This window comes from Brachypodium distachyon, chromosome 2 (assembly GCF_000005505.3).
Source record: "Brachypodium distachyon strain Bd21 chromosome 2, Brachypodium_distachyon_v3.0, whole genome shotgun sequence".
Lineage (NCBI taxonomy): Eukaryota > Viridiplantae > Streptophyta > Magnoliopsida > Poales > Poaceae > Brachypodium > Brachypodium distachyon.
Genome location: NC_016132.3, coordinates 38732674 through 38984913, shown reverse-complemented (window position 1 = coordinate 38984913; position 252240 = coordinate 38732674). Strand labels below are relative to the sequence as shown.

Sequence of the window (252240 nt, the reverse complement as noted above, 5' to 3'; positions counted from 1 at the left end):
TCTGAACTTACCAGGGCAAGATGTGGTGATTGGGTGTGACCGGTTGGCCAAACAGAGTCCTTTTGGAGTTGACTTTAAGAAGAATGAACTGCATATTACTGAACATGGTATTACTCCCATGATTTTTCCTACCCTGTCTTCACAGCCAGTGGTCAAGGAAATTCAGTCAGAGGAGATGGCCAAATTATTAACCAAATCTGCTTCGGGCTAACTGAATTCACTTCAGTTAACTTCCCCTGTCCCATCTACAATCCAACCAGACATAGCAATTTTGTTGGACCAATTTCCAACTGTTTTTGCTGAACCTAAAGGGCTCCCTCCCCATAGAGCAATTGACCATACAATTCCTTTGAAACCAGATTCAACACCACCCCACATCAGACCTTATAGGGTCCCTCATAAGCGGAAGGATGAGATGGAGACTCAAATCCAACAACTGTTGATTAACAACACCATACGTCCTAGTCAGAGCCCATATGCCTCACCTGTCATTTTGGTCAAGAAAAAGGATAATAGTTGGAGATTATGTGTGGACTACCGCAAGCTCAATGCACAAACAGTTAAGAACAAGTTTCAATTCCTGTTATAGAGGATCTCTTGGATGAGCTTCATGATGCCAAAGTTTTCTCCAAACTGGACCTTAGATCTGGGTACCACCAGATCCGAATGGTTGCTGCTGACATCCCTAAAACTGCATTCAGAACATATTTTGGACATTACGAGTACATGGTTATGCCATTTGGGTTGTCCAATGCACCTGGCACATTTCAAGCACTGATGAACTTCATTTTTTATCCTTATTTGAGGAAATTTATTTTAGTGTTCTTTGACGACATTTTGGTTTATAGCCCTAACATGGACACACACCTTCAACACCTACATTTGGTGCTGAAATTGTTGCAGGACAACCACCTGTCAGCTAAGCTCAGTAAATGTGTATTTGCAGTACCACAAGTTGAATACCTGGCCATATCATTTCAGGACAGGGGGTATCTACTGATCCAGCCAAAATCAGTGCCATATCTGATTGGAAAACTCCCACTTTAGTTACACAACTAAGAAGTTTTTTGGGCTTGGCTTGTTATTACAGGCGCTTCATTAAACACTATGGCATTAATTGCAGACCACTACATGATTTACGGAAGAAAGGATCTTTTTCTTAGACTGCCACTCAGGATGAAGCTTTCAAAACATTGAAGCATGCCCTAATTACAGCTCCAGTCCTTGCCTTGCCCAATTTTTCTGAACCTTTCATCTTAGGGACAGATGCTTCAGGCAAAGGCATTGGTGCAGTTATGATGCAGCAAGGAAAGGGCTTTAGCATATTACAGCAGTGCTTTATGCCCAAGGAATGCAGCTATGTCTACCTATGAAAAAGAAGCACTAGCAATTATTGAAGCACTCAAATGTTGGAGGCACTATTTTCTGGGCAATTCTCTGATCATTAGAACAGACCAACAAAGCCTGAAGTTTATTACATAGCAAAGAGTGGTTGAAGGCATACAACATGAACTCATGCTTAAACTACTGGAATCTAATTTTCAGGTGGAATACAAAAGAGGTAAAGAGAACAGGGTAGCTGATGAATTGTCTAGAAAATTTTGTGAATTATTGGCCATTTCTCAAGTACAACCAAAGAATCATTGATATCACAAAGAGTTACCACCAGGATTCAGCTTGCAAGAAACGATTGGAACAGTACACTGTCTCTCCACCTGACCAACAGTCTCATTATACTTTTCATTCTGGCATTCTGCGATACAAGGGAAGAATCTTGGTTGGCAATTCTTCTGGCCTCAGAGAGCAACTTTTCTCTGCCTTACATTCATCAGCAATTGGTGGGCACTCTGGAATGAGAGCTACTTACCATAGACTGAAGAAGCTATTCTATTGGACAGGTATGAAATTGGATGTTAACAAGTGGACAGCTTCTTGTCCTGTCTGTCAAAGATCCAAACATGAGCAATGTCACTATCCTGGACTCTTGGACCCATTGCCAATTCTTGACATGGCTTGGACACATATCTCCATGGACTTCATAGAGGGCTTGCCTAAATCCAATGGTAAAGAGGCAATACTTGTAGTGGTGGACCGTCTCACCAAATATGCACATTTCATACCTTTAGCTCATCCATACACACTATCCAGTCAGTGGCTCAAGCTTTCATTGATAACATCATCAAATTACATGGTGTTCCTATTGCTATAGTATCTGATTGAGATAGAATCTTCACTAGTAATATGTGGAAAGACATTTTCAAAGCAATGAAAGTTGAACTGATATAGTTCTGCATATCACCCTCAATCAGATGGTCAAACTGAGCGAGTGAACCAATGCTTAGAAAATTATCTCCGGTGTAAGACTTTTCATGAACCCAAAAAGTGGACTTCTTGGCTGTCTCTAGCTGAGTTTTGGTACAACACTGCATTCCATACTTCTCTGCAGATATCACCATTTCAAGACCTTTATGGTTTTCCCCCTCCTCAAATCAGTGAACTAGCTATTCCTGGCCTTGCGGATCTTGATGCACAACAGTTCTTGGAAGCTAAACAGGCCATGCTGCGACAGCTGAAACTGAACCTGTCTCAGGCTCAAGCTCGAATGAAAAAGTATGGTGATATGAACAGAACTGAGCGCACCTTTCAAACTGGGGACATGGTTTATCTGAAAATGGAACCATATCGTTTGGCAGTGTTTGGTTTTCGTGGTCCTCTCAAACTCCACAGCAAGTATTATGGTCCTTTTCGCATCTTGAACACAGTGGGCAATATGTCTTACAAGTTGTTGCTGCCTGATGGAGTTAAAATACACCCTGTTTTTCATGTGAGCCAGCTCAAGAAGGATCTTGGTTTGAAAGTGGTGCCCAATCCTGATCTTCCTCTCACCAATGCTGATGGAACTTTAAAGACTGAACCTGCTTTGGTACTCCATGTTAGGCAGATCCCTCGTAACAATGTCGCTGTGGTGCAATGGCTGGTGCAATGGGAGAATCTATCACCTGAAGAGGCCACTTGGGAAGATGCAGACTTCCTCAAGGAAGTGTTCCCGGCGTTCTTTCGAGCTACTGTGGAACGCTGGGCTCAAGCTCCTTGAGGACAAGGAGTTTCTCTTGAAGGGGGCAATGTCATATCCCTGCATCTATCTGAAGAACTAACACCTGCGGAGGCTACTGTCGAGTATTCAGTTATCGTGTGGGGGCAAGTTATCTTGTGGAGAGCCGTGTAAGTTTTTATCGCATTATTCTCTGAAGTCATTGAAACAAATATACAATATATTCTATATAGAAAAGAGCTACGATCTAGGGTTCGTCCTGAGAGGCGGATCTCGCTCAAATTCGTGTGCTATTGTTTCTGATTCCTGTGTTATAACTGTACTGGGTTCTGACAGTCTAGCAGTTCAAGCGGCGGCACCTCCACCTGCCCGCCGTCCCCCGCCTCAGCAGAGACGGATCCACGAGAAATCTCCCCAGGCGCGTGGATGGGCAGACCTGCAGCGGCTTGCGACGTCTGGCGCGGGCGCGGACGAGCGGACCGGCGGCGACGCCACCCCCGTCCGGTCCAACCTCGACGGCCGTCTCCACGCTGCCGTCACCGCGTCTCTCCCCAGAAGCGTTGTTGATTTCTCCGGCGGTGGCGAGAAGTGGTGGATGGGTCCAAGCTTGACCCCTCCGCCCTCGCCGCGTCGCTCTCGCTCTCTCTCTCCTGACCGGTCCAACAGCCCCGGTGGACGCGGGTCATGCAGCACCATCGCTATCGCGGCGAGAAAGAGAGAGTGAGAGGCGGGAGGGGGTTGGGGCCTTGGGGGTGATGCGTGGGAGGTGTGGTCGCCGCCGGCTCGTCCAAATAATGGAGGTTCTTGTAGGACCGGGGTCAGCTTTCTCGAAGGATTAAATGGTCGAAAAAATCGGATGGAAATTCAGAAAAGCGGTAGAGGAGTCCGGGACACTGTGGAGGCTGGACATATTCTACACCACTTTTGCCTATATTCTATACCAATATTTTATATTAAACTAGCAGGTGTGTCCGCGCGTTGTTACGGGTCAACAAAATCACAAATTATTTATTTTTATTTTCTGTGTAGGCAACTCATGGCGCCGTCGAGGTCGGCATGCGGGTTTGGTGACGTCGGTTGTAAAACGGAGTACGAGAAATCGTGAAAAAAATTGGAGGAAAAGAAAATAACGGGCAGTGCCATATTGGTTGTAATTTTAACAAAGTTAACCTACGACGGCGACCGTACCATCACCACCAACTCCAATTTAATATATCACGAACTATTTTTTTCTGTGTAGGCAACTCATGGCGTCGTCGAGGTCGGCATGCGGGTGTGGTGGCGTCGGTTGTAAGACGGAGTACGAGAAATCGTGAAAAAAAGTGGAGGAAAAAAAAATACCGGGTAGTGACATATTGATTGTAATTTTAACGAAATTAACCTACGGCGACGACCGCGACCGTACCATCACCACCAACTCCAATTTAATAGGTTGGTGGTGATGGTAAGGTCGCGGCGGTACGTCAGTTCACCGAAATTACGAATCTGCCACCGATGTCCCCACGTGTCTTTTAATCCTGGCTCCTGCAGTCCTCAAGCACAGAAAAAACACGTACCGCCCAAAAAAAAACCAACAGAGCACTCCTTGCTCATCCTCCTCTCCTACGAATCTCGCCCCCACCCCCTACCCGATCCGGATCTCGCCCACGCCCGCCGCCGCTCTTGTCGCCTCCACCAGCTCGTGCGTGTCGGCGGCATCCGTGTGCGGAAGGCGGCTGCGGACCTGCGGCTCCGTCGCACGCTCCGACCGCCGCCTCCACCGGCTCGTGTGCGCCGGTGGCTCCCCGCGGGACTTGGACGGCGATGCGATGAGCCTGAGGCCGGGATGGCAGTGGCCTTGCGCAAGGCAGCAGAGACCGCGTCGGCGCGAGCCATCGGTGGCCCTCCGTACGGGCTGTGGCATGTGGCGATCAGTGACCGGACGTGATGTGTGGGCGGCGCACAGGCATACCTGGCGGCAAGTGGGAGCAGACGGCGCGCGGGAATGGACGGACGGCGGGAATCTACAAGCGGGTGGCCGTGCATGGCGGCGTGATGTTTGGTGGCGGGATGAATTTGAACGGGAAGAGGAGGAGTTTGCACTCAGGGTGGATGGAAAGGATAGTCAGGAGGAAAGCGAGAAATTGGAGAAGAGATTTGAGAAATAATATACGGAGTAGGAGTAATAGGAGAACAGGGCAAGAAGAAATATATAAATAAGACATCTGGAAAAAAAGAAAGAGACCAGAGTATACCCCACGAAAATAAACATATCATAAACAAATCAACGTTTAATTTGACGTTTTGATACAATTTTCCGTTGTTCCGTAGCAATACACAGGTTCTTTTGCTAGTAATAAGAAAAAACAGGAGTATTAGTCAGCAATTTAGAGTACCAAAGTGATTTGCAATTTGCAGCATATAAAGCCCAATTTAAAATCCAAATAAAGAAAACTACAAAGAAACCTTAAATATAAAAACAACTTAAGTCTGTAAGTTCCCCTACGGAGAAGGGGCACCTAAAATCTTGATTCATTTGAAGGAGCTCGAGCTTCGGGTCCACAAGCCTACACGTTTTCACTTGAACAGATGAGTGACTTTGAGGAAAGAAAATGGTATTGATCTCCAACACTGCACTTCACAAACAACAGTTTGCAAAAAATGTGTCATTCAGACATCATGTCCCATGCATTAGAGCTCGAGTAAATTACAGAAAACCACCAGATTAGCGGTTAGAGTTTCACATAGGTATGAGTTTTCGTTTTAGTTGAAAAAAACACCGGATTAGCGTAACCTCTCGCTCAGCTAGCGTCTAAGCTAACCTGATAAATATATGCAAATAACCTGATAAATATGCACAAATAATCCAGTGAGTAGATACAAGTAACCTGATAAACCACGAGATTTGGTACTTTTTATTAGTCGTGGTATGTAGGCTTAGATAACCCGGTAAATATGCACAAATAATCTGACAAATAGATGCCAATAACCTGGTAACCATGAGACATGTATTTTTACGGTCGTAGTAAGAAGGTGTAGATAACCTGGTAAATACACACAAATAATTTAGTAATGAGAAATAAATAACCTGGTAACCACAAGAGTTTTAGGCTTTTATATGTCTTAGTATGTAAACGCAAATATGTCAACCTCATACTACGTAGGACAAAAGCGTGCCAGCTATGATAGCACCACCATTTGTGTTACAGACGTCGAACGGAGACCTTTGCGATTGTTGTTGTATACAGATCTGACCCAGTGGTTTGACGTAGAAGAACACCAACATAGTTGATTCTCTGAAGCCACGCTCTATAACTCAAATTTGTGCTCTTTTATTTAGTGGGGTGCTAAACTAATTTCAACATCCCACGGATACATGAGTCCCATTAATTTTTCATTTCCTTTCTTCTCCTCTGTATCCCTGCCGCGCTGTCTTTCTACTACTCCCCCCATACCGATGTCTCTCTTCGAATCCAATCACCGAGGACCGCCTGGTAAGCATGCACAGTTAGCCTGGTAGATATGAGTGGTTAACCTGATAAGCATGCCTCATTTTTTTAGGACAAACACACAACTTTATTAACTTGCTAAAACATGATTACAATCAGTCCTAGGACTGTGAGAGAAAACTGGAGCTACATACACCCACTCAGAAGACTCACCACTTAAGGCAGCAAACCTAACACACTCATGAGCCGCACAAGTAAGCATCCCTAGTTAACATGATAAATAGGCATGGGCAGCTTGGTAATTAGAAACAGTTAACATGATAAATAGGCTCGGTTTAACCTGTAAATAGACACGGTTAATCTGGTAAATAGCCATGCTTAACCTGGTAAGCAGGTTTAATTAACCTATAATTAGGCACATGTAACCTGGTTAACAAACTTAATTAACTTGGTAATTAGACATATTTAACTGATAAGGAGCAAAGTTGACCTGACATAGTGCTTACAGGCGCCTTAATGACGTATGTGTGCGTTTCACTTTAGGCTAAACAGGTACCACGGGTACAACTTTCCTCAATAAGATAAAGAAAAAATTAAAGGCCAAAGACCAAAGCACTAACGTGCTGCACGGGCAAGCCACTAGTTTATTTTTCCATAAAAACCACCGAGAACAGCGTCTTTTTTTTTTTTATAAACGCCACTGAGAACAGCTAGCTTTTTTTTTTTTTAGCGAACTGGGAACAGCTAGCTATGCTGGTGTTGCTGGGCGTGTGGGCCTGTACCGCACGGGAGGGCAGTGTGGAGCTGCTGGGCCAAGCGTGCTGCACCGCGTAGACGAGGCCGGCTGGGCCATGCTGAAGGCTCGTCACAGGCAGGTGAGGGAGTTGGTGTTGTTGGGCCAACGTGCTGCTGGGCCGCGTGACGGGGGCAGGGCGCCGTACGGTAAGATCGGTGGGCACGTCCGCTGAGTAGTTCACTCCATATTTCTATTTTCCTTTCATCAAGATGCACGGGCGTTGCACGGCAACGCGTGCCTTCATGTTCCAGTAAAAGAAACCCACCGCCGAGAGCGTCCAAGGCCAGCGCGTGCACCTCTCCGTCCAGACGGTGCAGAGCCGTCCGGGTCGGTGACGGAGAACATCTTCAGTTCAGCGCAGGGCCTGACGAAGGCGTTCAAGGAGAAGAAATGATGATGCCGGCGGACGCAATCGAGCAAAAGTTAGACGAGGCACGCGGCAGCGCCGACGACGGCGGCAGGAAGGGAAACTTTGTCCGAAATTTTCGGTTGTTCTGCTCTTGATCTTTTGCTTTCCTTGTGAATTGTGATCCGAAATTTTTGGGCCAAAGCGTAATGCTCTTTCCCCTTAGATCCTGTATACAGCTCTGCAATTTGGTGTTGTACGTACAGAGGATGCAGAGAGTATATGTACATAATTTTTTATACAGTGAACAGATCCTATCCTTAAAATCAAGGTTCTAATTATTATTTTGTTGAAAAGTTTACAAGGTTGGAGATGAAATTAGTAAGATATTTAAGGTATGTATGCAAAAACCCAAGGACTGTAGGATGCAAAAGTCAGAAAACAAAAGATGAAAAAAAAAACACAGACAATATGCAGTGCACATAATTTGTGGACGCACTCATAAAAAAACCTCTCAGATGGGCATCTAGCAATTGGACAATTAAACAATGCCGATCAGGCGCCTTCGCAACCTTCAGTGAGGCTAGATGGCGAGGCAGCGGGTAGCCGTCGTCGGCGCAGCCGAGTGTCAGACCTGGTACTCTGAGGATCAAGTGTCATATTCTTCGGTTGCCGGAAGGCTAAGACGACTCCACGTCAACGGCTGGGATTCGTTCAGACAATTACAGGTTAACTGTTGCTTTCTTTTACTCTCTCCATTTCATAATTTTTGTCAAAATATTACATGTATCTAGACGTTTTTTACAATAAATACATCTATTTTTAGGCAAATTTGAGACAAGAATTATAGACCGGAGGTAGTATTGTTTATTATACTCAAGCTTGTCTGTCTTTATTATTGTCTCCCGTCGTAATTAAGAAAGAGGTTGGGCTACTGCCGTGCAAGACCAATCAATATTCTATTTAGTACATTCATTGTTTGCATGCATTAATCTCACGTGTGCAATATAACCCGAGTGAATCATAAGCTGCATGCATGTACGTATCACTGCCCTGGTGAAACGTCCGCGCGCGGGGGCTGTGTGTTATGCCAGTCCTAGCTAAGATGTTTGGTTTTACAAAATGAGAGCAAGTAGCAATTCTTTAGCAAAGGATTTCTCGATCCACACTCTTCCATTTTAATTGATATATATATATATATATATATATATATATATTTATATATTTAAAGGAGCGATGTTGGCAATCAAATCTTGGTGACAAATCACAACCAATTTTTTTGGCTTGGCTGGTATTGGCTTCCGACCAAAAACATCCATTCTTGGCCTCGATCCGGCATGGCCTGATCACACAAACAACAGCTAGCAGTCCCCTTGGGGCGAGCTGATCGATCTGGGTCTGGATATTGTGAAGGAAGAAACAGACCCTCCCTTTGGACATCATTTCCACTTTTTCCCTCGGTCGGTCGTCGTCTTCATACCCACACCCAAAACCCTGTCAAACCTCCTCCACCTCCGAATTCACCCCCCGCAATCCCACATCCAAACCCTAGCAGGCTAGCACCTCCATCGACAAGGGCAGAGGACCCGGTAGGGCAAGGTAGGGCAGCTGCCCTACCTTGATTTTTGCCTCAATTACGAATTGGGGAAGATTAAGGACATGCAACGGGAAGCTAAAGGGCGAGATCTGTTCGTGGGGTGATGGGAGGAGAAACGGTCGGGAACGAGAGAATTGAAGGGGAGATTGATACCTGCGGTGGAGGCGCTCGCACGAGGAGGAAGATGAGCGGCGGAGCGAGGGGGCTGGGGCGCTCGGCAGCGGGATTGGGAGGGAGGGGGTGGCGGTGCTCGCTTGAGGAGGAAGACGAGCGATGGGGTTGGGCCGTCGGGGCAGCGAGATGTGGCAGGGGAGGGAGCAAATAAAACGAAAAGGAAAAATTATACTTCCTCCGTCCTACAAAAGGATCTTACAGATTTATCTAAATTTAGTTTGTATTTATACACTAAATAGTGACTAGATACATTCAAATTTTGACAAATCTTAGACATTCTTTTCAGGACGGAGGGAGTACCCTGTTTTCCACGACGTGAAACCCTAGCCGCCAAAGAAAAAATATCATGTTTCCGTCTTCGTCGGTTCCTCTTGCCTCCAATAGCCTACTGGCGACCAGGAGGTGAGGGAAACCACGGATCAACATTTGACATTATTTTAGTACCTTCTTTATAAAGTTTTTGTGTTCCTTGGCAGTGGTGGCCTGACGGTGGAGGCGACGACGCTTGGATTAATGGTCTCCCGGCTCCATCCTGTTCTAGTGTGGCTATCATTGTCTACTCCATGGAGTTTGTGGATCTCACGGCTCGTAAATTCGTGATTTTGATCATCTTCCTCATCGGTTCGGCTATGATTCAATGGTTCGACAACCTGTCTTGCGATGGGTGTGTTCCCTGCCACCACGCGTTCAACGATTTTAAGTTCTCACCCGCTGTGGTGGGCGGCTCATCCGGCTCAGTAAAACCTACAAATTTAGTGCAGCTTATGCAGATTTGGTCTTCTACTTTTCGTCACGAGAGATTTGGAGTAATATCAAGATGCATTGGCGCGGCTAGAGAACTTGGGTTCAAAAAAAAATTATGTAACTTTTGGTTTATCCGAAATCTTTGATGTCATCTTAATTTTTCGATCAGTAGTATTTTGTTCGTTGGATAAATAAAACCAGATCGTTGTTCTAAAAAAACAAAAGCAAAGGAAAGAAAAAGTGAGAGATAAATGAGCGAAGAGCTCCCACCCTAGGCCTAACTGAAAAATAAGTACTTTAATAATTTATGTGATGTAAAAAATTTGTGGCTAGTTGATACATTCTGACCGAAAATGTATGGTTCTGTTGGCAAATTAACAAAAACAGTGAGCTAGTGAGATGGGCCCCAAAAACCGTGGTTTCTTGAAATTTACTCTGTTCATTATGCCTAATATCTATGGGTGTGTCCATATCTCAGACGTCTGATTTTTTAAGTAAAAGATTTAATTCTTGGTCAATACTATCACAGCCACTCATTTTTATTTCGTAGCGAATCTTAAAGCACAATTTAGATTCAATGGCTGAACAAACAACTTATCACTAACTAAAAATCTTGCGACTTAGGTATAGCAAACCCAAATATCTATTTTGTTAAGTATGTACGTATGTAGATGTTTCTAGAAAACAAAATATAACTATATATTTACTCTTGTAAAGACCTAACTTGATAATTCACTTCCATGTCTATTATCCTTACTTTAAATTGGATTATTAGAAAAATACATAGCATTAAGATTATTACACATTTGACCGTTTATCCTTGTATATGATGCGACATTGTTTTTTACATGAAATCTATTAAAATATTGACTGCTAAAAACAAAACGTTATAAGCATTATTAAAAAAATATAAATCAAACACATTAAAGTACAGTTTGCAATTATAAAATATAAATATTAAATGTTATATGTATGTTATACGAATCGCCCTACCTAAATATTCTTTCGTCCTTCGCACATGCCTGTCGATCTCCTTCTCCACCTTCCCCCGCCTTCCCCTTCCCTACCGCACTGGGACTATCGTCTTCCTTCTCTCCATCTCGCGCCCTACCCGCATTGGGACCTCCTGGTAGATCAGGATTCTGCTGCGAAAGGAGGTTTCACGTAAGCATGAAGCCACCTTCTCCGGCCTTCCCTTTTCCTACCGCACTGGGACTATCTTCTTACTTCTTTCCATCTCGCGCCCTACCCGCATTGTTAGATCAGGATTCTGCTGCGAGAGGAGGTTTCACGTAAGCATGAAGCATGAAAAGTATGAAACGTGGGAGTGGATCGACGTCAAGCCTGGAACGAGGCATTGGGAGAATAACTCGGTGAGATTTCTTTCGGCTCTTGATCTTGCAGCTTATCTTTCATGACGATATGTATATCATAAACTTGTCACGATGTCTATTTTCAATAAACTTGTCTGGATGTCTATTTTCTATCGATGTGGCCAATTCGGGCAACAAGGGGATTCTCCGCCCTTTAGAGTAGAGAAAGACAACTTTCATGGTCCACAGATTTGCTAACGTAGATAAACGACATTGATATGCAGTTATTTTGTTCCTAGAAGTACTTATGGCTGATACTCGGCTCGACACAAACGAAATCTATTGTGCCGGTTTTAATGAAATCCAAACATTGTTGTATTGATATTTTATCCTAGCTCTTGATCAAGCATAGATACATCCATGTTTAGGTACATTTGAGTCACTTAATATGGGATGAAGGTAGTATAATATGACATTGAGAAATTATATTTCACAAACAAACTGAGCATCTGTGAAAAGTATTATGGAACGGAGATAGATCCATCCATCTTGCCGAATTGAGACTCAACTGGAAGCATTGACAAGTGTTTTCCAGAGGAAAGGCAAAATAACAAGTATAGTAAGCATACAAAACTCCACAAGTTCCAGCTCAATGCAGTAAAACGGTGAAATTCACAAGTCAATTTAAAGGGTGGATCTTGTACCTAGAACTGTCAACTCTTCATTCTGATCAAATGCTCCTAACTTTGAGATATTCAAATGCTCCAGTAACTTTAAGATATTCTTGTACATAAAACAACATGCATTCTTTTAGTTTCATGGGCACTACACCGTCAAATCAAACTACCTGTACAAAGACCAACATTCTCCAGATCCTTGCTATTGCAGTGCACTTCCCAAACCCTCGGCATGCACGGATGTCCAGCCAGTTCAGTCACTATCCCTGAAGAGTCGTCACATCGTCCTAGTCATCTTTGATAGGAGTGCTTGACATGTAAACTGCAATAATGACGGTGACTTTTTTACAAAACATCAATACACAATACCCATCAACAAAACATCACAGGTTAATGATTGGTGACTTAACATGGTTACTTTGTAATATCCTGTACTTAATATCATTCATGTTATACTCCTATCTTTAGTCATATGCAATGCACTTCTTTATGTTACCGTATCATATCTGTTAGTAAATACACAATAAACTGCTTAATCAAATTCAGATAGAATGTTTCTCGATAATCTCGTTTGCTTCTCAATAATCTGGTTTCTCAGCTAACCATCTCCATTAGAAACTAATGATCAGAAGAAATCCATTCATCTTACTACATGTAACCTTAGAGTTGTATAACATCGATATCTCTTTTGCAAGATCTATTGTTACTTCTCTAATTATTTGTATTTTGTAATAACAGGATACTCTAACGCTTGTGTTAGATGGAAACCCCGAAGAAGTGCAATCAAATTATGATACATATGTCAAGTCCGCCTTGACCTACAAGCATGGGACCCGCATCGATACGTTCCCACTTCCTGGACTCCGAAAACACCTTTTCACAACAGCCAAGGAAGGGACGTATTATATTAGAGTAATCTATCAAGGAGAGGTAATAGTGTTCATCATAGAAGCCAGAACATGGTGGCTGAAAGGGTACATAGTTGGAAACACAGTTTACGAACACAAGACGCTGCCATTTCAAGGCAACCACAATTATATTTGCCAAAGTAACCCAGGAGAACTAGAGATCGGTCTGCCAGTTTTGAGGACAAGACATCAATCCCTTGTGCAGGATGGGGTTCATCAGAATCCTCTAGCAGTAGGGGTCTACACCCTTTACCTGTGTGAGGGCCCCAGGATATACAAGGCATTCCTCGCACCGAGCAATTCGCTTGTGGACCCTGGCTCTGATTTCAACAAACTGGAAATATAATCCAATGATGAATGAACTGATCAGGAATTGGAAAAAGCTGGGCAAGTTGCAACAGGCCTACCTGGACGCTTTCAGCCAAGGTTTACCACTCCCCGAACTAGCCAAAAAAACTAGAATCCCCAAGCTGGACTCTGTGGAGAAGATTAGTAACATGATAAGAATCATACCACGTGATTCTTATACTGAAGGAATGTTCCAAAAAACTGTACAACGTCCTAAAGTATGGCAGAGCAAAGTTTATCACATGCAGAAGATAAAAACTAGAAGAAAACACAAAGAAAATGAAAATGCATCAGGGCTGGAAGGTGGACACACGAAGAGCAATACTGATGACATCGATGATGATGAGTTTCATTTGTTGGGCACCCGTGGAGAAATTATACAATTGCAGAAATATGATAATGACAAGAGAAAAAATCAGAAACATCCAACTAAAGCAGCAAGGCCCTCTACTTTCCATATCCAGAAACGCCATATGTGTTAAAGGCTGAATCATCAAATGGGGAGAGATGAAGATTCTGGTTTGGATTTAGGCTGGAAAATGATGGATAGTGGAACAGAAAAGGTGGAGAGGAAGGAAAAAGGTATTCTCAGTCATCTATCTTAGTTACTTCAGATTTAATGTATGTTTTCACAGGTGTTATGATTTTTTTCTCATACTTCCAATGTATGAGGGAAATAAATACATATAAAGAATAATCTTGTGAATATCATAACAATGGTAACAATGCAGGAAACATTGCAAAAGGAACCAATGAGATCTCAAGTTGTACAAGAAGAGAAATATTGCCTCAGGTAATATCAAATCGATACTAACTGTGACCAAATACATTGCTACCTTTTGTGTTAATTTAAAAGTTTTATTCTAAAGGGCTTACTTTGAGGATTTGTAACAAATTGTAAGTTTGCACAGGCCATTAGGATGAATGAGTTCCCCATCAACTTGCCAGTGTTCAACCATATAAGAAAAGGTAAATATTTAGAAAAGGGGGATTATTTCATTGCAAGTAAACATACTAATCAAAGTGTTGCAGCAGAGGTAATTTTGTGCATGTCATCAGGAGAAATAGGCCAAGGGAAACCTTCTATGAAGAGTCTACATAAAGCTAAAGTGTGTAAATTTTAAGTTCCGAACAATAATCAACATTCTGATTACATCCTTGTTGCCTTTATGATGTGTTTAGAACCTCAAAATGCAGATTGAAAGATACCCGATGCTACTTGAATCTCCAATTGTCGGTATGGCACATAAAAGGATTTTTAAAAAATCCTTGATCCACAATGAAAGATACCCAATGCTACTTGGATCACCTAAATGGATTGACCGGATTCCCTTGAAAAGCGGTATTAAAGCATTTTTCCCTTCATTTAAATACATATAAGAGATAATTTTGCGCATATCATAATGACGAGTTAGAATTGAATTGCAGGAGCCATAAACCACGCAATGAGGAAGTTGGGTTATGGTAGTACAACAGAAAAAACCTTTACATTGGTAAAATCAAACAAACGATACTTCCTATGTTGTTACTTTCTGTTATAAGTTGATTTTTTTGAATTGTGTATCTTAAAATTTTGACAGGCAAGAAGAGTGGGTGATTACCCTGGGAACTTATCAATGTTAAGCCCCATGAGAATCAGTAACTGAACAGATACTTAGAAAAGGGGGTATTATTTCATTGTAAGTAAACCTGCTAATCAAAATATTGCAGGAGTTCACACTCCAACACATGGACTAATACAAATTGAAGGAAGCACCAGCATCATAACAGATAAAATGCTTGCTCAGGTTGACGCTCAGCTATGCACTTTAATGTTTATCAGTCAATTATTTTTTATTAAAAAAATACATTAACCACAAAGGATTATATTTTTCCCATTTACCTTTTCTTAGTTTGCTTAAAGTACAAAACAAGTTCTTTCGTTGACTAAACTATTGTCTGTTTCAACTGCAGCAGGGAGACATGATTGGTTACTCAAGACATCAAGTTGAAGCGTACAATCTAAAAAAAAAAGAATCCTAAAGCCAGGTTTCTGTGTAATACGAGCATATTGGGAACAACACTATGGTGTTATGCTTCAGAAACTACTAAGCCAGCATAGACGAAATGGAAGCAAGCCATGTCATACCTTTCTTGTTGCCAGCTTGGATTGTTGTTCTCTCTTCGCTCCATAGTAGGTACTCCCTCCAATCCGAAAAGGTTGACGCGAGGCATACTAAAGACATTTTTACACCCACACCCTCCAGAATTCAAAATATTACAAACACACAACATAAAGCCCACACACGCACAACATTTCAAATCTGGCGTCTTTCTCCACCAACGCGTGCGCATCTTCTCCTCCTGGTGGCCGCCTGCTGCCCTGCTGCCCCTCTTCCAGGTTGCCACCTGCTGCTCCTCCTCAAGGTTGCCTCCTGCTGCTCCTCCAAGTTGCCTCCTGCAGCTCCTCCAGGTGGCCGCCGGCAGCCTGCTCCTCCAGATCGCCAGAAACCTGCTCCTCCAGATCATCAGAAACCTGCTCCTCCTTCAGGTGGCCGCCAACAGCCTGCTCCTCCTCCAGATCACCTGCAGCCTGCAGCTTCTCCTCCAGATATCTGCATCAGCTTCTCTTCAGGTCATGGACATCCCTGATCTCAACTTCAATCCTCCACAAGAGGATGATGCTGGAGTCACACCTACAGGAAGCAATAGTGGATCAACAGAAGAAACAACAGGTGATCCATGGAGTAGAAAAATTTCTCAATCTCTGAATTTCTCAATCTATTTGAACAATTGTTGGCACAGTATGTATACAAACACAGTAATGTTACTGAATGACATTAGAAATACAGAAAGCTAATGTCATGACCAAACTAATTTTAGAATTAGAATTATACTCCAGCAGTTGTTGGCACAGTAGATGTCAATCAGCAAAATGTGAAGTTCTCTTTGAATTTCTCAATTGGAGTAGAATGGTTATACACAGTAATGTTGGAGTAGCATGTTCTTGTTCAAAATGTATTGTTCCATCAGCAACAAAGCATGTGCAGGAGAATAGAGCATGTTCTTGTTCAGAATATAGAGTTCAATCATCAATAGAGCATGTGCAGCAGAATAGAGCATGTTCTTGTTCAGAGTTAATCTATAGAGTATACACAGCAGTATTTTTGTACAGAACAGCAAGTACTCACAACAGAACATCAAGTACACACACAACAGCTATTCTATTGCTAATCATGTTAGAGCAAGCTGAACTCACAACAAAACCTGTAATTCAGGAACTTGTCTAGTCCTAATTCTAATTATCAGCAACAGTTTTGCAAGTTCACAGGAGTATGTTAATACTTGGGAGTATTTAATCATTTGCAGATACAGTACTTGGAGTATTTGCTGTGTGTGGAGTACACACACGCACACAATAGCTACTCATCTACTCCTAATTCTAATGATTAGCATTCTGAACATTCTGTTAGCATTCTGAAAATGTACTGACAGAAACTGGAGTACATGAATACAGTTTTTTTTTAAATCATCAATGGTAAGTAAACTTAGCTTTGCTCCTTTGCAGTTGGTCAGCAACCACCCCGAAAGGACCTGCCAGATGAGCACAGGTTTGCTGCTTATATTGCACTAAAAGCATTGAGCAAAGATGGAAAAATAGAGTTGAAGGACAAAGTGCTTGTTGCTGCTCTATTGGACACAAGAGTTAGAACAGTTGAACGAATCTGGAAATTAGCTAAGGACCAAGTTGCACAAGGTGAACCTATTGATGTTTCTAATAAAAAGAAGGGAAGGGTAGGTCGCAAGAAAGCAGACCTTGGTCTCTCTCGGATACCTGCCATTCCACTTAACAAAAGGAGAACTGTAAGAGCACTAGCTAGGTCTTTGGGCTGCAGCTATACAGCCTTGCACAGAAGGTTTGAGTGGAAACAGGTGAAGCGCCGCAGTAGCAGCTTAAAGCCTACACTCAAGGCTGCAAACAAGATCGCTAGAATGCAGTTTTGCATTTCCATGCTTGATGAATCCACATTGGGAAATGACAGTCCTACCTTTCAAGATATGAGCAAATCGTCCATATTGATGAAAAATGGTTTGACATGACTAAGAAGAGGGCCACATGCTACCTCCTTCCTGAAGAGCCATGCCCCTTGCGCACTGTTCAGAATAAGAACAGCATCGGCAAAGTGATGTTTCTAACAGCCGTCGCAAGGCCAAGGTATGACGAAAATGATTTGATCACCTTTGATGGCAAACTCGGAGTGTGGCCCTTCGTGAAAGAAACACGAGCAGCAAGAAGCAGTCGAAATAGAGAGAGGGGCACTCTAGAAACCAAGTCAATTATTGTTAACAGGGATGTTATGAGGGAGTATGTATGTGGAAAGCTGGTTCCTGCTATACAAGACCTGTGGCCTGAAGATGATGTTGGCAGAACCATTTTTATCCAGCAGGATATTGCCCAAACCCATGTCTTACCAACTGATGAAGCTTTCCTACATGCTGTTGCAGAAACTGATCTAGATATTCAACTCATGCAACAACCACCAAATTCTCCTGACCTCAATGTTCTAGACCTAGGATTCTTCAGGTCGATTCAATCGTTAACAGATTGTAGAACACCTACAAATATCAAGCAGCTGATTGAAATTGTGCAAGAAGAGTATGATGGCTATGATGTGAACCTGTTAGCCAGAGTTTTTGTAACACTGCAGCCTTGCATGCTAGAGATTATGAAAGATGAGGGAGGCATGGGATACAAAATCCCACATATGAACAAGCAGAGGCTGCAGAGGGAAAGAAGGTTAACTACTGCTCTAAAATGTGACGCTGAACTGTACCAGAATACTTTATCACTATTGAACCAGATGATAATACATTGAGAGAAGACAGGAGTAGAACAGAAGAGACGAGAAGATAACAGATTGAGAGTACAGAGGAGCCACTAGGCAGATTGAGAACATATTGAGATGTTTAACTGTGAATGAAATGTTTTCTTTTCAAGTGTTGAAGTGTTAAACTTCAGTTTAGATTCAGTTAAAGTGTTAAAGTTCAGTTACAATGTTAAAGTTCAGTTTGAAGTGTTAAAGATCAGTTACAATGTTAAAGTTCAGTTTGAAGTGTTAAAGTTCAGTTTAAATTCAGTTTAAGTTCATGTTTAATTGGTGCTGTTAAAGCTCAGTTAAAATTCAGTTCCAAGTTTAAATTTAGTTGAGGTTCTAGTTCAGGTTAAGGATTTATGTTCAGTGTGAAGTGTTAAAGTTCAGTTTAAATTCAGTTTAAGTTCATGTTTAAAGTGTTAAAGTTCAGTTTAGATTCAGTTAAACTGTTAAAGTTCAGTTTAGATTCAGAGGGAAGAGAGAAGAGAAAAGGGGGAAGAGAGAAGGGGGAAGAGAAAAGAGGGAAGAGAGAAGAGAGAAGAGAGGAGATTGAGATCAGAGGAGAGAAAAGAGTTTTAATTTAAGGTTTTAGTTCAGGCTTAATTTAAGGTTTTAGTTCAGGTTCAGGTTTTAGTTCAGGTTTAATTTAAAGTTTAAGTTCTGGTTTCAGTTTTCAGTTTAAGTTTAATTAAGTTGAGGTTCAGTTTTAAGTTCAGGTTCAGAGAGATTGAGAGAGAAGACAGACTAGAAGAGAGATTGAGGATAGATTGAGATTAAGGATAGATAGAGAATTAGGAGAGAGGAGAAAATGAGAGAAGAGAGAATGAGAAGAGGGAAGAGAAGAGAATAGATTGAGATTCAGAGGAGAGGAGAGAAGAAAAGAAAAGGAGATGCTCATCACAGCATGCTTAATTACAATGTTAATCTAATCTTTACTTCTTCCAATTTAATCTAAACAGGACTAGTACAGTGCTAATCTAATTAAACACTCAACTGCTCCTATACATTCATAGAGATAAAATGTTCTGATATGTGTTCAATGCTAATCTACTCCAATACAATCTCCAGCTATACAATGAGTTGTCCTATCCAGGGTAGGAATCAGTAGCATCATAAATATCTCTAACATAGCAAAGTAATTACAGACAGATGCCACAAAAAATCGCGGTTATTCATGTACAGTACCATTAGGCACAAGAAACTCCATGGCATTTTGAAAATTACAAGGACATGCTAGATATGAACTCAATAGCACATGTCAAACAGAGGAAAGAAGGAAGAAGTTCAGAGTACTTAACTTCACCGGAGTCGTAGACGTCGCAGGCAAGCTTCACCCAAGTTTCAACAAAGACACATTCCTCACAAAAGAAAAAGTAAAATAAGCATGACACATCTAGACAGAGCAAGAGCACAATCTAGTCCTAGAAGTGAAAAAAAAGGCATGTTAAGGTAACAGAAGGAGTACAATCGCATGCTAATCTAAACATGACAATTAGTGACAGATTCTAGGACATAAGCAGCATACACAAAGATCCTATGGTCTAGCAGCAAACACAAAGATTGGTCTAGCAGCATAGAAAAAGATTCTAGGAACAGAAGCAGATCAGAATATACAATCACAGAGTTGGGAAAAAATCTTCTTTAGTTCCAGCATACAAAAAGATCGAGTAGGTGGATCTTCTTTAGTTTCAGCACTTACTCTGTTCCTAGAATACACAAAGAAGACTCCACAAAGCCCTAAAGTCTTCTGCATTCAGAATACACAAAGCAAAATCACATCTCATGTTTTCTGCATCAAGAATACACGGAGCAAGATTCTACTCGTCGTCCATTGAGATTACTCCTCGTCGTCGATTCAGAATACACGGAATACACAAAGCAAAATCAAACCTCGCCTTAGCCGCTGCTCCTCGTCGTCGCCTTGAACGACTGCTGCTACTCATCGCGCCGCAGCCCTGCGCCTCTGCTGCTGCTCCTCGTCGTTCTGCCGTCTTGAGTCTTGAGCCGCCTGCTGCTCCTCCTTGTCCCGCCGCGGCGGTGAGTAGAGACGCGGCGCAGGCGCCGGCGAGGGCTTGGGGATTGGGGAATCGAAGGGAACGACTGGGGATTTGGGGAGCACCACCGCCTTGACGTCCGTGCCGACGCCGCCGCCCACGGATCTGGCACCGCCTTGGCGTCGCGGGGATAAAAATCCGACCTTTTTCTTTGCGCTGCCTCCTGGAGCTCATAACGGCGGGAGGCGAACCGGCCGCGCCGGAGCGTTGCCGGCAGTGAGATAAGGCGCCGCCATGACTAGGGATCTGAGGTGGAGAAGGTTTGGTGGAGGGGTAAGGCCGGCCGCCGGCGCGGTTGGGGACAGCAGATCGGGAGCGAGGGCTCGACATGGTGGATTTGGTGGAGCACCACCGCGCCGGCGCGGCTCGCGAGGCCAGGGGCCTGATCTGCCGTGGAATCGGCGGGGGCGGCTGCACGGGCGGAACCCTCGCCGTCGACGGTGGGGCTTGAGGAAGGGGATCGCGGGGCTGCGTGGTTGACATTGGGGGGATTGGATAGAGAGGGAGTCCAGGTGGGTTGTTTGTTAGCCTGCCCTAGCCAAGGGGATGGAAGGGGATTGGGCCCGTGATGTCAGTGTGTCATACGAATCGAATAGCACCACACGATGTCAGAAACTGGGGCCCCCATGTCGGCATACTAACCTCAGACAGTCGAAGCGCCTCATACATGTCTGACCTTGCGCGTGGGTGAGAGCACAGTTGCCCTTCCTCGGTGACGATGGAGCCGAGACTTTGCCCCTCGATATCGGATTTGTGTATGCTCTTTTCTCTTTTCTCTGGTTCTGCCAGCTTTGCTATTATTCTATAGCTACGACTCCGGACAGAAGAAAAAAAATATTAGTTGACGAAACCAAATTCTTTAAAAGGTCCGGCCGGCGCACAAACAAAGCTCAATTTCGTCTATTTGGCGTTTCATAATTCTTGTCTCGACAAATTTGTTCAAAAATGAATATATCTATTCTTAAAAAACGTCTAGATACATGTAATATTTCGACAAAAATTATGAAACGGAACGAGGACCGGTTATTATAAGTTGGTGCTCTAGACATGCATGGATGCCAGAAATATGTGAATTGGATACACACCAGGAACTGTTGCCTGAAAACCCTTTAGAAAAATAATTTCCGTTGTATTCTTGCATGTTTAAGTTTACATCTTGCGTTCAAATTAAGTAAAATGTTTCGACGGACGTCTGTTCCAGTGCCAGGGTTTGGATTTTCCATCTTCTTCTTGTTCGAGAAGAAAAGCAAAGACTGAATTCGTCTCATGATGCACACATTATATGTACTCCGTATATGCTTTTTTTTTCCCTTTCAAGCTGTTGTATGGATGCATGCCATCTTCTGTTGAATACTCGGTGAAGTGGTATCTGCCCCTTTCGGCCAAACTTTATCCTTCTCGTTATATTTTGCCCCTTTGCTTTCTTTAATTAATTAGGACTCATTTTCCCTTTTCCAGGAAGCAACATGCTCGTCGTTAAGAAAAAAAAGTGCAAATGCACTTTGCATGCACCAGATAGATCATCAGTTTCCTTCAAAAAAAAAGATAGATCATCAGTTGCGTCAGTCTACAACCAGATGATGCATGTAAAGAAATATATTTAGACAAGACAATGTTTAAGCAAATAAACTTTATTATATAATTAAATTAAAACAAAAACACAAAAACCCAGCACGTTGATCCACGCAAAAAAATTCACACCTGATTTTACTTATGAGCTAAGATTTAATGTTTTTCTAATGGTTTTTGTTTTACCAAATAATGTTTTTTCTAATGGCTGATATAGAAAGAAAATCATCAACTAACTCTTTGTTATTCGTTTACAATCGGCCGGGTACGCCAGATGTGGTGACAAATCTCTGAATTGACTTTTTTTTACAGCAATCTCCAAATTGACTTTTTATACTGTATTATTACAGTTTGGTAAAGTATCTACTGTATTGAAGAGTTTTTCAACTCCCTCTCAACCATATTACTTGTCGAAATATTACATCTATTTAGACGTTTTTTAAACATGGCGTCGTATCAGGTAAAACTGACCACCTTGGTGCATCCTTGCATCCATTCATCGCCAACCTTCCAGTCCACATCATGTGCCCAGAGCCCTCCGACGGCAACTTATAAAAACACGCCCACCTCCACCCCTAACTCAGATTGTGAATTTGCAAGAAACCCCTCAGTCGTATGCTCGTACGAATCTCTCCTGACTCCCCAGTAATTCCTCTTTGCTCTTTCTCAATGCCTCAACCATCTCTCCAACCCCAAATCACCAGCGGCGGCCTCGGAATCCACAGGATTGGGATGACCACCGGATTCCTTCCGCACAAGATCTACTTAGGTTTACACAAGTTTCTGCAATCGCATACATGCTAGAATTTAGTTTCAAATATGACGTGCAGGTTTTTAAAGATCAACAGCGCAAGAAGGTTGTCATGCAAGTCTGAACTCTGAACTTGGTACAGAAATTCAGATCATCATGCATGGACAGATCTCTTGCAGGAGGAATTATATCGAAGACATCAAGTCAATTTCAGCCAGCTTTGAGTGTACTCCGTATTTTTTTTTGTCAGTAGGTGGTATGATGAGCTAGATTAGCTGTGCATGAGGTTGCAGGCAACGCCGAGGTTGCATTAGTCAGAGTCGTTACCGTTTTAACAAATAGTTCAATCAATGAAAACGTTCCTATTTTCAGAAGAAAATCTGATGTACCCTAGTGAAGACGTGAAGTCATGATCTGCGGTTCAGCAGTTGGAGAGATTTGGAGGGAAACAGAGTAGAGCAAAGGCAACTAGTCTCCAGACCGCGAGATGGGAAAGCTCCTGGTCGTGTACTGAACCCGGGAGGAAGGAGGATGAGCAAGTTCTTCCCTTAGCCTCCATCTAAGAAGATTTGCCGTCCCTAATCGAGGTGGTCGCCATGGGGTGATTGAACAAGGAGTTAGGAGGTTCTTGCCAATACGGGGGAGTCAAGGGCTGGGAGAGATTCCTGGGCCGGCCGGTAGGTTTTCTGCAAATTCGTGGGCTTAGTTGGGCTACCAGAAGCAGGCGTGTTTTTGCAAATTTACCGCATAAGTGTTCGAGCCGCACGAATTGGATCGGGTGGTTGACGCTGAACGGATGCAGGGATATACCAATGTGGTCAGATTCACCTGATACGACGCCTTTATACAGAGACAGCATCCATATTTCTCATCAATTTCAGCCAAAGAATTCGACGACGAAGTATACGAAAATGAGCTAGCCATTCTACGGAAGGTATATATAATCCTTATGTTGATCTGTTAACTACTCCTTTGCTTGCTCTCTTTTAATTACAAATAAAAATATATGTGCTAATACCTCAGTCATAGGATGTATACATAATCCTTATCTTGATTTGTTAACTGCTTCTTTGCTCTCTTTTCAATTACCAATAAAAATATATTTTAACCGTCCATCATAGCATGTAATAATCTAGTTGAGCTCTATGATTTCCGTTGGACCAACGCATGTAACTCTGTTTTTGGCTACCATTATTGTTGTACCTCACCTTCTGCTTTCTTTGTCAGCTCAAAAACAAGAGCGAAGGACTACAGACCAACGATATCGACGGACAAGCTGGCCGATCGAGCTAGATGTGTTCTAAAAAGAATAAATTCATTCAAATTCGCAGGTATTGCAGAAGCTTTGAGGTTTCTTATGGTATTACATAATCAATTACCACTTTTTTCATCCATCATTTCCACCAAGCACATATCGTTCGAAAGTTCATAATCAGTTTTGTAAAAAGAACTATTAATGTTAATTAGCTCATTTAATAGTTTTTATATTTCAAAGGAAGTATAATATACAAATCATCTTCTTGTAATAAATCTAGCTGAACTGCTTCATTTCTGCTGGATCAAGTGGTATAAATTTTAGATATCATCAAGTCGTCGATGCATCTTAAGTTAACTAAGCAAATTGCACCTGTCATTACGTTGCAGTTTTATCAGGAGTTGATTTCGTCGGCCTCAACGAACAAGACAATGCATGATCGACAATTCAGACTGCTAGTACTACACACTACTGGTGCCATGGCGGCCGTTAATGTCATTCCTCTTCCTTCAGCGTCGAGATCGGTGGATCAATTTCCACTTGGTTTTACTCAATGTTCCAGTTGTTTCCAGAACCGATTCAGTTGCATTCTGTATTTGCTTCCTTCCGTTGGAAGATCGAACCATTTATGCATGAAAGCTAGTACAATGCTTTGCTGAATAAACCAATTATATCTAATCGGTTTCTTTTCTCTCGTTCGGGAGTTTGACTACGATGTAGTGCTTCCATTTTTGTTTTTGATAACTTCAGCTCTTGCATCTTATAGCACCAATTTTTGTTTGAGAGGTGCTTCCATTTCCGGATTTTTTTTAGCACAAATCCTAAAGCATTTATGATTATATACTCAACCTCGCCAACAACCCACGATCTCGTTAAGCCTTGTCAACCCCTTGACAGTCTTTGCGATGCGTCAGGCGCTACCATGAGCCGGGACAAGCCAATCAACGCGAAGCGCTATCAGTGAAATTCTGGCAACAGCCTCTCGCTTGATGCAGCCCCAGCTGGAAACCGTACTATGTAAACTATACTACTCTTTCTCTCCCAAAATAAGTGACGTGCATATTATCATCGGGTTCTCATTTTCTCAAAACAGAATTTCTGAATAAACTGAAAAACCGAACCGATCGGTTCAGTCTAACGGAATGCCCATGCCTATGTGGATGCACACAACCATGCATGCATTGGCATATTTAAGTGCCACTTTTGTTCATCGTTCTTTACAATCATCGTACCTACGCATGCCATTCAGGACTGTGATCTACTGCAGTCTCAAGGTTATTATTTCAATTTGATTAATGCTTTTGGAATTGCAAAGGATGCAGCATAACATACAAGTCCTGATTCCTCCCACAATCTACTCATCCTCTGTTTAGTTGGACAAATTACTCTGTTTTTTTGCAACCAGGAGTTGCTTCCTATTGCTTGTTAATCACTTCCAGCCAGCACAAGCACTTAGTGCGATCCTGTATCGAATTGCGAAGGAGGGGAGAGGGAGACACTGACAGCAGCACCAGCGGTCCAATCTTATCCCCGTACTGCTTTCAGTAAGGCATCCAAATGATCAAATGCTCTCACTGCATCAATTAAAGGAGGAGGGGTCACTCACTCACACACAAGCACATGGACTCTGTCGGCCGGTCGATGATTGCTCACTCCATCTGTATCTGTAGCTAGATTCCCCCCTTACCAACCAATCCATCAGTTGCTCCATTTCCCCCCAGAGATAGCATTAGCACCAACTAGCTAGCCCTGATTTCATGTCAGCTAGGCCCCAACTAGCTAGCCCTGATTTCAATTAATTAATCTAATGTACTGAATGCATGTCGGCCACTGTCTAGAAACCAAAAAACCAGCACGTGGTCGTGGTTAATGCTTGCAGTTAAGTGGAGGACATGGGAAAGGCCTTGTAATATTGGATTTTAAGATTTTCTGAGAATGGTCTTGTAAATCAGAATGGAGGGCTTACAGTATTGTTTTATTTAGGGAAGATCTAGTAATTTCAAGGAAACGTTTTGATCTGAGTTTTTCATGTCAGATAGGCCCCAACTAGCTAGCCCTGATTTCAATTAATTAATCTAATGTACTGCATGCATGTCGGCCACTGTCTAGAAACCAAAAAACCAGCACGTGGTCGTGGTTACCGAGCGATTTAGTAAGATTGAAATTAGCAGTTGCTGCCATAAACTAATTACCAGTTGCTTTGTGATGGCATCCAAGGTCATTTTATCAATTAACCTGCAGAACACGACAGCCGAGAAGAGCCTTTTGTTTTTCCGGTCCCAAGGTCCCATCGCATCTCAACAAGTCATATATCGCAACGGGCTGAGCAAGGTTAAGGACTTGAGGTGCCTGCATCCCTATCGTGCTACCATCCACATTAGTACATTACCCTACCAGATTTCTCATCCAAAACACTACCCACAACCTCTTGTAGATCAGTGCTATGGAGGTGGCGGCAGGAGCAATGACCCCTCTCCTTGGCAAGCTCGGCGATCTGCTTGCCGAGGAGTTCAGCCTGGAGAAGCGCGTGAGGAAAGGCGTCAAGTCTCTCCTTACGGAGCTAGAGATGATGCATGCCGTCCTCCGCAAGGCCGGCAACATTCCGCCGGACCAGCTCGATGAGCAGGTTCGGATCTGGGCGGGCAAGGTGAGGGAGCTGTCCTACAATATGGAAGACGCGGTCGACAGCTTCTTTGTGCGTGTTGAGGAAGGCCGTGAGCGTGGACCAACCAACATGAAGAACCGAGTCAAAAAGTTTCTGAAGAAGACAACTAAATTGTTCAGCAAAGGCAAGGCTCTACATCAGATCTCTGACGCCATCGAAGAAGCACAGGAGCTCGCCAAGGAGTTGGGCGACCTGCGTCAAAGGTACATGCTTGAGGCACAAGCTAGTAGTGCGGGGGATACCATTGATCCCCGGCTAAAGGCTGTCTACAGAGATGTCGCGGAGCTTGTGGGCATTGATAAAACACGAGATGAGCTGATTGGGAAGATGTCTGATGGAGATAAGGGTTCCAAGGAACAACTGAAGACGATCTCCATTGTTGGATTTGGTGGGCTGGGCAAGACAACACTTGCAAAATCAGTGTATGACAAGATAATAGGGCAATTTGATTGTGGAGCTTTTGTTTCGGTGTCTCAGAATCCCGACACCAAGAAGATTTTCAAGAAGATCCTATATCAACTCGAAAGCCATTAGAGATGAGGAACAACTCATCGACGAACTGAAAATGTTTCTTCAGGATAAGAGGTATGTAATAAACACTGATCTTTTTTGTTCCCAAGATTGCATGTGAATTTGTCAGGAGTGTATTCCGAAGAATGCAACTACTGTCATGTGCCATGTCTCTCATCAGCATAAACAAGCAATGCTTGTAACAATATAAGCCTGCTGGTAATGTCTTGATTGATTTCCAAACTAACTCTCTCAAAAATTCATATAGGTATCTCATCATAATTGATGACATCTGGGATGTCAATGCATGGGGAATTATCAAGTGTGCTTTCTCAAAGAACAACATGGGTGGTCAACTGATGACGACAACCCGCATAATGACTGTAGCTCAAGCATGTTGCTCTTGCAGTCATGACATAGTTTATGAGATGAAACCTCTTTCTGGTGATGACTCTGAAAAGCTCTTCAATAAAAGAGTATTTGCTCAAGAAAGTGGATGCCCTCGTGAATTGGAGCAAGTATCAAGAGCCATCTTGAAGAAATGTGGTGGAGTCCCACTGGCCCTAATCACTATTGGCAGTCTATTGGCGAGTGATCAACGGGTAAAACCAAAGGATCAGTGGCTAGCTTTGCTTAAGTCTATCGGTCGTGGACTTACAGAAGATCCTAGTCTTGATGAGATGCAAAGGATTTTATCTTTCAGCTATTACAATCTGCCTTCTCATCTGAAGACATGTTTATTATACCTAAGTGTTTTCCCAGAAGATTACGAGATCAACAAAGACCGGTTGATATGGAGGTGGATAGCAGAAGGCTTTGTCCAGAGTTCGGAGGAAGACACTAGTCTTTATGAGCTTGGAGAGAGATACTTTAATGAGCTTATTAATAGAAACTTGATCCAGCCAATATACTACGACAATGCTCAATACATGGCAATTGCATGTCGTGTGCACGATATGGTACTTGATCTTATATGTTCACTGTCGAGTGAAGAGAATTTTGTTACTATATTGCATGGTACCGAGGGAAGCACAACCAGTTCGCAGAGCAAGGTTCGTAGGTTATCATTTCATAATAGCATGCCAGAGCTGACCACCCCTGAAGTGGACACCACGAGCATGTCACAAGTGAGGTCTGTAACTCTCTTAAGAACTGTTGTTGATCTGATTCAGTCTCTTCCAAGCTTTCTCTTCTTGCGTGTATTGAACTTAGAAGGATGTAATCTTGGGAAAAGTAGCCTCAAGATACATATTGTGGATGTGGAAAATTTATTCCACCTGAGGTACCTAGGGCTAAAAGATACGGGTCTTAAGGATCTCCCAATGGAAATAGGGAAGTTATGGTATTTGGAGACACTGGACTTGAGAGGAAATAATTTAGTGGTGCCATCAAGTATTGTTTTGCTGGGACGTCTGATTTGCCTAAGAGTTGACAATGATATGAGAATGCCTGTCGGGATGGACAACTTGGTGTGCTTAGAAGAGCTGGCCGAAGTGCATGTGGATGGTTCTGAGGTTTTCGAGAAAGAGCTAAGTCGTCTGATCAAGCTGAGGGTGCTCGGTCTTAGGTTGCATGGAAGCAACGAGAGGGCGTGCAAATCCTTGGTTGAGTCCCTAGGATATCTGCTGAAATTGCAAATTTTGTTAATCAAGAATCAGGATTGTACAAGGTTTGTTGGCTGCTGGGATAGCTGGGTGCCCCCTCCACGTCTCTGGGCCCTCCAGTTTCGTAGATGTACATCAAGAGTGCCTAGGTGGATTAATTGTACATCGCTTCTCCTACTGCGGTTCTTATATATAGTTGTGGATGAAGTGCGGGGTGAGGACATTGAGATCATAGGGAAGCTGCCAGCTCTTCTATCATTATTGCTGAAGACCACCGAATGTCAGCATACTTGTGTAGAGATGCCCATCATTGGTGCCGGTGCATTCCCATATTTGATCGACTGCAATTTCAAAAAATTTGTAACGGTGCCATCTATGTTTCCACGAGGAGCATTGCCGATGCTCGAATCCCTCGACTTCTGGGCACCAGCGTCACGCATCGCCAGTGGTGAGCTGGACGTGGCCATGGCGCATCTCCCTTCCCTCCAGAAAGTCAGCGTTACCTTTTTGCCCGAGGAAAACGCGGATTTGTGGTTGGAGGAAGCGCGCGTCGCCCTGAAGCATGCAGCGGACGCCAATCCAAACCGTCCCTCCATTTCTTGCTAGGTTTGGCGTCGCTTTGTCCAATTTCTTTTATCTGTTAACTACTCGCTCTTCTCATATGAAAAAGAAACTATTCTGTTATTAACCTCAGTCATTTGTTCTTTCAGTTTAACTAACAACCAAGAATCAGAGGAAGAAGAGGAGGGGGAGCCTGCAGTCGTGTTCATTAATAATAATAAATTCATTCAAACCCACATGTGAGCAGCCGCATCTAGCCCACCAAAACATACATGACAATCAGCTTCATACATGACATAATTAAGATCATCTTTTTTGCAATTCACTTATGTTATTCACGACTGCACATATCATTCACAACATATGTAGCCCCGAAGTTTATTACGTTCAGTTATGCATAAACAAAAAAAACCAATTTCCAGTTCATTTCAATAGTTTGGGTATCTCAATTTTCAAAGGCAGCATATATAATGTATAGGTCCTGCTGTCATAATTAATCTAGCCGAGAACTTTTACAACTCGTTTGGCCCAATCATTTGGGGTAGAATTCTGAAATTCATTTTGAATTCTAGAAACCAATTTGTTTGGTTGGCACCGAATTGGCTACATGATTCAATTTGAAATTCAATGGAATCACACTACAACTAACCTTAGTTCCTCTAACCATGTAGTAGGCAAACATGATTTTTGAACCCGGAATTTAAATTTAACCAAATGAAATCCTATCAAATATTGGATTTCATTTCATTTCCAAACGAGTTGTTAGCTTTCTGTTGTATAAACTCTGATTTTGGGCTACAGTGAATCGTCAACGCATCTAACCGAGCAATTTGCACATGTCATTGTATTGCAGCTTTACCGGGAGTTGATTTCACTCGACCTCAACGATCAACACAACTAATGCTTATCATGGTCGGGCGTTAATGTCATTCCTGTTCCTTCATCGTCGAGATCAATCAATTTTCTTCCATTTGTGTGCTCTTGTCTTTAGACACATTGTTCCACTGTGTCCACAATCTATCCAATTGTATCTTTTATTTGCTTCCTTCAGCTGGAGGATCGAATAGTTTCATTTCAGTGTATGGTGTTAGCTAAGCTTGCAACACTAATGCTAGAAGGGATGCATGGAAGCTTCAGTTTACTTATGATAAACGAATTCTATTTTATTTTTTAATTCCGTTTTTCTTCGAATAATGGAACTTTTAATTATGATTGGGTGCATGCTTCGGTTGTTGATTCTAAATTGCTAGTCTAGTCTCCGGTTCCAAGACTTCGAATCCTTTTGGTTCTTGGCAGTTGGCACACGCCACACACTTCTTCGCATGCATAATAACAGTAGCAGCAATAGCCGCTGGAGTTCTTCCATAACACTGATCTTTGGCACTGGTGTTCCCTGTAAGCTAGTACTAGATTTTTCAGTCACCAGGATCTCACTGAAAGTAGGATCTGGGAAAGAATTATTTCTGCATCGGCTTCATGCTTCTGTCGACGCTGTTGCCATGGCTCGGTCAATGGAGGGGTGGTTGAGCCATCGTTATAATGTCTGTCGTAATTTTCCATGTAATCATAATCATAGGGTCCAGGACGTGGTAGCAGCACCACTCATTCATTAAAATCTTCTGTTCTGTTGCTCCCCAATTGACTCGTACGTAGCTCGTCAAGTCTTCGTTGCTGCTGCTCCATCATCTCTTAATTCCGCATGGACGATTCAACGATCGACTACTCTTCCTTCACGTGCATTCACACAGAAATTTTAAAATTTGTCAGCCGATACCTTCCTGGCATATATACTCCTCCCGTTCTAGCTATACTATATAAAAATAATGACATTTCAAGTTTCAGTCACGGAAATTTAAAACTTTGACAGCTGATACCGTTTCAACGTTCAGATTGGATATGTTCTTGATCACTCGAGTCTCGTGAACCGTTTCGTTCTTGTGCTTGCTGCTTGCTTCAATTCGTAGTAGCTTTCAGACTCACGTTAATTCGCACTATTCACAATATTAATACAGTATACTACTAGTACAAGTTTTGCTTGGAGGAAAACAGAGGAGATAATTCTGGTTTTGCATCGTACCAGAAGTTGGAATGAAATCCACGGACTCGCTCAACTACTGGCTGTTGCTTCTGAGTACTATATTTATTTGGTTGCCCGGATGTACATGTATCGAATTGCCAAGGAGGGGAGAGGGAAACAGTGACAGCAGCACCAGCGGTCCAATCTATTATCCCCGTACTGCTTTCAGTGAAGCATCCAAATGATCAAATGCTCTCACTGCATCAATTAAAGGAGGAGGGGTCACTCACTCACACACAAGCACATGGACTCTGTCGGCCGGTCGATGATTGCTCACTGCATCTGTATCTGTAGCTAGATTCCCCCTTACCAACCAATCCATCAGTTGCTCCATTTCCCCCCAGAGATAGCATTAGCACCAGTGCAAGAACAGACCTCCATCGATCCAATTGTCCAGATCTAGCACTAGCACCGCTGCAAGAACAAACATCCATCAAACCATTTGTCCAGAGCTAGCATTAGCAGCACTGCAAGAACACATCCTGTAGCTGGAGTCCATCCTGCAAGAACAGACCTCCATCGATCCACTTCTTCAGCTGACCAGAGCTAGCTTTAACACCGCTGCAAGAACACCCCTGTAGCTGGATCCAAACCGCCATCAATCTCCCATCAGCCAGTCCAGAAGGTCCTCCATTTCTTCACTCCAGATCAACACACTCACACCCTACTTGTTGAATTGAAGTAGCCATGGATATCACGGCAGGGGCGATGACCCCCTTGCTCGAGAAGCTCGGCCGCCTACTCATCGAGGAATACAACCTGGAGAAACGTGTGAAGAAAGGGGTCAAATCTCTACTTACAGAATTGGAGATGATGCACGCCGTCCTCCGCAAGGTGAGCGAGGTGCCTCCGGACCAGCTCGACGACCAGGTCCGCATCTGGGCCGGTAAGGTCAGGGATCTCTCTTACAACATGGAAGACGCCGTCGACACTTTCATCGTGCGCGTGGAGGATGACGATGGCCATGAGCGTGGCCCGAACAACTTGAAGAACAGAGTCAAGAAGCTCCTGAAGAAGACCACCAAGCTGTTTAGCAAGGGTAAGGCTCTTCATCAGATCTCTGATGCCATTGATGAAGCACGGGAGCTTGCCGATGAGTTGGGGGACCTGCGCCAAAAGTATATGCTTGATGCACACGCCAACAGTAAGGGGGATGCCATAGATCCTCGCTTGAAGGCTGTGCACAAAGATGTCGCCGAACTCGTTGGCATTGAGCACACGAGAGAGGAGCTGATCACGAAGCTGCTGTCTGATGGTGATGAGCACTTTGGGCAGTCCAAGCAGCAGTTAAAGACTTTGTCTATTGTTGGATTTGGTGGGTTGGGCAAGACAACTCTTGCGAAAGCAGTGTATGACAAGATCAAAGGGCAATTTGATTGTGCAGCTTTTGTTTCTGTGTCTCGCAGTCCTGACATGATAAGGATTTACAAGAAGGTGCTATATGAACTTGACCAGAGTAAGTATGCCAGCATCAATGAAGCTGCTAGGGATGAACAACAACTCATCAATGAGTTGAAAATGTTTCTTCAGAATAAGAGGTATGTATGACGCCACCGAATGCTCACAGTTTTACTTACTAGATTGCATGTATATTTAATGCTACTCAACTCCGTGTTAGTTTTTTAACGGTTGTCGTTGTTGGCTTACTTTAATGTTTTGTATGCATCACCCACCTCTGCATATTGTATGTGTTTGTAAATGATTAATCTTTGGTACAAATTTCTTGAGTCAATACCACTTCATAATTAATTTGGTGCTGATAGAATTCTACATCAAACATAAAGGATAAAAGGTAAACCATGTTATACTTGTTGATTTGCAAAATAACACTAAAAAACAAAACACGCAGGTACCTCGTAGTAATTGATGACATATGGGACGAAGAAGCATGGGGATTTATCAAGTGTGTTTTCTCCAACAACAATCTCGGTAGCAGAGTAATGACTACAACCCGCATAGGCAGTGTCTCTAAAGCATGCTGCTCTTCCAGTGATGACATAATTTATCCAATGAAACCTCTTACCGAAGATGACTCCAAGAAGCTCTTCTATAAAAGAATATTTCCTCAAGGGGGTGGTTGCCCTCATGAATTCGAACAAGTATCCAGAAACATCTTGAAGAAATGTGGCGGAGTACCACTAGCCATCATTACCGTAGCTAGTCTTTTAGCTAGTAGTGATCAACAGATAAAGCCAAAGTATCAATGGGAAACCTTGCTCAATTCTATTGGCCGTGGACTTGCAGAAGGTGGTAGTGTGAAGGACATGCAGAGAATACTATCCTTTAGCTATTATGATCTACCTTCTCATTTGAAGACTTGTTTATTATATCTCAGTATATTTCCGGAAGATTTTGAGATTATGAAAGACCGGTTGATATGGAGGTGGATAGCTGAAGGCTTTGTCCAAGGTGGAAAACAAGAAACTAGACTATATGAGCTCGGCGAAAGTTATTTCAATGAGCTCGCAAATAGAAATTTGATTCAGCCAGTTTATGATTATTATGGACACGAGGTGGTAGCTTGCCGTGTGCATGACATGGTACTTGATCTCATATGTTCCATGTCCAGCGAAGAGAACTTTGTCACTATACTAGATGGTACCCAACAAAGCAAACATAATTTACACAGCAAAGTTCGCCGGTTATCCTTTCAGAATAGCATGTCAGAGCTCACCACACATTGGGTTGATGTCACGAGTATGTCGCAGCTGAGGTCTGTTACTCTCTTTAGAACTGATGTTGATTTGATGCAGACTGCTCTTTCTTGCTTTCAAGTTCTGCGTGTATTGGATTTAGAAGGTTGCAATTTTGGGAAATGTGGCCACAAGATTGATCTTAAGCCAATTGAGAATTTATTGCACCTGAGGTACCTAGGGCTACGAGATACAAGTGTTGGCGTTCTCCCTGTAGATATCGGAAAGTTAAAGTTTCTGGAGACTTTGGACTTAAGAAATCGATCAAAGGAGCCATTAGTGGTGCCATCAAGTGTTGTTCAGCTAAAACATTTGATGTGCCTACACCTTGATGATCGGAAGAATACACAAATACCGACTGGGATGGGGAACCTGGCGTCCTTAGAAGAGCTGACTGGACTGTGGATTAATGGTTCTTCGGCTATTGAGAAAGAGCTAGGCCAGTTGCAGGAGCTGAGGGTGCTTGAGATTTATTTGGATGGAGATGATGAGAGCGTGTGTAGTTCTTTGGTGGTGTCCCTGGGCAATCTACAGAAATTGCAAAGTCTAACAATTGATAATTTAGGCAATAATGCAAGGTTTGATGTCTGCTGCAACAGCTTGGTGCCCCCTCCTTACCTCCGTAGCATTGTGTTTTATGAATGTACCTCGACATTGCCAACTTGGATTAATTCAGCATCGGTTCCGCTCCTCTCCTCCCTGCACTTATGTGTGGATAGAGTGTGTCTGGAGGTTGATATTCAGATCCTTGGGAAGCTGCCCGCTCTCTGTTATCTCATCCTGTCCTCCACCAAAGCTCAGTGCACTCGTGTAGAAAGGTTCATCGTTGGCGCTGATGCATTCCCATGTTTGAGGGTGTGCGGTTTCGGTTGTTTTCAGACGGGGCCATCTATGTTTCCACGAGGAGCTATGCCAAGGCTTGAATACCTCTGGTTCTTTGCCCGAGCATCGCACATCGCTAGTGGAGAACTGGACGTCAGCATGGAGCACCTCCCTTCCCTCCAGAGAGTCGAGGTTGTCCTTTGGCCTGAGAAAGCAGCTGGCGGCACTTCAGACGAGTTTGAGGAAGCAGAAGCTGCGGTGAGGCTTGCAGCAGACGCCCATCCCAACCGCCCCACCCTTCAGATTCGTCCTCATGGTAAGTCCGTTCTCTCAGCTGGCGTGTGCAGACATTAATTAATGAACTTAGATGTCTATCCTCACCAAACAATGTCTACATGCTCATTCCTTCTTTAGATCCCTTCGAATCGGAAGAAGATGAAGAAGAGGAGCATGTGGATGCAGGAGTTGTCACTGGCCCGGGACAGACTGAGAAAGCGAGCTAGCTCGTCCAATTCGAATCTGCAGGTGATTAAGCAGCAGCTGGCAGTGCGTATTAGTTTTTTTAATCTACGTGAGATAGGTACTCGCTCCGTCCCATATTAAGTGACTCAAATTTGTCCAAAATAATCTTGTATATGTTTGTTTGAGAGAATAGCTAACCTCATATGCCATGAGGTACGAGATAAGTATATGTAGTCCCACAGTTTAGCACCATTTTGTATATATACGACTGTACTGTGACCCAAGTTTATTTGTTGTTTCACTTTCGTACAAATAAAAAAAAACGACATGACTACACAACTTCCGTGTGCCCAATAGATAGTCTTAGCAATTCTATTGTACAGTAGTATATTATCACAAGAGCTGGAACAAAACTGTTCTTCGTTTCTGACAATGCTATATGTTTCACCATGCACGGAACTTTTTTGCAGCTAGTACAAGATTCATTACAAGAGACCACATAGTTTACTTTCCAAAATAATCTTTCCAGCCATCTAAATAACACCTTACACATCCATCTCTGAAGTCCTCTACAGAATTACCAGTTAGATTTTCGCAAAGAAAAAAAAATGCACGATGTACATGTCCTGATGCTCCGATAATCTCTGTTACTATATATGTACTCCCTAGTAGTTGAACTCTGGCCCTGATTTATTGATCAAATAATCGTCTGTTAACTTGGATGAACAACTCTGCTTTTTGCAGCTTCGGCTTAATTACCAGGAGTTGGAATTGTTGTTCATACCATTGGCTCCATCGATCTCACCTGTTGCACTTCCAAGAAACAACCAAGTCACATTGATTTGATCGATACGCAGTAAAGCACTTTGCCCTGATTCTGTATCGATTTGCTTGGAAACTTCGTTCCTGGCGCCAATTCGGAAAAACCTTGCACTTGTAACTGTATTATGTATTTATTGTCTTCCTTTGGATTCATTTCCTTCTGTTAGCAAGCTAGATTAGTTATGCTGGACCTGGAAGGATGCATCTTGCATATGTATGGAAGCTTCATGTTGGCTAGGCACTTTAATCTGTTTCTATTCTCTGACTGTTATGATGGATTCGTTGTTCATCGTTTGCTAAAACCAACAATTGAGTACCTTTTGCGAAGGGCCATATTCTGTTCACTTAACGTGCTCCTGGTAATTGAGCTGGGTTTTTTTTTTCAGTCACAATTGCAAGCTCCATGAGTTGTGAGGGGCCATATTCTTTTGAGTACCTTTTGCAATAGTGTTTGTCTGTGGTAAGGATTGTGGTGTTTCAGAAAAGAGTTGTCAGGGATGGGAAATGATGCCTTCGACCAATGTCTTAGACGGAGCCAAATCTTATGCGTGAAACGGCAATGCCCGAACATGTGGGTGCAGTCTTCATCTTCAGTTGCACAAAGGGGGCAGCGGGAGTTACGGGCCCAGCCCTGACGCGTCAAGTTATCCGCAGTCAGACAACACTTGTGGAAAACAAGGCACATGAAGAACTTGCACTTCATCGTAGCTGTTGGATTTCTAAGTGGGCTTGACGCAGGCGAAGCGAGTGTTGGCAAAGACCTACTGCAAATTATATTGATAGATAAATAAATAAAAGTTATGTACAATGAAAAAGAAAGAACTATCTAAATGAAGCTATCCAGAGTGTTCTCTTGGCTCCATGGAAAACAAGATTCAAGTGCTCTTTGAAAATGCACCTGCGTCGATACAGGCATGGAGGGACACCACTGAAGATGCAATCGTAAATGCTCCAAGTGACCAATGTAGAAATCTCCATGGGACCTTAAGTTGCTCCTTGATAGTAGTAATAGTAAGGTGCGGCGGCAGCAGTTGGAATGGGACCTTAAGTTGCTCCTTGATCGTGTGCTTCCATTTTTGTTTTTGATAACTTCAGCTCTTGCATCTTATAGCACCAATTTTTGTTTGAGAGGTGCTTCTATGCTTTCCGGATTTTTTTAGCACGAATCCTAAAGCATATATGAGTATATACTCCAGGACAACAAACCTCGCCAACAACCCACGATCTCGTTAAGCATGTTAAGATTAATTAGTATATGATAATTAGGATTAATTATTAGTTAATTAATAGTTAATATGGCAGTTAACATGTAACTGCTCGCGTCCAAAATTCCCAAAACTGGAACGCGAATGCCAAATTTTTGTGCATTGGTGTCTCTTCCCCTTTATATATATGAACACAATCAATGAAAAACAAACAAATTCATTCTCATTCATTCATTTCACAACAAGTTATCAGCACGAGACTCTGCCTTTACAGAGCAAGAATAGAGCGAGAAGAGAGAACAGAGAAGAACTCAAGAGAAAGGTAAGAAGATGGCGATCTACAATCTGCCCTTGACTGTTGCTGATCTCTTCGACGCTCCGGGAACCCTCCTCGCCGCTGGAGCACAGGACCACGGCGACACCATCGCCGCTGGACCGCAGGACCACGGCGGCCCTGTCTCCGCTAGACCGCAGGACCACGGCGGCCTTGTCGTCGCTGGACCCCACGACCATGATGGCCTTGGCGCCACTGGACCCGCACGGGTGGGGGCCGTGATCGTAGCCGCCGGTCTCCTCCGCCTCCGGCCCACGCGTCGTCAGGCCCGACACCTCCTCCCACTCCGGCCGGCGAGCCCTCAACCGTGGCTCCACCCGCAACCCCATCCAAAGTACAGACGGAGGCGAGGCGCCTCCTCCGCCGATTCGCGGCGGCCATGGCTGCTCCCTGCGTCGGATCTGGCGCTGCTGGTTGGGACTCGGAGGCCTTCGGCCTCGCCTCCACTCCTCTCTCTAAGGTGCGGCGGCAGCAGTGGTGGCGTGCGGCTGTAGGCGGCTGCCATGGCGGCGGCGGCGGGTGTGGGGGCTGGGAAACCCTAACCGCCCCAGCCCCACCCCTTTATCCCCTCCCGATCCACCTCGGTCCCGACCTGGGCCGGCCGAAAGGCCACCAAGGCCCAGGCCCAGGACGCGCCTGCAGCCCCCGCGGCCCGCGTGCCCCCCCTCCACAGGCAAAGGCCATTTTGCAGAAAAGCCCGAAACTCCAGGTTATTTGCGATTTGGTCCTAAAGTCTGTTAAATAAGTAGTACAAGTAAATATTATTAATAGGTGCCTGGACTTATATTTAATTAGATTCCAGTAGTTTTCTGTTGGATATCTATTCAAAGACATGTTCCTATGTAAATGTCTAAGTAAATATTATCATGTTCAATGTGTTTGTATGATATACATTCCCTATTACATGTGATATTTATGATTTTGCAATTGAGATCCTTATTTCTTGCAAATTTGATAGTTTTGTTTCATCGATTAAGTCCCAAATGGCATTAATATGCACAAATTTGACTTGATTCAAGAAAAAGCTCCATTTGTAATAAGCAAAAATCATCACTATGTGACTACCTCAATTTAATATATGTGAATCACAAGGTATTATAGACTTTCAATAACGGTAAAATGCTAAATGGCGCTGAATGTTCCGTGGGAACATACATCTTATTGAAAGCGGCGAATTATTTCGCGTAGTGCTGAGAGGCCTATAGTAAATGTTGTCATCTATATTGTAATATTACATTATTGTATCAATATATTGGTACCTACATATTTGACATATGTATTGTAAATTACGATATTGTATCATCACATTGATACTTAAATAAATTTGCATTTATTCTATATATCTATTAAGAATTTATATTAAAGTTTTTCATTTTCAATATATAGTTTTCTACAGAGTCAATCTAAAATGGATGAAGAATTTTGCCTAGTGGACAACGGCTCCATGAACTCTATACTTTAATAAGTTATAGAGATATCCGTCGAAATGGGATTCATATAGAAACCCACGATGACAACAATTGGAATTTCTCATTCTATCAAAAGTAACGGATATGGCAATCAATTCTTGAAAAATCTTTCTTTATCATCCGGATTGTACTATACATACATCAAACCTTTAGCTCATGTTGCGTATAATAATTTTTCAGAATGTCAATACATTCGAGACTTGGCATGACCGCCTTGGTCATCCTGGCATCGGGATGATACGAAAATTATGAACAATTTTGTTGGTCATGCAGTTTTACACGTTGCTGACTTGATTCATAAGTGAACAACTGCATATCATAATAATTCTCCTATCCTATTTATACGTGGACATCTATCAAAGATTTCCCATCTGCGATTATTCGGTTAAATACCGATAACACCACCCCAGCGTACATCAATGGCCCCTCACAGATTTGGGATCTATGTGAGGATTAACTGTATTTTCCGTCACTTACAAATACTTTGAACCCCAATCAGGGGAGTTATTCATGGCTAGTGCATTGTCTATATCACCGAGGAGCATTTCCAGGCATTAGGGGGAGATTTCAAGTACCAGAAAGAATGCCAGGAAATCAATATGAATGTCCAACACATTTTCTCCTCAAACCCACGTACTCAAGGATCTGAACCTCTAGTTCAGAAAATCATTCATTTGCAACACATTGCAAATAATCTGCCATACTCATTTACTGACTACAACGGTATCATACAAATCCTCTAAATCATGCAATTAATGTGCCTGAAAGAGTGGAGGTACCAATCAAAAACCACTCAACTCCCCATTCAATACACGAGGGGGAGAAGTATGGCCACACCACATGATTCAGCTCCTCGCAAGCAACAAAGAAAACTTCTGAGTATACTCTCAAAAATCAGTAAATGCAATTCAACTTCACGTTGATAGATACCAAATGGGTAGTATACGCCCAGTGGAAGGGAAATCTCCACAAACCTAGCTCAATAGTGCACATAATGACTGGGACATCGGAATACCTAGACTTGACCGCATTGGAAAATTGCGAATAGTCATCATGGGTACATAATCATCTATACGATGATCTCACGTGTGTCTGATCAACACACTGAACCATGCACAAATATCTAGATTTTGGAGAATCATCAAAAAAGGCTACAAATTGTCGACATACATTTATGCACTATAATTGCAACGACCTCCCGAATGATCCTGGTCCAAAGACCATGGCCATGGCATAGTGTGTAAACACTCGGACTGGATTCAATCGAAGGATTCAATACAAGAAGAATTAGCTTCGCTTAATAAAAAGGAAGGTATCAGCGAAAGTAATACCTACACCAATTTTTTCTTCCGTAACAAGAATGAAAATAATGAGGTGGTGAAACTCAAAAGCGCGGCTTGTAGCGGGTTCACGCAGATACCCGAAACCAATTCTCCATATATGCATGAAATCATTTTCCGATAACATATTTCAATGTCAGTTCTAAATCGTCTATTTATGCAGTTGATAGACGTAGTGACAAAATATCTTTATGAGTCACTTATTTTAGACATATAGGTTCCTCAAGGAATCTCAAATTCCGAATGCACACGAAAGACGCAACATGTATAGTGTAAAACCTTCATAAGTCATCATATGGCTTATCAACATAGTCTGGCAAATTAGTACAGCTGACTAATGAGTTTATTCCACTGAAGGAATACTCAAACAATGAGGACTGCCCATGTGTATTCATCAAGAAATCCAAAACAGGATTTTGCATTATCTCTGTATATGTTAATGATTTAAACATTATTGGCAACAAACATGATATAGATGAAGCTCGTAGTCATCTAATGGCGGAATTTGAAATGAAAGATTTGGGTAAAACCAAATTCTGCTTAGGTTTACAACTTGAGCACCTTCCCTCGGGATATTGGTTCAAGCTACATATATACAGAAAATCTTGGAGAAATTTAACATGGACAAATCCTATCCATGCAAAACACCTATGGTAGTTCGATCTCTAGACGTAGAGAAAGATCCATTCAAACCAAAAGGTGATGGAGAGGAAATTTTGGGACCTGAGTTCCCATATCTTAGTGCTATTGGGGCATTAATGTACCTAGCAAATTTTACCCGGCCGGATATTGCATTTGCGGTAAATTTACTAGCAAGACACAACGCAGCTCCAACAAAACGCCATTGGGTGGGAGTCAAGCAAGTATTTTGCTACCTACAAGGCACTAGAGATCTAGGTCTATATTTCCAAAAGGAAAACCAAGACTCTGAATTAATCGGATACACTGATGCTGGCTATTTATCTGATCCCCACAATGCCAGATCTCAGACCGGTTTCGTGTTCCTACACGGTGGGACAGCCATATCGTGGAAGTCTTCTAAGCAGACACTAGTGGCTACATCCACAAATCATTTTGAAATAATAGCTATATACGAAGCATCTCGTGAAAGTGTATGGCTACGCAGAATGATTAACCACATACAACAATCATGTGATATTGATTCGATTGAATCACCTACAATTATCTATGAAGATAATCCTGCTTATGTTGCACAGATGCAAACGGGTTATATAAAAGCAATATAAACTAAACATATTGCACCTAAACTATTCTATCCTCATGAATTACAACAAAATGGGGAAATAAATATCTTGCAAACCAAATCATGTGATAACCTCGCAATTTGTTCACTAAGTCCTTACCCAACTCCACATTTCAAAAATGTGTCTATGGGATTGGTATGCGACGACTTAAAATTTTGCAAGCATCAGGGAGAGTATTCACCTGAAATTAACCTGTTCATAATATCATATTGCACTATTTTCCTATTATGAGTTTTACTCGCTTTTTCTCATAAAAGGTTTTTAATGAGACAATATTAACATAAGATTATATGTCATATTTTCTATTTTCTCCACCGGGTTTTTTTTTGGATAATATACAAGGCATATTTATTGTTCACATAATTCTATATGAATTATCAAGAAACAATATCCAATATATGTTGTACCATTTTCTCCTTATTTTTCCCCTTGGGTTTTTAGGAAGGAGTTTTCACAATATATCAACATCAGTATTACTTTTCTCAATATTTTTCCCACAGGGTTTTTGGAGAAAATTACAAGATTACAAGATTACATGATGTTTCAAGTATATACATATCAATGGAGCAAATTGATCGGGGGTGTTAAGATTAATTAGTATATGATCAATTAGAATTAATTATTAGTTAATTAATATTTAATATGGCAGTTAACATGTAACTGCTCGCGTCCCAAATTCCCAAAACTGAGACACGAATGCCAAATATTTGATATTGGTGTCTCTTTCCCTTGTATATATATGAACACAATCAATGAAAAACACACGGATTCCTTTCATTCATCGGATTTTCTAAGTGGGACATGTGCCCAGGCATGTCTTAGTCAGCGGCGCTTTCCGCACCGTCCGATCGGACTCACTGCTCTGTCTCCCTTCTTTCTTCCATCTCTCTCCTTATCTCCCCCGAAGGCTCGTTTCTTCCCCACCACGAGCTCCCACCTCCCGAGCCAGCAAAACCAGGATCCTCGCAGCGACGGCCGAGGCCATGGACTGCGGCGGCAGGGTAGCGGCGCCGCGGCGGGGCGGGGCGGCGCTGGGCTGGGCTGCGAAGGGGGCGGGGCGACGCCGGCGGGGGCGCGCAAGCGGGGTGGCGCCGGGCGGGGCTTCGGATCCTGCGGAGCGACGAAGGCGGTCAGAAGGAGGGATGGGTGGAGGGGCCCTGGCCGGCGGTGAGGAGGAGGAGCTTGAACTCGGCGAGCTCTAGCCGCGGCCATGCCAAGGACAAGGACAAGGGTCACAAGCGCTACAAGGCCACCGAAGCAGTCCGGCGAGGAGCAGCGGTGGCGATGGATCGTGCTGCAGCGGCTACGCGTCCGGGACAGAAGCTGCTCGCGTGCAGCCGTGCAGCGGCGGAAGGAGACACATGGAGCGACGACACAATGGTAGCTTGGCTGATTATTTCCTGATTTGTTTTGTAGCTGATCATGTTAGTGAGTCGTTATCTATCACTATATGTTGATCCATTGAATACAGTGAGTGAACTGGAAGCTCCCGGCTGGTCTGTGTGCTAGATAAACATACATATATCTTGTATAAGCATGGTAAATATGCGTTGCTAAACCAATTAATCTGACAATAATCCGGCAAGTGAGCATGAATAATTCAGCAAGTAGTCATGATTAAACCGACAAGTTGGTACACAACTAAATATCTCTGCAAGTTCGGTCCATTAAATGTGTTGCTGTAGGTTAACAATCTGATTAGAGTGCATGCATAAGCAAGAGGCAAATGCACATGGATAAGTAGTCATGGTTAAACTTGCAAGTAGATGTGACTAATCCGACAAGTAGATGTGACTAATCCGGCAAGTAGGCACGGAGAATCCGGCAAGTAGTCATGGTTTAACTGGCAAATAGGTACAGTTAACCTGACAAGTGTGTGCCGATAATTCGGCAAGTATGCACGCTAACTTGGTAATTAGGTATAGTTAACCTGGCAAGTGTGTGTGGATAATCCGGTAAGTATGTAGGGCTAACCTGGTAAGTATTGACGCCGGGCAAGTATGCAAAGCTACCTGGCAATCACGCGCGGGTAATCTGACAATCAGGCACATCATCTAAGGGCATCAAGGGCAATGTCCACATGCTAGCCATCCGTCCATTTTTATCCGCGGACAAGAAAACCGAATCCAATGGGGTTTGCTAAACGCCGGCCATCCGTCCGTTTGTCCGCGCGCGGACAAGCCAAACGCTAGCCAAATTTGGCTTAATTTGACTTGGCGGACAACGTCCGCGGACGACGCCACGTCATCAATTCGAGCCTAAAGAAAAGAGAAAAAACACTCCTTCCAAAATTCACTTGCATGTTGATACTTGAGGTTAGGTAATAGCTGTGTGTTGTTGTGTATATGCTTAGGATACTTGATGTGTATTATTGTGTATATGCTAGGCTGCATGCCATAGAATAATAGCTTTACTGTATTGTCTCATTGTTATTTATGTTGTGTATTGGCTGACACAAGCTTGATGGATGCCATGACAAAGTTGTGGCACGCAATGTCATTTGATCTTGTGATGATGCACCATATGATTTTGTTTATTTTGGTACTATGTCATTTCAGATATTTGAACTTTGTCATAGATATTTGGATCATGTCATTTTAATTACTTTGCACCCACTATTTATTCTTGGATTGAATACATAGTTTTTTTGGTAATAGAATGCATTGAGAAATAGGTGTGGACAATTTGAAAGGTGGACATTTAGCTTGTGTCCATTGGGTGATGTGGTAAATGGACATGCGCCAAATTGTTCGGACAATGAACAAACGGGCGGATGTCATGTCCATTTGGCCAGTCACCCTTGGAGATGCCCTAACCCGGCAATTAGACACGGATAACCTGGCAATCAGGCACGTCGTATAACCCGGCATTTAGACACTGGTAACATGACAATCAGGCATGTCGTCTAACCCGACAATTAGACATGGGTAACCGCGCAATCAGGCATGTCGTCTAACCTAACAAGTATGCACGGGTAACCTGACAATCAGGCACGGCTAACCTGGCAATTACACACGGTAACCTTGCAATCAGCCACGGCTGCCGAGCGCCCGAGCCCCCTTGAGTGTTCCTCCTCGCGCGAGCGCCGCCACTCATCCCGCTGCCGAGCGCCCGAGCCCCCTTCGTCTTCCTCCTCGCTCGAGCGCCTCCACCGAACCGCAGGTATCTATCTCCCCTTCGATTCTCTCGCTCCCGACCGTTTCTCCTCCCATCACCCCACGAACGGATTCCGCCCTTTAGATCCCCGTTTCACAATCTTCCCCAATTCGTAACTGAGGCAAAAATCAAGCTAGGGCGGGCGCCCTACCTTGCCCTACTGGCTACTGGGTCCTCCGCCCGTGGCTGGCTGATTCGCGCGCCGTCTCGTCCCAATCGCTTCAGCTCCTCACCCGGAACTTGAGATGCTCCACTCATGGCGGAATCTGGACCGTGTCTACCGGTGAGTTTACTTTGCTTCTGTCGATTAATTCTTCTCGCAAATCAGATCCAACCATGCTCGATCGCTGGCCCGAGAAGTTTCTGGCCCTGGATTCTAGTGATTTGTTAATTCTAGTGATTTGAAGATTTGGCCTGGGTCTTAGCTTGCTAATTTTCGTGATTTGAACAACAGCCTGGGGTTTGATGGATTTCTGGCTCCGCCAGACCGCCACTGCCTGGATTATTGACACACCAATACTAAATTCTCGATCCGGGTTTACTCTTTTTTTGTTTTGTTTATTCTTATCTGCAAAAAAAATAGAATTGATGTTAGTTTACTTTTACTAGCTAGTGAATTTCCTCTAGTGCTAGAGTTGGAATCTGTACATAGCAATTCGGTCAACCTGCAAACTAAATATAGCATCTAGTTTCTTGTTTGAGCCGAAATTTATTGGTTTGTCATAAAATAAGTGATGTGGATTTGTATTAATTTGTGATATATATGTCTGTATAGATCTGCTTATGAGTACCCCTGGATCCTCATGGCAAGGAACGTTATGTATAGATCTGCTTGTCAGTACCCCTGGATCCTCATGGCAAGGAACATTGCAGCGGGGCATCCCAAGCTGCGGTACCGCCACTCCCCTTATGACATTGATCTTTTCTGCATCTCCAATCATGTCCCAGTTGATAAGCATTTTGCCATCACTAAGAGGAAAATTATGAGAGAAATACAAGTGACGAGGATGAGAGACTATGTGATGCCCTTCGATGCCATCGAGGGTACCAGCCATCGTGATGGTTCTATATACAAGCATTTTGCTTTGTTAAAATATCATCGTATTACTGAACCTGATGAGAGTAAGGAATCCTGATCTCTTTCCAATTTACTTATTTTTTATTGTGTTGGCAAGCACCATATGCGGTGGTCAATTGATTAAAAGTTTGAGGCTGTGTTGCATTCGTTAGTTTGTTTTGAAATATAAAATGTATATCAGAAGGATGCTAAAAGCTAGTATGTCAAAAGTAGTGTGTTCCTAAACTTGATTGGGAAGTTTATGGAAACTACTATTATGCAAATGTGCACTGTGATAAGAAAAATAAGTATTTGCTAGTCTATACAAGACTTGCAATATGTTTAGCTTATCTCCCTAGTAGCTAGTGATACCCTATGGACCCTTGGCAGTTAGTACTTATTGTTAAATTTTCGAATTCATAAAAAATGAGCAAGTATATGACTAATGAACCCAACGAAAAAGGTGCGCTCATTTTGAAATAACATTTGCATAGATATGAGAGTGTCAACCATCATTATTTGTTCTAACATAATTTTTAATCTTTGATGAAGCACCACTGGAGCCGCCCACTTGCCTGCCTGGTCGCAAAAGGTGCCTTGTGCATGGTATATGTCCTTTGATGCAAGTTTTTTCATTAAAATTGGCTAAACTTCCTACAAACATGGGCTCCATACAACTATATGGATATATAGCAGCGCGGGATGTTGAGGATTCTTTGCGTAACTATATTGTAAATATTAGCAGAGATAACCCAGTAGTCTCTTTTATCTCTTGTAGGTCGCTATATAAAATAAAATGCTATGAATTATGTGCTTAGTTTTGTATTCACCTATTTAGTACCCCCTCCAATCCATAAATAGTAATTTTTGGTGTTATGGCTGAATATTTACTTCCATGTCTTGGTGATGAAATTGTGGAATTGCAATTACTATGAAAGAAGTTACTAAGGAAATAGAACTATCTTTTAGTCATTATGATATCAAACAAAACTTAATATTGTAGAATGTCAAATGGTATGAAAAAAGCTATTAAGGAAATATAACAATATTGATCCCTTTTTTTTAGGGAACAATATTGATCCCTTAATTCCTGTAAGGTAGGTCTGAAGAAGCATTATCGTATGCGGTGTGATGGCCTTCCACTTAGTGCATATGCCAGGCAGGACCAAAACCAGTAGAAATTAGGAGTTTTAGGGGAATGTAATTAGGACTTCCAAGGCCAAAGAACTAGCAGTTGAGGAAAAGGAGAAGACGAGGTGGGGGCGTAGTGAGAACCAGTGTTGTGGCGGAGGAGGGTGTGCTCGACCTCCGTGTTGCAAGGTCGGCACCGCGAGCTTAAGAGAGAACGAGAGAAGGAGATGTGTTCGATAGCTTCTGAAACCCCTCTGCCCTACCTCATCCTATAACCCAGCCACATGCACAACTTTTTCCCTCTGCGCACAAGTTTTATGCATGTTGTTATCCCGCTCGCTTTTGGGCGTTGGACATTTTGTTACGAACTTGATCAAATTCTATCAAGTCTATAAAGTTTTGCTTACAACAAAGCTAGAACATGTTATAATTTGGAACAGATGGATGGAGTAGCTAGAAAGAAAAGTACTAAGTATCTTATTGCTCTCCTACGAGGAATTAACTAGTGAATAATAATATCTAGTTTTGCAGGGTTCTCCCATTGAGATGACTTGCCCTAAACGAGGCATCTCATTTGCTTGCTCCGTTCTTGTTGAGTTCGACATGAGGATTAAGAAAGGTAAGGAGGAAGATGATGTAAAACCTACAGTACAGATCTTCAATTAAACGTGGACTCTGCGTTAATTTTTTTTTAAAAAAAGCCAGTGTCAATTAATTAGGGACGGAGGGAGTACCATCTGCAATCGGTTGTCTACACTGAATTCTGCACACGCAAGAGCACCTGAATGTAAGCGTTCAACTTGACGAAAAATTTGAGGCTCTTGAACAAAACCCCTCTGCGCCTCAGAATCATAGCCGCCAAGCATATACAAAACAGAAAGCTACATACAGAGACAAGCTAAGAGTGTATATGTAAGCTGTACATGATAAAGGCTAGAAGAAGCTCCCCCAAAAAACCCGCCCTAAATACAAGGCACAAATTAAAGATTCACAAATCTGCTGCCTCTTCATTCACAGGTATCTAAGATCCTACTAAATTACACCTCAACAGTCAAATACACATCTCTCTCTATACATATAGTACATACCTTGCTATCATCCTCTCGATTCAAACTGGCTTCATCGACGACGGTTTCGAGCCAGTCAAGCTCCGGTTGCTGCTCGGCTTCTTCTGTGCCTGCGGGTGAGGGTTGTCCCCTCTTTCGTTTGGTTCTTGGAGCTGTTCCAGGACCGTGACAACCTGCTCCATGCTTGGCCTGTGCCTGGACTCCACAGAGAGACACTGCAGCGCCAACGACGCTGCCTTTTGGGCACTGGTGAGAGAGTACTGCCCGCCCAGCCGGGCGTCCAGGACGCGGAAGATGCGCCGCTTGCTCGTCAGGTACGGCCTCGCCCACTCCACCAGGTTGTGCTCCCCGTTCGGGCGGTTCTTGTCCACAGCGCGCCGCCCTGACAGCATCTCCAGGAGGACCACGCCGAAGCTGAACACGTCGCTCTTTGTGGTCAGATGGCCTGATGATTGAAATGCATGTGGAAAATCAGTTAGGCGTGGAGTTAAGTTCAGCATCATGATCGATGACGTAGAGTGAGTGACGAGGCGGGTGTGGTTAGATATTCAGTAAGATATTTGTGCTAGCTAGTTGCATATAGGGGGGTCCTAAAGTGGAAGGATCAACCTACCTGTTGCAAGGTATTCTGGTGCAGCATACCCATATGTCCCCATTACCCTTGTGGACACATGGCTCTTGTCACCGGTCGGCCCGTCCTTTGCCAGACCAAAATCTGAGAGTTTTGCGTCATAGCTCTGAAGAAATTATCTGAATATCAGCTTGACCGATCGAGATATTTTGTGAACACGGGAGAAGAATCTTGAAGGTAGAGTATATACCGCATCTAAGAGGATATTTGAGGTCTTGAAATCACGGTAGATGACTTTAGCCTTGTCACTGTGGAGAAACGCAAGACCTTTCGCTGCTCCAATGGCGATTTTCATCCGGAGGTTCCAGGAGAGTGGCTGGAAATGTGAACTCCCTGAATATTGAACATTTTCAGCATCAGCCCTTTGAAACTGGGGAATGGCAGCATGTTAATAGAAAGAGTACCAGAGGACAGACACTTACTCCTAAAGAGATGATTCTCCAAACTCCCACGAGGCATGAACTCATAGACAAGAAGCCGCTGTTCGTCTTCAACACAGTACCCCACGAGCTTTACAAGATTCGGGTGCGATAGTTGTCCTAGGTAATTTACTTCAGCCTGTACAACCAAAGGAGGCCATGTCATCCAAAATGCAAAACTAAAATAAACAAAAAAACCTTTTTAGCAAATTGCCACTAACCAGCCATTCCCTGTGACCCTGGTAGCCTTCCTGGTTAAGCTTCTTGACAGCAATGACCATCCCGGTGCCTGGCTTAGTTGGGGTAAGAGTCTTCTCATCGATCCACCCCTTGAAGACTGATCCAAACCCTCCCTCGCCAAGCACACTGTCTGGACGGAAGTTTCTTGTTGCGGTCCTGAGCTCATTGAAGGTAAATGCCTTGACATTTGCTGACTCTAGAATCTCGCCCTCGCTCCGTGGTACTGACGCGACCGAGACATAGCTGCTGGAGTTGCTCAAGGTTGCTCCATTCCTACTAGCAAACTTGGAAGTTGCCCCTGAACATCACAAGAAAGTGCAGACTTTCAGACATTATCCAATCACATTTCTAGTGTAGAAAAATGGCTGTTCCTTACTGTATCATTAATTTGACTTGCCTAACATTGAACGGCAAAAAGTTAAGCTTGGATAAGTTAGGTCGGACGAAAAATATGAACTTTCCTCTTTAATTAGAAGAGAATTAAATAAGCAGCATAAGACAGACAATACGTAACATTTAAGAAAAGCACATAGTTTTAGCCAAAAGCAGCATCCGAATTCAAACCTTCCTATCTGTCAGATGATTTCAACAGGGCACTCAGAAATCAAAGGAAAAGTCAGATAAAAGCAAACTCTAGCATTTACATCCGAAGCTTCCTCTCCTAGCCCCTAAAACGAACGAATTGATGTTCAAACATGAAGCAGTCCAAGACCAAGAGTGTAAGCTCAATACAGATATTTTTCTAGAGCAGGAACTGAACTTTGCTAGGAGGCAAATCCAGTTTGGTGATCAACTGAATTTACTGATTGGTCTATCTTAATCCAGTTAATTTGGACAGAAATCAGCATAACCTAATAGTACTATTTTCCGGAGGAGGACAAGAGATGCAAAGCGCACAATTACCACAGACCAATTGTTGATCCAGTACTTGTTTTCCTAATAAATCGACTGTGTGCCTCAGGAGGAAAAAAAAATCGATTGATCACTTGAGAAAGAAATTGGGGGAACAAAAACACCTAGCAGCCTGCCGGATAGCTCAAATTAGCGCTCCAATTAGAAGTTTCCCCAGTATCCGGAGAAACAAGAAGAAGAGGCACGCACCTGAAGGGGACGAGGAGCTGTTGTCGGAGCTGATCTTGGCGCCCCAGCAATTCCCCATGGCTCGACCACCACCAAGGCACCCACCGCCTCCCCGCTCGCCGGAGCTGGCGGACGAACAGAGGCAGCAGCAAGATCGAATCACGAGCAGCAGTATCCGCGCCCAAATCAGAAAGCTCGCGAGATTTGGCGCCGCTCTCCGAGAGAGAGAGATCGGAATCGAAGCCAGGAAAAGGAGGCCCCTAGAAGAAGGGATTGATCCCGATCCGTCCCCCCTCCTAAGCTTTCTCCCTCGACGCCCTCGCCCCTAGGGTGGATCGTCGACCTTTTCCGCCCCCCCACCACCGAGCGAGAAAGAAAGCGAGCTGCTCGCGACGGACGCTACCGAGAGAAAAGTGCGGGGAATCCGGTCCGATACTCCTCCTCTTCCTCGCAGCTAGTGGCGGCTCTTGTACTCTTCTAGAAGAAGGAGAAGGACAAAAGGGGAGCTCATTAATGGCGGGCAAAAGGCGAGGGAGAAAGCGAGAGGTGGTTGGCCTCGCACAGAGAAAAAATAGAAAGGCTTTAAAAATCGCACGCATCGGGCAGGCTGCTCTCGGTGACATGCGGGCCCGGGGTTGGGCTGGGCCCCTGCTGACGTGGATGGTTTCATTGGGGCTGCTGGCTCACTCTCTATCACTCGCTCAAACTTATCGGCTCTAGAATGGATTATTATTAAAAGAAGGTTTTTTTTTATGTTTCGTCCCATTTTGGAGGCAAGTATTTTTATATGGTCAAAAAGGGTTTTGGGAACCTCCTGTTTTGATCGTGTAGTCGCGTAGCAGGAGTATTATTATAGGATGGACTATACACGAAGATGGATTAATAATTCATATTCAATCCGATTAGAGCGTGCACATCCAGCCAACCATTTGCATAAACTATACACTTTTTTTTTGTAAGAACATAACTATACACTGAAAAGGTTTGAAGTTACATTCCATCTGGGCGTGTGTGTGTGTATATAACATGGATATATAATTAAGTTTGTGTTTAATTAAAAATTGAGAGCGGGGCGGTCGTTTTTGGGCCGCAAGTTGTCCACGTACGTCAAGCCGAGTCTCCACGTCACCTGTTGTCGTCTTCTTTCTTGCTTGTGTTTGCATCTGCCTTGGTACCTTTTGTCAACTTTAGTGTGTGTATGCGTATGTACAGTAGTATTTCTTGTTGTCTTTCAGGTGGATAGGCGTCGCGGTTAGTATATGGACAGACGAGCGGTACAGTACTTTTTCCAAACTTGCAATAAAACAACGACAAGTATTTAGAAACGGAATAAGTACTGTTGAGTACACATCATGCATGCGTATGTATTGCATAGGGCGGCACGATTCATGCACTACAAAATATGTACAAAATGTAAACCGTGCCGTGTATTAATATTTTAGCAGCTACAGCCACTTAGGACACTGTTTTTATGTATTTACCTTTTCTTATTCTCTCTGAGGGTTCTTTTGTGTCAGTGTATACACGGTCTTTTTCTTTATATTTACAAGACACATTAAAATAACGTACATGCATGCGCAAGCACACGGAGGATCGTTGTTTTTACTAACAATGCTTCTGGACTAAAGTTATGATCGATAAATCCTTGATTGATATTATTTATATTTTATTCTTGGGTGCATCTTGTGTCACCTACATAGGGCGTGTTGGACATGGTACGTACAGCCAAAAAATTGAAACGTATACTAGGACCATGTCTGAGATCAATACTCAGACAAGAAGAAATTAAACGAGGAGCTGTACGTCCGCCCGTGTGTCTGCAGGGTCCGAGGGGGACAGCACGCACGTGCGCCAGCTTGGAACCGCACGTGACTACTCTCCTGTACGTTAGCCTAGTCTTCCAAATATTTGTTCAGAGGATTTCAACAAAAGCAATTAAACTAGAGCGCGTACTAATATTTATGTTTGTTCTGCCGGCTTGTTTTTGGCAAAAAAATAATAATATCTAGGACCGGTTAGCAGCTTCTTTCAATTATTGGCAACGTGTGTGTAGCTTTCACCATGGTTTGCTATGTCGGCACGTTATCTCTAGCTCCCGGTGGCTATCTTTTTCTCATCTATCCATTTCTCCAACACTAGCTAGCAGGGCTCTCTACATCATCATCAAGCGGCCACCTTTCGCCCGGCCGTCACCAATCCACTGTCCAGGAGCGCTAATTATCAGGCCACGCGATAATTAAGGAAAAAGATTGGTATACGTACGTGCGTGCTCTGTTAAATGATAACCGTCGGCGGCTCGTGCCGTGAATATCTTTTCTCCCCCCATGTAATACTCTCGTTTACTCTGGTTCTTTGAAATAATATAAAGTGAATTCCGTTTTTCACCACCAAGTTCCAATTTTTTGACCCCATTTAATGGATTTTTCATTTTTTATCCCATTTAACAAAACTTTTACCACTTACGACCCCATTTAAGATTTTTGCCATAATCCTCTCCGTCTTGAGACAGGTGAGACCTGCTTTTTAGGCTTCCAGTGCGCTTCCTTTGTCTCTCATCATCTGAAATTATCTCAACATGACTTTGAGAAACACCTAGTACGTACTTATCCTCTCTCGCCTATACTGTTATCCACCAATGATCGACCATTTCTTTTCTTTTAACACAGCATGCACGCGTTTGGCAGCGATTTGCAAGACGTCAATGCCATGTGTAGTCTAGTTTATTTACCGTTCCAAAAGCTGTCGTGCCCCGAGAGAATCTGTAGAACGTGTAAAGACGCATGGCCTGCCTGGTTGCTTCTTGCCGGCCACTAGATCGAAACGTGTTGACGGTGATCTTGTACGATGAGTTTGCATGAGAAATAAGTATGTAACAGTGGTAATTGCTAAAAATATTCAGGTGGGAATTCTCCCCCCGTTGATTGCTAAAAAGAAAAATATTATAGCAGTGGGAGGGAGGACGTACGGCTAAGAGCAAAACAAAATGATTTTGCCTATCAAGTTAGCGGGCCTTCGTTGCGATTTCCAGATTTTGTTTACGGGCTTTCGAATCTGAAAAGAGGGCAAATTTGCAAATGGTCCGGCCCACGAAAGAAGCCCGTCTTCCAGAAGGCTGCTCCCCGTTGCTCTAGCTGTGATCTGCAGCACAATTTCAGGACTATCCCCGCCGCCACCGGCGGCCTCCTTTGACCTTCCTTCTTCTCAGGCGAAACTCCAGCTAGCTTACCCCCACGTACCCGCGAGGAAATGGTGGGGAAGCTCAATCTGTCCCTGTCCAGCACCAGCAGCGGGGGCGGACATTTAGACAAAGCTTCATCGGCGGCGCATCTCATACCGAGCAGGATGATGAGAAGAAAAAGAACCCCGAGAAGCAGAGGATGAAGAAACAGAGGCGGCGCTTGCTTGCGAAGAAGAGACTGGAGGACGCCGATGGGCTGGCTTCAGGAGGAAGCAGAGGATCGAGGCCAACAAGGAGAACAATGACAAGGACACTTCAGTCTTGTGGAATACTGGAATATGGATCAAAGGAACAAGGAACAATATACTAGTAGTAGGAAATTTTCATTTGATATCAGTATTAAAGGAAAAGACGCAGGATTTCTACAATTAATTTGGACCTCTTTTCTTGAATTTGTTTCCACCATGAACCAGATAATATGATATTTAGTGCCATAATAATATTGCGTGCACATGACCGGCATAATAATAATGTTGACAGATTTTACCAAACTTTAAGAAGTATAACTACTTCTCACATTTAGAACAGACTGACTAGTAAATAACGTTAAGTGACTTAAAAATGATGATTATAGCTAGTTTTAAACCGGGGAGTCTTCAACGCGCAGCAGGACCGGTGACTACACTGGTCATCCTCTTGTCCATCTCAAATGCAGTGTTGCTCACGTCAGTGGACTGGCCACTGCCGATAGCACTATAACTCCACTCCAGAACATCTACACTGCTGCTGTCGCTAGGATAGAATCCGACGGGGCGACCCTTCTCGAGTTCGACGCAGTCTTGCAGCTGCGCAATCACGTCGGCCATGGCGGGCCGCTGCGCCGATGCCTGAGCGGTGCACTTGAGGGCGATCTCCGCCATCTTCCACACGCTGTTGACTTCGTAATTCCCGTGCATGCGCGCATCCACCACAGCCTCAATGTTGCCCCGTGCCAGCCGCTGTCGTGCCCAGTGGATGATGTTTGTGGGCTCCGGCTCCGAAAGGATGGGCGGCTTCCCGGTGACCAGTTCCAGTAACACCACGCCGAAGCTGTAGACATTGCTCTTGGTCGTCGGCTGCATCGTCGCCTGGTACTCCGGATCCACGTACCCGGGGGTGCCGACGATCGTATTTGTGGAAACAAGGTCGGTGTCATGGTCAAAGGCCCTCGACAAACCGAAGTCGGCAATCTTGGCCTCGAGTTTGGCATTCAGCAGGATGTTGGTGGCCTTGACATCTCTGTGGATGAGAGGCGGGTTGCACCCCTTGTGTAGGTACTCCAACCCTGCACATCACTACCGTAATCAAGTTTTTGAAAATTAACAAGAATGTTAAACAGCGGCGGCCGCGGTGACAAATGTGTACCTTCGGCAGATTCAAGTGCGATGCTGAGTCTGTGTCTCCATGGTAAACATGCACCGTGGCGGTCGCTTCCTGCAAATACAAAATGGTATTAGTTAAACTGTGACTTTCAGACCAGGATATAGGCACTGACTGCCGAAATTCATGTGTATCAGTTAAGCTATATGTTACTTTGCTTGGAAATATTTGTCAGTTGCAAGCCATACAATTTGTGTGTAATAATGTAATAAAGCGCCCTTTATCGAGAAAAAAACGTAATAACGTGGGTTTCGTGCAGCTTCCAATGCAGAAGCCCGGGAACATGATACCTGCAATGTGCTCCCGTAGGGTTCCTTGTGCCATACTCCCCATCCTTGCAGTAGCCAATCATGGACACAAGATTCTTGTGGTGAATCCGGGTTAAAATCTGAGCCTGGACAAGCACAATACTTCAGACTCATCAAATTTCACAATGATATCATATACTTTTTTTCTAAAGGATTAGAGACTTGTGTTGCTAGTATGTTTACATGAGCAGTGCCATGTATATGTTTTTCCTACATATGTTCCAAATCTATTTTTTTGAAGAAATGGAAGTTCTATTGTCTCCGTCCTCTGCAGTTGTGTTTCAAGTTAAAGAATTTAATTTCACTGTACCTCTGCGAGGAACTCCTTGACGCCTTGATTGGAAGCATGAGACCGCAGCTTCACCGCAACCTGGGTACCATCTTCCAGAAAGCCGTCATAGACACGGTCGAACCCTCCCTGGCCGAGCACTCTCTCGAAACCATTGCTTATTATCTCGAGCTCCTTGTACGTGAACCGGTGGTTCTCGACTATCCTCACCGAATCAACATCAGCGCCGCCATAGCTCCTCGTCGATATTGGCTCCTCATTTTGCGGCTTTACCGTGGTCATGTTCTTGATTGATCCTTTATATGTATAAAGACAATTTGGTGAATTATTAGACCAGACCAGATATGAATGACCGCTTGTTGTGTCCTTAAGCTAGCTTGGTCATGACACTCACCTTGCTGCTGATTCCGGGGTCTAAGTAAGAAAAGGACTAGCATTGCCGCTGATACTATCACCAGAATGACAAGGGTAGGGACAGCAATGTAGATGGTCACTCTGTTCTTCATTTTAGCGGCCAGCTCGCATGAGTTGCTGCCTGTGCAAAGGTCTGGATTGTTGCCATGTCTAACAAATTAATTAAGGACCAAGTTAATTGATGTCAATAAAGATGCTCAATCAAATTTACCCTGCATGTACATAGTGTTGGTTGATCTGGTTTATTACCAAAATTAAGGCTCCTAAATCACGCCCACGGTTAAGGGTGTTGTTTTAAGGATTTGATGGGCTAGATGCCCAGAACCAACGTTCTGTCATTTAACCCCACAAATCATGCCCTGATCGGGGGCACTTACCAACTTCGGTTTCGGCCCCTTGTAGCGCAGCGCCATATAAAGAAAGATTTGGCCCTCATTTGAATCCCTGATTCACATGAGACCAAACACAAGCCCTACCGATCTATGGAGCGCTGAAGTTGCAGGAAGGTCGTCACCACGATCACCGGTCAATGACGGTATCGGCCTGAAGGATGCCGGTACCTCCATCCTATGGCGACTACGACCATGGCCTCCTCGTCCACTGGACGTACGGTTAAATCTCCCTTAATCTCCTTTTGTTAGTACTCTAATGTTGACCAGTATGTATATTCATGTTTAATCTAATGAATGTTTAATTAGATTCCAACACATAGATATACCATGACGGATAGCTAGGAATAGGGGAAATAATACCATACGTACCTTAGATCCAAAGAGCCATCTTCAATTCTTTTGAGAAGTTCAGGGGGAATTGTTCCATTCAGCTGGTTGCCCGACAAATCTCTGGAGTGAAAAAAAGAAGTAATAAACACAATGCTACATACATCATCACTCAATAATTCAGGAAATTTTGACAAGAGTTGCATGACTTGTTGGAACAAAATAATCTTTTTAATTACGACGCATATGCCGTGTATATGAGATTGTCTGTGTAAATATTAAGTGCGTGAGTTTAGTCCTAGCTATAGCTGGCCTGTGAACTGCTAACATTGCCCAACTTACATAACTGTCACCGAAAGTAACTGCTAAAGAGCAGCTGGAATTGAGCCTGTCAAGTTATTGTTCGACAGATCCCTATAAGATAAAGAAATTGAACAAGATCAATAATTTCTTAAGTTTTTTGTTACAAAAACTAACTAGAGATAAATTAGCTGAAAATCCAGCACTTGAACTTACAAGTATGGGAGGGCCTTGAGCTCCGCAAAAGATGACGATATATCACCAGTGAGACCACTATATGACAGGCTTCTACAAAGAACACATGTGTAGAGGACGGTCATTTTCGGCAATTAATATATAGAAGTCTTATTTTTATGTCTCGACTTCTAGATTTAATTAGTCTTTAGAATTCAATAATCATACCTTGACTCGGCCTCTATACTATTCAAATTCAATCCAAATTTTTTTATCCTAGAACTGAGTCGAAGTAGGATGAACAATGATGTGGCGGTGGTTTCACACATGTAGTGGGCCAATTAGAGACCAAAGTTGTTCGATTTGAAAAGTTATGGTCCTAAATGTTTGATATTAGAACCGAAGGACCAAAATGAGAATCGACTATAATCAGTATACAGTTGAGGAACCAAAAATGCATGTTATCCATATAAACAGGTACTACTAGAATATGTAATGCTCCCAATTCATTATGATCTAGAAACACTTGGAGAAGGGCTGAAAACACACAGGATTAGTTTTCCCGTGTGTTACACTCAGGGGAAAGGTCCCCGCCAATATTGCTTTTTAGGTTGCTTTTTTGCTCGAGAAAAAACTTGATTCCTGTTCGGTAGAATTCTATATGAATAAATTACTAGCCAAAAAGTGAAACTGAAATACAATATTGATCATATTTGTAACCTTGTCCATTTGGTCATGAACCTTACATGCTTGTGATCCTTGAAGAGTTGGTAATGCCATAACTGCAATTGATCCTATCCCACGCCATATTCTTCAGAAGGCATGGGTCGCCCATCCAGTTCTTCTGCACGTGATACTTGGCCTTGATGGCCATGGCGGCAGATGCTACACATGCATGCAGAATAGTTAATCATATCATACTCAACTTTTTAATTAAGTAGAGCATGCACATGAATGCGCGGTACGTCACTAGATATTCCCTTCATTCTAAAATATAGCGGGTAAACATTTTCAAAAGATTTAACTATGACCAATAATTTGTCTAACTACATGTGGCTTAGTTCATACAAAATTGGTACCAGTGAGGCAATGAAAAGTTTTCTTGGATTACAAATCGAACAATATCAATTTATGTCACACAATGCATATATAGATGCACTAACCATTGGTCAGAGTAAAATGCTGGAAAACGTGTGGGCCCTATATTTTGAAAGAAGAGAGTATGTGCTTAATTATTTAAATTAACTAGACGATACCCGCACGTTGTTGCGATAATTTTTAGTTAACATGAGTAAAAATTCAGTAGCAACGAAAGAGTATTCAAAATTGAAAGCACGAAATTGTATGATATATTCTTTACTTTATAGATGTTTAAAATTAACTAAAACTAATGGGAACAAAATGTGAAAGTGTTTTGCTTTGCATTTAAAAACAATAAAACGTAAGAAGTATGTGACATAATGATGTGTAAAAAGAGAAAACTCAGTAAAACTTTTTCAAAAAACATTATTTAATTGATGAGGTGGCCATGGTTGAATTTATAGATTAATGAAAAAAAGTAAATGAATACATGCATGGTTTAAAAAAAGACATGCATGACTTGATGATGAGGTGGCATGGTTTGCATGGTGATATGGTAGGCCTAATGAGGTCGCATGCTTACATGTTAAAAAAAGTAGGTAGTGGGATCATCTATTTAAATATAGAAGATGGACCCAAGTCAGTTCCAATGTTGGTGGTGGGGATGACGGAGAACACCTCAATGGCGTTAATAATTGGTGGCAGAGTCGAGTTGTCAGTGGCGTTGATGGAGATGTTGTAGAGATGGGAGGGCAAGCATTGTAGACGGCGCCACTGTAGAGGTACTGCGGTGTGAAGGCTGTTGGGTACGACGGCTTCTTGCCGTTGAAGTTCACGTAGAACTGGCGCACATCACTGCCATCGAGGAGTTGCAGCTCAGAGAAGTGCATGATGGCGATGTCCCCAATCCATGGGTCATTGGGATGGGGATCCGGGTTCCTGTAGAAGTCGACGCCGGAGCCGTTCGGTGGCGTCAACGCTGTCTGCATCACTGCCGACGGTGCCTCAAAGAGGTCATTTTCAATGTGTTGTACCCTCTTAGTCGTCGACAGCTCGGCCATCATAGCATCATACCATGGCAACCATATTCGGTCGTGTGGGTCGTCAGGGTACCTGCAGGCTGCAGCAGGGAATCTCAGCGGAATTAACTTTTCCTTGCCCATCATCGAGATACATTAATTTTGAGAATTTCATGGGTTACATACCTGGCAATATATGATTTGTTAGTTGGGGCAACGTTGAACCTGGCGCGGTTCACCAGTCCCTGTGCCGTCGTGGCTTGCGGGTAGAGCGTCCTCTTGAGCGACCTCGGTTCCAGCCCGGAGATGAACGGCGTCCCGGCGGCGGTGTTCACCAAGCACACCTGCACAAAGTCGTCGGGAACCACGACGATGGCCTCCGTGATCACCATGCCGCCCTCCCGGTCCAACGACGACGACATGTTCACTACCGCCATCCAGAAGTTGACGCCGATGTAGAGGTCGAACAAGGCTGGTGGTCGATTGAGCCCGGACACCAGGGAGCGGAGCGTGTAGCAGTTGCGCGTGCCGTTAGGGAAGCTCCGCAGGTTTTGGACTTGCCGAGCGAGCAGTGGCACGACATACTCACCGGAGATGTTGTGGTTGGTGCCGGTGTCGGTGAAGCCGCATCCGGGGAGTAGGATAGCGTCGTGGTGTCGTCCACGTAGCTCGTCGCCCCCGGGTACCCGCAATCTATGCTTATGAAACCTGCACGCCGTGCACATAGACATGCTTAGTTAGAGACATATATACAGAGAGAGTCCTGGAATAATCAAATCAAACATGTCGAATTCCAATGTTAGACGAAAAATTATCTACTTTGACGGATTACACGCATCCACGGAGGAAGAGGAAGAGCTACCCGGGATTTCAAACACAATATATAAGATCCATGACTAGTCGTTCTCCATAGCTCTGATTAATTAGAGCCCATATATGTGTTTAACCAAGATTGAGAGGAGGAGCAGAAGAGGTAGATAAACGATATATACGTTTTTATCATTGCTGTCAGGCTGGGCGAGAGGTTGAAGCATGCAGCCGCCGCCGGCGGCGAGGAAGAGAAGAAGAAGCAGCAGCGGCGCCATTGTGGTCCTCCGTGGTGATCGCTCCATTTAACTCTCCACACAATGTATGTTAGTTTGCCCGCGATGCATCTAATATAAGTATGCGCGCCAGCTCCAGAATTTTACACATTTACCACTAGTAAGTGAGTACATCATGCTTATCTCGCAGCTACGCACCACCATATATAGACGACGACTCTTGTCCTCCGGTCAACGCCCTCCCGTTTGCACACTTCGTACATGTCTCTCACGTAAGTAAAGGAACATATATTGCACGTATCATGCATGGAATTATTTTCAGAACAACAAATCTAAGCATGCATATGCATGACTTTCAAGAAAACCTTGCTAATGTAATTAATATACCGTATTTTCCAAAAAACCAAATTGAAGGGTGTAAAAAAACGAGTAAATGTACTTTAAGGTTAAAACAGTAAATAATTTGACACCCGGCCGGCCAGATAACTGCAGATACTCCTATGTTTTCTATGTCTAAAACTAACACCAGTAAATAAGCTTAGGTTTTCACTATATACTGAATTATAAGCACCTACGTGTGTGAACGGCCGAGACAATCCAAGATTATTTGCCGCCTTAAATGAGGTTTGCCATTGGATCGATGAATGCTGAACTGAAACAACTTAACACTGCATGCACGGTCACTCTGTCAGTCAGGCATCAATGGCGCCAGCAGAAGAGATAGAAAGGCTCCCTCCCCAATTTATTTTCTCAGTTTCCCTTTTTCACGCATTTTTATTACTCCCAGTAAATAATTCAGTTATACTGAATCATCATAATTGAGCATGTGTGAATGGCCAAGACGTATATATGACGGAGATTGGCATGCGCCAAATGAGGTAGGTTGGCATCGGATGCTCTCAAATCTAAACAACTTAACACTGCATATTAATTGTTACACTGTCCATAAAGGCATGCATCAATGGCGCCTGATCTAGCACCGGGAGAAGAAGAGCAGTTTGCTCGGAGGGCAATAAGATCGACCTTGACCTTGACCTGGTCAAGGGTGCCGTTAACACGACCGCGGGCCCCGTTGACCGCCGAGCTGGGTCTTCTCCGAGATGACCAAGACCTGATCAGTATACAGGCAAATGACTATTAGTCTAAAACTCGTCATATATCAGACTGGCAAATGCTACGCACATCTACAAAATTTTACTTTACTGTAAACGCAACCGTACATACACGGTGCGGTATACGGTATGGTTATGCATATTACGTGTCCTGATCGTACAAGTGTATGTGTGCGCCACATTTTTTTTCAGAACGTGCTGCATTTCGACACACATGGCACGTACCGATCAGGCCGTTACCGGTACGAAAGGAGACAGCCCATTTCAGCCCAGTCGTATTGAGACCGAGCCGGAAACAAAAAGATCAGGGCCACGGCCCATATTAAGCGACTGATCACCCATGCCGATTTGGCAGCAGCCTCCGCCGCGGCCGTTCGTCCCTTGAATAATCTTCTTTGGGAGTGTATCAGGTGAAAAGTGATATCCGGTTAAAATCTGAAAACTCCGACTCTGAACCATCCGTTCTAAAACGAACGCATCTGGTGAGAGGTGGGATGTGAAAAGAGTTAAGTCAGACAACTTTTCAAAAAAAACCCTGCACCCACGAATCAAGCCACCTCGTAACGTTGACGTTTTGCCTTCTGATTCCAATTCGATCATGGCGCTGCCGTCGTTTGGACTACCTGACCTCCTCCATGACTCGCCGGATGAGACGCCACCAGTCCGCCTGTCCAACTCGCCGGATCCGCCGCCGCCAGTACTCTTGCGCGATTCCCTTACGGCTCCCGTCTCTCCTCACATGACGGCGGGGAACTGCCAATTTCTGCCCTCGTGCGATGTCCTCACTGCTCCTCAACTGACTAGCATGTTGGAGCGGGACTCCACATCACAGACCATGGCCGGCGGCTGCGAGGTCGTCCCTTCTTTGGTTATTAATCCAGCTATTTCTGACAAAGCACCAAATCAATCTATGATTGCACAGGTATGTCGTGGATAGATTTGGTTAGTTCTCTTTCTTCTGTTGTACAAACTGGATAGGTAATCATACCCTTTCTTGTTGGATTACAAAACGATTCCAGCTGTGATTTTTCTTTTCAAGACAACGGTGGTCAAGCAGACATCAATCCTCCCCTAATCAGGATAGCTTCAGTACACCCAAAAAGAGAACCAGCAGTGGGCCTTTTTGTGAGAGCATTGTGTTTGTTCTCAATTTATTTCTATTTCCCATTAGGCATATACTAATTCATGGTACCAATTAATAGGGTTCATCATGTACACCAGAATGTGATGACAACTTAAGGCCGGCTGTAGGTATGACATTTGAGAACATGGAAGCCGTCGAGGAGTTCTACAAGGCTTATGCACACAAGGTTGGGTTTTCAGTCCGAAATGGACAGAAGAGGACTGCAGCAAATTCGGTGGTGGTGTGGAGGCGATTTCTGTGTGCCAAAGCAGGTTTCAGAACCAAGAAAGAGGAAGCCAGAAAGGTTGTGAACGGAAATAAGCCAAGAATGCATATGACAAAGATTACTAGATGTGGTTGTGAGGCCATGATAACTGTCAAGCTTATGCAGGATGGCAAATACTCAATAACATATTTTCATGAAGAACATACACATGAGTTTGTCTCACCTACCAAACAGCATTTAATCAAGTCTAGTAGACAAGTTGGTGAGAGGGCAAAAACCACACTGCTCACATACCATACAGCTAGCATTGGCACATCCGGTGCCTTTCGATTGCTTCGTATTGGAGAAGGCGGATTCGAATTTGTGGGTTGCACAAAGAGAGACTTGCAAAATTATCACCGTAACTTAAGAAGTTCTATAAAGGATTCAGATGCTCAGATATTCATTGATAACCTCACAAAAAGGAAGAAAATCAATCCAGGATTTTTCTGTTCCAACATTATTCAGCAAACTTGTAATATGAAAGCAATGTCTTTTGGAACCTTCATGTTTCATTTTCTAGTTTTTTTTTCTCAGAGTGCAATATGAAAGCACTCTAGTAAGATGTCAATGATTTGTACACTTATTTATGTCTTTGCAATGTGGAGGACAGAATTATGGAGTCCCTAGAATTATTTGTACTCCATTAAGATGCATGTTTATGGCTTCAGTGTTACCTTTGCAATGTTTCCAGAATTATGTATTTCTAATGTTCAAAGGCTTCAGTGTCTTCTTTTGAATCCTTGTATCATCAAAATCTGGACGGAACTATCTGTTCTATTTCTTGTTTTTGTTGTTTATGCAGCATGCTAGAAGAAATTCAGAGAATTTCTGTTCCAACATTATTCAGCAAACTTGTACTCTGATCTTTCTTTCTTTGTTGGTACAAGAAAGCATACGATTGTCTACTTTGTATACTCCAAATTCCCTTGACTAAACAAACTGAAGTGCTGGAATGGATTCAGAAGTATCACATCGATCTTTTCACTTTTCACAGAACAAAAGAGCTCAGGAATTCATTCAAAGACAGACCCAAAACATTGACTTATATCAAGTAATTACATCAGGGAACGCTGCAGCTTGCTCGTACAGGAGGAGGACACTCTCTGTGTCTGCATCAGACGCGGGGTTGCGCAGCCTCGCCGCAGTCTGGGAAAAGAACACCGGAGTCCCTAGGGCTGCTCGCACGAGGGTGGCCTCGTCTCCGCATCCAGCGCCGGATCGAGCATCCTCGTCCGCCGCCTCCGTCGGGGCGGGGCTGTTGCTCCTCTGACGGCACAAGGACGAACTTGAAGCGCTCGAGGAGGTCGTCGAAGGAGGGACGACGGCCGCAGAGCAGAAATAGATCGAGCGAGCTGCCGGCGTTCATCTTGGCGTCGTCTCCGGCAGGAAAGAACGGAACAGGGGATGGGGATGATTTGAGGACTTGCAGGTGCTTGGTTCGTGGATGCAGGGGGTTTTCTGAAAATTGGTCTGACTTAACTCTTCACCCATCCCACCTCTCAGCAGATGCATTCGTTTTAGATTGGCCCGCTCACGGTCGGAGTTTCAGATTTTCACCGGATATTCGTTTTCACTTGATACGCTCCCATCTTCTTCTCCTCGATCGCAACCGTGATCACTTGCTCCTCTGGAGCTACTCGGAAGTTGGCCAGCGAGATCGACGACAGGAGAGGCGGATCTCGGGTAAGATCAACGGCAAATCTTCATGGTTGTGTCGTCGTCCCCTGTAAATTGTCTTTGCTTGTACGAGGTATGCACACAGATTAAGCTTATTAACCCTCTGTTCGACAGTGAGATCGACTAATTTTGCAGCCATTGTGTTGTGTATCCTTGTACTTCTACAACGGTACATAACTAGATATATATGCCGGATTCATTTTGCTTCCTTGGGTTCAAAATCATTTCTTTCCTCTTCTAGAGTGCCCATCTTATAAGCACATTTATCATGTCATTAGCATGCTACCTCATGATGTATGTAAATACGTAACGGCATGTTTTAGAAGCCCATAGAGACTTAAACAAGGACAATTATAGACAGCCAGTTTAGATGGGGGGAGTCTTCAACGTGCAGCCGGACCAGTGACCACTGTTGGCACCCTCCGCTCCATCTCAAATGCAGTGCTGTTGCTCACGTAAGTGAATTGCCCACTGGCGTAACCACCGTAACTCCAACTCGGGTCATCGACACTGCTGCTGCTGCCGCCGGTGTAGAATCCGGCGGCACGGTCCTTCTCGAGTTCTATGCACTCCTGTAGCTGCGCCACCACGTCAGCCATGGTAGGCCGTTGCGCTGATGCCTGAGTGGTGCACTCGAGGGCGATCTCCGCCACCTTCCACACACAGTTGACGTCGTAAGCCCCACGCATGCACGCATCGACCACGCCCTCGATGTTGCCCCGCGCCAGCCGCTGTCGTGCCCAGTGGATGATGCTTGTAGGCTCAGGATCTGAAAGGACGGCCGGCATCCCCGTGACCAGCTCTAACAGCACCACGCCAAAGCTGTACACGTCGCTCTTGGTCGTTGGCTGCATCGTCGCCTGGTACTCCGGATCCACGTATCCGGGGGTGCCAACGAGCGTATTTGTGGGAATAGGGTCGGTGTCATGGTTGAAGGCTCTCGATAAGCCAAAATCAGCGATCTTGGCCTCTAGTCTGGCATTCAACAGGATGTTGGTGGCCTTGACATCTCTATGGATGAGAGGCGGGTTGCATCCTCTGTGTAAGTATTCCAACCCTGCACATCACCGCACTAATCAGTTTTTCTGAAAAATTATTATATGATTGAAACAAGAGCACTGGAAACAATCACGTTCATTGAACACCAACATGCTTTGTGGCGATACGAAAGAAGCGAGAAATATTACTATGGCAGGAACCATAAATGTTGGAGAAGTCAAATCATATATATGTCTTTTTAGATTATGCATTGTTTTATTCGGCATAGATATTCCGATAGTACTGTTGTTAAAATGGTGTGCCATGTATAACAGTATGTAAGATATCTTGCTCGTGCTGGTCATTCCCGCTAGTTGACATGAAATGTTCAGTGGCGGCGGCGGCAACAAGTGTGTACCTTGCGCAGATTCAAGTGCGATTTGAAGTCTCTGTCTCCAAGGTAAACACGCTCTGTTGCGATCAGTTCCTACAAATACATAATGGTATAAATTAATTGTAACTTTTACGAACCTAGATATATGCACTGACCCTCAAAATGTGTATTAACTCAAAGCTATTACTTTGTCTGAAGAAACATAGGTCAGTCACAGCCACAACATGTGTGTAATAATATGGGTAGCGTTCCTTGTGCCATGGAATACGTTCTTGTCCATTGTAAAGAAAACAATGATTTGCGTGTGTACCTGCAATATGCTCCCGTAGGGTTCCTTGTGCCATGTACTCATAGACGAGTGCCATATACTCCCCATCCTTGCAGTACCCAATCATCGACACAAGATTCTTGTGGTGAATACGGGTTAAGACCCGAGCCTAGACAAGTGCGATATTTCTGACTCATCAAATTTCACATTGAAATCCTACATTCAATAATAATTAAACACGTGTAGATAGCTAATATATAGTGTATTGTTGCATTTTCTCGGAACGAAAGGTGAGCATCTATGAGCTCTACATCATTCTTGGATGCACACGATCATACTTTATATGAAAAGATGTCCGCTGAAAACTATCCGGTTAAAGAGTTTAATTCTTACCTCTGCGAGGAACTCCTTGACGCCTTGACTGGAAGCATGAGATCGCAGCTTCACCGCAACCTGAGTACCATCTTCCAGGAAGCCATCATATACACGGCCGAACCCTCCCTGGCCGAGCATCCGCTGGAAGCCATTGGTTATCATCTCGAGCTCCTTGTACGTGAACCGCCGGTTGTCGACTATCCTCAGTGAATCATCGTCACCGCCGCCATAGCTTGCCGTCGACATCGCCTCCAGGTCCTGCGGCTTTACCGCGGTCATGTTGTTCATTGATCCTTTATACGTACAAAGGCAAGAATATGTTTGGTGAATTATTAGACCAGATATGGATATGACAGTTTGTTGTGTGCTTGAGCTTGATAATGGCAGAAATTAAAGCCACACACTCACCTTGCTGCTGATTTCGGCGTCTTAGCAAGAAAAAGACTAATATTGCCGCTGATACTATCACTAGAATGACAAGGATAGGGACAGCAACGTAGATGGCCACTTTGTTCTTCATTTTAGCGGCCAGATGGCATGAGTTGCTGCCTGTGCAAAGGTCTGGATTGTTGCCATGTCTAGCAAATTAATTAAGGACCAAAGTTAATCGATTGTCAATCAAATTTATCAAGTATGCATGTACATATATAAATCATGAAAGATAGCTAGGAACAGGGGAAATTATACCATACGTACCTTAGATCCAGAGAGCCATCTTCAATTCTTTTTAGAAGCCCAGGGGGAATCGATCCACTCAGCTGGTTGCCAGACAAATCTCTAGATTAAAAAAAAGAGTTAACCCTAAACACAACACTACATATATGTACAAGATCAGTCAAAGTAATTAATTCAGGAAAATAAATTTGACAAGTGTTGTACGACTTGTTGGAACTAATTAATCTTTTCAATTATGACTGACATGCCATGTATATTAAGTGTGCGTGAGCTTGGCCCTAGCTAACATTGCCCAACTTACATAACTGCTATCATTGCCCAACTTACATAACTGTCACCGAAGGTAACTGCGAAAGAGCATCTGGAATTGAGCCTGTCAAGCTATTGTTTGACAGATCCCTACAAGATTATAGATAAAAAAAGATCATTCATTTCTCAATTTTTGGTTACAAAAACTAGAAAAAAATTAGGCCGAAATAAATCTAGCACCCAAACTTACAAGTATAGGAGGGCCTTGAGCTTCGCAAAAGAAGACGATATATCACCGGTTAGACCACTGGATGACATGTTTCTACAAAGAACACATATATGTAGAAGGTCGGTCATTTTCGGCAGTTAATTATATAAGACGTCTCTTTTTTGTGTCCCTAACTAGAATTCAATAATCACACCTTTTGGACCTTGTACTCTTCAATCCAGAATTTGTGTCTCAAAACTTAGTCAAAGCAGTATGAACAATGATGTGCTGGTGGTTTCGCACATGTATCGGGCCAATTAGAGACCAAACTGATTAAGTTGTTCAATTTGAAAAGTTAGGGTCCTAGATGTGTTTGATATTGGAATTGAAGGACTAAAATGAGAATCGACTAAAACAGTATGCATGTAGTTGAGGAACCAAAAATGGATGTTTTCCCCATGTGTTACACCCAAGGAAAAGCTCCCGCTAAATGTTTCCCTCGGGCTATTAGGTTGCTTTTTTTCCTTGGAAAAAACTTGATTGTTGTTCGTTTAAATTCCATATTAATAAATTACTAGCCAAAAACTGAAATACAATATTGATCATATGTGTAACCTTGTTCATTTCGTCATGAACCTTACATGCTTGTGATCCTTGAAGGATTGTCAATGGCGTAGCTGCAAGTCAACCTATCCCACGCCATATTCTTGGGAAGGCATGGGTCGCCCATCCAGTTCTTCTGCACCTGATACTTGGCCTTGATCGACATGGAGGCAGATGCTGCGCATATGCAAAATAGTTAATCATGCCATGCCTGACTTTTTAGTTAGGTAGCGCACATGAATGGGTGGTACCGGCAGTAGTTATATTTCCCTTCATTCTAAAATATAGGCCGTAAACGTACATTTTCCAAAATTTAACTTTTACCAGTAATTTGTCTAACTACATATGGATGAGTTCATACAAAATTGATATCCATGTGGCAATGAAAAGTTTGCTTTGAACACAAATATCCAGCAACATCAGTTTTGCACATATCGGTGTACCAACCATTGGTCAGAGTAAAATGTCCGAAACCGTGTGTGTCAGCCCTATATATTTTTTGGAAAAGAGGGAGCACATGCTTAAATTAAGTTAATTACCATCCTGCGAGTCAGTTCCGATGTTGGTGGTGGGGATGACGGAGAACACCTCGACGGCGTTGAGGATGGGCGGCAGAGTTGAGTTGGAGGTGGCGTTGATGGAGATGTTGTAGCGGTTGAGACGGGAGGGGGAGCTATTATAGGTGGCACTATTGGAGAGGTATTGCGGCGTGACGCCCGCTGGGAACCAGGGATTGCCATTGAGGTTGACGTAGAACTGGCGCACATCGTTGCCGTTGAGGAGTTGCAGCTCGGTGAAGTACATGATGGCGATGTACCCTGGCAACGGGTCGTTGGGCTTGGGCTTCGCGTCCCAGTAGAACTCGATGTTATTGGAGGCGTTCCGTGGTGTGATCGCCGTCTGCATCACTGCCGACGGTGCCTCAAAGAGGTCGTTTTCAATGTTTTGTACCCTCTCAGTCGTCGACATCTCGGCCCATTTCTCGGCGTCGTACCATGGGTACCATATCCGGTCATGTGGGTCATCGGGATACCTGAAGAGAATATAACTTACAAATTTCAATTTTTAGGAGAATTGTGAAAGCTTTTTTGACAAATACAAACACTAATGTTAAAACTCATGCAAAAAAAAGTCAAAATTAAAATATGAGAGTTGTCGAAAAACTTGAGTTCTCAAGGTAGTAAACCTATATAGATCATCCACCATTATAACGTACCTCGCAATGTATGTTTTGTTAGTCGGGGCGGCGTTGAGCCTGCCAAACATCACCAGCCCCTGCGCCGCCGTGGCCTGCGGGTAGAGCGTCCTCTTGAGCGGCCTCAGGTCCAACCCAGAGATGAACGGTGTCCCGGCACCGGTGTTCACCAGGCACACCTGCACGAAGTCATCTGGAACGACGACAATGGCCTCTGCCGTCACGAGGCCGCCTGTCGGGTCCGACCATGACGACATGTTCGGCGACGCCCAGAAGTTGACGCCGATGTAGAGGTCGAACGACACGGGTGGCTGGTTGAGGCCGTCATAGTTGCCGTAGAAGAAGGTGGCGCGGATGAGGTACTTGAGCCCGGACACCAGGGAGCGGAGCGTGTAGCAGTTGCGGGTGCCGTCAGGGAAGCTCCGCAGGTTTTGGGAGCGCCGCGAGAGTAGTGGCCGGTTGTACTCGCCGGAGATGTTGTGGTTGGTGCCGGCGTCGTTGAAGCCAGCATCAGGGGAGTAGGATAGCGTCGTGGAGTCATCCACGTAGCTTGTTCCCGTGTACCCACAATCTATGCTTATGAAACCTGCACGTCGGGCACGTAGTTAGGCTTAGAGATAGAGTGTCGAGAATAATCAAACTTGATCAGGTTCCAAGGTGAGACAGAGCCGCTTGGTATTATATATGGCCACAAAATATCCTAGAATATAGGAGGCAGGGTTATAGAGAGAATTTGGAAATAATCAAACTAGATATGATCTTGTCGGGCTCCAAGATGGGATTGATCCTAGAGACAGATACATATGCTCTGAGAGAGCGTTCGAAATAACCAAACTTGTCAGGTAGAGATACGCTTAATTAGAGAGAACGAAGTACAGTACCTTTGCTGTCAGGCTGGGCGTCAGATTGAAGTATGCCGCCGGCGGCGAGGCAGAGAAGAAGAAGCAGCAGCAGCCACGGCGGCCAGCTGCTGGGCGGCGCCATTGTTGTTCTCCGCGTTGATGGCTCCATTATTATTCATGCAAGCTGCTAATTAATATAATTGAGCAGCATATCTAGCTAAGCGCGTAACATATAGAGGGGAGTACGCATATGTACGAACGTATATGTTTGGCTTTAACCCTACTTATACGCGCCAGCAGCTACATCCAATATTAATTAATTTTGATCATTGCATCATCAACATCTCAACATCACCACCATATAAAAATTTCCATTATCGAAAAAGAAATGCAATCATGCATGATTAATTAATTGTCCTCGTCGTCACACACACACAGACACACAAACCTTGATGCGAGGTAAAAAGACATTTACCACTAGTACATGCATCATATGTTTATCCCGCAGGTATGCAGCAATTTCGCTACTCCTTTTTAGACAACTCTTGTCGTCCGGTCAATGCCGGCCGCCGGTTTGCATGATGTGTAATCCTATTATATTATCAAACTCCATTGTCCTGGCCTGGTTGCATGTAACCCGGTTGCCCGCCCAGATGCAATCGCTGGTACTCTTTCCGTTTCTACAAGGTGCGTATAATCAGGTTTCCCAGCCCGCCTCCGCCGCCGCCCCTTGTGCCCGTAGCACGCACAGCCGCCCGCCGCCTTCCCAGCCCGCGGGCGCTTCCGTCCTCGCCACCGCTGCCCTTCTAGCGCGCCGCCCTTGACCTAGCCCGGACGCGGCCGCCCTCTGCGCCAATGCTGTCCTCGCACTCCTCCAACACACTGCCGCCGACATCCACCCAGCCCGCGCCGCCGACCTCGCTGCCCTCATGGACGGGCCCAACAATTCCTGCCTCCTGCCCTTGGAACTCCGCCGCTTAAATACAACTAACCAACGGAGTATTTAGAAATGGAGGGAGTAACTTGCATTGTACTATTTATTTTTATACAACCAACATACAACTAACCAACGGAGTTCTTTTATGGTACCCTTATACTGTTTGCAAGGAAGTGAGAACCGTTTGCATCCTCAAAAAAAATAAAATGAATAGGAAAAATTCTTCACGGCCAGAGCGGCCTGCAATTCGGAGGTACAGGTTACCGTCCAATTCAGAACACTTTCACGGCTAGAGGTGTAGGTTACATACAAAAGATCATGGGCCACGGCCCATATTAAGCGACTGGCCGTGCTCAGCTTCAATTCATCTCCTCCTCCCATGCCTATTTGGCCGCCGCCATTCGTCCTAGCTCCCTTCCTCCCTCCAATCTCCAAGCAAAAAAGTTTCCGAATACTTACGTCTCGATCACCCGTAATCACTCGCTCCGGTTCCGGCAACGCCGACCGCAGAGGGAGGAGGAGGAGGGTATCGGCGGCGGCTCTGCAACCGTCCTGCCGGCGCTGTGGACGGAAGTTGGTGCCGCCGGAGTGGAGACCAGTGCTCTTGGGGGGATAAGGATATGTCCATATTTCTGACAGTATACTGAGAACATGATTTTTGATTTTCACCAAAAAAAATCAGATTTTTCAGGACTGAATAAAGTTAGTTCACTTGATCAAAAACTTCCACCTATACGAAAACCAGCTTCTGGCTGGATCAGGGGGTGTAATTTAAACGGAGTTAACAGCTGAAGATTGTGTTGTAATCGGTATTAGAATTCTGGAGGTAATTTAAACTTTGGTTAGTTCAAGGTTGTAATACGTACGGACTTATCTCTTGATATAAACACAGGGAGGAACAGTTTGGACATGTACACATTATGTAAAAATACATGTAATTTAGTGTCTTACTTGGGAAAACATAAATTACACACCACTTACCAGTAGTATACTTTTTGTATATAATGTTAATGACAAGTTCTTCAACGAGCAGCAGGACCGGTGGCCACCGTGGGCACCCCATGTTCCATCTCAAATGCAGTGTTGTTGCTCACACCAGCGTCGAAGCCGTGAGCTCGGCCCTCCTCGAGTTTGATACACTCCTGCAGCTGCGCCACCACATCGGACATGGTGGGCCGCTGCGCTGACCCCTGTGAGGTGCACTTGAGCGCGATCTCCGCTACCTTCCACACGCCGTTGACGTCGTAACCGTTGTGCATGCGCACATCTACCACGCCCTCAATGTTGCCCCGTGCGAGCCGCTGCTGTGACCAATGGATAATGTTTGTGGGCTCTGGATCTGAAAGGATGGCTGTATTCCCCGTGACCAGCTCCAGCAGTACCACGCCGAAGCTGTACACGTCGCTCTTGGTCGTTGGATGCATCGTTGCCTGGTACTCCGGATCCATATATCCGGGGGTACCAAAAACCGCATTCGTGTAAACAGGGTCAGTGTCGTGGTCGAAGGCCCTCGACAAGCCGAAATCCGCAATCTTGGCCTCCAGTCTGGCATTCAGCAGGATGTTGGTGGCCTTGACATCTCTGTGGATGAGAGGCGGGTTGCACCCCTTGTGTAGGTACTCCAACCCTGCACATCACTACCGTAATCAAGTTTCTAAAATTTAACAGGAATGTTAAGCAGCGGCGGCAGTGGCAACAAGTGTGTACCTTGGGCAGATTCAAGTGCGATCCGGAGTCTTTGTTTCCAAGGTAAACATGCTCCGTTGCGGTCGTTTCCTACGAATACAAAATACTGTTAATTAGATGTGACTTGCGGACCAAGAGATAGGCAATTACCGTCAAAATGTGCATTAATTAGCCTATTACTTTGTTAGAAGAAACATCTGTCAGTCACAAGATATACAATTTGCATGTACTAATTTGGGTTGCAGAGGCCAAGGAAGATATTCTTTTTCATTGTAAAACAAATTAACAATGACTTGCACGTGTACCTGCAATGTGCTCCCGCAGGGTTCCTTCTGCCATGTACTCGTAGACAAGTGCCATGTATTTCCCATCCTTGCAGTAGCCAATCATGGACACAAGATTCTTGTGGTGTATCCGGGTTAGAATCTGAGCCTGGACAAACACGATTTTTCGACTCATCAAATTTCACATTGATCGATCATATCATACATTTTTCTTAAGACTCAGAGATTTGTGTAGCTAGTATATTTATATGAGCTATGCCTTCATGTATATACTTTTGCCTGCTTATGTTTCATATCTAGTTCTTTTTTAGAAATGGAAGTTCTAGTTCCCCGGTCTCTATAGCTGCTTGTCCAGTTAGAGAATTTAATTTCACTGTACCTCTGCCAGGAACTCCTTGACGCCTTGATTGGAAGCATGAGACCGAAGCTTTACCGCTACCTGAGTACCATCTTCCAGAAAGCCGTCATAGACACGGCCAAACCCTCCCTGGCCGAGCACTCTCTTGAAGCCATTGGTTATCATCTCAAGCTCCTTGTATGTGAACCGGCGGTTCTCAACTATCCTCAGTGAATCAATGTCACCTCCGCCATAGCTTGTCGACATTACCTCCTCGTTCTGCGGCTTTACCGTGGTCATGTTGTTCATTGATCCTTTACGTACGTATAAAGGCAATTTCATGAACTATTAGACCAGATATAGATATGACAGTTACGTTTATTGTGTATGTTCTTGAGCTTGATAATGGCAGAAAGCCGCACATTCACCTTGCTGCTGATTTCGGCGTCGTAGCAGGAAAAAGACTAGTATTGCCGCTGATACTATCACTAGAATGACAAGGATAGGGACAGCAACGTAGATGGCCACTTTATTCTTCCTTTTAGCAGACAGCTGGCATGAATTGCTGCCTGTGCAAAGCTCTGAATTGTTGCCATGTCTAACATATTAAGGATCAGGTTAATTAATTAATCAAGAAAGATGCTCAATGAAATTTATCAAGTATGTATATATATTTCCATGTTAGATGGCTAGGAATGGAGGAAATTAATACCATTCCTACCTTAGATCGAGAGTGCCATCTTGAATTCTTTTGAGAAGTCCAGGGGGGATTGATCCATGGAGCTGGTTGCCAGAAAAATCTCTAGAGAAAATAAAATTAAACAAAATGCTCAGCGTGCATGATCACTCGAAGTAATTCAGGAAAAATTGACAAGAGGTTCATGACTTGTTGGCACAAAATAATCATTTTTTAATTATGACGCACATGCATGCCATGTATATTTAGATTGAGATTAAGTGTGTGTAAAATATTGGTTGCTAGTGCTAACTGCTAACATCACGTAACTTACATAACTGTCAACGAAGGTAACTCCGAAAGGGCATCTGGAATTGAGCCTGTCAAGTTATTGTTTGACAGATCCCTACAAGATATGGAACAAGATCAATAATTTCTCAAGTTATTGGTTACAAAAACTAGAAATAAATTAGGCCAAATTAATTTAATCCAGCACTCTGAACTTACAGGTATTGGAGAGCCTTGAGATCCGCAAAAGAAGTTGATATATTACCTGTCAGTCCACTGGATGACATGTTTCTACAAAGAGCACATATGCAGAGGATCAGTCATTTTCGCAGTCATATAACCATTAAGAAGCCCCTTTTTGTCTCTTAACTATTTGTCCCTTCTAGATTTGGTCCCTCAACTTGTAACCAACATTTTGGACCACTAAACATTTCAAGCAAGGACTTGGTCGAAGCAGTATGAACAATGATGTAACGAGGGGTTTACTTTGCACTTTTTTTCTTCTAAAAAAGTAACGAAAATCTTTCCGTATCTATCTACATTCTCAAATATGATGCACACAGCTACTCCCTCCGTTCCTAAATACTCGTCGTGGTTTTAGTGCAAATGACAAGTATTTAGGAACGTAGGGAGTATATTTTAGAAGGCATTAAGGCTGAGTACATCAGCATACAAAAATAAAAATTTGCACATGGTGGACCATAGTGAGAGACCAAAGTTTATTGATTTGAAAAGTTTATTCGGGTCCTAGATGTTTGCTACTGGACCAAATCGACATAGTTGACTTTTAATAATACATAGTTGAGCAACCAAAAAATGGACGTTTTCCACATATAAGTAATCATCTCCATTATTTTGTCATGAACATAAGACAACCGGACATACATATACATCGACATGAACGACTTACAGGCTTGTGATCCTTGGACGGCTTGCGATGGCATGGCTGCAAGTCAACCTATCCCATGCCATAGTCTTGGGAAGGCATGGGTCGCCCATCCAGTTCTTGTGCACCTGATACTTGGCCTTGATTTCCATGGCGGCAGATGCTATATAGCATTGATACAAATTAAAACTTGTTGCCATGCATGCAAAATTAAGAATTGTTGTAGACTTGATGTTGTCTGCATTAATTCAATTGATGGGACTTCCTCCATTTTGAAAAAAAATGAAAAAAATGTTAAAATAGTTTTTACCATCCTGGGAGTCAGTGCCGACTATTGTGGTGGGGATGACAGAGAACAACTCGACGGCATTGAGGATCGGTGGCAGAGTCGAGTTGGTGGCAGCATCGATGGTGAGGTTGTAGTGTCTCTGTCGGTTGGGCACGATATCGTATACGGCATTGCTGCGAAGGTAGTCCGGCGTGTAGGCATCCGAGTACCAGGGCTTGCCGTTGAGGTTGACGTAGAAGTTGCGCACAGCGTCGAGCTGCAGCTCGGCGAAGTGCATGACGATGATGTAGCCGGGCGAGGGGTCGTTGGGTGTCGGCTCCGCGTCCCAGTAGAACACGATGCTCCTGGAGCCGTTCCGTGGCGTGATCGCCGTCTGCATCACCACCGGTGGCGCCTCAAAGAGGCCATAGTCGGCGTTGGTCACGGTATGGGTCGTCGACAACTCGGCCCAAATTGTGGCATCATACCATGGGTACCATATTCGGTCGTGTGGGTCATCAGGATACCTGCATGCGAACAGGGAATTAATCTTGGTTTTTTCTTGTAATCTAGTTGGCTCCGCCCGCTTTTAATTTGTCTATGTTATTAATTTTCTGGCTAATGAACTTTTTCATGTTTTTTCCATGTATCTTTCCGCGGCAAATTATAAAATAAGTTTAGCGCAACACAATTTAGGAACCGCAAAGGAATCCCTTAAAATGTGGGACCTCAGGGTGGTAAATCTAGATCCTCCACCATTGCATTGCGTGGAAAGTTTCAAAAGTTTATAGCTGTAACAATTTAAATATATGTACTCTTTCTAAGATTTTTCACGGTATAACAAAAAAATTCTCAACGGAACTGACTTTTCTCGCCCATCATCAAGATTCGCGAATTTCATGGGTACGACGTACCTGGCAATGTATGATTTATTAGTCGGGGCAGCGTTGAACCTGCCGATTGCCACCAGCCCTTGCTCCACCGTGGCCTGCGGGTAAAGCTTCCTCTTGAGTGCCCTGAGGTCTAGCCCAGAAATGAAGGGCGTCCCACCGCCGGTGTTCACCAAGCATACCTGCACAAACTCATCCGGGACCACGACAACGGCTTCCACCCAAGCTAAGCTACCCACCGGGTCTGACCATGACGACAAGTTCACCGTCGTCCAGAAGTTGACCCCGATGTGGAGGTCGAATGACGCGGGTGGCCGGTTGAGGCCGTCATAGTTGCCGTATACGAAGTTGGCACGGATGAGGTACTTGAGCCCGGACACCAGGGAGCGGAGAGTGTAGCAGTTGCGTCTGCCGTCGGGGAAGCTCCGCAGGTTGTGGGCACGCCGGGAGAGCAGTGGCCGGACATACTCACCAGAAATGTTACGGTTGGTGCCAGCATCGGTGAAGCCAGCATCAGGGGAGTAAGATAGCCCGTTGGTATCATCCACGTAGCTCGTCTCCCCCGGGTACCCGCAATCGATGCTTATGAAACCTGCACATCAATCGTGCACACAGGGCCGGAGGTAGAAAAATATACAAGGAGGGTCAGAAAAGAGAATGCAACATAAAACTACATAACTTAGTTCAATAAATAGGAGAGATTTTACAGTACCTAATACTCCATTAGTCTGAACGGAGTATTAGGGAAGGACATTTTTGACTTTTCCATTAATAAAAAAACGGAGAGTATGCTCCTGTCGGCCCGCCGCAGCTCTCTTCTCAGGCATCCACCGAGACCAAGCCTCCGCCGGCCACTTCAAATCTTTGATCCAGCCATCCAGTGGCCTCCACACGACGCTAACCACGGCAATCCACCGGATCAGCACCAGCCTAGCGGCATGGCAGCATCCATGGGACAAGAGTGAAACCAAAGTGCGGACTGTGTATCCATCCCCTGGCCCCGAGCCACTGCCGACCACGAGGAGCCACGACGGCGTTTAGCATATACGCAGGTGCGCGCTCGTCGGACGCTGCAAACAAGTAGGACATCAACTGGCAACCGCCGCCTCAGAGGTGAGATCCGCCGCAGGCCGGCCAAGGCGGAGGCCCTGGTCGCGGCTGACGCGCTCCTCGTTGGCTCGTCGGCTTTCGCGGCGCGGGCACGCGGCATCCGATGTGGTCTTCACCATGGCGCCATCGTCCTGGATGAGATCGAGGGAGAAGGAGAGGAGACGGTCGGAATACCCTGCTGCCGTTGCGGGCTGACTGCCGGCGTCAAGTGAGGGAGAGGCAGCGGAGGGTAGTTGGCCGCTGGCGGCTGAATCGCAAATCTTATCGGGTTAAATTACATCTTTACCCTTGTCTGTTTGATACTCCACTGTGATCCTCCGTGGATCCTAGTTGGAGTATAAGGAGTAGTTGCTAATCTGGACTTTTGGAATAAAAAAATAGACGGTTGAGAATAATCAAATTTGTCCGGTTCCACGGTGAGACTGAGCTGGTTGGTATTATCCATGGACGATCATCGAATAGGAGGAGCTAGATAATGGTTATAGAGAGAACGTTAGAAAATAGTAATGGAACTTGTCAGGTTCCAAGATAAGACCGCACCGGTTGGTTGCATCCACAGAGTATCCCAAAGGAGGAAATTAAGAGGTAGATATGCTTAGAGAGTGTGTGTTGGAAATAACCAAACTTGTTAGGTTTTAAGATGAGACCGTGCCGGTCGGTTGCTCCACAGAAGATCCCAGAAAAGAAAGAGGTGCTTTTGCTCTGTTTAAATATCTGTGAATGCCAACCGAAGAAGCTAATTAAAGCGACAAATTGTTACGGTGTTTGGTCTTCTCCTTGCATTCTCAAGGTCATACAATTAATTTTATCATTCATTTAATCTTTCATCAATCTCTCCTCTTCTTCACATTACCTCACCCAATAGAACACCAACATTAAAGTTGTTTGCCTAGGAAGGTAAATATGCTTAATTAGTTTTGGGTGTCCAGGTATATAGATATTTTGAGAAACTTGCTTGTGCTATACAGTACATATGTACAGATAAAAAAGAAAAAAAGAAGAAGTAGCTATGTTTTAACTCTAGGTTTGTAAAAGTGAGACCGGACCCATCCGGTTAGTTTGCATCCAAAATGATCACAGAAGAACATGAAATAGGCAGATATATATGCTTAAAGAGATAATGCTTAAAACAACCAAAATTGTGACTCGTAAGGTCCCGAGGTCCGTAAGACCATGGCACCATGCCAATTGATTGTATCCATGGAAGATGCCAAAAGAGGAAGAGCTAGTAGATGTTTAGAGAGAATTGAAACAACATGTTGGTTGCCCGCGTACTCCACGGAAGAGGAAGAGCTCAACGTACAGGATTTCAAACACAAGAATATCCATGCATGTATGGTTAAAGCTCTTTGTAGCTCCGATTAGAGGACCCCATATGTGCTTAACTAACCAAGCTAGACAGTACCTTTGCTGTCAGGCTGGGCGCCAGGTTGGAGTATGCCGCCGCCGGCGAGGCAGAGAAGCAGAAGCAGCAGACACGGCGGCCAGCTGGGCGGCGCCATTCATGCAAGAGCTGCTACTTAATTGAGCAGCATATCGTAATATATAGAGATCGTACTAACTCCCTCAGTTCCTTAAAAATGACATATTAGCTTTCATACGCTTTGACCACAAATTACTATATCAAGATGTGTTTTATATGACATAAATTAGATTCGTTATCAAAAGTACTTCATAATACTTGTGGTTTCATGACATATAAATCACACTTTGATATAGTAATTTACGGTCAAAATATTGTCTTAATGAAATCTAATATGACATTTTTTAACGAACGGAGGAAGCAGGAGGACGGTAGAAGTACATGTTTGAGTTTGACCCTGGTTACACGCCAGCAGCTCCATCTTCAACACCACCATGATTAATAAACTGATTGTCCACGTCGTCACACCTTGATGAGGTTCGTCCAGGCTTATAAATTTTCACACATTTACCACTAGCTTGTACTCCCTCCGTTAATATTTAGGAACGTAGGGATTACGTGCATCATGCTTATCTCGCAGCTATACGCAAATTTGCTACTCCGTAATCCGTATACACTTCCTCTGACGACTCTTGTCCTCCGGTCAACGCTGACCCGTTTCCACACACTCTTCGATCAGTGTCACACGTACATATATGCCCGGCCGTGTTACTCCCTTCTTCCTAAATGTAAAGTCATAGATTTTGTCTTATGTCAAATTTTTTAAACTTTGAACAAGTTTTTATAGAAAAATCTACTGTTTATAGTATAGCAATTATTTGATATTCTAGATATGTTGATCTATAAATTCGGTCCAACTTTAAAAATTGACTTTTTTTTTAGGGAACTTAAAAAATTCACTTAGGATAAAGTTAAGGGCGACTTCTCATACTTAGGAACGGAGGGTAGCTGTTTTGGAGGATATTTACATAATCGAAATTTGAAAACTTTAATTCTACCGCTACCCACCAATCTAACAGACATCGAAGATAATACCATATCAACAAAGCTCAAGATAGGTTACAAAAACTTGTACGTTAACTGTACGAGAAGTATTCCAATTTTACAAAGTCAATGACTACCATTGGTTATTACAAATTTAAGAGCAACTTGTCCCAGTTGAGATGCAAAATGATGTAAGCTTAGCTATATGTCCTTGTTGCTATACGTACGTACGGTAATTTCTTTCATGTGTTTTCCCAGCACCAGAAGTAAGCTATCGCTTTGCCGGCCGGCATGGTAGGTAAGCTAACTCTTAAATAATTACTCCCTCTCGTTCTAAATTCTTGATTCGAATTTGTCCAAATATGGATGTATCTATTTTTAAAAAACGTCTAGATAAATGTAATATTTCGACAACAATTTAGAATCGGAGGGAGTAGCTTATCATACTCCCTTTCATACCATAATACGCACGTACATAAAGCTTTGTTGAGACAAGAGTTCAATCAAGAATTGTTACACTAATAATTTTTATGATATGAAATCAAAATTATTTGTATGTATTTTTAAAAATTTAATGATACCAATTTAGTGTCATAAAGTACAAACCACGTATTAACAAACTATATATTTGTTGATCAAATCTTGATTAGATGAAAACCTGATTATACGCACCTTGTATTATGGAACTTACGGATGAGTACTATGCCGTTGCAAGTTGCAAATCTGTAGATATGATCTTGAGATGATGGATCGATGATCGCGTCGACACTACAGTTTTTACCTTGTGAATTAAGGGATCGGAGGATAATTAAGTTACTTTATATATCCATGCAAATATATATATTTATATATACACGCGAAGGCACGCGTCACAGATCGACACAGTTGATCTTAATTAATTTAGCATCTTGGACTTGAGGCGCGCATATAAATGCATGTTACGTAATTACATCGATCAGTCAACTTAATTTAATTATCCAAAAGATGATTCATATACTTCATGTAATACACAAATCGTAACATGTGCTGTCTAGCGTCACAGATCTACGTGTGTATCATGCATACCGTGTTCTTGGCTAGGTACTTTGTATCTATAACAATATATTAAATTGGAATTGGTGGTGATGGTACGTACGTCACTTCACCGAAATTACGAATCTGCCACCGCTGTCTCCACGTGTCTTTTAATCCCGGCTCCCGCAGTTCTCAAGCACAGAAAAAACACGTACCGCCAAAAAAAAAACCAACAGAGCCCTCCTCGTTCCTCCTCCTCTCTACGAATCTCACCCCCACCCCCTGTCCGATCCGGATCTCGCCGCCGCCCTTCGGATCTCGCCAGCGCCCGCCACCACTCTTGGTCACCTCCACCAGCTCATGCGCATCGGCGGCGTCCGCGTGCGGAAGGCGGCTGCGGACTCACAGCTCCGTCACGCGTTCCGACCGTCGCCTCCACCGGCTCGTGCGCGCCGGTGGCTCCCCGGGGGATTTGGACGGCGATGGGATAAGCCTGAGGCCGGGATGATGGTGGCGTTGCACAAGACAACAGGGACCGCGTCGGCGCGAACCATCGGTGGTCCTCCGGACGGGCAGTGGGGCGTGGCGACCAGCGGCCAGACGTGATGTGTGGCAGCGCGTGGGCGCAACGAACATGCGGACAAGGCTGTGAGAGGATGCAGGCGGGCGGCGCACAGGCGTACCGAGCGGCAAGTGGGAGCAGACGGCGCGCGGGAGTGGACGGGCGGCGGGAATCTACGGACGGAGGCGGTGCGCACAAGCGGACGGCCGCGCATGGCGGGGTGATGTTCGGCGGCGGGATGAATCGGGACGGGGAGAGGAGGAGTCTGCACTCAGGGTGGGTGGAGAGGATATTCAGAGAGAGGGAGCGAGAAATTGGGAGAAGAGATTTGAGAAATAAAGTACGGAGTATGAGTAGCAGGAATATAGAAATAAGACATGTGAAATAAATATATCATAATCGTTATATACATATGTGCTCATGAAACACAACAACATTTAATTTGATATTTTCCGTTGTTCCGTAGCAACGCACGGGTTCTTTTGCTAGTATTCCTATGCATACGCAATACATCATCACTGCTTCTCCAATTGGCAAAATAAATAAATATATGTGGTCAAAATCGTGGTTAACAAATGAGTATCAACTTGGATTTAATTAATTAACCATGCAAGTCACTCACACTAAACGTACGATACGGCACGACACGGTTTGTTGGTTATGTTTAAGACTTGAGAGTACTCATCAGAGGAAATAATGCTACGGATTTGTCGGGCCTAGACTCTTTCTTTTGCTCGGTCTTCGATTTCAGATTACTGATCAATTTGTTTCGATTTGCCAGTGGAAAAATGCAAGACGAGTGACATGACCAGCATATATTATACATTATACGTATTTAGTACTTCTAAACTCTTGACTCAAAATTGACCAAATATTAACGTATTTATTCTTAAAAAATGTGTACATACATATAATTTTTCGATAACAATTTAGGTCGGAGGTGGAACTTCCTTAGGTTTTTTACATCTCCATACCATACGTACGTTCTTTGCTTTTCTTTTTTCCTTTTTTTTGAGTGGACGTACGTTGTTTGCATTTTCTTCTGGGCTTTAATGAGCACGCGGAAAAAGGGTGGGAAAGACTATGGGCTTTGGGCCGTCCCGCGGGAGATGACACGATGATACATTGATACGGGATTTGGGCTGCTGCACGGAAGCCGCTTTGTCTTCTTCTTCTTCCCCAGAGCCAGAAGCTCGCCGTCGACGCCCCCGATCCATGTTTCGGGCAGCTCGCCGGCCTGATCGAGACAGCGCATCCTCGATTCCGAGCTCAGTATATACCAATCGGGTGCCGCCGGTGGATTGGATGGGATGGGGTTCCCGGCCATGATGGTTCCGGCGGTGGGTGGGTCTGGGGAACGGGGGATCGATGCTGGATGGCTGGCGGAGGGCAGCATCCTGTCGTTTCTACGGGCGAGTGTGCGGCGGCGCCAGGGAGGAAGAAGAACTGGGAGCGGCAAACGGTAAACTAATCCCCTCCTCCGCCATCTTCTCCATCCATCAGTCGTGGCGGCCACCGCACGATGAGAAATACGCTTTCTGCGCAGAGGAAGCGTAAGACCTTGATACGCTTACTTCACGCTAGCGGAGCGGATCGCTACGCTGCCATTCCTCTCCTGCTCGTTCCTCAGCGGCGAAGCTTCTTCGCGCGACGACGAGCGAAGCCTGGCGGCTGCCAGGGGAACGATGGTACGGCGAGCTGGGGCGATCCGGTCGCGGCGGCGCGTCCCGTTGCGACTTGGCGTGTCGGCCACCCTGGCCATTGCGACCCATGCTGGTGAAGCAGAACATTTAGCTGAGAAGTGGGAACGGAGGTGAGGGCTCGCTGACCCCCCGGCGCTCGCCTTGTCAGCGGTTAGATTCAATTTTGTTTCATATGTGTGCTTGAGTTCCTCTATTGGAAAGTATTCTAGAAAGAAAGAAAAAAGTTCCTGTATTGGACTTAGATCTAGTGGTAGCAGCAGACCAGCTAGCAGAGCCCCCTTCTAGCAGACCATTTCTTTCTCCCTTTGCCAATAGTTAACCGTTTGCTCGTTTAATTCATGCATCCTATTACTGGTGATAATGTAAGCAGCGTGTTTTGTTTGGCGAGGAAAATCGCATGGAGATTGCTGGCCTAGAGGGTTTCTTTCTGAAAATGAAAATGGAAACTGGGCGTATTCAATTTTGTTGGTACATCGTACCTTGTAGGATACGGGCCACTCACCACCATATCGAACATCCAGAGAGCAAATTCGTCATAAGATAACATTTCATCATGGATGGCTGGCCGGGAAATTGGTTTTGTTAATTGGGTGGTTGGAGTGATTAATTAGTTTTTATACAAGGTGATTAATTGGTGGTACTACTTAGCAGTACGACCTTTAAATTGTCTGGATTCCTGTTGTTTAGGCCAGAGTGGTTGTGGCATGAGCTGTCTCACTATAATTAATGGTTAGATGATGCTTGGATTAATTGGCCGCCGGATTAATTAGTTTTCCTAGAAGGCTTCTTTCTGAAAATGAAAAGGGAAACTGTGTGTAGAATTATTTTTTTGTAGGGTATCGAATATACTGAGAGTGAATTCGTCATAAGTTAACATTTCAACCCAGCCGTCTGGCCCGGAAATTGGTTATTGAAAATTGGGTGGTTGGAGTGATTAATTAGTTCTACTACCTAGTACGACCTGTAGATGGTCTATATTCTTGTCATTTATGCAGAGTGGTTGTGGCATTCAGCTGTCTCACTATAATTAATGGTTAGACGATGCTTGGGTTAACTATATCCAATTCGATCAAGTTGTTAACTGCAAGCCCCTCCAAAAGAACATGTCGACACCTGGTATGCAGGTCAATATTTTTCTTCCAAATTCTGACGTGCATCTCAGAGCTCCAATCATTAAGCCATCCTCCGCTTCATGGTCTTCAGATTTGCATTGCAACATTTTTTCTTGATCGCAAGATTCATAGGCAACCTATAACAATCACCAAGTACCGTGAGCTACAGCACCTTCATACAAATGATTATTTCAAGCATCAGTTGAGTCTCCTTTCCGAAAAAAAAGTTAAGTAGTAGCCTGCAGAAACTATGCGATTTCAGAGTTATCTGTTACTGCTAATGAAAAGATTTGATTGAGCTATATGCCTGACCGGATAATACAGTAGCATCACCCAACAATGCAATCCAATTGACGGCAAATTTCAGAGTTGTCTGATCATTGTCTTTGGTTTGGTTATCGCATGTAGATTACTTGCCTAGAAGTTTTCTTCCTCAAAATGAAAACGGATTTTGGGCGTAGTCAATTTTGCTGGTATGTAGTCCTGGTAGCATATGGGCCATTCACCATCATATCAAACATCCAGATAGCGATTGTCATAAAGTAACATTTCATCATGGCAGGATGGCCAGAAAATTGGTTATTGTAAATTGGGTAGTTGGAGTGATTAATTAGTTCGTAGCACAAGTACCTGTAAATTGTCTATATTCTTCTCATTTAGGCAGAGTGGTTGTGGCATCAGCTGTCTCCCTATAACTAATGGGTAGATGATGCTTGGGCTAACTATATCCAATTCAATCAAATTGCTTGTTGCGAGTGCCTCCAAAAGAACACGTCAACACCTCGGACGCAGACCAATATTTTTTTTCTAAATTCTACGGGCCTCCTGAAGCGCCGTCCCTTATGCCATCCTCTACTACTCGGTCTTCAGAATAGCAGCATTTTTCTTTATCACAGAATTCTCACACAATCAGGAGAGGAGAACCATGGAGGCGACGGCTATGAGCGTGGGCAAGGCCGTGCTCGACGGCGCACTGGACTATGCCAAGTCCAAGGCGGCAGAGGAAATCGTGCTGCAGCTCGGTGTCAAGCGTGATGTGGACTTTATCACGGATGAGCTGCAGATGATGCAGTCATTCCTGATGATGGCTGATGAGGAGCAAAGCCAGAACAAGGTGCTCACGACCTGGGTGAAGCAGATCCGCAACCTGGCGTACAAAGTGGAAGATAGCATCATGGATTTCGGCCTCCAATCAGAGAAGAAGCCATTCATGGGATGCATTCCCTGTAGCCTATGTGATCAGTGCCGCATCGCCAAGGAGGTGAAGGAGCTGAGGGTCAAGGTGGAGGACGTTAGCAACAGGAACCTGCGTTACCACCTCATCAAGGAGAGTTCCGGCTCCAAGCCTGCCGTGGCAGAGGAGCAGGCCCGTGTTGCGAGTGCAGCAATATTTGGCATCAATGAAGCAAGTCTTTCCGCCCTGGAGAAGGACGAACCAAAGGTGGATTTCCACCAGCTGATTACCAGCAACGACGTGGATCTTAGGGTGATTGCGGTGTGGGGTACAACCGGTGATCTTGGAAAGACATCGGCCATCCAGGAGGTCTATGATGACCCAAACATAGGATCAAACTTCGGCTTCCGTGCATGGGTTAGATTGACTCATCCTTTCAATCCAAAATAGTTCATCTACAGCCTTCTGAGGCAGTTTTATGAGAACTTCCCTGAGAAACTTGGAAAAGAAAAACTACAGGAGTTAATGTTCTGATTAAGATGGAGAACATGAGCGAAAGTGAGATGATTGATGTGTTTGACTCACAAGTGAGTGACAATAGTTATCTAATTGTAATTGATGACCTGTCCACGATAGTTGAATGGTCTTGCATCAAAAGGTTCTTCCCTGACAACAAGAAACAAAGCAGAATCATAGTTTCTTCACAGCAAGCTGAAATTGCGAGCTTGTGCACAGAGCAACCATACCAAGTGTCGGAGCTCAAGCAGTTGTCATCTGATCAAACTCTCTATCTTTTCCACAAGAAGGTAACACTTTATCTAGTATATCTTCTGCTATTAAATTGTTTCTTTTCTCTTTATGTATGACTCATTCTTCATTTATATTTTCATGTCTAATTACAGGTCATTTCAGAAGAGCAGATCAGCATGGCCGGTGCTAGTGCGACAATAGTTCACAGCAATGAATCAACGGTTGCTGGCGTGGAGAAGGAGAAACTGAAGGTGGGCCTCCGCCAGCTGATCAGTGATGAGAACAAGGACCTGAGAGTGATTGTTGTGAAGGAAACAGGGGGTGATCTTGCGGAGTTGTCCATCATCAAGGAGGTCTATCATGACCCAACCATGAATCTAAACTTTGGGTTCTGTGCATGGGTTACGTTGATGCGTCCTTTTAATCCTAAAGAGTTTATCCAGAGCTTGGTAAAGTTCTAATGCGCCTGGAGATGCTGAAGAAAGCACAAGTGTTGGGAATGATGTTCTGATTAAGACGGATAAGATGGAGCAAAGTGATTTAGTCCGAGCGTTTGATGCACAAGTTAGAGACAATAGCTACTTGTTTGTGATAAATTACCTATCCACAGTAGAAGAGTGGAATTGTATCAAAAAGTGCTTACTGGACTACAAAAGGCAAAGCAGAATTGTAGTTTGCACGCATCGAGTTGAAATTGTAAACTTGTGCACAGAGAATCCATACCAAGTGTTAGAGCTCAAGCAATTGCCATCTGATCAAAATATTCGCATATTTGATAACAAGGTAATGCATGAAACCTGTAAATTATCTAGCAGCCCTCCAAAAAATGTAAATCATCTACTACAACTACATCTATTATTCTTTTTTCCTATTTGTTGATTACTCATCATTATATTTACTGTTCCATTCGAAATTCATTTCTTGAATTGCATATCTAGTGGTGTTATGAAGACTGGCACACAACCCACACAGAATAGCGACTGGTGTGTGAGGGTACAAGGATCACAGCCACCACACATTTAAGCAAGCCAAATATAATCCATCGACATGCAATTCAAGAAATGAATTTTTTTGCACCAAATTTCATGCAATTGTGCAACAGTTGAAATTAGTTAACTCCAAAGGGATTTTGGTCCGAAACAGTTGCTGTCACACACTATGTCTCAGTGAAATGACCTCCCTCCGACCCATATTACTTGTCTCAAATTTGCCCAAATATGGATGTATCTACGTTTAAAAAGCGTCTATATACATGTAATATTTCGACAAGTAATATGGATAGGAGGGAGTACTAAAATTTGATGCGCAAACATATTGTCATATTTAAGTTATAAATGAGCTAATCCTGGTACTAAAAGATATTTAAGAAACTTCTAAAAAAATGATGTAAGATATAACAGATACATTTTGAGATTCCTCCTAGTAGAATGCACCCTAATTGAAAAAACGCATGGTATTTTGAAGTTGAACAAACTATATATAAACCTAGATAAATTATTTTTGGCATATTACCCTTGTTAAAACTTTGCACTTACAAATCTTCAGCATTTAAAAGACAAGCAGCTAGATGTGAAATTGTGTAGCGCACAAGTACATAGTAGTTTCTAATAGTTCTGTTTATTTTTTCAGGTTATGAATGCATCACGTTCTGCTGCGCTCATTTCTGAGTCAAGCAAAGTTACTACTGCTGGTGAGAACATAACTGTGCCCGCTAGTGAAATACAGGACGAATATCAGCAACCTAAGAAGGCAGGTGAAGACAAAGCTTGTAACTCAACTGCTAGAAAGAAGACCGATCGCAGCAGGACACCGGCACTAGTTGATGAATTGCTCACTGGACGAGAAACAGAGAAATCTGTTGTCATAAAGTTAGTTTGTCAACCGGACAACAACCAAGGCTGCAAGGTAATCTCAGTTTGGGGAATGGGGGGTCTTGGAAAAACCACTCTAGTCCGAAGCGTCTATCGTAGCCAAGAGCTTGATGGTTGGAAGCGTGTTTGGGCGACTGCATTGCGTCCTTTCAACCCTGAAGTACTCTTTAGAGATTTGGCTTTGCAGCTTCAGAAAAGTATTCAAGAAGATACTACTGAAGCAACAGCAACTGGAACGCAAGAAAAGCATAGCATTGATGAAACTTCAAGAGTTGAAAGTGGAGTTAACTCGGCTACTAAGAGCACAAAAGTGCCTTATTGTTCTTGATGATATATCTTCCACTTTTGAATGGGAGTTGGTCAAAGGGTATTTGTATAATGCCGGAAGGATCATAGTCACCACAAGAGAGAAAAATATTGCCGAACATTGTTCAAGAGGAAACAGAAACACGTTCGGTCTTGGAGGTCTGAAACATGATGCTGCACTTGACCTCTTCATAAAGAAGGTACTTTTCCAACTCGTTTCATTTCTTCCCTTTCATATGTGTTTTGCATCATGTAACATTAATACTTACTAAACTTGTCTTTTCTTTCAGTTTGGAATTTATAAGTTCAAAAACTGATGCCTAGTTGGAAATAAATGTTTAAGCCATAGATGTGTCGTACATATAGAAATATTGGATCTTGAACAATGTCCACTACATTCCAAATAGATGACACAGTTCTTTTCTATTTTAAAGATCTAGCAATATGAAGTGTTGAATCTCAAAGCTAATTTGGATCTTTCATAATTAACCTCAGTATGATCGATATGGCTCAGAGCTCATATGCTAGCTCACACAATGACAATGAGGCAATAGTAGTCTCTCACGTTGTGTTCGTTGTATGCATTGCCACTCTGGCGTACAAGGTCGGTTCTGACATAATGTTATTGTTCATCCTAGAGAACCCAAATCTGTGAAAATCCTTTGTATCTCATGTGCATTCTTGGTTGATCACTAGCAAGTTTGGTCATGCATGGTATTCGCCTCCAAAAAAGTATATTTCATCTGACCTATATCCATTATGCATGTCGACATTGACAAAAAGTATCTACATCGTGGCGTCAAATTGTTAGCTCCTTGGCAAATGTGAGCTCAGAGCCAATTCTTTTCTCGGAAAACATTTTAAATTTAAAAAGATAAATAATTAGCAAAAATAAATTATTTACTACTAATTGCACCAAAGAAAATTGTTGGGAGACTTGCATGGTTGTGGCCAGTGTAAAAGAAAACGGTGATAGAAAGAATTGCTATATAACTGCCTTTGATACTTTTTTCACAAGGAGCGAAAAAAGGTCACGGAAATTTTCTAGTCCAAGTAATACTCAATAGTAAACATGTTTAAACAAATCAGTAATATGAGTCTCATGCTTTCCTTCTAGCAACTGTTATTATTTTGATTAGTTGTGTCCGTTTCACGTATTCAAGGAAAACAGTGATAAAAATAATTTAATCCCAGCTATGATGGATCAAGCAAGCCTTATCCTAAGAAAATGCAATGGGCTTCCCCTTGCAATATCGACTATAGGTGGGTTCCTAGCCAGTAAGCCAAAAACTGCTATTGAATGGAGGAAGATGAATGGTCATATTAGCTCTGAACTTGAGGTCAATCCTGAACTTAAGACAATAAAGACAGTTCTTATGAAGAGCTATGATGGTCTGCCGTACCATCTCAAGTCTGCTTTCTTATACCTATCCATATTCCCGGAAGACCACAGAATTAGGTGGGATCGCTTGGTGAGGCGGTGGATGGCAGAGGGTTACTCAAGGGATATGCATGGCATGACTGCAGAGGAACTCGGTCGCATGTACTTTGATGAACTTTTGGATCGGAGTATGATCTTGCCAGTGGACCAAGTAAAGCATAACAGTGGGAAAATCAATTCTTGCCAACTTCATGATATCATCCGTGAAATATGCATCTCAAAGGTGAGGGAGGAAAACCTTGTTCTCACACTGGAGAAAGGTTTTTTTTTAGCAGTACACATGGTGCAATACGGCATCTTGTCGTAGGCAGCAACTGGAAAAGGGATAAAGATGTGTTGGAGAGCATGCTGGACTTGTCTCACGTACTTGTCATAGGCAGCAACTGGAAAAGGGATAAAGATGTGTTGGAGAGCATGCTGGACTTGTCGCACGTACGGTCATTGACTGTGTTTGGAGAGTGGAGACCCTTTTTCATCTCTGATAAGATGAGATTGCTCTGAGTGCTAGATTTGGAAGATACAGTAGGTTTAAGAGATCATCATCTCGATCAAATCGGGCAGCTCCATCACCTCATGTACATCAGTTTACGAGAATGTATCAACATTTTCTTTCTGCCTAATTCTTTGGGGAATTTGAGGCATCTCCAAACACTAGATGTTAGGGGTACACGTATATTTGAGTTGCCAGCATCAATCACCAAGCTTCGTAAGCTACAGCACCTTCGTACAACTTATTATATGAAGAGAAGAAATAATGTCAAAGGAGAGGATGACATAGTTCTTAATTATTATAGAATGCGGGCTCCTTTTCTTTCGACCAAATTGGGCTGGGCTTTCTTGAGACCACAAGTTTTAGATGCTGATTTGAACAGGCTTGATATACTTAACCTATACCGCTTTAATATGGTGTATCTAGAGGAGACTGCTTCCCACGATTGGTGGGTGGATGGTGTTGAAGTTCCTGGAGGGATTGGTAAGCTGGAGGCCCTGCATACACTGGATGTTGTCAATATTGCACGGGGCAAAGTAAAGGCCACTCTGAACGAGTTGAAAAAGCTTATTCAGCTGTGTAAGGTTGGAGTAACCGGTGCAGCGACAAAAACAGCAAGGAGTTTTGGTCTTCCATTGCTGGTCACAATCAACTTCGATATTTGTTAGTGAAAGGTATGGATGAAAAGGACGAGTTGGATGGTAGTTTGGGTGAGGGTTTGTCGCCACCAAGCTGCCTGGAGAGCCTCAAGCTGTATGGCAAGCTAGTCAGAGTAACCGCATGGATCCATCACCTTCAGAATCTCTCCAAGTTGACACTAGAGTATTCCAGATTGAAGAAAGATGATGCCATACAAGCCCTTGGGGTGCTACCAAATCTTGCAGTTCTACGTCTGAGGAGTTCGTTCAAAGGGAAGCAACTCTGTTTCCAAGGCTCATCTTTCCCAAGTCTCGTTGTGCTGGAGCTTTGCGGATTACCTTACATTGAATCGGTGTTGTTCGAGGAAGACGCAATGCCTTGGCTGGAGCTGCTGCAAGTTTATATGTGCATGGAGCTTGTGGAAATCTCCGGGCTAGCAGTACTCACAATCCTTAGGGAAATTCTGCTGGATCATCATCTTCCCTACGAGCTGATTAATGAGGTGCAAAGGCAGGTAGTGGACCATCTGAAGCACGCCAGACTGATGATCTCCTAGTTAAGTTTTCTCTTAATTGTTTATGTTCAAAACTTGTATTGATAGTTATCCTCTTAATTGTTGTTTTGAGAGTTTGCGGCCGATTTTGGGCTAGACTCATTAATTTCGCGTGCGGTTGGCCAAGCTTCGTTGATGGGTTGCTGGCTGCCTAGCTTGTCGTCAATCTTGGGCGACGCAAATTAATTTTCTATGCGGGGGTGATAACCCAAGTGTAGGGGGTTATTGTAGTGTCGAGAATAATCAAACTTGTCAGGTTCCAAGGTGAGACAAACGGAGCCGGTTGGTATTATATCGCCACCCAAAAATCCTAGAATAGGAGGCATGGTTATAGAGAGAATTTGGAAATAATCAAACTCTTGTCGGGCTCCAAGGTGGGATTGATCCTAAAATTGGAAGAGACAGATACATATGCTCTGAGAGAGCGTTTGCAATAACCAAACTTGTCAGGTTCCACATAAGGCGCCCTAAAATAGGAAGAGGTAGAGATACGCTTAATTAGAGAGAACGAAGTACAGTACCTTTGCTGTCAGGCTGGGCGTCAGATTGAAGTATGCCGCCGGCGGCGAGGCAGAGAAGAAGAAGCAGCAGCAGCCACGGCGGCCAGCTGCTGGGCGGCGCCATTGTTGTTCTCCGCGTTGATGGCTCCATTATTATTCATGCAAGCTGCTAATATAATTGAGCAGCATATCTACGCGTTTGTAACATATAGAGGGAGTACGCATATGTACGGACGTATGTTTGGCTTTGACCCTACTTATACGCGCCAGCAGCTCCATCCAATATTAATTAATTGCATCATTAACAACACCACCATATGCAATCATGCATGATTAGTTAACACTGATTAATGGACTTAATTAATTGTCCACGTCGTCACACACACACAAAACGACCTTGATGCGAGGTAGAAATACGTACGTTTATGCTTATAAAATTTTACACATTTGCCACTAGTACATGCATCATATGTTTATCCCGTAGTGCAAGCAATTTCGTTACTCCTTTTAGAGGTCAATACCGGCCGCCGGTTTGCATGATGTATTGATGTGTAATCCTATTATATTATCAAACTCTATTGTCCTGGCCTGGTTGCATGTAACCCTGTTGCCCGCCCAGATGCAATCACTAGTACTATATATTTATTTTTATACAACTAACCAACGGAGTTCTTTTATGATACCCTTATACTGTTTGCGAGGAAGCGAGAACCGTTTGCATTCTAAAAAAATGAATAGGAAAAATTCTTCACGGCCAGAGCGGCCTGCAATTCCGAGGTGCAGGTTACCATCCAATTCCGAGGTGCAGGTTACCATCCAATTCACGGCTAGAGGTGTAGGTTACGATCCAAAAGAGCATGGGCCACGGTCCATATTAAGCGACTGGCCATGCTCGGCCTCCTCATCTACACCTCGGCAAAATCCAGTAGGACAGAGAAATGTGTTGTGGTGTCTTGCATGACTCTGTTTCTCAATACACGGTAGAATCGACATGCCTGGCTTTGATAATTTTGTTCGTCAATGCATATATAATAGAAAAATAGAATGAGATTTTCCTTCTGAATTCGATCTCATGTGCCGAATGAGCAATAAAATTGTGGGGTACTGGTATAAAAACAGGGAAGAACAGATGAGCATGTACACATTATATACAAATAAATATATATAGTTTCATGTCTTACTTCAAAAATATAAATTGCACACCAGTTACCAGCACTATTTTAGTAAATAACGTTAACGGTATATTCTAGGAAATCATAGAGACTTAAAAACAGGCAACTATAGCCAGTTTTAGACGAGAGAGTCCTCAACGTACGGCAGGACCGGTGACCACTGTGGGCACCCTATGCTCCATCTCAAATGCAGTGTTGTCGCTCACGTTACTGGATTGCCCACTAGTGTAAGCACCGTGACTCCAGTTCGGGTCATCAACGCTGCTGCTACCGCCGCCGGTGTAGACGGCGCGGCCGTTCTCAAGTTCGACGCACTCCTGTAGCTGTGCCACCACGTCGGCCATGGTGGGCCGCTGCGCTGATGCCTGAGCGGTGCACTTGAGGGCGATCTCCGCCACCTTCCACACGCTGTTGACGTCGTAACCACTATTCATGCGTGCGTCCGCCACGCCCTCGATGTTGCCCCGCGCCAGCCGCTGTCGTGCCCAATGGATAATGTTTGTGGGCTCAGGATTCGAAAGGATGGCTGGCTTCCCGGTGACCAGTTCCAGTAGCACCACGCCGAAGCTGTACACATCACTCTTGGTCGTTGGCTGCATCGTCATCTGGTACTCTGGATCCACGTATCCAGGAGTACCAACAAGAGTATTCGTGGAAACGGGGTCGGTGTCATGGTTGAATGCCCTCGACAAGCCAAAATCGGCAATCCTGGCCTCGAGTTTGGCATTCAGCAGGATGTTGGTCGCCTTGACATCTCTATGGATGAGAGGCGGGTTGCAACCCTTGTGTAGGTACTCTAATCCTGCACATCACCACAATAATCAAGTTTCTAAAGATTAACACGAATGTTCGGCAGCTGTGGGAACGTCAACAAGTGTTGTACCTTGTGCAGATTCAAGTGCAATTTGGAGTCTCTGTCTCCAAGGTAAACATGCTCCGTTGCGATCGCTTCCTACAAATACATAATGGTATTAATTAACAGTGACTTGCGAGCCAAGATATAGGCACTGACTGTCGATATGTGTATTATTGATTAAGCTATCACTTTATTTGAAGAAACATTGTACCTGCAATGTGCTCCCGCAAGGTTCCATGTGCCATGTACTCATAGACAAGTGCCATGTACTCTCCATCCTTACAGTAGCCAATCATGGACACAAGATTCTTGTGGTGAATCCGTGTTAAAATTTGAGCCTGGACAAGTATGATATTTCGACTCATCAAATTTCACATTTGAAACATACATTTTTGCTAAGAATTAGAGACTAGTGTTTTTTTTGGGGTAATTAATTAGAGACTAGTGTCCTCTACTACTGTAGTATGTTTACATGAGAAGTGTATGAATGGCCATTCATGTATATATTGTTCGATTCCTATATATGTTGCATATGTTCTTCCTTTTTGAGAAATGGAAGTTCTATATAATTGATTTAATTCCACCCATCCTTTGCAGTTGCGTATCCCGTTAAAAGGATTTAATTCCACCATACCTCTGCGAGAAACTCCTTGGTGCCTTGATTGGAAGCATGAGACCGCAGCTTGACCGCCACCTGAGTGCCATCTTCAAGGAAGCCATCATAGACACGACCGAACCCTCCCTGGCCGAGCACCCTCTGGAAGCCATTGGTTATCATCTCAAGCTCCTTGTATGTGAACCGGCGGTTCTCAACTATCCTCAGTGAATCACCATCACCGCCGCCATAGCTTGTCGTCGACATTGCCTCCTCGTTCTGCGGTTTTACGGCAGTCATGGTGTTCATTGATCCTTTATATGCAGAAAGGCAATTTGGTGAATTCTTAGATCTGGTACGGATATGAGTACAGTTTGTTATGTGTGCTTGAGCTTGATAATGGCAGAAAGCCTCGCACTCACCTTGCTGCTGATTCCGGCGTCTTAGCAAGAAAAAGACTAGTATTGCCGCTGATACTATCACTAGAATGACAAGGATAGGGACAGCAACGTAGATGGCCACTTTGTTCTTCCTTTTAGTGGCCAGCAAGCATGAGTTGCTGCCTGTGCAAAGGTCTGGATTGTTGCCATGTCTAACAAATTAATTAATGACAAAGTTAATTGATTGTCAATGAAGATGCTCAATCAAATTTATCATGTATGTACATATATATACCAGGTTTCTAGGAACAGGGGAAATTATACCATACGTACCTTAGATCCAAAGAGCCATCTTGAATTCTTTTGAGAAGTCCAGGGGGAATTGATCCATTCAGCTTGTTGCCAGACAAATCTCTAGAGTGAAAATAAAGTTTAACACAATACTACACATATGTACATGATCGCTCAAAGTAATTCAGGAAAAATTTGACAAGAGGTTCATGACTTGTTGGAACAAATCAATCTTTTAATTATGACTTGTTGGTCCTAGCGCTATAGCTAGACTGTGCTAACTGCAAACATTGCCCAACTTACATAACTGTCACCGAAGGTAACTGTGAAAGAGCATCCGGAATTGAGCCTGTCAAATTATTGTTCGACAGATCCCTACAAGATATAGAAATTAAGCAAGATCATTAATTTGTCAAGTAACAAAACTACAAAACAAAATTAGGCCGAAATAAATCCAGCACTCCAAACTTACAAGTATAGGAGAGCCTTGAGCTTCGCAAAAGAAGACGATATATCACCGGTCAGACCACTAGATGACATGTTTCTACAAAAAACATATATGTAGAGGATCTGTCATTGTCGGCAGTTAAATATATAAGATCTCATTTTTGTGTCTCGACTTCTAGTCCTTAGAATTCAATAATCATAACCTTCGGACCCTATAGTTTTCAATCCAGACAAATTTTGTCCTAGGACTGAGTCAAAGCACTATGAACAATGAGGTGGCGGTGGTTTCACACAAGTAGTAGGCCAATTAGAGACAAAAAAGTTGTTCAATTCAAAAGTTAAGGTCCTAGATGTTTGATATTAGAACCGAATTGAGGGCCAAAATGAGAATAGACTATAAACAACATGTAGTCTCGTTGAGGAACCAAAGCTGAATGTTTTTTTCACTTGGAAAAGGGCTGAAAACACACCGGGTTAGTTTCCCCGTGAGTTACACTCAAGGAAAAGGTCTCGAGAAAAAAAATTGATTCTTATTCTGCATAATGCTGTATGAATAAATTAATAGCCGAAAAGTGAAAATGGAATACAATATTGATAACATTTTTAACCTTGTCCATTTGGTCAATGGTCATGAACCTTACATGCTTGTGATCCTTGATGGGTTGGGAGTGGCATAACTACAATTCATCATATCCCATGCCATATTCTTCGGAAGGCATGGGTCGCCCATCCAATTCTTCTGCACCTGATACTTGGCCTTGATCGCCATGACAGCGGTTGCTATGTGCATGCAAAATAGTTAATCATATCATACCCAACATTTTAATTAAGTAGTGCGCAATGCATAGTTCCAAATATAGGGCATGGATATTTTCCAAGATTTATTTTTTATTAATAATTTGTCTTACTATAGTACGTTCACAAAAACTGATACTAATGAGGCAATGGAAAGTTTTCTTTGAATACGCGCGAATACAACATTATCAATTTTGTATTGCGCAGTGGACATATAGGTGTACTAACCATTGGTCAGAGTAAAATGTCAGAAAAAGTGTGCGTCCTATATTTTGGAATGGAGGGAGTACGCATGTAGTTAAGTTAATTACCATCCTGCGAGTCAGTTCCTATGTTGGTGGTGGGAACGACGGAGAACACCTCAACGGCGTTGATGATTGGCGGCAGAGTCGAATTGGAGGTGGCGTTGATGGAGATGTTGTAACGGCTGTGATGGGAGGGGTAGCTATTGTAGGTGGCACCGTTGGAGAGGTATTGCGGCGTGAAGCCCGTCGGATACCAGGGATTGCCGTTGAGGTTGACGTAGAACTGGCGCACATCGTTGCCATTGAGGAGCTGCAGCTCGGAGAAGTACATGATGGCAATGTACCCTGGCGATGGGTCGTTGGGCTTGGGCTCCGCGTCCCAATAGAACTCGATGTTCTTGGAGGCGTTCTGTGGCGTGATCGCTGTCTGCATCACCGCCGACGGTGCCTCAAAGAGGTCGTTTTCAATGTTCTGTACCGTCTGAGTGGTCGACATCTCAGCCCAGTTCACGGCGTCGTACCATGGGAACCATATTCGGTCATGTGGGTCATCAGGGTACCTGCAGGGAATGTAACTTATAAATTTGATTTCTGGTAGAATTTTGAAAACTTTTTACCAAATACAACATTAAAACCCATGTAAAAATTCTAAAAAATAAAGTTGTTGAACTCAAACTTGAGACCTCAGGGCAGTAAATTTGGATCCTTCACCATTATAAAGTACCTGGCAATGTATGTTTTGTTAGTCGGGGCGGCGTTGAGCCTGGCAAGCATCACCAGCCCCTGCGCCGCCGTGACCTGCGGGTAGAGTGTCGTCTTGAGCGGCCTCAGGTCCAGCCCGGAGATGAACGGGGTTCCGGCACCGGTGTTCACCAAGCACACCTGCACAAAGTCGTCTAGGACCATGACAATGGCCTCCGCTGTCACCACGCCACCCGCCGGGTCCGACCAAGACGACATGTTCACCGCCATCCAAAAGTTGACACCGATGTAGAGGTCGAACAACACGGGCGGTCGATTGAGGCCATCGTAGTTGCCGTAGACGAAGCTGGCACGGATGAGGTACTTGAGCCCGGACACCAGGGAGGTGAGTGTGTAGCAGTTGCGTGCGCCGTCAGGGAAGCTCCGCAGGTTGTGGGCACGCCGTGAGAGCAGTGGCCGGACGTACTCACCGGAGATGTTGTGGTTGGTGCCGGAGTCGATGAAGCCAATATCCGGGGAGTAGGATAGCATCGTGGTATCATCCATGTAGCTCGTCTCCCCTGGGTACCCGCAATCTATGCTTATGAAACCTGCACCACCGTGGACATAGATCATGCTTAGAGACAGGGTGCTAGGAATAATCAAACTTGTCAATTAAGTTCCAAGGTGGAGACAGAGCCGGTTGGTATTATCCACAGACAATCCTAGAATTGGAAGAGGTAGATATGGTTATGGAGAGAATGTTGTTGGAGTATCCCAAAAGATGAAGGGGTGGATATGCTTAGAGAAACTTGTTAGGCTCCAAGGGGTTACCGTGTCGCGGTTGGTTGCATCCACAGAAGAAACCATAATAGGAAGATGTAGATATGTTCATAGAGAGTATATATTGCAAAAATTAAACTTGTTATGTTCCAAGGTAAGACTGTGCAGGTCGGTTGCATCCATGGAATATGAGTAAATTTTAAAAAAACACACTTTTTGTGGCACTGGTCTCACAAAACCACAGTTGTTGCTAACAGTCTCACAAAACCACAACTCTTGGGACAGCGAGTCTCAAAAAATCCTAATCTCAATGATTAGGCGGCTTAATGGTGTTTCTGATGACCTGAGCCCACAAGTCAGTTGCCACGCCAGCCTTCCCGACCCGTCTGCAATGCCATCCGGGCCCACAAGTCAGTTGCCACGTCAGTCTCCCCGACTCGTCTCCAATGCCACGTTGTGGGCCTGGGTTGTCAAAAACACCATCAAGCTGCCTAATCATCGAGATTAGGGTTTTTTGAGACTCCCTGCCCCAAGAGTTGTGGTTTTGTGAGACTGTTAGCAACAACTGTGATTTTGTGAGACCACTGTCACAAAAAGTGTGGTTCTGTGAAATTTTCTCATGGAATATCTCAGAAGAGGAAGGGGTAGATATGCTTAGAGAAACTTGTTAGGCTCCAACATGAGAGCGTGCCGGTTGGGTGCATCCACGGACGATCAAAAAAAGAAAAAGGTAGGTATGTTTAGAAGAGAGTTCTGTGTGTTGCAAATAATCAAAACTTGTTGGTTTCTAAAAGTGAGACCGCATCAAAAACAGGAGTAGGAAATATATGTTCGGAGAGAATATTTGCTGGAAATAACCAAAATTGTAACTTGTAAGGTCCCGAGCTAGATAGTTACCTTTGCTGTCAGGCTGGGCGCGAGGTTGGAGTATGCCGCCGCCGGCGAGGCAGAGAAGAAGAAGCAGCAGCAAGGGCCAGCTGGGCGCCATTGTTGCAATAAGCTCCATTCATGCAATAAGCTGCTAGTTGTCACTGAGCAGCATATCGACCGTAATATATATAGATCCTAGCTAGTTAAGCGCCAGCAGCTCATTTAATATATGATCTGCAATTACTACTTGTATTGTAAAATTTATCTTATAAGTCCAACATAAATGATTAATTTTATGGTACCCCGGTACTCCAAAAACATACATCGGAGTACCAAACATATCTAACCGTCGGTTGAAAAGGGTAACTTGGTCATTTTGCAGAGTATAATTTTGAGAAAAAAATTCCTCTCATGTCATCCCTCTCCTCATCTCCGTCGAGCAGCTGTGCACCACCCCTACCCGATCTCAGCATCCGCTCGCTGGCCGGAGTGCTGGGAAGCGCAGAGTCGCACCATCGCCCCAACCAAATCCATCAGGAGAAGGGCCATGCACCCCATCCTGATCGATCCAGGGTCATCGCCGTCCCCTCGCTGGCCGGATCGCCGCCGGCTGGGTCGCCTCTTCTCCGCCCGCCGGAAAGCACCATCGATGTTGTTGGCATGACGGCCCTCTCAGTGCCGTACACAACAGACGGCTTCATCCCCTCTGCCGGCGCAGCGTCCCTTGAGGCCGTGACGGCCCAATCGAGCGGCGCAGCCGTCCAATCGCTGCGCGTCGCGGCCTCGCCCCCTCCTGAGCAACGGCCATTTGAGTGCGGCCTCGTCCGCCCCACCGGCCCAGAGCCTCGTCCCCTCATGCCCAGCGACCATTCGAGCGCGGCCTTGTCCGCCCCATCGTGGATGCGCCTCGTCCCTCTGCCGCCAGAGCAGCCATTGGGCGGTGCGGCGTCGTCTACTCCGCCGGCGCAAGATGTTTTTTCCTATTTTTTTTCTAAGTTGCAAAGACCACGCCAACCCCACATAATTACGGTTATGCCCTCCAACTCGAGGTACTTCGAGTGTTCTTGGATGCAGTACCAGATAATATTAACCACTTGATCGGAACAAATGAACGGTTTATATTAAATTAAGGGTACAGTAAAAGAGCTCACATAAATACATAATTGTAAATTTGTACGTAATCAATGTTGGACAAACTTTGGATTCGATCGACTATGACATATACATTACCAAAGCCAACAAAGGTCAAGAGAGGTTTACAAAAACTTGTGCGTTAACTGCCGCGAAGTCTTCCTTTTTTACAGAGTCAAGTTCGTATATGCTGAATTTAAGAGCAACTTGTCCCAGTTGAGATACAAAATAATGTAAGCTTAGCTATCTCCCCCTTTGTTGCTATGCTATAATTTCTTTCCTGTGTTCCCGACACTAGAAACAAGCGAGCTAGCTATCGCGCGGCCGGCGTGGTAGGTAAGCTCATTACTCTCCTTCATACCATGATATAAAGCATGTATATATACTACTTAGGGAGTAGATACATGCTTTAGTATACGTTTTTTATGATATAAACCGGAATTATTTGTAAGTACCTTTCCTAAAAAAAATATACTGGCACCAATTTAGTGTTATACAAACCAGTATTAACACGGCATTATATTTTGATCAAGTCTTGTTTTAATTAAATCTAATCAATACGCTATATATGTCATTGCAAGTTGCAAATCTGTAGATATGATCTTGCGATGATGGATGATTAATTGACATGCACATACATGGTGTTCTTACCTTGTGAAGGGAAATTAAAGATAATTAATTTACCTCATGCATATGCATTAGCACGTCACAGATCGACAGAGGTAGCTGATGTTAATTAATGTATTTCTTCGTCCAATAAAAGATGTCTCAACTTTGACTAAATTTAAATGCATTTATACATTAAGTCATGACTAAATACATCCAAATTTTGACAAACTTGAAGCATTTTTTGTTGGACGGAAGGAGTAGCAGATTGGACTTACGGCGCTTATAGTAATGCATGTTACTCGTACTAATTTACATCGATCAATTTATCCACAGATGATCCATACATGTACACCAGAAAAATGGTAATGGTGTGCTGTCTGACGTGTGTGCTAGCGTACGGTACGTACCGTACCAGTAGTATATAACATCACCGTTTTCTAATTGGCAAAAATAGTTGTAAGTATTCCATCCGATCCATAATAAATTGTACTACTAAATCAACGACACTTATTATATATAACAAGTAGAACGACCTGAATTTAATTAATCCATTGCAAATGGGATTAAATTAAGGGCAACAATTAACCATGCAACTTACACATTAGGTACGATCTACGACACGGCTTGATTACGTCAGGTTAAGACTTTTCTGTTTTGAACTGATGTCAGGTTAAGACTTAAGAGTACTGCTCAGCGAAAATGATGCTACGGACTTTTTGGGGTATAAGACTTTTTTAAGGTTGTCGGGTTAAGACTAGAGAGTACTTTTTTCTTTTCTTTTCTTTTGAGGGGTAGACTTGAGAGGTTTTTTTTTTAGGGGATACTTGAGAGTACTGATCAAGGGGACGTGGTTCCTTTTTTTTTTAGTGGAAGGGGACGTGGTTCTTTGCATTGCATGCTAGCCACTGGGCTTGTTTCTTCTGGGCTTCATTGAGCACGGGAAAATAGGATGATGGGCTTTGGGCCGTCACGCGTTGAGATGGCGATGATACGATATTTGGGCTGCTGCTGCACTGAAGCCGCTTTCTCTTCTTCTTCTTCCCCACGAGCTCCCCGTCGACGGCTCCGATCCATATTTCGGGCAGCTCGCCGGCCTGAAGAAGATGCAGATCGAGACGGCGCATCCCCGATTCCGAGCTCAGTGTACACCAATCGTGTGCCGACGGTGGTTGGGATGGGATGAGAGTTCCGGTGGTGGGTGGGGCTGGGGAACGGCGGAGGGCAGCATCCTGTCGTTTCTGCGGGCGAGTGTGCGGCGGCGCCGGGGAGGAAGATGAACTGTCCAGGAGCGGCAAACGGTAAATTAATCCCCTCCTCGACTCCTCCTCCGGTATCTTCTCCATCCATCAGCCGTTGTCGCCATACTATTATTCAGCTTTTTCAGCGTGGGGCGCGCGCAGAACGAACTAACTTTGTTTCCCCGTGCTTTTTCCATCATCTTTTCTGGTCGCACAACTTGTTTAATTGATTCTCCATTGCCCGATGCCTTCTCATCACCTTGTAATCAACTGACTGCAGCTCAGCCTCCTCGAGTCGTTGCCTCACTGTAATCAAGGTGCCAGTTTAACCAAAGCCTGCTGCTCATGTAGCTAAATTAGTTTGTTAGCGTTGGTGCAGAGAGGAGTGAGTTAGTCCTAAGCACCTGTTAGACGTGCTTGCATTGGGGAAACGAATTTTATACGTATGGGTGCCTAATGACATCACAACATTAAGCACTTCTATCTAAGCACCTTGCATTGTAGATGATCTAGTGTACCATTTTGTTACGAAAGGAGTCTACTCTACTCCCTATGCTCAGCTTTTTTCACGAATAATAATGAACTAGCTTCAATTCTCCGTGCTGCGCACAACTTTAATTCTCCATTGCCATCTGCGGAGGGAGGTGCGTTCGTGTGCGTTCAGCCGCGGCGTGGGTCGACAGCTGCCACCTCATAGCTGGGGCCATCCGGGTCCTCAAATGCGCTGCCCTCCGCGGTGAGCCCGACGCCGCCGGCTTCTGAAGGCCGACATGGTCGCCGTCTTCCACGAGCTCGCGACGCATGGCACTCAAGGAGTGGAGGTACAGCCTGATTACTGTGCATTACCGCGAGCAGAGTGCATTGGATTGTAATTAGTGGTTGAATTGTCCTCTTTTAATCCGTTTCTCCGCCTCCTTGCTTTGTCACAAATTGAATACCATGGCCAGACGTTAATCCAATAGTCTCCTCGATCGAACAATGCAGTTCCAGTCTGCATTGATGCGATGCAAGATTATAATCGACAGGTCGTGACAGTCCTGTCACACACCCAGTTAAACAGCTGATAACCCCTTCTAGGCTTTGGACAGTGGAACAGGCACCCAACAGCAGCAAAAAGTTTACAGTAACTAAATAAGTACTTTAGATGAGGTCTGTCCAACTGAGAGCTGGAGTGGTATAGTATTTATAGGACTTGTTACCTATCAGATAATGTAATCAATCACTATTTTCCATTGGACAACTTCGTTCTTCCTCTCTCTTCCTGTGTTACTCTTTTGCCAACTTCCCAAAGTCTCTGACTGTCGGCATTTTCGCGATCAGTAAACCGTGGACCACCCCAGTTTTTGGAACACAGCTGGCGTGTTAGGTAACCAACATTCTTCACTGCCTGATGCAATTTTTATTTGGCCTGAAGGTAATTAAGTATGCCATTGGGAATTAACTCACATGCTTGCTTGCTTTCCCCTGGTAACAGTGCTGTAAAAAATTCTGCCTCCTTCTGTCAGTCGCTGCATCAAATATTTTCACTGTAATCAAGGAGTGATACTTGTTGGTTTTTATTAGAGCCAGCCATGTAGCTAAACTATTTTGTTAGGACTCCAACACACATCATGAGTGCCAACTTGACATCAGGCTCAGGCTTTTAGCTGGATTCCCCTTATTAATCCACCAGCCCTGATCAGCTGCTATATCCAAGTCTGCCATTACCATCAACACCTCCATATCATAGCGAGAAAGGAGAGCCATGGAGGCGACGGTAGTGAGCGTGGGCAAGTCGGTGTTGGTGGGGGCACTGGGTTACGCGCGGTCCAAGGCAGCGGAGGAGGTCACCTTGCAGCTGGGCGTGGAGGGCGATGTGGCCTTCATTGCCGACGAGCTCGAGATGATGCAGTCCTTCATCATGGCCACCGATGAGGAGCATGGCCCCAGCACAAGGTGCTCATCTCACATGACGGCGGCGGCGGCGACATTGCCTCGCGGGGAGGCATCGTCCATGGCGGCTTCAGCGTCCAGCTTCGGCAAAGAGAGGTCACCTCCCCGGCAAGGCATGCCACTGAAGACCAAAGGAGATGCCTTGTTGGTTATTACCTTATCTCCTCACTGAAGTTTAGCACAGCATCAAATGCTTCTCACGGCAACTAAGTTTAATACTCCGTATAACTTTTGCTTTCCACCATAGCATCGAATGTGAAGGAACCCCTTACATCGAAGCTAGAACCAGATGCTTGTTAGTTTGCGCTACTACTCTACCAACTAAATCCAAAAGAGGGCATCGGCGGTTGGCTGCGTGCACACAGAACCTGCTTCAATCGCAAATTCACAAACCAGAGCTTGAGAGCTACGAGAGCGCATGGAGGCGACAGTGGTGAGCCTGGGCAAGGCCGTGCTCGATGGAGCCCTGGGCTATGCTAGGTCCAAGGCTGCGGAGGAGGTCGCCTTGCAGCTCGGTTTTGAGGGTGACGTCACCTTCATTGCGGACGAGCTCGAGATGATGCAGTCCTTCCTGATGACTGCCGACGAAGAACGTGTAAGCACAAGTTGCCTGCTACCTGGGTGAAGCAGGTCCGCGACCTCGCCTACAACGCCGAGGACAGCCTCATGGACTTCTCTCTCCTCTCGGAGAAGAAGCAATCTTGGTGGTGCAGCCCGCGAACTGCTGGGGAGCGCCGTCGCATCGCCTTGGAGATGAAGAACCTGAGAACCATGGTTGAGGATGTGAGCAACAGGAACCTGCGCTACCGCCTCATCAAGGAGAGCTCCGACTCCCTGCCTTCTGCAGCAGAGGAGCAGGCCAGCATTGCCGCGCTCGAAGCAAGGCTTGACGCTGGAGAAGGAAAAATCAAAGGTGGACCTCCACCAGCTGATTACCAGTGAGGAGGAGGAACTTAGGGTGATTTCCATGTGGGGAACAAGTGGTGATCTTGGGAAGATCTCTGCTATCCAGGAGGTATATGATGACCCAAAGGTATTGAAAAAGTTTGAATTCTGCGCTTGGATTAGGTTGATGCATCCTTTCAATCCACAAGAGTTCCTCAGGAGCTTGGTTAGGCAATTCTTCAAAAATTCAAACAATGAGGTTGGAAATCAGGAAAAAGAAATAAGTGTCGGGGCTAATGTTCTGGCCAAGATGGAGATGATGGATCAAACTGATTTAGTCCGTGTGTTTAATGTGCAATTGTGTAGCAATAGCTACCTTGTTGTGTTGACTGACCTGTCCACAATAGAAGAGTGGCATTGCATCAAAAAATACTTTCCTGACAACAGTAAACATAGCAGAATCATTGTTTCCACGCAGCAAGTTGAAATTGCAAGCTTGTGCACGGAGAAACCGTATCAAGTGTCAGAGCTCAAGCAGTTGTCATCTGATCAAACTATTTTTCTGTTCCACAAGAAGGTAAATCTTTTTCTTGTATATCTTCTGTTATAACTTTGTTTCTTCGTCTTTATGGATGATTTATTTTTCTTTCATTTCACGTCGAATTGCAGAATTCAGAGGAGCGGGTCAGCATGGCCAGTGCTAGTGCGACAATGTTTGACACCAACGAAGCAAGGCTTGCTGTCTTGGAGAAGGAAAAACTGAAGGTGGGCCTTCGCCGGCTGATTAGAATTCATTTCTTGAATTGTATGTCTATGAATTACATTTGGCATGTACAAATGTTCATTAGTGTGTTTCTTTTATCCTCACATAGACACACAAACTATGCCTCATTTGGACTTTACCTACTTCCTCTCTCCAACAAAGGATGTCTCAACTTTGACTAAATTTGAATGCATCTATACACTAAGTCATGTATACATCCAAATTTTGACAAACTTGAGACATCTTTTGTTGGACGGAGGGAGTAGTGAAGTTTGATATGCAAACATATTTCAATATTCATTGAAGTTATGCATGAGCTAATCCTGGTGCTGAAAGATATTTAACAAACTAATATAAATTGAGGGAAAATAAAACTGAGACATTTCAAGACATACCTCCTAGTAGAATTTACGCTAATTGAAAAACATGTAGTGCTTTGAAATGTTACTTAGAATTTGTAAGCTTAGGTAGTTTGTTGGACACAGTACTCACTAAAACTGTGGACTTGAAAATCCTCAATAGTAAAGACAAGCAGGTAGTTTAGATTTGAAAATGTTTAGAGTACAAGTACATTGATTTTCATATATCTGTTTCTTCTTCAGGATATGCATGCATCATGTTCTATGGAGCACATTTCCAACTCAACACAAGTTAATACTACTGAGAAAAACGCAGAAATGCCTACCAGTGAAATATTGGTGAAAGACCAAGAACCTAAGAATGAAAGTGAACACAAAGTTAGTGACTCAACTGCTAGAAAGAAGTTTGATCGCAGCTGGACATTGGCACTGGTTGATGAAGTGATCTGTGGGCGAGAAACAGAGAATCTATTCTTATCAAATTAATTGGCCAACCGGACATCAATCAAGGGTGTAAGGTGATCTCAGTTTGGGGAATGGGGGATCTTGGCAAAACCACTCTTGTCCGAAGCATCTACCCAAGCCAACAACTTGGTGGCTGGAAGCGTGCTTGGGTGACTGCTTTGCGTCCTTTTAACCTTGAAGTACTCCTTCGAGATTTGGCTTTGCAACTTCAGAAAAGTATTCAAGAAGATCCTGCCGAAGCAAATGCATCTAGAGTGCAAAAGAAAAGCATTGCAATTCCGAAACTGCAAGAGCTGCAGGAGGAGTTAGCTCGGCTGCTAAAAATGCAAAAGTGCCTTCTTCTTCTTGATGATATATCGTCCATCTCTGAATGGGAGTTGGTCAAAGGGTGTTTGGGTAATGCAGGAAGGATCATAATCACCACAAGAGAGAAAAATATTGCCAAACATTGTTCAAAAGAATACAAGAACATGTACAGTCTTGAAGGTCTGAAAGATGACACCGCACTTGACCTTTTCGTCAAGAAGGTACTCCCTCCGATCCTAAATTGTTGTCGAAATATTACATGTATCTAGACACCTTTTAAGAGTAGATACATCGATATTTGGGCAAATTTGAGACAAGATTTTTATTTCTAGAATACACCCAAGAAGGTGTATCATCCATTAAAGAAGGAGGCTGCGACGCAGCGATAACGGCCTTAGGCCAAGTTTACAAGACAATCATCCCGAATCTCTCCACTCTACAGCACTAATAGGAATTGTACTAAATAAAGACACTCCTAATAGACCAGCCTGACTCCCAGCCTTCCCCTCGGCAATCACATCAGTTAGCACCTGCACCACACTAGGATTAATGTGATCGAAGACGATACGGTTCCTATGCTTCCACAAAGACCAACAGACAAGCACCACCACCGTTGCAGCATCACACCTAGGCTTACCAACCATAGGCAGGGAGGACCACCACTCGGCAAGATCACTCTCCACAGCCGGCATCCAGAGTTGGAGACTCCAACCTTGTAAAATCCTCCACCAAACCTGCCTAGCGAAGACGCAACCCAACAAGATGTGAGAAATCGTCTCATCTTCTTGATCACAGAACGGACATCGCTCCGGATGATCAAGCCCTCTTCTCTGTAACCGATAAGCCGTCCAGCAACGCTTCCAGCACACGAGCCACATGAAGAATTTGCATCTGAGGGGGGCTCTAGAATCCCAAATCAAATCTGTTCCTGCCATGTCCATTCGGCCTTCAAACAAAGCCAAGTAGGCAGACCGAGCACTGAAAGAACCAGTAGAAGACCAATTCCACTTAAAGGAATCCTCCCCCTCCACCAACTGAAAGTGTCGAGTGCGATCCCACAAGGACAAAAATTGGGACAGTCCCTCCTCAGACAGGTTAGGGCAGATCTGCCTTACCCAGGCATTCTGACAAAGACCCTCAGCCACCGAGATGCACAAATTTTGATTTCGCCTAGCCGACAACAATAGAGGCGCCACATCCCGAACTCTTTCCCCATCAACCCAAGGATCAGTCCAGAATTTAGGAGACAAGAATTTAGGATCGGAGGGAGTACTAGTTAACTAGTATCCTTTCTTCCTTTACATTTGAAAAAAAAAATTGGGACCAAAATATGCACTTTCATACTGTTGGGACTAACTTGACACACCCGGTATACTATTAGGACTTTAGATGCATTTTACATGGAAGCCGATGAAGTAGCTAAATTATTGACCAGAGTGAATTTTTTTGCTGATGTTGTTAGAGCGAGTCTTGTCATGAAAATAAACTGACAACTTGACATCACGCTTGTCACCGGGATTATAGGTACAAATATGAAGGGCTAAAGTAGCATTCTTTTTGTCCTCAAATTTATTTTTCATTTCACAGGCAAAATGCAATGTTCTTTAAGAAAAATGTACATGCACAAAGTACTTGAAAAATTATTGTAGTGTTTTTTACCATGAGAATGAGCTCCTGGGTGCCCATTTGGATTATCACAATCTTGCTCTCAGCTGCACATTTGATTTGTAACAATATCTAGGATTACAATGTTTCGTGCACACCCAAGATACTTGGAAATTCCAATGCTTAGTGAATTCTCCAAATGAAAAGAATTTCGATTTCATCTACTTTGTACACATTTTGAATTTTTCCAACAAAAATGTTAAATCAAAGGAGGAGAGAAAATTTGCATAGTAAACTTAACCTTAGGGGTATGGCTTGGGCTTCCAGAAGCAAGCCACAAGCTGAAGATCGGACAAACAAGTCCATAATACTTTATATTCTACTCCCTCCGTTTCATTCGTGGTTTAATCCAAATAGTAACTTTGTTAAATTACGTGCGTTGCAGGTATTCAAGGACAACACTAGAAAAAATGATTTAGTCCCTACGACTTGTCCTAAAGAAATGTGATGGACTTCCCCTTGCAATATCAGCTATAGGTGGATTCCTAGCTACTAAGCCAAAAACTGCTATTGAGTGGAGGAAGATGAATGATCGTATTAGCTCTGAACTGGAGCTCAATCCTGAACTTAGGACAATAAAACAGTTCTTATGAGGAGTTACGATGGTTTGCCATATCATCTTAAGTCTGCTTTCTTGTACCTTTGCATATTTCCAGAAGATCACAGAATTAGGTGGGGTCGCTTGGTAAGGCGGTGGATCGCAGAGGGTTACTCAAGGGATATGCATGGCATGACTGCAGAGGAACTTGGTCGCAGTCACTTCAATGAGCTTTTGGATAGGAGTATGATCCTGCCAGGGGAAGGTGTAAATTATTACAGTGGGCAAATCAAATCTTGTCAACTTCATGATATCATCCATGAAATATGCATATCAAAGGCGAGGGAGGAAAACCTTGTTTTCACACTGGAGGAAGGGGTTTGTTTGAGCAGTACACAAGGTGCAATACGACATCTTGTCATAGGAAGCAACTGGAAAAGGGATAAATATGTGTTGGAGAGCATGCTGGACTTGTCGCATGTACGGTCATTGACTGTGTTTGGAGAGTGGAGACCGTTTTTCATCTCCGATAAGATGAGGTTCCTCCAAGTTCTCGATTTGGAAGACACAAGAGGGTTAAGAGATCATCATCTCGATCAAATCGGGCAGCTCCGTCACCTCATGTACCTCTCTTTACGAGGATGCATGAACATTTTCTGCTTGCCTGATTCTTTGGGGAATTTGAGGCACCTCCAAACTCTAGATGTTAGAGGTACACATATATTTGAGTTGCCAGCAACAATTGCCAAGCTTCGTAGGCTACAACACCTTCGCACAACTTATCTTATGAAGATAACTGGCAATGTCGAAGGAGAGGATGACATATTTGATAAGTTGACCACATTGGTGCGCAAGTTCTGTTTACTTTTGCTGTATACACCACCTCTTTTGTTGAGACCACAAGTTTTAGATGCTGGTTTGAACATGCATGATATAATCAACGTACTCAGGCTTGCCATGTTGTGTCTAGCAGAGACCGGTTATTTCTGGAATGATTTGGTGTATGGTGTTGAAGTTCCTAGAGGTATTGGTAAGCTGAAGGCTCTGTACACACTGGGGGTTGTCAATGTTGCACGGAGCAAGGGAAAGGCCATTCTGAAGGAGCTCAAGGAGCTTACTCAGCTGCGGAAGCTTAGGGTGGTTGGTATGCCCAGAAAAGATAGCAAGGAGTTCTGGTGTGCTATTGCTTCTCACAATCAACTTGGATCTCCGTCAGTGCGAAGTGATAAAAATGCACTGTTGGATGATAGTTTGGGTCAGGCTTTGTCGCCACCAAGCTGCCTGGAGAGCCTCAAGCTGTGTGGCAGGCTAGTGAGAGTAACCTCATGGATCCATCAGCTTCAAAATCTCTGCAAGTTGACGCTAGAGTATTCCATGTTGCAGCAAGATGATGCCATACAAGCTCTCGGGGTGCTACCAAATCTTGCAGTGCTACGCCTGAAGCAGCGGTCGGTATACATGAAGCAGCTCCTTTTCCGAGGCTCATCTTTCCCGAGTCTCGTGGTGCTGGAGCTTTTTGGAGTACGCTGGCTTGAATGGGTGTTGTTTGGAGAAGAGGCAATGCCTAGGCTCGAGCTGCTGCAAGTTGATCAGTGCAGGGAGCTGAAGAAAGTCTACGGGCTGCCTGTCCTCACAAGCCTCAGGGAAATTCGGCGGGGCGGCCAAGATTATTTTGAGATGATAGAGCTGAAGGATGGGGTGCGGATGCAGGTAGCAGAGCATCTCAAGCATGTCAGAGTGACTCGTTTCTAGACTATCTCTATGTGTGTGTGTATCTTTCCTTGTTCCTTGTTGTTGGGGTCAAAATCTCCTGTGTATATGAGTATATCTATATTTATTTCTTACAGCGGTATCCACTGGAACCTCCTTTCTATTTCTAGCATGGATGAAGCGCCATCTTCCAGACCTTTTAGTGTTTTCTTGTGGCTATTCCCAGATTTACACACACACACACACACTGTGATTTTTATTTTTTTCCGAGCTTGCCAATTCTGGCATTCCAAACCTTGAAATATGCGTGACACGCACACACTGGATGGTGTCTTTCTCAACATGCATATGCCTTGGCTCTTATCTTCCCTGCGTGTGTTGTTGGATTCATGACTGAAATGATTCTCCCTTGGTTTCAACTTGGTTGTAGATACGCATGTTGATGTACGTGTCTAGATATATTTGTTGTATCTGGATAAAAGTTGCGACACTTTGATATGGAACGGTTCTATGACTGGAGTACATGTTCTAATGTTACTAACAAAAAGGAGATCACCCTCTTGTTTACAATGTTGCTAGTTGTTGGAGGCCCAACGCCACTGAATTCTGCTTCTGAAGCAAGAACAGCACTCATATTTAGGCCCAGACAAGATAACAATACTGAATTTGAAGCAACAAGAAAATGCAAACAACACTTGTTTATCAACCAGACACTGAACAATCAAAATCAATTATCCCCCGCGGCGCCCGCGGGAGCGGCTCCGTGGTCTCAACAAAATGCAAAAATCTGATAATACCCATCGCACACCACCGTCCCCTCATCTCGCCAGTCGACCCTCACCACGCCGTCGAACTCGCACCGCGGCCTCCAGATCCCCCCGCCGTCCCCTTTCCGGCGGCGGTGCCGGTAGAACGACGACCTCCCACGCTGCGCGAGCACAAACTCCCCAAACTCAAAGTGCGGCAGGGAGACATCCTGCTCGATCCTGCACGCCACGCTCCACCGCCGCCGGTCCTTGTCCAGAACCCACACCTCCGGGTAAGTCACCAAGCCCAGCCTCCCTCTCACCTCCGCCAGCCTGTAGTATCCGCCGGATCTCGCCGCCGGGAGCGGTACGGTGGTTGGGGCGACGCGCTCGGCGGCGAGGTCCAAGGACACGACCCTGGCGGACCCGCCGATCGTGGCCGCCCAGTGGGTCGCCCCGTCGACCGTCACGATCCCCGCCGCCAGCTCGCACTTGGCGCCGCCGGGGATTGAAACCGGGGATTCGCGCCAGGTCGGGTTCTTCTCCTTCCCGCCGACGGTGAGGACGTGGACGGCATCGAACTCGCAGACCCGGTCGAAGCAGCACGGGACGTGCACCACCTTGTACTCTCCGGTGACCGGGTGGCAGCCGATCCCGTACGCCTTGGCCCAGCGGACCTTGTACCCGGTGCAGGGAAGCTGCCCGACGAATTGCGCGGCCCAGGGCAGCGCCGGGACCGGCATCGTCTCGCCGGTGACCGGGTTGGCCAGGGTGACCGCGCCTCGTCGTCGCACACGCAGAGGATGCCGTTGCTGGTGCCGACGAGGGCCAGCCCCTTGCGCGGGCTTGTCCGGAGCTCCCTCGGAGATGGCGAGGCGGAGCAAGGGTCGACGATGGAGACGGCGGTGGAGCTGGGGTACCAGAGGAGGGCCTTGGGGCGGCTCTGCATCTCCGGGGTCCGGTGGGTCACCACGTCGTGCCATAGGCGGCAGACGAGGCGGGACCGGCGGCGCGCGCTTGGTGGAAGACGACGCACGATCGCCAGCACCACGTCCGCCGGCAGGTAGCGATCATCCATGGCGACGGCGATGGCGGACTGGCGGTGGCGACGGCCTCTTCTGCTTCTTCTTTGATCGTTTCGTTTTAAACGGATCTCATCGGGATTCAGAGTCGAGTCTACTTGGGTGCCAAGTTTTCGGTTTATGTTTTTTTCGAATTTACTTAATTATTACTGGGCCGTCAAGTTTGGAACAGTCTGTTAAGAAAAAAGATACTAGGAGTATTTCTGTACGAATATTGGAGGAACAATTAAAGGAGCAAATTGAACAATTTCGGCAACCTGGATCCGGCAGTGCTTTGTGGTGTTGCCACGTGTCATTTTAGTGAATTTTCTAACATGTATTAATTAATTTTCTGAAAGAAAAAACTTTGTGTTTGGTTGCCTCATGTCGAAACCCAAATGAAGAACAAAAGGAAGATCAAATTTTCATTTTCATAATCTGGATTCCTGAGTGGAATACAATGATGTTCAAATGTTAATACGTTAACCTGCAAATTGGGAAAGGGAAAACAAGTGACATCTCAGATGGTGCGGCACCGCTACTTTGATCTGAAATCACAAGATCTGAAAATTTTCTGTGAGGTTCAATGCGAACGGAAAACGCAAGTCTGTCAAGTGTTGGGTGAAATTAGAGAGCCTGTATTCCGGGTCAAAATGTATTCCGGGTTCGGACGCATTTTTATTTTTCAATCTGTATTCCGGGTCAAAATGTACAGGACAGCAGAATAATTGTTTTTTTGCAGGGCATCGTCATGTTATCATGGGACAGCTTGGGCTGGGAGTAGAAACAACCAGAGAAGCAATTGTGATATTCAAAGGGGGCAGAATCAGAAACATTCAATCTTTGAAGCTGAAGAGTCCCTTTTCAATTTTACAGCCAGAGACACAAGCTTCACTGCATGTAGTAATAGAATGGAGGAGCTACCATTTTGAAGGTATGGATATACAGAGATATACTACAAATAAGATCCAGCTTACTAGCTTAATAAGGAATTGGAACAGATGGGGGAAAAAACATGCTTAACATAAAAAGATTAATAAAAAAAGAAGACTTATAACGTAGCAGCACAAGGTACAGACCCAGACACCCCAGTAAACACTGGAGAAGCCATGCAAACAGAAAAGGAAGATTTAACAACTATACAAAATGCATGCGCAGCTAAACCATATCAAGATGTAACTTGACCGGCCAAAATAGTTCAGAAGCTACCAACATACTGCCTGCTGTATCCTCCTGATGCGGCGGAGGCATTATTCCCATACGCTGGGTGCTGGGGTGCACCAGCTGCCTGTGCCGGACAGTCCCTAGCGTAGTGCCCCGGTTGATTACACTTGAAGCACAGATTCGCACCGCTGTTGCCCCCAGCTGAAGAGGGGTAGGAGCTACCCTGCGCTGGGCAGTCTCGAGAATAGTGCCCAGGCTGATTACACTTGAAGCACAGGTTAGAGCTGGCATTGGCGTTGACGGCTGAATTGCCGTAGGAGGTAGTCAGCCCTGGACAATCTCTAGAGAAGTGCCCAGGCTGATTACATTTGAAGCACAAGCCTGAGCTGGCGTTGCCGCCAGCTGAAGAGCCATATGAACTAGCAGTGAAGCCCACACTTGGTGCTGGTTGATGCATATCATCCATGGTTGCAGGGCAGTTCTGTGCATTATGCCCATTGGAACCACAAACACTGCAAGTCTGCGCATACCGTGTTGCTCGTGATGTGGTAGGCACCCTGGCAGATAAACTTGCTTGCTGCCCAAACTGATTTGGGCCACCCATGTTCATGGCATAGGTATTGTTGGAAGTTACCACACTCTGTCCAGCTTCAGAGTTGGTAAAACCAGCGTTAGCAGCAGCAGCGTGATTCACACCAGGTGTGGAACCCGCGTCATCCTCCACCAAAAGTCTATCAATTATTCCAAGAAGAAAACGTGGGTCGTCCAATTTTTCAGCCTTAAAAATGGTGTATTTCACACGTGCCTCGTCATTGTAGATTTCTTCCTTGACTTTCAACTTTAACAGAAATAGCTGATGACGGGCCCGCTGCATGATTTCTGCAAATTGTACATCATCTTGTTCTTCATGTTTTATCCTGAAAAGCTCTTGCGCGGTGACACCAATAATATCCTTGCCAGCCTCTTGGAATGCATTGCAATAGGTAGAACCGGTGTGATCCTGCATCTGACAATTTAGCAAGTACCTATACTCACAGTTTGGAGAACTCTGCTCGCATTTATCACAATACCACATCCCGTCACCATTATTTGTGACCTTTTTGTTGCACTGCCTACCATTAACCTGCATTGTGCAAGCTGGATAACAAAAAGGGTCATTGGCAATGTGAAAAATCGAACCAATAACCGTGATCCAAGCAGGCTTATCTGATTGCCCCAGATTTTCACCCTTGATCTCTGCAATAGTTTTTCGAACATCAGTCCTGCCCATGGTTGCCACAGATAAAGAACTGCAAGCAGCATTTTTTCCTTCAGTTATATACCACTGCCTCAGCCTTTCTGCATCAGGAAAATCCGGATTTATTTTTATCAAGCTTGAGCTGATTGTGCCCACAGATTTGCCGTTGAAGTCATTGACACGACCACTTTTCAGGACAAGCATTGGACTTGATCCAGAATCGCACAGTGACTGCAGCTGCTGACCTTCAGCATCACAGAAGTCCCCCCAAAAGGTTATTTCCACGCTGCAACCAGACATGTCCTTCAGCTGAAGGTTTCTTTTCTTAGTTTCATTGCCATCCTTCTTCATTAGTGGAACAGTAGGGCTAACTGATGTAACAACCCCAAGCAAATCTACCATGGATCCTCCATCCATGTTTGCTATTTCACTGATCTGTCGGAAATTGAACTGCTGCCTAGGGATGCTGCTATCATCACCAGAACAAATTTCTATAGATGTTGACACGTCCAGAGTCAAATCATAGTCATTGTTCAAAGGGTTAAACTTCTTCTGTGCGGGTCTTATCGCCCCTCTAGATATCAAGTACACCTTATCAACCTCAATTAGATTGTAGAACTGATCAACTGCCGCCTTAAAGCATTTTGCACGAATTTCACCACCATGTGCATCAAGAAGATCAAAGTTGAAGACTGTTCCTGGACCTGAAGCATTGATAAAATGAGTGACACGAGACTTCGCAGTCACCCTAGCCTTTATCGTCCATGTAGTTTGGTACGGGTTCAACGCAGAAATCGGAGTAACACGGGGAGGAGCTTCATTCTTAGCAACTGGGCCACTATTCCTATATGCTGGAGGTGGCTGCTGATACGAAGGCTGAGCAGGACGCCCATAAATATTACCAGGAGGACCAAAGCCCCGACCTGCCCCGGGTATCGCAAACCTCTGGTTTTGATGAGAGCTCAGTAAAGGCAGCTGAGAGTCTGGCTGCACCACATTGGCATTCATTGTGTTCTGTGCTGGCACTGTACCATAAGATCCACCTGACAGCACATTGTTAGGACCAGGTTCGACTGCCCGACCAATAGAAGAGCCTACTGTGCCATGAATGCCTTTGTAGGGTCCACCATATGAAAGACTGTTAGCAGCCTGCTCCACCATCGGAGCAACAGAAGAGCCCAGCATGCCTGGGTTACCAGAATAGCTTCCACTATATGTTTGAGCAGCACTGGCTGGTAAGTTAGGCTCCTGTTCTTGAGGTAAGATTTTCATCTGACACATCTTCGGCGTCCCAATCATGGGGCACTCAGTTTGCAGAACATCAAGTTTGGTAACAATAATGATCCTGAAAGCAACAGAAAAGAATAGTCAGGTAAATTGATTAGATATCCATATAAAAACATCAAAATGCAAAGTTCTCTGAAAGAGAATGTTTGCTAGAAATCAACTCGTCTCACAGAACAGTAGTTACGATAATTTGAAGAAGATTTAGAAACATTAAATAGTTATACCCCAGCCTACCCACACTATTTGCTATATTCTAGAACTATCCATAGTTAAGTATGGCGAGAAGAACAAACAAGGTTCCAGGCACTTACAGAAGTACTACAACTCAGACCATGACAGCATGTAATTTAAATTGTTTCAATTATTTTTCATGGCAATCAGCAATCAGATTGAAAGATTGAAGGTCATAAGCATTGGCACAAAATACAACACCTTCTTTGGCTGCAGCAAACATATAAACATGAAGCCATGGGCTGATAGAATCTTACATAACAATTGTAGCTCTGACTTGCAGGAAAATATAGCTTACTAATGGTAATTTGTTAAGACATGAGAAGCGAAGTGCATCTCATCTCATTGGATCAAAGTACATTCACAAAGGGACAGCAGCATCATAAATCACGGTGGAATTGGAAACAAAACTTTCTTAGAGTCTCCAGAAAGAATCAGATAGCAAGCAGGCTATGCATATTCTTGGCAGTTGGCACTCGGCACAACAGGAACATGGGAAGTTCAAAACATTCATCGACACATGACTGAATCAAACACCAAACTCCCATATTTTACTGAAGGTGAACACACTAAGGATAATGCATTCTACTGAGGCTGAATGAAAGTAATTTAACGGCATACGGTCTACTAGTAAAATGCTAGAGGAATATATGTAAAAAAAAACAATTGAAGCTTAACTTACATAGCAATATAATGCTGAACAAGTTAACCCACTGATTGTCCAAAGAGGGTAGCTATTAAGACTACAGCGTGAAACAAAATAACAATATCCACCATTGTGTCTGAATCAGTGTTGTAGGTTGTAACATTCTCTAAATGTCGCATAGCACAAAGGAAGAAGTTCCCTGAAGAATATGAGTAGCAAGACTGAGGGCTGATTGAGAGACAAACATAATTGTCAAGCGAACTCTGACAAAGTTCACCTTGTTAAATGAATACTTGGGCATCCTCTAGCAAAACACCCATCATTCCCTGCGTGGCCCTATGTCCCGTTTCATAGGAGTACATGGAAACCCAAAGAACGCAGAAATCCCCATCTTCTGAAAACATTCCGACTTCACACAAGGTCTGCATGTGACTCAAGAAACTACCACCAAGATCCCATCATTGACGAAACCGCTAGCACCCTAGACACAGAACGACCATTCCCGTGATCCCGTCCACTAATCGAATCAGCAAGAACACCAAGATCCATTCTTTCTCGCGGAAACGAACCGGCAAACAGGATGCGAGGCGGGGAGAATCTGATTAATGTGGGGGGATTGACGAACGCAGGCAGGGAGGAAGGGCACGGACGGACCTGCGGTTCTGGATGGTGTTGCACATGGTCTCGACGAGGTGGACGATGGAGCCGGCGCGGAGCGTGCCATCCTTGACGAGGGCGTTGAGCGGGGTGGCGAGCATGGACTGCTGCGAGTTGACCCCGTCGGAGATGAGCATGCGGTAGCGCTCCGACTGCTGCTGCGGGCCGCCCTTGGTGTTGACGATCTTCACGTCCCCTACCTGCACCACCGGGAAGATGGTGCCGGCCCCGTGGGGGTGCTCCGACAGCTGCTTCACCGCCCCCTCCGTCAGCCGCGGCGGCTCCATCGGATCCGATTCGAAGGCGGGGCGGTCGCGAGGGAGGGAGGAGGCGGGTTTGGGGTCGGGGATTGGAGGGTTTTGCCGGCGGTGGTGGGAGGAACCCTAGGGTGGAGAGGGGGGAAGAAGAAGAAGCGGCGGCGGCGGCGGCGGTTGTACGGGGGAAGGAAGGCTTGGGGGTGTATGGACCGGGTGCAGGGTGGATTTGGGGGTTTGGGAGCGCGAGCGTTTTGTTTCCTTGTGGAGTACTTTTTCTAATTTAATTTTCGAAGCGTTTCCGTTGAGAGGGAAACGGAGGAAATTTTGTAGTTTGCAACGGCGGGAACGGAACGAAGCAATACGGGCTTCTTTCTGTCAATGGGCCGCGGGGGGGCCCAAATGATCCGTATTGCATTACTACTGGTTTTCTTTTCTACCCATCCCTCGAGTATTGTACATTTGTACTCCTTTTCGCAGGGGCCCAGCCAGAAGAAAAGTTAAGTGGGGGATCTTAGACAGTCTTAAGAAGCTGTAACTTAAATTAGAGGGGGCATCAATGGTGAAAATCTAGCATTTTTATTGGTGTATCAAAATTGAGTGGGGGCATTGGTCCCCATTGCTTATACGTTGGATACGCCCATGCCTTTTCGCGTTCTCGTTAACGATGTACGGAGTAACTGTCATTTCGAATATGTGGTACTTCCTCGTTCTATAATTCTTGTCTCAAATTTCTCCAGAAGTCAATGTATCTATTCCTAAAAAGCGGTCTAGATACATGTAAAATTTCGACGAGAATTATGAAACAGAGGTACTCCCTCCGTCCAACAAAAAATGTCTCAACTTTGACTAAATTTGAATGTATCTATACACTAAGTAATGTCTAGATGCATTCAAATTGTGACAAACTTGAGACATTTTTTGTTGGACGGAGAGAGTAGGGCCAGTTCTTTTCGGCTTCCTAGACCGGCTTCTCTGAGAAGCTGTCCTCACCCAGCTTATTGGAAAAGCCGACACCTAAATTTGATTAGGCTTTCAAACTAGTTTGGTATAAACTATTTTAGAAGTCTAACTAAATTTGGGATGCGACGTCTCCAGAAAGCTGAGAGAGAGGACAGCTTCTCAGAAGGCACCCATACATGGAGTTAGGCTTCTTCATGCGGGTCATCAAAAAAATCAAGATTCATGCTGTTAAGACAGTAAGGACTCCATAATCGTAGTGCCACTCTTGCCATAAGTTCTCGAGAGAAACTGCACTGCTCTGACCTTGTGTCACCATATCCTTGCAATCCTTTTCTTTTCCTGATCTGATGCACGATCCATCTTCTGATCCTGGCCTCTGATACATGACTTATCCATGTGATCCAGTGCAGGTTTTGCTGTTGTTCTTGCATTACGCACCAAGTTTCTTCTGTTCTTGCTGTTCTCCTTGATAACAATGTTATCCAACTCCGAGTGGTAGTGGATGAGCCTCACCTTTGCGCTCCCAAAGTCGGCAATGGTCTGCTCCAGCTGATTCCCACCGGTAACAATGTCGCAAGCCCGTGCAACCAAGATACCAAGCTCCATCATGCACAACCCAAGCTCCTTAAATAGCTCACCAAGGTTCTCAACATCATCATCATCATCATCATCATCCCCCTTGTGTTCCCCAAATCTATCAACACCTGGTGGCGGCACCTCCTCCGACTCCGGCAACGGCAAGTGGAGCTTGCCTGAATCACCATGCCTTAGGAGCCACGCGAACGAGGAGACGGACCTGTCGAGCTTCTTCAGAGGCACGTCGCTGCCCAGGCCGTGCTTCTGCAGTGGAGTGTCCCATGGATCCAAGGAAATCCCCATCAAATTCAGGGGTGAATTGAGGAGGAAGACAAAGAGAGGCAGGGAGGGTTAGCAGTTACCTTGAGGAGGTGGGCGCGGGACGGGTGGTCCATGAGGGCTAGGCGGCGGGCCAGGGGGAGGATCCGGCGGCGGAGGGCGGCCGCGCGCGGGACTCCGGCGACGGCCAGCAGCCCGGTGCCGCCCCGGCCGAGCGCGGCCCCTACGGTGTCCAGGAGGCGGCGGCGCCGGCCTTCGTCGTCGTCACCGGCCACCGCTTCCGGCGAGAGGAGGAGATGGAGGTCGGAGAAAGGGACCTCGTAGATGTCCAGCGCCGTCGCCTGCGCCGTCCCCGCCATGGGCTGGAGCTCGGAATCATCCAGAGCCGAGAGATGGTGTTTATAAACCCCAATCAATTCTAAAAGGCCTCCCCTTTACAAAATGTGTTCCTTAAAAAAAGGTTCTTTTGTGCAGATGGTGTTTATAAAATGGAGATTTTGTACAGACAAATGAGACAATGGTTCATAATCTCCATCTGTCCCAACTCCCATGTCTTGAATTTTCATCTATCTTAACTTGTGCATGGAGTGTTTCTGCAGAACCTTCATCTATTGTAGTACCAACTTGTTGTTTGGATTTGATATGGCTTGATTAAAATTGTATGTATGCACATTGCATATTCATGATCCCAAGAGCTCAAGGCACAAAGACAAGCATAAAAGCACACATCCATTAAACTGATAGTTGGATGCTACTAACTTAGGTTCCATAACAAGGAAGCCAAGGTCATGGTAAGCCCAACACAGAGCAGAGGTACTTCATAGTTCATACTTCATACACACGTAGGAGTAGCTTATTATACATAATTAACTGCAGCATACCATACTACTAAGTGAAACTAAAGCAAACTAAGTAGGTTCATAGATAACTAAGCGAAAGCATTGGTGTAGACATATGCTGCGGAAGCTGATCTGCGCGATGCTCATATCTCAATGTCACCAACAGATGAAGATGAGTTATCCTTCGACAGTTTGTCGATTGCTCCCAGGACACGGCGACTGTTTGACAAGTCCAGCCTTTCAGCCTCTACTATGACACGCTTCACGACGATACCGTTCTCGGCGACCTTCTTAATGCTCATCTTGAGCAGATATTCACACCCAAGAATCCCCTGCATGATTTTCTCAAATTCTTGGCCATTTTGCACAGCATCTTTTATTGTGTAAAACTCTTGTGCCTTGCGGCCAATTATGTCCCTGGCCGCCTTTTGAGAGACAGTAGCATAGGTAGAACCAGTATGATCATGAATCTGACACACGATATGATACCTGTACTCACAAGTTTTGGACCTCCTAAGACATCTGTTGCACCACCACCAATCACCATCAGCTGTGACCCTTTTCTTGCATTGCTCGCCATTAAACATCAAGTCACAGGCTGGGTAGCAACAGGCACCAGAGCATACAAATGAAATTGTAGCCACAACGGTGGCCAAATCAGGCTGACTTAACGTCCCAAAGTCCTCATCATTGATCTGCACAATGGTTTGGTAAACATCGTCCTCCTGCTCGGCTGCGTACCATCGCCTCAGCTTTTCTGCCGCGGGTAAGTCAGGGTTTATTTTCAACTGGCTTGAGCTAGTTGTGCCCACAGATGGTCCATTGAAATGACTGATACGGCCACCCTTCACAGCAAGTATAGGGTTCAAACCAGACTCCCACTGTGAATGCAGCAGCTGTCCTTCAACATCACAGAAGTTTCCCCACAGGGTTATTGGCACGCTCCGACCAGACATGTCCTTCAGCTGAATGGTCCTTTTATGGGCTTCTGGGCCATTTTTCCGCGCTATTGTAACAGAAGGGCTCACTGATGTAACAACCCCAAGAAAATCTACCGTGGAAGAACAGTCCAGATTTTCTATTTCACTGATCTGTCGGAAATTGTATCGCTGCAAAGGGATGCTGCCATCATCACCAGAACAACTTTCTACAGATGTTGAAGCATCCAGAATCAGTTCATGCTCATGGTTTAAAGGGTTGGCTTTCTTTCGGAGTACAGGTTTCACCGATGCTCTAGATATCAAGTACACATTTCCAACCACAATTTTGTCATAATATTGGTCAACCAGTGAATTGAAACATGTTGCACGAATTTCATCACCCTGGGCATCAAGTAGATCGAAGGAGAAGACTTTCCCTTCGCCAAAATGCCGGACCTCAGTCTTTCCAGTAACCCTACCTTTGATTGTCCATCTGGCTAGGTATGGGTTTAAATTAGCAATTGGGATGGCAGGACCTTCATTGTTAGTAACAGGGCCTCCATTCATATACATTGGAGGTGTTTGTTGATACAAAGGATGCACACGGTACCCATAAGTATTACCAGGAAAGCCAAAGGCCCAAGGAACTGCAAGCCTTTGGCCTTTATGAGAGTTCAGTGAAAGCTGCTGCATCTTGGCATAGATTGCGTTTTGTGATTGCATTGGACCATAAAATCCAGAGAACGGCAGATTCTTCACAGCATGCTCTGCCCTTGCAGCAGTAGAAGATCCCAACAAGCCTTGACGAGGAGAATATGCTATATTGGTAACACCTTGCTCAGCCCTTGAGATCATGCTCCCATGGATGCCTAGGCCATCAGAATAGGATCCGGTCTTAGGTTGAGGAGCATTAACCTCATAGATTGTGGGACTCCCGATCAGTGTGCACTCAGTTCGCAGTATTTCAAGCTGGAGAACAATGATGACCCTGAATAGAAAATCAAATACACAACAGAAAAGATTATATAATTGTTAATGGACAAGACATATATAAGTAAAGAGAGTTTCAAGGAATGGAGCTCCATTTACAGAAACAAACTATTTAAGGAAAACAGAAAAAAGCATAGGAGTTACAAAGAGTCACACCAGAACTAGCATTGAGAATATGATAAATACAAGTAAATAAAATAAACTGGTAAAGGAAAACTGGACTCGAAGCTGCGCAATCGGCCATTTTAAATTAAATGACCACAAGAACAACACACAACCACAAGCTTAAGAAAGCAAACTGTTAACAACAAGGTATTTTATATATTGCTCCATTAGTCCGACATGAGACCTAAAACCAACAGTTTCGCAAAGCAGCTAGGAGCATCGTTTGATCACAGTGCACTACCGAAGCACTTAGCACAAATCAACAGTTAACCTGTCAGACACTTTTTGTCCTTGAATCCTTGCAAACAAAAAGGAAAAACAGTTGATACATCAAATCCATGTAGAAATACAAAATAAATATATTCACAGAAAAAGTAGCATTCCAAGCCTGCTTATAGGAACCCACAAGTTTGGGCATTGTACTAACTGACCGATTACAACAGATCAGGTCGAACCAAATAAACTGACCAAGCAAAACCAAATAAACAAATAATTTTAGTTGTCTTTTCAGTTTTTATTGTCTATTCCAGTGAAACAATCCATGCTGTTTGGTGTTCACTGCTTAGTGCAATTTTCCATTCCCAGAAAATATTGATTAGGTAATAGATGTGAACATATCTAAATACATCATGTTTAAAGCATTAACCCACCCTATTCCCACGGCCGTGTACCGACAGGTGCAAAGTGTGCATTTGTTCAGGGCCTCCAAAAAAGTAAATTTCACAGAACCACAGGTTTTGAGGCAGCCTTCTCACGGAGCACTGGTAGATGCTAATCTGTCCACAGAACCACAACTTTTGTGTCCAATTGTCTCAGTCCACCCAAAACACGGGTTTAAGCTCGTTTGACACTATTCTTACAGGGGGCCCGCACGTCAGGCGTCACATTTTTTCATGAGACCCCTGGGCTTTTTCTTTTTTTCCTCGCCTCGTCAGCCTCGTCCTGTTCCATCTCTTCTGAGGCTGCGGAGGCGGCGGAGCTTCTTGTTGCGCTCGCGCTCGTGGAGCTGTCGGAAGTGGCGGGCGAGGTCGGGGCGGGTGGGGAAACGGCGGCCGCAGACGCCGCAGGAGTAGGGGGCGGGCGGGGCCACGACGCCCGCGCGCTCGGCGCGGTCGAGGGCGCGCCGGTCGCGCTGGTCGGCGGAGACCCAGGCGGGGAGGTGGGTGAAGGCGTGGCGGTTGGCGAAGGCGGAGACGGAGTCGACGCGGCCGAGGAGGGAGGCGCGGCGGGCGGCGGGGCGAGGCGGGCAGCAGGGCGGCGGCCGGGCAGAGCGGCTGGGCAACGAGGAAAAAAAAAGAAAAAGAGGGTCCGATGAAAAAGATGCGACGCCTTGCGTGCGGCACCACCTGTAAGAAATAGTTTCAAAGGAGCTTAAACACGTGTTTTGGGTAGACTGAGACAATTAGACAAACAAGTTGTGGTTATGTGGACAAATTAGCATCTACCAGTGCTCCGTGAGAAGACTGCCTCAAAACCTGTGGTTCCGTGAAATTTACTCACTCCAAAAACCAAGGGCCCCCAAGTTGAACCATAGTATTGGCTAGCTATGATTAATTAACAGCAAATTACTAGGCCAAATAAACAGATGAAGAAAAATTAAGGTTCGTAATGACTAATGAGAAGAACTGAGGGTCTGCTAGCGGGGCTTCCCTATGTTCAGTCTATCCCGGACGTGAACTGCACATTTAACCGCAGACTGATTATAAGTAACTCCTCGAATTCCTGATTTGTTATCTTGTACTCTCCCTATTCATAAAAAATGTAGCACATTTTGTACTAAGTGCGCGGCATATTTTATGGATCGAAGGGAGTATTCAATTTCACACTTTGTTTTTTCTCCGTCCAACGCCTCGCACGTAACTCTCAGGTCACCACAATGCTGCAGCCAGCCAGCCAGGCTCAACTCACCCAAATCATAAATCCTGATTGTTTGCAGCAACACTAGAATCAACAATTAAAGGTTACACTAGAATCAACAATTAAAGGTTTTCTTTTTGTTGTGCTGCATGTTCATTGTTATTTTAGGACCTCATTTTGCTTTTTGCACCGGGGCCTCAAATTCCTCGATATGGCCTGCCTATTCCCTTTCCTACACAAGAGCATCCTAGTTGCAATTTTAAAGCCAACGTGCACGAGGGTTAGGAAAAGATCAGGGAGCCTCAACACACAGAGTTGTTTACCTCCCATGAGGCCATTACCTTAACATCTATAATCTAGTTTTGGTAATACCGGTTCCGAACTACCATACAAGAACTCGCCTTATCTGTTCCAAATCGGAAGTATTAAGGTTCTTATACATGAATTTTGGAAATTCCACCAGGTGAAAGCACCAGTCAGACTGGATGATTACCCCCTTGGTTCATCGCAAACATACTTAAAACTAGTAGTACTAAATTTTTTGAGGCAATTACATATGACAACAAAACCAATTCCCAAGAGGGCATGCATTTTCAGCATGTAATTCAAGGGAACAATAATCTACAAAGCCCGCGACCTGCATGCATAGGCCAATCACAAAAATAGATGATAGATTCCCCCTCTCTCGCGAGTACCAAAATGTTTTTTTTTAAATGTACTGTGTAACAGACAGTCACCGCAAATGCGCGATGTTGCTTCCGCAGCGGCCATACTCCTCGGGGGCAAAAATGCAGCACGGAAAAAGAAAAAACCTTGCAAAACCCAGAGCATTCCTCCTTCCCCTAATCCGTACAGAAACGAACCGATTTGGATTTACTGCGGAGGACACGTAAGAGCGATTGGATTCGTGGTGGGCAAACCTTCGTTGGTGGTCGCGGGGGACGCGGTAGTCGAGGATCCGGAGCACGGAGCCGGCGCGGACGAGGCTCTTCGTTCCCACGGACGCCGCCAGCAGCGCCTCCTGCGAGTGCGCGCCGTCGGAGAGCAGGAGAAGGTACCTCTCCGTGGCCGCCGCCAGCCGCGGCGCGTCGGAGACCTGCAGCACCGGCCGCGGCGGCAGCTGGCCGAGGGCCCCGTCCTGCGGCGGCCGCTACATCATCGCCGCCACCGCCCCGTGGGTTAGCTCCACCCCCATCGCGTTCCCTCCCCCCATCCCGCACGCCGCCGGGGATGTGGGCTCGCTGGACCTCGGTAGAACCTAGAAGCTTCCGGAGGAGGACACGAGCCGAGAGAGTGTTGAGTCGAGGGGAGAGAGTTTATTGGTGAGAAGAGGGCAGTGGGTCGTTGCGAATCTCGAGGATCCAAATCCAATCCAAACCGTCTGTTTAGGAAAACGATCAAAGGAAGCAGCCATCCTGGTGGAAGAAAAATAAAAATGAAAACATTTTTTTCCTAAAAGAAGAAAAGAAGGCCTTCATTCATTCATTCTCTGAATTAACGGTGTGGTACTGCTCCCACGAAAAAGAGTGCAGTACTCCGTCCGACCCGTAATACTCGTCGTTGATTTAATATAAAATTATAAGTAATAGACAGAAGGAGTAGTAAAAAGTCATCGATTGTTCAGCACTACATGTCTCTTTATGGACCACCGCACCACAAAAATACCATGCGAAAATCTTGATTGATTTTGATGGGCATTTTAAGTTTCCAAATACACTTTTTGTGGAACTGACCATTTAAATTTGCGTAAGCAATACCGCACGCATGTACTTGCCTGTGAATTCCCCATGGAAGTTTAACGTCCAGCTGGTTGTTAAGTGATGCCTGTGGCCAGAATCTGGTTCTGTGGGCACAAGTTTCGGCCCAACAATTGCATGTTGAGATGATGATGAATCGACGATGGACCGTTTAATCTCTATAGCCAGTGTTTTTTCTTCCTTTGGGATTAGCTGAACGGAAGGGGAGCCTCCAACCTTAATTTTATACTAAAACAGAGCCAAAGCAGGCTTTAAACTTACAAGAAGTTGTGCAAGAAGTACAGGGAGGTAAGGGAAGACAAAAAGAAAGAGAAAAAACAACAAGAAAAAAATCCCTCTTGTCAGGCCAAGAATCTATCAACCGTTGGGCAGCTTGCTTCTCGTTCTTCTTCGTTCTCGCAACCCAAAATTTTGAAAGTGTCCTAGCATTGTCGAATTGTACGTACAGTGAGTAGAATGGAGGAGCAATTGAATTGTACGGTACACACATGTACACCGTGATGTACATATAGATTTCGACCCAAACAACAAAAACAACAAGGGAAGATGGATACACACACATATATGCGGAGTTTACGAGAGATTCAGTCTAACGTGCTTCAGATAGTCCGCTACCTGACTCTTCACCTCTTCCTTCAATTCATTGGGAACATAACCACCCAGCCGAATTTCCCTGAGGCTTGTGAGGACTGGCAGCCTCGAGATTTCCTTCAGCTCCTTGCACCTAACAACTTGCAGCAGCTTGAGCCTAGGTGTTGCCTCTTCTTCAAACAACACCGATTCAAGAGGCAATGTAATAATGTATGAAGCTCCAACACCACGAGACTTGGGAAAGATGAGCCTTGGAAATGGAGCTGCTTCCCAATAAACGACATCCACTTCAGGCGTAGAACTGCAAGATTTGGTAGCACTCCAAGGGCTTGTATGGTATAGTCTTGCTTCAAACTGGAACACACTAACGTCAACTTGGAGAGATTTTGAAGCTGATGGATCCATGAGGTTACTCTGACCAGCTTGCCCTGCAGCTTGAGGCTCTCCAGGCAGCTTGGTGGCAACAAACCCTCATCCAAACTACCATCCAACTCGTTCAGAATGCCCACACATTTCATTGACATAGATCGAAGTTGATTGTGACTAGCAATGACAGACCACAACTCCTTGCTGTTGTTGCCGCTGACACCAGTCACTCCAAGCTTACACAGCTGAGTGAGCTCTTTCAACTCGATCAGAGTAACCTTTCCCTTGCCCCGTTCAATGTTGACAACATCCGGTGTGCGCAGGGCCTTCAGCGTACCAATCCCTCCAGGAACTTCAACACCATCGCCAACCACCGCTGGAAGGCACCCGATTGGTATATACTGAGCTCGGAATCGGGGATGTGCCATCTCGATCTGCATCTTCTTCAAGGCCCAAACCATGGATCGGAGGCGTCGACGGCGAGCTTGTGGCTGTGGCCTTGTGGGAGGAAGAAGAAGAAGACAAAGCGGCTTCAATGCAGCCGCCCAAATCTCTGTCCGGCTTGACTGCCCAAAGCCCATCATCATCATCCTTGTCTCCGTTTTTCCATTTCCCTTTTTCTCGGCCAGAGAAATACGGCACTATGGATAAAAATAACCCAAAAGCGAAACTAGTTCACGAAATAAACTCTTTGTGAAACTATTTCACAAAAAATAATCCTTTTGACTAGCGCCCAATACAGTGGCGCTATGCTAGATGGGATAGCGGTCAACAGGGAAGCATAGCGCCTAACACAGTAGGATAGCGCCTGCGACAAAGACGCTATCCTATGTAGCATAGCGCCTATGCGTAAGGAGCTATCCTATCTAGGATAGCGCTTAGGTGTTAGGCGCTAGTCGGGTTATTTCTGTGAAATAGTTTCGCAAAGAGTTTATTTTGTGAAATAGTTTGGTTTTAGGTTATTTTTATCCATTTTGCCGGCTTAATAGCCGCACGATTGATATTCGCCGAATAACCGATGGGCAGAAAACAAACTCGATCTCCGCCGGTCTACCACTCTCACTCACCTCAAGGTCACTGACGAGGGGTTACCTTCGACAATGCCCATGTTGATGAGCTTTAGATCAGGGAGAAGACACGTAGCGTGCGTATCGGTGACTCCGTCGGCTAACAAGGACACAAGGGACACGATTTACCCAGGTTCAGGGCCCTCGGAAGGTAATACCCCTACGTCCTGCTTGTCTGAGATTGATATTGATGGTGAGATTACAATGGAGCCGCTGGGGCTATGGTGCGCAAAGTTAATCTGGCAAGGATGGATGTATGCGATGCGTGCTCGTGGGTGTTCGATGATCTTGGCTCCCCCTCCTAGTCCTTTATATATGGAGGAGTCTAGGTCTCAGGGAGAGTCCAAACCCATTACAATGGTAAGATATGCTAAGTTTAAAGCTTCCTTATCTCGAGTTGTCGAGATTGGCATGTTGACTCCAGGAGTTGTAGTCGTCCACCTCATGGACCCCGTGGTGGGCCATGACGGGTATCTTCGAGCTGAATACGTGATTAGTCATAACCACGTCAGTCACCACCACCGCCGTCGACGTCAGCTCCTCCTAGCAGCTCACCGTTGCCGGCATCGGCTCCCAAAAATCACCACTGAATCAATCCCCAGCACGCAGACCCACCCTTCCCCAACTCGCCTCGTGTTGCCTACCGCCTGCCGCCGGGTAGTGCTCCTCCTTCAGCGGATTAATCCCCTGCTCACCGTTGCCGCCTGCCGCCGGTTGCCTACCGCGGATTAATCCCCTAGCTTGCGAGGCCAGGATTTGAAGAAGAAACCGAGCGGGATTCCTTCAGCAAGTAACCGAAATTTCAGATCTTGGATACGCCGTGTCGTTCCCGGACTCGAAATTGCTTCTTCTACTCGAATTAGGAGCGTGGCATAGTATGTGAAACATAGTATGTGAGTCTATCAAAATCAGAACTCATAAAACAATAATACACCACGTGGACATGGCTATCATATCTACTGTTATTAAGTAATAAAATTTCCTTGTCGACTTTCATTAAGCAAGAAATATGAGTAAAGGTACGACAATTAAGACATCAATGAGCAATCATACATGGACATCAACAGTAGATATCCAAAATAACTAAGAGTGCAGAAGTTGCGTCTCTTGGAGAACCAGTCTTTGCAGGCTATATCGTCATCGATTGCGCAAAGTTACGTTGGAACGCTACACACACCACCTCACACGGGCGTCGCCGTCGAAGATTCGCCACCGATGTAGGCGACAATTGACCCGTCACCACTGCCTCCTATAACGTGTTTCTCAGACCCCGTAAAAAATGCACAATTGGCAAGTCATTGGCACCGCTGCCTCTAATGATTCAGAGTTAAATTAGTTGAAATTTTGCAGATTTATTTTATACAGAGACGCAAATACAAATTCTAAGGGCATCTTCAATAGCAAGCCATTACTAATTTTCATCTCTCTCCTCTTTCTTTTGTTTATTCTTTTCTTTTTTTAATGGATCAACATGTCATTCTCTTTTCATTCTTGGTACCCGTACACAAGCTGTTACTTCTACAAGTAACTAGTACTAACTTTTTCTCTTCATCTCTTCGCCACGTAGAACTAGTACCTGCTTAGTACCTCCTATTGAAGATACCCTAAAGGACCAAACAATGTACATCTAATAACGGTTAATAATTTGTCTTAACTTGATGCAAGGGTTACGGCATCTAACATGAGTTTGACATTTTTTCATACATGTATTCTTAAACATTACGAGTAATCGTGTTATTTTCACCGTTACGGTGCCGTGGCTCGAAGGAATCAGGCTTCGGACGGCGACCGGTTTAACCTTGGACCGGCCGGGCGATGGCCACCTATAGCTGTACCCCTCTGCTCCTCTCGAAAAAGAAAAGAAAAGCTATACCCCTCTCCCCGTCTCCTCGCCGAGCCCCACAGCCCCCTGGCTCCGTGGATCTTCTTCCTCCTCGCGCGAGCGCCGTCTCTCATCCCGCTGCCCCCTAGCTCGTCTTCCTCCTCGCTCGAGCGCCTCCACCGCAGGTTCATCTCCCCTTCGATTCTCTCGCTCCCATCACCCTACGAACGGATTCCGCCCTTTAGATCCCCGTTTCATAATCTTCCCCAATTCGTAACGGATTCCGCCTCCGCGTGGGTGATCTATATAAGTTGAGACAGGGGCCTTCTCTTTCCTCTGAAGAAATTTGCCAGGTTTGTGCAACGACCAGGTCTCTGAAATTAGGGAGTCGTTACTGAAGAAATTTAGCCAGGAGTCTGCGTGAGGAATTTGTGAGTTTGGCCGAAGATCTTTGCAGAGAGGCCCTGCTCCCATGGAGTTGTGTAGCGTCGCCTCGATAATGAGCTTAGGGAGTCTCGCTGTACAACGGACACGTCTGTGCTCCATAGCCTTGAGAGTTTTGCTGAAGCTGCTAGGCTTCGCTCCCAGTTCACTGAAGAAATTCTGCAAAGATGTCCATCCACCATTGACCGAGGCTATCGTGGGCACATCACCGGAGCTGCCTCAGGACGTCTTGATGGGTATCTTTGCCACCCTTGAAATCCCTGACGTCATACGTGCCGGCGCTGTCTGCCCCTCTTGGCACTCTGCATTTACCAGCCTTACAAGCCTTGGGCAGTATAAACTCCCACAGACGCCATGCCTGCTCTACACTTCTGAATCTTCGGATGATAGCGCGGCTTACCTCTACAGCATCACCGAAAAGAGATCGTACAAGTTAACTCTTCCCGACCCACCTATCCGCACTAGGTATTTGATCGGGTCCTCTCATGGCTGGCTGGTTACTGTTGATGAAAGATCTGAGATGCATCTTGTCAATCCCATCACATGTGAACAGATTGCTCTCCCTTCAGTGACCACCATCGAGCAGGTGAAGCCCATCTTTGATCAGTACGGTGTTCTCCACAAGTATGAGTTCTCGTGGCACACTGGACTGCGTGGTTCTAACTCACCATCGATTTTTGCTCTTGACAAGCTGCGGGACGTACTCCACTATAAGGCGTTTGTGTTCCCTGATACATCCACGGGAAGCTACATTGTGGTGCTCATCCATAATTCAATGTTCCAGCTATCATTTGCGAGGGTAGGGGATGATAAGTGGACCTGGCTGCCACCTAACGAAGACTATAGCGATTGCATGTACAAAGATGGCCTTTTGTATGCAGTGTCTGTAATGGGAGAACTTCACACCTTAGATCTTAGTGGCCCTGTGGTCGTTATGAAGACGATGATAAGCATACCCAGGAAGTATGATTATGAGTACACGTACATTGTCCAGGCTCCATGGGGTGGTCTACTGCTCATTTGGAGAATCTGTGAGGATTATGAATTAGAACCTGATCCTGGGGCATCTGTGTTCTGGAACACTACAGAGTTCAGAATATATGAAGTTGAGGCTGCAGGAAGTGAACTTAAGGAAATCAATTGCTTGCGTGACCATGTTTTGTTTCTTGGGCATAATCAATCACTCTGTCTCGGTGCTGAAGAATACCCGTCTCTCAGGGCAAATCACGTCTACTTCACTGATGATAATTTCTTGTGGACAACGGGATGTAAGAATAATCACCGTGATATGGGAACTCTCAACCTAGATGATAACAGCAAGGAGGAACTTGTGCCTCCACAGCTTTGGTCCAACTCTCCGGCTCCTGTTTGGATTACGCCTGATCTCAGAAAGATAAACTTGGATTCACGGGGGGGTTGAAAGAACAGTTTGCTAGGTTATTGGGGCTGCTAGAAGAAGTTTTCTACAAAATGCTGAAAGGGCCATCGGACTGTACGTCAGCGCGTCATCATCACTTGACCGCGGCCCTTGCACACAAGATTGGACCTAGTTGTTTTTTTGGTTGTATTTTTGGCAATGCCAATTTCTTATCTTAGCGTGTTGGTATGAATTATTTAACCTTAATTATTTCTCGACGTCCAATGAGTTCGTCGATCTGTGTTTAGTACTCTGCTTATATAAAGAGGGCACCAAAGGACCCAGAGCTTATATAAGTCTCAATCCCAAAGGGGATAGTTTTGCGCTTCGTCCTAGCTCCACGATAGCGCAGGCCTCGTTTGCTTGTCGTCTTGCGTCTGCTGCAGACCCTCTGTCAGTCGCATGCGTCGTTTTTGTGGCTGGGCCTTTATAATATCTTTGCTCTCAGTTTGTATCTTCTACTTGCTTGGGAACAGCAATTGTTTAAACTTACCAAAGGGCATAGTCTGAGATATATCTTTCTTTTGCCTTGGTATTGTAGCTTTCTTGTTACATTTATTGCTCATGATGTTTTGGAACTGCTCTCCAGTATGCAGCTGTGATCCGTAGAGGCTGCTAATTGTTTTGGTTGTCGCTTCCATTTTTTATGACATGAAGATTTGTGAGCTAAATAATATATCATTGGCGTGTTCCAGTTTCCATTTTCTTAATGACATGAAACAAGCTTCTCTGGTTAATTTGTCAAATCTTCGCTAAGCTTAACTTTTGAAGGTAACTCCTAATGAATTCTTTTTCCTGACATTATACTGTTATTTGATCAGTGCAAAAAGGAAGATGCAAAGTGTCACTCTGTATTCATATTCTGTACTTGTAATTTTAGCGGCCGCATATGACTAGGTGAAGGCAAGTCTCGATTCGTTCAGTTCAAGGTTAGCCCAATTTTTCAGTAAGTATATGAGAATCATGAGCCATCTTTAGACATCTTCCAACACTGCAGACTTTTATTGATTGTCTTGGTCAGAAATTAATTTGGTATTTGCACCCACCGATGCCAAACACCCTTATCATTTGAGGGAAGTGTAGGCAGAAAAGTAGAATATGGAGTGAGGATAAAGAGACCTATCTATCTACAAATTCTAGTTGTTCAACAGTGTGCAATGACAAATTTTTTGCTTATTCATCTGATACCCTGTAACAAACTCTGGTTGTCAGTTGGTCAGGTATACACAACATAAATTACTCTTTACCACCTCAGTGACAGAAGCATATAGATTTTCAGTTCACCTGTTTAACTGGCATGTTTCCCAATTTGTTACAGATTGGTAAATATCCCCACCTTCCATATGTTGCTCTCGGTGGCTGTCAAGGTGCTTTTTCGTTTGCGCCGGTGTCAGCCAATTTGCTTGCTTTGTTCCTTCCTGCCATGGTTCATTCCACTGGGACGTCGGGCATTATGCAGAGAAATTCATTCAAGTTGTCAGTGGAATTTCCAGGAAAAAGTTGATAAGCTATTCCGAATCCTGGCTCCTGTGTTCCTCCTTGGACTATTACTGTCAACCTTACCACTCAGGTCAGCGCAGCTTGAGGTAGTGTTGGAACATCTTCCCGTGTTGGAACATCTTCCCTCTTGTCCAGAGTTGTCAGATCGATTCAAGAATAAAAGGACAATTAAATTTATGCAGGGTATTATAAATGAAGGATCCTTGTGCCTGCTCCTACAGAAATTTGAGCAGATCATTGTGTATCATTTGCAGTGACCACAGGTTTCTTATAGAATAATTTTGCCTTTTTTTGTATCCCTTCTAGCAGTAACGGAACTAATATAATTTTCTAGGCTCTTTAAATTTTTTTATTAAGAGCCCATACAAAAATTTCATTAGTGTTTATATTGAAAAATTATATAAATTTACATCGATCTATACCCAGTTTTTCTTTGTAAAGTTGTTGGTCCTGCTCAGTGGTGAAGTTTGGGTCATTTGCAAGCAGCTTAGTTCACCAATAGTCCCCAGAAGACTGGTTCTGAAGCTTGATTCTTGGCATTGAGCCTAGAACAGTCTGCAAAACAGAGGACCTGATGTGTTTACATGATACAACACTATAGTTTCTGAAATTGTGCGAGTTGAAATTTGAGTACTCGAGAGATATGGATAAAAATGAGGAGAACTTGGAAAGAAGCAGCTGCAATTTTACATCTTGTGACTTATTTTCTGACAAGTCAAAGTATCCATTAGACTATGTTGTGTTTATTTTTTGCAAGACTTAGAAATATGTTTACCCCACTCGCCATGGTAGAAATATGTTTACCCCACTCGCCATGGGAATATCTTTGTACTGCACTTACCACTAAATTACATTCAACATCTATCAATAACTATTGATATAGTAAACGTACAACTAAAACTGATTCAATATAGTCGACTCTCACCTGAATGTTTCCATCTCCATGATAAAGGCACAATCCAACTCTTGAGTTTGGTTGATAATTTTGTTTTGTTAAGAATGAGTTTTTTTTATTTCCCTCATGTGGCTTCAGACTGGTTATCTATGCTTGCAAGACAAGGATCAAACCGAGCAATGCAAGAGTAAGGAAATGTGAAGAGTGTAGCCAAATAGAAATGCTAATCTCACCTGTAGAGAGTCATGCGAAAGTTGATATTTTGTGGACATAAAAAGGAAGTACCTTGGTCCTTAGGAATAAAGGGCCTCAAGCACCTTCAGGAAGAGCAGATTCATGATGGAAGCATGCTAGAACCGCAAATGTACTGAAAATGTTGTATCTTCTTTCAGGTATAGCCTTGATAGAAGCTGGATTTTTTTAACGTATATTAGTCAAAAGTTGTACATATGGTGCTATGTATATTTGTCAAGTTGTACATACAGTGCTTGTGTGTTCGTAATTCTGAATGCAATTGATAAAATATGAAGACATTCAGTATAAAGGAGAATGATTTATTTTGTCGAGCCATCGTGCCGATCACATGTGATGAGCTATTACTGTTTTGAGTGCTTCCGTTGTAGTTGTGTGATGTTCTACTGTTCTACTTATCATCTTCTCCATTTTCCTAAATTCTTCTCTTTGCCCAAGTATGGATGTATCTATTCTTAGAATCGGAGGGAGTAATTGATATAGGTTCAAATTTTAATAAAATGAATTTAACTGCCAGTGAATACACATAAAAGAAGAAAAAAAAGTTTCCAAGCATCCACTAGAACGGAAGCGGATCATTTGCAAGAATCCATGGCTAAGCAAAAGGTGCCTGTCAGTCGTATGTTTATACATGCTTACACCAAACTATATACATCATCAAACAAAAACAAAGAAAATAAATCACAACCGAAATACAAATTCCACGAATTCAATTACACGGGCGAAGCGCGCCTTTTCGTCTAGTTATGATTGAACCAAAGGTAAAACGGCAGTGGTTATGATTGAACCAAGGTAAAACAGTAGTGGTTCTGCCAAATAAGAATTCCCAGAGTAGTACTGTCAGCTATCGCACCGAACCTTTCGGTGGAGCGGATCAAGTTTAACTAGCACAAGTAGCACGAGAGCTACTGAGTTTTCTGAACCTATATCTATCAATGTATCTATCTATCTTGCAATAGCAGACACCCATTTCTGTTGTCGTCATGTCCGAGGAGGCGAAGCTTCTGAGGCGAACTGTCACTACTCCTGCTCCGATCTTTATCTACACTGCATTGACATGGTCTGATCTTTCTCTACACTGCATTGACATCAAGGGCAAAGTGAGTGACTGATTAGATTTTTTAGGTCCCATAGCTCCTAATAGCGGTAAACGGTACAAAATGACGAACTGAATTATTTAAATCAAGGACAGTAGTGGAGATATGAATATGCGACTTATAAAAACAAGATTCCAAGAATATAAGCTACAACGAACAAGTTTTCTCTGAAGTTTACTACTAGCTCCGTTCCTAAATTCTTGTCGAAATATTACATGTATCTAGACGTTTTTTAAGAATAAATACATCCATATTTTGACAAATTGAAGACAAGAATTTAAAAACGGAGGGAGTAACATACATCTACATAAGCTAATGATTATGTGGCGTGCAGAATTGGATGATGTGCAGTTGACGGCGAGAAATATAGGCTAAACGGGATGTACGAAAGAAGGATGGAACTGACAGTTGACAGCTAGTTGTACCTGCCTGAGCCGCGTTCCATCAGTCGTGCGGCAGAGTGTGACAGAAGATTACGTGACGTGCCTGATCAGGGCCTGCGCGCACCCTCGCGTTGCAACCCGCCACGTTGCAAGGAACACCAAGCCCGCCTTCGCGAACATGGTGTTGTCGGCAGTGCCAAAACAGCTGCCAATGGCAAGAAATTAACACTAGCTCAAGATTAAAGAGAAGATTTTCTTTAAGTACGAGATCTAGAAATTAACTACTCACATCACAGACAATGAACTTCTGGGACTTCTGAATCTCGAAAATACAGAAGTGGCACACGGTCTGCCTCGCCGAGCACTCAGGCACTAATCTGCAATAGGTGATATAGTGATCGACAGTCCCATCTGGGACTACTTCACCATTGACGATCTATGGAAAAAATGAAGAGCAAAAAATATTCCTAATTAGTGACCATCAGCAAGACGACAATTTAGTGAGCAACATAGCAAGAGATCAAATCAGCCATGACAATAATCTGAACATATATAGCGGATAGAGCTTACACATTCAAATAAATATTAGGTTATCAATAACTGTGTTACCATGTCAGGAAAGAAAACAGAAAGGTATTTGCAGGCAGGGACGGAGAAATCCACATTATGCAAGTCAGGAGGCCATTAGGGCTAATTTTGCTCAATTTAGAGACAAGTTACACCTATTATTTCACAACAACAAAAACCCAAGGGAAGAAAGGCTTTCTGGATAGTAACTCTACTGATTTCATTGCACTGTTTTAAGTTAAATGATTCATGCGGAAGTATTAGCACAAATATATGGAGCAAAGAGATAAAATCATGTGGTCACAACAAAATCTATTAAGAGCAGGAACACAACCCAGTGAGCAAAAAGCAGTTCGTTCTCATATTAAAATAATGGGCATGAAAGAGCTGACCACTGTTGAATCACTGAATGCAAGAATCCGGCTCTAGCTATGGGATACAGATAATCATCTATCAAAAGTAAGTCATCGTTCATCAAGTACATTGGGGTAGGTAGAACATGTTTCAATGCACATAAAAATTAAATGCTCATAAGGAGACGACACAGAAGATTAGCTCCGAGTCAGGATATTTCTGTCAATACAAACCAAACATTCTGTTCGATGCAGACAACATAAAACTCAGGATGTTCTTTCAATTAATCATGAAGTAAGGACACTAGGTGCAGCAGGTTTTTTCTGTAAATAAGAAGTTCAATAGATCCCAAATATTGAGAATCTTATAATTAGGAGGTGCATTTGGCTGCCAATAAAACTAGAGGTAAGTTCAGTAAGACTAGTACAAGCAATGTTTGTCTTGATCATATCCACAAAATTCTATTTGTCACATACACAATTGTATTTACACATACATGAAGGATGAACACATAAGTATTAGTACTGACCACCAAAGTGTGCAGTGGAGCAGAAAGTCATCACGAATGACTTGAGAACTAAATGAAAACGCACATAACTTCCTAAACCGAAATTTCAAGTTACAGTTTGTCAACACAAGCTACACAAGAGGCACCAAGATTTTAAGGAATCAACATCCAAATCTACTCCAAACAGGCAATTGTAGCACAATCCTCTCCCTCAACTGTAACGTAAGCATAATCAATGGGACAAATTTCAAGAAAGATTTCAAGGAGAGGGACTTACGAATTGCTGAGGTGGTGGTGGCTGTTGAGGCGGCGGCGGGGGTGGGGGGGGGGGGGCGTCGCCCAACGATGATGATCAAGAAGCTGATGAACGAAGCGTGCGTGGCCCCGCGCTGGCTGTGGTGGCGGCGGCCTTTGTACTCCTCACGTTCCATGTGTCTGGCGGGGTGGACTCGTACGCAGCAGGTGGCGGAGAACGATCCGGAGGAAGTCGAGGCCATGGCGGGGTGGGCTCGTACGCAGCAGGTGGGGAGGTGGCTGGCAATGGCGAGCGCGTGCCGTCGACTGGAGATGATGGCGTCGACGGCGGCGGCGGCCTGTGCCCGCGCTCGCCAGAGAAGCGGGTCGCGTGCGGGGGACACGTTGTCGCACCAGGCCCTCCTGGCCATGCGTGTCGTCACACTGTCCCTCGTCACGTTCCTGAAGGGGAGGAGACGCCAGGCAAGGTGCACAGTGGCGAGGAGGGCTCTGGAGGCACTGCCGTCGACCGCGCTCCGGAGTAGACGGTGTACGGATCCGCGTCGAGGGAGCCCTTCCTGGAGCGCCTGCGCCCCGTCTCCCTGAGGCCGCAGCCTCCTGGCCATCGCCGGGTTCTTGTCTTCTTGGGTTTGGGGCGACGGGGAGGCGAGGGGAAGCTCCAAGATCTTGGATAGGGCGGCAGGGAGGCGAGGATTGATGGGGCTGGGGAGCATGAGCGATGGACAAAAAATTGTTTAGGTACCGCGATTCGTAAAACAACATATAACATTTAATATTTATATTTTATAGTTCCAAACTGTATTTTAATGTGCTTGTTTGTATTTTGAAAGATTGTTATAACATTTTCTTAACATTCAATATATAAATGGATTTTATGAAAAAACAATGTCGCATTGTATACAGGTATAAACTATCAAGTGTGTAATAATCTTAATGCTATATATTTTTCTAATAATCCAATGTTCAAGTAAGCATAAATACATGGAGGTGAATTATGAAGTTATGTCTTTACATGCAAGAGTAAATATATAGTTATATTTTTCTCCAGAAACATCTACATACTTATATATTTAACAAAATAGATATTCGGGTTTGATATACCCAAGTTGCATAATTTTTAGTTAGAGATAAGTTGATTGTTCAGCCGTTGGATCTAGATTGTGTTTTAAAATTCGCAGCGAAAGGGAAATGAGTGACTTTGATACTATCGACAAAAAATTAAATCTTTTACTTAAAAATTCAGGCGCCTGAGATATGGACACACCCATAGATATTTGGCAAAATAAACAGGGTAAATTTCAAGAAACCACGGTTTTTAGGACCCGTCTCACTAGCTCCAGTTTTTGCTAATTTGCCAATAGAACCACACATTTTTGGTCAGACTGTATCAATTGTTCACAAATTTTTTACATCACATGAATTATTAAACTACATTTTCTTAGTTAGGCCTAGGGTGGGAGCTCTCAGCTCATTTATCTCTAACGTTTTTTTTCTTTTTGTTTTTTAGAACAACGATCTGACTTTGTTTATTCAACGAACAAAATAAAACTGATCAAAAAATTAAGGCGACAACAAAGATTTCGCATAAACCGAAAATTATAACAAAAATCTTTGAAGTCAAGTTCTCTAGTCGCATCGATCGCATTTTGATATTTCTCCAAATTTTTGAAGCCAAGTTCTCTAGCCGCCCTTTCTGGGGAGGAATCCGGCGAGGGTTCGAGCGGAATCCGCGGAAGGGGAGCAGGAGCGCGGTGGCGGTGGCCGTTGCGGTTTGGGGAGAAGGAAGGGGAGGAACGGAATGGGGCTTGGGGCTCCTTTTTTTTTTTATATCGCTTCTGGTTGCTCTGGTCGGGTCTCCCTCTCACGTCGCTCCATGGGCTGGGGCCTGGCCTAGAGTGCCTCTCCTGGCGACCAGCCCAGCTCAAGGCCCATTTGCGAGAGATTGCGACCTAGGACGACTACATCTTTTTCTCCAAATCCTTAAAAAAAAACCACCTAACATATACCCCTCCATGTGCATCTAATCTGGCATCAAAAGTCTCCAAGCAATCTTTGTTTTCGAGTTGTTGAATTTCAGATTTTTTTCACCCACATCTTCTGACGTCTTCTGGAAGTTCCTACCAATGCTCGTCCATGTGCATCTAACATATACCCCTCCATGTGCATCGAAAGTTTCCAAACAATCTTTGTTTTTCGAGCTCAAACACCGTGACTATTGATTCCTCAGTGGAGGAGGAAGATGAAGATCCCATGCATAGCAGAGGGACAAGAATTAAGAGGCTCCCAAGGAAGAGATCAACAAAGGAGAACTTCACCCAGATCCAATCCCGCTAGCAGCTGAGAGGGTCGTTGACAACCCTCCAACGGGTTTTGGAAGAATCAAGCGCATAATTTTTTTGAGGCAAGTTCGCCCAATTTTCAGCTAGTCTTTGTTGTAAAGTACACAGTGATGTACATACAGATGTCGACCCCAACAACAATAAAATGAAAAACAAGGGAAGATGGCCGATACACACACACATGTATATATATGGAGTTTACGAGAGATTCACTCTCACGTGCTTCAGATGCTCCGCTACCTGCTGCCTCTGCACCTTTTCCTTCAATGCATCGCGAACATAATCACCCAGCCGAACTTCCCTGAGGCTTGTGAGGACTGCCAGCCCGGAGATCTCCTTCAGCAGGCACCGATCAACCTGCAGCAGCTCGAGCCTAGGCATTGCCTCTTCTTCAAACAACACCGATTCAAGTTTAAATAATCCCTCAAGCTCCAGCACCACGAGGCTTGGGAAAGATGAGCCTTGGAAATGGAGCTGCTTCCCATCGAACGACCACCTCTTCAGGCGTAGAACTGCAAGATTTGGTAGCACCCCAAGGGCATGTATGGCATCATCTTGCCCTAACATGGAACGCTCCAGCGTCAACTTGGAGAGATTCTGAAGCTGATGGATCCATGAGGTTACTCTGACTAGCCTGCCCCACATCTTGAGGCTCTCGAGGCAGCTTGGTGGCAACAAACCCTCACACAAACTACCATCCAACTTGGCCAAATTGCGAACACTTTCCCTGACAGAGATCGAAGTTGATTGTGACCAGCAATGGCAGACCACAACTCCTTGCTGTTTTCCGCTGACACCACTTACTCCAAGCTTACGCAGCTGAGTGAGCTCTTTCAACTCGTTCAGAGTGGCCTTTCCATTGCCCCGTGCAATGTTGACAACACCCAGTGTCTGCAGGGCCTTCAGCTTACCAATCCCTCCAGGAACTTCAACACCATAGATCATCCTATCATCCAGATATAACCATTCTCTGCTAGGCACAACATGGTAAACCGGTATAAGTTGAGTATATCATGCATGTCCAAATCAGCATCTAAAACTTGTGGTCTCAAGAAAGCAGGACTCGTACACAGCAAAAGTAAACAAGACTTGTGCCACAAGTTCTTCAACAGAGAAACACCATCAAGATTTATGTATTTATGAAATATGTCATCCTCTCCTTTGACATTGCCAGTTATTCGCAAACATTTAGTTGTGCGAATGTGCTGTAGTTTAAGAAGCTTGGTGATTGTTGCTGGCAACTCAAATATACGCATACCTCTAACATCTAGTGTTTGGAGGTGCTTCAAATTCCCCAAAGAATTAGGCAGGCAGAAAATGTTCATACATTCTCGTAGGGAGAGGTAAATGAGGTGACAGAGCTGCCCGATTTGATCAAGATGATGATGTCTTAACCCTCTTGTGTCTTCCAAATCGAGCACTCGGAGGAACCTCATCTTATCAGAGATGAAAAATGGTCTCCACTCTCCAAACACAGTCAATGACCGTACATGTGACAAGTCCAGCATGCTCTCCAACACATCTTTATCCCTTTTCCAGTTGCTGCCTATGACAAGATGCCGTATTGCACCTTGTGTACTGCTCAAACAAAACCCTCCTCCAGTGTGAAAACAAAGTTTTCCTCCCTTGCCTTTGAGATGCATATTTCACGGATGATATCATGAAGTTGGCAAGAATTGATTTGCGCACTGTAATGATTCACCTCTTCCCCTGACAAGATCATACTCCTATCAAAAAGCTCCTCGAAGTACTTACGACCAAGTTCCTCTGCAGTCATGCCATGCTTATCCCTTGAGTAACCCTCTGCGATCCACCGCCTCACCAAGCGATCCCACCTAATTTTGTGGTCTTCTGGAAATATGGACAGATATAAGAAAACAGACTTCAGATGGTATGGCAAACCATCATAGCTCCTCATAAGAACTGACTTTATTGTCTTAAGCTCAGGATTGATCTCCAGTTCGGAGCTAATATGATCATTCATCTTCCTCCATTCAACAACAGTTTTTGGCCTGCTGGCGAGGAAACCACCTATAGTCGATATTGCAAGGGGAAGTCCATCACATTTCTTTAGGACAAGCCTTGCTTGCTTCATCATATCAGGGACTAACTCAATGGTTTCACTGTTGTCCTTGAATACCTGCAACGCATATGGTTTTAGTTGTCAAAGAAATTAATGTATTATATGTCAACACATTTCAGTTTTGGTACTTGCATCGAAAAATTTGTACTGCAACATAAATATGTTTAAATTTGCACTGTGCAGAAAAAGGAAAAATATTGAGCTTAATTTACAAAGAATGTTTCTTTGTTTTTCATACAGTACACATACATTGCATACACATTTTTAAACGTGACTTATCATGTTACTTATCATGCAAGGCGAACAGATTATTTTTACAAACGATATATACATACTCATACATAATAAGTACAGTGTACATGAGAAAAAGTGTAAAATTGTATGACACATAAATGCATAACACCACTCATGTTCCGCCTACCCTGATTTGGTACACAAAACATTAGCATCTTGACATGGGCAAACTTGGCACCACACGGGCCAGTGGCCAGGTGGTGCAAAGCGGCAGCGGTCCCTTTCCACTGGTGGTAGCATTATGCGGCTAGCGGGCCAAGTCAGCAGCTCACAAGTGGCGGCTTGTCAGCGAATCCGTGATGTTGCGGAGGCGTGGTTTGGCGCAGTGTGTACCATGTTCTATGTAACGAGCCAAGTCCCACTAAAGTTTCTCACATGACGAGACATGTAGCAGGCCAAGCCCACATGGACGTGCATGTGAAGTGCGGCATGTCTCAAGGGCTGGTAGCTGCTTTGCATGTGGGAGGGGGTAAATATGTTCAATGAGCAATTTTGGTACCAAGCACATTTTTAAAAATCCTAGACGTTGCTCACAGTATGTTCACTAGTAGCTAGACTGAGGTTGGTTCTAAAAGTTCCAAATTAACTTCGAGACCCAAGGCCTCAAAATGTCAGGTCTGTGACATAGTACAGAATCATGTCATCTATTTGGAATGCAGTGGGCAGTTTCCTAGCTCTAATATTTACTTCTATTGCACAAGACTATTGAAGTTCATACTTTATTTTCCAAGAACATATCAGCTTTTAAACTTATAAAATCTGAGTTAACGGAAAACTTAATGAATATATTATCGTATGGAAGGGCAGAAAGAATAAAAGTTAAAGAAGCACCTTTCTTTTAAAGAGCTCAAGTGCATCATCATCTTTGAGACCTTCAAGACTGTACATATTCTTGTATTCACTTGAACAGTGTTTGGCGATATTTTTCTCCCTCGTGGTGACTATGACCCGTCTAGCATTTTGCAAACAATTTTCTACCAAATCCCATTCTGCAGTGGATGATATATCATCAAGAACAATGAGGCACTTCTGTGTATTTAGAAGCCGATTTAACTCCTCCTTCAAGTCTAGAAGTTTCATCACTGCTATGTTTTCCTTCTTTTTACCAGTCGCTGTTGCACCAGCAGGATCTTCCTGAATATCTTTCTGTAGTTGCAAAACTAAGCTTCGGATAAGCACTTCAGGGTTGAATGGACGCAATGCAGTGGCCCAAGCCTGCTTCCAGCCACTAAGTTGTGGGCTTCGATAGACAATCCTGACAAGAGTGGTTTTTACAAGACCTCACATTCCCCACACAGAGATCACCTTACCGTCTCCCTCCCCCCTGGTCGGATCAATTAATCCAATCACTTTAGATTTGTCTGTTACTCGCCCAGTGAGCATTTCATCAGTTAGTGTCATTGTCCTGCTTCGATGAAACTTCTTTCCATCAGTTGAGGCAGAATCTTTGCCTCTACCTGCATCCTTAGGTTCTTGATCTTCCTCTTGTATTTCATTGGTGGGCACTGGTCGATCAGTTTTGGCTGTTGTAGCTTTGATTGAGTCAGAGATAGGCACATCAGAACTTGGTGCCGATATAACCTAGACATAAAGACGATATCTGAGCAAACCAAACGTTGAGCAATTTATGTATCTGTACTCTACATATTTCACATTAAACACAAGCTGAGAGGTACGAGAAATGGTAATGTAAAATTGATGCCAGCAAAACTATAAAGTTTGCTTAAAAAACAATGGACTTACTATATAAAATTTTAAGCCAGTCAATATGTTAGGGAACTCTTCCATGTACACAGTTCACAAAATAAGTAACATGAGCGCTTACTTTATGCAATTTAAATTATTTTTTATGCTTAAAGTTTCAGTTGCACACAGCAAAGGTTTTAAAAGGCTGCTTCGTTCATGTTTAGCATTGCTAGGAGGCATGTCCAATGATTTTGTCACAAGTTAACATATAGGGGCAAATCTAAAGCATCACCATAATTCAAGTCTAATGTATATCTTTCAGCGTCTAATTCAATTGAAGTTCTTCATCTATAGACTTTGGTAGGGGGGTTTGTTCAATTAAACGGAAAATAAACAGAAGAATGAGTCATCACCCATAAAGGAAAGAAAGAAACATACTAACGTCGGAAGATATAGTAGATAAGAACTTACCTTGTGGTGGTGGAACAGATAAAGAGTTTGATCGGATGACAACTGCTTGAACACTGACACTTGGTAAGGTTTCTCCGTGCACAAGCTTGCAATTTCAGCTTGCTGCATAGAGACTATGATTCTGCTTTGTTTCTTGTTCTCGGGGAAGAACTTTTTTATGCAAAACCATTCCACTATCCTGGACAAGTCATCAATCACAATTAGGTAACTACTCTCACTCACTTGTGCATCAAACACATCAACCATCTCACTTTCGGTCATGTTTTCCATCTTCATTAGAACATTAACCCCTGTAGTTTTTCTTTTCCATGACTCTCCATGTTTCTCAGGAAAAATTTCATAAAATTGCCTCACAAGGCACTGGATGAACTCTTTTGGATTAAATGGATGCATCAACCTAATCCAAGCGCGAAATCCAAACTTGTCCAATATCTTGGGGTCGTCATAAACCTCCTGGATGGCAGATGTCTTCCCAAGATCGCCACTTGTTCCCCACACTGCAATCACCCTAAGTTTCTCCTCCTCACTGGTGATCAACTGGTGGAGGTCCATCTCTGATTTTTCCTTCTCCAGGTCAGCAAGCCTTGCTTCGTTGATGCCAAACATTGCCGCAGCGGCAATGCTGGCCTGCTCCTCTGCTGGAGAAGGCTTGGAGCCGGAGCTCTCCTTGATGAGGCGGTAGCGCAGGTTCCTGTTGCTCACATCCTCCATCTTGGCCCTAAGCTCCTTCACCTCCTTGGCGATGCGACGCCTATCCCCCACGGTGTGCAGGCTACACCACCATGTTAGGCAAACCGAATCATATATTCGGTTACCATATTCTGTTATCCTCTTCCATATTTAGTGCTCGAGATATTGCATATAATCGGGCCATTTTGGTAGAGGGTTAGCGTTGATTCTTTCCATGTATATCTTGTACATCTGCCTATATATATGAGATAGCAGGAAAGCCACGATTGTGGGCAATCATTCTCTTTCTATTCTCTCTTTCATGGTATCAGCCAAACGATCTTCCCCGCCTGTCTATCTCCACTACCGCCGCCGCCCTAAGGTTGTGCGCCGCGCCTCCTCTCCCTCCCCTTCCACTGCAGCCATGTCCGACGACGGCGCCCAGCCTCATCCTCACGCCGCCCTATGGGCTCAAGCCACTGCTGTTCAGAACGTCAAGAGCCTCATCCCGGTCACTCTCAACCTCAAGGCTTCGAACTTCACCAAGTGGAGCAACTTCCTCCAAATCGCCGTCACCCAATACGCCCTTGCCGATCACCTCTCCACCGCTACTCCTCTTGACGACGAGGAGTGGCAGCGGATGGACTCCACCGTCCTATGCTGGCTGTACGGCTCCATCATGCCCGACATCGCCGACATGGTCATGGCCGCGGGAAGCACGTCCTTCGCCGTCCTTGGCGGCATCGCCGCCCTCTTCCGCGACAACCAGCAGGCGCACGCGGGCTACCTCGGCCAGAAGTTCCGCAACATAGAGCAAGGGGACAAGAGCGTCACCGCCTACTGCCTCGAGCAGAAAACGGTCGCCGACGCCCTCGCCGACGTCAACGCCCCGGTCTCCGACAACGCCCTGGTGTGGAACACCATCAAGGGCCTCAACGACCACTACAAGGACATCGGCAACCTCGCACCCCTCCTCACGCCTTTCCCCACCTTTCTTCAATTCCGCAACATGCTTCTTCTCCAGGAACTCAAGCCCTCCACCACGAGTTCATCCTCGCCATCGGTCTTCTACGTAGCCCCTCCTGTTGGGGGCTCTCGCGGCGGCCCTGCTCCTCCGCCGCAGCAGCCTCACGCCGGGCGCCCCGGCTTCGGCTCCCCTTACGGCGTCCTTGGCAACGCCCCTGGCAACGGCTCCGGCCGCAACAAGGGCAAGAAGAAGCACCACGGGGGAGGCCACGCCCCTGCCTTCCCGAGCCTGCAGCACCCCTGGACCGGCGCCATCTACATGCACCCGATGGCCGGCCCTAGCCACAGCGCCGGTCTCCTCGGTCCGCGCCCCCATGCCCTGCCACCACGCCGGCCCAGGGCTACATGGCGTTGCCTGCTCCGTCGTACGCGCCCACGACATTCACCTACGACGGCTACCAGGCCTACGGCACTCCCTCGACACCGACATGGGACCCCTCCACCCTCGCGAGCCACTTCAACACCATGAGCTTGCAGGCTCCCCAGGAGTGGGTCATGGACACTGGAGCATCCGCTCACATGTCTTCGGACGCCAGTAGTCTCAACTCTCTATCTTCTAATCCTCCACATAAACATATCATGGTCGGAGATGGTTCCTCTATTCCTGTCTCTCACTCCGGTCATGCTTCTATTTTTACCTCCTCTCCTCATCTCACTCTTCGTGATGTTCTTGTCACTCCTCGCATAGTCAAAAATCGAATTTCTGTTCGTCAGTTTACTCTTGACAATTTGTGTTCTGTTGAATTTGACCCTTGGGGTTTTTCTGTGAAGGACCTCAGAACAGGCGCCGTGATTCTCAGGTGCAATAGCTCGGGGGACCTCTATCCAGTCACCACCTTGCCGCACGCCCTCACCGCCCTCACAGCCGACTCCACTCTTTGGCACCGCCGTCTTGGTCACCCTGGCCCCGACGCGTTCCGGCGCCTCGTGTCGTCCTCGTCGCTCCCCATTAATAAAGTGCACAGGGGCTCTAGTTTATGCCATGCTTGTCAACTTGGTCGTCATGTCCGTTTACCTTTCTCGCCTTCTACCACTCGTACTCTTAGGCCTTTTGAATTAATCCATTGTGATTTGTGGACTTCAAATATTGAGAGTGTTTCCGGTTATAAATACTTTCTTGTCATTTTAGATAATTTCACTCATTACTTGTGGACGTATCCCCTCCGTAAAAAATCTGAAGTTTTTCCCTTCTATCTAACTTTCGTGCTTATGTTGCCACACAGTTTTCTCTCTCCCTTCAAGCCATTCAGTGTGATAACGGACGTGAATTCGACAGCCGCGCCCTTCAGGACCTCTCCACCACACATGGGGTTCTTCTGCGCTTCTCGTGTCCTTACACTTCCCCACAAAATGGTAAAGCCGAACGTATCATTCGCACTGTTAACGACATAGTCCGCACACTTTCCATCCAAGCGAGCATGCCTCCAAATTTGGGTTGAAGCTCTTCATGCAGCCACGTATCTCCTAAATAGATTACCTACCAAAGCATCCACTGCGCCATGTCCCTATTTCGCCCTTTTTTCTAAATCACCTGACTACACCCTTCTTCGCACCTTCGGATGTCTATGCTATCCCAACCTCTCCTCCACCATGCCTCACAAATTGTCGCCCTGCTCGGCAGCCTGTGTGTTTCTTGGTTACCCCTCTAATCATCGCGGTTACCGCTGCATGGATCTCGAGTCTCGTCGCATCATTATTTCTCGCCATGTGGTCTTTGACGAAACTTGTTTTCCTTTTTCCCCAAATTTTTCTGTGTCTACCCTGCAGCAGTCTTCATCACCTCCGGATGACGACACGATCGACGTACCTGCCTCGGTCCTCGTGCCACCCATGCACGCTAGGCTGCGTCGGTCTGCTGGGGCGCGCCGGTCCGCGGGACCGCCCCCAGCCTCCCCTGCGCCTGCTGCTTTGACGCCCCGGACGCCGGCCCACGCGCCGGCCTTCTCGGGCCACTCCTCGCCGGACCACGCGCCGGCCTCCTTGGGCCGCTCGACCTCCTCCACGGCCCAGCATACGCCGGCCCACGAGCCCGCGTCCTCCAGCGACGCCAGGGCTGACGCGCCCTCTGGCTCCGCGTCTCCTCAGTCGAGCTCGCCTTCGACACCGCGTTGGCCGCCGTCCCCGCCACCTGGCCACCAGATGCTCACCCGTCGTCAGGCTGGCAAGGTCATCGGTCCATGCCTGCGCCTCAACCTCCACGCTGCTCCGGTTGTCGCTCCCTCACCAATCCCTAAGTCTGTTCGTGGTGCTCTCAAAGACCCGAACTGGCTGGCTGCTATGACTGCTGAGTACGGCGCCTTACTCGCCAACGACACGTGGGATCTTGTGCGTCCTCCCTCCACCGCCAACGTCGTCTCTGGCAAGTGGTTCTTCCGTCACAAGTTCAAACCGGACGGTAGCCTCGATCGCTATAAAGCACGTTGGGTGCTGCGCGGTTTCTCCCAGGAGCACGGCATTGACTTCGACGAGATCTTTAGCTCCGTGGTTAAACCAGCTACCATTCGGGTTATCCTCTCCGTCGCTCTCTCCTCCAACTGGAAGATTCGCAAGCTCGATGTCAAGAACGCCTTCCTCCATGGGCGTCTCGACGAGGTGGTCTTTTGCCACCAACACACTGGCTTCGTCGACTCCGCTCACCCTGACCATGTGTGCCGCCTCAACCGCGCTTTCTATAGTTTGAAGCAAGCCCCTCGTGCGTGGTACCACCGCTTTGCGATCTTCATCACCACCCTCGGCTTCACCTGCTCGAAGTCTGACACCTCGCTCTTCATCCTCCATGGTACACTCGGCACCGCTTACTTGCTCCTCTATGTCGACGACATCATCCTCACGGGGTCTACATCGCTCTTACTCGAGCGACTCATCGCCGCCCTCAGCGCCGAGTTTGCCATGACTGACTTGGGCGAGCTTCATCACTTCCTCGGCCTTGCCGTTCGACGTGACTCTCAGGGGTTGTTCCTATCTCAGACTCAGTACGCTCTCGAGATACTCGAGCGTGCTGGCATGAGCTCCTGCCACTCTGCTTCGACTCCCGTGGACACATCGCCCAAGCTCGCCGCCGAGGCCGGCCCTCCTGTCGCCGATCCTTCAGAGTACCGGAGTCTTGCTGCTGCCCTCCAGTATTTGACGTTCACTCGACCAGACATCGCTTATGCCGTGCATCAGATATGCCTCCACATGCACGACCCACGTGATCAGCACTTGTTGTTGGTTAAGCGAGTTCTTCGGTACGTCAAGGGCACGCTTCACCATGGACTGCAGCTCACTCCTTCGTCCACGGATCGCCTCGTCGCCTATACGGATGCGGACTGGGCGGGCTGTCCGGACACTCGTCGCTCCACCTCCGGCTATTGTGTGTTTCTTGGCGATAACCTCATCTCGTGGTCGTCCAAGCGACAACATACAGTCTCCCGCTCCAGCGCTGAAGCGGAGTATCGGGCTGTCGCCAACGCCGTCGCTGAAGCCAGTTGGCTCCGCCAACTTCTCCAGGAGCTTCACCGACCTCTGCGCAGTGCTACCATCGTCTTCTGTGACAATGTCAGTGTTGTCTACATGTCCACGAATCCAGTCCAGCATCAGCGCACCAAACACATCGAGATTGACCTTCATTTCATTCGAGATCGTGTTGCGCTGGGGCATATCCGCGTTCTGCATGTGCCTTCGTCTCGACAATTCGCGGACATCTTCACCAAAGGCCTACCATCACCATTATTCTTGGGCTTCCGATCCAGTCTCAGCATCCGAGATCTCCCGTTGCGACTGCGAGGGGATGTTAGGCAAACCGAATCATAAATTCTGTTACCATATTCTGTTATCCTCTTCCATATTTAGTGCTCGAGATATTGCATATAATCGGGCCATTTTGGTAGAGGATTAGCGTTGATTCTTTCCATGTATATCTTGTACATCTGCCTATATATATGAGATAGCAGGAAAGCCATGATTGTGGGCAATCCTCTTTCTATTCTCTCCTTCACACCAAGATGCCTTCTTCTCCGAGTACAGGGCGAAATCCATGAGGCTGTCCTCGACGTTGTAGGCAACGTCGCGGACCTGCTTCACCCAGGTGGCAAGCACCTTGTGTTGGCCACGTTCTTCATCAGCGGTCATCAGGAAGGACTGCATCATCTCGAGCTCGTCCACAATGAAGGAGACATCACCCTCAACGCCGAGCTGCAATGCGACCTCCTCCGCGGCCTTTGACCTAGCGTAGCCCAGGGCTCCATCGAGCACGGCCTTGCCCAGGCTCACCACTGTCGTCTCCATGCGCTCTCGTAGCTCTCAACTCTCAACCTCTGGTTTGTGAGTTTGGCTTCGGTGTGCACGCAGCCAACTGCAAATGACCTCTTTTGGCTTTAGTGGTGGTAGGGTAACAAAAACTAACAAGCATCTGGTTCTAGCTTGAATGTAAGGAGTTCCTTCACATTCGATGCTAGCCTATGGTGGAATGCAAAAGTGATACTGAACTTAGCTGCTGTGAGAAGCATCTGATGCTGTACTAAACTTGAGTGAGGAGATATGGACCTTCTGGGGGCACGCTTCTTGCAGGAGGTCAGGTAATAAGGCATCTCCTTTGGCCTTCAGTGGCACGCCTTGCCGGGGAGGTGACCTCTCTGTGCCGAAGCTGCCGTGACGATGCTTCCCCGCGAAGGAAATGTCGCCGCCGCCGCTGCCACCGTCGTGCCGTCTTGTGCGTCGGCACGACCTCCGCCGCCGAAACCTCGTCGGCCACGATACCGGAGCGCCGCCGCCACTGTAATCGACGGCCGGGTGGCGGACCCATATCGCACCCCGCTGCCGTCGCGCCAAACCTCGCCGCCGCGGCCGCCGCCACCACCTCGACGCCTCGAACACGCGCCGGCGCATCCATCATCGAATCGCAGGAGCACGAGGAGCGAAGGGAGGGGATTCGCGGATTTTGGGGACGATAGAGCAAAGCTTACTTTGGTGCGTTTACGCTTTCAAGTGCATAGAAGCGTATTCCACCTATTTTCTCCACAGAAAGACGCACACTGGCAACTGGGCCCCATGCAAACTTGGACGAAATTTTGTCTTGATTCCATTCATGTTTTGTATCCATTCAAATTCAAATTCCGAAATGCCCATCCATCCCTTTCCTCTGATTCTCTTGTGTAACAACAGAAACAGTGGAAGCTTATACCAAGCCATGGAAAAAAGAACATGATAAACAGAGGGATTCTGAATTGGACTTGAAAACTTGGAAGCAACAACTTCCAGTTAGACAAGAAAACTCATGGCATCAAGAAGGATTCTTCCATATCACGTTCACGTTTACGAAACGAAGAATTCATGTTTGTATCCTCCAACGGTTTTTGGAAGTATCAAGCACGTCAATTTTTTTAGGCAAGTTCCCCCAATTTTCAGCTAGTCTTTGTTGCATTTGGATCACAGATTGTTTTGTAAATGAAATGTCATGTATATATCAAACTGATCTGAGTATAGCCTCAAAATCGAAAAATGCTCCGTAAGTCCTTTGTGTATTCTAGGAAAATAGTTTAGGCAAAGACACCGAACACCAAAAAAAAAACCATGTCTTTTTTTTGAAAATTCCACCATTCTATTAGTAATCGTCAACAACAGTGAAAAAGCTCCTTGACTGCTCACGACTTCCATTTCCAAGCGCCCTGGATGGCGGCATACTGATAGAATCGATCTCTAGAGTTTTTTTTGCTGCTACTTTTTTGATGGTTGATTCATTCATGTATCACCTTGTCTGAAGCATGATTGTAATACTTTGATACTATTGCTACTCTTTAATAAATTAGCTGTGTGCCTTGATGGAGAGGCCAGAGCTAGGCTCCCCACTTCAAAAAAAACCCTCCAAAAGCAATAAAAATATAAACATATGTTTGGACCACGTCTAGTCGTCCTAGGAGATCCGTCAGTTACATGACTTCACACGCTCTTCGCCAGCACTAGATGCATCACCGGAGCGAGGACATGGCGGGGAGGATCTTATTCTGACTTCACGAAATAACTGTCGCCTCACCATCCCGAAGAAGACACTAAAAAATGACTTAAACGGCGGATGGAAGCGAAGCAGATTGGCGGTGTCGCCGGCAAATGGGACAGAACCCTAGATGGGTTTAGGGTCGCCGCCTCTTCCTATCGCCTCTCCGTGGAGACCCGCCATACGTGTTTGTATAATTCGATCTTAGCAAACAACGTACGAAAAAAAGCATGTGGTTGATATGTGTAGACATAAAACACGAACCCTCCGTACTTTGCTCATTTGCTAAAAATGTGCCTCCTCTGCTTCCTTCACTTTGGAGTAGGTCTCGGCGGTCTCTGCGATTGGCTCTGGTCTCTTCTTGGCGGTTTTCTACGGCTAGTTTGTCGCCTGCCCTCCTGCCGCCCATGTAGGCTGCCGCCGGCACCAGCGCCGCCGCCTCGCAAAGCTCCTCCGCCGTCTCTAGACTCGATTTCTAGGGTCCGGTTCATCGGCCGCTTCTCCTCCCAACCTCCGGCGACGCAGGCAGGTGAGCCGATCTGCCGATCCCTTCCCTTTCTTTGTCCCTCGCCCGCAGCCTGATGTAGTTGGTTTCCTGCACGAGACTGCAATTTCTGCTAGGTTGATTCTCTTCATCCTTTCCTCTCTAATTTGCTGGCTGTGATATCCTTAATTAGTGAATCCTTGTTGCTAATCTCTGAATTTGGATTGGATTTCTCAGTACCCTTCAATTTTAGACCACAATTCTTCTGGTTTTCTTCTTCCGGTTTTCGTTGAAATAAGCTTTAATTGTTCTTGAAAAATATTGCAATAATTAAATGGCCCTTGTGCTGTGGTGACGTGTGATCAATTTCCACGCCCTTTTTAAATAAATTCCACAATGTAGTGAGATGTTTTGCATCCATACATGGATCAGTACCTGGAACTGCTGGATCGGGCGAACAAGTTGGGCTGGTGCAAGCCTCCAATTGATTGGGTTAAGCTTAAAGTTGATGCATCTTTTAATGCTGATTACTGTCCGTGCTGTGATTAGGGATCATCATGGCGACTTAATTTGTGGCTGCAATTAACTGGAAATTGGACCTTGTAGCGGATGTCGAAGCTGCATGCGGTCCACGTTGGCTTGGAGTTGGCTGCCCTTCTCAGGTTCCGATTCACTGATCCTTGTCCAAGCTCTTAATTAATGCCGCTTGTAACATCTGCCACGAGTAAAAATACGCTTACATATTGTGATACTTGAAGAATGAATGTCATTCCTTTAAAAAAAGTTATAAGTGTGTAATTACACTTATTATTTTTTCTCTGCATGTATTTCTCCTTTTAGACGCGGCATGGGGATGGTTTAATTGTCCCTCATTATTGTTGGGTACTTGCAGTTATTTGAGGTTACTTAACCTCACTGTATGGTTCGCTTCATCTTAATCTTTGGTCTCCATATCTACTTGCATGCAGAAAGAATGGTTGTATAAGCACGCAGCTAGTATTATATATTGCACATTTCAAAATGTTTATCTGTCCCTGATTTACTCAGAACCACCGCTTCTATGTCCATACATAAGCTTCATCATTTATTTTTTAGAAAAACAGTACAGACGCACGCAAGCAATCACACACACTTACGTACACTCACCGGTATGAACTATCCCATGCATAAGTAAGCTTCATCCATTTTGATCCACACATAAACTTTCATGGTGTCCACCGTGAGGATAAAATAAACAGACCGCGCGCAGTCATATGTCAAGTTGGCCCTTCCTTGAGAACCGGCCTCCAGGCATTAGCAAACTACAAGAGATGATTTTCCCTTATTGTTTAAAAGCCAAAAGAAGCTCTTGCTGCGGCGATATGAAGCAAGTGCCACAGAGTACAGGCGCTTTGACTGGATCTGCGAGTTTCACGCTGAAATGCGACCTTGCAGCTGGCATCGTCAGTGAAATACACGGCTGACGTGCATCTAGTCAATTACTTCTTCCGTTCCATAATTCTTGTCTTAAATTTGCCCAAAAATAAATGTATCTATGATTCTATTCCTAAAAATTGTCTAGATACATGTAAGATTTCGACAAAAATTATGGAACGGAGGGAGTACAATGGAGGAGAATTCAATTGTACGCTACATATATATGCATGCTGTACAGTACATATAGATTTCCACCACCACCACAACAACAAAAACAAGGGAGGATGGATACACGCACACCTACATGTGGAATTCACGAGAAATTCAGTCTCACGTGCTTCAGATGCTCCGCTACCTGCTGCCTCTGCACCTCTTCCTTCAATTCATCGGTAACATAATCACGCAGCCGAATTTCCCTGAGGCTTGTGAGGACCGCCAGCCCCGAGATGTCCTTCAGCTGCCTGCACAAATCAACTTGCAGCAGCTCCAGCCTAGGCATTGCCTCTTCTACAAACAACACCGATTCAAGGTAACCTAATCCATCAAGCCCCAGCACCACGAGGCTTGGGAAAGATGAGCCTTGAAAATGGAGCTGCTTCCCATAGAACGACATCCACTTCAGGCGTAGTACTGCAAGATTTGGTAGCACCCCAAGGGCTTGTATGGCATCATCTTGCTCCAATTTGGAATACTCTAGCGTCAACTTGGAGAGATTCTGAAGCTGATGGATCCATGAGGTTACTCTGCCTAGCTTGCCCCGCAGCTTGAGGCTCTCCAGGCAGCTTGGTGGCAACAAACCCTCACCAAAACTACCATCCAACTCGTGCCAAGAGTCCACACCTTTCACTGACAGAGATCGAAGTTGATTGTGACCAGCAATGGAAGACCACAACTCATTGCTGTTTTTGTCGCTGACACCAGTTACTCCAAGCTTACACAGCTGAGTAAGCTCTTTCAACTCGTTCAGAGTGACCTTTCCCTTGCCCCGTGCAATATTGACAACACCGAGTGTGTGCAGAGCCTTCAGCTTACCAATCCCTCTAGGAACTTTCAAACCATACACCCGATCATCCTTGATATCACCCGTCTCTGCTAGACACAACATGGCAAACCGGTATAGGTTGAGTATATCATGCATGTTCAAATCAGCATTTAAAACTTGTGGTCTCAAGAAGACATGACTCGTGTACAGCAAAAGTAAACAAGACTTTCCCCGCAAGTTGTTTAAGAGAGAAACACCAACACGATATGTGTAATTATGAAATATGTCATCCTCTCCTTTGACACTGCCAGCTATTTCCAAACATTCAGTCGTGCGAAGTTGCTGTAGCTTACGAAGCTTGGTGATTGTTGCTGGGAACTCAAAAATGTGTGTACCTCTAACATCTAGTGTTTGGAGGTGCCTCAGATTCCCCAAAGAATTAGGCAGGCAGAAAATGTTCACACATTCCCTTAAAGAGAGGTAAATGAGGTGATGGAGCTGTCCGATTTTATCGAGATGATGATCTCTTAACCCTACTGTATCTTCCAGATCGAGCACTCGGAGGAACCTCATCTTATCGGAGATGAAAAACGGTCTCCACTCTCCAAACACAGTCAATGACCGTACATGTGACAAGTCCAGCCTGCTCTCCAATACATCTTCATCCCTTTTCCAGTTGCTGCCTATGACAAGATGTCATATTGCACCTTGTGTACTGCTCAAACAAAACCCTTCTTCCAGTGTGAAAACAAGATTTTCCTCCCTCACCTTTGTGATGCCTATCTCACGGATCATGTCATGAAGTTGGCAAGACTTGATTTTCCCACTGTAATGGTTTACTTCGTTCCCTGGCAAGATCATACTCCTATCCAAAAGTTCATCAAAGTACCTGCGACCGAGTTCCTCTCCAGTCATGCCATGCATATCCCTTGAATAACCCTCTGCAATCCACCGCCTCACCAAGCGATCCCACCTAATTTTGTGGTCTTCTGGAAATATGGACAGATATAAGAAAGCAGACTTCAGATGGTATGGCAAACCATCATAGCTCCTCATAAGAACTGACTTTAGTGTCCTAAGTTCAGGATTGATCTCCAGTTCGGAGCTAATATGATCATTCATCTTCCTCCATTCAACAGCAGTTTTTGGCTTGCTGGCTAGGAAACCACCTATAGTCGATATTGCAAGGGGAAGTCCATCACATTTCTTTAGGACAAGCCTTGCTTGCTTCATCATCTCAGGGACTAAATCAATGTTTCCACCGTTGTCCTTGAATACCTGCAACGCATATGTTTTTTTTTTCAGTTTTGGTATTTGCATCGAAAAATTTGTACTACAACATACATTCTGTTTACTTTTGCACTGTGCAGAAAAAAATGCAAAATATTGAGCTGAATTTGCAAAGATAATCTTTTAAAAAAATGTTTTTTGCAAAGACACTCCTGTCTTCTTCATGCAGTACACATACATTGCATACTCATTTTTAAACGTAGAGATAACTTATCACCTTATCACGTCAGGCAAACAGATTATTTTTACAAAAGATTTACACATACTCATACACTACATAGGAAACTCGTGCGTGCAGTGTACATGAGGGAACAGTTTAAAAATTGTATGACACGTATGTATAACACCATTCATGTTCATCCAGCCCTGATTTGGTGCACAAAACATTAGCAGCTCGACGCAGGCACACTTTGCATCACACTCACATGAGCCAGTGGCCGCGCGATGTGAAGTGGCGGCGGTCCCTTTCCTTTGGTGGTGGTAGTGTAAGGCTGCTGGCTGCTCAGGCCTGGAAGCGGCCAAATCAGCAGCTCAGAAAGTCAGAAGTGGCATGGGCGCATCCCGTGATGTTGCCGAGGGGTGGTCTGGCGCAGACGTGCAGTGGGTACCATGTTCTACATAACAATGTAGGTCCTGCTAAACTTTCTGTCATGACGAGCCATGTAGCAGGCCATGTCCACATGGATGTGCATGAGAAGTGTGGCACGTTTCGGTCGCACATGGCTCGAGGGATGGTGTGGCTGCCTTGGATGGTGCACTTGCCGCGGCCGTGCCACAGATGGCACATAACTAGCATGGCGCACATCTCAGCTTGGGCATACTAGAACAATTTTAGAATAAAGATTGTTTTCCTATTCTATGGAGTGTCGTGTCGCCTTAATTTTGAACTCAAACAGACGCAGAAAAAAAGGAGATAAGTTTTCCATTCAAAATGGCATTTATCCTTCGCTGCATATACAAAGTTCACTAAGCATTTGTGTCCTTGGTAAGTTCTGTTGTTTCTTTCATACATGTGGAAGACGGTGGGGAGAGGATAAATTTGTTCAATGAGCAATCTTGGTACCAAGCATTTTTTTTAATCCTAGATGTTGCTCACAGCATGTTCACTAGTAGCTAGACTGAAGTTGGCTGTAGAAGTTCCAAATTAAATTTGAGACCCAGGGCCTCAAAATGTTACGTCTCTGAAATAGTAGTACAGAATTGTGCCATCTATTTGGAATGCAGTGGGCATTTTCTTAGCTCTAATTTTATTGCACAAGACTACTGATGTTCACACTTTACTTTTCAAGAACATATGAGCTTTTAAACTTATAAAATCCAAGTTACCGGTATGAAGAAAAATTTGTATGGAACAGAAGAAAGAATAAGTTAAAGAAGAACCTTTATTTTAAAGAGCTCAAGTGCATCATCATCTTTGAGACCTTGAAGACTGTACATATTCTTGTATTCACCTGAACAGTGTTTGGCAATATTTTTCTCCCTCGTGGTGACTATGACCCGTCTAGCATTTTGCAAACAATTTTTTACCAAATCCCATTCTGCAGTGGATGATATATCATCAAGAACAATGAGGCACTTCTGTGTATTTAGAAGCCGATTTAACTCCTCCTTCAAGTCTAGAAGTTTCATCACTGCTATGTTTTCCTTCTTTTTACCAGTCGCTGTTGCACCAGCAGGATCTTCCTGAATATCTTTCTGTAGTTGCAAAACTAAGCTTCGGATAAGCACTTCAGGGTTGAATGGACGCAATGCAGTGGCCCAAGCCTGCTTCCAGCCACTAAGTTGTGGGCTTCGATAGACAATCCTGACAAGAGTGGTTTTTCCAAGACCTCCCATTCCCCACACAGAGATCACCTTACAGTCTCCCTCCCCCCTGGTCGGATCAATTAATCCAATCACTGTAGATTTGTCTGTTACTCGCCCAGTGAGCATTTCATCAGTTAGTGTCATTGTCCTGCTTCGATGAAACTTCTTTCCATCAGTTGAGGCAGAATCTTTGCCTCTACCTGCATCCTTAGGTTCTTGATCTTCCTCTTGTATTTCATTGGTGGGCACTGGTCGATCAGTTTTGGCTGTTGTAGCTTTGATTGAGTCAGAGATAGGCACATCAGAACTTGATGCCGGTATAACCTAGACATAAAGACGATATCTGAGCAAACCAAACGTTGAGCAATTTATGTATCTGTACTCTACATATTTCACATCTAGCATGAGTTGAGAGGTACTAGAAATGGTAATGTAAAATTCTGTAAAACTGGTGCCAGCGCCACTATAAAGTTTGCTTAAAAAATAATCGACTTACTATGCAAAATTGTAAGCCAGTCAATATGTTAGGCAAACTCTTCCATGTACACAGTTGACAAAATAAGTAACATGAGCACTTATTTTATGAGTTTATGCAATTTAAATTATTCTTTATGCTGAAACTTTCAGTTGCACACAGCTAAGGTTTTAAAAGGTTGCTTCGTTCATGTTTAGCATTGCAAGGAGGCATGCCCAATGATTTTGTCATAAGTTAAGATATAGGGGCAAATCTAAAGCATCGCCTATAAATTTCTGCAAGTCTAATGTATATTTTCAAGGTCCAATTCAAGTAAAGTTCTCCATCTATAGACTTTGCTAGGGGGCTTGTTCAACTAAACGGAAAATAAATAGAAGAATGAGTCATCCATAGAGGAAGAAAGAAACATACTAACGACGGAAGATATAGTAGATAAGAACTTGCCTTCTGGTGGAACAAATAGAGAGTTTGATCGGATGACAACTGCTTGAACACTGACACTTGGTAAGGTTTCTCTGTGCACAAGCTTGCAATTTCAACTTGCTGTGTAGAGACTATGATTCTGCTTTGTTTCCTGTTGTCAGGGAAGAAATTTTTGATGCAAGACCACTCCACTATCGTGGACAAGTCATCAATCACAATTAGGTAACTATTGTCACTCACTTGTGCATCAAACACATCAATCATCTCACTTTCGCTCATGTTCTCCATCTTCATTAGAAAATTAACCCCTGTAGTTTTTCTTTTCCATGTCTCTCCATGTTTCTCAGGAAATTTTTCATAAAATTGCCTCACAAAGCACTGGATTAACTCTTTTGGATTGAAAGGATGAGTCAACCTAACCCATGCACGGAATCCAAACTTTTTTAATACCTTGGGGTCATCATAAACCTCCTTGATGGCGGATGTCTTCCCAAGATCACCACCTGTTCCCCAAATTGTGACTACCCTAAGTTCCTCCTCCTCACTGGTGATCAGCTGGTGGAGATCCACGTTTGACTTTTCCTTCTCCAGGTCGGCAAGCCTTGCTTCGTTAATGCCAAACATTGCCGCAGTGGCAATACTGGCCTGTTCCTCGGCTGCAGAAGTCTTGGAGCCGGAACGTGCCTTGATGAGGCGGTAGCGCAGGTTCCTGTTGCTGACGTCCTCCACCTTGGCCCTAAGCTCCTTCACCTCCTTGGCGATGCGGAGCCGCTCCCCCATGGTGTGCAGGCTGCACCACCAAGACGCCTTCTTCTCCGAGTACAAAGTGAAATCCATGAGGCTGTCCTCAACGTTGTAGGCCACGTCACGGACCTGCTTCACCCAGGTTGCAAGCACCTTGTGCTGGCCGAGCTCTTCGTCGGCGGTCATGAGGAAGGACTGCATCATCTCGAGCTCGTCCGCAATGAAGGAGACATCACCCTCAACGCCGAGCTGCAGGGCGACCTCCTCTGCGGCCTTGGACCTAGCATAGCCCAGGGCTCCATCGAGCCCGGCCTTGCCCAGGCTCACCACCGTCGCCTCCATGTGCTCTCCTGGCTCTCAAGCTCTGGTTTGGGAGTTTGCGATTGGAGAAGCTTCGGTGTGTGCACGCAGCCAACCGCAAATGCCTTCTTTTGGCTTTAGTTGGTAGAGTAATAGTACAAAGTAACAAGAAGCATCTTGTTCTAGCTTCAATGTAAGGAGTTCCTTCAGATTCGATGCTATGGTGGCAAGCAAAAGTGATTCTAAAGTTAGTTGCAGTAAGAAGCATTTGATGCTGTACTAAACTTGAGTGAGGAGATATGGACCTGCTGGGGGGGGTGGGGGGGGGGGGGCACGCTTCTTGCAGGAGGTCAGGTAATAAGGCAACTCCTTTGGCCTTCAGTGGCACGCCTTGCCGGGGAGGTGACCTCTCTGTGCTGAAGCTGCCGTGGACGATGCCTCCCCACGAACGCAATGTCGCCGCCGCCGCCGCCGCTGCCACCATCGTGCCGTCTTGTGCGTCGGCACGACTTCCGTCGCCGAAACCTCGTCGGCCACGATACCGGAGCGCCGCCGCCACTGTAATCGACGGCCGGGTGGAGGACCCGCATCGCACCCCGCTTCCGTCGCGCCAAACCTCGCCGCCGCCGCCACCTCAACGCCTCGAACACGCGCCGGCGCATCCATCATCGAATCGCAGGAGCACGAGGAGCGAAACGGAGGGGGAGGGGATTCGCTGTTTTTTGGGACGATTGAGCAAAGCGTACTTTGGTGCGTTTACGCTTTCAAGCGCATAGAAGCGTATTCCACCTATTTTCTCCACAGACAGACGCACACTGGCAACTGGGCCCCATGCAAACTTGGACGAAATTCCATCTCGATTCCATTCATGTTTTGAATCCATCCAAATTCGAATTCCGAAATGTAACAATAGAAACTGTCGAAAGGCCACAAAGAATTCAGGTTCACATCAAATGTACATTCTGAACTGGACTTGAAAACTTGGAAGCAACAACTTCCAGTCAGACAAGAAAACTCATGGCATCGAGGGATTCTTTCATATCGCATTCACGTTTACAAAACTTAGAATCCATTCATACATGTTTGTATACATCCAAATTCCATATGCGTGGTTCGACACCGCCGCAAATGCAACGCAGGAGACTCAATTCATCTAGGCTACTGAATTCTTGTGTTTCTTCAGAGACCACAAAACTAGTAGTACCTGAAGTTTCAGAACTAGCCGGGGTACTTGCGGACGCAGTCTCCCTCACTTCAACTAAGCTTTTGGCGTCTAGTTTATAAATTTCTATACACAATTTGCTAAATTTACAACGCCACGACAAAAGGATAAAAATAAAAAGAAACTTCATCCCTTGAATGGCTTATCAAAAACCAGGTTGTGGCACGTCGAGTTGCAGGGATATTCACAATCTAGCTCCTTCACCTCTCTCCTGTCAAAGAACCAGTCCCCTGCTGCTTCTGCGATGGTCTGTTGTTCACCAGAATTATCTTTAGAATTGAAATGATAGTTGTGCAGGAAATGAACCAAAAAAAGATTGAGTAAAAATCTAATCTCTTCACCATCATAACCGGTTTTGCTAAATATTATATGCAGCAAGAATGAACTAAGTTCAGGCAATATGGGTGCAATCTAGAACATACGGACATAATGAAGGGCTCATATACTCATTTAAAAATGAAGATATTCATTTTTTTCTATAGATCGTGAGTCATCATTGAACTGCTCATCTTATTAGTGACAGGAAACCTGGTAATTCTTGTTCCTGGTAATTTAAACCCAGACCGCCAAACTCCGAAACGCCTCATCAGCTTATGATCAACATAATTGGTCAGAAGGCCGTGCAACACAAAACGTTTCAGATTTCATAGCCATTTCCCCCCAACTCCAATCCAATCCAGACAAACCTTGATGATTTTCATCATTCCGGAAACTTTGCAGCATCCACCATGGCACCGCCTGATGACGTTGATGACGGCCTCAACGCTGATCCCGCCCTTCATCGGCGACCGCACCACCACCACCACCCTTCATCCATGTCCAGGTTAATTATGCAGGCGGGTGCCTGCCTTTGCATTTTTGCATAACCACAAGCAACAAGCCAACAGTGATCACCCGTACACGCAGTTGAAATATATGCAAACACTGCAGCTTTCCAGTTGGACCTGCACTGTTTAACTTGCTTAAATTGATTAACAAGCGCAGAATAGAAAAGTATAACAGGCAGAGGCAGCAATGGCATCAAAGCAGGTTTCAAGTAAAATCCAGCCATGATCTTCATTCCTGCAAAGGCCTGTGGCTGGCGGCCTTCTCTGCGTGTGCGACGTGCAACAACAAGGAGACATGTTAATCTGAAACCAAGTAGCGGAGGGTGGCTTTATGATTGGAGGTCCCACCTGAGACGCACGTTAGAATTTAGAAGAAAAATATTGACCTGCATGCCGGGTGTGGACATGTTAATTTGGAGGGGCTTGCGATTAAGAATTTGATTGAATTGGATATAATTAACCCAAGCATCATCTAACCATTAATTATAGTGAGACAGCTGATGGCATAACCACTCCGCCGAAATGACAAGAATAATATACGGAGTAGACAATTTACAAGTCATGCTAGAACTAATTAACCACTCCCACCACCCAATTTTCAATAAACAATTTCCTGGCCAGCCGGCAGTGTTGAAATGTTAACTTCTGACGAATTCACTCTCTGGACGTTCGACATGACACATGATGGTGAATGACCCATATGCTACCAGGACTAGTACCAACAAAATTGAGGAACGCCCAGTTTCCCTTTTCATTTTGAGGAAGAAGACTTGTAGGCCAGCAACCTCCATTGCGTTTCCTAGCTAAAAGACACACACTACACTATCACCAGTATAGGCCACAGCAGTTGCACAAAGAAATTGAGCAGTCAGTTACTATTGGCATAGGGAAAGGTAAATGCTGTTACCAATCGATCTAATTCCAGCAGAGGAACACAAGCACGCATATCAAGCTTTGAAGAGAAACCTAACCGTTGAAAATGCAAGCGCCGGGGGCGAGGGGTCAGCGAGCCCTTACCTCCGTAACTCCGTTCCCGGAAGCGGATCCCGTAATGCGACCAACGGATGAGGCTGGCCCTGTCTTGGGCGTCCAACACCAACGCGGCCGCCGACGAAACCAAACCACCGCCGACGCCGGCCCAGATCGCCGCCTCATCGCTCCCCGGCCGCCACCAGCCAGGCCTCGTCGTCGCCGCCGCCTCCGGCAGGGACGTAAGCGTACAGGTTTTGTCTTTTTTTTTTGAGCGAAATGTAAGCGTACAGGTACAAAAAAAACGCTGGGATATTAAGCAAACAAAGAAACGGACGGAGCAGGCCCAACAGCGAGAAGGCCCGATAACTAAGGCCCAACAATGAAGCGGCCCGACCAGTATAGGCCCAGTGTCCATTTTCGTTTTGAGAAATAAGCCTTCTAGGCCTGGAATCTCCAGGCGATTTAGGTATGGATCAAAATAGCAACCTGCAACCAGATAATTGAACGGGAGCAGAAACATCCAAGTCTGGAAGCTCAAGAACCCTCCATCCACAGATTTCAGCACATTCCGGCCATTCCAGATACGTACTTTTTACAGTGTGAGCACAACATAGCTTATTTTAGATCTGCTATGCCTAATGTCACTCACAAAGATGTCAGAATATTACACAAGGATCTATGAAATGCATAAGGTGTCGGGCGCTGCACTCCAAATTGTGGTTTCCAGCGAAGATAATTTGCAGTCAATTGCACTGCATCGTCGGGTGATGCTACTGTATTACATCCTGCAGTGCTTTGGTAGGCTTTTTTTTTTCTCTAATGCAACACTCAAAGAAGAAGAGGCAGAAGACTGGTACAATATCGAGACGGCAAGAACAACGCCATCAAATGACAGATAAAAAACCCACTCCACCAAAACCTAGCTAGTTTGGACTAAAAAGCGGTTGCAGCCACAACAAACTCCCTGCACAACACCAAGCCTAAAAGACAAAGACATTGCGCACAAGACAACAACAACGGCTTCCCGCCCACCGCCAAGCTTCTCGAATAATGACCGCAACATCAGGACCGCCCCGAACTTACCCACGGTCACGCCAAGAGAGAAGATCGATGGGTGGGACAGCAACAGGCCAGAACCGAGGAAGGGGATTGTCCAAGGTGCATCGAGGATGGGGTGCATCGCGCCCAGAAATCCAGCATCTCAGGCATGGGACGGCACCATCCCCCACCGCCTCCATGCTTGCTGAAAGGTTCCAAGGCCACCAACGCTCTCAAGGAAAAAAAAAATGACATTGCAGCGCCGTCGCTGTCGGGTCTGTCAACAAGACCAAGGGTTTCTCCCGGTGTCAAAGGAGACAGAGCCGCAGAGGAACCACAACGACGCTTTCAAGCGCTTTCAAGAAGATCATGACGCCCGTCGTCGTCGACGTCGGCAAAAGCCACGCAGGAATTTCTCCCCGGCCCATGACCACGAACTCCGATTCCATCCGGTAGCTGCCGAGGGGATCGTGCCGACGGGTCCACAACCGAAGGGAGGAGAATCCACAACTGCAACCCCCATCTTGGCCCGCACGAGCCGGGTCGCACCTCCAGGGAAGCCACAAACAGCATCCGCAGCACCGCCCGCACCACCATGGCCGCGCCCCAGGACACCCGCAGAGCCATGCGCCCACCGCGGCCGAAAACCGGCCGCTCCCCAGCAGCAGCCGCACACAAGGGCCTGACACGCCCCCACCACCGCCGAGCAGCCCGCCCTCACCACGCAGGTGCCATCGCCACGCCGCCGAGGCACCGCCCGTCACCAGATACGGCACCACCTTCTCCGGATCCGGCGACTCCGCCGCGGCCCCGACCCGCCGACCGAGACGCCCGACCATCTAGCTGCCACCACCGGAGCACAGCCCATCACCAGATCCGGCACCACCTGCTCCGGATCCGGCGACTCCATCGCGGTCCCGACCCGCCGACCGAGACGCGTGACCACCAAGCTGCCGCCGCCACCATCGAGACACGCCGGACGACCTCCACAACGAAGAAGCCACGGAAGAGGCCTCGCCGCCACCGTCAACCGCACGAGCTTTGCCCGGCGGCGAAGGGAGGTGGGCTAGGAGGATTGCGGCGGCGGCTAGGGTTTTTTCCGCCGCCCAAGCCGCCCCTCGGACGACGCTGGGGCTTTTTTTTTTTCTTTCTATTGATGTAGGCCCTGGAGATGTCAGTATTGCACAGCAATGCAATTCAAATGGCCCAGATTGTTTTTATTAACATTCATTAGTTAATAAAACAAACTGGGCCATTCATTAGTATTGCACAGCAATGTAATTCAAATGGCACCCGATTGGTATATACTGAGCTCGGAATCGGGGATGTGCCGTCTCGATCTGCATCTTCTGCAAGGCCGGCGAGCTACCCAAACCTAGCGCCAGTTGACTTTAGATTGGTTTAACTGGCCGGCGTGTTGCAGGAGTACAGGATTGACTATTCCAATGGAGAGCGAGACGGTTAATTCTTGGTCCAGCGGGTTATGACGGTTAATTTGTCGACTGAGCCCGACAAATTTGTTTGGAGTCTTACCCCCTCGGACGTCTTTTCTGTAAAGTCTATGTACGCGGATTTTATGGATGGGCAAACGGTTTTTCGTCGAAAATATATTTGAAAGTTAAAGATTTCCTCCAAAGTCAAAAATTTTATGTGGTTTCTAGATCGGCAGGTTATTTTAACTAAAGACAATCTTGCGAAACGAAATTGGCAAGGAAGTTTAAAATGTTGCTTTTGTGATGCTGATGAAAGCATTCAACATCTTTTTGTCTCCTGCCCTCTTGATCGTATTATTTGGCGCATCATTTTTATTACTTTTAATCTTCCACCCCGACATCAATTACTAATTTGTTTGGTAACTGGTTTAATGGGGCAGAGAAAAAACTTAAAGCTCATATGCGGATGGGAGTTTCGGCTTTCTGTTGGCTATTTGGAATTGCAGGAATGATGTGGTTTTTAATCGATCCAGAGTTTACAACTTTTTGCAGGTTATCTTCAAAGCTACGCACTGGATCCGTCTTTGGGCTTTCCTGCTCCCTGTGTACCTGCGGGGACTTATGGATATTGGATGCAACCGGCTGGAGACGGTATCTTGGGATATCTTCAACCGGACTGGCTAGTGGTGTACTAGACGCCTAGATTCGTCATGATTGATGTTTTTAGCTGGCTTATTTTTGCATCCACGATCGCTTGTCGGTGACTTGTAACACCCACTTTTTATAACTTTGCAATAAAAATGGTTGTATGCATCGATTGATGCAGAGGCTGAGATTTCCACCTCTTTTAAAAAAAAATGGAGAGCGAGACGGCCAAAGCCCATGCATCCATCCATCCATCGATAAACAGAAGACAGTCCTATGTTAAGTGTTGCTCTTTCTTGAGAATCAAAATTCAGTGAACATCTGCATCCTCGAGCCATTAGCAACCGCACTACAAGAGATGGTTTCCCATCTTGATTGTGGTTGCAGTTTCTTCTTTGTGGAATTAACATCTTTCCCTGTTCTACCATTAGTTACAACTAGAATAATTGACTGTTTCAAGATTTGAAAACATCAGAACTGGATGAACCCCCAATCCTGTTCCTCTCCGCATGGGAATCATCTCACTATAATAATACTCTTTCCATCCCAAAATAAGTGACATGGATGTCAGTTATTTTGGGACGAAGGAAGTATGACCGTTTAATTTGTTGGTGCTCATTACAACCATAATATGGTGAAGAGATCGTCGTCTCAACACGCATATGAATATGATGGACCCGTTTAATCTGTTCTGCGGAGCCATATCCTCACAAGAAGCAGCAGCAGCTATTCAATAAGCCTGGATGGATACACACAAAAAACAAGGGAAGATGGATACACACACATATCTGTGGAGTTTACAAGAGATTCAGTCTGACGTGCTTCAGATGCTCCGCTACCTGCCTCTTCACTTCCTTCAATGCATCGCGAACACGACTACCTAGCCGAATTCCCCTGAGGCTTGTGAGGACTGGCAGCCCTGAGATTTCCTTCAGCTTCATGCAGTCATAAACTTGCAGCAGCACGAGCCTAGGCATTGCATCTTCTTCAAACAACACCGATTCAAGGTTATCTAATCCAAGAAGCTCCAGCACCACGAGACTCGGGAAAGATGAGCCTTGGAAACGGAGCTGTCTCCCCCAGAATGACACCGCCTTCAGGCGTACAACTGCAAGGTTTGGTAGCATCCCAAGGACTTGTATGGCACCATCATCTTGCTGCAAACTGGAACGCTGTAGCGTCAACTTGGAGAGATTCTGAAGCTGATGGATCCATGAGGTTACTCTGACTAGCTTCCCACACAGCTTGAGGCTCTCAAGGCAGCTTGGTGGCGACAAACCCTCACCCAAACTACCATCCAACTGGTACCAAGAGTGCAAACCATTCACTGACAGAGATCGAAGTTGATTGTGACCAGCAATGGCAGACCACAACTCCTTGCTGTTTTTGTCGCTGACACCAGTCACTCCAAGCTTACGCAGCTGAGTAAGCTCTTCCAACTCTTTCAGAGTGGCCTTTCCCTTGCCCCGTGCAATATTGGCAACACCCAGTGTGTGCAGGGCCTTCAGCTTACCAATCCCTCCAGGAACTCCAACACCATCCAGCCAACTCACATAGAGGGAATCAGTCTCCACTAGACCCAACATGCTGAAGCGGTATAGGTTGAGTATATCAAGCCTGTTCAAACCAGCATCTAAAACTTGTGGTCTCAAGAAAACAGGACTTGTGTACAGTCCAAGTAAACAAGCCCAGCCCAATTTGGTCGAAAGATAAGGAGCACGCTTTCTATACTTACCAACTATGTCAGCCTCTCCTTTGACATTACCTCTGCCCTTCAATAAATCAGTTGTCCGAAGGTGCTGTAGCTTTCGAAGCTTGGTGATTGTTGCTGGCAACTCAAATATGTGTGTACCTCTAACATCTAGTGTTTGGAGGTGCCTCAAGTTCCCCAAAGAATTAGGCAGGCAGAAAATGTTCGCACATTCTCGTAAAGAAGGTAAATGAGGTGATGGAGCTGCCCAATTTCATCGAGATGATGATCTCTTAACCCTACTGTATCTTCCAAATCGAGAACTCGGAGGAACATCATCTTCTCGGAGATGAAAAAAGGTCTCCACTCTCCAAACACTGTCAATGACCGTAGATGCGACAAGTCCAACATGCTCTCCAACACATCTTTATCCCTTTTCCAGTTGCTCCCTATGACAAGATGCCGTATTGCAGTGGACATCGGCCTGCAGACATTAGCAACACTGCAAGTCATGTACGGATTATCATCAAAAGCATTCGTCTGAACCGATCCATGATATTTTATCATACAAAGACATAACTCTGAATGCACGTACACCAATCTGACACTGAAAATACATCGTGAAAATACATGACTTGCAGTGTTGCTAATGGCCAATGCAGATCGATACACACATTTTAGCATCCCTGCAGATCTGATTATGGAAATACAGCCATGAGATGTACATAGAGATTTCTGCGTACACCATTACGAGAGACTCAGCCTGACGTGCTTCAGATGCTCCGCGACCTGCCTCTGCACCTCTTCCTTCAATTCAGGGGCAACTAAATCACCCAGCCGAATTTCCCTGAGGCTCGTGGGGACTGCCAGCCCGGAGATTTCCTTCAGCGAATGGCACCGATTAACTTGCAGCAGCACGAGCCTAGGCATTGCGTCTCCTTCAAACAACACCGATTCAAGGTCCAGTACTCCATAAAGCTCCAGCACCACGAGGCTTGGGAAAGAAGGGCCTTGGAAACGGAGCTGCTTCCCATTGAACGACCCCCACTTCAGGCGTACAACTGCAAGATTAGGTAGCACCCCAAGGGCTTGTATGGCATCATCATCTTGCTCCAATCTGGAACGATCTAGCGTCAACTTGGAGAGGTTTTGAAGCTGATGGATCCATGAGGTTACTTGGACTAGCTTGCCCCACAGCTTCAGGCTCTCGAGGCAGCTTGGTGGCAACAAACCCTCACCCAAACTACCATCCAACTTGTCATAACGGGACCCAGCTTGCACTGACAGAGACCGAAGTTGATTGTGACCCGCAATGGCAGACCACAACTCCTTGCTGTTTTTGTCGCCAACACCAGTTACTCCAAGCTTACGCAGCCGAGTGAGCTCTTTCAACTCGTTCAGAGTGGCCTTTCCCCTGCCCCGTGCAATATTGACAACACCCAGTGTGTGCAGAGCCTTTAGCTTACCGATCCCTCTAGGAACTTCAAAACCATACACCCGAGCATCCCAGAAATCACCAGTCTCTGCTAGACAGAACATGGCAAACCGGTATAGGTCGAATATATCATGCATGTCCAAACCAACATCTAAAACTTGTGGTCTCAAGAAAAGAGGGCTTTTATGCAGAAAAAATGAACAAGACTTGCCCAACAATTTGATCAACAGAGGAACTTCATTAAATTCTTTGTAATTCTCAAATATGTCAACCTCTGCTTTGACTTTGCCGGTTATCAGCAAAGATTCAGTTGTGCGAAGGTGTTGTAGCTTAAGAAGCTTGGTGATTGTTCTTGGCAACTCAAATATACGTGTTCCTCTAACATCAAGTGTTTGGAGGTTCTTCAAATTCCCCAAAGAATTAGGCAGGCAGTAAATGTTCGCACATTCTCGTAAAGAGAGGTACATGAGGTGACGGAGCAGCCCGATTTGATCCAGATGATGATCTCTTAACCCTACTGTATCTTCCAAATCGAGAACTCGGAGGAACCTCATCTTATTGGAGATGAAAAACGGTCTCCACTCTCCAAAAACAGTCAATGACCGTACATGCGACAAGTCCAGCATGGTCTCCAACACGTCTTTATCCCTTTTCCAACTGCTGCCTATGACAAGATGTCGTATTGCACCTTGTGTGCTGCTCAAACAAAACCCTTCCTCCAGTGTGAAAACAAGGTTTTCCTCCCTCGCCTTAGATATGCATATTTCACGGATGATATCATGAAGTTGGCAAGAATTGATTCTCCCATTGTAATGGTTTACTTCTTCTCCTGACAAGATCATGCTCCTATCCAAAAGGTCATGAAAGTACCTGCGACCGAGTTCCTCTCCAGTCATGCCATGCATATCCCTTGAGTAACCCTCTGCAATCCACCGCTTCACCACGCGATCCCACCGAATTTTGCAGTCTTCTGGAAATATGGACAGGTATAAGAAAGCAGACTTCAGATGGTACGGCAATCCATCGTAGCTCCTCATAAGAACTGACTTTATTGTCCTGAGTTCAGGATTAATCTCCAGTTCGGAGCTAATACAATCATACATCTTCCTCCATTCAATAGCAGTTTTTGGCTTAGTGGATAGGAATCCACCTATAGTCGATATTGCCAGGGGAAGTCCATCACATTTCTTTAGGATAAGTCTTGCTTGCTCCACCATAGCCGGTAATAAGTCATTTTTTCCAGTGTGATCTTTGAATACCTGCCACCAGACATAATTAACAAAGTTAACTAGTTTTTATTAAACAATATATTTTCTGAATTAAGGATATGAAATATTATGGACTTGGTTATTCAAGCTTCGGCGTGGGATTTCTAGAAGCCAAAGCCCTGACCATAAGGGTAAGTTTACGGTGAAAATGTTCTCTCCTCCTTTATTTAACATTTTTGTAGGAATTGACATCTTATAACGGTCAGAAGAAGGGATGTACTTGAATTTCTCTGGAATTTTCTTGTATCTTAAGTGTGGACAAAATATCTTGATCCTAAGTATTGCTACTATTCAAATGTGCAACTGGGACCATGATTGTGAAGAAAACAAATGTATGACTCCTCGAGTATGGTGAGAACATTTGACAGTACAACTGACACGATGAGGCAGACAATTTAAGCAACATACCGGGGGCATGTGAATTTGTGAGTTGGTTACCCCAAGACATGCCTAATTACAAACTCAAGAGAAGATTCGCATTTCTGTATCATGTAAAAAAAGTATGGAAATAAATAGCGCACGACTTGGCCGCTATAGTGGCGCAATAGCGGCAAGGAAGCCGCGGCGCGATGCTGTTACGGTTGCCGCGGAATCAAAGTTAATACCTAATTTTGCAATAATTTCTTCATTATATAGCAGATAAGTTTAGATATGGCGCTAATTTTTTGTACACGGTGACGCGATTGCGGCGCAATAGCGGCCGCTATAGCGGCTGGAGGATGCCGCCGCGAAATGATTTAGCGCGCGGTTTAAAACCTAAAAAACACAGCTGAGGCACAAATTGCTCCTTCCGCTCTTCACACTTTATTAGGCAGGACATAGACTGCAATATTTTTATGCAACTCTTTACATGTACTCCCTCCGTCCAACAAAGGATGTCTCATCTTTGACCAAATTTGAATGTATCTATACACTAAGTCATGTCTAGATACATTCAAATTTTGACAAACTTGAGACATCCTTTGTTGGACGGAGGAATACAAAGTACTCACACATTTGAATGAGTGATTTGTTTCGATATGTTTTGAAATGCAGATTTTTTTTAAAGGCTGGAGCCATATCGGTGTCATACATATGTTAATTCTGAAAAATCCAATTTACTTTGAGATTCAAGACATCAAATTGTTAGCTCTCTAAACTAGCACAGAACTGTGGCGCCTATTTTGAATGTAGTACACATTTTCATAGATCTAACTTTTCGTGTGTAAAGGACAACTACGGCTTAAACACTTTTCAAAGAAATAAACTTTTATGCTTCTTAATTATGCATTAAGAGAAATTTCAAGCTTGCGGATATAATGTTACCTGAAGCAACGCTACGAGTTAAGCAAAATGTTGAGCTTAGGAGTAGCAAAACTACTATAATGTTAAGAAACACTCATATGAACGAAAGAAAGGATACTAGTTATAGAAGTACCTTCTTTATGAAGAGGTCAAGTGCAGCTTCATCTTTCAGAGCTTCAAGACTGTACATGTTCTTGTATTCTCTTGAACAATGCTTGGCAATATTTTTTTCTCTTGTCGTGACTATAATCCTTCCCGCGTTATCCAAACACTCTTTAATCAAATCCCATTCATAGCTGGACGATATATCATCAAGAACAACAAGGCACTTCTGTATTTTTAGTAGCCGAGCTAACTCCTCCTTCAACTCTTGAAGTTTCATCACTGATATGATTTTCTTTTGCTCTTTAGTTGTTGTTGCTTCAGCAGGATCTTCTTGAATATTTTTTTGAAACTGCAAAGCCAAATCCCTAAGTAGTGCTCCAGCATTAAAAGGACGCAATGCAGTGGCCCAAGCTTGCTTCCAGCCGCCAAGCTGTTGGCTTCGGTAGACGCTTCGGACAAGAGTAGTCTTCCCAAGACCCCCCATTCCCCAAACTGAGATCACCTTACGTCGTTGATTGTTGCCCGGTTGGCCAATTAATTTGATAAGAAGGGATTTCTCTGTCTCTCGCCCACAGATCACTTCATCAACCAGTGCCAATGTCCTGCTGCGATCAAACTGCTTTCTAGCAGTTGAGTTACTAACTTTGTCTTCACTTTCATTTTTAGGTTCTTGGTCCTCCTCCAGTATTTCACTGGTGGGCATTGATGTGTTTTCCTCGGTACTACTAACATCGTTTGAGTCAGACATGGGCTCGGCAGAACACGATGCATGCATAGCCTGAACCAAAAACCAGATCTATCAGAATTTATGTACTTGCACTCTAGATTTTCACATGTACAATACCTGATTGTCTTTAAAATATTGAGGAATTTTAATGCATGCTTTTGAGGGGAGTAGTACGACCAACAAATCATCTATAGTTTATTTACATATCCCCTGTTCAACTTCAAAGTATCATGCATTTTTCAATTAGGAAACATGTCAAGAAATTTCTCAGTTTTAATTCTCTCAAAATTTAAAGGTTTGTAAAATATCTTTCAGCACCAGGATTGATTCATGATTTCAATGAATATGGCAATATGTTTGCATATGAAATCTTGGTATGTAAAGTACCGATGGGACAAAGCTGTGCCTGTGTGAAGACAAAAGGAAATTCTATTTCTACCACCATCCACCAATATTTATACGTCCAATATGATAGATAGATATGCAATTCAAAAATTGAATTTCCATCAGCTGGCAGAGTCTCACCTTCAATTTCTCCTTCTCGACGGCAGCAAGTTTTTCTTCGTTCATGTTGAGTATTGCCGCACTAGCACTGTTCATGCTGACCCGCTCCTCTGAATTCTATAATTAGATGTGAAATGAAAGAATAAGCCATGCAAAGATTTAAAAAATAAATTATTAAGAAGACAATACCAAAAAAATAGAAGATTACCTTCTTATGGAACAGATAAATAGTTTGATCACACGACAACTGCTTGAGCTCTGACACTTGGTACGGTTTCTCTGTGCACAAGCTTGCAATTTCAACTTGCTGAGTGGAAACAATGATTCTACTTTGCTTCTTGTTATCAGGAAAGTACTCTTTGATGCAATGCCACTCTTCTATCGTGGATAGATTATTTACTACAATCAGGTAGCTATTGCTACTCGCTTGTGTATTGAAAACATGAACCAACTCATTCTGATCCATCTTCTGCATCTTCCCCAGAATATTAGCGCCAATACTTGTTTCTTTTTTGGGGTTTGCAACCTCATCATGAGAATTTTTATAGAACTGCCTCACCAAGCTCTGAATAAACTCTTGTGGATTGAAAGGATGCATCAACCTAATCCAAGCACGGAATCTAAACTTTTTCAACACCTTTGGGTCATCATAAACCTCTTGGATAGCTGACGTCTTCCCAAGGTCACCATTTGTTCCCCACATGGCAACCACCCTAAGTTCCTCCTCCTCACTGGTGATCAACTGACGGAGATCCCCCTTCAATTCTTCCTTCTGCAGGCCGCCAAGACTTGCTTCGCTGATGCCAAACATCGCCGCACTGGCAATGCTGGCCTGCTCCTCTGCTGCAGTAGGCTTGGTACCAGCGGTCTCGTTGATGAGGCGGTAGCGCAGGTTCCTGTTGCTAACGTCCTCCACCTTGGCCCTCAGCTCCTTCACTTCCCTGGCAATACGGCGTCGATCACATGGGTTGCGGGGAATGCACCCCCAGAATGGCTTCTTTTCTGTGTGGAGGCCAAAATCCATGAGGCTATCTTCCACCTTGTAGGCCAGGTCACGGATCTGGTTCACCCAGGTCAGGAGCACCTTGTTCTTCGCTTGTTCCTCGTCAGCCGTCATCAGGAACGACTGCATCATCTGCAGTTCATCCGTGATAAAGTCCACATCGCGCTCGACACCAAGCTGCAGCGCGATCTCCTCCGCCGCCTTGGACTTGGCGTAGCCCAGTGCACCGTCAAGCACGGCCTTGCCAACACTCACTGCCGTCGCCTCCATTGCTCTCCTTTCTCACTACGATATGGAGGTGAATGGTAGATGTGTATCTAGCAGCTGATCAGGGCAGGTGGATTAATAAGGGGAATCAAGCTACAAGCCTAAGTGCCTGATGTCAAGTTGGCAATTCTCTTCTTCATAACAAGACTTGCTGCACGGTGTGCATCGGAGTCCTAAAAAGTTTTAGCTAGATGGCCAGCTCTGCTTAAACTAACAAGTCTCCTTCATTAAAGCAAGGACATTTGACTGGGCAACAAACTCGAGGTGGCTGAATATTTTACAGTAGTGTTTGCTGGTGGCAAGCAAGCAGGTGAGGTATTTGTCCCCAGTGACCAACTTAATTATACAATTTGAACAAATGAAAATGCACTGTGTGATAAAATAACATTGGTTTCCTGTCAAGAAATTTTGCAGTCAATTGGATTGCATTGTTGGGTGATACTACTGTATTATCAGGTCAGGTATATAGATCAATCAAATCTTTTCTTTTCTTTTTTGGAAGAATCAAATCTTTCTATTAGCTAGCAGTAACAGATAATTCTCAAACCGCGTAGTTTCAGCAAGCTACTACTTAATAAATCAACACAACCAGTTCAGGTTGAGTATATTTCTCAAACCGCGTAGTTTCTGCAAGCTTTTTTGAACAGCGCGTAGTTTCTGCAAGCTACTACTTAATAAATCAACACAACCAATTCAGGTTGAGTATATTTCTCAAACCGCGTAGTTTCTGTAAGCTACTACGGAGTACTACTTCACAAATCAATACATCCAGTTCAGGTTGAGTATATCAAGCCTGTTCAAACCTACATCTAAAACTTGTGGTCTCAAGAAAACAGGCCACCCGTGGACAGCGGAAGTAAACAGGATGTGCCCAATTTCCTCAAAAGCTGAGGAACACGACCTCTATAATCATACAAAAAAATGTCATATCCTCTCCTTCGACGTTATCTCTTCTCTTGTAATAATCAGCTGTATGGTGTTATGCTATGCTATTCTGAAGAACAAGTAGCGGAGGATGGCTTTATGATTGGAGCTCTCAGATGCACGTTATAATTTAGAAGAAAATATTGACCTGCATGCTGGCTGTCAACATGTTATTTTGGAGAAGCTTGCAGTTAACAATTGATTGAAGCATCATCTAACCATTAATTATAGTGAGACAGCTGATGCCACAACCACTCTGCCTAAATGACAAGAATATAGACAATTTACAGGTCGTACTAGAACTGATTAATCACTTCAACCATCCAATTCAATTACCAATTTCCTGGCCAGCCGGCCGTGATGAAATTTAACTTATGACGATTTTCTCTCTGCAAGTTCGATATGATGGTAGATGGCCAATATCTACAAGGTACTACATCCCAACAAAATTTACCACGCCCAATTTCCATTTTCATTTTCAGAAAGAAACCTTCTAGGCCAGCAATCTCCAGGCGATTTCCCAGCCAAAGACAATTGATCAGATAGTTCTGAAATTTGGGTCAATAGGATTGCATTCTTGGGTGCTGCTACTGTATTATCAGGTCAACAGTCACCGATAATTCTGAAACCACATAGTTTCTGGAGGCTACTGCTTAACTCATTATTTTCGAAAAGGAGGTTCAACTAATGCTTGAAATAATCAGTTGTACGAAGGTGCTGTAGCTTACAGAGCTTGGTGATTGTTGCTGGTTGTGTGTGAAATTGTGAATCATGTGATCAAGAAAAATCAATGTTGATATGTACTAATCTGAAGACCAAGTAGCAGAGGAAGGTTTAATGATTGGAGCTCTCAGATCAGACGCACACTAGAATTTAGAAGAGAACAATTGACCTGCTGTCGGATCTTGACATGTTGTTTTGGAGGGGCTTGCAGTTAACAATTTGATTGAATTGGATATAATTAACCCAGGCAGCTAATGCACAAACCACTCTGCCTAAATGCACAAGAATATAGACAATTTACAGGTTGTACTAGAACTGATTAATCACTTCAACCACCCAACTTCCTATAACCAATTTCCTGGCCAGCTGGCCGTGATGAAATGTTAACTTATGACGAAGTCACTCAATGCATGTTCGATGCTACCAGGACTACGCACTAACAAAATTACCTACGCCCAATTTCCATTTCCATTTTCAGAAAGAAGCCTTCCAGGCCAGCAATCTCCAGGCTATTTCCGAGCCAAAGACATTGGTCAGATAATTCTGAAATTTGCAGTCAGTTGGATTGCATTGTTGGGTAATAGTATAAAAATGAAATCGTTTTATTAGCAGCAACAGATAATTCTGAAATCGCATAGTTTCTCCAGGCTACTAAACGTTTCTTCCGAAAAGGAGGTTCAACTGATGCTTGAAATAATCAGTTATATGAAGGTGCTGCAGCATACGGAGCTTGGTGATCGTTGCTGGTTTTGTGTGAATCTTGCGACCGAGAAAAAGAAGCTTCTATTGTAATCTGAAGACCAAGTAACGGAGGACGGCTTAATGATTGGAGGCCTCAGATCATATGCACGTTAGAATTTAGATGAAAAATATTGTCCTGCATGCCGGGTGTCGACATGTTCTTTTGGAGGGGAGGGGCTTGCAGTTCACAATTTGATTGAACTGAATATATTTAATCCAAGCATCATCTAACCATTGATTATATTGAGACAGGTGACGCCACAACCACTCCGCCTAAATGACAAGAATATAGACAATTTACAGGTCATACTAGAACTAATAAATGGCTCCAACCACCCAATTTCCGATAACCAGTTTCCTGGCCAGCTGGCCGTGATGAAATGTTAACTTATGACGAAGTCACTCTCTGCATGTTCGATATGATAGTGAATGGCGCATATGCTACCAGGACTACGTCCCAACAAAATTGCGTACACACCCAGTTTCCGTTTTCATTTTGAGGAAGAAGACTTCTAGCCCAGCAATCTCCATGCGATTTCAAGCCAGGGACAACACACTACATACATTTACATTACCAACAGTAATAGGTCACAGCAGTTACACAAAGAAACTCTATAGGAAGCTTCAATTATATGAGCAGTCTGTTACTATCGGCAAAGGGGGGCGGATGGTCTGCAAGAAGGGGGCTCTGCGAGCTGGTCTGCTGTTACCAATCGATCTAATTCCAACAGAGGAACACAAGCATGCATATGAAGCTTTGAAGCCAAACCTAACCGCTGAAAATGCGATCCCTTACCTCTGTTCCCACTTCCCAAGCCATCTCCTCTGCTTCGCGCAATGCGACCAACCGGATGAGGCTGGCCCCGTCTCGCGCGTCCAACACCAACGCGGCCGCCGACGAAACCGAACCACCGCCTCCGCCGGCCCCGCTCGCCGCCTCATCGCTCCCTCCCCGGCCGCCGCCAGCCAGGCTTCGTCGCCGCCCAAGAAGGAAGAACGAGCAGGAGTGAAAGTAAAGTAAAGCGTATCTCCATCTTACGCTTCCTCTGCGTAAGACGCGTATTCCTCCCGGTTTACGTTTACGTGTGGGTCTGGGTCTGACCAGACCAGCAGAAACAACCTCTTCAGAAATCAGAACCAAGAAAAACTAGTGACATTTTTTGGCCTTGAGCTAGTGACACAACAACGTCGATCTTCCTGCAGTAGCTTGCAATTAATCAAGCATCAAGCCTAGCATTTGCATCATTACAATCCCAAATCCAACAGTAACATCCAGAGAAAGAAGAAAAAGCATATGCATATGCAGACAGTGGAGACTGTTTTTGTAATTGCAGATGAAAGACTGTCAAATTCAGCAATCCTGCTGTCAAAACTCAAAGGAGAGATAAGTTCAGTGCTGTAGAATATATTGCACATTTCAGAAATGTTTATCTGTCTCTGATGTAGGTCTCGCTTAGAACCACCGCTTTGATGGAACTATGGACACAAACACTACTGCGTGGTATCAAACGGATGCTTGGTAATTTTCCATCCATTTTGATCCATACATAAATTTTCTCCAGTGTTCATCAGAGGGATAAAATAAACAGACGACAGTCATATGTCAAGTTGGCCGATCATCGATAAACAGAGAGGCATCTTACTTTGGTTTGCTGCACATGCAAGCAAACTGAGTGATGTTCTTCCCTGCGAACCAAAATTCACTGGACATCGGCCTCCAGACAATAGAAATACTGAAAGAGATGATTTTCCCTTTTTGTTTAACATACATGTAGTCATGTATCATCAAAAGCATTCGTCTGAACCGATCCATGCTAGTATTTCATTCCACAAAGGCAGAGGCAGTAGTAACTCTGAATTCAGGCCTGACTCTGAATGCGCAGAGGAAACAAGAGATAACATTTATTTTTTATTAGAAAGCCGCGCCCAAGAGCTGCCTCCTGGACTAGAAGCCATTCATCGGCGTCCTGGTCAGAGTGCAACGCTTTACCTGTTTCCCATCTTCAGAATGACGCGGGTGCCTGCCTTTGCATATCTACAAGAAACAAGCCAACAGTGATCACACGCGGCTTTGACTGGAATTTGTTAGAGAGTACAGGCACCCGTCGCAACTTTGACTGGATCTGCGAGTCAGGCAGGCATGCATCGTCAGTCACATACACATACACGGCTAACGTGCATGTACAATGAGTGGAATGGGGAGCAAATCAATTGTACGGTACACACACATATATGCATGCTGTACAGACAGTACGCCGTGCATGATGTAGACAGAAAAACAAGGGAAGATGGAGCTCACGAGAGATTCAGCCCGACGTGCTTCAGATGCTCCGCTACCTGCCTCTTCACCTCTTCCTTCACCGCATGGAGACCATAAGCAGGCAGCCGCATTTCCATGAGGCTTGATAGGACTGCCAGCCCGGAGATTTTGTTCAGCCCCCCGCACCAACCAACTTGCAGCAGCTCCAGCCTAGGCATTGCCTCTTCTTCAAACAACACTGATTCAAGGTAATGTAATCCATGAAGCTCCAGCACCACGAGACTTGGGAAAGACGCGCCTTGGAAACGGAGCTGCTTCCCATCAAACGACCCCTCCTTCAGGCGTAGCACTGCAAGATTTGGTAGCACCCCAAGGGCTTGTATGGCATCATCTTGCTCCAATCCGGAATACTCTAGCGTCAACTTGGAGAGATTCTGAAGCTGATGGATCCATGAGGTTACTCTGACTAGCTTGCCCCACAGCTTCAGGCTCTCCAGGCAGCTTGGTGGCAACAAACCCTCACCCAAACTACCATCCAACTCGCACCTATCGTCCACACCTTTCACTGACAGAGATCGAAGTTGATTGTGACTAGCAATGGCAGACCAAAACTCCTTACTGTTTTGGTCACTGACAGCAGTCACTTCAAGCTTACGCAGCTGTGTAAGCTCTTTGAACTCGTTCAGAGTGGCCTTTCCCTTGCCCCGTGCAATATTGACAAAACCCAGTGTCTGCAAGGCCTTCAGCTTACCAATCCCTCCAGGAACTTCTACACCATCCAGCCAAGAAACGAAGGAATCAATCTCTGCTAGAGACACCATACAAAAGCGGTATATGTTGAGTATATCAAGCCTGTTCAAACCAGCACCTAAAACTTGTGGTCTCAAGAAAATAGGACTAGCATACAGTAGAGGAAGAAAGGCCAAGCAAAATTTGGTTGAAACAAAAGGAACCTGCTGTCTGTACTTAGCAACTATGTCATCCTCTCCTTTGACATTACTTCCTGGCATTGTCTTCAATAAATCAGTTGTACGAAGGTGCTCTAGCTTACGAAGCTTGGTCATTGTTGCTGGCAACTCAAATATTTGTGTACCTCTAACATCTAGTGTTTGGAGATGCCTCAAATTTCCTAAAGAATTAGGCAGGCAGAAAATGTTTTTACAATCTCGTAAAGAGAGGTAAATGAGGTGACGGAGCTGCCCGATTTGATCGAGATGATGATCTCTTAACCCTAGTGTATCTTCCAAATCAAGCACTCGGAGGAACCTCATCTTATCGGAGATGAAGAAGGGCCTCCACTCTCCGAACACAGTCAATGACCTTACATGTGACAAGTCCAGCATGCTCTCCAATACATCTTTATCCCTTTTCCAGTTGCTGCCTACGACAAGATGCCGTATTGCACCTTGTGTACTGCTCAAACAAAACCCTTCCTCCAGTGTGAAAACAAGGTTTTCCTCCCTCGCTTTTGTGATGCATATCTCACGGATCATATCATGAAGTTGGCAAGAATTGATTTCCCACTGTAATGGTTTACTTTGTCCCCTGGCAAGATCACACACCTATCAAAAAGTTCATCAAAGTACCTGCGACCGAGTTGCTCTCCAGTCATGCCATGGATATCCCTTGAGTAACCCTCTGCGATCCATCGCCTCACCAAACGATCCCACCTAATTCTGTGGTCTTCTGGAAATATGGACAGGTATAAGAAAGCAGACTTGAGATGGTACGGCAAACCATCGTAGCTCCTCATAAGAACTGACTTTATTGTCCTTAGTTCAGGATTGATCTCCAGCTCAGAGCTAATACAATCATTCATCTTCCTCCATTCAATAGCAGTTCTTGGCTTGGTGGATAGGAAACCACCTATAGTCGAAATTGCAAGGGGAAGTCCATCACATTTCTTTAGGACAAGTGTTGCTTGCTCCATCATAGCTGGGGCTAAATCATTTTTATCCGTGTTATCCTTGAATACCTGCAAACAGACATAATTTACAAAGTTAACTATCTGGAGTAAATAATATAGTTGTTGAATTAAGAATATGAAATATCATGGACTTGGCCGTCCTAGCTTCAGCCTGAGACATAGAAGCCCACTGACCCTATGGGTAAGTTCTGTTGGATTAAAAAGATTACTATGAAACCTTTCTCTCCTACTTTGATTTTGTTTGGTGCTTCCATCTCATTACTATTACGTAGAAGGGATGAATTTGAATTTCTATGGAATTTTCTTGAACTTAGGTGTCGACTAAACATCTCAGTCCTAGACATTTTCAAAGATCTAATATTTCCATGTAGAGGAATACTGGGGTTTAAACATTTTTACCAATAAGACATCAGCTTCTATACTTCTAAATTCAGAATTGCTGTAGCCTAGTGTTACAGTTTTGTTTTTTCAGCCCTTGGGCTCTTATGTTTTGCTGCCGGATTCTGCAATACCCGCGCCATCTTGGCGTTTTTTCTCATAAAAAATGACACAAACATAGGTGTGTGTTCGAGAAACAAAACAATACAACGTGCATGAAGAAAAACCAATACAATGTGAAGTGAAACTCATATGAAAGGAAAGAAATGATAATGGTTATATAAGTACCTTCTTTACAAAGAGGTCAAGTGCAGCTTCATGTTTCAGACCTTTAAGATTGTACATGTTGTCTCTTGAACATTTTTCAGCAATATTTTTTTCTCTTGTGGTGACTATGATTCTTCCAGCATTGTCCAAACATTTTTCAACCAACTCCCATTCTTTAATGGTTGATATATCATCAAGAACAACAAGGCACTTCTGTACCTTTAGCAGCCGAGATAACTCCTCCTTCAACTCTTTTAGTTCCATCACTGTTATGCTTTTCTTATGGGCTCCAGATGCTATTGCTGCAGCAGGATCTTCTTGAATACTTTTCTGCAGCTGCAAAACCAAATCTCTAAGGAGTGCTGCCGCGTTAAAAGGGCGCAATGCAGTGGTCCAAGCACGCTTCCAGCCACCAAGCTGTTGGCTTCGGTAGACGCTTCGGACAAGAGTAGTTTTCCCAAGACCCCCCATTCCCCAAACTGAGATCACCTTACGTCCTTGATTGTTGTCCGGTTGGCCAATTAATTTGATAACAAGAGATTTCTCTGTTTCTCGCCCACAAATCACTTCATCAACCACTGCCAATGTCCTGCAGCGATCAAACTTCTTTCTAGCACTTGCGTTGCTAACTTTGTCTTCACTTTCATTCTTAGGTTCTTGGTCCTCCTCCAGTATTTCACTGGTGGGCATTGCTGTGTTTTTCTCAGTATTACTAACTCCGTTTGAGTCAGAAATGGGCTCGGCAGAACACGATGCATGCATATCCTGAACCAAACACACATCTATCAGAATTTATATACTTGCACTATACACATTTTAACATCTACACTGCCTGATCATCTTTAAGGTATTGAGGAATTTAATGCATGCTTTTGAGGGGAATAGTACGCCCAACAAATTATCTACTCCCTCTGACCCCTATTACTTGTTGATTCAGTACAACTTTGTACTAAATCTGTGGCAAGTAATATGGATCGGAGGGATTAGTTTATTTACATATCCTCAGTTCAACTTAAAAGTATCATGCATTTTTCAACTAGCATAATTCTACGACGAAACATGTCAAGAAATTTCTCCGTTTCAATTCCCTCAAAATTTAAAAGTTTGTCAAATATCTTTCAGCACCAGGATTGGTTCACTCATGATTTCAATGAATATGGCAATATGTTTGCATATGAAATTTTGCTAAGTAATGTTCCGATGGGACATAGCGTGTGCCTGTGTGAGGACAACAGGAACATTGGGGCTGTTTGGTTTGAGCCCACAAATGCCTTGCCAAAAATTTGGTTGAGGTTTTGCTTGCCCATGAGTTGGCCAAAAAAATGAACTAGAGTTGATAGTGGGGCATTGGGTTGCCAAGAAGTTGGCTTTCATCAAAACAAGAGCCAAATTTTGGTCAATGACCAAAAATTTGGTAGGGTGAACTTTGATCAACATCCAAACGTACGCATACTACCAACATTTATATAAGCCAAATATGTCCATAGATATGCAAGTCAGAATTGAATTTCCGTCAGATGTCGAAGTCTCACCTTCAATTTCTCCTTCTCGATGGCAGCTTGCTTTTGTTTGTTGACGTTAAGCATTGCTGCACTAGCACTGGCCACGCTGGCCGGCTCCTCTGAATTCTATAATTAGACAAGAAATGAAAAGAAGAATGAGCCATCCAAAGATAAAACAAACCAATCTATTACAGAAGACAATACCAACAAAAGAAGAGTACCTTCTTGTGGAACAGATAAATAGTTTGATCACATGACAACTGCTTGAGCTCCGACACTTGGTACAGTTTCTCTGAGCACAAGCTTGCAATTTCAACTTGCTGAGTGGAAACAATTATTCTACTTTGTTTCTTGTTGTCAGGAAAGTACTCTTTGACACAATGCCACTCTTCTATCGTGGATAGGTTATTTATCACAATCAGGTAGCTATTGTTACTCACTTGTGTATTGAAAACATGAACCAACTCATTTTGTTTCATCTTCTCCATCTTCAGAAGAATGTTAGCGCCAACACTTGTTTCTTCTTTTCGGTTTGCAACCTCATCATGAGAATTTTTATAGAACTGCCTCACAAGGCTGTATATGAACTCTTTTGCATTGAACGGATGAGCCAACCTAATCCAAGCACAAAAACCGAACTTTTTCAATACCTTTGGGTCATCATAAACCTCCTTGATAGCAAACGTCTTCCCAAGATCACCACTTGTTCCCCACACAGAAATCACCCTAAGTTCCTCCTCCTCGCTGGTGATCAACTGGTGGAGATCCACCTTCAATTCTTCCTTCCCCAGTTCAGCAAACCTTGCTTCGTTGATGCCAAACATTGCCGCCGTGGCATTGGCAATGCTGGCCTGTTCCTCGGCTGCAGAAGTCTTAGAGCCGGAACATGCCTTCATGAGGCGGTAGCGCAGGTTCCTGTTGCTGACGTCCTCCACCTTGGCCCTAAGCTCCTTCACCTCCTTGGCGATGCGGCGCCGCTCCCCCACAGTGTGCAGACTGCACCACCAAGACGCCTTCTTCTCCGAGTACAAAGCGAAATCCATGAGGCTGTCCTCCACATTGTAGGCCATATCACACACCTGCTTCACCCAGGTGCCAAGCACCTTGTGCTGGCCGCGCTCTTCGTCAGCCGTCATCAGGAAGGACTGCATCATCTCGAGCTCGTCGGCGATGAAGGCGACGTCGCCCTCGACGCCGAGCTGCAGGGCGACCTCCTCGGCCACCTTTGACCGCGCGAACCCCAGCGCCCCCACCAGCACTGACTTGCCGATGCTCACCACCGTCGCCTCCATGGCTCAATGCAATCGCAGCAGATCTGCTGGATGGGGGAAATGGCTCAATGGTTTCACTGTTGTCCTTGAATACCTGCTACGCATATGTTTTTAGTTGTCAAAGAAATTAATATATTATATGTCAACACATTTCAGTTTTGGTACTTGCATCGAAAAATCTATACTACAACATAAAATATGTTTACATTTGCACTGTGCAGAGAAAAAGGAAAAATATTGAGCTTAATTTACAAAGAATGTTTCTTTCTTTTTCATACAGTACACATACATTGCATACACATTTTTAAACTCAGACGTGACTTATCATGTTATCACGAAAGGCAAACAGATCATTTTTACAAACAATATATGCATACTCATACATAATAAGTACAGTGTACATGAGAAAAAGTGTAAAATTGTATGACACATAAATGTATAACACCACCCTGTTCCGCGTACCCTGATTTGGTACACAAAACATTAGCATCTTGACATGGCAAACTTGGCACCACACAGGCCAGCGGCCAGGCGGTGCAAAGCAGCAGCGGTCCCTTTCCGTTGGTGGCGGCTTGTCAGCGCATCCATGATGTTGCGGAGGCGTGATTTGGCGCAGTGTATACCATGTTCTACGTAACGAGACAAGTCCCACTAAAGTTTTTGTCATGACAAGCCATGTAGCAGGCCAAGCCCACATGGGCGTGCATTTGAAGTGCGGCATGTCTCGAGGCGAGGGATGGTCGCTGCTTTGCATGTTTTGGGAGGGGGTAAATTTATTCAATGAGCAATTTGGCACCAAGCATTTTTTATTAAAATCCTAGATGTTTCTCACAGTATGTTCACTAGTAGCTAGACTGAGGTTGGTTGTAAAAGTTCCAAATTAACTTCGAGACCCAGGGCCTCAAAATGTCAGGTCTGTGACATAGTTGGAATGCAGTGGGGAGTTTCTTAGCTCTAATATTTACTCCTATTGCACAAGACTATTGACGTTCATACTTTATTTTCCAAGAACATATCAGCTTTTAAACTTATAAAATCCGAGTTAACGGAAAACTTAACGAATATATTATCATATGAAAAAAAACTCGTATGGAAGGGCGGAAAAGAATAAAAGTTACAGAAGCACCTTTCTTTTAAAGAGCTCAAGTGCATCATCATCTTTGAGACCTTCAAGACTGTACATATTCTTGTATTCACTTGAACAGCGTTTGGTAATATTTTTCTCCCTCGTTGTGACTATGACCCGTCTAGCATTTTTCAAGCATTTTTTTTTACCAAATCCCACTCTGCAGTGGATGATATATCATCAAGAACAATGAGGCACTTCTGTGTATTTAGAAGTCAATTTAACTCCTCGTTCAACTCTTGAAGTTTCATCACTGCTATATTTTCCTTCTGTTTACCAGTCACTGCTGCTCCAGCAGGATCTTCCTGAACATCTTTTTGTAGTTGCAAAGCTAAGCTTCGGATGAGCACTTCAGGGTTGAATGGACGCAATGCAGTGGCCAAGCCCTCTTCCAGCCACTAAGGTGTTGGCTTCCATAGATGCTCCAGACAAGAGTGGTTTTTCCAAGACCTCCCATTCCCCACACAGAAATCACCTTATGGTCTTCCTTGCCCTCGGTCTGACAAATTAATTCAATCACTTTATATTTCTATGTTCCTCGCCCAGTGAGCACTTCATCGGTTACTATCATTGTCCTGCTTCGATGGAACTTCTTTCCATCAGTTGAGGTAGAAACTTTACCTCCACCGGCATACTTAGGGTCTTGATTTTCCTCCTGTATTTCATTGGTGGGAACGGGTCGATCGTTCTCGATAGTTGTAACTTTGATGGAGTCAGAGATAGGCACAACAGAACTTGACACGGGTATAACCTGAACATAAAGAAAATGCCGTATTGACGAAATCAATACCGTATAAAACAAGGGAAGATGACCGATACACACACATATACAGGGAGTTCACGAGAGATTCAGTCTGACGTGCTTCAGATGCTCCGCTACCTGACTCTTCACCTCTTCCCTCAATTCATCGGTAACATAATCACCAAGCCGAATTTCCCTGAGGTTTGTGAGGACTGCCAGCCCAGAGATTTCCTTCAGCTCCCTGCACCAATCAACTTGCAGCAGCTCCAGCCTAGGCATTGCCTCTTCTTCAAACAACACTGATTCAAGGTTAAATAATCCATAAAACTCCAGCACCGCGAGGCTTGGGAAAGATGGGCCTTGGAAATGGAGCTGCTTCCCATTGAACGACCACTGCTTCAGGCGTAGCACTGCAAGATTTGGTAGCGCCCCAAGGGCTTGTATGGCATCATCTTGCTTTAAACTGGAAAACTCTAGCGTCAACTTGGAGAGATTCTGAAGCTGATGGATCCATGAGGTCACTCTGACTAGCTTGCCACACAGCTTGAGGCTCTCCAGGCAGCTTGGCGGCCACAAACCCTCACCCAAACTACCATCCAACACGTCCTCATAGGACCCACCTTGCACTGACAGAGATCGAAGTTGATTGTGACCAGAAAGGGCAGACCACAACTCCTTGCTGTTTTTGTCGCTAACAAAAGCCACTCCAAGCTTACTCAGCTGAGTGAGCCCTCCCAACTCTTTCAGAAGGGCCTTTCCATTGCCCCGTGCAATGTTGACAACACCCAGTGTCTGCAGGGCCTTCAGCTTACCAATCCCTACATGAACTTTAACACCATACACCCGATCATCCCAGAAAACACCAGTCTCTGCTAGACACAACATGGTAAACCGGAATAGGTTGATTATATCATGCATGTCCATATCAGCATCTAAAACTTGTGGTCTCAAGAAATAAAGACTCGTATACAGGAAAAGTAAACAAGACTTGCCCGACAAGTTGTTCAACAGAGAAACACCAGCACGATATGTGTAATTATGAAATATGTCATCGTCTCCTTTGACATTGCCGGCTATTCGCAAACATTTAGTTGTGCGAATGTGCTGTAGCTTAAGAAGCTTGGTGATTGTTGCTGGCAACTCAAATATACGTGTACCTCTAACATCTAGTGTTTGGAGGTGCCTCAAATTCCCCAAAGAATCAGGCAGGCAGTAAATGTTCATACATCCTCGTAAAGAGAAGTACATGAGGTGACGGAGCTGCCCGATTTGATCCAGGTGATGATCTCTTAACCCTACCGTATTTTCCAAATCGAGCACTCGGAGGAACCTCACCTTATCGGAGAGGAAAAAACGGTCTCCACTCTCCAAACACAGTCAATGACCGTACATGCGACAAGTCCAGCAAGCTCTCCAACACGTCCTTATCCCTTTTCCAGTTGCTGCCTATGACAAGATGTCGTATTGCACCTTGTGTACTGCTCAAACAAAACCCTTCCTCCAGTGTCAAAACAAGGTTTTCCTCCCTCGCCTTTGAGATGCATATCTCACGGATGATATCGTGAAGTTGGCAAGAATTGATTTGTCCATTGTAATGATTTACATCTTCCCCTGGCAGGATCATACTCCTATCCAAAAGTTCATCAAAGTACTTACGACCAAGTTCCTCTGCAGTCATGCCATGCATATCCCTTGAGTAACCCTTTGCGATCCACCGCCTCACCAAGCGATCCCACCTAATTTTGTGGTCTTCTGGAAATATGGACAGATATAAGAAAGCAGACTTCAGTTGGTATGGCAAACCATTGTAGCTCCTCATAAGAACTGACTCAATTGTCCTAAGTTCAGGATTGATCTCCAGTTCGGAGCTAATATGATCATTCATCTTCCTCCATTCAACAACAGTTTTCGGCCTGCTGGCAAGAAAACCACCTATAGTCGATATTGCAAGGGGAAGTCCATCACATTTCTTTAGGACAAGCCTTGCTTGCTTCATCATATCAGGGACTAAATTAATGTTTTCACTGTTGTCCTTGAATACCTGCAACGCATATGTTTTTTCTAGAGTTGTCAGGGAATTGATATATTATATATCCACCCATTTCAGTTTTGGTACCTGTCGAAAAATCTGTACTACAAGTCTACAACATAAAATATGTTACATTGCACTGTGAAGAAAAAGGCAAAATACTGAGATTAATTTGCAAAGACAGTACTGTCTTTTTCATACGGTACACATACATTGCATACACATTTTTAAACATCGACATAACTTATCACCTTATCACGTAAGGCATACATATTATTTTTACAAAAGATATACACATACTCATACGATATAGGACACTCGTGCATACAGTGTATATGAGGGAACCGTGTTAAAATGTATGACACGTAAATGTATAACACACACTCATGTTCCACCTGCCCTGATTTGGCGCACAAAACATTAGCAGCTCGACGCAGGCACACTTTGCACCACACGGGCCAGCGGACTGGCAGTGCAAAATGATGGCGGTCCCTTCCCTTTGGTGGTAGCGTGGCGTGGGTGCACCCCATGATGTTGTGGAGGCGTGGTCTGGTGCAGACACGCAGTGGGTACCATGTTCTACGTAACAAGGTAGGTCCTGCTAAAGTTTTTGTCATGACGAGCCATGTAGCAGACCAAGCCCACATGCATGTGCATGAGAAGGGTGGCACGTCTCGGTCGCACATGGCTCGAGGAATGGAGGCTGCCTTGGACAGTGCATGGGCCGTGGGCCCGCGGCCGTGCCACAGATGGCATACGACTAGCAGAGAAAGTGATACGCACCTTGGGCATAATAGAACAATTTTAGAATAGATTGATTTTGTATTCTATGGAGTGTCATGTCGCCTTAATTTTTAACTCAAACTGACCTAGAAAAAAAGACGATAAGTTTTCCATTGAAAATGGCATTTATCCTTCGCCGCGTATACAAGGTTCACTAAGCATTTGTGTCCTTGGTATTTTCAGTTGTTTCTTTCATACAAATGGAGATGGTGGGGAGGGGGTACATTTGTTCAACGAGCAATCTTGGTACCAAGCGTTTTTTTAATCCTAGTTGTTGCTCACAGTATGTTCACTAGTAGCTAGACTGAGATTGGTTGTAAAAGTTCCAAATTAACTTTGAGACCTCCTGGTCAGGTCTCAAAATGTCAGGTCTATGAAATAGTACAGAATTGTGTGATCTATGAAATAGTGCAGAATTGCGGCGGCAAATGAGGCTACCAAAGTGTGGCCTCAAAATGTCAGGTCTATGAAATAGTACAGGATTATCTGATCTATTTGGGATGTAGTGGGACAATTGACGATCACGCTTTATTTTTATTTTCCAAGAACATATCAGCTTTTAAACTTATAAAATCTAAGTTAACGGAAAACTTACTGAATATATTATTACATGAAGCAAAACTCGTATGGAAGGGAAGAAAGAATAACAGTTATAAACGTACCTTTCTTTTAAAGAGCTCAAGTGCATCATCATCTTTGAGACCTTCAAGACTGTACATATTCTTGTATTCACTTGAACAGTGTTTGGCAATATTTTTCTCCCTCGTGGTGACTATGACCCGTCTAGCATTTTTCAAGCAATTTTCTACCAAATCCCATTCTGCAGTGGAGGATATATCATCAAGAACAATGAGGCACCTCTGTGTATTTAGAAGTCGATTTAACTACTCCTTCAACTCTTGAAGTTTCATCACTGCTATATTTTCCTTCTGTTTACCAGTCACCGCTGCTCCAGCAGGATCTTCCTGAACATCTTTTTGTAGTTGCAAAGCTAAGCTTCAGATGAGCACTTCAGGGTTGAATGGACGCAATGCAGTGGCCCAAGCCCTCTTCCAGCCACTAAGTTGTTGGCTTCCATAGATGCTCCTGACAAGAGTGGTTTTTCCAAGACCTCCCATTCCCCACACAGAAATCACCTTATGGTCTTCCTTGCCCTCGGTCTGACAAATTAATTCAATCACTTTAGATTTCTCTGTTCTTCGCCCAGTGAGCACTTCATCGGTTACTGTCATTGTCCTGCTTCGATGGAACTTCTTTGCATCAGTTGAGGTAGAAACTTTACCTCTACCTGCATCCTTAAGTTCTTGATTTTCCCCCTGTATTTCATTGGTGGGAACGGGTCGATCGTTCTCGATAGTTGTAACTTTGATGGAGTCAGAGATAGGCACAACAGAACTTGACACGAGTCTAACCTGAACATAAAGAAGATAACTGAGGGGGGAAAAAAGTTGAGCAATTTATGTACTTGTACTCTACATATTTCACATTTAGCATGAGCTGAGAGGTACTAGAAATGGTAATGTAAAATTATGTAAAACTAGTGCCAGGACAACTACAAAGTTTGCTTAAAAACATAATGGAATTACTATGCAAAATTGTAAGCCAGTCAATATATTAGGTAAACTCTGCCATTACACAGTTGACAAAATAAGTAACATGAGCGCTTAGCTCTATGCAATTTAAATATTCTTTATGTTTAAAGTTTCAGTTGCACACAGCAAGAGGTTTTAAAAGGCTGCTTCATTCATGTTTAGCATTACTAGGAAACATGTCCATCATTTTGCCATAAGTTAAGATGTAGGGGCAAATCTGCATCACCACTTCTGTAAGTCTTATGTATATCTTCCAACCTCCAATTCAACTAAAGTTCTTCATCTGTAGACTTTGTTAAGGGGGGTGTTCGATTAAACGGAAATCAAATAGAAGAATGAGCCATCCATACAGGAAAGAATCAAACATACTAACGAGTAACCACGGAATTATAGTAGATAGTAACAATTTACCTTGTGGTGGAACAGATAAAGAGTTTGATCGGATGACAACTGGTTGAACGCAGACACTTGGTAAGGTTTCTCCACGCACAAGCTTGCAACTTCAACTTGCTGTGTACAGACTATGATTCTGCTTCGTTTCTTGTTGCCGGGGAAGAAAAAATTTATGCAAGACCATTCCACTATCGTCGAGAGGTCATCAATCACGATTAGGTAACTATTGTCACTCACTAGTGTGTCAAACACATCAACGATTTCACTTTCGCTCATGTTCTCCATCTTCATCAGAACATTAACTCCTGTGTTTTTTCTTTTCTGAGTCTCTCCATGTTTCTCAAGGTGATTTTCATAGAACTGCCCAAGTTGCGGAGTAACTCCTGTGGATTCAATGGATGCACGAAAGAATCCATGTTCTTTGTCTCTCCAAGTTTTTCAGGATTTTTTTCATAAAACTGCCTCACAATGCTGTAGATGAATTCTTTTGGATTGAAAGGATGACTCAACCTAACCCAAGCATGGAATCCAAAGTTTCTAAACACATTTGGTTCATCATAGACCTGCTGGATAGCAGATGTCTTCCCAAGATCACCACTTGTTCCCCACACAGCAATCACCCTAAGTTCCTCCTCCTCACTGGTGATCAACTGGTGGAGGTCCATCTCTGATTTTTCCTTCTCCAGGTCAGCAAGCCTTGCTTCGTTGATGCCAAACATTGCCGCAGTGGCAACACTGGCCTGCTCCTCTGCTGCAGAAGGCTTGGAGCCACAACTTTCCTTGATCAGGCGGTAGCGCAGGTTCCTGTTGCTCACATCCTCGACCATGGTCCTCAGCTTCTTCATCTCCATGGCGATGCGACGGCGCTCCCCGGCAGTTCGCGGGCTGCACCACCAAGATCGCTTCTTCTCTGAGAGGAGCGAGAAGTCCATGAGGCTGTCCTCGGCGTTGTAGGCAAGGTCACGTACCTGCTTCACCCAGGTGGCAAGCACCTTGTGCTGGCCACGTTCTTCATCTGCAGACATCAGAAAGGACTGCATCATCTCGAGCTCGTCAACAATGAAGGTGACGTCATCCTCAATGCCGAGCTGCAATGCAACCTCCTCCGCGGCCTTGGACCTAGCGTATCCCAGGGCTCCATCCAGCACGGCCTTGCCCAGGCTCACCACCGTCGCCTCCATGTGCTCTCCTGGCTCTCAAGCTCTGGTTTGCGAGTTTGCGATTGAAGCAGCTTCGGTGTGTGCACGCAGCCAACCACAGTTGCCCTCTTTTGGCTTTTGGCTTTAGCTTCAATGAAAAGTAACAAGCATCTGGTTCTAGCTTCAATGAAAGGAGCTCCTTCACATTCGATACTAGCCTATGGTGGAAAGCAAAAGTGATTCTAAAGTTAGTTGCCGAGTGAAGCATTTGATGCTGTACTAAACTTATATGAACCTGGGGGCACGCTTCTTGCAGGAGGTCAGGTAACGCATCTCCATTGGCCTTCAGTGGCACGCCTTGCCGGGGAGGGGAAGTGACCTCTCTTTGCCGAAGCTGCCGTGGACGATGCCGCCGCCGCCGCGGCCACCGTCTTGTGCGTCGGCCGCTGTAATCGACGGCCGGGATGCCGACCCACACCGCATCGCACCTCGCCCCGCCGCCACCTCGACGCCTCGAACACGCGCCGGCGAGGCGGCGAATCTGCACGGGAGTCGCCACCAGAGCATCCATCATCGAATCGCAGGAGCACGAGCGAGCGAACGGAGGGGATTCCCTGATTTTGGGGACGATTGAGCAAAGCGTACTTTGGTGTGTTTACGCTTTCTAGTCATAAAAGCGCATTCCTCCTATTTTCTCCACACAGACACACGCCACTGGCAGCTGGGCCCCGTGCAAATTTGGACGAAATTTCATCTTGATTCCTTTCATGTTTTGAATCCATTCAAATTCGAATTCCGAAATGTAACAATAGAAACTGTCGAAAGGGCACAAAGAATTCAGGTTCACATCAAATGCACATTCTGGACTGGACTTGAATACTTGGAAGCAACAACTTCCAGTTAGACAAGAAAGCGCATGGCATCAAAGAGGGATTCTTTCATATCGCATTCACGTTTACAAAACGAAGAATTCACTACTGAATTCTTGTGTTTCTTCAGAGACCACAAAACTAGCAGTACCACATCTGAAGTTTCACAACTAGCTGAGGTACTTGCGGATGCAGTCTCCCTCACTTCAACTAAGTTTATAGATTTCTATAAAAAATTTGCTAAATTTACAATGCCACGAACAAAAAGGATAAAAATGAAAGAAACTTCATCCCTTGAAAGGCTTATCAAAAACCAGGTTGTGGCACGTCGGGTTGCAGGGATATTCACAATCTAGCTCCTTCACCTCTCTCCTGTCAAAGAACCAGTCCCCTACTGCTTCTGCGATGGTCTGTTGTTCACCAGAATTATTCTTAGAATTGAAATGATAGTTGTGCAGGAATGAACCAAAATAGATTGAGCAAAATCTAATATCTTCACCATCCTAACCAGTTTTTCTAGATATTATATGCAGAAAGTATGAACTAAGTTCAGGCAATATGGGTGCAATCTAGAACATACAGACATAATGAAGGGCTGATATACTCATTTAAAAATGAAGATATTCAAAAACAAATCTCTATAGATCGTGAATCATCATTGAAATGTTCATCTTATTAGTGACAGGAAACCTAATTCTTGTTCCTGGTAATTTAAAGCCAGATCGCCAAACTCCGAAACGCCGCGTCAGCTTATGATCAACATAATTGGGCAGAAGGCCGTGCAACACAAACATAATGTTTCTTATAGTGCAGTTGCACTTTTTGTCTGTTCATTTTTTTAATCCCTATGGAGGATAGAAATGGTACCTTGTTACTGACTCTAGGAGAAGACGGAGAGTGCCATGTCAAGGAGTTTAGCGACTGACAGTGTACAAAGCAGGAGTCAATAAAAATACCCCAGTCTTTTTTCTGCTTGAGTTCACTCATAGCAACATGTAGTTCTTCCCTAAAACCTGCAAAGATTTCATTTGACATAGAAAAACATGAAAAAAGATCCTGAAAGATAGGCAAATTAATCATAGAGTAAGATGCAAGGTGAATCGACCTTGGAGAATTTTAAGTTGGTTAGGATTGCACTTGCTAATATCCAACCTACAGTCTAACCATGAATGTTTAGGGTCCGATGCTTCTGGTGCCAACACATGTTGTACCTGGAATGAAAATTCAAAATTACCTTGTCGATTGATATTTCAACACAACATTAGAACGTCTCTGATGGAACAGTTGAGAATACCTGCCAGGCGTCATATGCTGGATTAAGAACAAATACTGGTGTATGGATGGCTTTAACAACTTCACGTGGAAAGAAGCACTGGCATACATTTAATGATGGTACTTAGCATAACCTAATCTCGGTGGTAAAATAATGATACAAATGTCGCAGATAATTGCAATGTCGTTAGTTGGGAATGCAGAGACTAACCTGGCCTGGATCCTCGCTTGAACTGCAGTGCAAAAACCTCCTCTTGAGATCCTGAAACAAAGCATTCAGAAAAAGAAAATTTGAATATTAGAAATGGAGATTTTCAAGGCAGATAATTGCAATGTCGTTAGTTGGGAGGCAGTGAAGGAACTTGGAAAGGGACCTGAAGACGGACAACTTCACTATAGAAAGCCCGCAAGGTTCTTTGCTTGGAAATGTCTTCTCTGTAATGAAGGAAATAACATAAGTTGGACAACAGCAAAGCAGCACAATTTTCTGTTTTATAAAGTTTTCTGTTATGACATAAAAGGGAGTAATGTCACAAGGAGAATAGGATACTGCAGATGTGCCCTCACTCACCAATGACAAAACCTACAAGTTAACATTTCTGCTTGCTGATGGGACAATGCCTTGAAATGAACTAGTATCTGAAAAGGCACAAATGGGACCATGCACCAATCTGGCTGATCAAGTGATGATTCAACTATTTAAGAACTAATGAACAATATGTCCTCTCACTTAACAGTTTTAACTTTGTCATGCTTTAGCTTAAGATCTCAGAGTTCATATGCTCAATTTTTGTACACTGATTATTTGGAGTGCAAGTATTTTTGTAGGCTTAGTCAGGACATTGACTAGTTACTTTGTTCATGCATGTGAAGAACTTACATAAAAATAAAGAATAAAGAAGGCTTGGGGAGGCAGATTGCATTCAAAGCAGTCAAAGGTGGTCTGAAAACATACACATCAAGGAAAAAACCACCATCCGCAAGACACTTAACCCTAGAATCTTTTGGCAGCAGTGCACGAAAATCATCACAGTGAATGTAAGTGGCTAACCCACCAGCAGAGCATCCTGTTAGAAAAGCCTGAAGGCTGGAAATAGCGTATCAGCATCATAGCATCAATACAAGAGTCAAGTTGCTTATGGGCAAAGACAAAGTAATGGGTGTATCAAATCAGTATATACTGCTATGAATCATATCCAGTCATTTTGTAGGCATGCAAATACATATGATGTGGTGAGAAAGATGGGTTGAGATATTCAAATAGTCCCTACAATAGATCACTAACAGGTATAAAGAATGAACAGAACACATCGGTGAACACAAAAGTAAAACAAGGTTATTGCCATTGACATGTAGTTGATCTGTTTTATTTATTTACCAATACCACAAATCAGACTAAAATTGTATTTTCCAGTAAAACAATATTTAACAGATTATCCAATAAAACACCCAAATTTATCAAAATCCAACCTTCCATATTTTTATCAAGTTAACCTAAACTCAAAACACATGCATCCATGGAGAACAAGAATCAGAGTTACATCCTTATAGATTGATTCATACATTTGAATCATGCGTCCACACGAAATAAAAAAGCAGGGTTGTGCTTGCGAGAATGACCTGTTTAGCATGTTTGAGCCCCTTCAGTAGAAGTTCATCCATAACTGCTTTCCAGATACGCTGGCCTCTGAAAAAGAATTTTGTGCCGTTCTGTAACAAATCACAGAGTACCCAGAAATCAGAATACCTGCTGAGTGATTAAAACATCTGTTGTAAATAGGCAAACAAGACCTGAAACTCATCTTTGACGTTCCCAGAAAATGATGCCCCGTCGCAATACCTTATCTTCACTTTATTCCAGTCATAAAAATCTGCACATCAAAATAGATGCTCAATGAGAACCTCCGGATTACAATTAACTGAAAATAGTGTTGCAATACTGTACCGAAAGATGGCCACTTTACTGGCGAAGCAAAGGGAATAAGGGGTGGAATATTTGCACTGAGATATTGAATCAAAGCTCATCGGTTCAAATGGGCAATTGGAATACTGTCAAATGAATCAGACCAGTTCAAATGCATAACTAGAATACTACAAAATAATATCGATGCCTCTCTTTGAATATGGTATGCAAATAATAGATGATTCGAGTAACAAATAGCCAAAAATTCCAACACAAATGATATGAAGGAGCATACTGCTACGTAGTATGGTATTTCTGTTAAAAGAAACAAACGAATGAAATATAATCTGATTGATTATGATGCAAAATAAAAATTCAAAAACCGATAGGAAGTCAGTAAGGACTTGGTGATGCTGCAAATACGACTTTGGGATTGTGATCATGCCGGAACTTTTGAGTAATAATTAGACATAAACAAATTAGGTGCAGCGCAAATTTGCTCACTGGTAAATGACAACTGATATAAAGAGGAAATGTTTAGCCTTCGTGCAAAGCTGGGCATCGCCATTTGATCTATATGAACAAGAAATTCACATACCTGGATTTTGAGCTTCGTCATCACTCAAGATCCCGGCAAACTCAACCTGACGTTCCATGTACCGGGAAGAACCCAACATTGATTTCTGGCGTGAAGCACATGACTTCAAATTTCTGCACCAGCCTCCACCCTGAAGCTCAGAGAACACAGAAATTTCAGGAAAATGGAAGCATTGGGAGTTTGGAACAACCAATGGCAAGTTGGCAACAACAAAAAACTACTGCAACCAGAATGTAATGTGCAGACAAGAAACTGACAGTGATCTCCGGTGCCTAAATTTCAAATCCAGAAAGTTTGAGTTTTCCAAAGCTAAGCTAAGCGTTGATCAGCATCAAGTTTCAAATGGAAACACGGTTAATATGCACCTACTCCCTCCGTTCCATGATTCTTGTCGAAATATTACATGTATCTAGACGCTTTTTAGGAATAGATACATCCATTTTTGGGCAAATTCGAGACAAGAAATATGGAACGGAGGGAATAGAATTTTACACGCCGCATACCTCCAGGTGGATGAGCCAGCTCTGAGAGCCACTGCCAGAGCCTCTCTGCAGATGGTACCCTGGCGCGCTTCCGTCCAAGCACACTGCATCGCAGATCACATCCACAGCAGAAAAAAGCTCAAACTCTGAGAATTCCAATCAAACACGAACCTAGTACGACAGATGCTAGCTGACTTAGACAGCAGCAGGAACCCGCTGCGACGACAGGAGGGAGGGGCGGAGAGCTGAGAGAGGACTCACGCGCGCCCTTCTTCTCGGCTCGGCGGAGAAGAGTGAGATCGACGAGAGCGCCGGAGGAGGAGGAGGAGGAGGAGGGGGCCGCGCGGGGCGCCACGACGGAGGCGTAGTAGGAGAGCGCGAGGAGGAGCCCCGCGGCGAGGAGCGCGGCGGCGAAGGTGGCGGCGACGGCGCCGGCACGGCCGCGACGGCGCCACCAGAGGCGCAGGTGGCGGCGGCTCGCCGGGGCCGACGACGGCGACATGGGGCGGCGGGATGCCGGATCTGCTCGCACGGAGTGGAAGCGATTCCAACGGGAGTGGTCGGCACACTGAGGTAAAGGTTGCATTTTTGTTGCTGTTGTTGCTTTAAAAAAAAACTATAGTACTGTACGCCTTGACCATTTAGTTCGTGAAAAATCTAAATAAATACCTCCCGAAAATGCCAAGATTTGTGTGTCCTTTTTGTTTTGGTAAGGTTTTAAAAGTTTGGAAATGCTTAATGCAAATTTGAACAGAGTCGGCTCGCAGAAAAAAAAAGAAATTGGGTCGAGCTTCGTGTATGTAAAGTAAATATTCCGTTGAGCGTACAGTAGTCACGACATTTTGGGTATGGCAAGCTCTAAATCAATTTTGCGAGGAATTGATTAAGAGCGTTCCATTTCAAATCTGCCATTGCTCGGAGGTCTCTTCTTAGAACCAAGCGTGTACTATGATCCGAGTCATTTTCTTTTCTGCTTGAAATTTATATAACTAAATCATACTCCCTTCGATTAACTAAAAGTATCGCCCGTTTAGTACAAAATTTGTACTAATTTAATACAGAATGGACAACATTTTTTATGAATCCGAGGGAGTAGCTCCGGTAATGGAAATTGATATGATGGAGAGGACCGTTGTTTCAAAACAAAAGGATCCGACAATCAAGAATTCAAAAGATTCTCATAACCTCCCATGCTTGTTCGCTGCTCGCGTACAAGTATCAAAATTTAGCTTTGAACTAATCCCTGTAAAAAAAATATTCAAGAAAAAAAAATCTTGTAAAGGAAAACTTTAGACTACATCCTGTGTGCTACCACTAAAATTTAATTTGCAAACCATCCATCCATCTGGATTAAGATCTCCAAATCTTCCCATCCAAGGAGATGATGATGACGGAGACGTCGTCGTGGTACCGCCTTCGGTCATCCCCATGCTGCACCTCCAACAACTCATTGAACTCCATTCCTGCATCATCACATAAAAAAAAGTTCATAAGTTTTTTTGTTTTTGTTTTCAGTGAGAAATAAAAACATGTTTTGCAAGCTGTTTTAGAAAAAGAGTTGTGTCTCTCCCATGGAATGCTCACCGGCTTGGTTGGCTGCGCGGAGGAGGATCTCGTGGCTGAGGTACTTGGCGGGGTCCTCGTCGGGGTACCTTGCGGTGAACGCCTCCACCTGCGCCACCGCCTCCTCGTTGGTGAAGTACTCGAAGAGGCCGTCGGAGGCGAGGATGAGAAACTTGTCACGTGGCCTGAGACGGTGGTGCCGGAGGAACGGACGGCATGTAATGTACGGCGAGGACCCGACGTAGTCCACCCGGAAAACCTCCAAGAGAGCATCGTTCCACCTGGGCTGCGACAACAAAGTTGAACAGGTCATTAATTAACGATTTTGCACCGAGAGGTTTCATTGTCGGTCGTTTCGAAACTGGTCGGTGCACGGAAGTCAAGGTTCCTTTGCTTATTTTTCGGCAGGGATGAGCCATGCAGTATCATTTTACATGTGCATAATTCAACAAAAATAGATTTGGTTACATATGTGCACAATCTTGTATCACTGTTAAAGATGGTTACTGGTTAGTTAGGTTAGGTGACTTGACATTTCCAAAAGAAAAGAAAAGGTGTACTTGGCAGTTAACAGTTGACAGAGAAACACAGACCTCTTTTAGGTAGCCAGCTCCAAACGCTCTTGTGACCTGCAGCGAGCCCTTCACTCTGCCATTGACAATGCAGGCAGGATCATCCAGGTGCTCACTCCTTATCCTTCTCACCTCCTGCAATCCCAACAAATCAGGCATCAAATTTATTAGCGAGCAGGAGATCAAGAACACCTTGTATAATTCAGAATGGCAATTGATATTGCTGGATCGGTCGAACACCTTGTAAGCGCTGGTGCTGTGGTCCATGGTGAGCTGCACGGCGACGAGATCGCCGCCGCCATCCGCCGCCCCGTCGAACCGCCGCCTGATCTCCTTGGCGCCGGCGCCGGGGAGGTCGCGGCGCGCGAGCAGGGCGCGGCTGTCGCCGACGTTCATGGCGTACACGTCGGCGCCGCGCACGAGGACGACGAGCACGCACGACCCCGCCATCCCCAGCTCCGGGCACTCCGCCGCCCGCGCCTCCGCGGCCGCGAAGTAGGCCTCCTCCGTCCGCCGCAGCGCGCGAGCCATTCCGTCGAGCACCTCGCGCTCGGACATCAGGGAGGTGGTGTGCTCGTCGATGGCGGCGTAGAGGTTGGCGGCGAGGTAGTCGGCGGCGTCGGGGCCGTTGAAGCCGTCGTAGATGCCCACGAACATCTCCTTCTTCTCCGTCTCCGACGACGAGGAGACCACCACGTGCACCCTGTCCTCCCCTGCCTCCCCCCTCGCCCACTGCGCCCTTCTGTCGTCTTCCTCATCGCATCCGTTGCTCTCGATCGCGCCGCTGCCGTTGGTGGTGTCCGCTATGGCGTGCTGCTGCGTCTTCTTCTTGGAGGGGACACGCGGCAGCAGCGGCAATGAGGCGAGGGCGCGGCGGAGGCGGTGGAGGAGATTCTTGGGGGCCGACTCCTCGAGCTGCTGGCACCGGCGGCGGCGGCGCGTGGCGTAGAGGTCGGCGAGGATCTGCTCGTCGGTGCGCGCGGCCTGCCGCGACAGCACTCCGGACGAAGCCATCGTCGTCCCCGACGACGAGGACGGGGACGGGCAGTAGTCGAGCGTCCGGAAGGAGAAGGAGTTGGAAGACGAGGAGCCGCCGGACAAGTGGTCGGCGTTGAGAACGGAGGAGGAGGATGAGGCGCCCAGCGTGGACTGGTTCGAGGGGAGCAGGACGCCATGGATCGTCGCGCCGCCCAACAAAGCCGCCGGGCCATCTTCTCCGCCGTCGAAGCTCAGGATGTGGCCGATGCCGCCGCCATTAATGGCGCCACCATCAACATCATCGGCGGACCCGCCGCCGGCCGCGAAGCAGGGGGTGGCCAGCCTCGTCGCGCGGTTGCCCATGGTCGTCGCCGATCTGGATGCGCATCGGCGCCGCCGGGAAGACGGTGGGGGAACGGGGCGGCAACGCAAGGCAATCCGATCCAAGGCAAGGATGATGAGGAGGAGTTGACATTTAGCGTCAGGGCGATTTGTTTATGGAGTTGACCAGGATCTATCTTTCGATACCTGGATTTGTTTTCTCGGGTCCCTTGTCTTAAGCTACAAGTTGACTTTTGATTTCCTTAATAGAGTACTTAGTGGAGCATCAGAGTGGATATCAGCATCTAATTAGCTCCACGCGATCTAGTCTATTAGGAGTACAAAAAAGTCACTGGCTTGCTCGTGTGACAGTAAAATAGTAGCCTGCCTACGGCTGGCCATGGTAATCCAAATCACTTCTTTCGTGGTGTGGAGCTCCGCGCGGAACGGTCGTTTCGACATGTGTCTGGGTTGTTCCTATCTCCTCTCTCATTTTCCTTCTTTCTCTCATGATCCCTCTCCCAACCGAGCGAGCCAAAGATGGCGACACCTCGGCCGGCTGTGGCGGCGATGGCGCCTGTGCGTCGGGTGTATGTGCGCGCTGGAGATGGCAATGCCGAGGCCAGGCACATCAACAATGACGAGGGTGAGGCGGAGATCGAGCAGTGATGACGACAACGACAAGGAAGGGAAGGAGGTGATGGTGAAGGTGAGGTAAAGTCGACACCCTAACTTAGGGTTTCACAGTTAGGTGCTGCCGGAGTACGGTACCCTGGGCTTAGAGGGTGGTCAGAGCGGCGGTGGCACACCAGCCGTGGTGACGGTTGGGCAGGGTAGCGCCATGAGGCTAGTGTGCTGGCCGTGGGTGGCGGGAGGCTGCTGGTTAGGGCCAATGCTAGCTGGGGGATCACGTGGCAGCGGATGTGGCTATATATCCTCCATCCCACACACGCACCTGCTGACATTAGGGGATCTGCTCATGCGTGGTGCGGTTGTCTAGTACCTAGGAGCGCCCTGTAGTAATGGTATGTATGCTTTGAGCGCCGATTGTGGTAGAGGGCAATGTCGTAGCTAAGATTTTGAGCCAGGGTGGTCCAACTGACCAAAAAAAACCACACACATATATATACCATCCTAATATATGTTGGATGTCTCTGCCTCCACCTAATGCCTCTGCACGCCATCGGCCGCCTTGTGTGCTGCCATTGAACTCTTAAGGTTTGGAAATTGGGAATCTAAACGTCTGTGTACGAGTAATTGGGTCGAAAAGTGTGCGATCAGGATCAACGAGTATATGACACATACAAAAGAAAAACAAATACGGCACACACCCGAGAAGATACCAATCTAAACATTGGATATGTTTTCATAAATTTTGGACTGAATTATATAGCTATATAGATTAATCTAAAAATCCAGGGTGGTCCACCCCCTAGCTACATCAATGGTAGAGGGCAACATAGCGAGTGAAAACTCTCATTCAGTTCAAACTTGTAAATTATGATCGTACGTAGACCATTAGATAAAAAAGACACGGCCCAGATCAAATGTGGAAATCCGACACCTTGGCCGGCTGTGGCGGCGATGGCGCTTGTGCGTCGGGTGTGTGCTGGAGATGGCAATGCCGAGGCCAGGCACATCAACAATGACGAGGGCGAGACGGAGATCGAGCAGTGATGATGATGACGACAAGGAAGGCAAGGAGGTGATGATGAATCTGAGGTAAATTCGACACCCAAACTTAGGGTTTCGCGGTTAGGCGGTGACGGAGTACGGTACCCTGGGCTTAGAGGGTGGTCGGAGCGGCGGCGGAACACCAGCCGTGGTGATGGTTGGGCAGGGTAGCGCCATGAGGCTAGCGCGCTAGCCATGGGTAGCGGGAGACCGCTGGCCGGTTAGGGCCATTGCTAGCTGGGAGATCGCGTGGCAGCGGTTGTGGCTATATCCTCCATCCCACACACACACGTGTTGACACCGGGGGATCTGCTCATGCGTGGTGCGGTTGTCTAGTACCTAGGAGTGCCCCCGTAGTAATGGTATGTATGCTTTGAGCGCCGATTGTGGTAGAGGGCAGTGTCGTAGCTAAGATTTCGAGCCAGGGTGGTCCAACTGACAAAAAAAACCCAACATATATACCATCCTAATATATGTTGGATGTCTCTGCCTCCACCTAATGCCTCCGCATGCCATCGTCCGCCTAGTGTCCTGCCATTGAACTCTAAGGTTTGGAAATTGGGAAACTAAATGTCTGTGTTCGAGTAATTGGGTCGAAAAGTGTGCGATCAGGATCAACGAGTATATGACTCATACAAAAAAACAAATACGGCTCATACCCGAGAAGATATCAATCTAAACATTGGACATGATGTGGGCTATATTTTCATAATTTTCGGACCGTATTATATAGCTATATAGATTAATCTAAAAATCCAGGCCACCCCCTAACTACATATATGGTAGAGGGCAACGTTATCCAGTGAAAACTCCCATTCAGTTCAAACTTGTAATTTATCATCGTAGAAAATTAGATTAAAAAAACACGGCCCATATCAAATGTGGAAATCCGACCACTTAAACAAACTCTTGCACATAAATGCTAGCCATTGATTTTAAATGCTTGTCAGACCGACTTCCGCGTTTGATATGAACCATACATTTTTTATCTAATGGCGTATGATGAAAAGTTAACAAGTTTGGTTAGCCGTGCCAGAGAGCGAACAATAGCGTTGTAAGCTCGATATCGATCGTTACAATAATGCCAGAAAGATTGCGGTAAACACCTGATATCACCCCCTTCTCGGTATGCCATGCCGACATTTGCAATGCGTCATCCATATGCTTGGATTGTATATACACACACCCATGTAGTAATATTTAAACATCTGCCTACGTCTCACTTCCATATCAACCGAAAATTTCTAGGGTTTCTTTTAGGGAAAGGACAGTCGATCTCCGTCATTCGATTAGAAGAAAGGCACTGTAGAGGGACCAAGAAGGTCCCCCGAGAGAATAGGGGGAAGCAAAATCGAAAAAAACGCCCGAGACAGGGCCTATCCTCCCGGGTTAAGCAAGCACGCCCTGAGCCTACTCTGGTATTCCTCCCAGACTAGATATGCTACCTGAAGCGCCGTCATGGAAGAGGCCCGGAAAATCCTCATGTTGCGCTCCTTCCAAACCTCCCACCAAGTGTAGATGAGCCGGCCGCTCAAATTTCTTGAGCTCACTTAGGGAGACCACTAATGGCCCCGTCCCAAAGCTCGTTGATGGAGTCGGACGCCGAGATGGTGGCGGGGGGGGGGGGGGGGGGTGTCCTAGCTCCAGCACTGAGGATCGTTTCTAGAAAAATTCTGCAAAGGGGGTAGATCCGGTTGTGAGCCCATCGCCGGCGCGCCAAGTTGTCCGCGGTCAGAATCCTACCATGGATCGCCGTCCAAGCGAAGAACTTGCACTTCAGCTCTGCCTGGGCCGTCCAAAGCTTGTTGGAGCTGAAGGGAGGGGTGGATCCGAGGAATTGTGCCTTGTATGCCATCGCCGCCGTGTACGTACCCAAGCTCGTCCATCGCTAGGAGATTGTGTCGCGCTGCAGGGAGAGGGCCACCGTGGAGATGCTGCCCCATAGCTCAATGAAATCAGAGAGTTGTTGAGGAGTTTCAATCCTCGGTAGGGAACGGATCCGTGAGCGGGCGGTCGCCTCCGATGGTGACAAGTTTACCGTGCGTGCTGAAGGAGTGCTCCGCCACCACCATGTCTTGAGTAATCTCCATGACGCTCTGGTCCTCGGCCAGACGTCCCTGAAAGTCCCCGTCGCCAGCGATGAGCACTGTAGCGTAGGTGCGGGCGGCGGTAACCGCGCTGGCGTGGTGGTGGGCGGCTGGAGGAGGAGGAGAGGCCCGCGTGGCGTGGCAAGCGTCCTCGACGTGGCCCGGGCGGTGGCACCTCCAACAGAGGCAAGGCTCGTAGCACAGGGAGGCTTTTGTGGTGAGAGCTGAGGCAACAAAAGCATCTGCCCCGCATCCTTCTTAAGAGGGCAGTGCAACGCTCCTTCTCCCTCGTCGTGGAAGCCAGCCGGGCAGGCCCTCGGGAGTCGGGCTTCGTGTCCCCACCAGTGAGGACGCTGCACCAAATGCCAGCCGTCATCATGACGCCTTGAATCGCCGCCGTCTTGACACGCCGTCTCCGATGGGACAAGACGAGGCACCGCATGAGGCTGGTCATAGTGCAAGTAATTGGGTAGTAACATAGATACCAACTAAGCATTTTGGTGACATGGCATGTCAATAAATGAAAAAAGAGAGGGAGGTGGTAACTAGATATGTTACCATAACATCACACAAATCAAGACAAGATGAGTCTACAAGATAATTAATGACACAATGCATGACACCACACATAAGTCACTACTCACTATGGAGGTAGTAACTTAGACTAGTAACATATTCATGTTACTACTCTAAGTTAGTCCCCACTATGACCAGCCTGAATTGCGTTCGCGTGCGGTGCGGGGAGCGGAGCTAGAGTGAATGCGAGCTTGACCTCTGGGCGGCAAACCGGGGGGAGGAGAGGGCAAAATCCACCTACCGGCCCGGCCGGCCCCAGCGCCGGAGTAAGTGCTCGCATTGAAGAGCCTGGGTTGTCCGCGAGTAGGGGAACCAGTTGGAGGCGGTGGCAAAACCGCCATAATTGGAGATCTGTCCGGGGAACTCGCATTGAAGGAAGGAACCTCCACTGGGCCGGCAGGCGGGGATCTCCGCTACGGAGGCACGTAGATCCGGGGCGAGTCAGGTTTGGGCCGCACCAGAACCGACCGGATCTGGGGTTTCGGCGCCCGCAGCAGAGGCAAAGAGTCCGGCACGAACTCGCCTTCCTCTTCCTCATCGCAGGCATCAGCCCATGGGAAGATCTGGTGGCTACGGGGGCTGGGATTTGGGGTAGGGGCGGTGGTGGCCGGATTCGCCGGCCAGGTCGCGTCGGGCGGGGAGGGAGGGGGAGGAGCCATCTTTTCTCCCTTGGCTCTTGCTATTTTCGCACGCTCAAAAAAGTTCCAGGGTTAGATTAATAATTACCTAAGATCGACCATTACAGCATCGCCAAAGACCTGCATGGTTGTTTTAAATTTCTAAACGAATTTTAGCTATACCAAGCTAGCTCAATTATAGCTACTACCTAGCTAGCAATGGTGTTTTAAATTTCTGAACGAATCCAAGCTTGTGCTAATTAATTAAATGACCAACTGGGATCGATAGGGTTGGGCGATCGAGTGGTTTAACCCCAAAAAACTGAAAACAAAAGGAGAAAGTCATATGAGTATGCATGTGTGCAAAATGAGACGAATATCCTGCGGATCTTAATCGGCTTGCACTTCCAACTACCATGCAGCATGATACTCTCTCCGTTTCATAATTCTTGTCTTTAATTTGACCAAATATCGATGTATATATTCCTAAAAAGTGTGTAGATACATGTAATATTTCGACAAGAATTATGGAACGGAAAGAATATCTAATACTAGTTGATAATTCGTTAATGTTCTATGGCATGTTGCATGCGTCTGCATTATTTGAAACCGCTGGCTTAATTAGCTATACCTGATCCTAGACTACTTCCTAGTACTGCTACTATTATTTTAGCAAACATTTAATTAATGTATTTTGTATATATGGTGTGTTTTTTTGTGTGAAAAAGAAGTATATATGGTGTTGATCAGTCTCTGATATAGTATTGGGGATCGAGGTCCCTCTCATATGTATAGCTAGGCTTTATTTAAAAGTTGAAACCACCTTTTAAAAGTTAAAATTAACAGTACCTTTTAAAGCTGCTTTTTGGAACCCAATTTGCTAGCACCATTAATTAATGATGATGCTCGAGGGAATTCGGTCCACATCGTACGTACGTGTGCGCCATGGACCTGGATTCCTAGACACGATTAGAACTGCTTCTTAATGCTCGATCGTACATATGCCCGATGGTATATATGCCTCTGGTTTCCCGTCAGCTGTGTTCATTTCCCTTTTCGGTCTATTCTTTCAGGACAAAATTAAGCCAATTCTTTCAATTAAACTACCAGCAAGGTTTATCATGATCACGCAACTAGGGTGATTTCTTGCCTTAAAGAAACAATGTTTTCACCAACATACACATGCATGGACATACTGTCAGCCAGTCCGGATTTCGAGACCAGATGAACTCACTTCTTCTTAGAAAAGCTGCAACTTTTAAGTCTTTCATTTTTCTTTATTTTTTTTGGAGTGAGTTCAATTAGGTTACATAAGCATATGTGATGCCTCCCTCTAGCCTAGCTAGGTGTGGTAAGCTACAGGGCTAGATCAAGCCGTACGTCGCCTTCACCACCATGTTCGTCATGTCCATGTCCTTATCTGCACACTGACTCAGCTTTTGTACTACTCGCATCATGCCTAGCTTAGCTAGCAACTTGCTCATCTTCAGTGTCACCATTCATCAGAAACTGTACCGAAAACTGTTTGGCTGCATTCATAATACAGAATCGAGCCATTTAAGTGTGTGCGTTTCTCGAGGAAAAAAAATCCCCAGTTCTGTTCTCTTTTGTCGTATGAGGGTATGAGGGTATGTCCACAGTTTTCTGTCAGCTGGATCGAGTTGAGGCAGCAAGCATTCAGAAACAGAGGCAGCAGCAGGCAGCACGAGTGGATCAACAACATTCAGACACATATATTAAAACGTACAGCCTTGATCGAGCGAGGCATGAGGAAGGACATGGATCGTGTCGGATGAACAATACGGTCGTGATCGAGTTGGTGACTTGACAGAAGATTTTATTTTATTTAGCAGCTAACTGGCTAGTAAGCTAGCTAGCTGGGCGGCGATGGTGGGTGCATGCTTGCAGTGCAGTTGTCCTAGATCCTGGATCGATCCTCATTCCTCATGGTCGCTGGTGTGTGGCTCTAGTTGCAGGTGCAGCAGGAGCAGCCGCAGGCGGTGCCGCACTTGCAGGTGGTGCAGTCGCAGCCGCCGCTCTCCTCCCCGCCGGCCATCTCCAGCCCACCAGAGCTCCTGCATATGCACAAATTAAACGCAACAGTCAGTTAATTCCCTCTGCTATTTGGCTAGCTTGTTGCTTAATTTCAGTGAAATATGATTAAGCGTGAGTTCATATCGATCGATTATGCATACCCCTTGTGGGTGGCGGTGGCCATGACCACGGTGGTCATCGTGGCGCCGGCGCTGGCCTCAACGTCAGGGAACATCTTGCACCTACATACATATGCACATGGTTAATCAGATTACTCTGCCGTCTCATAACAGAAGAACTGTGGAACAAAATGATACACGCAAGAGCAGAGAGATGAGTACCCGCCGCAGCCGTTGCCGCACTTGCAGCCGGCGCCGCACCCGCAGTTGCCGCCGCAGCAAGACATTCTTTCTGACGACTGAGGAAGAAGAGGCTAGCTGCAGTGAGTGAGTGAGGAGCTCAGTTAAGGATGTTTCTGCTGCTTGGGTGAGGAAGAAGAAGGAGAAGAGGGAGGGTATTTATAGGCGGGGAGAACAGAGGGGGCGGCAAAGGATCGATGGACGGGAGCGCGCCAGGGACCACGACCACCGCTTTTAATCGGAAACAGGAGGAATCATCAATCAATCAATCACACGCCATCCGGAGCCGGATAGAATTCACCTCTCTCACTTTCTACCTGCCTTCTGATTTTGATCTGATTATTCTCCCCTGCTCTGTTCAAATGGATGATGGATGAATGAATTTACCTTGATCGATCTGCGTGCCTTCATAGGTTAATGTGCTGTGAGAATGATCAAGTACTTGGGAAAATATCTCTGAAACTTTACTACTCTCTGTATTTCTGTACGTGCATGATTGACAACGGACGGACGGATGGCTGGTAAGCGACTCAAACGCACGATCATCATCACCCTACCCTATGCCTGCAGCAACAGCAAGCACCGATCGAGGGTTGGCAAAGGTAGGTATAGCTAGCTTACCTAGTATTATTACCTTTTGGGATCAGATCAACTGGGCATACGTAACCCACAATTAACCAAGTGATCTATCTGCAGATTACGCAGAGCTGGTGTGGTTAAACCGGCCTGGACACAGGCCCGGCAGGCTCACTCATTCACACTCACTGGCTGGAACAGCAAATACCTATTCAGAGACAGAAATTTACTGTAACTGTAGTACCCAGCTGCAGTTGATGCAATCATCAGGTCAGGTCACTTCCAACAGTTTCTACCGACGGAAGCACAGTTTTTACTGTTGGAAATTATTCGCTCTGCCGGCCACACCGACCGACGCTCATCGATTGATATAGATCGAGGTGAAAGAAAATTCACCATCTCATCACGGGCCGGCACCTGAAAGATCTCAACTCTAAAGTAAATACAGTACTGTGGTAAATTTACTTTCTTCTTTGCGTAGAGAACATGGACAGCATCTTATATACAGATCGAGGCGATACCTGATCGATCACCCGTCGTCGACAGGTAGCTTGCTTGGGAAGAGTTCCCTGCCGAATCGAAACACCATTGATATTGATATTGTTGAGGGTAAAGAAAAGCTTGGAATGGACTGATGAAGCAGCTGAGAGCTACTCATCATCATGGAGCATCACGTAACGTAAAGGCAGTAACAAGATAACAGTAGTAGGCGGAGCACGTAATTACCTGATGACTCAGAAATTGCCTGATGATTCTGAAATTGCAGAAATTACCTGATGACTCAGAAATTGCCCGATGATTCAGAAATTGCCCGATGATTCAAAAATTGCAGAAATTACCTGAGAGTATCATCAGAGATTATGGCATGATGGAGGACCCGTCACCAGCCCAAGTTTCCGGCAGCTTTGCAGATATCATATGCTTAGCTCCTCAGCTTCAACAGATCACCATGCATACTGATGGATCATGGATGTTTTCATCTAAAGAACAAAAATCATAAAACCACAGGTAACATAATCCCCGAATATTAGGAAATCATAACGGTTGCGCAAGAACATTTACACACAACGGCCGCAGACATTCATGCCCTACGAGGAGGGCAAATCTGGATTTATTAATTTAATTGAACCGACCACACACATGGCTTCCTTCAATCAAGAAGTCCTTATGCATTGTTCTCCCATAAATATATAATGTAATACCGCCACAAATGAATAACGGTTACATTGCTAGGTGAGGTAGTTGATGAACTCGACGGCGGTCGTGATGGCGCCTCCGGTGATGGCGTCCTTGACGATCTTGTCCCGGTGGCTGTTGCTTGCCGCAGAGATCAGAGCGCCGCTCACGACACTGCCGATCATTGCATTTTTCTATGAGATCGTCCCATCCAAAAAAGTAAGAGAGAAGGACAGAGATCAATTAGCAGCAGCTGTAAGATATCTTAAGTGAGGAAACTAATCTTCAGATTGACTCTAATCATGCAAGAACAGTATAGTTTTTTGAAAGAAATGGTGGAACAACAATATTGCTTGGTTCTAAAAGAAATAAATTTCTAATGTGTGAGATGTCTAACGTATCAGGACAGTGATAGCTAGTCTTGCATAATCTAAAAACATAGCATCAAGATGTATGAGATGCTACACAGCAGTGGTCTGATATTCTCTTGTACAGCAAACGATATTATCTGAATCTTGCATAATCCAAGAATGTTAGCCAAATAAAAGGATCTACATTTCAAGTGCATAGAAAGTATTGTTAATTTGTGACGATAAGGCAGGCAGGCAGATACATTTTCCTTCACATAAAGGTCCAATGGATTACAACAAACACGTAAGGTTCGTTTTCAGAGAATTGTTACCCAGCCAGAGCGACCACGGATCCTTTCCACTCCGTACTCCACGCCTACATAAACTCCAGTAACAGTACCTGCAGATTAGTCAGAAAAAAGCATCTGAATCTGACAATCTGTCGGCGAACATAAGAAGAACTGATGAATTATTATAATTTTTCACAAAATGGAAGAATTTCACAGCTCCAGGCCTCAGCATCCAGAGGATGCACAAAACCATGTAGCAGATGAATGATTAATGCCAATGCATTTGTCTGAGGGGGGAAAATTCACTTAGTTACCCCAATATGCACACCATGTACCTGATATGATTCACAAAATATAAATCAAGAGCTTTGCCAGATCGTCAAAACATGTCTGCATTGTTTTCTAAAAAATGAAATCCTCTCCATCAGCTGCTTATATGCCTTGTTTCTTTTACCACTTGCTAATCTCTGTAACTCCACATTTAGTGATACTCAATACAGCTCCTGATGGTACTCAATATACCTAGAGAGGGAGCTCCAAACCACGCCCAGGATTAACTGCTGAGTCTACCGTATCAGCTGGCCCCATCGAAAAATTGGTACTTTGCAGGGAGAAATTTTATTTGTTCCCGATGTTTCGCTTCACTTGAAAAGAGAAACATCAACAATGAAATAGTTGAAGCTTCAAGTGAAATGATAGTGCCATTCACTTTGCATGTAATATCCGGCCTTGACTATATCACCTTTCTGCAATAACATTCTGATGATCTCATTTACAAGACGAGAGCTGGAAGCGCAACCACTCTTCTCCATTGATGAAAACATGGTGTCTGCTTCTTCCACTGATCCTTCTTTTAGAAGATTACGTATCATTACTCCGTAAGTAGAAACATTTGGTACCAACCCACTGGTTGATATTGCTGCAAACAAATCGTTAGCTTCTTCTCTTCTTTGAACCTTGTATAATGCATCAATCATGGTATTTAGTATTGTAATATCAAACTTCAAATTTATTGCAACCAATTTGTCAAACAGGGTGGTTGCTTCATCAGTGCAATCATTTCTAATAAGTCCTTGAAGAATTATGCTGTATGTGGCAATGCTCATGGTCATTCCACTATCGATCATCTCAAGAAACATTTTCTTCGCAGCAGCACTTCTCCCGGCATGAAATAACCCATCCAGTACGAGGTTATATGTCACAGTTGTAGGTTTGACTCTCTTATGCAACATTTCTCTGAATAGAATCAACCCATCATCGATCTTTCCACTTTTACAATAGCCATTAACAAGTGTAGTATATGTAACAACATCAGGCTCAGTGCCATCTGATACCATGGCATCTAGTACTCCGAATGCTTTTTCCATCTTGCCAACTAAGCAATATCCGTCAATCAGTGAGTTGAATGTAAAAGTATAAGGCCTGTCACCTATGTGTATCACCAAGTCGAAGACATCCTGTGCATCCATAACCCTTCCTTCGTTGCATAGACTGTGTATTATTGAATTGAAGAAAGTGATGTTAGGACGAGGAATACCTTTGCTCATCATTTCAGAAACCAATTCCTTCACTTTTACCAAATCACCATGTGCACAAAAACCCTGAATTAGGGAGTGATAGACAGCTGTGTTCGGTCCTACTCCAATGGAAATCATCTGACTGAATTTTTCCATAGCATCAGCCAGCCTACCCATTCTACAAAATGCCGCTATTACAGTTGCATAGGTGATTACATCTGGAGTCACTCCTTTTCCCCGCATTTCCGTAAATATGAGCATAGCTTCATCCATCATTCCACGTTTAGCATGTGCACTAATTAATATGTTGAAACAATGACAGTTGGCCACAATACCCTTGTCTGCCATTGAATGGAAAAGATTATTCATCTCAACCAACCTTCCTTCGGTGGCATACCCGTGAAGCAGAACAGAATACGAGACGATATTTGGCTTGTGGCCCTTGGCGGTCATGTAATGAAAAATTTCTGCAGCTTCTTTGCTTCTTTGATGCTTGCAAAGGGAGTTCATCAACGAGGTGAAAGTTACAATATCCGGTATGAGACCCTCGCTTATCATTTCTCTGAACATTTTAGCTGCCTCTTTCCACCGGACAGAAGTGGAATATCCATGGATCATGGCATTATATGTCACTTCATCTGGTTGAACACCGCTATCAACCATCTGCCCAAGGACCAACTCTGCCTTGCCCATTGCTCTGGCCTTGCACAACGCATGAACGATCGAGTTGTATGTAACCACATTAGGCACAACCCCCGTTCTGCACCATTTCATTGAACAGATTGCATGCCTTGCTTACTTCACCTTGTTTAAAGAAGCCGTGGATGACAGTGCTATATGACACCACGTCAGGGAAGCAGCCAGCTCCTTGGTTTGCCATCCTCAGGAGCAAGATCTGTCCGTTTTGCATAGCAGAGGCACTTGAGGAAGGTGTTGGCCACTACCCTCTCTGTTCTCAGGCCTGCCCTGAGGAGGCGGGCGAAGAAGGCAGGCCCTAGTTCCGGCCCTGAGAGAGGCGCGACCCGTGGGCCGGCTTCTTCTTGGCATAAACGGTTGAAGAGGGCGAGGACCAGGGCGGGTGCTTCGCTGCACGCGACTGAGTCCGGTGCACGGGCAAGGGCGGCGAGGAAGCCGTTCAGGGCGCGATTGTGGACCGGAGTGTCCTGCCGCAGCAATTCGTCGAACAGGTTGTGTGCGTCGCCCGTTCTGAACGTCCCCGCGCTGTGGCCGCGGCGAAAGCGATCTGGGGATCCCAACGGCGTGAGGGCGGCGAACTGGAGGAGCAAGTGCGGCGGGGGAGGAGCTGCTGGTGGGACATCGGCGTGGTGAAGGAGGAACGGCGGAGGCCGGGCATTGGCGCGGTCGATGGAGAGGAGAGGCGGCGGAGGATGCTGACCCCGGACACCGGCGAGGCGGAGGAGGAGGAGCGGCGGCGGGACATCGGCGTGACGGAGCAGGAACGGGGCTTCGGCCGGCGTTCGTGCTCCAGCGCTCGGAGTACCTTTTTTCTTTAGGCCACCATGCTTTAATTAGATGCTGGATGGATGCAAGCAACATCCGTACATAGCGATTAGAACTTGATTGAGTTTTTTTTTTGAGTGTGTTTTTCTGGTTAATCTGAATTTCTTGTACTACACAACACAACAGCAACAGGAAGGCAAATCTGAATTTATTGATTAAACTGACGGAAAAACACGGATGGATGGCTTCAATCAAGAAGTCCTTATTTGTTGTTGTCTGACAGACTGATAATATGGATAGAAACACTGCCGAACGAATGACGGTTACATGGCTAGGTGAGGTAGTTGATGAACTCGGCGGCGGTCGCGATGGCGCCTCCGGTGATGGCGTCCTTGACGATCTTGTCCCGGTGGCTGTTGCTCGCCGCGGAGATCAGAGCGCCGCTCACCACACCTCCGATCAGAGCGTTTTTCTACGGGATTGACCCACCCAGAAAAAGGTAAAAGAGAGGTTAGTTAGCACCAGCTGTTAGATATCTGTAGTGAGCAAAATAATCTTCAGATTGACTGCAATCATGCCAGAATAATATAGCTTGGTTCTAAAAGAAATAAAATTCTAATGGGTGAGATTTCTAACGTATCAGCACAATGTTAGCTAGTCTTGCATAATCTAGAAACAAAGCATCAAGATGTATGAGATGCTACACAACAGTGGCCTGATCTTCTCTTGTACTAATGTTCAGCAAACAATACTATCTGAATCTTGCATAATCCAAAAATATTAGCCAGATAACAAAAGGATCTACATTTCAAGTTAATCTGTGACCATAAGGCAGTTATGCAGATACATTTTCCTTCACATAAAGGTCCAATGAACTACAAGAAACACAGAAGATTCATTTTCCGAGAATTCTTACCCAGTCAGAGCGACCGCGGATCCTTTCCACTCCGTACTCCATGCCTACATAAACTCCAGCAACAGTACCTGTAGATTAGTCACAAAAATCATCAGAATCTGCCGGCAAGCATAACAAGAACAGATGAATCATTATTATTATTCACAAAAAAGAAGAATTTCATATCTCCAAGCCTCAGCCACACAGCCGTGGAGCAGATGAATGGCTGATGACAATGCATTTGTTTTTCCAATTTGTCCGAGCCAAAAAATAAACAAATAAATTTCCACTTAGTTACCCCAATATGCGCCCTCCTTGCACATTTTCTTCAGCTGCACACACATTCAGAAGAGCATATCAGTGCACTGGAGTTGGCAAACCAATCGACAGAAAACAGCCATTATGGAATCAACACTTACTGTATGCTCAAGCTTGTTCGTTGAAACATTCCCTGCAAAGTAAGGAAGCAATTAGATGTTAACTCACCCCAAAGTTGAACATCACACTTGGTCCTCCCCACAAAAAAAAAAATACAAACAATCCAAGCAAAGCCTAAGGTGTATATTTGTACATACGCTCCTATATATGCATACGCTAGGGAGAAATCTTGCTGTACATTTGAAATATTACATTGCAACACAGTGGTAGCTGTTGATCTGAAATCTGGCAGCAGCAGCTGGCCGGCCGGGCCGGCGAAGAGTTTATCTGAAATCTGTGTTGTGAACCTACACTACACATATACGCTACGGCCGACTGACTGAACCCGTGTTCCCCAAATGTATGCTAACTTGGGGGACAACAAAACAGAGGCAGGGCCCTAATCTAGTCGGACGCAGTGGAGGAAGAACTGATCAAGACAGGGGGATTAAGAGGGTAAATAAAGCAGTAGCAGTATACCTTTGTGGAGGCACTCGAAGGCGTCCTCGGCGGCCACCTTGCAGGCGCCAACCTGCACATACACAAACATTGGGCGCGTCAGACCATGGATACTTGGATACAGGATAGATCCACATTGGAGGAATCGGGCGAGGAGGAACGGAGGATTTGATGCAGAAGGGAGGAAGAAGGCGTGCGTACGGCTCCGATCTTGATGAAGCCGTCGAGGGTGCGGTTGAGGAGCGGGTTGCCCGTGTCCACGGCCAACTCCAGCTTCCGCGACCCCGCGGAGAACCCGCCCCGAGGCATATTGGCTCACTGTCAGACCCAGGCGGCAGGCGATGAGGGTGTGCGAGGAAGAAGAACTGAGGAAGAAGAAGAAGATGCAGCAGGAAGGGGGAAGATAAAATACAGTGAGATGCGGCAGTGTGGCTGTGAAGCCACGAAATCTTCTTCTTTCGTCGTCACGGGCTCCCAAGCCACCGACACGTGTCACTCACTCCACGGACTCTCGCCTCTTGGTCTCGGACCAAGACAAAGCGTCCTCCGTCCATCTGGTTCCGTGTGGGGTCCGTTTGCAAGATGGACGGTGCAAAAATGAGGAGGGCCCTGTTTCAGTGGGGTACACTCCAATCAAAGTCGCTGCAGGAACGGACGGTGCAGAATAAACGGGTGTCTCCGTGAGAGCACTCAAGTAATACGTACACGTAATACTCCAATGTACGTACGTAGATAGCACTCCAGCAAGTACTCTCCAGTTATTAATTAACACATCTCCAGTGGCTGGAACTTATCTTCTATAGCTGAAAGAATGACATTCATTTCATCTATCTATTCGGGTAACAAACCATCTTCAAATTCAGTTACCTTACCAGAGATGGGGGAAAGAAAAAGAGACAAGAAAAGTGCTAGCAGACAAAGATCAACTCAGTTTGCTTATCATGTGCATAGTGCACCATAAGATGACCTGCTGCTACTACTACAAGTGAAGAGGGGTAATAAAAACAATGTGGAACTGCTCAAACTTGGAAATCAAATCGGCACCCAATTCCAATGACTCTACAGAGAACAACACATCGAATTAGCATAGCGATGATATAACAAGCTTTTAGAAATTCTGATTGCCATCTAAATCAAAAGATGTAGACCTCGGTTTCTCATGAATCCATAATTAAGAATTGACAACCACTACACACCGGGGCTAAAACCATGAAATAAACACACCAGCTCATTTGTTGCTTGTCCACTAGTATATATCAGTATATCTTCCATCATTGGAATCTCACCTCACATGATAAATTCATACCTCGAAGATATAAATAGCTCCTGTTTGACGTCCTCCATGCTGTCCGGCAGCTTCTGCATCATCTCGACAAACACCTCCAAGTATTCACGCCCCAGCACACCAGCGCACTCCGGCTGTCGGGGATCGTCACACCGGAAAGACCGGAAATGCAGACTCTCAGCCGAAAACGCTCGCCGGAGACACGAGCGACCGCCGTGTGTGTCCACAGAGCGACCGCATGAGAGGGACGTCGATGAAGGTGAAGATGTCATCGTCGTCTACGTCATCGATGTACATGTCGATGGCGATGGCGATGCATGGCCGGCCCCATACCTGCATCAGACCTCATGATATGACCCTACCCTCGCCTTCCGGCGGCAGATCGATGGTCGTCACCACCTCGTCGTCCACGCTGAAAGAACCCTCGCATTGAAGGTCCCTGTTGTAGCCTGAAAATTTGATCAGCTTCACCGATGTCGCCACGGGTTCTTGGCCTCCGCCGCCGCCCCTGGCGAAGGACAACACCGTGAATCTGACGACGTCATCCTGTCTCTCCACGATGAGCGCCTTGTAAGCCTTGCTCGCCGGGCTGTACCCGAAGCCGCACAAGCGAAGAGGGCGCCACGGCCACGGCGTGTCCGCCGGCAGGGAGACGCGGACGGCCTCCTCCTCCTTGGTGGCCAGGTTGACGATGAGAGCGTCGAAGAGTCGACTGGATCCGGGTTGCCACGCCCAGGAATCCTTCACGGCGGTCAGGAGGACCAGCCCGTTGCACGTGCCGCCCAGGAATCCTTCACGCCGTGCTTGATGCTGAGCGCGACGCCGCCTGAGACGACGTGGAGCGCGTGGTGGCGGTGGCGCCGCCGGCGACGATACGGAACGCGCCGACGCCCGGCCGCGCCGTCCCCGCGGGGGTTCTCGTCGAACCGTATGAAGCAGGCGGCGCCCTGGAACGGGTGCGGCGCGCCCCCGAGGCAGCGGCGGCGGCTGAGCCAGAACTCCGGGGCCGTGAGCAGGCGGCGGATGCCCCTGGAGAGCGCGCCGCGCATTTGGTCGGCAGCCGGGAGATGATCACGTCGGCCAGGAGGTCGTCCCACAGCGCCTGTGGCGTCTCGGACCCGCCGCGATGGCGAGCGTTCTCCCTTTCCATGGCCAAACCCTAGCTAGCCCTAGGCTAACCCCCGCCGCCGTTGCTCCTCTGGAGGAAGAAGAAGATGACGTCGCCTCGAGAGCCAACTGGGTTGTTCACAGGTAGGCCCTAAATGGGCCCTATTTCCCTTCTCGGCCCATCTCGGCCCGGTAAATCTTTCCAAATCCATATCTGCTTAAACAGCCCATGGGCCAGCCATAGCTCTTTCCGCTTGTCTTGGCCGCCTCTGCTTCTTTCTTCAGTCATCCCCCACTTCTCTCCCCCAAGAAAGAAAAGAGCTGAAGCATGGCCACCACCGGCGCCCCGGCCGCCGCCGCCGCCGGGAGCGAGGACGAAGACCAGGCCCGCATGGACGCCATCGTCGAGAACCTCCAGACCCGAGACGCGTACGCACTAATCCCCCCTCCCTCCCTCTTACCCCTTTCCGCTGCTCTCGATTAGCTACTGCTTTGCTCGATCCCCTCTAATGGCGACGGCGGACGGACGGAGCAGGGTGCGGCTGTACAACTGGCTGTCGCAGCGGTGCTTCTCGGACTGCGTCACCACCTTCTACCGCAAGGCGCTGGGCAAGGGCGAGGGCGACTGCGTCCGCGCCTGCGTCCGCAAGTACCTCCTCGTTTCTACCGCCTCCGCCGCCCGATTCGCCGAGGTCACCGCCGACCCTTACGCCGCCGTCGCCGACGACGAAGACTGATCCAGCCCACCTGGCTCCCCTCCGCTGCTGTTGGGGAATGAGGAATTTTTTTTGTCTGCGCTTTGTTGATCTGCTGTTAGCCCTTCTTCAGCTCAGTTCTCTGAACTTCAGATGTAGTAGTACTTGCCAGTTTTGTGATCTCTGAAGAAACGTGACAGTTCAGTTGCCTAGATGAAATTGCAGCGCGCTTGCGGCTGCGGCGAACCACGGGTTTGGAAATTCTGATGGATACAAACATGAATGAATGATTTCTTCGTTTTATAGATGTAATATGGATGAGTCATGCTTCCTTGATGCGCATGCATTTCTCTTGTCTAACTGAAAGCTTGCTGCTTCCCAGTTTAGCTCCAGTGCAGAATGTGCATTGATGCAAACCTGAATTTTCGATATTCTGCTTCATGTACCTTTGTTTATTATTATCAGGTTCTTCAATATCACTGTCACTGCCATGTTGCATACAAGTTCATGCTTTTCTCTTATTATTATTCATAGCCTGCTACAAGATTATAGAAGAGAACTGGGGGAGAGGAATGGATGGGTTGAAATTTCTTGTTCCAAGGTTGAACTCAACTTCATGTTGTTCTGTGATATGCCATAACTTGAATCCTTCATGTCCTGTGATGGTTGATATTTACTTGGGAATGGTTTATCAGGGAGTTCATTCAACTTCATCTTGGCCAATTTAATGTTGATGCATGGTCATTGGCGGACCATCTTGCATGCATGAAGCAACTACCCATGGTGTCATGTTTAGTTCATGCACAACCGTTAGTTTGCATAACAAAAGCATGAAAATTTATACCGCTCCAGCCATGACTTGGTTTATATATAAACTGAGGTAGCGTCCAACCCAGTGCATAAATAGCTAAGGGGGTATGTTTGATGATATGTCCTGTGCAACTTCTTTTAGGAATATGGATCGTTTTAGGTAGCTGAGATATTAGAGGATAACTGATATGCTGTGCTAAACTTTCTTGTCAAGTAGCTCCTACCGGTGACGTGCTCTATCGGGGCGCCAACTTAAGGTGCTCATCTTGATCCAATGTATACAAGTCTTGGAGCAGTGCAATTGTGTGAACTCAATGCTCACGGTTGTCACACAATGGCTGTGTATTCCAATTGAATGAAGGAATCGATCTATATATCAAGTACAACAACATGTCGAAGGACACCAAGCAATGCAATTGGAGGGACATCGAGAACATTTTGGTTTGCTCAGAAATTTAGATCACAAGAGTAACGTAGCATGTACCACAACAAGGATGAGACAGAGGAAGCCCTCATGTATTGTATTCACATTACACATACTAGCAAAAGAACCCGTTCGATGCTACGGAACAACGGAAAATGTATCAAGCACGAGCCGGTGGAGGCGAAGTCTGGACATTGATTTTTCGATTGGATTGATTTCCATACTGAGATTGATACCAAGATTTTTTGTTTGGGTTCGGATTGATTTCCATACTGAGATGGATACGAAGAATTTTGGATTTCATGCTAAGGAGATTGATTTATTTAGGACTGTTCGTATTATGTTGTGACAAATTTGGACCGTACGATAACTTTCGGTAAATCTAAACCGTAGAATTTCTGCTACTGAAATCGTGAATAAGGCGGGAGGGAAAGAAAATAAGGGGCAGTGGCATATTGATTGTAATTTTTAACGAAGTTGACCGACCAACACCGACCAACGGCGCCCACTCATCACCACCGATTCCAATTTAATATTTAACTAGCAAAAGAACCCGTGCGATGCTTCGGAACAACGGAAAGTGTATTAAGCACGTGCCGGTGGAGGCGAAGTCTGGACATTGTTTTTTCGATTGGATTGATTTTCATACTGAGATTGATACCGAGATTTTTTGTTTGGGTTCGGATTGATTTCCATACTGAGATGGATACGAAGAATTTTGGATTTCATGCTAAGGAGATTGATTTATTTTAGGACTGTTCGTATTATGTTGTGACAAATTTGGACCGTACGATAACTTTCGGTAAATCTAAACCGTAGAATTTCTGCTACTGAAATCGTGAATAAGGCGGGAGGAAAAGAAAATAAGGGACAGTGACATATTGATTGTAATTTTAACGAAGTTGACCGACCAAGACCGACCAACGGCGCCCACCTATCACCACCGATTCCAATTTAATAGTTAAATTCTAATAAATTCTAGCGTAGCAATAAGTTTAAAAGAAAAATAGAAAATAATCATAAAAGTCCAGAAGGCACTGAAACAGGAGCTCTGATTATTCTGTTTCAAGTTTTGTTTATGTTGATTTCTAATTTCTGAATGGAAATAATGCACACAGTTAGACAAAAAAAGAAGAAGGGATAAATCATCTATACAACTCTACGTTTTTTGTCTGGGGAAAGATGAGGATACTCTCGATCTCACTGCGGCACTTATCTCTGGCCGTCGATCCGGCCGTTTGCACAAATGGCAAGGAAAAGCAGTAACGGAAAAAAGGTTTCTCAATCGGGATGTCAAGATGGCATCTGGCTCGGGCTGGTTGATCGTAGGCGTACTTATTTATTGATCGGAGACCGGTCAACGTAGAGATCAGATCGAAACATTGATCACATAATTTGATTATTTCCTTGGCAAATTCATTTGTTTCAAGCACGGTAAAAGATAAAGGACGGACATATATAACCTTCAAGATTCATCCGAGAAAATCCAATCGTTTTCAGCGGAAGCTCTTGATGATCATTAGGGCTTCGGCAACTTCGCGGCCTCGGCATCCTGATGACGACCTCATCGGCGATCCCACCAAGAGCTTCCTGCTGGACTACACGCCCTTCATCGGCGACCGCACCAACGCCACCGTCGCCCACGCCCTCCTCCGCCACCCGGCCACCCATGAGCCCATGGCGCTCATCCGGGCTTCCTTGTTCATCTCCCCCCCGCCCCGCGTCTCCAGCATCGTCCTCGATTGCGTCGGCACCCTCTTCACCAACGAGCCCCGCGTCGTCGCCTCCGACGCCGCCGGCCTCGTGCTCCTTAGCGTCGCCGTAGAAGATGGCATGATGTTTACTCTCTCCGTTTCATAATTCTTGTCGTTGTTTTACTTGTACTAAAACAGCGACAAGAATTATGGAGGGAGTAGATCCGAATTCTACATGTACCGGCACGGCGCCCCATCGCTAGATCTGGTCCCGCAACCCGACGACGGGTACAGGGATCTGGTCGACAGATACAGCATCGTCGCCCTCCTGCCTCCTCCTCCTCCTCCTCCTCCTCCCCCAACGGCGGCGGTGGTGGCTACCGCCATGAAGGCAAGATCTGGGGAGTTCGAGCTCCGGGTCTTCTGCTCCGACACCAAGACATGGGCTCTCAAGAGGCCTTTCTTGCCGCCGGATGCTGCCTGCCTAGTCCACGACAAGGAGTTCGACTTCCTGGTGCACAAGACGATCCCCTTGGGCGACAATGTCGTGGCGTTCGTCGATTTGTTCAACGGCATCCTCTTCTGCGACGTGCTCCATGCCGGCGGTGACGACCGCCCTGAGCTCCTCCATGTCCCGTTGCCACACACAGCTCCCCGGCAACCGCCGACATTCTGCTCGGTGCCATTGATTCCTTGCGATGTCGCCGTCGACATGTCTGACGACATGGTCGTCCACATCAAGTACATTCAGCTGGAGTATTGCCCCGACACATCTCCTTTGAAGGCCACCACATGGGTTACTAAACTTACTACGTTTAAGGCGGGCACGAGCCCTTGGAGCAGAATCCGTAAATGGCGCAAAGAACACAAATTGTTGGATCCTGCCAAACTATCGGTCGCCCGTGGCGTGAGCCTTGCTGGACTGCTGCCTGATGACGATGCCTTGCAAGATGACGAAAAACCCACTCTCGGTGACCTCTTTGTTGATACTCCCTTGTTTAGCTTGAACGAAGACGGCGTGGTCTGCTTCATCGCCAAGAGCAGTTTCACGGGGAGCCAAATGTGGGTGATGGCTGTCGACTTGGCCAAGGAAGAGCTGCGAGGAGTCATTCCTTTACCTGCCAACAGATACACATGGCTATCCTACGCAACCGTCTCCAGCCATCGCTATGTTGCCGCTCCGACAGGTTCTCATTGCAATGTTGCAGCTCCAACAGGTAATTATATATACAATTGCATGGCTAATTCATCTTGCCTTGGTTATATATTTTTTTTACAGGCTTAACTAATCAATCAAGCCTGCCTCCAGTAAGCGGCCTCGTTGCACACATGAATTAATCGCATCGCATCCTCTAAATTATATATGAGTAGATAGGTTCAGTCATCAATTAGCTTTTACTATCTATCTTGTTCTAGTCCTAGCTAGCCCAGGATCTGAGCTCTAGCTAGAACACTAGATCTGCTAGTGCAGCTTCTTTTTTTTGCGAGAATGCTAGTGCAGCTTCATTGTCGTATGGTTATATCCTAAAATGGTACTGACACATGCATAGCTGTCCCCTTTGGTGTTGTGTGACTGGAGTAATTGGTGAGCAACAATAGTGCACAAAACCGAGAACATAAAGCATCGTGATCCCTATTTATTTCTGCAATCACAAAATAAAAATGAGCACCTGTGATTACCTGGTGTTGTTGGTTGTTCTATTAGTCTTATATAAGTGGAATTGGTTTGTAGATGCTAGCACACCTGCTGGTGCAGGTGCAAAGGGAGACCTGAAGCAGCTAGGAGAACAGCCAGAGTCATATCCTCACGCCAAAAAGAACAAGAAGCTGAAGAAGAAGAAGCAGCAGCAGCAGCAGCAGCAGTAGTTCTGGGTGTCATCCTCGGTTGGTGAACAAGAAGAGAAGGCATCATGCGTGGGAAGCTCAAGGTGGGGATGATATTGGACTTAAGTTAACGAGCAATGAGTGAAGTTAATTGGGAATATACATACTTTGCAAATCAGCTCTTAGCTTAACCCTGATGGATGAATGTCTATGTCAAACAGCCTCTAGTTTGTGTCAGAGTTTGATGTTTTTAATGTTATTTTGGAGTGTGCATCAAGGATGATGGATTTAAGGAAGACCATATCGTACTCGCTCCGTGGGACAAAGCTTGTTTTTTTTTTGACGAAAAGGCAACAGTGCTGCTTTTCATTAATTAAGACGAAAGAACAATTTAATAGAGTTAATTACAAAGCCGAGAGGAAGGGGGGAGGGAGGGGGGGGGGCAGTTATAAACTAGGAAGAACACTCGGGAGGACGAACCCGGACAAAGCTTGTTTGATCTATTCACTTTTGCACACGAGTTAAAGTGTGTGGTTCTGGGCTTGGCTTCAGCACCGACGGTATCCTCGAGCTCTACACGCTTAATACATCAGCAGAACTGTGGATTTGTTTGATCTATTCACTTTTGCACAAAAACACCAATGCTGCTTTTCTCTTCAATAGAATGCCTCCTCATAATTCCTGGCATGCGACTCAGATCCCTGCTGCACCGATTGGCTGCATAGGCTAGGAAGTCGGTCACAGGTCTAGCAGCACGCGCACGGCATCCTCCTCCCTGTGTAGTACTCGGCAAGATTAGGGAGATGAGACGGGGAGAAAAGGGGGCGGGATCGGTTCGTGGGGCGATGGGAAATAATTTCCATGCTTCAATCTGAGGAGAAACTTCAGATGTAGGAGTACTTGTTTTGTGATCTCTGAAGAAACACTGCAGTTCAGTAGGCTAGATGAATTGCAGGGCGATGCAGCTCTTGCGCTTGCGCCTGCGGCTGTGTCGAACCACGGATTTGGGGGATGGATACAAACATGAATGAATGATTTCTTCATTTTATATACGTAAATGGATGGATCATCCTTCATTGATTCTCATGCATTCTCTTGGCTGATTCAAAGCTGCTGCTTCCATGTTTCAACTTAAGTTCAGAATGTGCGTTGATGCAGACCTGAATTTTCAGTGTGCCGCTTCATGTTTATTAGGTTCTTCAATATCACTGTCACTGCATACAAGTTCAGTTTTTTTTTCTAATTCATACCCTGTTACAAGATTATAGAAGAAACAAGGGGAGAGGAATGGATGGGTGAAATTCCCTTGTGCTGGATGAAATTTCTTCTTCCAAGGTTGAACTCAACTTGAGTCCTTCATGTCTTGTGATGGTTCATGCTGACTTTGAAATGGCTTATAAGCGTGTACATTCAACTTCATCTTGGCCGATGTAATGTTCATGTATGGCCATTGGCGAACCATCATGCAACTACCCATGGTATCATGTTTAGTTCATGCATGACCATTAGTTTGCATAACAAAAGCATGAAAATTTATACCGCTCCAGCCATGACTTGGGTGTATATATAAACTGACCACAGTGAATAAATAGCTAGAGAGGATATGTTTGATGCGATGTCAAGTGCATGTAATCGGGTAAAAATTCTTTTCGGCATATCGATCGTTTTAGGGAGCTGAGATATTAGAGGATAACTGATATTTTGTGCTAAGTTCCTGTCAATTAGCTCCTACGGGTGACGTGCTCCGTCGGGGCGCCAATCGTGAGTACTCATCTGTTGATGCAATATCCTTGGTCTAGCGCCCGTGTAGTGGTGTGAACTCACTGCTGACAACATAAGACCCACGGTTGTCAGACAATGGCTATTTTCTTTTTTTCAAAGGAACTAGGATGGGCCTAAGCAAGTCTGAACCATTTCAATTGAATGAAGGTATCGAGATATATATCAAGTACAACAACAACATGTGCCAAAAACAATGCTTCAAAGGAAAACTAGTTAGGAGCTTAAGAGGAGTACCGGAGGGTGCCAACAACCAGAACAATGCTGGAAAAGGAACACCCCAAGGCCATCGGCCCAATGCAATCGGAGGGCACCGAGCAATGCAATTGAAGGACATCGAGAATTTCATAAGAGTAATGTAGCATATACCACAACGAGGGTAGCAGACAATGAGACACGAGTATTGTATTCACTGGTTATACATATTCTAGCTTAACAAAAAGTAGTATTTAAAAAAAAATGATGTTTCAAGATTTCTTTGTGTTGATTTCTGAAAGGAAAGAATGCACCACAGTTAGAGAAAAAATATATATGAAGGGATACAAATATGAATGAATGATTTCTACGTTTTGTAGACGTAACATGGATGAATCATACTTCCTTGATGCTCATGCATTCTCTTGTCTAATTGAAAGCTTGCTGCTTCCTTGTTTCAACTCCAGTTCAGAATGTGCATTAATTGATGTAAACCTGAATTTTCGTTGTGCCGCTTCACGTACATTTGTTTATTGTTAGGTTCTTCAATATCACTCTCACTGCATACAAGTTCAGGCTTTTTTATTATTCAATCATAACCTGCTACAAGATTATGGAAGAGAACGAGGGGGGAGGAATGGATGGGTGAAATTTCCTTGGCGAACCATCATTCATGGATGAAGCAACTACCCATGGGGTGTCATGTTTAGTTCATGCATGACCATTAGTTTGCATAACAAAAGCATGAAAATTTATACCGCTCCAGCCATGATTTGGGTGTATATATAAGCAGAGGTAGCGTCCAACCCAATGCATAAATAGGTATGGAGGGTATGTTTGATGGCGATGCCATGTGCATGTAATCGTGTAAAAATTCTTTTAGGCATATCGATCGTTTGAGGGAGCTGAGTCGTGTATAAATTCTTGAATATCGATCGTTTCAGCGAGCTGAGATATTAGAGGATAACTGAAATGTTGGGCCAAGCTTTCCTGCCGAGTAGCTCCTACGGGTGACGTGCTCTGTCAGGGCGCCAATCTCGACCGCGATGCAGTGGTGTGCTAACTGGGTACATACATGGGCAAAAAACAACGGTATAATGGAAAACCAGTCAGGTGCTCAACAGGAGTATCGGAGTGTGCCAACAGCAAGAGATGCTTAAAAAGGAACACAAGCAACACCGAATGCACATGGAGAACATTTTGGTCTGCTCAGAAATGTGGTTCATGAGTGTAATGTAGAAGACTATATTCGCTGACACATGTTCTAACTAAACAAATAATAATATATTTTTTCCTCAAAGTTTGTTTTTGAAAAAATAAGGATAAAAGCGTGACATTAGTGGCAAGCTTGTCTACACTTGGTGGGGAGTGTGGAAGGAACGCAATAGGCGCATCTTCAAGGGGACTGCGATGCCGGCTCTTGAGGTGGCCCTCCTCATTTGGGAGGACATCCGTGTGCGGAGTTGTGCGTGTTCGGTGGACCCGGGAGATTAGGCTCTCCCTTTCTCGGTTTTTCCTTTTTCTTTTCCTTTTTCCAAGGATCCTCCTTGGATCCTTTTGTACAGTTCTACTTCTTCTAATTGAATGACAGAGATCGACCGTCTTTTTCTAAAAAAAATAAGGATAAAAGTCTACAAGGTACTGAAAACATGAACTCTGACTATTCTGTTTCGAGATTTCTTCGTATTGATTTCTGATTTCTAAATAGAAAGAACGCACCACAGTTACACAAAAAATGAAGGGACAAATCATCTTACAACTCGACGTTCTCCTAGGGTGCTTGGTGGGCTTGGAATCCTCGATCTGGCCAAGTTCGGCAGGGCTCTCCGCCTTCGCTGGCCGTGGCTCGCGTGGGCTGATCGTGCCCGCCCTTGGCTGGGACTCCCCTCCCCTTGCGGCCAAGCGGACTTGGCGCTCTTCAGGGCATCGACGAAGATTTCCCTTGGTGCGGGAGAGAAGGCGTTATTCTGGCACGATGCTTGGCTCCCAGACGGTTCCACTCCGAGGAATAGATGGCCGGTCCTTTTTGCGATTGCCTCCAGAAAGTTGCATGGTCCAAAAGGAATTGTCTAGAGGAAACTGGATTCGGGACCTTCTTCGCATCAACAGAACGGAGCAACTTTCGGACTTCGTCGCACTTTGGGAGTGCATCCAGGGCGTCCACCTCTCCGAGGAGAACGATTCCATCTCCTGGAGATGGACCCCCTCGGGCTCATACACCACCGCCTCGGCATATCGTATTCAGTTTGCTGGCTCACTCCCCCATTTTGAGTCAAGGAAAATTTGGAAGGTGATAGCGGTGCCAAGCTGCAAATTCTTTGCATGGACGGCGGCACACGGCAAGATCCTGACGGCCGACAACCTGGCCTCTCGGGGATGGCCCCACGACCTGGTGTGTAAGCTCTGCCATATCCACGGGGAGACTATCATCCATCTTTTCCGCGACTGCAGTTTCACCACGGAGGTTTGGCGACATATCCAGACTTGGAGCTTGCCCAGCCCTTCGACCACCGACATCAACGCCCACTGGGAATGCCTCATTCACGGCCTTCCAAAGAAGGAGACGAGGACACTGAGCGAAAGGCTCATCACCTCCTGGTGGGGGATTTGGAAGGAACTCAACAGACGAATCTTCCGTTCGTCGGCCTTGCCCCCTTTAGAGGTAGCTTATTTGGTTTGGGAAGAGGTGCAGAGCCGTTCTTTGGCGAGCTCCATTGACCCGGGAGACATCTAGAGTTTCCACTTGCGTCTTTTTTGTTTTGCTTTGGTTTCTCTTCTCTTTGATCCCCCCGGGGATTGAGAGCCTGTACAGTTCTATTTTTTCTCTCTATTCGAATGACGGAAACGACCGTCTTTCCCTCAAAAAAAAAACAACTCGACGTTCTGGCTTGTGGTTACGTACTGCGTACATGGTTCTGAAATGTGAACAAGATCATCAAAGATTTATAATAATAGCCTGCTAAGCAATTTTATGAGAAGTTTGAGATGTTCTCCCGTAGAGGTCTGAGCTTATACTCTGAATGACCCCTTGCTCCCATGATCATCCGCAGCAAACTTCACCCATCAGTGGTCAAATTAAGTCCAGTATCATCCCGATCTTGAGCTCCCATATATGATGCCTTCTTCTTCTTGTTCACCAACCGAGTATGACACTCTGCTGCTACTTCTTGCAGGATAACTGGCTGTTCTCCTAGCGGTTTCAGGTCTCCCTTTGCAACTGCACAAGCATATACTATATGTTAGTATCCACCAACCAACTCCACTCATAAGACTAATAAAATAACCAATGGCACGAAGTAATTAAAAGTGCTCATTTTTATTTTGTCAGAGCAGAAATAGTTAGGGATCACAATGTTTCATGTTCTCACTTTTGTGCATATATCATTGTTGCTAACAAGATCAACTAGCCCTGCATTGTATATACAACTACAACAAAATCAATTAGCCATCTGTGCACTGTACATTGTTGGGGCTGTGACACAGTGTGGACATTGAGGTGATTGGAGATGGTGGTGTAGGATAGCCTCGTGTATCTCCAGGCCGGGAGAGGAATGGCTCCTCGCAGCTCTTTCCTGGCCAAGTCGACGAGCATCACCCACCTCTGGATCTCCTTGAAACCGCTCTTGGCGATGAAGCAGACGACTCGTCTTGGTGCAAGCTCAACAATGGCCTATCGACGAATAGGTCACCGCCAGCGGGTTCCGAGTTCAAATCCTCATCACCAGGGAGCAGCCCAGCAAGGCTGACGGCACCGGCGACCGAGAGTTCGGCAGGATCCAACAACGTGTATTGTTTGCGCCAGTCATGGAGCCTGCGCCAAGGGCTCGTCGCCGCCTTGAAGCTAGCAACCCATGTTGTAGCATGCCAAGGAGACGTGTCGAGCTGATACACCAAGTGAATGTACTTGATGAGGATGATGCTGTCGCCGGAGACGGAGACGGTGTCGATGGCGACATCGCAAGGGATCAATGGCTGCGAGCAGATGGTCGGTTTCCGGCGTGGAGCGGTGCGCGGCAGTGGGACATGGAGGAGTTCCGAGCGGTCGCCACCGTTGAGCGCGTCGCAGATGAGGACGCCGTTGAACAAGTCGACGAACGCCACGCTGCCGCCGGCAGCAACGGGGATCACCTTGTCCACCAAGAAGTTAAACTCGTTGTCGTCGTCGTCAGCTAGGCCGCGGCGGCAGAAGGAAGCGTCTGGTGGCAGGAAAGGCTTATTGACAGCCCATGCTCTCATCTCGGAGCTGAAGACGAAGAGCTCGAACTCCCCTGTAGCCTCCATGGTGAGCGCGGCGATGTGGTAGCCGCCTGATTCGCCGCCGCCGGCGTCGGGCGAGGAGGAGGAGGGCAGGATGCCGATCCTGCGGTGCCTGTCGACCAAGCGATTGCCGACCCCGTTTGGCTGCGGGATCCGATCTAGACGGGGCTCCACCGCCGCCGCCATGGCCGGGATTGTACATGTAGTACTCGCTTGAAGGGCTTACACGGAGGGCGACGCTAAGGAGGACGAAGCCGGCGTGGGAGGCGACGACGAGCGGCTCCTCGGTGAAGCGGGTATTGGCGCAGTCGAGGAGGACGCAGGAGACGCGGGGCGGGCGGGCGAGGAAGAAGGAGGCCCGGATCCCCGCCATGGGCTCGTCGGTGGCCGGGTCGCGGAGGACGCCGTGGGCGGCCGTGGCGTTGGTGCGGTCGCGGCTAGTGTAGGGCATGTGGTCCAGGAGGAAGCTCTTGGGGGAATCGGCGTCGAGGTCGCCGCCGCCGTCGTCGTCAGGCGGCGGCGGATGCCGCCGAGTTTCCGGAATCATCATCAAAACTTTGTTTGGACTAGTACAGTGCCCGTGCGTTGCCACAGACTCTTAAACATAAACGCCTACACTAACAAAGAAATCATGAAAACTTCTTGCTACTCCAGCTAATTAGCAGAGAAGAGAAACAATACTGATCCGGAAGCTCGTGGGGGGCACCGGAGGCGCGGGGTGACAGTGCAGCGGTGGATTTGGCGGCGCGAGTGTGGATTTGAGATCAGGCTCAGCATCTCGCACGTGTCAGGGGCGGACGAAGCGATTTTTTCTTTCGGACTCGTGGTTCGGTGGGCTAGACAGTAAAAAAGACCGATCCCCCCAATTGGGCTGGGCACAGGCCGAAGCCCAAATCACGCGACGGACGACGACCGACGAAGGAAACACTATCCCTTTATTATTAGATAGTACAGTGCCCGTGCGTTGCCACGGTCACTTAGAGTGCGTTTGGTTTGTGAGATATCCATTGACGACGTGTATAAAGATATTTCTTTTCTGTGTTTGGTTGTCTAACATGGATGAGCCAGGTTGCCGTTTGGTTTCTAATTAACCTGGATGAGCTGGATTGTGGTAACATTTGTGTGCCAAAATGAGATTACCTCCTCAATATAATGATAATGGATAAAATTCTCCAAGATTTAATACAACATTGATATGCGTATATGACCAGCAACATAAGTCACCGTTATTACCAACATAAACAAAAGAGAAGAGAAGGGGGAGGGGTCAGTAACGAACAGAACAGAGAAAAATAGAGACAGGGAGAGACGGAGAACGACAGAGAAGGGTAGTGGAGGAGGAACGTGCGGTCGGTGCAGGACCAGCTGCTCGATGATGGGGTGCACCAAGGAAACGCTTCTCGCGGGTCTACAGCCACCGCCCCCTCACCCAGCTCCTCTGTTGGTCGCCTCGTGCGGGAGGGAGCAGCGCTGACGGTGGGAGGGAGCGGCGCCCGGGCGGCAGAGAAGAGTAGCACCGATGGCAGGAGGGAGCGGCGCCCGCGGGCAGAGAAGAGTAGCACCGATGGCAGGAGGGAGCGGCGCCCGCGCGGCAGAGAAGAGTAGCACCGATGGCAGGAGGGAACGGCGCCAACAGAGCAGACGTGAGACACGTCGGTGGCGGGACGTAACGTCGCATGCACGACAAAGCAGAGCAGCGCCGAAGTAGGGGGGATAAGTGCCGGTGGCGGGCGGAGGGAAGGCAGGAGGAGATGGAGGAGGACGGCGGTCACAAGAGGTCAGGAGGAAGAGGAGTAGAGGCAGATCGGTATTGGGGTCAGGGAGAGATCTGAGAAAGGAGACGCATATATGCAGAATAGCCCATATAATTTGGACCGCGGGTTGAATTATCAAAACTTGAAGGGGCAAATTGCAAAGTTCACGGACGGACGACGACGAAGGAAGTGTTCCTCCCTTTATTATTTGGGTAGATTGGATTCAAGGATGGGTTGGGCTTTTTTTTAGCCGTATATGAGGGGAATTTGATAATTGGGCCGGGACGGAGTTGCTGGGCTTTTGTTCATACAGGGCCGAATTGACCGTATTTGATCACCGGTGATCACAAGGAATAGTTTTCTAGGAATCTCGATCGAACTAAAAAATGTAATCAACCCAAACTGTGCTCTTTGGATAAAATCCAAGAATGATTTTAGATTTTATTGATCTGTTCTGTATGATGATTCCTTCATTAGCACGTATACGAGAACAAAAAAAATGATGGCGCCATATAAGAACATGCATGCGACATGGTGCAATGTTCACTAAATTATACTCTATCGATTTTCCTTCGATATAAAGAGTGAGGATTGAAAACAACAACAATTGATCCTTAACAGAGCATTCACAAAACAAATTGAATGGTCATATATATTATCCCAAAACGGGTAACTGTGTGTGTGGATCACACTTACAAAATAACACTGTTACATGCATTACAAAAAGGAAACATCATGATATGGTAAATAAAAGAAATTAAATAATTAATACGCGATGGCCGGTTCAATCTTGTCGCAGTACTTCCTAGCCCCACCCTGGACAAACTCGGCCTGAGGGCGCTCGGGGGCGAGCTTGCTGAGCTTGGCCATGGCGTTGCCGAAGAGGCCGTACCAGATCTCGGGCTTCTCCTTGTACAGCTGCATCGCGGCACCGGCGGCAAAGTTGGTCCTTAGCGTCCAGTCGGACTTGAAGAGCACCATGTTCTGCAGGTTAGCGGCGTAGTAGCTGTTGTCCAGGACGCCTTTAGGCGTCAGCTTCACCCCCGTGGCGTCGTACCTGGACGCGCTCCTAACGTCGTCCATGTCGCGGACGTTGTTCTCCGCCGTGGCGGCCATGTCCGGCGACGGCTTTGCCCCCACAAGCGCTTGCCATGATGCCGGGTAATAATAAGTCGAGGTTTTCCTGTCGATGGCGTTCCGGTAGTCGTCGTTGATCTGCGAGGATGGGGTGACGGTGCCGTCAAGGCGGTCGTTGAAGGTGCCGCGGTGGGATCGGCCGATGGCGTGCACGCCGGAGAGGACAACGAGCTCCTCCAGGCCGAAGCCCGCCTTGCTCTGGAAGTTGGCCAGGAGGAAGTCGAAGTCAGCGAAGGGCGGCGGGAGGACGCCGGCGTCGGCCGCGTAGGAGGTGGTGGAGTCGTTGCGGCCCGGCCCGTCCACCTCGTACACAATGGCGTAGTTGCTGAGGATGGCGGTGGCCTCTCGTGCCGCGAAGACGACGGCATCGGCGCAGCTCACGTAGTTGTAGTCCACGGAGAGCGCGTCCTTGATGGATTGGATCACTCCCATGCCTCGGAGGCCGCCGTTCTGTGGCGCGTGGATCTCGTTCTCGCCTTTGGTCATGTTCAACAGCACCGATGCGTCGCAGCCCTGCACATATTTATATTTTACGTAACGTCTTACATTTAGGAACGGAGGGAGTAACTTGCAATTATATCTCCTTTTGTAGCTGGGAAAACTCTTTCATTTATATTATATATGTCACCTCTGAATTAGAGGAGTTTTTGCAAGTATCTACAGATTGAATAAATATATACTACCAAAAAGTCACTGCAATATATGTGTTAAAAAAGCAGCTAATATTTTCATTTAGTTACCTTGACCCAGCAGTCGTGGAAGAGGATCCGGATGAGCCCAGGGGCGTCGAAGCGGTTCTCCTCCACTATTTTTCTCACCTTCTCCTGCATTGTTACGTCGTACCGGCCGTCGACCACCGCCACCGCCGGCTTCAGGAAGACGGCGGCCAAGGCCACCATGAGCACCAACACTGACCCCTTCGCCATGATCACAAGCAACAGCTATATATATCAGTGAGTACTTCTTGCTAGCTATAGCTAGGAACTGTGATCAGATGCTCAATTCAGCTGTGGGATGATGCAATTGAGGTGAACAAAGGGGGGGTATATATACTGCTGAGCAAGGTTTATTATATATGCAGCTCTAGCCCCATCTACGTGGTGACCAGCTGCTGGCGTCTAAGCGAGTCAACGTGTCCAAGCTGGAAGAAATTCCCGCGCCAATTAATTGGCCGTCGTTAATTCTCGTCAACTTTGCATGCCCACAGACATATGCGTGCATGTGCTCTCAAGTGGTCGATGACTCCTGATCTCTTATTTCTCTGTTTCTAGCTATGTTGGATTTACGTATACCTATGTTTTGTTTTGTGCAGGGGTACATTGTAGCTAGTAGCTAGCTAGTACGATCTTCTTCCTTTGCAAACTCAACAATTTTGGACGTGTTATGTAAATCTGGATATATGTTATATCCAGTTTTCAATGAAACTTTACTAATGGTGATTTAACACTTTGTTCGTCTACCTTTCTTAGGTGATTCATTCGTCTACTTCACAATGCTGCAAAAGGTCACAACAACATGGCATGCGGCAGAGGATCTGGGTGTCATAAAATCGGGGAAATGATTTGGATCTACATCTAATGTCTAAAGGAGCTTCCTCGCTCGTGGAGAAATTTTGCAAATGTTGAATAATTAGGAGGTTTAACAAGCCTATTTTTTTAGGGAAAATAACAAGCCTACATTCACAACATGAATAATGTAGCTACTACTCAGAATCAACAAGAAGGTGCAGATCACGTACGGGATGTCAGACTGCAAGTTCTCCTTGTTGTTGAAAGTGTGTTTGTTGTAGTCGAGGATGTGACCACCATGGTCGATGTTGATACCAGCTGCAGCAGCAGCTGCCGTGGCAACCGCCAGCTAATGCCACATATATTTGGACGTGCATGTTATCTAGATCTGGATAAATGTTATATCCAGTTTTCAGTGAAATGGTGGAACTAATTGTTGTTTAGCACTTTGTTTTATTCATTACAATGCTGCAAAAGAGAATTAATGTTCGGCGCTGCAACAACAACAGGCATGCGGTAGAGGATCTCTGGGTGTCATAAAATCGGAGAAATGGTTATTAGAGCGGTTGGATCTACATCTAACGACTGAAAAAGCTTAATTAGGCTTCGTTAATTCCTCCCCAAATGCATATGCGTGGCGCGTGGCTTCCACGTTTGCCGGCGGGAACCCTTGCGGGCGGCGGCTATGGCACATTCCGTGCAAGCTAGTTTAATTTCGATCATCTGTAGTACCACTACCAAAGCTGGCAAAACTCTGTCCCGTTATTCCCGTATACCATATTGGACAATCCAAGTGGAAGTGGAACACATGCCTCACTAGCTTAGTCTTCTGGTATGACGCTCTGGTGGCCGTTAGATGCGGAGCTAATCTGATCCGATCGACACTCAAGATGTACACACGCGCTTCCTTCACCCCCTCACGATCAGCTGTAGAATTTCAGATGTACTCCCTCCGTCCCATATTAAGTGACTCAAATTTGTCTAAATATAAATGTATCTATGTCTAACAAGCGTCTAGATCATGTAATAGAAAGTGACTTAATAGAGACGGAGGGAGTAATAGTTTGTGATTGTGATCTCTGAACCGATGGAACTCAACAGTTCAGTAGTCTAGATAAATTGCAGTACAATGCAGCTTTTGCTTTGCATTTGCGCCTTTTTGGAACCACGGATTTGGAATTCGGATGCATAAAAACACGAATGAATTCTTCGTTTTTGAAACGTGATAGGGATGAATCCTTCCTTGATGCTCATGCATTCTCTTGTCTAACTGAAAGCTTGCTGCTTACTTGTTTCAGCTCCGGTTCAGAATGTGCATTGATGCAAACCTGAATTTTCTGTCTGCCGTTTCATGTACCTTTGTTTATTATTATTTAGGTTCTTCTACAAGATTATAGAAGAGAACTGAGGGGACAGCTGGAATGGATGGGTGAAATTTCCTTGTGCTAGCTGGATGAAATTTCTACTTCCAAAGTTGAACTCAACTTCATGTTGTTTCTGTGATATGAGTTTGACACAACTGGAATACTTGATGCCATGTGATGCTTGATGCTTACTTTGAAATGGTTTATTAGCGCAACGTTGTACACATTCAACTTTAATGTAATGTTCATGCATGCATGGCCATTGACGAACCATCATTCATGCAGCATGAAGCAACTACCCATGGCCATTAGTTTGCATAACAAAAGCATGAAAATCTGTACCGCTCCAGCCGTGACTTGGGTGTATATATAAACTGCATCCAACCCGGCCTGCGCATAAATAGGCAGGGAGGATATGTTTTTTATTTGAGGCAATCAAGAGTTATGAATTACAATAGAGAGGATAGATAATCACGTCACAAGCCGGCGGCTATCTTTAAGTCATCGTTTTTCAATCTGTAGGACCATAAGGTTACATCTTCAATTAGGAGGCGAGTGCTTGACCGATCGTAGTGTTGATATTCTCAAACACCTTGGCGTTTCTCGTCTTCCAAATTCTACAGAGTATTGATAGGAGTATGGTAGGCCAGAAGGAGGATGGGAGATTGGCCGGCAGTGCAAGGTTCCACAATCTGCAAAATACCGCACCTTGGGGCGATAGACCAATGGACTGCCAGAACAGCTGAGACCACGGGCAGTGCAAGAACAGGTGCGCCCTGTCTTCGGAAGGATCGGGACACCGAGCGCAGGCTGCGGACTGGATGATGGATTTGTGAAGCAAATTTTGCCTTGTATTGAGCCGATTCTTGAAGAGGAGCCATGCGAAGACCTTCACGCGATTAGGAGCAAAGGACTCCCAGATCCACGGAGCATTAGCATCCGGCGTGTTGTGGACAGCGGCCAGGTACGCTCCGCGCACGGACAGCGGCGATCCATCCCGCATAGCTCTGATATCGGGCGCCTCAGACAACTGGAAATCCTGCAACAAAACCAAGAGAAGAGGAAGCTCGGCAGCAGCTGCCAAGGTAAGTCTATTCCGCAAGCCATGTTCCACTCCAGCATTAATCAGCCACGAAGGCATTAGGCTGTGTATGGTGGGAGAAGAGAGCTGGAAAAGCATCTGCTAGAGGCTGGGGTAGTATCCAAAATCAAGCCAGAAGAAGGTTGCATTGCCTAAGCCTACAGTGCATGAGGTTAGGGACCTAAGAAGTGCAATATTAGAAACGATAATTTTGGCTAGGTGGGAGGAGGGAGAGGTAGCTGAAAACAAATCCGGCCATTGAGACAACAACCAGTTCTTCCAAGGGAGGATATGTTTGATGCTATGTTATGTGCATGTAATCGTGTACAAATTCTTTTGATTATGCATATGGATTGTTTTAGGCTTACACACGAGTTGAGATATTAGAGGATAACTGATATGTTGTGCCGTGGTTCCTGCAGACGACGTGCTTTGTTGGGGCGCCAGTCTGCAGTGTGTCTGTGTTGAGTTGAGGTCGTTGCTCTAGGACGTGCAGTGGTGTGAAGTATGAGGACTCACCGACAGCATGTTAATTTGCTAGTGTCCATTTGGTTTGTTCAGAAAGGTGGTTCATTAGAGTAATGTAGAAAAGACCAATTCTTGTTAGGTTATCCCGGCTGTTTTTCGTTTTGATAATCATCTACTTCTTAATACCTCTTACGGTCAGCTGGTCAATTGGGTGTGGAACAGTTTCAACTCGGGTCATGACGCTCACAGCCAGCCTAGGCTGCTTTGCCGAAGGATCAAAAGAGTGCGGGGTGAGACGAAAAAATGGATGCGGTATACTCGGTCTCCGGCTATTTTGGCAAAAAACTGCCTCACCGTTATCTACTTCCGAGCTCTCCCTCCACACGGCTGTCAAGGTCTCTCTTCACCGAAATAATGCCTTGCAGGCGAGCTATTGGCGACAGCGCGCAAAAATTAAGGACTGTGCTCTGGGAGACGAAAGCACAACCTATTTTCACATGTGTGCCTCTATCCGTCTCCGCAAAAACCAAATTAAGATGCTGGATGTTCAAAGATCTCAAATTTTCTCTCATGATGCTAAACAGTCTGTTCTCAAAGATTTTTTCTCTTCCATTATTGGGGTCCCGGGGGCTTCTTCCTTCGAGTTTGACCTTGTTAATCTTCTTAGCACCTCTCGGCTTCCTGCCTCCCAAGCTCAATATCTCGTCATCCCATTTGCCCTTTCCGAGATCAAAGATTGCCTGCTTTCCATGAATGATAACTCCAGTCCGGGCCCTGATGGCTTTGGGTCTGCTTTTTATAAAAAGTATTGGCAGTTAATCAAAGACAACCTCCTCTGCCTGTTGGCCAAGTTCTTTGATCATTCGGCGGACCTACGCTGCATCAATAAGGCTTATATCATGCTTCTCCCCAAAAAGCAAGGAGTTTCTTCCCCCGACCACTTTAGGCCGGTTTCCTTGCAAAATTGTTTCTTAAAGGTTGCATCCAAATGTATGGCACTACGCCTTCGCCCCCTTATCCCTTCCCTCATCCATCTTGACCAAACTGGTTTCATTCAAGGAAGAAACATATCGGAAAACTTCATCTATGCTACGGACATTGTCCAAACCTGTCACAAAAGGAAACTTCTGTCGATTGCTATTAAGCTGGACTTTCAAAAAGCCTTTGACTCGGCCTCTTGGGTTGCCCTTCAAAAAATCCTCCTCGCCAAGGGGTTTCCGGCCAAGTGGTGCTCCTGGATCGCAGACCTAAACTCTTCTAGTCAATCTATTGTTCTTCTTAAAGGTGTTCCAGGCCCTTGGATCCAGTGCCGCTGAGGTCTGTGCCAGGGTGGACCCCTCTCCCCATTCCTCTTCATTTTAGTTGCGGATGTGCTTCAACGTCTCTTACAAGCAGCAAACAACGATGGGCTTATCTCTCACCCGATTGATGACTCCTTGCCTTGTCCGGTACTACAATACGCTGACAACACTCTCATTATCCTTCGCGCAGATCAATCCCAACTCATTAATCTTCGTGAGGTCCTGGAATTTTTTTTTGTCGCCACTGGTCTACAAATTAATTACCATAAAAGCATTTTCGCTCCCATCCATGTTCCCTCCAACGACGCTACCGCTCTAGCCAACATCCTCGGCTGCCCAATTTCCTCATTTTCTCAAATCTATCTCGGTCTTCCGTTGTCCACACACAAGCTTAGGCTATCCGCTTTCCGACCAATCATCGACAAGGTTGACTGTTGGCTTGCCGGCTGGAAAGGGAAATTATTGTCCATTGGTGGTAGAGTGATCTTGGTTCGTGCGGTCCTCCAGGCGCTCCCTTCCTACGCGATGGGTGCCATTCTCCTTCCGGCGGGCACGATTCATGATATCGGCAAATGCTGCAGGGCCTTCTTTTGGACTGGTGAGGACCATGCGAACGGGGGGAACTGTAAGGTGGCTTGGGACGAGCTTTGCGCTCCGACGGATAAGGGGGGGCTAGGGTTCCGGTGCCTTCGCACTCACAACTTCTGCCTCCTTCTCAAACATTTGGCTAAGGTCCACTTGCCTGGTGCACCTCCTTGGGAACAGCGATTCGCGGCTTCTTATGGCTGGTCCCTTAATCGTGACCTTGGCGACTCTCACTCTCTTGATTCTTTTGTTTGGAAAGATCTTATGGCCGGTCTGGACCTTTTCCGTCATATCACCAAGGTCAAAATCGGTGATGGTCTCTCAACATCCTTCTGGCTGGACCTTTGGTTGGGCGATGACACTCTTGCTTCACGATTCCCAGCCTTATTCTCCCATTCCCTTAGACCAAACATCTCTGTTGCCTCAGCGATGCTCTCCTTGGACAGTCTTACAACTTTTCGGCCAAGGCTTTCCCATGCTGCGCTTATTGAACTTGGCGACCTACAATTATTGCTCGATCCTGTGGTCTTGAATTTACAGGTCAACGACTCACGCGTGGGTAGGTTGGATGGCAAGGGCCTTACCACGAAATCTGCATACTCGGCCTCCTTTGTGGACAGACGGGATGACCCTGTAGCTCCCGTGCTATGGGCGAACTTTGTTCCCAACCGCTGCAGGATCTCTGCTTGGTTAGCTTGCAAGAATCGGCTCTTCACCAACGATCGCCGGTTTCGTCGTGGGCTGACCGACGATGACAAGTGTCCATTCTGCGACCGGACTGAAACCACTTCTCACATGCTGCTTCACTGCCACTTGGCTCAACCAATTTGGTCTGCCCTTCAGGCCCTGCATCATGATGCGTCTTCTTGTGAGAGCCTCGAAGAGCCTCTCACGGCCCGACATCCCCCTGACGAGGTCCATTCTACTGTGCTATTGGCGGTTATCTGGAATATTTGGAAAAGAAGAAATGCGATGGTCTTCAACAATCTGATTGAACTTCTGCACTTGGTTATCGAACGGTGCTCCAATGACATCGCCCTCTTGTCTCACAAGATTGGCTCCTCGGCTCCAAAAGCTCTCATGAACGACTGGTCTATTATGTTAACTCATTTAGCAACACTGCTGTAATCTCCTAACCTTCTTTGTTATTTTCTTCTTCCACCTCATTCCCCTTGTAAAGTTCAGTTTTTTTAATAAAAGTTGTGCAGGCTGGCTTTCGCCCGCCGAAGTTCGGGTAAAAAAAATGTAGAAAAGAGCACAGCAAGTGTAGCAGACAAAAACTGTGATATGTTTATTGTAGCCACTGATTACATATATCCTAGCTTAACATTTTTTTGTTTTAAAAATGGGCATAAAAGTCTAAAAGGTACTGAAAACAGGCACGCTGACTATTCTGTTTCAAGAGGTTAATAAATCATCCTACAACTCTATTACTTTCGGGTTTGTGGTTAATTACCACAGGCTTCTCGTGAAATGTGGAGAAGATCATCACTGATTTGTAATGATAGCGCTGCTAAGAAATTTCATGATAAATGGGATGTTCTCCCGAAGAGGTCTGAGCTAATACTCTGAATGAAAGTATTGCTCCCATGATCATCCCAGTCCCAGTGTCATGGTGGTGTCACGGCAGATGCCATATGATGGCTTAACTTGGGGCCAATGGACGAAGGAGGATCCGGAGGAGGGAAGACGTGAAGAAGAACACGCACGATTCACACAAGAACACATAGATTTACCCAGATTCGGAGCGCTCTTGCCGAGGTAAGACTCCTACTCCTACTTTGTTGTATTAGCCGAGATAGGCAAGCTCTACAATGATGCTCCTTGAGCTGTATTCTTGAGGAAGAAGAAGAAGAAGAAGAAGAAGAAGAAGAAGAAGAAGAAGAAGAAGAAGAAGAAGAAGAAGAAGAAGGGGAAACCCTCGAATGTCTAAGTGCCCGATCTCCTCTTCAGGGAGGTGTAGTGCTCTATTTATGGGCCAGGCATGTCACACTAACATGCGGGCCGAGTCTAACATCACCTTCCTTGGGCCCCGCCGGGCACGCGGCTCGGTTCCCTCCAGCCAGTACCACAGGGGACAAGACAACTTTACTTTTCCCTGTCAGCCTGCAACGGGTACAACTATCCTCTGCCGGCTTCCGTCAAAGATTCCCTTTCGGTGCTTCTCTAGCATGGTCACCTGACACCGGTACGCAGGCGCTGACTGCTTTTCTGAGATGATGATGGCGCTGCTTTACTTTGCACCACGTGGTCAGGATAAGACCGTTGAAGGATCTTGGCACCGCCGAGATCAAGGGGCTCGTCCTTATCCTGCAAACTTACAAGATATGAAAACTATGCCGGCATACGTTTCTATGCCGGCTTTACCTCCGTTATCTCGGCTAAAGTTGTGTCGCCATGACTCTACCCGGGGTCATCCCCCCGACACCCAGCAAACTTCACCCTCCGGTGGTCAAGTTAAGTCCAATATTACCCCCCATCTTGAGCTCCCATATGCAAGATGCCTTGCTCTCTTCAACCGAGCATGACACTGTGAATAGATACTTGTGAGGAGGATATGACTAGCTATTCCACTAGCGGTTTCAGGTCTCCCCCTTTGCAGCATGTGCAAAAATTTGAGTAAGTTCCAAAAGGCAAATTGAATGGTCATGTTATTTCAAAGCGTTTACGGCGTGGATTACATATGTAGGACAACATAACTTTCAGAACATGCATATGTATTACAAAAGCAGGGCAAGCAAAAAAAGGTACAATTATTAGTACTAGCATAAGTAAATTAAACAATAATTGACAAACATGATAGGTAAAGTAACGAATAAATCAATGTGCATGCAAGCAATGCATGTCTTGTTCAAATGTTGGCGCTTGGGCGGGCCGTGCGTACGTGTCGTTGGATCTCTCCTAGTAGCTGGTGCCATCGCATCTCGCCCTGGGCACACTGAGAGTGGGGCCCTCGGCAGGGAGCCTGCTGAGCTTGGCCATTGCCTTGCCGAAGAGGTCGTACCAGTCGCCGGGGAATTTCTCGAACCTTTCCATTTGTCCCCGCGCGGCCGGGTCCGTGATGAGCGCCCAGTCGGAGTTGAAGAGCACCTTCTTACCGAGGTTGGCGGCGTAGTAGCTGTTGTCCAGGACGCCAGGCACCGTCTCAGGTTGGTCGATGTCGCGGACGTTGTTGTGGATCGCCTTCGCCGGGCTTGCATTCGACACCTGATCGATCTTTTTCTGGTAAAGGACGTCGATCTCGCCACGGGCCGCGACCTGCAGGTCCAGGCGGTCTACAAAGGCCGGGCGGTGGGCCAGGCCGACGGCGTGCGCGCCAGAGAGGATTACGAGATCACCGGCACCGAAGCCCGGCTTGCCGCCGAAGTTCTTGGTGAGGTTCTTGAAGCTGGACGAGGGTCCGAAGGGCGGCGGGAGCGCCGCCGCGTCGTCCTTGAACGAGCCGACGGCGTCCTTGTGGTAGCCCGGCCCGTCCACGGGGTACGCGATCTTGCCGTAGCTAAGGATGTAGCACGCCTCGCGCGCCGCGTAGACAACTGCGTCGGCGCAGGTGACGGCCGGGTAGTCCTTGGTGAGCGCGTCCTTGATGGCCTGGATCACGTCCAGGCCCCGGAGTCCGCCGTTCTGGACCGCGTCCATCTCTGCCAGCCCATCAGCTCTCTTCAGCAACACGGATGCATCGCAACCCTGATACAAACCGTACGAATGTGTTATTTCATTCTGTTTTTTGCTGATGAGAAGTTACTTGTCTTTTAATTAGAAAATCAGTCGACTTTTTGACCATCAAATCTTAATCCAACGGCAGCATGTGAGAGAAGGAAAAATTATGATGGCAATCAGATTTTAATCCAACAGTTCTGATGCGTCAACTGAGATTTATACTTAAAAATCTGACGGCTGAGATAAAACCACACCCTGTTTCATTTTGCTACATATGTTCATGTACCCATGATTGCCGGAAACATTTGCAAATGTAACAAAATGCCCCTGATTACTTTACCACCGAAAAAGAGAAACATGAGCACTAAATAACTGCAATATCAAGAGTGGCTGTTTGAATAATTGTTACCTTTACCCAGCAGTCGTGGAACACGAGCCGGATGAGTCCAGGGGCGTCGTAGATTCTGGCATTCACTATACCCCTCACCTTGCCCTCTATATCGGTGTTATAGCCATCAGCAACAGCCGGCTTCACCTGCGCGCCCAGGAGGAGGATGGCAGCGGCAAAGGCCACGAGCACCAAAACAGACCCCTTTTCGCCGCTCTTCGCCATGATCACCTGATCAGCTCTGGATGCTTCAATTGGGGTGAGCAAGAGGGTGTATATATACTGCTGAACAAGGTGATTGTTTATATAAGCTTGTGATCCGTGCAGCTGTTGGTTAAGAGATATGAATCGATCTGTCCAACGTGCACGACAATCATCCGAGTTCTTGCTCTTGTTCCTCTTCAACTTCCGATCAACGTGGTGAGCATGCAGCTGTTGCCGCCTAAGATATATAGCTTGGTCAACATGTCCTAGCTGGAAGGGAATTCCAGCTAGCCAATTAATTGGCCGTCGTTTAATTCTCGTCAACTTGCGTATGCAAATGCTACCTTATAAGCATATCGACTTGACTTATTTTCTCTGTTTCTGCGATGGATGTGTGTGTATATTTGACCGGTTTTTTACTGTGTTAGTTACGGATACAAGCAGGATCCCAGGTCAGCTTTTCATTTCTATTCAATTTCTTCTGTTCAATTGAATACAAGATTTAAAAATTGAACTAGAAGGGAGGTTAGGGGGGCCCCTTTGCAACCCCAGTGTTAAATATCCGGACGTGTTCAATGTTCTTCGGGTCCCCTTTTGCATCCCCAGTGTTAAATATCCGATGTGTTCAATGTTCTTCGATCGCCAGGCGACTTCAATATTTTTCTTATATTTAAAACCAAGACACGAATGCAAACTGAGATCAACATTTTAGGTCAACCTCAAATTAACTAAGAACATGTGCATGTACCATAATATGTGGGCAGAAAAATAAGAGTATATATCTCATCAATGCATTGGGAGCATTGTTAAGAAGACGACGAGTACGCCGGCGTGATCCTCAGCACCATCAGGGTGCGACGACGAGTATGTGTGCAACAAGTACAACGAGTACGGATGGAGACGACTAATCGTTCCGTTCCTAAATACTTGTCGCCGTTTTAGTACAAACTTGCACTAAAACAACGATAAGTATTTAGAAACGAGGGAGTACAAGATGTTCCAACCGTCTGGCCGCACACCGTCATCGAGTCCACCGGCCATGGCACCTTGGCGTCCTGCTGTTGGCCGCATGGAGCACCTTCTAATCAAGCTCTACATAACATGTCAGTTGTCTTCTAATATCTCATATTTTAATATATTTCCAAGAACACATATGTATGGTTAGATGCTAATACAACAATTTGTAGGTACACAAATGCAGACAGCACAACAGTACATCAGACGAGTTACTACTCAATCTTCAGGCTGATGCATATATAGGAGGACACTCCCTCGATTTATAGACCCAACTAATGGGGCGGTGTTCATGCTTCTATGATGCAAATCAATAGGCATACGTGCATGCATGAACATTGCACGCGTTCGTACAAGATAGCATGCATGCAGATGGTGGGTTCTGGGCATGCGCCCATGCATGACATCCTGAAGCCGTTTTTACATGTGGCTACTAAGTATTCTAAATATAAGAAGTCCAATTTTGTGATAAGTCAATTTTTTTCATGTTTGACTAAATTATATAAGAATATATAAAAAGGGGTACGAAGGGCCGCGAAATGGAAAGATGAGAGATCAAGGGGTTCTGGAAGATTAATTACATTCGCAGTGGCTATCTATCCTGTCGGCCCAATACGATGTGGCATGGGTCAACGCTGCACGTCACCCGGTGAGACGCGATCACGCACATTTAGGACCTGTGATAAACCATTAAAAAAGATATAAGAATCAGACGTGCATTTTGAAAGATATAAAACTAACTTGATACCTATAAAAAAAATTAGCACCATGGATGTATTTTACTCCTATTTTTTATAGCTTAGAAAAACAAACAATTAAGTTTTTGATAATTACACAGAAAATCGCTCTTAGTGGATGGGTAAAAAAATGTAAGATTTTTATTTTTATTTTTTGTGTTGCATAAAAAAGTGAATTCCTACATATATGATATGACGTTACTTTGTATTTGCCGCTCCATCTTAATTTTTAAACTCTGTACAGCTCGTAACCTTGTGAAAGTAGATGAGCGCAAGGCTTTCAATGTTTTCATGCCATGCATGCAAGGCCATGTATTTGCATAATATAAGGAGTAAAATGCACCCGAGGTCCATATTCTTTCTCGGAAGTGTCAAGTAGGTCCCCAATCTTTAAAATGCACGTTTAGGTTCTCATTGTTTGTTAAATGGTTCATCTCAGGTCCCTCGCCTGTATGCACAGCTCCGGCCGCATGACGTGGCTGCCACCTAGGCTTTGGGCCCACACGTCAGGCGAACACATGGCGCTGCCACCTAGGATTAGTGACATCTGCATGTATACAAAAATGGAATCTTTTTACCACTCTTGCAGAACACATCCTTCTCTTGGTAGCCACATTTTTCTTTCTAGGAACATTTGCCACGCGAGGGGTTTCCTGTAAGATTGTAACGCCACGTCGTCGCCTGACGTGTGGGCCCAAAGCCTACGTGGCAGCCACGTCATGCGGCCGGAGCTGTGCATACAGGTAAGGGACCTGAGATGAACCACTTACCAAACAATGAGGACCTAAACGTGCATTTTCAAAAATTGGGGACCTACTTGACACTTTCGCAAAAGGATAAAAACCTCGGGTGCATTTTACTCTAATATAAGCATGAATATACCCACACGTTGAAAGGGAAATGTCCCCACGGTCGAGGTGATCGTTGGCATGAACCACCTCCCCGTCAAGATTTGTCGTATCGTTGCAGTTATCCTCTAATACTTCACTTTATTTTTTAGATTTACAATTAACTTAAATTATAATGCAAGATATTTAAGTTTTTCATATATTTTTTTGCAAACATTTTTTTGTGAACTTTCATGTATATATGTTTGAGTCAGAAAACACATTTAAAATGAAAATCTTGAATATTTTTGTTTAAAAAATGAGCATGGATATTTCAAGATTTATTCGTCCAACTGGATTCGCGACACAGAGCATAGTTGTGAGAAAAATTGCATTGATCGAAAAATAAATCACACTCTCATTAAAAGAGACTCACGCGGTTGCATTTTTCAGTTGGCAGAAGATTGAGAAGAAAGCAAAGGATAAAGTGCTAGCAGACATTGTTATGAATAGCAGTGCTCCTGCCGGGACTGCGATGATCAACAAACGCTGAAAATGTACATGATTGCTTTGTCGCTGGAGACAGCCAACCATTTGGAATCTGGGGAGAAGGCGATGCCGTGGATGTATGCTCTATCTTCACCCATCCTCACCGCAGCGAATTGGTGGCGACGATTCATGAAGATTGCCTGCAATGTTTTGTCGCCGCCTCATCATCGCGGATTCATGGAGTTCCTGAACGCCAGTCGCGCTTCATCCAGTCCGAGGGGTTTGTCCCCCGTCTTCACACAGCGCAAAAGCACCAACCCCTCTCTACCCTATTGAAGGACCAGAGCGAGCACAGCCGGCCGGGGTGCACGACGATGATCTTGTCGCGGTGGACGCTCACCGCTAGGACGTCGGCCGCCTGCACCGTCACTTCCTCCGTGTACGGCCAGTGGTAGTTCGTGTGGCCTTATGGCCCTTGACGGAGAACTTGGTCTCGGCAGTGTCAAGGCTCACGACGAAGCACCTCGACTCGTTTAGGTGGAGCATGCAAGATGTAACATCTCAGTTATCTTCTAATACCCCAAACTCATCGATGCATGAAAAAAAAACGTATGTACGCCATGCTTGTTTTTTTACATGGCTGGCTACTTGCACAAACAAAAACAACTGATCACAAACTACGCTAACGGGGGCATGACACAACCTCAATTTATAGATCCAGCGGTTAGCTATAATGTGTTATCATGCTTTTTCGTTATGCAAATTAATGGCCATATGCATGATAATAACGTGCCTTCATCTTACGAATTACTGCCTAGCTCCAACTGGCTTTCATATATCATTGGACTTGCATGGTAACAACATACATGTCTAAAGTCATTTCTTATCAACATGCATGCATGCATCATACACCACTGGATTGAACTGCATGAATAAAGGGCTCGTTCTGAATATATAAATGATCAAGGGAAGCCATTGACGGTGATCACGGCCACTTCCAGTTATTTTAAAACTCAGATACTCCTTTTACTCCACACGTATGCTTTATTCCATTGCAAACCATTTACGAAGTTTTATCACCTCCTGACGTGTATTCTCAACACTATTATGAGTTACTGCCGGTTGTTCTAAAAAAATTGATAGTATCTTTTTCAATATAAAATTATGGTTATATCGGAAGATGAAGAGGCTAGGAGGCCTTGCCTTTCTTTACGGGGGAAAGATACAAAGCGTCCAAACCCAAACACGTACGACCTAGGTGATATGTACTGGTTACACAAGTAACTTGTTGTTCGGTGTGTACTTAACTTTTGCAATAATCTATACTATTAAGGATCAAACTTTCGTAATTGGTTCTAGAACACATATCCTTCCTATTGGCAGCATCCACAAAGAAAGGTGGGAACACTCGATCAGAGACTCAAAACAGTAGTGGTATACAATTTCCTCCAAAAAAAATAGCCGCCACCGTGTGTGCGCCAGCTGTGAGCCTTGTTTGTGAGAACTGAGATCAACAAAGACACCTGTAGTCGATAGTCACACCACGCAAAGGGAAAAGGGACACATTCCCTCAAAAAAAAAAGGGACACATTGAGCTTGCTCCCGTTAAAAACTGAGCACAAGTATGAGGTGCATAAATCTTAACGCATGACAATATCCACGATCATAAAAAACGGCCCAGCCCAGCCCCCGCGTCGCTCCTTAGGGTGACTCGGGTGGCGATTTCCCTCGAGTGCCGCCACCGTGACTCAGCCCTCTCCGCCACCTCGCCGCCGCCGGAGGATGCCGGGCCGGCAAAGCCCTCAACGGCGGACGACGGCGGCGAGGCTTCCCCTTTCCTCTCCTAGCAGCAGCGCGGCTCTTCAGGGCGTCTTCTCCAGGGCGATGCGGCGTGCTCTAGGGCATGGCTGCGGGTTCCGGGGCGAGGCTGCCTGGGATCTGGGGTCGTGAGCCCAGATCTGTTGGTGGAGGCACAGCCGGCGGTGCATTGCCGGCGGCGGCGATGTCAGGCGTGGTCCGACGAGGACTGGAGTGGGCCGGTGAAGTGGCTGGGGTGGGCCCGAGAGGTGGCCGGGGCGGCGCCCCTGTGGTCGGCGGCTATGGTTCTGTGCTGCGCGTTGCCGGATCCGTGGTGGGGGGGTGCCTTCACAGTTTCTGCAGATGGTTGGAGGCGTGAGTTGCGGAGTTCCGGCCGGTGGGCGTCAGGCTCCGTGGTGTGTGACGGGCTCCATCGGCGTCGTGGAGCGGTGGCGGAGGAGGCCTCCGGTCAAGCTTCCTCAGCTCTTTGGCTTGCTGCGGTGCTCTTTTTGTCTGCGGTGGGTTGTTGGTGTTTGCGGGTGAAAATCTTGCACCAGCTTCGTCAGTGCCAGCGACGATGGCGTTTCCAAATGTCATTTCCCTTCTTGAAGGCGTTGTCGTGCAGCACCGAGGCATCCCATCCTTGGCATCCGAGGTGCCTCCGAGCGAAAGCTTTGGTCCGGTTTATCTGGACCGGACAACTGCGGCGTCTTCGGACGTCGTACCCTTCTTGGAGGAGTTGCCTTTGGAGCCCTCGTCTGGCGATGACAGATGCTTGCAGCGATGTGACTGGCTCGAGCTTGGCCAGGGATGCCGGCATCGAGTGGGGTGGGCTCGCCGTTGTACGAGTTGTTTCTGTCGGGCTGACCTCTTCTTTGTTTCGGTCGTTGGAGAAGCCCTGTTTCCTTCTTCTGGCGTTAAGAGCTGCTCACTGTCCAGCGTCGTTGGAGCGGACAGTGGTTCACCTTTGCGGTTGCGACTTGTGTATCGGTTTTGTTCTGTAATGCTCTTTGTCAGGGTTTTTGTGTGGTTTTCCTTGAATAAGCCGTGCATTGTGATGTTTTCGGCTCGGTTTCTCTTATAGACGAAGTCATTCTATTCTTCTTAATGAATTGCAGCAGCACCCTGGCCTCTTGATGAGGTTCCGTAAAAGAAAAAATAATATCCACGATCCGGCCCGTCTCCACTATTCACAGGAATCTGCCTCAAGGTGTGTATAATGAAATGGATGACGCCACTCTTTTCTTAGCAAAACTATAATATTCACATGCGTGGAAGAGAAATAAAAAAAAGTTGTGCGTTGCCAATGAGAAGGATCATTCTGCTCCCATATATCCTTTCACATGTCCAATCCGTCAAATGAGCCGTCACCTCTTCTTGGATCATAACTACAACCACTCATCATCTCCCTTGCTAGCTCCCGCCCCGACACCTCCCCCGCTAGGTGTCGTCCCGCTAGCCCATGAATAGGCTTGCCTCCGCTTTTCCTCCTCGTTACAAAACACAGTTTCTTCGGACAACGAATTAATGATACTAGCAAAATCAGCATTTCGCCAATTAACACATTAATTTGCATATGTTCTTTAATTTTGAGTTAGGTGTGTACCGGTAATTGGTAACCACACTTATCTTTTCTTGTGACGGAAAGGTGTCAGAGACAATTAATAGGCCCCTCTTGCCATGTAAGGTACTTTGTGTTAATTAAGATGTCCGCAAGCAATATAAATGCACCGTATCCCGTGATGAGTTGGAAACAAGGCAACAAAGTGACGTAAACCTATCTTTAATTATGTGGCCACGCAAACTAGATAAGGTGGGATTTGGTTAATTATTGTATGACATGTCATCACAATTTAGTGGCGGGGTTGATTATCGGAGTATCATGTATATCTACCCTAAGTAATACTCCTTAATTATCCCACTATGGGAAGACTACAAGTAACCAAAAGTTTAGTTATGTTCTAACTACCCAATTTTAAGTTTTGATATTGGTCTGTCATCTCCCCAACTGTATGCACACAATTAATTGCACATACCATTCAAGGTTACATTCAAATAATTTGACTAGGATATTCTCCCTCCATTCAATAGTACAAAGCATCCGCGCATTCCGGTGTTTAGCTTTGACCATAAATTGAACCAATAATATGTGGTTTAGTTGTTATAAAAACTAGATGATGCCCCGCACGTTGTTGCGGAAATTTTTAGTTAACATACGTGAGCCCATATTGTTGAGAACATACATGAGTGAAAAAATAGCAACAAAAAAGTATCCAATGAAAATGTATAAATGTATAATGGAATTGTATGATAGATTATAGATTCTTCACTTAGTGGAATAACTTGATTAAAAGTAGCATGCATGCATGTGCAAAAAAAAATGAGTTTTCCACTAAATAGGTGTGAACAAATTAATAGTGTGATGATGTGGCATGCTTGCATGTTGAGAGAAATCAAGTAGTGGATTTCTCCTACTTAGATATAGAAGATTATACCATTGGAAATGGTATAATTTTTTTAGCACAAAGTCCACGTATCATTGGTCCAATTATTGCTGGTGCTCAAAGTTGAATCTCGAATAACTTGTGTGTGCGTTATATTATGAAGTGGAACCTAAGATGGATCGATCTCGATCTTCTGGCAGCCCGTGCTCGAGTTGTGACGTGCTGACACCATTTTTCTCCTTTCCTCTCGAGCTAGCTACCACACAACCCTTCCTTTCCTTCTTACAAGGAAAGGATTTGTTCGATGCTACTTTGCGTCTTTCTAACCCCTTTTATAGGCGCGGGAATGGCGATAGGTGGTAGTGACGCATTAGCCAACATGCTATTTTGGAAAATATTATGGGTTGCCAGATGACCGTCCTTTCAATGTAGGGTTGCAACTGGGCTCCCACTTATGTCCCACTTCTAGTTCGATTGTTCAATTTTAATTCAAATTTTGAGCCAAGATTTTATACTAGCAAATACCAAATGAACTAGAAATGAGACTTAAGTGGGAACCCACTTGCAACCTGCCTTACATCCATCCGACGGTCGGTATTGGATATCCAGGATCCAGAAAGATGCAAACGTATCTTATATAATCTACCTATGTGTCTAGAACGTAAGTACTCTAGATACGTACACATATGTGCGCGTATGATACGAGTGGTCGCTGCGAGCTAGCGGATGGCCTGATGACAGCTAATCCTCACACGTGGTATATTAGTCACAGGGATTGGGTTAGCTCTTGTACTTAGCTAGCTAATACTCACCGTTGCGCAATTAGCAATTCCCATTACTCGATCCATCTTTCATGCCCTTCCCGTTACGTCTTGGATCTTGATGACATGCAGCTAGCATTAGCATTAGCATTAATTAGGCAAAGCGGCACATCCATCGAGATTCCATCCATCCATTCATTCGGAATGTAATGGGAAAGAAATGAAGGAATATATATGGAGTAATGCCTAATCCATCCATTCCCTGCTAAACATGTAAACCTCGTGCGAGAATTAATCACGTAATACGCATGCATGTACGTCAGCGCTCACAATGACCACACATACCATATGTACGTATGTCCACATGTAGATACGAATCTCGACACATAAATAGACATAAATACGTTGCAATCTTTTAGATCCTGAGTATCTCACATCGACCGTCGGATGGACAGACGATGGCGATCCGAGAAACCATAAGATTCTCGAAAATATCACGCGGTTAATGCGTCATTAATGCCTACCCTGCTCCGGCGCCTATAGAAAGGGTTAGAAACATGCAAAGTAGCATAGAAGAAATCCCGAAAGGAAGATTGTGCAGTAGCTAACTCAAAGGAAATAGAAATATGTTAACAATGCCGCCGCGTCGCAGGCCGAGCCTGGGCCGGCAGAAGGTAGCAATGGAGCCGATCCAAAGCAATAAGGCCCGCCAGGTGTGTTTCTCGAAGCGCCGTTTTGGGCTTTTCAAAAAGGCCAGCGAGCTCTCCGTCCTCTGCGGCGTGGAGCTCGCTGCCGTC

At 45.4% G+C, this 252240-nt stretch overlaps 23 protein-coding genes, 3 long non-coding RNA genes and 8 pseudogenes across 49 annotated transcripts in view; 11 read left to right on the top strand and 23 right to left on the bottom strand.

Moving 5' to 3' along the window:
• The first annotated feature begins 11435 nt into the window (after positions 1-11435).
• Positions 11436-19615, top strand: LOC112270748. Its single transcript, XM_024458835.1, has 4 exons — positions 11436-11510; positions 12866-13369; positions 13443-13512; positions 15512-19615. Exons 1-4 carry the CDS (start codon positions 11436-11438, stop codon positions 16012-16014), a joined length of 1152 nt encoding a protein of 383 aa, XP_024314603.1. The 3' UTR covers positions 16015-19615.
• Positions 17460-18239, top strand: LOC112270747. Its single transcript, XM_024458834.1, has one exon. The coding sequence runs from the start codon at positions 17460-17462 to the stop codon at positions 18237-18239; it is 780 nt and encodes a 259-aa protein (XP_024314602.1).
• Positions 19616-19820: 205 nt separating the features above from the next.
• Positions 19821-20816, bottom strand: LOC100842333. The gene is made up of 2 exons (XR_002963880.1): positions 20127-20816; positions 19821-19983 (listed from the first exon to the last, which is right to left on the bottom strand). It is a non-coding gene; the product is annotated as an uncharacterized LOC100842333 (long non-coding RNA).
• A 2457-nt stretch (positions 20817-23273) lies between these two features.
• LOC106866187 lies at positions 23274-24502 on the top strand. Its single transcript, XR_001406095.2, has 3 exons — positions 23274-23544; positions 23838-23941; positions 24255-24502. It is a non-coding gene; the product is annotated as an uncharacterized LOC106866187 (long non-coding RNA).
• A 1622-nt stretch (positions 24503-26124) lies between these two features.
• Positions 26125-30426, top strand: LOC100841729 (annotated as a pseudogene).
• A 954-nt stretch (positions 30427-31380) lies between these two features.
• LOC100821710 (putative disease resistance RPP13-like protein 3) lies at positions 31381-36430 on the top strand. Of its 2 annotated transcripts, none has more exons than XR_002963434.1 (4): positions 31381-32820; positions 33132-35113; positions 35212-35377; positions 36004-36430. XR_002963434.1 is itself a non-coding variant. In XM_024459382.1 (4 exons), exons 1-3 carry the CDS (start codon positions 31970-31972, stop codon positions 35298-35300), a joined length of 2922 nt encoding a protein of 973 aa, XP_024315150.1. In that variant the 5' UTR covers positions 31381-31969; the 3' UTR covers positions 35301-35322; positions 36004-36430. The 2 variants fall into 2 exon arrangements, 1 of the variants encoding a protein (XP_024315150.1); XM_024459382.1 differs by having other exon boundaries at positions 35212-35322.
• An 8260-nt stretch (positions 36431-44690) lies between these two features.
• Positions 44691-54105, top strand: LOC100821404. Of its 13 annotated transcripts, none has more exons than XR_002963433.1 (5): positions 44909-45133; positions 45626-45972; positions 46460-46513; positions 47570-47657; positions 51711-54105. XR_002963433.1 is itself a non-coding variant. In XM_024459381.1 (5 exons), the coding sequence occupies exons 1-5, from the start codon at positions 45096-45098 to the stop codon at positions 51716-51718; spliced, it is 543 nt and encodes a 180-aa protein (XP_024315149.1). In that variant the 5' UTR covers positions 44909-45095; the 3' UTR covers positions 51719-54105. The 13 variants fall into 13 exon arrangements, 9 of the variants coding, with proteins under 9 accessions (XP_024315144.1, XP_024315143.1, XP_024315149.1 ...); XR_002963430.1 differs by lacking the exon at positions 51711-54105 and adding an exon at positions 47758-48048; XR_002963431.1 differs by lacking the exon at positions 51711-54105 and adding an exon at positions 47744-48048.
• LOC104582774 (receptor-like cytoplasmic kinase 176) lies at positions 47876-50847 on the bottom strand. Its single transcript, XM_010233537.3, has 6 exons — positions 50497-50847; positions 49377-49693; positions 49159-49294; positions 48927-49069; positions 48719-48842; positions 47876-48550 (listed from the first exon to the last, which is right to left on the bottom strand). The coding sequence occupies exons 1-6, from the start codon at positions 50552-50554 to the stop codon at positions 48147-48149; spliced, it is 1182 nt and encodes a 393-aa protein (XP_010231839.1). The 5' UTR covers positions 50555-50847; the 3' UTR covers positions 47876-48146.
• Positions 54106-54172: 67 nt separating the features above from the next.
• LOC100841426 lies at positions 54173-60460 on the bottom strand (annotated as a pseudogene).
• A 4335-nt stretch (positions 60461-64795) lies between these two features.
• On the bottom strand, positions 64796-70559 carry LOC100840816 (putative leucine-rich repeat receptor-like protein kinase At2g19210). Its single transcript, XM_003566649.3, has 12 exons — positions 70425-70559; positions 69565-70129; positions 68888-69381; positions 68387-68525; positions 67788-67859; positions 67616-67687; positions 67310-67390; positions 67022-67191; positions 66632-66906; positions 66281-66407; positions 65995-66063; positions 64796-65655 (listed from the first exon to the last, which is right to left on the bottom strand). The coding sequence occupies exons 1-12, from the start codon at positions 70552-70554 to the stop codon at positions 64982-64984; spliced, it is 2868 nt and encodes a 955-aa protein (XP_003566697.3). The 5' UTR covers positions 70555-70559; the 3' UTR covers positions 64796-64981.
• Positions 70560-72164: 1605 nt separating this feature from the next.
• LOC100840516 (probable LRR receptor-like serine/threonine-protein kinase At1g05700) lies at positions 72165-79279 on the bottom strand. 2 transcript variants are annotated; one of them, XM_024459374.1, is made up of 13 exons: positions 79153-79279; positions 76820-77229; positions 76662-76735; positions 75790-76274; positions 75504-75642; positions 74813-74884; positions 74640-74711; positions 74351-74431; positions 74058-74227; positions 73672-73943; positions 73314-73440; positions 73030-73098; positions 72165-72949 (listed from the first exon to the last, which is right to left on the bottom strand). In XM_024459374.1, the coding sequence occupies exons 1-13, from the start codon at positions 79247-79249 to the stop codon at positions 72345-72347; spliced, it is 2673 nt and encodes an 890-aa protein (XP_024315142.1). In that variant the 5' UTR covers positions 79250-79279; the 3' UTR covers positions 72165-72344. The 2 variants fall into 2 exon arrangements, with proteins under 2 accessions (XP_024315142.1, XP_003566696.1); XM_003566648.2 differs by having other exon boundaries at positions 76662-77229.
• A 3457-nt stretch (positions 79280-82736) lies between these two features.
• LOC100840208 lies at positions 82737-91875 on the top strand (annotated as a pseudogene).
• Positions 91876-93393: 1518 nt separating this feature from the next.
• LOC100839906 (putative leucine-rich repeat receptor-like serine/threonine-protein kinase At2g19230) lies at positions 93394-99519 on the bottom strand. 2 transcript variants are annotated; one of them, XM_003566647.2, is made up of 12 exons: positions 99412-99519; positions 97775-98342; positions 97117-97610; positions 96652-96790; positions 96036-96107; positions 95867-95938; positions 95606-95686; positions 95315-95484; positions 94932-95206; positions 94509-94635; positions 94325-94393; positions 93394-94243 (listed from the first exon to the last, which is right to left on the bottom strand). In XM_003566647.2, the coding sequence occupies exons 1-12, from the start codon at positions 99500-99502 to the stop codon at positions 93576-93578; spliced, it is 2826 nt and encodes a 941-aa protein (XP_003566695.1). In that variant the 5' UTR covers positions 99503-99519; the 3' UTR covers positions 93394-93575. The 2 variants fall into 2 exon arrangements, with proteins under 2 accessions (XP_003566695.1, XP_024314349.1); XM_024458581.1 differs by having other exon boundaries at positions 94932-95484.
• Positions 99520-102152: 2633 nt separating this feature from the next.
• LOC100839598 lies at positions 102153-111186 on the top strand (annotated as a pseudogene).
• Positions 111187-113615: 2429 nt separating this feature from the next.
• On the bottom strand, positions 113616-118501 carry LOC100846917 (replication protein A 70 kDa DNA-binding subunit C). 2 transcript variants are annotated; one of them, XM_003569039.4, is made up of 2 exons: positions 118012-118501; positions 113616-116538 (listed from the first exon to the last, which is right to left on the bottom strand). In XM_003569039.4, exons 1-2 carry the CDS (start codon positions 118299-118301, stop codon positions 113991-113993), a joined length of 2838 nt encoding a protein of 945 aa, XP_003569087.1. In that variant the 5' UTR covers positions 118302-118501; the 3' UTR covers positions 113616-113990. The 2 variants fall into 2 exon arrangements, with proteins under 2 accessions (XP_003569087.1, XP_024314249.1); XM_024458481.1 differs by lacking the exon at positions 118012-118501 and adding an exon at positions 117394-117801.
• An 889-nt stretch (positions 118502-119390) lies between these two features.
• Positions 119391-120479, bottom strand: LOC100846605. Its single transcript, XM_010233531.3, is given in 3 exon segments — positions 119391-119613; positions 119616-120071; positions 120170-120479. Coding segments are annotated over 3 exon segments (894 nt in total). The 5' UTR covers positions 120446-120479; the 3' UTR covers positions 119391-119451.
• A 319-nt stretch (positions 120480-120798) lies between these two features.
• LOC104583264 (replication protein A 70 kDa DNA-binding subunit C) lies at positions 120799-126108 on the bottom strand. Of its 2 annotated transcripts, none has more exons than XM_024458482.1 (2): positions 125778-126108; positions 120799-122833 (listed from the first exon to the last, which is right to left on the bottom strand). In XM_024458482.1, the coding sequence occupies exon 2, from the start codon at positions 122698-122700 to the stop codon at positions 121069-121071; it is 1632 nt and encodes a 543-aa protein (XP_024314250.1). In that variant the 5' UTR covers positions 122701-122833; positions 125778-126108; the 3' UTR covers positions 120799-121068. The 2 variants fall into 2 exon arrangements, with proteins under 2 accessions (XP_024314250.1, XP_024314251.1); XM_024458483.1 differs by lacking the exon at positions 125778-126108 and adding an exon at positions 123651-124046.
• A 4375-nt stretch (positions 126109-130483) lies between these two features.
• LOC100846301 (probable F-box protein At4g22165) lies at positions 130484-134242 on the top strand. 4 transcript variants are annotated; one of them, XM_024458486.1, is made up of 2 exons: positions 130484-133250; positions 133640-134242. In XM_024458486.1, the coding sequence occupies exon 1, from the start codon at positions 130933-130935 to the stop codon at positions 132322-132324; it is 1392 nt and encodes a 463-aa protein (XP_024314254.1). In that variant the 5' UTR covers positions 130484-130932; the 3' UTR covers positions 132325-133250; positions 133640-134242. The 4 variants fall into 4 exon arrangements, with proteins under 4 accessions (XP_024314254.1, XP_024314253.1, XP_010231832.1 ...); XM_024458485.1 differs by having other exon boundaries at positions 130484-133891; positions 134004-134242; XM_010233530.3 differs by having other exon boundaries at positions 130484-133907; positions 134004-134242.
• Positions 134243-140481: 6239 nt separating this feature from the next.
• Positions 140482-151216, bottom strand: LOC100838985 (annotated as a pseudogene).
• Positions 151217-154721: 3505 nt separating this feature from the next.
• Positions 154722-160843, bottom strand: LOC100838378 (annotated as a pseudogene).
• A 766-nt stretch (positions 160844-161609) lies between these two features.
• Positions 161610-163878, bottom strand: LOC112270572. Its single transcript, XR_002962831.1, has 2 exons — positions 162500-163878; positions 161610-162062 (listed from the first exon to the last, which is right to left on the bottom strand). It is a non-coding gene; the product is annotated as an uncharacterized LOC112270572 (long non-coding RNA).
• Positions 163879-167206: 3328 nt separating this feature from the next.
• On the bottom strand, positions 167207-168689 carry LOC106866175 (the record flags this gene model as incomplete). The annotated part of the gene is made up of 1 exon (XM_014898932.2): positions 167207-168689. A coding segment is annotated over one exon (1164 nt), but the record flags the coding sequence as incomplete, so codon positions are not given.
• Positions 168690-168938: 249 nt separating this feature from the next.
• LOC100838083 (probable disease resistance protein RF45) lies at positions 168939-178357 on the bottom strand. 2 transcript variants are annotated; one of them, XM_014898928.2, is made up of 5 exons: positions 178196-178357; positions 173950-175068; positions 173763-173858; positions 172539-173288; positions 168939-171112 (listed from the first exon to the last, which is right to left on the bottom strand). In XM_014898928.2, the coding sequence occupies exons 2-5, from the start codon at positions 175012-175014 to the stop codon at positions 169166-169168; spliced, it is 3858 nt and encodes a 1285-aa protein (XP_014754414.1). In that variant the 5' UTR covers positions 175015-175068; positions 178196-178357; the 3' UTR covers positions 168939-169165. The 2 variants fall into 2 exon arrangements, with proteins under 2 accessions (XP_014754414.1, XP_024314060.1); XM_024458292.1 differs by lacking the exon at positions 178196-178357 and having other exon boundaries at positions 173950-177788.
• A 421-nt stretch (positions 178358-178778) lies between these two features.
• Positions 178779-186268, bottom strand: LOC100837777 (annotated as a pseudogene).
• Positions 186269-186930: 662 nt separating this feature from the next.
• LOC104582773 lies at positions 186931-193656 on the bottom strand (annotated as a pseudogene).
• Positions 193657-193725: 69 nt separating this feature from the next.
• On the bottom strand, positions 193726-198601 carry LOC100837473 (pectin acetylesterase 5). 3 transcript variants are annotated; one of them, XM_003566643.4, is made up of 12 exons: positions 198194-198511; positions 197954-198036; positions 197451-197580; positions 196741-196820; positions 196570-196659; positions 195905-196029; positions 195324-195384; positions 195161-195211; positions 194972-195049; positions 194783-194888; positions 194545-194690; positions 193726-194087 (listed from the first exon to the last, which is right to left on the bottom strand). In XM_003566643.4, exons 1-12 carry the CDS (start codon positions 198432-198434, stop codon positions 193965-193967), a joined length of 1314 nt encoding a protein of 437 aa, XP_003566691.3. In that variant the 5' UTR covers positions 198435-198511; the 3' UTR covers positions 193726-193964. The 3 variants fall into 3 exon arrangements, with proteins under 3 accessions (XP_003566691.3, XP_014754416.2, XP_024314061.1); XM_014898930.2 differs by lacking the exon at positions 194972-195049 and having other exon boundaries at positions 198194-198514; XM_024458293.1 differs by lacking the exons at positions 193726-194087; positions 194783-194888 and having other exon boundaries at positions 194548-194690; positions 194912-195049; positions 198194-198601.
• A 114-nt stretch (positions 198602-198715) lies between these two features.
• On the bottom strand, positions 198716-201501 carry LOC100837168 (putative protein phosphatase 2C 46). Its single transcript, XM_014898931.2, has 4 exons — positions 200308-201501; positions 200089-200202; positions 199517-199781; positions 198716-199395 (listed from the first exon to the last, which is right to left on the bottom strand). The coding sequence occupies exons 1-4, from the start codon at positions 201406-201408 to the stop codon at positions 199283-199285; spliced, it is 1593 nt and encodes a 530-aa protein (XP_014754417.2). The 5' UTR covers positions 201409-201501; the 3' UTR covers positions 198716-199282.
• Positions 201502-208029: 6528 nt separating this feature from the next.
• LOC100845491 (metallothionein-like protein 2C) lies at positions 208030-208862 on the bottom strand. Its single transcript, XM_003569035.4, has 3 exons — positions 208696-208862; positions 208516-208596; positions 208030-208395 (listed from the first exon to the last, which is right to left on the bottom strand). The coding sequence occupies exons 1-3, from the start codon at positions 208758-208760 to the stop codon at positions 208287-208289; spliced, it is 255 nt and encodes an 84-aa protein (XP_003569083.1). The 5' UTR covers positions 208761-208862; the 3' UTR covers positions 208030-208286.
• A 2090-nt stretch (positions 208863-210952) lies between these two features.
• On the bottom strand, positions 210953-214124 carry LOC104583263 (protein Rf1, mitochondrial). Its single transcript, XM_014899830.2, is given in 6 exon segments — positions 210953-211215; positions 211441-211818; positions 211820-213384; positions 213386-213515; positions 213517-213844; positions 213847-214124. Coding segments are annotated over 5 exon segments (2379 nt in total). The 5' UTR covers positions 214064-214124; the 3' UTR covers positions 210953-211215; positions 211441-211679.
• Positions 214125-214274: 150 nt separating this feature from the next.
• Positions 214275-216286, bottom strand: LOC100845187 (outer envelope pore protein 16, chloroplastic). The gene is made up of 6 exons (XM_003569034.4): positions 216056-216286; positions 215876-215927; positions 215398-215429; positions 215277-215310; positions 215000-215067; positions 214275-214555 (listed from the first exon to the last, which is right to left on the bottom strand). Exons 1-6 carry the CDS (start codon positions 216161-216163, stop codon positions 214415-214417), a joined length of 435 nt encoding a protein of 144 aa, XP_003569082.1. The 5' UTR covers positions 216164-216286; the 3' UTR covers positions 214275-214414.
• A 2230-nt stretch (positions 216287-218516) lies between these two features.
• LOC100836547 (mitochondrial import inner membrane translocase subunit Tim9) lies at positions 218517-219439 on the top strand. Its single transcript, XM_003566641.4, has 2 exons — positions 218517-218675; positions 218782-219439. The coding sequence occupies exons 1-2, from the start codon at positions 218575-218577 to the stop codon at positions 218981-218983; spliced, it is 303 nt and encodes a 100-aa protein (XP_003566689.1). The 5' UTR covers positions 218517-218574; the 3' UTR covers positions 218984-219439.
• A 13004-nt stretch (positions 219440-232443) lies between these two features.
• LOC104583262 (peroxidase 2) lies at positions 232444-233741 on the bottom strand. The gene is made up of 2 exons (XM_010235093.1): positions 233556-233741; positions 232444-233328 (listed from the first exon to the last, which is right to left on the bottom strand). The coding sequence occupies exons 1-2, from the start codon at positions 233739-233741 to the stop codon at positions 232444-232446; spliced, it is 1071 nt and encodes a 356-aa protein (XP_010233395.1).
• An 8005-nt stretch (positions 233742-241746) lies between these two features.
• On the bottom strand, positions 241747-243433 carry LOC112270627 (peroxidase 2-like). The gene is made up of 2 exons (XM_024458464.1): positions 243192-243433; positions 241747-242809 (listed from the first exon to the last, which is right to left on the bottom strand). Exons 1-2 carry the CDS (start codon positions 243393-243395, stop codon positions 242024-242026), a joined length of 990 nt encoding a protein of 329 aa, XP_024314232.1. The 5' UTR covers positions 243396-243433; the 3' UTR covers positions 241747-242023.
• Positions 243434-252078: 8645 nt separating this feature from the next.
• LOC100835707 (agamous-like MADS-box protein AGL23) overlaps positions 252079-252240 on the top strand; it is a 1026-nt gene continuing 864 nt past the window's right edge. The window contains exon 1 of the mRNA XM_014898613.1: positions 252079-252240. This exon is cut by the window's right edge and continues 864 nt beyond it. Coding sequence (XP_014754099.1) covers positions 252079-252240 — 162 coding nt within the window.

Bases quoted from the DNA above. Each gene is read 5' to 3' on its own strand.
- LOC100837168 (XM_014898931.2), bottom strand. From the start codon at position 201,408: ATGGGCAACCGCGCGACGAGGCTGGCCACCCCCTGCTTCGCGGCCGGC. The intron at 200,203-200,307 runs GTGTTCGACCGA...TTGGGATTGCAG, and splicing joins ACAGCACCAGCGCTTACAAG to GAGGTGAGAAGGATAAGGAG. The intron at 199,782-200,088 runs GTCTGTGTTTCT...TTGTTGTCGCAG, and splicing joins GAGCTGGCTACCTAAAAGAG to CCCAGGTGGAACGATGCTCT.
- LOC104583264 (XM_024458482.1), bottom strand. From the start codon at position 122,700: ATGATCTCAAGGGCTGAGCAAGGTGTTACCAATATAGCATATTCTCCT.
- LOC100838083 (XM_014898928.2), bottom strand. From the start codon at position 175,014: ATGGAGGCGACGGCAGTGAGTGTTGGCAAGGCCGTGCTTGACGGTGCA. The intron at 173,859-173,949 runs GTAATCTTCTAT...ATCTAATTATAG, and splicing joins TTTATCTGTTCCATAAGAAG to AATTCAGAGGAGCGGGTCAG. The intron at 173,289-173,762 runs GTGAGACTCTGC...TTTTTGGTTCAG, and splicing joins TCGAGAAGGAGAAATTGAAG to GCTATGCATGCATCGTGTTC.
- LOC100840816 (XM_003566649.3), bottom strand. From the start codon at position 70,554: ATGGAGCCATCAACGCGGAGAACAACAATGGCGCCGCCCAGCAGCTGG. The intron at 66,907-67,021 runs GTGAGTGTGTGG...GTACGTATAAAG, and splicing joins ACGCCGAAATCAGCAGCAAG to GATCAATGAACAACATGACC. The intron at 66,408-66,631 runs GTAAGAATTAAA...GCACTTGTCTAG, and splicing joins TCAAGGAGTTCCTCGCAGAG to GCTCGGGTCTTAACCCGTAT.
- LOC100845187 (XM_003569034.4), bottom strand. From the start codon at position 216,163: ATGCCTCGGGGCGGGTTCTCCGCGGGGTCGCGGAAGCTGGAGTTGGCC. The intron at 215,928-216,055 runs GTACGCACGCCT...GTGTATGTGCAG, and splicing joins GCTTCATCAAGATCGGAGCC to GTTGGCGCCTGCAAGGTGGC. The intron at 215,068-215,276 runs GTAACTAAGTGG...ACTAATCTACAG, and splicing joins CAAGGAGGGCGCATATTGGG to GTACTGTTGCTGGAGTTTAT.
- LOC104582774 (XM_010233537.3), bottom strand. From the start codon at position 50,554: ATGGGGAATTGCTGGGGCGCCAAGATCAGCTCCGACAACAGCTCCTCG. The intron at 49,694-50,496 runs GTGCGTGCCTCT...TGTGATGTTCAG, and splicing joins CAGCTCCTCGTCCCCTTCAG to GGGCAACTTCCAAGTTTGCT. The intron at 48,551-48,718 runs GTAGGTTGATCC...TTCAATCATCAG, and splicing joins ACCAGAATACCTTGCAACAG to GCCATCTGACCACAAAGAGC.
- LOC100845491 (XM_003569035.4), bottom strand. From the start codon at position 208,760: ATGTCTTGCTGCGGCGGCAACTGCGGGTGCGGCGCCGGCTGCAAGTGC. The intron at 208,597-208,695 runs GTACTCATCTCT...ATATGTATGTAG, and splicing joins TGCGGCAACGGCTGCGGCGG to GTGCAAGATGTTCCCTGACG. The intron at 208,396-208,515 runs GTATGCATAATC...GTGCATATGCAG, and splicing joins GCCACCGCCACCCACAAGGG to GAGCTCTGGTGGGCTGGAGA.
- LOC100840516 (XM_003566648.2), bottom strand. From the start codon at position 79,249: ATGGCGCCGCCCAGCTGGCCGCCGTGTCTGCTGCTTCTGCTTCTCTGC. The intron at 74,885-75,503 runs GTAAGTCGTTCA...TGCTCTTTGTAG, and splicing joins CGTCCAAGGATCACAAGCCT to AAACATGTCATCCAGTGGAC. The intron at 74,712-74,812 runs GTAAGTTCAGAG...CATATCTTGTAG, and splicing joins CTCAAGGCTCTCCAATACCT to GGATCTGTCAAACAATAACT.
- LOC100821710 (XM_024459382.1), top strand. From the start codon at position 31,970: ATGGATATCACGGCAGGGGCGATGACCCCCTTGCTCGAGAAGCTCGGC. The intron at 32,821-33,131 runs GTATGTATGACG...CAAAACACGCAG, and splicing joins ATGTTTCTTCAGAATAAGAG to GTACCTCGTAGTAATTGATG. The intron at 35,114-35,211 runs GTAAGTCCGTTC...TTCCTTCTTTAG, and splicing joins CCTTCAGATTCGTCCTCATG to ATCCCTTCGAATCGGAAGAA.
- LOC100837473 (XM_003566643.4), bottom strand. From the start codon at position 198,434: ATGTCGCCGTCGTCGGCCCCGGCGAGCCGCCGCCACCTGCGCCTCTGG. The intron at 195,050-195,160 runs GTTAGTCTCTGC...AATGTATGCCAG, and splicing joins CAAGCGAGGATCCAGGCCAG to TGCTTCTTTCCACGTGAAGT. The intron at 194,889-194,971 runs GTATTCTCAACT...TTTTCATTCCAG, and splicing joins CAGCATATGACGCCTGGCAG to GTACAACATGTGTTGGCACC.
- LOC100846917 (XM_003569039.4), bottom strand. From the start codon at position 118,301: ATGGAGCCGCCGCGGCTGACGGAGGGGGCGGTGAAGCAGCTGTCGGAG. The intron at 116,539-118,011 runs GTCCGTCCGTGC...TGTTGCTTTCAG, and splicing joins AACACCATCCAGAACCGCAG to GATCATTATTGTTACCAAAC.
- LOC100821404 (XM_024459376.1), top strand. From the start codon at position 45,096: ATGCTCCACTCATGGCGGAATCTGGACCGTGTCTACCG. The intron at 45,134-45,625 runs GTGAGTTTACTT...ATGTCTGTATAG, and splicing joins AATCTGGACCGTGTCTACCG to ATCTGCTTATGAGTACCCCT. The intron at 45,973-46,459 runs GTAAGGAATCCT...TCTTTGATGAAG, and splicing joins TATTACTGAACCTGATGAGA to CACCACTGGAGCCGCCCACT.
- LOC112270627 (XM_024458464.1), bottom strand. From the start codon at position 243,395: ATGGCGAAGAGCGGCGAAAAGGGGTCTGTTTTGGTGCTCGTGGCCTTT. The intron at 242,810-243,191 runs GTAACAATTATT...GGTTTGTATCAG, and splicing joins TCCACGACTGCTGGGTAAAG to GGTTGCGATGCATCCGTGTT.
- LOC104583262 (XM_010235093.1), bottom strand. From the start codon at position 233,741: ATGGCGAAGGGGTCAGTGTTGGTGCTCATGGTGGCCTTGGCCGCCGTC. The intron at 233,329-233,555 runs GTAACTAAATGA...AAATATGTGCAG, and splicing joins TCCACGACTGCTGGGTCAAG to GGCTGCGACGCATCGGTGCT.
- LOC100836547 (XM_003566641.4), top strand. From the start codon at position 218,575: ATGGCCACCACCGGCGCCCCGGCCGCCGCCGCCGCCGGGAGCGAGGAC. The intron at 218,676-218,781 runs GTACGCACTAAT...CGGACGGAGCAG, and splicing joins AACCTCCAGACCCGAGACGC to GGTGCGGCTGTACAACTGGC.
- LOC100839906 (XM_024458581.1), bottom strand. From the start codon at position 99,502: ATGGCGCCCAGCTGGCCCTTGCTGCTGCTTCTTCTTCTCTGCCTCGCC. The intron at 95,687-95,866 runs GTAAGTTGGGCA...TTTTCACTCTAG, and splicing joins TTACCTTCGGTGACAGTTAT to AGATTTGTCTGGCAACAAGC. The intron at 94,394-94,508 runs GTACAATGTTTC...ATGTATTTGTAG, and splicing joins CTTGCGGGAGCACATTGCAG to GAAGCGATCGCAACGGAGCA.
- LOC112270748 (XM_024458835.1), top strand. From the start codon at position 11,436: ATGAAGCATGAAAAGTATGAAACGTGGGAGTGGATCGACGTCAAGCCT. The intron at 13,370-13,442 runs CTGGAAATATAA...CAACAGGCCTAC, and splicing joins CTGGCTCTGATTTCAACAAA to CTGGACGCTTTCAGCCAAGG. The intron at 13,513-15,511 runs CTGTGGAGAAGA...GCCATGTCATAC, and splicing joins TAGAATCCCCAAGCTGGACT to CTTTCTTGTTGCCAGCTTGG.
- LOC100846301 (XM_024458486.1), top strand. From the start codon at position 130,933: ATGGAGTTGTGTAGCGTCGCCTCGATAATGAGCTTAGGGAGTCTCGCT.
- LOC112270747 (XM_024458834.1), top strand. From the start codon at position 17,460: ATGACTAAGAAGAGGGCCACATGCTACCTCCTTCCTGAAGAGCCATGC.